The 248,511-nt window shown below is 32.3% G+C and overlaps 32 protein-coding genes, 6 long non-coding RNA genes and 1 other non-coding gene across 57 annotated transcripts; 20 read left to right on the top strand and 19 right to left on the bottom strand.

Moving 5' to 3' along the window:
• Positions 1–6,395: 6,395 nt before the first annotated feature.
• Positions 6,396–8,414, top strand: LOC103842279 (nucleosome assembly protein 1;2; the record flags this gene model as incomplete). The annotated part of the gene is made up of 7 exons (XM_018654422.2): positions 6,396–6,446; positions 6,582–6,674; positions 6,943–7,030; positions 7,134–7,195; positions 7,281–7,465; positions 7,551–7,719; positions 7,810–8,414. Coding segments are annotated over 7 exons (663 nt in total), but the record flags the coding sequence as incomplete, so codon positions are not given.
• Positions 8,415–9,458: 1,044 nt separating this feature from the next.
• On the bottom strand, positions 9,459–12,339 carry LOC103842277. 3 transcript variants are annotated; one of them, XM_033281172.1, is made up of 4 exons: positions 10,946–12,339; positions 10,783–10,832; positions 10,350–10,640; positions 9,459–10,226 (listed from the first exon to the last, which is right to left on the bottom strand). In XM_033281172.1, the coding sequence occupies exons 2-4, from the start codon at positions 10,792–10,794 to the stop codon at positions 9,621–9,623; spliced, it is 909 nt and encodes a 302-aa protein (XP_033137063.1). In that variant the 5' UTR covers positions 10,795–10,832; positions 10,946–12,339; the 3' UTR covers positions 9,459–9,620. The 3 variants fall into 3 exon arrangements, with proteins under 3 accessions (XP_033137063.1, XP_033137064.1, XP_033137062.1); XM_033281173.1 differs by having other exon boundaries at positions 10,783–11,550; positions 11,831–12,339; XM_033281171.1 differs by having other exon boundaries at positions 10,783–12,339.
• Positions 12,340–15,806: 3,467 nt separating this feature from the next.
• Positions 15,807–18,314, top strand: LOC103841221 (growth-regulating factor 4). Its single transcript, XM_009117741.3, has 4 exons — positions 15,807–16,133; positions 16,227–16,421; positions 16,709–17,018; positions 17,650–18,314. Exons 1-4 carry the CDS (start codon positions 15,917–15,919, stop codon positions 18,074–18,076), a joined length of 1,149 nt encoding a protein of 382 aa, XP_009115989.2. The 5' UTR covers positions 15,807–15,916; the 3' UTR covers positions 18,077–18,314.
• Positions 18,315–18,363: 49 nt separating this feature from the next.
• Positions 18,364–19,287, bottom strand: LOC103841220. The gene is made up of 4 exons (XM_009117739.3): positions 19,037–19,287; positions 18,857–18,967; positions 18,694–18,774; positions 18,364–18,607 (listed from the first exon to the last, which is right to left on the bottom strand). Exons 1-4 carry the CDS (start codon positions 19,253–19,255, stop codon positions 18,533–18,535), a joined length of 486 nt encoding a protein of 161 aa, XP_009115987.1. The 5' UTR covers positions 19,256–19,287; the 3' UTR covers positions 18,364–18,532.
• A 122-nt stretch (positions 19,288–19,409) lies between these two features.
• Positions 19,410–24,048, bottom strand: LOC103841219 (serine/threonine-protein kinase KIPK1). Its single transcript, XM_009117738.3, has 3 exons — positions 23,606–24,048; positions 21,031–22,954; positions 19,410–20,445 (listed from the first exon to the last, which is right to left on the bottom strand). Exons 2-3 carry the CDS (start codon positions 22,845–22,847, stop codon positions 19,599–19,601), a joined length of 2,664 nt encoding a protein of 887 aa, XP_009115986.1. The 5' UTR covers positions 22,848–22,954; positions 23,606–24,048; the 3' UTR covers positions 19,410–19,598.
• Positions 24,049–35,240: 11,192 nt separating this feature from the next.
• On the top strand, positions 35,241–38,179 carry LOC103841218 (monodehydroascorbate reductase 1, peroxisomal). Its single transcript, XM_009117737.3, has 10 exons — positions 35,241–35,497; positions 35,835–35,906; positions 35,994–36,045; positions 36,152–36,232; positions 36,398–36,516; positions 36,609–36,828; positions 36,917–37,035; positions 37,234–37,359; positions 37,429–37,569; positions 37,674–38,179. Exons 1-10 carry the CDS (start codon positions 35,447–35,449, stop codon positions 37,995–37,997), a joined length of 1,305 nt encoding a protein of 434 aa, XP_009115985.1. The 5' UTR covers positions 35,241–35,446; the 3' UTR covers positions 37,998–38,179.
• A 275-nt stretch (positions 38,180–38,454) lies between these two features.
• LOC103841216 (mediator of RNA polymerase II transcription subunit 28) lies at positions 38,455–39,733 on the top strand. Its single transcript, XM_009117735.3, has 3 exons — positions 38,455–38,709; positions 39,226–39,341; positions 39,424–39,733. Exons 1-3 carry the CDS (start codon positions 38,490–38,492, stop codon positions 39,556–39,558), a joined length of 471 nt encoding a protein of 156 aa, XP_009115983.1. The 5' UTR covers positions 38,455–38,489; the 3' UTR covers positions 39,559–39,733.
• LOC103841217 (vacuolar-sorting receptor 1) lies at positions 39,601–43,533 on the bottom strand. The gene is made up of 12 exons (XM_009117736.3): positions 43,151–43,533; positions 41,629–42,321; positions 41,457–41,545; positions 41,319–41,388; positions 41,156–41,239; positions 40,985–41,061; positions 40,798–40,879; positions 40,583–40,665; positions 40,418–40,484; positions 40,208–40,336; positions 40,008–40,120; positions 39,601–39,929 (listed from the first exon to the last, which is right to left on the bottom strand). The coding sequence occupies exons 1-12, from the start codon at positions 43,446–43,448 to the stop codon at positions 39,837–39,839; spliced, it is 1,878 nt and encodes a 625-aa protein (XP_009115984.1). The 5' UTR covers positions 43,449–43,533; the 3' UTR covers positions 39,601–39,836.
• A 4,450-nt stretch (positions 43,534–47,983) lies between these two features.
• LOC103841215 (purple acid phosphatase 22) lies at positions 47,984–51,381 on the top strand. The gene is made up of 6 exons (XM_009117734.3): positions 47,984–48,207; positions 48,718–49,009; positions 49,797–50,191; positions 50,550–50,723; positions 50,800–50,888; positions 50,977–51,381. Exons 1-6 carry the CDS (start codon positions 48,022–48,024, stop codon positions 51,182–51,184), a joined length of 1,344 nt encoding a protein of 447 aa, XP_009115982.1. The 5' UTR covers positions 47,984–48,021; the 3' UTR covers positions 51,185–51,381.
• A 2,461-nt stretch (positions 51,382–53,842) lies between these two features.
• On the bottom strand, positions 53,843–55,336 carry LOC103841214. Its single transcript, XR_004451892.1, has 2 exons — positions 54,313–55,336; positions 53,843–54,152 (listed from the first exon to the last, which is right to left on the bottom strand). It is a non-coding gene; the product is annotated as an uncharacterized LOC103841214 (long non-coding RNA).
• A 4,241-nt stretch (positions 55,337–59,577) lies between these two features.
• Positions 59,578–60,865, bottom strand: LOC103869279 (zinc finger A20 and AN1 domain-containing stress-associated protein 6). 2 transcript variants are annotated; one of them, XM_009147340.3, is made up of 2 exons: positions 60,617–60,865; positions 59,578–60,361 (listed from the first exon to the last, which is right to left on the bottom strand). In XM_009147340.3, the coding sequence occupies exon 2, from the start codon at positions 60,320–60,322 to the stop codon at positions 59,792–59,794; it is 531 nt and encodes a 176-aa protein (XP_009145588.2). In that variant the 5' UTR covers positions 60,323–60,361; positions 60,617–60,865; the 3' UTR covers positions 59,578–59,791. The 2 variants fall into 2 exon arrangements, with proteins under 2 accessions (XP_009145588.2, XP_018514735.2); XM_018659219.2 differs by lacking the exon at positions 60,617–60,865 and adding an exon at positions 60,429–60,616.
• Positions 60,866–71,506: 10,641 nt separating this feature from the next.
• Positions 71,507–77,209, top strand: LOC103841212 (probable purple acid phosphatase 20). Its single transcript, XM_009117731.3, has 7 exons — positions 71,507–71,776; positions 72,893–73,190; positions 73,348–73,591; positions 73,850–74,180; positions 74,249–74,337; positions 74,432–74,654; positions 76,947–77,209. The coding sequence occupies exons 1-6, from the start codon at positions 71,642–71,644 to the stop codon at positions 74,613–74,615; spliced, it is 1,281 nt and encodes a 426-aa protein (XP_009115979.1). The 5' UTR covers positions 71,507–71,641; the 3' UTR covers positions 74,616–74,654; positions 76,947–77,209.
• A 2,283-nt stretch (positions 77,210–79,492) lies between these two features.
• Positions 79,493–86,777, top strand: LOC103841209. 3 transcript variants are annotated; one of them, XM_033281117.1, is made up of 11 exons: positions 79,493–84,300; positions 84,385–84,518; positions 84,594–84,867; positions 84,981–85,071; positions 85,152–85,276; positions 85,357–85,438; positions 85,514–85,631; positions 85,722–85,882; positions 85,976–86,090; positions 86,168–86,353; positions 86,423–86,777. In XM_033281117.1, the coding sequence occupies exons 2-11, from the start codon at positions 84,486–84,488 to the stop codon at positions 86,567–86,569; spliced, it is 1,332 nt and encodes a 443-aa protein (XP_033137008.1). In that variant the 5' UTR covers positions 79,493–84,300; positions 84,385–84,485; the 3' UTR covers positions 86,570–86,777. The 3 variants fall into 3 exon arrangements, with proteins under 3 accessions (XP_033137008.1, XP_033137007.1, XP_033137006.1); XM_033281116.1 differs by having other exon boundaries at positions 79,499–84,518; positions 85,725–85,882; XM_033281115.1 differs by having other exon boundaries at positions 84,136–84,518.
• Positions 86,778–89,720: 2,943 nt separating this feature from the next.
• Positions 89,721–91,807, bottom strand: LOC117128537. 6 transcript variants are annotated; one of them, XR_004451875.1, is made up of 5 exons: positions 91,604–91,807; positions 91,344–91,448; positions 90,710–91,040; positions 90,488–90,611; positions 89,721–90,378 (listed from the first exon to the last, which is right to left on the bottom strand). It is a non-coding gene; the product is annotated as an uncharacterized LOC117128537 (long non-coding RNA). The 6 variants fall into 6 exon arrangements; XR_004451872.1 differs by having other exon boundaries at positions 91,344–91,468; positions 91,604–91,784; XR_004451874.1 differs by having other exon boundaries at positions 90,488–90,631; positions 91,344–91,776.
• A 257-nt stretch (positions 91,808–92,064) lies between these two features.
• LOC103841207 (protein LITTLE ZIPPER 3) lies at positions 92,065–94,458 on the top strand. Its single transcript, XM_009117725.3, has 2 exons — positions 92,065–93,326; positions 94,193–94,458. Exon 2 carries the CDS (start codon positions 94,211–94,213, stop codon positions 94,418–94,420), a length of 210 nt encoding a protein of 69 aa, XP_009115973.1. The 5' UTR covers positions 92,065–93,326; positions 94,193–94,210; the 3' UTR covers positions 94,421–94,458.
• Positions 94,459–98,614: 4,156 nt separating this feature from the next.
• On the top strand, positions 98,615–106,435 carry LOC103841205 (cell division protein FtsZ homolog 2-2, chloroplastic). Of its 2 annotated transcripts, XM_033281122.1 has the most exons (9): positions 98,622–98,871; positions 99,096–99,696; positions 99,773–100,072; positions 100,150–100,240; positions 100,779–100,903; positions 101,024–101,116; positions 101,187–101,252; positions 101,328–101,475; positions 102,487–106,435. In XM_033281122.1, exons 2-8 carry the CDS (start codon positions 99,109–99,111, stop codon positions 101,454–101,456), a joined length of 1,392 nt encoding a protein of 463 aa, XP_033137013.1. In that variant the 5' UTR covers positions 98,622–98,871; positions 99,096–99,108; the 3' UTR covers positions 101,457–101,475; positions 102,487–106,435. The 2 variants fall into 2 exon arrangements, with proteins under 2 accessions (XP_009115972.1, XP_033137013.1); XM_009117724.3 differs by lacking the exon at positions 102,487–106,435 and having other exon boundaries at positions 98,615–98,871; positions 101,328–101,700.
• LOC103841206 lies at positions 101,565–102,476 on the bottom strand. The gene is made up of 2 exons (XR_627786.3): positions 101,966–102,476; positions 101,565–101,885 (listed from the first exon to the last, which is right to left on the bottom strand). It is a non-coding gene; the product is annotated as an uncharacterized LOC103841206 (long non-coding RNA).
• A 120-nt stretch (positions 106,436–106,555) lies between the features above and the next one.
• On the top strand, positions 106,556–107,168 carry LOC103841203 (protein BIC1). The gene has a single exon (XM_009117722.3). The coding sequence runs from the start codon at positions 106,616–106,618 to the stop codon at positions 107,030–107,032; it is 417 nt and encodes a 138-aa protein (XP_009115970.1). The 5' UTR covers positions 106,556–106,615; the 3' UTR covers positions 107,033–107,168.
• Positions 107,169–108,368: 1,200 nt separating this feature from the next.
• On the top strand, positions 108,369–109,839 carry LOC103841202 (cytochrome b-c1 complex subunit 9). Its single transcript, XM_009117721.2, has 3 exons — positions 108,369–108,601; positions 108,878–108,925; positions 109,614–109,839. The coding sequence occupies exons 1-3, from the start codon at positions 108,509–108,511 to the stop codon at positions 109,662–109,664; spliced, it is 192 nt and encodes a 63-aa protein (XP_009115969.1). The 5' UTR covers positions 108,369–108,508; the 3' UTR covers positions 109,665–109,839.
• Positions 109,840–112,839: 3,000 nt separating this feature from the next.
• LOC103841201 (alpha carbonic anhydrase 1, chloroplastic) lies at positions 112,840–115,810 on the top strand. Its single transcript, XM_009117720.3, has 6 exons — positions 112,840–112,923; positions 113,027–113,140; positions 113,511–113,832; positions 114,224–114,326; positions 114,434–114,616; positions 115,412–115,810. The coding sequence occupies exons 2-6, from the start codon at positions 113,062–113,064 to the stop codon at positions 115,577–115,579; spliced, it is 855 nt and encodes a 284-aa protein (XP_009115968.1). The 5' UTR covers positions 112,840–112,923; positions 113,027–113,061; the 3' UTR covers positions 115,580–115,810.
• A 362-nt stretch (positions 115,811–116,172) lies between these two features.
• Positions 116,173–121,769, bottom strand: LOC103841199. The gene has a single exon (XM_033281180.1). The coding sequence runs from the start codon at positions 119,720–119,722 to the stop codon at positions 118,892–118,894; it is 831 nt and encodes a 276-aa protein (XP_033137071.1). The 5' UTR covers positions 119,723–121,769; the 3' UTR covers positions 116,173–118,891.
• An 8,806-nt stretch (positions 121,770–130,575) lies between these two features.
• Positions 130,576–131,460, bottom strand: LOC103841198. 2 transcript variants are annotated; one of them, XR_004451884.1, is made up of 2 exons: positions 131,217–131,460; positions 130,576–131,122 (listed from the first exon to the last, which is right to left on the bottom strand). It is a non-coding gene; the product is annotated as an uncharacterized LOC103841198 (long non-coding RNA). The 2 variants fall into 2 exon arrangements; XR_004451883.1 differs by having other exon boundaries at positions 130,576–131,138; positions 131,217–131,358.
• An 8,066-nt stretch (positions 131,461–139,526) lies between these two features.
• On the top strand, positions 139,527–143,006 carry LOC117128540. Of its 2 annotated transcripts, XR_004451889.1 has the most exons (3): positions 139,527–139,663; positions 139,839–139,985; positions 140,109–143,006. It is a non-coding gene; the product is annotated as an uncharacterized LOC117128540 (long non-coding RNA). The 2 variants fall into 2 exon arrangements; XR_004451888.1 differs by having other exon boundaries at positions 139,839–143,006.
• Positions 143,007–149,186: 6,180 nt separating this feature from the next.
• Positions 149,187–151,695, top strand: LOC117128543. Its single transcript, XR_004451900.1, has 2 exons — positions 149,187–150,201; positions 150,280–151,695. It is a non-coding gene; the product is annotated as an uncharacterized LOC117128543 (long non-coding RNA).
• Positions 151,696–152,007: 312 nt separating this feature from the next.
• LOC103841196 (F-box/FBD/LRR-repeat protein At4g00160) lies at positions 152,008–154,455 on the bottom strand. Its single transcript, XM_009117718.3, has 4 exons — positions 153,870–154,455; positions 152,911–153,779; positions 152,672–152,809; positions 152,008–152,578 (listed from the first exon to the last, which is right to left on the bottom strand). Exons 2-4 carry the CDS (start codon positions 153,751–153,753, stop codon positions 152,273–152,275), a joined length of 1,287 nt encoding a protein of 428 aa, XP_009115966.1. The 5' UTR covers positions 153,754–153,779; positions 153,870–154,455; the 3' UTR covers positions 152,008–152,272.
• A 1,971-nt stretch (positions 154,456–156,426) lies between these two features.
• Positions 156,427–159,550, bottom strand: LOC103841195 (heterogeneous nuclear ribonucleoprotein Q). 3 transcript variants are annotated; one of them, XM_009117716.3, is made up of 9 exons: positions 159,291–159,550; positions 158,189–158,553; positions 157,996–158,112; positions 157,765–157,905; positions 157,508–157,687; positions 157,192–157,399; positions 156,925–157,103; positions 156,759–156,844; positions 156,427–156,671 (listed from the first exon to the last, which is right to left on the bottom strand). In XM_009117716.3, exons 2-9 carry the CDS (start codon positions 158,525–158,527, stop codon positions 156,527–156,529), a joined length of 1,395 nt encoding a protein of 464 aa, XP_009115964.1. In that variant the 5' UTR covers positions 158,528–158,553; positions 159,291–159,550; the 3' UTR covers positions 156,427–156,526. The 3 variants fall into 3 exon arrangements, with proteins under 3 accessions (XP_009115964.1, XP_009115963.1, XP_009115965.1); XM_009117715.3 differs by having other exon boundaries at positions 158,189–158,961; positions 159,291–159,445; XM_009117717.3 differs by having other exon boundaries at positions 159,160–159,403.
• Positions 159,551–167,890: 8,340 nt separating this feature from the next.
• Positions 167,891–170,395, bottom strand: LOC103841193. The gene is made up of 2 exons (XM_009117712.3): positions 170,211–170,395; positions 167,891–168,136 (listed from the first exon to the last, which is right to left on the bottom strand). The coding sequence occupies exons 1-2, from the start codon at positions 170,322–170,324 to the stop codon at positions 167,990–167,992; spliced, it is 261 nt and encodes an 86-aa protein (XP_009115960.1). The 5' UTR covers positions 170,325–170,395; the 3' UTR covers positions 167,891–167,989.
• A 586-nt stretch (positions 170,396–170,981) lies between these two features.
• On the bottom strand, positions 170,982–173,244 carry LOC103841192. The gene is made up of 3 exons (XM_009117711.3): positions 172,354–173,244; positions 171,694–171,862; positions 170,982–171,561 (listed from the first exon to the last, which is right to left on the bottom strand). The coding sequence occupies exons 1-3, from the start codon at positions 173,134–173,136 to the stop codon at positions 171,101–171,103; spliced, it is 1,413 nt and encodes a 470-aa protein (XP_009115959.1). The 5' UTR covers positions 173,137–173,244; the 3' UTR covers positions 170,982–171,100.
• A 2,074-nt stretch (positions 173,245–175,318) lies between these two features.
• LOC103841190 (synaptotagmin-3) lies at positions 175,319–177,101 on the bottom strand. 2 transcript variants are annotated; one of them, XM_033281224.1, is made up of 5 exons: positions 176,621–177,101; positions 176,178–176,266; positions 176,042–176,092; positions 175,851–175,965; positions 175,319–175,777 (listed from the first exon to the last, which is right to left on the bottom strand). In XM_033281224.1, exons 2-5 carry the CDS (start codon positions 176,199–176,201, stop codon positions 175,680–175,682), a joined length of 288 nt encoding a protein of 95 aa, XP_033137115.1. In that variant the 5' UTR covers positions 176,202–176,266; positions 176,621–177,101; the 3' UTR covers positions 175,319–175,679. The 2 variants fall into 2 exon arrangements, with proteins under 2 accessions (XP_033137115.1, XP_009115958.1); XM_009117710.3 differs by having other exon boundaries at positions 176,178–176,288; positions 176,653–177,099.
• A 1,162-nt stretch (positions 177,102–178,263) lies between these two features.
• Positions 178,264–179,487, bottom strand: LOC103841189 (ubiquitin-60S ribosomal protein L40). The gene is made up of 4 exons (XM_009117709.3): positions 179,239–179,487; positions 179,057–179,159; positions 178,534–178,600; positions 178,264–178,452 (listed from the first exon to the last, which is right to left on the bottom strand). Exons 1-4 carry the CDS (start codon positions 179,426–179,428, stop codon positions 178,426–178,428), a joined length of 387 nt encoding a protein of 128 aa, XP_009115957.1. The 5' UTR covers positions 179,429–179,487; the 3' UTR covers positions 178,264–178,425.
• An 8,250-nt stretch (positions 179,488–187,737) lies between these two features.
• LOC103841188 (40S ribosomal protein S14-2) lies at positions 187,738–189,326 on the bottom strand. The gene is made up of 6 exons (XM_009117708.3): positions 189,071–189,326; positions 188,742–188,861; positions 188,606–188,651; positions 188,263–188,348; positions 188,049–188,178; positions 187,738–187,970 (listed from the first exon to the last, which is right to left on the bottom strand). Exons 1-6 carry the CDS (start codon positions 189,071–189,073, stop codon positions 187,903–187,905), a joined length of 453 nt encoding a protein of 150 aa, XP_009115956.1. The 5' UTR covers positions 189,074–189,326; the 3' UTR covers positions 187,738–187,902.
• A 910-nt stretch (positions 189,327–190,236) lies between these two features.
• LOC103841187 (protein ABHD11) lies at positions 190,237–192,017 on the bottom strand. Its single transcript, XM_009117707.2, has 5 exons — positions 191,669–192,017; positions 191,362–191,600; positions 191,137–191,249; positions 190,834–190,974; positions 190,237–190,744 (listed from the first exon to the last, which is right to left on the bottom strand). Exons 1-5 carry the CDS (start codon positions 191,913–191,915, stop codon positions 190,489–190,491), a joined length of 996 nt encoding a protein of 331 aa, XP_009115955.1. The 5' UTR covers positions 191,916–192,017; the 3' UTR covers positions 190,237–190,488.
• On the bottom strand, positions 192,006–192,085 carry TRNAL-UAG. Its single transcript has one exon. It is a non-coding gene; the product is annotated as a tRNA-Leu (tRNA).
• A 457-nt stretch (positions 192,086–192,542) lies between these two features.
• On the top strand, positions 192,543–196,331 carry LOC108869688. The gene has a single exon (XM_033281223.1). The coding sequence runs from the start codon at positions 195,577–195,579 to the stop codon at positions 195,868–195,870; it is 294 nt and encodes a 97-aa protein (XP_033137114.1). The 5' UTR covers positions 192,543–195,576; the 3' UTR covers positions 195,871–196,331.
• Positions 196,332–196,515: 184 nt separating this feature from the next.
• LOC103841185 (ubiquitin-conjugating enzyme E2 variant 1D) lies at positions 196,516–198,210 on the top strand. 2 transcript variants are annotated; one of them, XM_009117706.2, is made up of 4 exons: positions 196,516–196,784; positions 197,287–197,426; positions 197,611–197,736; positions 197,819–198,210. In XM_009117706.2, exons 1-4 carry the CDS (start codon positions 196,751–196,753, stop codon positions 197,957–197,959), a joined length of 441 nt encoding a protein of 146 aa, XP_009115954.1. In that variant the 5' UTR covers positions 196,516–196,750; the 3' UTR covers positions 197,960–198,210. The 2 variants fall into 2 exon arrangements, with proteins under 2 accessions (XP_009115954.1, XP_009115953.1); XM_009117705.2 differs by having other exon boundaries at positions 197,287–197,429.
• Positions 198,211–204,846: 6,636 nt separating this feature from the next.
• On the top strand, positions 204,847–206,146 carry LOC103841184 (transcription repressor OFP18). Its single transcript, XM_009117704.3, has one exon. It carries the CDS (start codon positions 205,238–205,240, stop codon positions 205,769–205,771), a length of 534 nt encoding a protein of 177 aa, XP_009115952.2. The 5' UTR covers positions 204,847–205,237; the 3' UTR covers positions 205,772–206,146.
• A 4,528-nt stretch (positions 206,147–210,674) lies between these two features.
• Positions 210,675–215,013, top strand: LOC103842276 (transcription repressor OFP18). 2 transcript variants are annotated; one of them, XM_033281189.1, is made up of 3 exons: positions 210,694–210,813; positions 210,910–211,220; positions 211,337–215,013. In XM_033281189.1, the coding sequence occupies exon 3, from the start codon at positions 214,058–214,060 to the stop codon at positions 214,832–214,834; it is 777 nt and encodes a 258-aa protein (XP_033137080.1). In that variant the 5' UTR covers positions 210,694–210,813; positions 210,910–211,220; positions 211,337–214,057; the 3' UTR covers positions 214,835–215,013. The 2 variants fall into 2 exon arrangements, with proteins under 2 accessions (XP_033137079.1, XP_033137080.1); XM_033281188.1 differs by having other exon boundaries at positions 210,675–211,220.
• A 4,045-nt stretch (positions 215,014–219,058) lies between these two features.
• On the top strand, positions 219,059–221,942 carry LOC103841182 (protein SMAX1-LIKE 3). Its single transcript, XM_009117701.3, has 3 exons — positions 219,059–220,167; positions 220,378–220,576; positions 220,665–221,942. The coding sequence occupies exons 1-3, from the start codon at positions 219,059–219,061 to the stop codon at positions 221,709–221,711; spliced, it is 2,355 nt and encodes a 784-aa protein (XP_009115949.1). The 3' UTR covers positions 221,712–221,942.
• A 5,401-nt stretch (positions 221,943–227,343) lies between these two features.
• Positions 227,344–228,638, top strand: LOC103841181. The gene has a single exon (XM_009117700.3). The coding sequence runs from the start codon at positions 227,727–227,729 to the stop codon at positions 228,354–228,356; it is 630 nt and encodes a 209-aa protein (XP_009115948.1). The 5' UTR covers positions 227,344–227,726; the 3' UTR covers positions 228,357–228,638.
• Positions 228,639–248,511: the final 19,873 nt, after the last annotated feature.

The following is a 248,511-nucleotide window of genomic DNA, read 5'->3' as shown; positions in this document are numbered from 1 at the left end:
TTTGAAAATAATAAATAATATGTAAATATACAACATAAAAAATGAAAATACTACATTAAACATATGTAAGATTGCCATTTTACACTAGAAAAAAACGGCTTATCTCCATAATGTAACATTACCATTTTGTAAAAAAAATAAAGAAAATAAATATAACTATTTGACTATTTGTCCAAGTTCTTCTATTAAATATTACTGTTTTACATTAAAAATGGAAAAATACATTAAGACTTAAAATATAAAATATAGATATTAACTAAATATAAAGTATAAGAAAGAGAAATACTCAATATATAGAAAAATAAATAATAATTAAATATTAAAAATATATTAATATACGAATTATATATACAATAATAAGTAAATGCACAATTTAAAAAAAATGGAAAGAGTACATTAAATAATAAACATCTAACTTAAAATGTAAAATATAGATATTAATTAAATAGAAATCTATAATAATAAAAGGGACCTTTTGAGGCTCCATAGAGCGTCCACATCAGCAAAAAATACTTTTCCGAAAGATGACAAGTGGCATAAAAATATAGTTTTACATTTTAATATTACTAATTTTTGAAAATTATAAATAATATGTAAATATACAGCATAAAAATGGAAAAACTACATTAAAGATATGTAAGACTACCATTTTTCACTTAAAAAAAAAGACAGATTATCTCCATAATGTAACATTACCGTTTTATAAAAAGATACTAATAAAATTGACATTTTGAGACTCCATAGATCGTCCACATCAGCAAAAAAAAAAACTTCTCCCGAAAGATGTCACGTGGCATAAAATATAGTTTTACATTTTAATATTACTAATTTTCAAAAATTATAAATAATATGTAAACATACAGCATAAAAAATGGAAAAACTACATTAAAAATATGTAAGATTACCATTTTTCACTTGAAAAAAGACGGCTTATCTCCATAATGTAACATTATCGTTTTATAAAAAAAATAAAAAACATTATATATAATTTGGAAAATAATAAATATATGTAAACATACAACATAAAAAATGGAAATACTGCATTAAACATATGTACGATTACCATTTTACATTTATATTTTAAATAAATAATATGTAAACATACAACATAAAAAATAAAAAAACTACATTAAACATATGTAACACTACCATTTTTCACTAAAAAAACGTCTTATCTCCATAATGTAACATTACTATTTTGTATAAAAAAAAACATTATATATAATTTTGAAAATAATAAATAATATGTAAATATACAACATAAAAAATGAAAATACTACATTAAACATATGTAAAATTGCCATTTTACACTAGAAAAAAACGGCTTATCTCCATAATGTAACATTACCATTTTGTAAAAAAAATAAAGAACATAAATATAACTATTTGACTATTTGTCCAAGTTCTTCTATTAAATATTACCGTTTTACATTAAAAATGGAAAAATACATTAAGACTAAAAATATAAAATATAGATATTAACTAAATATAAAGTATAAGAAAGAGAAATACTCAATATATAGAAAAATAAATAATAATTAAATATTATAAATATATTAATATACGAATTATATATACAATAATAAGTAAATGCACAATTTAAAAAAAATGGAAAGAGTACATTAAATAATAAACATCTAACTTAAAATGTAAAATATAGATATTAATTAAATAGAAAGTATAAGAAAAAGAAATACACCACTTAAAAACAATGGAAAAAGTATATTAAGATTTAAACATCTATCTTAAAATGTTATAATAATAAAAGGGACCTTTTGAGGCTCCATAGAGCGTCCACATCAGCAAAAAATACTTCTTCCGAAAGATGACACGTATAGTTTTACATTTTAATATTACTAATTTTCGAAAATTATAAATAATATGTAAATATACAGCATAAAAAATGGAAAAACTACATTAAAGATATGTAAGACTACCATTTTTCACTTAAAAAAAAAGACGGATTATCTCCATAATGTAACATTACCGTTTTATAAAAAAGATACTAATAAAATTGACATTTTTAGGCTCCATAGATCGTCCACATCAGCAAAAAAAAAACTTCTCCCGAAACATGTCACGTGCATAAAATATAGTTTTACATTTTAATATTACTAATTTTCAAAAATTATAAATAATATGTAAACATACAGCATAAAAAATGGAAAAACTACATTAAAAATATGTAAGATTACCATTTTTCACTTGAAAAAAGACGGCTTATCTCCATAATGTAACATTATCGTTTTATAAAAAAAATAAAAAACATTATATATAATTTGGAAAATAATAAATATATGTAAACATACAACATAAAAAATGGAAATACTGCATTAAACATATGTACGATTACCATTTTACATTTATATTTTAAATAAATAATATGTAAACATACAACATAAAAAATGAAAAAACTACATTAAACTTATGTAAGACTACCATTTTTCACTAAAAAAACGTCTTATCTCCATAATGTAACATTACTATTTTGTTTAAAAAAAAACATTATATATAATTTTGAAAATATAAATAATATGTAAATATACAACATAAAAAATGAAAATACTACATTAAACATATGTAAGATTGCCATTTTACACTAGAAAAAAACGGCTTATCTCCATAATGTAACATTACCATTTTGTAAAAAAAATAAAGAACATAAATATAACTATTTGACTATTTGTCCAAGTTCTTCTATTAAATATTACCGTTTTACATTATAAATGGAAAAATACATTAAGACTTAAAATATAAAATATAGATATTAACTAAATATAAAGTATAAGAAAGAGAAATACTCAATATATAGAAAAATAAATAATAATTATATATTATAAATATATAAATATACGAATTATATATACAATAATAAGTAAATGCACAATTTTAAAAAATGGAAAGAATACATTAAATATTAAAAATCTATCTTAAAATGTAAAATATAGATATTAAGTAAATAGAAAGTATAAGAAAAAGAAATACACAACTTAAAAACAATGGAAAAAATATATTAAGATTTAAACATCTATCTTAAAATGTAAAATATAGATATTACGCAAATAGAAAGTATAAGAAAAGGAAATACACAATTTAAAAAAATGGAAAAAGTACATTAGTATTTAAACATCTATCTTAAAATGTAAATCTATCTTAAAATATAAAATTATTAGTAAATAGAAAGTATAAGAAATAGAAATACACAATATAAATAAAAATAATTAATAAGTAAATATATAATATAGGTAAATACCCAATTTAAAAAATGGAAAATTACATTAAGATTTAAAAATATATCTTAAAATTTAAAATATAGATATTACGTAAATAGAAAGTATAACAAATAGAAATATACAATTTAAAAAAATGGAAAACGTAAATTAACATTTAAACATCTATCTTAAAATGTAAAATAGAGATATTAAGTAAATAAAAAGTACAGGAAATAGAAATACATATACAGGAAAATAAATAATAAGTAAATAATGTAAATATATAATATATGAATTATATATATAATAATAAGTAAATACACAATTTTTTAAGAAAATGGAAAAAGTTCATTAAACATTAAACATCTATCTTAAAATGTAAAATATATAATATAAGTAAATACACAATTAAAAAAATGGAAAAAGTACATTAAGATTTAAATATATATTTTAAAATATAAAATATAGATATTACGTAAGTAAAAATATAAGAAATGGAGATAAACATTTAAAAATGAAAAAGTACATTAAGATTTAAACATCTATCTTAAAATGTACATCTATCTTAAAATGGTAGTATATTATATAAAAATGGAAATACCACATTAAACAAAAAAAAAGTATAGTTTTACATCAAGAAAGTTCCTATAAAACTGATTATCCCATCAACATCAACCTCACACAATCAAAGAAAACTTCAAAGCACTCGAGCAAAAAAATAGTTCCACCATCAATTCTTGCAGTCCCAAAAACCTTTAATGACCTGAGAGATTGTTATTGGTTTACATATTTTGATCGATTTAGAAATCCATATAGTATTTATAAATCCAAATAAAATATGCAAATCTGGAGGTTTTCCCTCGGATTTGAATCTTTGTATTTTTAATTAAAAAATCCAAACAAATCCATTCAAATCCATTATAAAATCAAATATATTGGTAAATCCGGACAATTGAATAACACTTGATTTGATATAGAATTTATGAATCATTAAACCAATAACACCTGATTTTAATACAGATTTGAAAATCACAGAACCAATAACACTAGATTTAGTTCGGATTTTCAAATCCATTAAAATACAACAACCAATAACCCCTAGTCATTGTTAGGTGGATTCATTGTTGGAAAACCCGCAACTTCCAAAAGCCAAACTTATTAATGGGAATTGAATTGCTTTTCATAGACACAAAAGTATTCTTACAAATTTAAATTAATCTAATCCATAATTTTATTGTTAATATTCATACTAACTCTTTCATGATCAAACCATTACAGTTAATAACCATTCAAGCGTTTATCCCGAAACACTTCCTTCCTCGCCGAATCAGGTATTGGTTTATGTTGGTTTAGTATTATTTTTGGTTTATTAACCGGTTTAGGATGGTCCTATTGTAAATATAATTTAAGTTGGTTTAGCATATATTATGCTTAAAATATAATTTTAGAGAGTTTTCAAATATAGTTTACAGAACATTATAGGTGATGAATTTAATTTATTAAATTCGTTTATTACTTAAAACTAAGTTTTTTTTAAAACATACTGAGTTATAAATATCAATGATGGATTGGTAAGTATAACATGAAGACAAAAATATAAATATTTGATTTTCAAGATAAGAAATTCAGCTTTTATCCAGTTACTCTATATATAATATCTTAATTTTTTTAAAAAAAATATAAATAATTTATATATATAGATTAATCTTCCAAACTTAAACTATTATATTATATATGAATAATGTTTTTAAATAAAAATAATTTCTGATTAAAATAAATAAATAAAAACAACAAAAGGTTATTTTCAAATAATGGATGTAATTTACATTATACTATCATTTAACAAGTATTAGATACGTTTTGATATATCATTATTTTCTATTTCCAGAAAACAATAATGTTAAACATCAATATCATCTAGGTTAAGTATACGAACATCACAATTCAAACATCACAAAAATTTTATATAAACATTATAATACAATATTTTAATCAAAAAATACAATTCAAAAAAAAAATATTCAAAGAATAGTTATATACTTAATATTTGAAAATCAAAGATATTTTTGCTAAAATTATACTTACCTGGCCAAGGAGATCAACCATCTTTTTACGGATCGATCGATTGTTGAGCATGTGGTGGATCCAAAAATACTCTGGAGTTTAATTAAATATCTAAAACATTTATTCCAACACTCAACAGATAGTTTTGCTAAATATGATAACTAGATAGCCAACAAAATTACAAAAAATATTTAAATAGTAAAAAATATGTTAATTTAACGTGTTAAAATTTAAAAATAAATTTAAAGTATGGCATGCATTCTTAACATTTATATAAATATATTTCATAGCCTAAATATAAATAATTTAACAATTTAAATTAGAAAAAAGTAAAAATCCCGGGCGTAGCCCGGATTAATCTCTTATACAATAAAGTTGACTTGCCTCTCTCCATAGGCGATGCTTTTCGCGACACGTGTCGCTTCAACAGACATTCTACGGAACCAATTTTTGTATCTTTTGCGTTTTTATTGATTGATTTTTCGTTCTATAATGTTAATTTCCAAGCCCAATGTCCTCTCTCAAAACATCTGAAGCTCTTTTCTATTTATTTTCCTCGACGATGACGATCTCTTTTCTCAGAAACTGTAGGCGATCAAGCTTCCATGCATTTATGATATGCCATAACTCAAGTTTTAAATAAGGTATTCATGCTGCATCAAAAAAAATTGTCGGCCCCAGTTTAATCTGTAAGGGCATCTCCATCCCCACTCTATTTTTTCCTCTAAAATAGAGTAAAAGTGAATATGGAGTAAGGAATGCTCCAACCCAACTCCATATCTCACTCCATAATAAAATTTACTCCATAAATGGAGTAATCTATTTTTTGTTTGTTCATCACTCCATTATGGAGTGAGAAATGGAGTAGGATTGGAGCAATTTTACTACATTTTCACTTTTACTCCATTTTGGAGGAATTGTTTTAGAATCGTTTGATTGAAAGAGGCAATATTAAAAGTCTCAGTATCAACGATTCGTTCTCAGGTTTTGCTCTCATCCTACTCTGATTATTTTATGGAATCTGATGCAGGCTCTTCAAAAAGAAAAAAAACCTTCAATTATTCGAACGATTCACGTTTGAGATTTTGTTCTTAATCTTCTTCTGTGACAATTTTGTGAAAATCTGATGTTAAAACTTATAATGTTGTGAGGATAGTGGATGGAGTCTTAGTAAGAAATTGACTTACAGACGGTTTTTAACTTGTGATCTTGGATTTTGCATTTAGTTTGAAATTAGTTGGCCCTGATGCGATTTTGGGAGTCCCAAATTTTCTGATTCTTTTTTTTTTTAATCCTAAATTGCAGAAACAACATGATGAAATTGAAGCAAATATTCTTGAAGAGAGGGCAGCTCTTGAAACGAAGTATCAAAAGTTGTATCAACCTTTCTACACCAAGGTATGAAAAAAATGATTCTTTGATTCTGTCATATCTCAATTAAGAAACATTTGATAAGACTTATCTCTACTAACTTAGATCAAGAATGTTGTGTGTTCTTCACTTCTTTTGTATCCCACATGATTATAATTGATATTCATGGTTTTCTGCTCTACCGATTTATTTTTGGAATAAACTAATAATAGTTCAGTAAGACTTCTCTCTTTTGTATGATTTATAATTGATATTGATGGTTATATGCTTTTGCCAACGTGATGATTACATTCAGCGATATGAGATTGTGACCGGTGCGGTTGAAGTCGACGGTGCACCAGAAGAAGTAAAAATAGAACAAGGAGAAAATAAAGCTGTTGAAGGTGTGTTATCAATTACTTTCACTAAATCCTGGTTATGATTTTAGCTTCCAATGAGTTGAAATCATATTTCAACTGATATGAACATCTGTTTTTTCCTCTGCAGAGAAAGGAGTGCCAGATTTCTGGCTTATTGCATTGAAGAACAATGAAATTACAGCTGAGGAGGTGCGTTATCCTGAATTCAGGATTCTTTTTTTATGAAGAGGTGATTCTCTTAATTTTGATTTTTTTTTGTTTCTCGTGATTCTAGATAACTGAGCGAGATGAAGGTGCTCTCAAGTATCTTAAAGATATCAAGTGGAACAGAGTTGAAGAACCAAAAGGGTTCAAGCTTGAGTTTTTCATTGATGAAAACCCTTACTTCAAGAATACTGTCTTGACCAAGACATATCACATGATTGATGAGGATGAGCCTATCCTCAAGAAGGCCATTGGGTATATGATTTTTGCTCTACTGTATTGATTCTTTTTGTTTCGAAAGACAAAGATGTCTTATCGATGGTTAACTATTATTGTACAGGATTGAATGGTATCCTGGAAATTGTTTGACTCAGAAGATCCTAAAAAAGAAGGGATCCAAAAACATAAATCCTATCATGGTATCACCAAGATTGAGGACTGTGAGAGTTTCTTCAAATTTTTCAGTCCACCTCAAGTTCCTGAGGACGAAAATGATTTTGATAAACATGGTATGGCCTTCTCCAAAAGCTTTTTTAGTTTTGCTTTAGTGTTTCAGAATGCGTTAAATGTTAACCTGGTAATTATTTATTTGTGCACAGGCTGATGGACAATGAAAAGTTTAGGAGCAAGCGTCAGGCAAAGAACAAGGAAGTTAAAGAAGGTTGAAAGTCCATCAAGACTGGTTATGGGGAAACGCTTAGAACCAGCAGAAGATACTTATAATTTGATTGCTTATGAGTTCTGCTTAACAGATGCCTAGATCAGTTGTGATAAAAACACATGACTGAAAGTTGAGTATTTGAAAAGAACCAGTGATTTGGAGGGTGAGGTTGCAGATGAAGGTATAGAGGAGGAAAAAGATGATAATAAAAAAATTATGAAAGCAAATATAGTGAGACATGGAAGATACGAAGAAAGGATCAAAGATGGGGTTGAGTTTCAAAGAACGGGATCAGATGTAGATTGAGAAACAAAAAGGTGGTAAACTTACATTGTAGATTTTGCCTCCAAAATTTACACTGCGTGATAGACAAACTAACACTTTAGCCTGTTATTTGTTCTTCTGCTGCTTTCGTAGTCGTTTTGGATATTGATGTTTTGGACATTCGTTGACTGCTCAATCTAAGCTTTACTGTAAAATAAGTACGCTTCCTGTTTCGGTTAATTATGTGGCATTGGATGTGATTAGAAGGTTTAATGGATACATAGGCTGTTACTGCATAAGTAAATTCTTCTTATAGATTTATTTGACATCGATTTAAAGAAAGCTCCAACGATAAAGTAAAATCTAGGGTTTCATATCTACCGTCTCTTCCGCAAGATTCTTATGGATTTTTCCGGTTTATAATAGTGCTGTTCGTTTCACTGACGCGGGTTTTTGCGGCTGCGGCTGCGGCCATTCGTTTGGTTGTTGTTCGTTTTGTAGCCGCAGACTCAGCCGCAGCCGCAGCTTGTTGTTCGTTTCGTAAACGCAGGACAATGCCGCAGCCGCAGCCGCAGACGCAGAAAGTAGATTTAATTCTGTTCGTTTGGTTGCCGCAGACGCAATTTTCATTTATTTCATATTTTAATTTTATGAATTTTTAAAATTATATTTTAAATAAATAAAATATTATAAAATTGTAAAATATTGTAAAATTTCATATTTTAATTGTAAAATTTCAGATGTGAATCACGTATGAAGTTGTGTAGCGCCATCGTCGCTGTCACGAGCTTAATCCATTTGACCATACCATACTTTGGATGCTTGCGATCCAAAATCCTTCATTTTGCTTTCCATACTCCAAATGTCCTCTCAATCACCGATCGCAATCCTGAATGCTTTCGGTTGAACAACTCTCGTGCACTAACTGGTGGTCATCCTCTAGCAAACTGACCAAGATGATATCGCATACTCCGATGCGGACCAAGATACCCAGTCCTGGTCGGATATCCCGAGTCAACTAGATAATATTTTCCAGGAGGAGGATGTGGGAAAGAAGCCTCATTCCTCGCACAATGAGTCAAGACCTTTGTATCATGTGCTCTACCAGGTACACCGAGATATGCGTATATAAACTTCATGTCGAAGTTACATATAGTAAGAACATTCATTGTAGGATCTTGCTTTCTACCTTTATACGCTTCTGCATTTTGACTTGGAGGGCGAACCGGCACATTAGACCAAACGTAATGAGTTTATAAACGTAATTAGAGCAGATGTCTATATGAGTTTATTAGACCAAGCACACATTTTTCATGACAAACGTAATGCAGTAACAAAAGGCATTTCACAGACATAAGAGAACTAAACATTTTGTTACCAGATTCAAAACCAAGTCTACTAAACCAGCATATACAAAAGGCAGTTTCATACAAAGATCAGACCAAAAGCAAAAGTTCCATACTAGTCCTAAGTTCCATAATAGTCCTAAGCTTCATAGTCACGTTTTATCTTGGTCCTAAGCTCTAGAAACTTAGTCTTAGCTTCATCTGTCTTCATTGTTATAAAAGCCCTTCTGCTCCCTTCACTGTCTATAAGATGTTCCATTGCTGCTTCATATAATGGAGACCACTCTCTCACTCCAGGCAATGTGTACAGAATCTCTAACACATTCTCAACACTAGAAGCTTCTTGACGCTCCATTGAAGCTTCTTGACGCTCCAACATCCGTTCTGCTATCTTGTTTTTCACCATAAGCGCTTCAGTACGTTTGTCACAAGCTTCTACAACCATATCCTTCTTCTTACGCCTTCTTTTTCCTCTTGAACTTCCAGAATGAGTCTGAGTTTGGCGCTGGGTTTGTGTCTGCGGCTGCGGCTGAGTTTCTGTCTCTGCTGCTGCTTGAGTTTCTGCTGCTGGCTGAGAATCGACTTCATCACCATCATCTACACCCACTCCAGAGTTCAAGCTTGCTTCTCCATGTTGAGCACTCCATCCTTCTGCTCCAGTTACTACTACAGCACCAAATTCTTCTTCAAACATATCCATATTAAATTCTTCTTTCCATACAGATCTTCTAATCCCAGGACACTCCTATATAACAAAAAAAAATAAAGAGTAAGTTAATGAGGAATCATGAAGCAAATATAAGCAAATGAAGCAATCATGAAGCAAATATAAAAAAAAAAATACACAGAAGAGATAAGAGAAACTGACCTTTTCGCGCTCACTCCACCAATCATCTGACATATCAACCCTTCCCATGCTGTCAAACCCAAGACCTGTCTTATTCTTAATCAACTTCCTAAATTTGACGTACTTCTTTCTACTTGTGTCGTATTTGTTCTTCAACAAAGGCCACTCAAGAAATCCTTTCTTAAACCTCTTTTCGAACGCGTCTATGATGTTCTGTTTCCCTACTTTATTCATTGATGTCGTTATATTTCCTTTTCTTCTCTCTTCGGCGTAGAGTTCGAAAAAATACCTAACTTCTTCAGGAGTCCAAGTCTAAATCACAGAAACACATAAACTCAAGTTCTATACTGACCTAAAGACAGTTCAGTTCCATACACTACTCAAGTTCTATACTGACCTAAAGCAATACAATTTCATACATATAACAAGAAAGACTAGTGTGAGAGAGCCTTACCTCTTTTGCCATCTTAAAAAGTGAGAGGAATGCACTTGAGATGAGAGAGCCTGCAAAAAAGAAGAGAGAAACAGAGTAGAGTCAATAACCAGAACCGCTGTGTCTATTCTTTAACACAAACCCATAAAAGACAAACAAAGACAAGAAGATGTACAATGCTTACAAGAGAGAGAGCTGGAGAGGAACAGGGACAGTCTGAGCAAGCTGGAGAGGAATAGGGACAGTCTGAGAAAAAAAAATCAAATGTCAGTTCAAAAGTTCTATTCTTTACCAAGCAAGTAAGAACATTTCAAGTAAACAGAGAACTAAAGAAACAAACCTTACTAAAGAGGGTCTGAGCTTGAGAGAGTGAGCTTGAGAGGGTCTGAGCTTGGAGAGTTTGAACTTGAGAGACCTGCGACCTGCAAAAAAAAAAACAGATCTTTAGAAGCTGGCAAAGGACATATTGTGTAGTCACAGAACATAACTAATCAATCAAAAACATTATACCTTGAGAGAGTGAGCTTGAGAGGGTCTGAGAGAGAGAGCTCGGAGAAGAGAGAGCTCGTGAGACAGAGCTCGAGAGAGAAGACCTGCAAACATTCAAACAAGATTCAACTCTTTCAGTCATACCGTACAATTTCAGTCATAGAAACAACTTCAGAGGGTCAAGATCAAACAATCATACCTGATCTGAGAGGGTCTGAGAGAGAGTGTGAGCTTGAGAGAGCTTCGAGATGCTATGTAGAAGAGAGAGCTTCGAGATGCTGTGGAGAAGAGAGAACTCCACTGTAATAACCATGAAAACATTCAAGGTTAAATGCCTCAGAATTTGTGACAAAAACCCATATAAATACCAGACAGATAAAATAGTTTAAGAAATATTTTCAGTAAAACTAGCTAAAACAGACACTGAAAATTTCCTCCACTAAACGCAACTCATGGATTACTAATACAAGTATCAACTCATGAAAGTTTCCTCTACAGACACTGAAAGTTTCTTCTACTAAACACAACTCATGTGACTATTACAGAGCAAAAAAATAATCAAGCTTTCAGGTAAATGCACCTCAGCTTGTGCAGGAGCAGCAGAGACACTCAAAAAGCTTTTCCAGGGAAACTGCAACAATTTGAAACTCTCAAGTCAAACACTAACCCAAATCTTAACGAATTGATCCAAAGTTTTCAAAAGGATGAGATAATTACCTCAAAGAGAGAGAGAGAGAGAGAGAGAGCTCGAGGTCGGAGATTGAGAGAGAGAGCTCGAGGTCGGAGATTGAGAGAGAGAGAACTCGGAGATGGGTTAGTGTCAGAGATCAAGAGAGAGCTTGAGATGGGTTTGTGTGATGGATACAGAGCTCGAATCCTCGCATTGCACCATCAAGTCATCTCACACTTGCAGAGAGAGATGGAGAGAGAGCTCGAGATGGAGAGAGAGCTTGAGATGGATAGAGGGCTCGTGATGGAGAGAGGGCTCGAGATCGAGAGAGATGGAGAGAGAGATGGAGAAAGAGATCGAGATCGAGAGAGATGGGAGAGAGTTCTGCGTCGATGGGAGAGAGTTCTGCGGCTGCGTCAATTAGATTTAGGTTTTTTTGTAAATAATTAATTAGGTTAAGGATAGAATTGTAAATAGGTAAATAGACGCACAACTTACTGTCGCGGCCGCGGGATTTTACAGCGTCAAACGCAGCTCTCGGCGTCAGACGCAGCGGTTAGACGCAGGTCTCGGCGTCAATCAAACGAACAAGAATTTTGAAAAATATCGCCGCAGCCGCAGGAACCTACGTCAATGAAACGAACAGCACTAATGAAAAAGTTGTATTTCTATAGCCATCTAACTATCCAGGATGCAAACTTTTTTATATCTCTTGCCACATGTCCAGTTGTGATCAGATCATTTTGTGATCAGTTCTCATAAGTACAAATAGATTGAATGAATAAAATATATGAATCCCACTAGTTCTTAATAAATGCGGATATTCTAGAAAAATTTACTAAAAAATTTACTTTCAGGACAAGGACAGGAGAAGTAAATTTTAAACAGAACAATCACGCGCAGACAAACCACCAGTATAAATATATAATTAGGCATGCATGTGGTAGTATCACGTGAAGCCTCGCGTGCTGGCTTTAATTGCCTTTTAGGCCCACGTTGACTCAGCTTGGCTCTGCTGTAATATATACGTTTCATTCCTGGTAAAAAAAGTATTGAATCAAAGTTTTTGACACAATGTCCTAGAAAACGTATTTGTCTTCTCATGGACATGTGACCTCAAAACTTCTTACTGTCGATAGATAAAACCAAATAGACCCAATAGCCAAAATCTTTGTGTGGATTCAAATAAAAACAATCAATGAACATAATAAGTCTAATCCACAATTGTTCTTTTCTGAAACTTTTGTTAGTAATAGTCTATTAATAACCAAAACTGAACAATTCTGATAGACAATGGTGAAAAGCTGATTGGAAACAACAGCCGATTCTCTTGTGGATTCTTTCGTCGTGACTCGTAAAGACTCAACATTATAGAAAAGAATCTACCAGCAGGATCTCAAAAACAACACATGGCCCGGCCCATCGTAAAAAAACGTAAATAGTAGGCAAATTGCGTAAATAGAGGGTAGCTTTCGTGGGTAAAAAAGTAAATTACAAAAAGCAACACATAATTGGTGGTGATTTGGTCTCGCATTATACAATGGGACCCAATGTCTGCGCCCTCGTCGGAAACTAGGGCTCCTCCTAAAGCTGATTTCGTTTTCAAGCTCGGCTTGATTTTCAAATCAAGTGGGTGGAGTAGTTTTGGGCCGGGCCCTCTTTTCATCTCATCTGGTCTTAATTTTAGCACGTGACCCAACCTTCGTCCACTCAAATTTTCTCAAATCTCTAGGTATTTCTGGAACTGTCATTATTCGTCTATGTTCCTTCCTTCTTTCAGTTTTGGTCCTCTAAAGAAAGAACAACAAATCTGAATCCATTCAGACATATATTTACTTGAAATAAGAATGTAGTCTAGTAGTTTGCATTAATGGGTCATCATAATATAAAACTATTCTATGATTTGTTTGTTTTCATCAAGCTTTCACACTTTTGTTTCAAATTTGATATCCAATGTGCTTTTTGGTTTGTTGTTCCTTATAGTGAAGACAGAACAAGTGCCAAGAGGTGTTAGTAGTGCACGTGACTCCAAATTTTATCAAAGATATATGATGACTCCACATATACACACAAAGAAAGTATACAACATGTAATATCTAACGTAATCCATGGGCCATGATATAACGCAAACATCACATATACACAAAGAAAATATATACATGTAATATATCTAACGTAATCCATGGGCCATGATATAACGCAACTAGTTTAGGTTATTTAGGAATAGTGCAAATAAATGCCGCCAAAACTGGTGGGAGTGAATGAATAGAAGAAACTTTACGAAGGATCTCTCGCATTTTTTGTCAACAAAAAAAAAAGGTTCTCTCGCAAGGCTGGCTCACTCCTAGATGAAATATCGTTATCGTCCTTTCCTCATATTTATTACTTTATTTCCTCAAAACTATAAAATAATACTATCATGGCACCACCAAATAAAGATACTTTGAAATTAATGAATGTTTTTTTGTATTTATTCAGCGGAGTGAATATATAAATGCATGTTTCTTACTTCATTTAAATAATTTTTTCTCAGTTTACTTGGCCTTTTCTGGTAGTATATTATTCCACCACTTATCGATATAAGGTATTCTAGCGAGCAATTTTTTTTCCTTTCTATAATATCTGAAATATCTGCATCTACGGTTATAATTTTTCCAAATCCATAAACAATCACTGATAATTACATTTTTTAACTCGTAAATGGTCTTCTAAAACGAAATTTGTAACCTGTAAAACAAGTCCAACTTCTTTTGGAAAGACCAAACCAGTCGCCACCAATCCCCCCCACACCTTCAAAAAGAAACCACACAATAATATTCAGTTTCATAATAACTCTTACCTCTCATTTTTTTTTTCATAAAAAAAATATATATTCAGTTTCACTTTTACCATATAAACCAAAGTTGATGAAAAAATTTTCAAATGCATAGACGTTACAGATGATTTTTAATGAATAATAATAAAGTAACGACGGTTACAAATTAGAGTAAAGTAAATAGTTTATTAGCCAAAAGGCCCAAAACTACACAGTTACTATTAATGTGTTGTTTACTGGTATGTGTCACTAAACTCAAATTCAAATCTACATACTACATGAAAGAAAAAAGAAAGATAAACATTATTAGACAAGTAAAAATGCTAAAATAGTGATATACTTACTAATCTAATTATATATTTAGTAGTTTGTTGTAAATAGAAAATGGTTAGTCAACTCACTTCTAATATTATAGAATCCAGAGATCAAAATATATTGCAGCTTTCTCCATATGCAGTCTACAGTGTCATACACTGCACATCAGTTGACCGGGGAGTTAGTCAAATCCAGTGATTATGTTCAGAATCTAATACATTTGTAACACAATCTCTGAAACAAATGACATCTGCATAAAAAAAATTGAAGGTTACGTTACATCACATTGAATGGATCTTTAATTACAATATCTTAAATAATAGGCTTCTCTTTTCTCTTTAAGCTACTACTTAATATGGAATATTAAAATGGGATATAAAAGGAAGTGATATTTCCAAGGCAGTGAGAAACATAAACACTGCAGGTACTACTATCTCTCCATCTGCAAGCATCTTGCAGTGCTTTCTTTTTGTGTTTTCTGATTTACTAAATTTTATAGTAAAAAAAGAAACCGTTTTTAATTGAAAACACACATTCAGATATTATAGAAAATCACACTCTTTACTCTAAATTTTATTTCCCCTCTCAACTGTCTTGTCTCATAGTCTTTTTTTCTCTCTATCAAGTTCCTTAATAAAAAAAAACTCTTTTCATCTTTCTCTTAGCTTGCTCTAGCAAACTACCTGCAAAGAACAAAGAGAAAAAAAAACTCTTTACTTTTTGTTGGGGTCACAAGCCAAACACATAAGCCTTTTGTTGTGGTTGTCTTTGCTTATTAAGCCACTCTCTCTAAGACACAAAGAAGTGGGGAAAAAAACTATCCCAAAAGCAACCAACACATTTCTCTGTCTCTCTCTCTCTCTTCCATGGACTTACAACTGAAGCAATGGAGAAGTCAGCAGCAGAATGAGTCAGAAGAACAAGGTTCTGCAACTAAGATGTCTAGCTTTTTCTTTGATCAGATTCAGTCTCAAACTGAAACTTCTGCTGCTGCTCTACCTCTCTTTGTCCCTGAACCCACCTCTTCTTCCTCATTCTCATGTTTCACTCCTGATTCTTCCTCTTCCTCTACAAGGCACCTCAGTAAGTGTTTCCTTTTTTTTTTTTGTAAAGGGCAAAGACTTCTTCACTTAAATCTTGAAGTTGTGACTGATTTGTTGTATGTTAAATTTGTAGAGATGGGAAACTTCTTTAGCTTGGCACAGTGGCAAGAACTTGAGCTACAAGCACTGATCTACAGATACATGCTAGCTGGTGCTTCTGTTCCTCAAGAGCTCCTCTTGCCCATCAAGAAAAGTCTCTTCCATCAGTCTCCTTTGAACTTCCTTCAGCATCCTCTGCAACATAACTTCCCTCATCACCAAGCTTCTTGTGAGCCTCTCTCAATCTATGTCTTGCTTATACTTTTAATTTTAGAAAGAAAAATCTTTCAAGATCTATAAAACTTCCAATTCATAGACTCACTAAATAATAAAGTAAATACATTTTATCTTTAAAAGGCTACTTTGCAATCCTGGACTTTAAACCTTTCTAGAAGATCTATGAGCAACGTAGAAGAACAAAACAAGTTGGGGTTTATGAAACATTCTTAATCCCTGCCTTAAGTGAGATTTTTTGTTGGTTGTTAGTAACAACATGTTTTACTAATGAACACACAGGGTATTGGGGGAGAGGAGCAATGGATCCTGAGCCAGGGAGGTGCAAGAGAACGGACGGGAAGAAATGGAGATGTTCGAGAGATGTTGTAGGCGGTCACAAGTATTGCGACCGCCACATCCACCGTGGTCGAAACCGTTCAAGAAAGCCTGTGGAAACAACCGCCAAAACCGCCACCACAAACGCTGCCACAAACGCAGCATCTTCCTTCGTCTTAGGCGAGGAGCTTGGTCATGGACCAAACAATCTCTTCTTCTCCTCTGGCTCTTCACATCATTCATCTCCACATCTCCACCTTAATAGTCATCAAAGGTACACAAAAAAAACACTCAGTTTAACTGAAGCCATTATTCTTTTTGGTCAAGAGTCTTGAGAGTTAAGACAAGTGTTTTGCATAATAACTGAATACTAATGACAAAGGTTTTAATACAATGATAAATATGTTGAAATTATGAAAAATCTTGTTGTTTAGGATATGGGCATAGTTATTCCACTGTGAACTGATGGTGTGAGGAAAGGGGTAATGTTGGCAATTGGGTGACAGAGAGACTTATCATCATTTTTGTGAAAATAAAAAAAAAAACAAATTCTTCTTTTGTTGAGAGATAATGATAAAAGTTGGATGTGTGATAGAGAATCTAACTTTTCAATCAGAGAAATAGAAAGAGAGAGTATACTTATGTATTTGAAAATAATGTGATGGTAGGGTCTCAGTGAAAGCTGACATAACCTGCATAGAAGAAAAACAAAAGCTCTTAGATTCTGCAACCACTTCCCCTAAAAACTCATTTCAGGAAAACAACAACAACTTCAATTATTGATTTATTTATTAGTAGGACTTGCTTATTGAGTTAAATCAGTCTTTAATCTCTAGCTAAATGGATTAAAAAGTTTAAAACCTTTTTTGTTTGGATCCTCTTTTGACAATGTTCATGTCTAACAGTTGTCCTTCCGACATGAATCAAGAAAGCAACAACAACAAGAGGCCATATGAAACTCGCAGTGGGTTCAGCAATGGAAGATCAGATGATGGTCACATCCTGAGACCTTTCTTTGACGATTGGCCAAGATCATCTGACTCTACCTCAAGTCCATTGACCTCATCGACTTGTCATCTTTCCATCTCCATGCCCGGTAACCCTCCCTCAGACGTTTCCTTAAAGCTTTCCACAGGAAATGAAGAAGAAGAAGAAGCAAACATGAGAAACAACAACAACAATGAGAGGGAGCAGCAACAAAACATGAACTGGTGGAGCAGTGGAGGGAACCACAACAATATGGGTGGGCCATTGGCTGAAGCCTTGAGGTCAGCCTCCTCAACTTCAAGTGTTCTTCAACAAATGGGAATCTCAACTCAAGTCTTTCACTGAGGATAGTGTTGCCTTTGAATCTACACTTTCTGCAGATGGTTTTTCTATGAATTGTTTTTGCTCTGGTGATGTTGTTAGGCCTAAGTTGCCTGCTTTGGAACTGTTTTCTTTCTTCCCTCTGCAGTAATTTATGTCTAAACTTTGAGTATGTTGGTGATAACTGATAACTATGTCATAAGTCAGTACCTGAGCAGTTTCTTGGGTTAGATGTTGGTGATAAGTATGTTTTGATTAGCTATTTCAGATCCTTATAATATGATTGCATCTCCATTGAGGTACACATGATATAAAAGGAAGTGATCATATTCTTATCATTCCTATATTTGATGCAACATGTTACATGGTAGCTCACTTTTTAATAGAGATGACTTGAATATAGTCTTCATACAAAAAAAAAAACTCAAAACAATTTTAAGACTCTTTTAAAAGGTAACATCCAATTCTTTTGTTTCATTCTCATTGCAAGGCTCCAACAGTCTTGTTGATCTCCTCCAGTTTCTTCATCCTAACTCTTTCGCTTTCAGCAAGTAGCTGCCAAAAGAAAAAAGTCATCAACATACAATAGATCTTGCTGTGTATGAAGCTACAGAGCTTTAATTCTTTGAATATAGTTATACCTCCATTAACATGGAAACAAGGTGAGTTTTCTCTTTGTTCTTTTCATTGAAAGCTTCTAATGTCTCTTTGTATTCCTTCTCCTGTCCATATCATTCTCTTCTGTTAAACATAAGTTTTAGACCGTAACTCTATTCTTTTTGTAAGATGACAATGTGAAGGAACCTTCTTCTGACAGCTTTGAGCTAAAGATTTGATATCTCGATTCGCCATGTCGATTTTCTTCCTCACCATTCCAACTTCTTTTCTCATAGGATCTCCCATAATCTCCAGCTCCTGTTTTTAGTTACAAACATTATCAACTTCTTCTTGTCTGAACAGAAAAAAGGCTTTTTATGCACTTACTTCCAATGTTTGAGTCAAGCATCTTGTAGCTTCCTCTGCAAAACCAAGCCTCTGTTGAACTTTCTCCTTAACAGTCATCTTCTTCCTCTCGATCTCTTCTTCTCTGGCTTGAAACCTCGACACCGCCACTTTCCATATCTCTTCTTCTTCGTTCTCCTCCATTGGAAGCTTGCCGTTGGTGTTGACTGCAGGAGCAGCTCCTGAGTTCTTGATACTCATTTCTTTCTTGTTTATTACAACATGTCTCTCCCAACATCTATATATGCACTTTAAGTGTCTTTGTCTTTTGCTTTTGCTTCAATTTAAGCTTCTGAAACGAAGTTGCTTTGCTTTTACACCATTCCAAAATCAAAACAAGCAATCCCGCCAAAAGTAAAAGTTAAAAAGTGGAGCCAAGCTGATGATCAAAGATGTCTTTTTGACCTTCTTCTTTACTCTTTAGTGATTGCAAGATGAGATTATATCTCAGAAGAGGCTACACTTTACATATTAGACATGATATAGATTACAACAACGTTTACTCTGAATACTTTTACCAGTCTTATCTTAAAACCTTTTTAACTTAAAACAACTCGAACTCAAGATGGTCCCCTATGGCTTTACATTCAAGATACCTATCATCATTGCCACCAGGTGAACCCGGTCCGAAGTCGTAGCAATCTGGCAGCTCAGGAGGTGTTGCGCACCGGATAAGAGCCCAGTTCAACCCTTCAAAGAACGGATGTCTTTTGATCTCTGCAGATCCTTTCTCTGTCCCGAACCGGTTCTCTGGTTCTTTCACCAGAAGCCCTCTGATCAAATCCTTCGCCTGGAAGCTCACAAGCGGGCTATCAGGAAACTTGAGGTTCTCCAAGACAACATTAGCCAAAGTCTGGTCGTTGTTGTAGCCTTTGAAAGGCGTTTTCCCGTACAGAAGCTCGTAGAGAAGAACCCCGAAAGTCCACCAGTCAACCGCGGCGCCGTGTCCTTCTCCTTTGATGATCTCAGGAGCTAAGTACTCGTGTGTTCCCACGAAGGAGTTGGATCTTGCTTCTGTTGGTTCGGCCACGAGCTGAGGCAACGATGATCTCTTCGAGTGTTGATCAGCGCTTTTTGGTTTTCGGCCTTCTTGTTGTTGGTTTGAGGAGAGTCTTGGACTGAAACAGGAGACCTGGCAAGACTGTTCGTTGACGCAGAACGGTTGTATGCAGTTTGATGTGTTGTATGGACCTGACATTCTTGCGGGATCTGGAGGAGAAGTTGATGTGAGAAGAGTTGGGTTCACTGCACATCGAAGTGAGAGGTCGAAATCTGTGAGCATGATGTGTCCATCTTCACGGACTAGAATGTTCTCCGGCTTCAGGTCTCGGTATATGATACCAAGCATGTGTAAGTACTCCAATGCAAGAAGGATTTCTGCAACATAGAACCTGAAAACAAATAATATATCATCAATTAACCAAACTATGCCTGACATTTTGAACCGAACAAAATTTTGGTTAGTTCGGTTCGATTCAGTAGTTTTTTTAAAATCAGTTTTCGGTTAGGCAGTCGGTTTTCTTCTTTAAAAAAATTATATCCAAACCACACCCAAAACCAAAGCAAACTAACCGAACTAACCAAAAATTGGTTTTTGGTTAGAAGCTCGGTTCAATTTGGTAGGTTTTCTAAAAAAAGGGTTTTCGGTTGGACAATCGGTTTTCTTATAAGAGAAAATCATATCCCAAATCTAAACCGAACTAACCAAATTTCTAACTAACCGAACAGACCAAATGTCTAACCGAACTAACCGAATTTATCCAACATTTTAACAAAATTAAACAAAAATCTCTGAAATCAAAAACTTCGTTAGAATTTTCAGAAAACTGAAGTAACCGAATACCGAACTGAAAAATCGGTAAAATTTATGTTAAACCGAACTACCCAAACCGAATTAGCCGAACTAACCAAACCAGCAGGCCTAAACCAAACTAATGATGTTAATAACGCAATTTAACAAAGGTAATAATCTTTACCTTGCTGCTGGTTCAGGGAAACATCTTCCGAGCTGCTTCTGTCTAAGCACGTGAACATCTCCTCCAGGACAATACTCCATGACTAGACAAGACAAGTTATCCGAAGTAAACTGCGCATACAATGTAGGAAGAAAAGGATGGTCCAACATTTTAAGTATTTCACGCTCCGCTTGTGCCCTTGGACTCTTCTTCCTTCTCGCCAAGAACTCGTTGTCCATAACCTTTATAGCAAACAAACAGTTCGTACCAATCAGCTCAGCGAGATAGACCGTTCCTATATCTCCGCAACCGAGTTTCTTCAAAAGGTTGAAGTGTCTTAACCCCAAAGAGCCGCCGCATTGCAACTTGACGTGCTTAATCGCTTCCCATCTCACATCCATCGACATGTGAGGCTTGTTCCCACAGCTGAACCTGCTGCTAAGATTGCTCTCCTCGCTCATGCTTGTGCTCCTGCTGTAGTCGCCAAGACTGTCTTTTGAACTCAATGAGAACTCGAATTTGTTACCACTGTCATTATTGCTCGAGGAAACGTTTTGTTTCATGACAATAATCTCAGCTTCAGAGCTTTGACTAGCATTACAAGAACCAGATGAGTTCTCATCGGCTACTTGATGAGCTTCTTTACCAACGTTATTTGAGATAGAGCTCACACTGTCTGAGCAAATCTCAGGAGTCTGACTAGTAGTATACGAAGGTGGTGGTTGGTTATTGATGATGCTGGTGCTCTTCAAGGAACAGTGACATCTTTGGCAGAGGAGTTTATTTGCACTAGAATCTGTTTCTTCATCCTTTTTAGTTGAAACAATCCCAATTTTCAACTTCTTCTTAACCAAAATCTTCTTCTTCGGCTGCTGCTTGGGACGTGGAATCATTCTTGTTACCGTTTTGCTCTTCTTTGTTCCTGCACCATCCAACTTCACTGTCTGCTCTAAATCCAGAGTGGTTGAGAGAATCTTCTTTTCGAGCTCTTCTGCATTGTCTTTGTTGCTAGAATCAGAAGGCAGTGAGGTAACATGTTTGTCAACTTCTTGCACATCATCCTCAAACGATTGAGCAGAAGTAGAGGTGATGTTTTCATCTAACGCTATCTCACAATCTCCACTTCCAGAACTTAGACAAGACCCAGATCTATTGGCTTTATGCAACACCTTAATCTCCAGCATTTGATTTCCCACTCCAAAACTGGTTCCACCTTGAGATGGCTCAGAAACAGGGTTAGAAGGCTCTTCAGACCGTTGAGACACGCTCCTCGAAGTGCTTGGTATATCTTTGTTTACCGATGTCTCATCAACCAAGGCTCCTTTACCCTTATCCACAGGAACAACTCTGGTGGATTGATTATACAAACTCTTAATCCTGTCAGCTTCTGAAACCCTCGGAGAAGCAGCTGCTGATTTAGACAACCGTTTCTGAGCAGCCATCTCCGAGGCCTTGGAAATGCAACGGTCCCTCAGAGCCTGCTTCAAAGAAAGCGAGTCAGCAACTCTAGGAGACTGAGGCGTCATTGGCTTCTTCATGGCGCTTCTCTTTGAAGGGCTAGTGGTCCTGCTCGGACCAGCACTCGCGCTTGTCTCAAAGTGGTTATGGAAAGAAGAACTCAGTAGCCTCCTCGTCGGTGGTTTCACGGGTATAGACTGAAAAAGCTTATCGATGTCGTACTCAAGAGAACCGTGATACTCTCGCTGCTTCCTCTCTGAGTCTTTGCTTGATGATCCTCCCAAAGAAGGTTTACCATATCTCCCTGAGTGTACTTTTGCTAATCTTACTTCTTCATCTTTCTCTTCCACAATTTCACAGGAGCCAGCAAAAGACCCCATTGCAGCTTCTTTTTCTTCCACAGTATACAAACCTCTGAGAATTAAAAAAAAATCAAATATCCATCTTCTATGATCTGTTTCTAAGCTTCAGCAACAAGTAGAGTAACCTGAAACAGAACAATAAGCAAAAAAAAAAAAAACTAGTAGGTCAGGTCATTATAGTTTATGAAATGAAAAGGAACAAAAACCAACAGATCTAAAGTAGGTTTTGGTCATTATAATTTGCACACTATATATATAGAGAGAAAGATTAGTTTTAAACTTAAAACAGAGAAAAAAGAAGACATATTTTTTTAAGGCAAAACTCGAATAGAAAATTTATGAGTTCGTTGAAAGTAAAGTTAGCTGAGTAATGTGAAGACAGACCAGACCAATCACTTACAGCAAAATCAAACCGCGTCAAGAAGAAAGCTTTGAGCCATGAAAGATGAATAACTCTCAGATCTCATTAAACTTGATTACATATTAATTATGATTTACAGGATTCGATTTAATCCAATTAAATTAAATATATTTTTTAAATAAAAAAATACCATAAAGATCATAAGAGTGATTTCAAATGCACAAAAGGCCAGTGAGAACACAGAGAAAATGAAATCTCAGAGAGAAAAAAGGAAACAAATTTAGAGAAACATTACTAAATAAGGTGCACAAATCTCATGTAAACATAAGGCAATGAAAGAGAGTTGCAGAAGAAGAAGAAAAGGTGCAAATGAAGGCGTACGGGTAAAGATAGCTAAAAGAAGAAGAAGGCTTACGCAGATGGAAAGAGCTAAGATTTTGATGGGGAACTCAAGAAATCGAGTGGATTTGGAGCTCAGATAAACCCTAAAATGTACTTATTTAGCCTAGAGAGAATCCGAAGAGAGATTGAGGTGAGGAGAAGAAGGAGAAAGTAAAAGTGTCTTTTCTCTTCTTCTTAATTTCTGGAGGGTTTGGTGTATTTTTCTTTATTTTCTTTGGGTGAATACTGAATAGCGTTAAGAGATGTGATCAAGTTGAAAAACATGGTGGGCTCCATACCATATGTTTGCGAGTCTTTCATATTATTTGCGTCACGATAATATTCTCTTCTTTCTTTTTTTTTACCTTTCATTCCATTATTTCATGAGATATTATTTATCATTATTCCATATCAAAATCTGCATTCAAAATATTTATTTTAATTGAATTTCAGAACAAGAATACATCATATTACATATACGTTGTGTTTTCTTACAAAGGGCTCTATATACGTTGTTTTTTATAAACTTTATAGACTGATTTGGTCGGCTTCGGAAGGAACACGCTTAATGCTATATAGTAAATTAATTCAAAAGCGTATCATACTATTTGACCCGAGTTTGTAATATTTTTTTATTAATGTTAAGAGATGGACCAATCAACTGTTATGGCTCACCATGTAAACCACTTGGGGCGAAACTCAAATCCAAACTGGCTAAATAGTGATAATATAATTTCTAAGAAAAATCGAATCCCGAACTGATGTAAATACATACCAGATCTAAAAATTACCACTAGGTTACCACTTGATTTACATATACGTTGTTTCTCTATAGAAGAATTGTATTCGTTTTAAACACCTAAATAAAAAGTGAATTATGGCATTTACTACTTGTCTAGCCATTTATTTGTATATCAATGTCATCTAGTCATGTCAAAGAAGAATTCACCCGCGATTTTTTGGGTGATCAATAATTTACTTCCACTATTATCATGACAAATTTGACCATAGTCAAAATTGCATAACATTTTGCCCATCATTTCTTGAATCAGTGACTAGCTGAATCTACCCGGTCTATACTACACTCGTTTCTAAAACTTGTGTGTCAGGCTGATTTTCAAATTTTGTTTTGCTCAAAACTGGTCTCCATTTGAATTTTATTAAGATCACTAGAGTTCTTTTTTTGGTAAAATCACTAGAGTTCTTTGTCATCCACCCAGCTCGATTTTCAGTATCTCTTTCACATTCACAATCCTACAAAATTAGTAATAAAATAACAATAACACAAAATTATCCAAGGCTTAGCACCCATCTTGGAATTTTTATGTGATTTGTAGAATACTTAGTAATGTGATTTTTTTTTTGTACTTATATCGACGTGATATTTAAATGTTTTTGAAATTTCATTTAAATAATTAAGAAAACATTGTGTCGATGAAAAGTAACTAATCTCTTCCCTCGTATGTCTCAGTTTACTGCGAACAATTGTTTGGTAAGATTGGTCAGAAATTATAAATAGCACTTAAAAATAATATTTGTGACCTTGGAACAATACTGTCAGAACAAGATAGGTACCACTCAGTGCGCAGTTTATTTCAAAAATTCTTTGCGACAACTTTTAGAGTCCCATTAACCGGGTTCTTAATTTAGATTTGACACTTTTTATATATATTTTTAGCTAAAAACTGACTCTTAGATCATCATTTAACCCCAATCTATTAACTGAAGTTTTTAGTTTCGACTAAAAAATGGTTATAGTTTTTCTTAAATTTTAATTAAGAAAAATTAAAAATCGTCTCTTAAATAAAAGATATAAGAACCGTCTCTTAACTGAAAAGTGTAAAAAAATAAAAACCAAAAAATGAAAAATCATAAGTTAAGAATCTCGGCTAAGAGACCGATGTTAATCATGCCCTTATATCTTTTATTTAAGAAACGATTCTTAGTTTTTCTTAGTTAAAAGTTAAAAAACGATTTTTATCCGAAGCTAATAACTCTAACTTAAGAATATGGGTTAATCATGGTCTCAGTTCAAAGAAAAAAAAAACGTTTTCTCTATTTTCTATTTTGAATATATTTTATTTCTAGAAAACCCCAGTTTTATTTGTTTTTCAAATTCACAATATGACTTCAAAGTTCAAACAGTAGATAAAAGTACCGAACATACAATTAAGAGTTACGTCTGTATACTAACAAAGGAAACATTAATGATTAACGAAAGATATGCTAAGCAGACAAAAATATGTAAAGAAACAAGAATTACGTTTTTTTTTGCTCAAAAAACCAGATAGGGTGACTCGCGTGTAAATAGAAGAATAATATGACTGCATTCTCACTCGAGGGTTAACTAAAATTTTCCTTTTCTTGTTGTGTGTTTTTCCAGTTTATGATTTGACTATTTAAAAAAATCTTTAGAACTACAACAAGTTAAGTACCATATTTCAAAAATACCATCAATTAAAAAATAGACTAATATTTAGGTTTACATTTTAAAGATTATTGTTTACTGTTTAGTATTAAAGGGTTAAAGTAAGGGCTGAGTATATAAATGTGATCTATAAATATTTAAAAAAATAATTTAGTGTTATTTTATCATAAATTTAGAATATTTGTAAAAATAGTCATTTATTAATAGTAAATTAAAAAAATAGTATTAAATTTGTGGTAAAATTAAAATTTCCACGAGTGTTTATCTCTAAAAACTTTATATTTATATATGCTAAATTCAGATTTCGAGTTAAGTACTTATTTCTTATACAATGCGCATATTTATAAATTATCTATATAGTTATATATTAATGAAATACAAAAGGCAGGATATTTAGAACTGTTATGTATATACGTACTTTGCAGAGTGAATTATAATGTAAAGGGTTATAACTTATAAAAATGCAGTATACGTAAATCTATACTATTATTTGCGAAGTAAATTTTTGCAACGGAGCTCTTACGTTAAAAGTTAGAGCGGTTAATATCGTTTATACCCTTAATAAATAAAATGCATAAATCAATTAAAAAATAAAAACGAAATTTTAATTTATTTGATTAGATAATTGATTAAAATTAATAATAGTAAGAATTATCCAAAATCTGAAAATATAATTTAAATAAGAGATAATTTCTATATATATTGTATTGTTATGTGAAAAAAAAATTTAGTGAAAACCTAAAAACATAATTATATAACTAAATATTAATCAAATCAAATTCTTAATTATATAGTTAAAAATAGAATATTGAATTATCTAAAATCTAAAAATATAGTTAAAAAAAAATAATTTCTATATATATATTGTATTGTTATCTGAAAAAGTCTTTTATGAAAAAGTTAGAAAACATAAATTATATAATTAAAAATAGAATATTGAGTTATTTTTAGATTTATTTTAGTATAATGAATATAGTGTACAAAGAACTTTTCAAAAATTTATGAAAATATTTTAACCCGCATCGCAGACAAAACACCTAGTTTGTATATAAATAAAGATGTATCCGGTGTTGCCTTTTCTTCTTTTCTCGTGTTGTTTAGTTTTTCGGTCTTATCTGTTACCAGTTCTTTTTGTAACTTCTGTAAAAATTGAAAATCTTAGAATAAAATTTACATTTATCCAAAAAAAATAATAACAAATAAAGATGTATCAAGAAAGTATCGTACGTCGTAATAATTTGGCTCATTATTTTAGATGTAACATATTTACGGGGGTTGACTGTGTAGAATGTAAGAAATGTATTAAACTTATTATTAACAATGTACAAGAGGAGCAATATATACACCACAGACTCTAGGGAAGATATTAACAACATTCCTAAAACAGAGGAACTATAATATTGAGAAGTTAATGTGAGATCTTCATCGTATATCTTCTTATCTCTTACATTCCCCCTCAAGATGGAGTGGGGGAACACACTCCCAGCTTGTTTCTGAGTTCCAAGTAGCGTGCTCGAGAGAGTGGTTTCGTCAGTGCGTCTGCTAGTTGATCGCGTGTGTTAACATGAGCTACTGCAAGAGCACCACGTTGAACCTGGTTTCTGACAAAATGATAGTCGAGAGCAATGTGTTTCATGCGGGAGTGAAAGACCGGGTTGGCACACAAGAACGTGGCACCTACATTGTCACAGAAAATAACAGGAGCAGTCGGTAAGGAGATGCCAAGTTCGGACAGGACATTGCATATCCAGTTGATTTCTGATGCTGCATTGGCAACGGCCCTGTACTCGGCCTCTGTAGAGGACCTTGCAACTCCATTTTGCTTTTTAGAAGACCAGGAAACCGGATGCTTTCCCAGATAGACGACATATGAGTTGGTGGATACATAGTCGTCGGAGTCACCGCCCCAGTCCGCATCAGAGTAACCTTGAAGCACAAGTTTGTTCGATGCAGAGAAGAAAATACCATGGCTTGGAGTTCCAGCAAGGTACCTGAGTATTCTCTTCGCAGCTTGCCAGTGATCTTCAGTAGGGAGATGCATGAACTGTGACAGTTTGTTCACTGCGAAAGCAATATCAAGCCGTGTGAACTGAAGGTATTGGAGACTTCCTATTAGGCGACGATACTTTGTTGGATCAGATAAAGAAACGCCAGAGTTGAGTTGTAGCTTAGGAGAGGAGGCCATTGGAGTGGTTACCGGTTTGGCATTGGTCATGTCGTATTTGTGAAGAAGATCGAGTATGTATTTCCGCTGGCAGAGATGGAGTCCTGTTTTAGTTCGGTGAGCCTCAATGCCAAGGAAATAATTCAGATCCTCAGCATCTTTCACTGAGAACCTCTCTGCAAGTAGGTTGAGAATGCGTTCAATTCCAGACACCGTGTTGCCAGTGACCACGATGTCATCGACATAAACAAGAAGGTAAATGTGATGAGAACCGTTCTGGAGTGTGAAGAGTGATGTGTCGGAGAGGGAGTTCTGAAAGCCAAGGCTGAGAAGAAACGTTCGAAGTTCAATGTACCACGCCCTTGGAGCCTGTTTAAGGCCATAGACTGCCTTGTGTAAGCGGCACACATGATCAGGTTTGTCTGCGTCGACGAACCCCGGTGGTTGATCCATATAGACTTCTTCAGTTAGTGTGCCTTGTAAGAACGCATTGTTGACATCCAACTGCTTAATAGGCCACGAGTTGCTCACGGCAATGTCAAGCACAAGTCGCAAGGTGGTAGACTTCACTACTGGGCTAAAGGTTTCAATGTAGTCTCGTCCGAACTCCTGATTGTAACCCTTAGCGACCAAGCGAGACTTGCTGTTCCGATGAGAGCCATCAGCATTATATTTATTTTTGTAGAGCCATCGGCAGCCTACAACGTTTTGATGAGGTTGTCGGGGCACCAGGCTATAGGTTCCATTTCGAGCAAATGCATCAATCTCAGTAGACATGGATCCTCTCCATACCTTGTCTTTGAGTGCTTGAGCAACCGTATTTGGTTCAGCAAGGCGTGAAGAGCTTAACACCGCAGAGTAGTTATACTTGGGATTTGGTTTAGCAATCTGATTCTTTCGTCTTGTCACCATAGAGTGACGATTTTCAGCAGCGGGAGGAGGTGGTGGTGGCGGTTGAGATGAGGACGAGGAGGTTGACGTTGAGGAGGACCTCTGTTGATTTGCTTCTTGAGCAGAATGCGAGGGTGAAGAGTGCGTGTGTTGGTCGCGAGATTGCGATTCTGTGGAGGTAGAAGCGCTCTCTTCATGGTGTGAGGCAGAGCATGTAGGTATCACTGCACTCACATGATCACTATTAGTAACACCAATAGAAGGAGTTGTAGAGTTTACCTGATCTGACAAGTGAGGGACGGAGCTCGAGGTTCCCGTTTGCTGTACGAGTGGTGGTTCAGGTAAGGGAACTGTTGTGAAAGGTGGTGATTGATGGCTTTGTGGGTTTTCGGGTGGTTGAGGAGTGAGGGGTGGTGTGGGAAGTTTGGTGAACGGGAAGGTTGTCTCATCAAACTTAACATGTCGCGAGACGTAGATGCGGCCGGTGTTGACTTGAAGACATAAGTAGGCGCTTTGGCTGGAAGAGTAGCCAATGAATACGCATGGGGTTGATCTGTCTTCTAGTTTGTTGTTGGTGTAGGGTCTGAGCCAGGGAAAGCAGAGACAGCCGTAAACCCTTGTCTTGGTATAGTTTGGTTGGGTTCCAAAGAGCTTATGTAGCGGTGTGTCCATGTCCAGTACTGGTGTAGGGAGGCGATTGATGAGATAGGTGGCGGTTGAGAAGGCATATGTCCAGTATTTTTTCGGCATGGAGGCATGAGTAAGTAGAGTTAGGCCTGTCTCTACTACATGTCTGTGTTTCCGTTCGGAAATTCCGTTGTGTTCTGGTGTGTGCGGAGGTGATGTGAGATGGGATATGCCAGCTTCTGCTAGGAGTTGTCGAAGAGCCAGGAACTCACCTCCATTATCAGAGTATAGAGTCCCTATTTTTGTCGAGAATTGGTTCTCTACAAGTGCTTTGAAGACGCGAAATGTCTCTTTGACTTGTGATTTCAATTTGAGAGGATAAAGCCATGTGTAGCGGCTGAAGTGATCAACTAGCACCAAGTAGTACTTGTAGTTGTCAACAGAGACTATGGGTGAGCTCCACAAATCAGTGTATATATATTAGAGAGGGCGAGATGAGATGATAGTGTTTTGGTGAAAAGGTAATTTATGAGATTTACTGATAGAACAATCTGGACACAAAGTGTTTTGGGATACAGATTGGGTGCAAGGTAAAGAAAAATTTGAAACAACATTTTTGAGGATAGAAGCAGCAGGATGTCCTAGGCGGAAATGCCAATCAGACAAAGTAGTTTTTGGTTTGGAGGAAGCAAAGAAGGCTTGAAGGGTAGTAGGTTGGGCTGGCCACTCATACAGCTCATCCTTGGTCTTGCCTTGGATTAACGGGACCCCCGAACTGAGATCCTTCACCTGAAAGCATGCAGGAAAAAATTCCACAGAAACCTTATTAGCATTACACAAGCGATATACGGAGATAAGGTTCTTTTGAATGTTCGGAACACATAGAACATTATTTAAGAGTAAGTTGCGTGTAGGTGAAGGCATAGAGATAGAACCAGTGTGAGTGATGGGAAGGCCAGAGCCATCACCAATCATAACCGAGTCATCGCCAGTATAGGGTTGTTGGATAGACATGTTGTGGAGGTCGCTGGTGAGGTGATGGGTTGCACCAGAGTCCATAAGCCACGCCTGAGATGGATATTGGCCTGCCATAGCAACATTAGCTCTCGGTTGCCAGGGGCGAAACGGTGATGAGCTGACATTGGTGGTCTGCTGGAACATCTGAGGACATCTCCTGGCGCTATGTCCGAAGACACTGCAGATCTGACAGCGCCCTTGATAGCCCTTGGTCGTCTTGTATTCTTGTTTCTGTGTGTTGTGGGGAGACGACTTAGAGTTGTTGTGCCAGTTGGAGTTGTTGCCTCGGTTCTGATAGTTCTGTTGCTTAGGTCGAGAAGTAGCCATGTTCGCCGTCATGGGAATTGCGTTGGAGGCTGGAGTGGAGACTGCAAGGAGTTTTGCTTCTCGGTTGATGAGTTTCTCATGGATCTCGATGATTGAAGGTGAGATATCTCGACCTTCTATTTGTTCTGCAACAGACTTATAGTCTTCGGGAAGACCATCAATGATGTACTCGACTTTGTCTTCTTGATCCAACGGTTTCCCGAGGAGTGCAAGCTGATCGAAGCGAGATGTTAGGCCTCTCATGTAGTCATCAATGTTTTTGTCTCCCTTGGTGTATTGTTTGAGTTGCAGACGAAGTTGTTGTATGTGGCCTCTGCTTGGGGTGGCGTATGTCGCGCTTAAGGACTTCCACATCTCTTGAGACGTTTTTGTGTTGGTGACAAGCGACTGGATGGAGGGAGATAGAGTGCCAAGCAAGCCACTGTAAATGAGACGGTCCTGACGACGCCATTTGGTATAGTCAGGGTTGACTTCTGATTCATCGTTGACGGTGATCGTTTGAGCAGGCGCCGGGTTTGTGCCATCGATGTAGCCTGCAAGATCGTAGCCGTCAAGCAACGCGTGGATCTGAATGCTCCAGGTCATGTAGTTTGTGGAGGTGAGCTTGTTAACATTAACCATGTTGATGTTGAACAGGGTTTTTGTTGTGTCGAGTATCTCAGCTGGTGTTGCCATGGTGAGTGTGGTGGGATAGATCGAGGTTGAAGGGAGGAAGAAGAAGAAGAGATGGCGGCTGAGAAAAAAATTTTAGGGTAATCGATATTGCTCTGATACCATGTAAGAAATGTATTAAACTTATTATTAACAATGTACAAGAGGAGCAATATATACACCACAGACTCTAGGGAAGATATTAACAACATTCCTAAAACAGAGGAACTATAATATTGAGAAGTTAATGTGAGATCTTCATCGTATATCTTCTTATCTCTTACATAGAATGGTGAGTCAACGGGTCATAATATTTCTTCGGATCTCGTTAAATGGAGATGGAAAAGGAGGTTAAATATTTTGAAAGTTATACTATTGAAACTTTAACACCATTTGCCAACAAATAAATTAATTTTCTGTGAAATTCATCTATAGTGGTTTAACTAAGGTTCATTGATTGATGATTCTATACCAAAAAATCTCAATGTCAAATTTTCAAAAACACAAAATTATGCGAATAGATAGAAAAAAAACTTACAAAAAAATCTATAATATTTATCATAGTTTGTAATGCTATAATCTATGATCTGATTAATATAACACTGTATTTTTGTATATAGCAAAAAGCCTAAATCATAGTTGGAACATGGAGTAATCATATACTAATAGACCTCATAGCCCCTTTGACAACCCTTGAACCTAGGATTCCTCTTTCTGCGCCTTTAATCTCTTCCCTCTTGCTTTTTTATTCCCAAAATTATACTTAACTAACACAAATTAGTTACTTAACCAAGTAATCTAACCATTACATCAAAACATTATTATTATAGAAGCAAAACACATGCACGCGCCTATAGAAATAGTTATGAGCCTGCTTCTTTTAAATGGTTTCTTTTAGTGTTTGCATCTTTTCAAGAAAAGGATTTGATGGAACGGAACTAGATTATGTATATGGAAAGGAAACAAGTTTCAAATCTACCATCCTTAATCTTGCATAGCTATACACCTAATGTTTTGGGATCAATCCAATATGAAAGATATATCTAATAGACTAATACTATAAATTATATAATTATATATATGATAAACTAATTAACTTATATTGTCCACAAAAACTAATTAACTTATAAATGGAAGCGTGGTAAAGAGTTAGTAAAAGCTAAACAAAATCATGTTAGAGCAGCATTAACCCTTCACGGGTTCTTAGGCGAAATTTTTTTTTTTTAAAAAAATTTTTAAATATTTTTTTAAACTTTTTTTTCTAAAAAAAAAATTAACCAATTGCGGGTCACCACGTGTCAGTAGGATACGCGAACAGTGCCAAAACTAAGTAAGAGGCACCTCTTGCAGAAGAGCATTAAGAGGTGGTTTTTATCAAAACTGTGGGACCCACCTCTTAAGAACCAAGCTAAGAGCATGATTATTGGGGGTCCTTGGTCTTGGGTCCTTAGTACACATATATTTGTATGTATATATTATATATGCGTATATATTTGCGGGCTAAGGACTTTACGGAAACCCAAACCGATAGTTCCTTAATTAAGGAACTTTTGGTTTGGGTTTCCGTAAAGTCCTTAGCCCGCAAATATATACGCATATATAATATATACATACAAATATATGTGTACTAAGGACCCAAGACCAAGGACCCCCAATAATCATGCTCTAAGAGCTGGGGTTAATGCTGCTCTTAGCTTGCAGGGAAAGTGGAGATAACAATATAGACAAATGTTATGTCAGATTTTACAAATAAGGGTGACCGCATTTAGAAGAAAATAAAGTGTGATATGAAATAACTTCGAACTCTATCTGCTGATAAGATATATCGTATGGATGTTCGAGTATATAAATAGCCAAAAGGATGTATGCATCTAAGGTTAACGTAACCACTTCATGCGGTCTAACTAGGTAAAAGTCTCTAGCTGTGACTTGAAATTTTCAAAGAGCAATAAGTGCGAGATCTAAAAAATGCTTTAGAAGGATTCATCCTGTTCTCACAACTGGATTCACTCACTAGTAAATAATTAAAGATGTATAAGCTCACATACATATATCTTATTCAAAACTCACATAAACATGCCTAAATATGCCTAATATAGCTAATGAAAAACAAGCATCTAGAATTCTAGATCAAATTAACCACGAGAAACCGCACACATTCTTAATTATATCTAGAGAAAAGTTGACCAGGATCTTTAAATATAATAATTTTCGAAGCTTTACTCCATTTTGCCAGCTCTAATCGTTATATGTTATTTGTTTCACTGCAAATTAAACATTTCACTATATAGTTTCCTTATAACTTATGGTAAAATGGTCTAATGATTTCATGATGTGGTTAGTGGACGACTATGATTAAAATCCTCTTCCTGCTATTGTAGACGTTTTATTTTCCTGTTATTGTAGACGTTTAAACGGACTAATTTACATGTTCCGAAGATTAGCATGGAATTTAGCTTAGAATCACGACTACTAAAATAAAAGAATAGTGTAATTTACGTATGGATGTTGATAATTATTGCGTGGACGGCGAGCGAAAACAACGGTGCAGAAGAACAAATGATTCGAGTTTTATTTATATTTTGGATGACTATTAAACTAAACAATATCAATGGGAGCTATAAGATCTCAGAGATGAGGATCCTAGGAAGATGATACGAACAAAATAATAGAGGAAAAATCAAATTAGTTTTGGTAAAATAAAAAGAATTTTTAGAAGGGAACAAGTTAGAGAATAAGGCAGCCAGTATTGGTTTCACGTGTTTGTGTCGACAGGCCACACCCCCCATAAAAGGCTTGCTTGGCGTTTTTGTCTTCGTATGCATCTATAATCCACTCACCAAATTTTGCTTCCGTTTATTTATTAGATTTCTCAATTATGTATTTTGAATTCAGAAAAAAATAAAAGAATAATACTACAAAGAAAAAAATAAAATCGAATATGGGTTATTGTACCTACTGTTTTTGAATGGGAGATATATATTTAGATTCTTCGGAAAATTGCATTATTTATGAACCGTGTAATAAAAAACCTATACACAAATAATTGGTTACAATTTATTTATATATATATAACTAGATAATCCTCTTATAGTTCCAATCATTTATAGTCTTCACAAGTCCTATTGTTTATTTCACCTATAGTATTAGGGGGCCAATTTTAGTTCATCAAAAAGCAAGAACTCGATGGTGATTGATCGCAATACTAACAAACATTCTAAAACATGTAAAAAACTCTGTTTTTACGTTTACATGTTATACACTACTTTTGTAAACTTTATATAAGAAATATGAACCCTGGTATAAATCATGCTATTTTAGGCATGTACTTGTGTGTAAATGTGAGGCTTGTTAGATAATTATCATGAGTCATCATCACAATTGCACTATTATGGGTCTTAATGGTCCAAAAAAGCAGCCCAATAAGCCTCAAACCCATCATACTTAGCTCACGACTTATCCAGCAACGTGGCACATTTGTGACTTTTCCAATCCCACCAACTATTTCTGACTTAAATAAATAAAAAGAAGCTAATCCATAATAATCCCCTAATTATTTTATTTCCTTTCCAGATTCACGACGATGAATAATCCAAGGGCGATTATCTTGCCACGTGTACGGGTTTGGTCCTCATCTTCCAATCAACGGCCGAGGTTTAGTTAAGTTAGTAGCCAATTAGACTCGCCTCAAATATTAGCCCAGCATTTTCACACAAACCAACTTCAGCCACAAGATAACAACAACTTTCTGAAGATCGATCGGATAAAAAATGGCGGAGAAGAGCTTCAAGTACATCATCCTCGGCGGCGGCGTCTCAGCCGTGAGTTTTCTTCTCTCCCTCGTAAAAATATCACGTAGTTTCGTTTTCTTATCCAGTAGTTTAGAATTCCGAAGAGCTTGTTCCGATCTGTTTCGCAAAATACCACAATTCACTCGTAGCTGTTTTGAATCGTGAGTTTGAATCTGGCAATCACTGACTGATTCGATTCGATTCGATCGTTGAGATAACATTACTATCGCAACTTGATTTTGAAATCGAAAAATCGCGTGAAATTTGGTTCGAGCTCAGATTAATCGTAGTAGTACATGATGGTCTACTGTAAATCAAGATAGTTCCAATTGCACTCGGATCTTGAATTTTTGTTGTTTTTTTTAAGGGATACGCAGCTAAGGAGTTTGCTAGTCAAGGAGTTAAACCAGGGGAATTGGCAGTTATCTCCAAAGAGGCGGTAAAGCTTTGGAAACCTTATTATTATGATGATGCGGTGTGTCTTGTAAACTATGATCCTTATGTACTGACTGTGTATTGCTGTTAGGTGGCTCCTTATGAACGTCCTGCTCTTAGCAAGGGCTATTTGTTTCCTGAAGGTAAGACAATCAATGTTCTCGTGTTTACTTTGCTAACTAATGTTATTAGTTTTGAAACTTCAAGTTTGTGTTTCCAGAGCGGCTTATAATCTTCTTTTTGTTGCAGGGGCGGCTAGACTCCCAGGTTTCCATTGCTGTGTTGGTAGTGGTGGAGAAAAACTGCTTCCTGAATCATACAAACAGAAAGGTAATCAACTCTTTCTCTCTGACTGCATCTCACCACTATCAATGTCCTGCCTCATCCACCTAGTCCCACTGGTTATGATCCCATCGATGTTACACTTCTCTGCCAAAGTGATTGTGATAGTGGAGCTAAATCGTGCTACATTTCCATTGTTCTTTGTGTTTGCAGGGATTGAGTTGATACTAAGCACGGAGATAGTGAAAGCAGATCTCGCTGCCAAGAGTCTTGTCAGTGCAGCTGGGGATGTCTTCAAATATGAGACTCTCATAATTGCAACTGGCTCTACTGTAAACACCGTCATCCTTTCATTTCTCGCGTCGGCAAGCTTCTTTTATATATCTGATGAGTAGAAAGTAACTCTCTTTTCATTTACTTGCAGGTTCTGAGATTGACTGATTTTGGTGTGAAAGGTGCTGACTCTAAGAATATCCTCTATCTGAGGGAGATTGATGATGCAGACAAAGTGGTTGAAGCTATTCAAGCAAAGAAAGGTGGAAAGGCTGTGGTTGTTGGTGGAGGCTACATTGGTCTTGAGCTTAGTGCAGCTTTAAGGATCAACAATTTTGATGTCACTATGGTTTTCCCTGAACCCTGGTGCAGTAAGTTGACTCCTATATTTTCGCAATTCAGTTATTCATATACATATGTACTGCTTAGTTGCACATGACTGAAAAATCGTTCCTGCAGTGCCTAGGCTTTTCACCGCCGACATTGCTGCGTTCTATGAGACTTACTATACAAACAAGGGAGTGAAGATCATTAAAGGAACTGTGGCATCTGGGTTCACAGCACATCCAAATGGAGAGGTAAACCACAAAATCAAATTAAACACTTCAGTTTCAATTTTGTTGGTTTCGTATAATCTAAAAGCGACTTTGGTTCTGAAATATTTTGGTTTTAAGATAGTGAAACCAATCATTTTATAAACGCATGTTGGTTCATTAAATTAATTAGTTTCTCCAAATTGTCTCGGTGCAAATGTCTCACTTGTTCTTCTCCTCCAGGTGAATGAAGTACAACTCAAGGATGGAAGGTCGCTAGAAGCCGACATTGTGATAGTTGGAGTTGGTGCAAAACCATTAACAGCCTTATTCAAGGGACAGGTCGAAGAAGACAAAGGTGGAATCAAGGTATTTATCTGCTTTGCGGGCGTCTCTTCTTTTTCTCCCGTACCATTCTGATTTGAATCTTTTTCACAGACCGATGCATTCTTCAAAACAAGTGTTCCTGATGTTTACGCTGTTGGTGACGTTGCCACTTTCCCCTTGAAAATGTATGGAGACATGAGAAGGGTCGAGCATGTTGACCATTCTCGCAAATCCGCAGAGCAAGCTGTTAAGGTAAAATGATGTGAATACAATAAGCCTGATACTGTTTCAAACGCTACATTTATATCTGAAGAGCTCGTTTATAACATCCTCATATATGTGATACATTGTTTCAGGCGATCAAAGCGGCTGAGGGAGGCGGAGCGGTGGAGGAATACGACTACCTCCCATTCTTCTACTCCCGCTCGTTTGATCTCTCATGGCAGTTCTATGGAGACAACGTAGGAGACTCTGTCTTGTTTGGAGACAGCAATCCATCAAACCCGAAACCAAGATTTGGAGCGTATTGGGTTCAAGATGGTAAAGTGGTTGGAGCATTCATGGAAGGAGGTAGTGGTGACGAGAACAAAGCCTTGGCGAAAGTGGCCAAAGCTAGACCTGCTGCAGAGAGCCTCGAGGATCTTACCAAACAAGGCATCTCATTTGCTGCTAAGATCTGAGGAGAAGAAAGATGGGAGAGTTTAAACTTTTTTTCTATTCTATTACAATAAAAGATTATGTTAAGCAATGTGCTTGCACGTACATATGCTGAAATAAGTTGGGTGTTTGAATGAAACCTGATTGGATACTTGTAAACGCTATTCATCAAACTAGATAATGCGATTTTATATTGACTGTGGCACATGGGATTAGCCAAACCGTCTATCAATTACAGCATGTAATGAGAGGTGTGATGCATAAGCTTGTTTGTGCAAAAACTCTATTTAACACAAGAATGAATTCACGAAACGGAAAGTGTGCGCATTGAGGATCTGGGACAAACTCAAGTGATTGAGCTTTTGTCGAAGCGAGATTGTTGAACAACTGAACTTTTGTCCGAACAATTGAGAATGTGAGAACTCGGCCCAATAAAAGCCCACTTGAGAAACACACTTTCCAGGATTCACTTCACTAAAACCAACAAGGGCAATTGACCAGAGAGAGAGAGAGCAATGGATTATCAGCCACAACCGCCGCCGTCTTCTGAACCTTCCCCGTCGCCGTCTGACCGTCCTCCGGGAATCACATCACCGGAGACGCCAACGAACAACCAGAACCACGAGATTGAGGACATAATGGCTTGCGTCACGGCTTTGGAAGCAGCACTGCTCCCATGCTTGCCAGCTAGAGAGCTTCAAGCTATCGACCGCTCTCCTCATCCTTCTCATCAAAGTCAGTCCCTTCTCTTGTCTCTCGATCTTGTTTCTAAACCATCTCCCTTCATGATTCTTAAAGTCACAGCCTTTGAGAAGTAATTCAAGTTGTAGGATAAGAATTGACTTGATTAAGCAAATCAATCCCACTTTACCTTCGAGGGTTTGGTTAGTGATGTTTGGCTGTTAGTTTGATGTCTTCTTGTAAGTTAAAAGGCAAGTGCATCTTGTCTGGTGATTGATAGTTTGGAAGTTGTCTGTTTCTTTCTTCTTGGTTTGGTCTGTACTATTGAATACTATTATTGTAACTATTGTTAGTTCAGAGTTTTCTCGAGTGTAAGAAAGGCAAGGGCTTCTTGTCTGGTGAAAGTTGTCTATTTCTTTCGGCTAGAGAATATCATTTTAGTTCACTTGCTTGACTTATGATCTCTACTTAATAGACCATAACCTGAAGCATTTTCAATATTCTAGCTTGCCTGTTGATTAATCATGATATCTTTTATAAGCTAATGTCTTTTATTTCCTCTCGTTGCAGTTGATGTTGAACGTCACGCCAGAGATTTCATGGAAGCTGCTAAAAAGCTTCAGCTTTATTTCATGGGATTGAAGCGAGAAAATCACGCCCCCACAAGAGCTGAAAGTCTTAGGAAGGTTAGTTTCCAAGGCTTCACCAATGTGTGAGAATCTCCAAACACATTTGTCTCATCAGTTTCTGGTCTGTTCTTCTTAACAGGAGATTTCAGTCATGGAGGAAGAGCTCAAGACCAAAGAGGAGCTTATAAAGAAACACTCGAGGCTTATCCAAGAATCACAGAAGCTAGTGAAAGAACAGATTGAGAAACACAGAGTGGAGCTTGAGAAAGTATAATTAACACATCAAAGCAATGTTAATTTGTTTCAGTAGTATATAGATGCAACTCTCCTACTCATTTATTCATCCATTTATGTCTTATTTTACATTGCAAGAGTAATGCAGACAATGAGTGATTCCATCTGTAATCCACATCCCTTACAAAAAGTGCAGATACACTTAAATTATTATTTTTTGTTCCTTCTCTGAAGTCTATTAGATTCATTTACATGGAAACACAGAAGAAGCTTCCCGTGGAAAGAGAGTCTCTCTTGGTTTGTGTTGACAACTTCACCTCATATATCCATATGAGGACCACTTGGGGTGGGTTGGCTCTCCAAAGGCATGTACTGTGCCATGATGCCTCTTATCTCCGCATCCATGTAACTCTGCACAAGGAGTTTCTTTTGTTAATCTAGATGCCAAGATCTTCATGTGTGTACATTAAGATAACGAGAGACACATACCCTGATCCTGTATTTGTAGACGGCATATCCGGCAAGACCTGCAACACCCACTCCGATTATAAGAACCCACAAGAAGCTCCAGCTGAGCTTTGTAGTTCCAACTTTGCTTGAACCTGCACATTCAAAAGCATCAAAGCTTGATTAATGACTCTTCATTAAGTATGGGTTTAAGACAGAAGGAAGATCTCTCTTTTGTTAACCTATGCAAGTGTCGTGTTCACGCATGTAGAGCAAACCATTCTTGCAGCTGCATTCATAACTTCCCCATGTGTTTTTACATTTACAGTCTGCGCACTGGCAAACCGTTTTCTCTTTGCACTCGTTCACATCTACCACATTCAATCAAAAGAATACGGTTTAGTTCTGTATGCAAGCAGACCGCATGAATATAGATGCTAGTAAACAAGTACCTTCGCAGCTCTTTACTCCATCGCCCTTGAACCCAAGCGGGCACTTGCAATCACTTGAATGATCATCCTGAAAAATCCATTTCAAGAACCAAATAAGTTTTACTATAGGTCAAGAAGATGATTGTTTCAAGAGCTAGTCGTTGATAAAGAAGACGAAATACTTACTACGCAAGCTGAGTATGTGTAGCTGCCTCTGGTTTCTCTCCAGCATCCTCCATTGTTGATACCACAATGCAAAGCTCCAGACGCTGCCAAGAAAGAAAAAAAAAACGTTAAGAACTGAGAGCAGGCAATACACAGGAAATAGAATAGCCATGCCAGAGTTTGTGTCCTGTTCCACAAAAAAATATGTCAAGCTACAGGGAGATAAATTGATATACCTTTGCAGTGAGTGTAACCGTCACCAGCAAATTTAACACCTTGAACAGTAGGGCACTCACACAATCTTCCCCTATACGTATCCTGAAATGCCAAATTCAGATGAAACAAAGAGTAATCAGTCTTAAGTAGCAACAACAAAACCAAATACTGGAAAAGAGATAAAAATAGCAAAGCTAAACGGTATACCCTGCATGCAGTTATGTTGGAAGCTTTGTCTTGCCAGCACCCACCATTGTTTTCCAAACATTCATTAGTATTTAAATCTGCAAAAAAAAAAAAAACAGAAACTGATCTCAAGACGATGTCATCACTCAATGTCAGCAAAACGTTAAAAGAAATGAGATACGGAGATGGAACCTTCAGTTAGACATATAGCTGGTTCTGTTGACTCTTGAAAGCCTGAACACATAGCTTTCAGCACTGCCCCTTTCTCCAATTTACCTAAATGCCCATGAAATATATTTGAGTTAGCAACAAAAAGTGTAGAAAGGGAACTGATAAGTTAGCTGTTCTTCAGTACCTCTGTATTGTCTGTTGTTCACTACAAGAGTTGGAAGTATTGTCACATCTCCCCGGGAACCTTTGCCAACCTGAAACAAACTCATTACAAGAGATCTAGTAGAGAAGAGTAGAGCCAACTGGTTACAAGAAGACAAACCTGGGACTCCTGTTCTGCTTTAAGAATAGGGTTCTCCACATCTGCGTCAGGGTCTCCGATACACTTGTCCACCTTCTTGAGATCAATGTCTGAATGCACGATAACAGAAAGAGAATCCAGAATTAATATCACAGGAGCAAAGACCATAATCTCAAGAAGCAATATAACTCACCAAGGGACTTGATAATCTCGTCTGCACACTCCTTAGTGTACTTCTTATCCTTCATCGGACACCTGATGGCGAAGTCAGTCACATAGTCCCACCAAACCCAAGGCTTACCAGTCTCATTCAACACTCTATAAACACAAGCCTGGCGCAGATTCTGAACCACAACATCCTTCCCATCATACCCTTTAGTAAAATCCTGCTCAGGATCAGGCGCACAGTACCTCCCATGGTTGATACACTGAGACTTGCACTGTTTACTCAGCGTAAAAGCCTCAGGGCAGTACCAGGTGATGTAGTGCGGCGTGAACTGAGTATGCCCTCCTTTCTCAAGAATCTGAGCTGCTCCTTTGAAGTTCTTGAGAAACTCAATCTGAGTATCACACTTTTTTCCACACTGGTCGTTGCTGTTGGTCCAGAGCTCGTATTCGACACGCTCGTCAGGGTGTGGAACAGACTCGGTCCAGTCTAGCTTCATGTTCACCATGTCGCCCTTGGAGAGAGCAGACTTTAAACTGTCTCCCAGAGACTTGGCGATGAGAGCAGAAGGGATGGTGATGTTTTGGAGATAGTCTGCATCGGATTTGTCTTCTTCGGGTGTGTCCATTGTAATCAATGGCTCAGCTTTGTTGTCGGCTACAAGAATCGCTGCTGCTCCAGCTTGTTGAGCTATCCATGCTTTCAAAGTGAAGAAACAGTCTGCGTTCACAGTAAGAAACACACATTCAGTTCCAAAATTGAATCTTTTCCCAAAATACTAAAACAAAAAAAAAACTGAATCCGTTCCAAATACTATAATGAAAAAATGAATCTTTTTCATGTACTATAAGCAATAACTGAATCTTTTCCAAATACTATAACCAAAAATATAATCTTTTTCAAATGCTTATAAGAAAAAGTTGAAATCTTTTTCAAATATTATAAGCAAAAAGGGAATATTTTCATACTACAAGCAAAAACTGAATCTTTTCCAGATACTACAAGCAAAAACTGAATCTTTTAAGCAAAAACTGAATCTTTTTTCAAATACTATAAGCAAAAATCGAATATTTTCCACATACTATAAGCAAAAACTGATTTTTTTCCAAATACTATAAGCAAAAATTGAATATTTTCCAAATACTATAAGTCTATAACCAAAAATAGATTTTTTCCATATGTTATAATAAAAAACTGAATCTTATCCATATACTATAAGCAAAAACTGAATCTTTTCCAATTACTAAAGGCAAAAATGTGAAGCTTTTCCTAGTATATAACCAAAAATATAATATTTTTCACACGCTATAAGCAAAAATTGCATCTTTTCCAATAAATATAAGGAAAAATGTGAAACTTTTCCTAATATATAACCAAAAATAGAATATTTTTCACACACTATAATCAAAAATTGAATATTTTTCACATACTATAAGGGAAAATTGAAACTTTTTCCTATCCCTAATACTATAAACCAAGAATTGAATCTTTGCCATGTACTACAAACCTAATTGATCAACCAACCAATTAAGGTAAGAAGAAACCGAACCTCCACGATCGATGAGAACAAAAGTAGGTAAGCGACCAGCCTTAGACTTGAATGTTATATCGAAATCGCTGTAGCTTTTACACGCTTTCTGATTCGACTTAGGATACACGACGGTTCCCACCAATGTACCACCGTACTGAGGAACTCCGAAGTTCCCAATGGCACATTCGTAAATACCCTTGATCGAATCGGGTGACGTGACTTTGAGGTTGTTCTTCTCCACAACGAATCTTCCCACCGCAACACTCAAGATCAGAAGAAACGAGACACTGAAAACCCCTAGCTTCTCCTGATTCATGATTATAACTAAGATCCTAGATTTTACAGAGAAGATCTCGTAAAAAGCACGATGCTTTTCTGATTGTGATTGAAGGAGGAGAGAGAGAGAGGCTTATGAGTTAAGGAAGAAGAAGAGGGTTTATTTAATAATTTTAAAATTAAGGATTGGATTTACATGAAATGTTTAATTAATAAAAGGAAGTGATGGGGTTAATGGAAGAATGGTTCTTCTTTTGTCGGTTTCCGTAAATGAAGATAACAAAGAAGAGTTTTAAGAATTGGTTATGAATAGTAAAACGGGAAACACGTGTGTTGTTGTTGTTATCTTGTAAATTTGTAATTAAGATCTTTAGTATCCAAGCTGTACTGAAAAAGATTAAGTCTTTGGCACACACTCAGAGGTACATACACCCATATCTACATTTTTATTTAACTACATTTCTTACCCATTACTTAGCTTATTCACTTTCCCAATGAGTAATAATAACTTTCAGATCTGAAGCAAATTATAATATTGTGGTTTATATTTATTTGATCATAATCTTTCACGATCTGAAGAATAACACATACTCCCTTTGTTTTCGAAATTAAAGTTCTCACGTTTATTAAAAATACAATAAATGTTTATAATTTAATTTTAAAAATTTATTTTTCAATACATTTTCCAGTAACTATCCACCAATAAAATTTAATCAATTAAAATATTCACAATTAATGTTTTCCAAAAGTATACAAAAGTACCTTAAAAATATAGAAAATTTATTTTTATGGAACAAAATTAAATTTTAGAAAATCTTACTTTCAGGAACGGAAGGAGTAGTTAACAGTACAGTAAAAGAAATACAAACTTGGTGAAATAAGGACGTTTGAAATGAACCAGAAAAAATAATTAAGATAAAGAGAATGAAACAAATATATTATTGATTTATTGCAGAGGTTGTTATCTCAACTGTAAAAGATTTTGGTCACTGTGTTAAAAGTCCACAGTTCAAATTATCGTTGGAACGAAACTAATATTACATTGTAGTTTCGAGTATGGAGGATTATGGTGTTTGATCCTGAACCTGTGTATTCAAAAGAAAAGAAAATATATTTTTAGGGCATAACTTTAAGTTTATGCCCTTTTTCTATAAGTTACACTAATGTCATTTTTTAGGTAAAATACTAATGTTATATTTGTTTGTTTATCCGATTAGAGTTCAAGAGATTGAGAAGATGATACATGTAATAAATTAAAATGGTGTTCATAGGCAGGGTAGCTAGCATTGTCTTATTTGTGTTTTTCCTGTGAACCAGGATACAACATTGTTCCAAAATACCAATAGTTGCCACTGTAAATAAACTCTACATATGTGTAACCACTGCACATAACCATCTTAACTTCACAGAATAAGCACACCACTCCATCACTTTTAAGAAAAAAGAGAAAAAAAAAATAGTTTCAGAAAAAATAAGCACACCACTGGTAAAACAAATTCCGAAAATACTCGGCCGATTTAAGAAGAGCTTGATTTGTTTATTCTTTTAACAAGAGAGATCCCACTTGGATCACCACTCTATTCCTCAAACACAATTAGGTTTCGAATGTTATGAACCGCTCCGCACCGCAGTTAACAGTAATAAAAATCTCTACATATACCATATATCTATACGTTTTTATAACTGTTAAAACTGCACTGCAGTTAAACCGCTTGTTCCGTACCGCTTAAACCACAATTACCATTCGGAGCTTTAGAAGGTTCCCATATATGTCTTTAGTCATGACCGGGGCACATGGTACCTGGTCATAAAAGAGAACCCACTAATATATGAACAAAACTTAGGTTCACCCCCTAGGGTGAACTTTTAAATTCATCCCACTCTTAAAAATCAATTAAAGTGTCACATAGATTATTCATTAAAAATATTAAATTAAATAACGAATAGCTAAAAAAATAAAAAAGCTACGCCGTAAGCGAAACCCTAAACCCTAAATCTTAAATTCTAAATTCTATACCCTAAATTCTAAATCCAAACCCCTAAATCCAAACCCTAATCCTAGATCCTAAACCCAAAGTATATACCTTAAACTCAAAAAATAGACTATAAACCTAAACCCTATATCCTAAACCCAAGTCTTAGACCCTAAACCCAAACCGTAAACCTTAACGCAAACCATATAATATCTAAGTTTGGGATTTGGGTTTAGGGTTTACCGTTTGGGTTTTGGGTCTAGGATTTGGGTTTAGGGTATAGGTTTTGAATTTAAGATTTACGGTTTGGGTTTAGGATTTACTGTTTGGATTTATGGTTAAGGTTTTGGATTTAGGGTATATAATTTGGGTTTAAGGTTTACGATTTAGGTTTAGGGTCTAGGACTTGGGTTTAGGATATAAAGTTTAGGTTTATAGTCTAGTTTTTGGGTTTAGGGTATATAATTTGGGTTTAGGGTATAGGATTAAGGTTTAGGATATATGGTTTGGGTTTAGAGGTTTGTATTTGAGTTTAGAATTTAGGGTATGGAGTTTAGAATTTAAGATTTAAGATTAGGGTTTAGCTGAAAACGTTAGCGTCGTTAAAATTAGCGTTGATATTTTTTGTAGTAATTTTTTATTTAATTTAATGTTTTTAATTAATAATTTATGTGTCACTTTAATTGGTTTAAAAGGGTGAGGTGAATTTAAAAGTTTACCCTAACAAGTGAACCTAAGTCGATCCTTAACATATCAATTACTTGACTAATATTTAGAGCAAGTAAGAAGAGGAATAAGAACATGATAGACAAGTTTTTGTTTTTCTCACTATCTTTGAGAAGATTGGCCACAGTTACTAAGACATTTCTTCTTTAAGTTCCAGCATAGTTACAGAAGCCGCAGTCTCCATCTAGGCAGGCCAGTGACGTTTATGTTCATTACCAAAACTTTACCTTTCCGCCATTGTGTTCATGTGCAAAGCCAATGGTTCCCTACCCGTTTATCAAAAGAAGACTGCAAATAAAGAGTGCAAAAAATTCTAATATTAACCTATCTTATTCTATGCTCTTAATTAAGCTCAGTAAAACTCAGATATACATAGTCCACACCATTAAAGCTTTATAAAAATGCTTTGACATTCATTAATTTTATAACTAAAACGGGTGTAGGCTTAGAATTTTCTATTTTCACATAAGAAAGTATTGGGGTTGTAACGTCTCATTTCGGGTTGATATCTAATAGTTTGGGTTATAAATAATTTAATGGGCCTGTAGATTCTAAGATTGCCAAGATGAACCATTGCATCATAGGAAATATGGCATTCTACAACGCAATAGTCAGCCAATAGACATTATAGACAAATACTCTAGACATTATAGACTAGTAGTTGTAGGAAGAAGTTTTAAATTTGCCAAAGCTTTTAACATTTTAGTAGTTCCGTAGTAAGAACAAAATGAATATTGTATGTCAGTATGTTTAGAAATATGAAAATAGTGTAATTGAATAGATTAAGTCAAAGAGTTGTAGAAACGGATGTGGAGTGAAACAATGGCATATGCTATTTTTGATTCCAACGTCCGTACACGGCTTATCTAGAATACGTAACACATGGATCAATTTATTCATATTTTTGATTTGGACTTGGGAAAGATCCATAAAGCATATCCGTTTGTACCATATTATCTAAGCAACGTGGCCACATGACATAATTCGCGTTCTACATCTTCTCACGTTCCATCAGATCAGATTACTTGTTTTACTCTTTCTCCTCTTGTTCATTGTTTGACACGTGCTCGTCCCTTCGTATAAATATTCTCGCCGTTAGCTACGAAAAATATTGGATGAAAATTTGATGTGCCGTGTTCATACACGATTATCCAGCAAATTAAGGTTTAATGTCGGCCAGATACAAAAACATTATAGTAAAGTCTAATAGTACAACGATTTATGTTGAATGGAACCATATCATTCGCATATGTGTGTGGTCTTGACTCTTGAGGCTTCTTGCTCTATCACTCACCTGTCGACGTTAGGAACTCAAACATGGTCCCCTTTCTTCATCTTTCTCTCTTTTGTACTATTATTCTATTAGTACTTATATCACTACATAACTAGTGATCTTTAAACTCAATCACTTTAAATTCAATCATACATCTTAATTGATACCTTTTTCTCTTCAATGGTGTATAATTAAACACAAATTAAACATATGTTAATTGTTCACAATAAACACTTCGGCTAATTAATTACGGCCAGCGATATGTTACAGAATAATTTGCTACTGTCGATACGTTTTTCATACAGATATATACGAATATATGGAGTTCTGGACAATGCTGTATTTAAAGGGAATATTTAAATTGTCATGTTAAACGTCTCATTCTTTATTACTTCCTTTAGGTCTAGTTCTTTAAGGTTACGGAAACCTCATAATTAAACAATTCAAGCATTGACTTTTATAACTATTTTTCGTTAATTGATGGAAAGATAAAGGAAGCTGCAAGCAAAACTAACAAAACGTATATATGATTTTTAAAAAGACTTTATAAAAGGAAATGAAGTAACTTGACGCGATGGCTAAAGAGATGTATAAAGTAGTAACACACCTGAATTCATCCACCGATCTCTTCAATAACAATTATGTCTTCTTCACCAAACTTTAACTCTTTAGACAACAAGATGAAAAATTTTAGTCTCTTTCTTAGTTTTACTTTTTGGTTTCTTTGTCCGTTCTTGTCTCAAGCCGATGTCCCGGAACTCAGCCGGGAGCCCCCTCGTCCCATTGTCTATGTCCCTCATGACCGCTCCAAATCCGATCCACAACAGGTTCTTTGATTAAACTCTTTTTCTAAACATGCTTCATATAATGCATGCATGTTTAGTTCAAAGCATTTTCTGTGTTAGCAATTCCTAAGATTTTCATTCTTGGTTTTATGTGGAATGTGAGATATATAGTTAATTAACATCAATGTATTTGAGTTTTGGTAGATTGATTCCCTTACTCATCTATGTTATGTTCTTCAAGCATCACAGATATATATTAGTAATTATGAAGGTACAAAACCCATTATGTTGTTTAATATTTCATTGCATATTTTTATAACTCTACATTATCTCATTTTCTTGGATTAAATCTCAACTTTGTGCAACACAAGATGGTACTTATTTTCGATTTGTTGTCTCTTTTGTCGTCTTGATTAATTAATCTCATGTTCTTACAGAAAAAAAATAAAATGTTTTCTTTATTTCTTGCTTTTATTGATGACATAAATTTCCCTTTTAAATCTTGTTTCTAAAGGCTTGTGTTGGTGTTGTTAAATATTTGTTAAATAAAAGGTGCATGTATCACTTGCGGGTAAGGACCACATGAGAGTAACATACATAACGGAAGACAAGAAGGTGGAATCAGTGGTGGAATATGGTAAGCAACCGGGAAAGTACGATAGAAAAAACACCGGAGAATCCACTTCTTACAAATACTTCTTCTACCGTTCGGGCAAGATCCACCACGTCAAGATCGGACCTCTAGAACCCAATACAACTTACTATTACATGTGCGGCTGCAACGGTCCTGAGTTTTCTTTCAAGACTCCTCCCTCATCTTTTCCGGTAGAATTTGCCATAGTTGGTACGTTCCCTAAACTCATTTTACGAGTTTTATGTTGGTTATTTTGGAACTGGGGACATTAATTGCACAACGATAGCACAACCGGTAAATATGATGTATATAAATAGTATAGCCAAACATTTGAAACTCAATTTTCTTAAGAAGAGTTTTGAGTTTTGACTAAGTTTTAAAAAAATTCAAATTTATGAGCCTCACGTTATAACACAAAACCGTGCAAGAATATATATGTTTGGCATTCCCTCAGCTTTTTCGGTGTGACTGCTTTTAAAAGTCACACGTCTGTATGGCTATGTATGTTTTAGGGGTGTTAAAAGCTTATATGTGTATGGGTTGGCTTTAGTTCCAAAATATGGTTTAATGGTATATCCACTAATTAAACCAGTTTGTTTTCCTAATCAATATATATATATATAAGTTTGTAATCTATAATTAATAGATTAGTTTTTATCAACATATATTAATATTTATAATTTAATATTTGACCGAATGACCTATATATATATATAAGCATATAACTTTTTGTAGATACACATATTCAGGTCCATGTAGAAAAACAAGAAAATTCAGGGATACAAATAGTTATTTGAATTGAATCTAAAGCTTAGAAAACACTCAGTCCACGACGAGTTGTGTTTGGATTATCGTTGATACAAATAGTTATTTTAATATTTATACGTACTTCCACCCGCTATTTGTCTATTATATACGTTGTGTTTCTGTTCATACCGGTTAAGGACCAAATGTTCATATGTACTTATGAATTACCGGTTTTTATGTCAAATTGAAGGCGATCTAGGCCAAACCGAATGGACAGCAGCAACACTAGCTCAGATAAAGAGCCAAGACTACGACGTTTTTCTACTTCCTGGCGATCTCTCCTACGCTGACACTAATCAACCACTTTGGGACTCCTTTGGTCGCCTGGTGGAGCCACTCGCGAGCAAGCGTCCTTGGATGGTTACTCAGGGAAACCACGAGATTGAATTCTTCCCAATCATTGAACACACAACCTTCAAGTCATACAATTCCCGGTGGCTCATGCCTTACACTGAGAGCCTCTCTGAGTCCAACCTTTACTACTCTTTTGATGTCGCTGGTGTCCACACGGTTATGCTTGGTTCTTACACCGACTTTGATTGTGATTCCGATCAGTATCAGTGGCTCCAAGCCGATTTAGCAAAGGTTAGTTGCGGGATTATGCAATGTTTAGTATACAATCATTTCATCACTTTCACAAAAAAAATCTTTTCAAAAGTTATATCTGGATCAAAAAATAGTTTATCGTCTTTCAGGTAAATTTATTATTTAACCAACGTAATGAATTCATTCAAATCATAGTAATTATTTAAGACTATATCCAATTGAAATTGATAAATATATATTATTTTACTTTTAGAATGTTTGTAAAATAACAAAACATCATATTTTATAAACTAGTGAAAAGAATACATTGCCTAAATTCACATTATTTCAAACTTTTCTATCAATTCTTAAGAATTAGATTTTTTGTTAATTATTTTTTTTAATATCATTTCAAAAGGTTGACCGGAAAACGACACCGTGGGTGATAGTGTTGCTGCACGCGCCTTGGTACAACACGAACGAAGCGCATGAAGGTGAAGGAGAGAGCATGAGGGAAGCTATGGAGTCTTTGCTATTTAATGCTCGTGTGGACGTCGTTTTTGCCGGCCATGTTCATGCCTACGAACGTTTCGTAAGTACCCATCTTCATTTTTCAAACAAAGATAATTATTGTTACTTATATTGATGGCGAATTCTGATTGATGCAGAAGCGGGTATATAACAACAAGGCTGATCAATGTGGACCCATACACATAACCATTGGTGACGGAGGCAACCGAGAAGGCCTTGCTACTTCGTATGTCACCTTCTATCATTTAATCTAAACCCAAGACTCTTGTTCTTTTTATGGTTCTTAATTTCCATATTTTTCACTCGAATTACAGGTTTAAGAAACCTCCTTCGCCATTATCGGTATTCCGCGAATCGAGTTTTGGACATGGGAGATTGAAGGTTATAGACGGAAAACGAGCACATTGGTCGTGGCATAGAAACAATGACTCCAACACACTTCTTGCTGATGAAGTCTGGCTCGAGAGTCTTAGCTCATCATCATCATGTTGGTCTTCAAGTCAATCCCATGATGAGCTCTAAATCATCATACGATCAGACATTTTACTCTCTGTTTTTCATTCGATTGTTCGTAAAAGAAAGAAAAAAATATTCATTTTGTTAAAAAAATCACATTCTTATTAGGCATTTTTTTATTTTGTATTTGGGAAATTTATGAGTATATGCTCAAGTATTGCTTGCTTATGTTTTAGGTTATAACATTGTTAGTTTGTAAGATAGATGAATGTATGATATAAACTGGACTTATCTTACTCGTTAATTCTTTGCTGTCTTTGAATTTATTAATTATTTAAGACCGTTCGTAAGTATTTTGCTGGTTTAAACTAGTGAAGTGGTAACCAAAAACCCAAGAATCAAATTATACTCACCATTTTTCCTGCTTTGTTTTATTAAACTTTCTCACCACTTTCTTAATATTTTAACAAAGAGAGTTATAATCTAAGCACCCATGCGGCCTTGACACTGTTACTAGATGTTCTTTCATTTTATATATTGTACGTAGAAAGGTATTTTAGTTGAAAGTGTGTATCCTATTTTTATAGCCTTGACCAAACACTTCTTTTTTTTTATGTGCCAAGCTGAACTAAACACTTCTTCTTTGCTTTATGTTTGTGCCAAGCTCTTTATAAGGTTACAGAAACCTTAACAACTCAAACATTGGCTTTGTACTTTGTTCTTTTCGAATTTTGTTTCGTTACACGATAGGAAGATGAAAAAAATCTGCAAGCAAAACTCAGAAAAAACTGCACAAAATGACTTGTCGAGTTGTACAACAAAAGCTAAGACATATGCCTAAGCTGTACTTTTGTTCTTTTTGAATTTTGTGTCGTTTGCAAGCAAAACTCAGAAGAAAAAAAACGAAACAAATCGAATTGTACAAACAAAATCTAAGACATATCGGTTCAATATTTAATCAATTTCATCACATGTTTTGTTTCCTTCATCTCCATCTTAACAAGTTTTAAAAGAAGATAAAAATATTTTGTCTCTTACTTTGCTTTACTCTCTTCTTCCCCTCTCGCCGTTTGATCCCAAGCTGATCATGATTCGAATTATAAAGCAACAGTACTCGGAATATATGCTAAATCAACCACTAAAAACTAAACAACTGAAAAACTAGTTCTAAAAAGAAAATAACTCCTACTTTTAAGATCAGTTATATAGAAAACTTTCAGTTTTCCATATTTGATATTGTTTTAACATTTTTCGTTATTAAAATTAAAATAAAAGATGATTCTCTTACTTTATGTTTATGTGCAAATGATTTGATTCTTTTACTTTATTGATTGCAAATTATTGCTGATGCAGCAGCCGATATACAACAACAAAGCCGACCCATGTGGACCAATGAACATAACAATCGGTGACGGTGACAGTCGAGAAGGGTTTCTCTTTATCGTATGTCACCACCGCCCATTATTCATCTAATTTGTATATTTCGCCTGGCATATAGTTTTGTGCTTTTTTCAGAAAAAACTATTCAAATGAATACAATAACCGAAGTATATTATCGATCTACCTAAATTGTAGAAATATTTGGAATATAATTAGACCATACAAACTAATATTACTTCCAACTTTAATATTAAATTAACAGGTTAAGTAAGCTTTGCTCAACTTTGTATGTATTGCGTTTCAAAGGAACAACAATAGTTGGTCACAAACTTGTATCTAACAGCATTTCCAATATAAAATTATACTTTTCTTCTTTTAAAATATAGCAACTTCATAATAAAATTTATTTTATCCTGGCCTTATTTTATTTTGGAGTAATGAACAAAAAATATTATTCCATTTATGTAGAAAGAAGTTGAAGCATTTCTTTCTTTCTTTTTTTGAAAAAAGAAGCATTTCTGATTTCAAACTTCTTTTTAATGTAAAACTAGGGCAAGCCCGGGCTACGCCCGGGAATTTTATTTATTTTTCTAATTAAATTTATTATAGTATTTATATTTATGATACATATATGTAAATGGTAAAATGCATATCATATATAAATGTTTTTAGTTTTTCAAAATGTCAAAATTTACTCATCTCCTAATGCTTTAAAAATTATTGTATTTTGTTAGATATTTAGTTATGTTGTTTTATTGGCTATCACTGCATGTAAATATATGATCCTAATTTTCTAAATAGTATATTTATTGTCTAAATAAAATTTCGTGATTGTGTAAAATATAACTGTATAAAAGAAATAGGTAAATTATAACTAAAACAATAGAAGTTTTTTTGGTGTTAAAAACAATAGAAGTTAAACACATGTGTACATTTAAAAGTTGTATGCTTCTTGTACGCATACAATGTCAAAGATCCTATAATTTTATCTTCATCTATTTGGATAAATAGATATGATTGTAAAAAAATAAAAATAAATATTAAAAATTTCAAAATAAAAAAGAGTTATTTGGTCATTTTATTTTTTGAATGCTATCTTTGTGACAAAAACCTAAAAAAGACTATTTGAGAGAATTACCCAATTTTTTGTAATTATGTTTTTCCATAACTTATCTCTATAATATTATTTGAAAAATCAGTTTCCTATGTGTCGTGCTCCCGTTAACTCTAACAATGGTTGATTACATTGACACCTTTAATGAATTAAAAATATTACATTTAAAATTCTATGATTTATTTATTAATTTAATTTCCTTTTTTAAATTTTCGAAAACCATAAACATATAATAAAAAAGGAATTTTTTATAAAGTTAAGAAAAAACGAATTGACAAACGAAAATTCATACACTGTTGGACATGGAAACACAAAAGCTTGGTACGTTGAAGTCATCCACTTATTTTTGGAGTATTTTCTGATGTAGTCACTGCCACTATTTCCGTACACTCTGTAAAGAGATCATTGTCACCATTACTGTCTCTACTTTGCTCTCTTCATCTACCTCATCTACCGCTTCTGCTAATTTGGTGAGCTCGCTTAGGATCAATCAGCTTTATAGATGACTTTCTCGGGGTGAGATCATTTTGAACTCCTTTGCTGAAATATGGGTGAAACAGTATATTTTAACCAGTCAGATCATACCAAATTCTTTGACAATGTCCGTGTATGTAGTATGCAGAAGAACAACAATCCTCTAATAAGGTAATCTAGATCAATCTTTGTTTTTCATACGTCTATGTAATGCTTGTAGTCATACCTTATTTGCAGCCAAGATAGGAAGGAGTGATGGTAGGGGCAGCATCACCGGCAGGCTTGAACTCCTGCAAGTCCTTCAAGTTCAACCTTGGCTTCACCTACACTTTTGCTTCATAAAGCTTCTTCTTCCCAGCCCCAATGATCTCCAGGGTCAGATGTTACATTGTTTCTGCTTCAACTTTTTCTTTACCGTTCCCAACCAACAAAAATCCACCATTGCATTCTACTACCGTGAAAACCCAAACACCCAAAACGTCACTCAATAAATCCACTTTCAAAACATAATCATAGAGAAATATACAAAAGTACTCATCATCCCTACAGAACAATTTCTAAAATCCACACTTAACCCAGTGAAAACACTAAACATGAGAGACTACTCTTATAAAAAAAAAACTATAAATTTTAATAAAAAATAAAAAAAATGCTTGAATCTTCATTTTTCATCGTTGGTTTGTGTACTACTAATTAAATATAGATATGGCAAGACATAACGAAACTACTTACAATGTTGTAATTGCACAAAAAGCTGCTTTCTAGTACTGCCCCGTCTCCTGTATAAGCCCCCTAATTACTGCTTCACATCTCATCCAATGCAGCTCCCAAATTGACTCCATATATTTGTTATTTCTACTGATATCTCCGGGTACTTTCACCTGCATCAATTTCATACACACAAAGTTGTTTCAGACTCGAGTCAAATCTATTATAAGGTTAGGATACTTCTTTAAGACCAGAGAAGTGTTAGGTCAATATCTATCTATATGCCAATTCAAGACAGTGGAAGAAGATGGATTGATGTGCCAATTCCACTGATTGATGAACTAATTATTTATATGCTTCATCTCTCCTTACCGGTTACTGGAAGTGAGATGAAGAATTAGATATAACACTGGATCAAACAAATATCAAAACAGAGTAACATAGTTGAGATGAAAAGAGAGAGAGAGAGAGAGAGAGAGAGAGAGAGAGAGAGAGCACATATACAAATTTTATGAATATACAGAGTATGCTTTCAAGTCGGCGAGCAGATGGGAAGAGGTTGCCACTATGGGTGTGTGGATTATAAAAAATGAGAAGAAGAAAGTGATGGACTTTACAGAATCGAACTCCCTTTTTATAGGTGTAGATTAGCAACCATTGAGAGAGGAGGAGTCATGGGAGGAGAGGTTCAGTGGCGTTAAAGACAACATTAAATGTGTTGAGTGAATCCAATCGACAATCGTTACGCCTCCGTATCTTCGGTGGGAGTCGATAGAACATCTTTCTGACATTACGGCGCAGGTCAGGCTAACGGAGATGAAGCAGAGGTTAGACGGTGTACTGAACTTCTAACAATATTGGGCTTTATGATGTTTAGTTTGGCCCAACTTTAAACAAAAGATCGAGACAAACGAAACTCAACGCAAACGGAGTGACACGCGTCGTCTTCTCCTCACAGAATTTGATGACGTGGCGCTCTCACAGGAGAGAGTAACTCTACTTTATATATATAGATATGAAGTGGGATTAGATGTGCTAAACTCAAAACCATAATCCTTACATATATAAAAAGAACACAAATGACAAATATCTCAAACACATTTTGTGAAAGAACTATTAAGATACATAAACTATTAATCATACATTTTGTTTAAAGATAAATAATCTATTAACATATTCTATACTCTTAAAGATTGTATTGGAAATTTGATTGTTAAACGTATAATTTTTTCTTTTCACTGGTGATAACTTTCTATACTATCCAATATTCAAGGTGGAATCAAAATTCGCGTGTTTAATATATTACACATCCATATAGCACTAACATAAGAACCTATATGCCATGCCTTTTTACGCTTTGTAAGATTATCAGCTTTTAGTTTCAAAATTATTAATTGTAAGTATGTTTGTCTGAATATCAGCTTGGCATCTGAGAATGGTTCTTCCTTTATTTACATACTAGGATAAGACCTGCACCTTGCGCAGGATGAGTTTATATAAAAATTATTTAAAAAATATTGTATGGAAAACTAAAATTTATATATTTAATCGAATTAATATATTTTGACCATATACGATATTTTTTTTTATCTTTTTTTTTATTGTATAATTTATTTTCTAATGGAGTACCTCATTTTTGTAAAACGTTTTAGATCTTTGATGAAAATTTGGCTCAGTTTCATTTCGGTTAGTTGGGTTTTTGGTTTAGTTTAGCATTCGTTCAGGCATTTAGAAAGTTTGGTTTGGGTCTTTAGGGTTTTTGATTCGGTTCGAATAATAAAGCTGAGACCAACTTATATATGAGGTAATTTTGGATCCTTTTCGGTTCGGTTCGAATAACAAAACTGGTTTTTTTAAGATTAAATTCAGATAATTTTTAAATATTTTAGATAAAAAATACTCTAGTAATTCATTTTTTGGGTATTTCGACTTATAAATAATATTTTTATATTATTTAATTATCTTAACACTAAATGTAGTTATCATCTATAAACATATTCAAATTTTCGTTTCTAGAGATATAGGATCCACTGCTATATAATTGACAGGATCTCACGTAAACCGAACCACATTTTTTTTCTGTTTTTGGTTCTAGGTAAATGTGCTCAGGCTTAACAATGCTAATCACGTTAGATATTTATATATCCAAATGAACTTGTACATAGGGATAGTTTCCAATAGCTAGAATACAAATTGATGCAGTATGGAGAGAGATGGCTTTCTCACACGCTCTTTTCATATAGGATTCAGACGGTATCTAATGTCATTTATTTATTAAGATTCATCTATTTATTAAAGAAAGTATACTTACCGTAGAACATACACATATGCAATATTTAGTGAATAAGATATACGACCAAGACAAAATTACATTTATGTCGACATTACGTAAGATAAATGTGCATTCTGAATTAAAAAAAAATTCCATTATATAAATGTACTTTCTCACGTTTACAAAGTCCCACATAGCAAGAATTAATATTAAATGTTGTAACTTTATATGAAAAATCACATAATTTATATCTTTTTCACATCACATGCTTTTAGATTTAGAACTTTAATTATGTCCACTAACCGGTATATATATTTTAATTATGTCAATTAACCGGTGCATAAAAGATCAGATTCGTCGATAGTTTATTCACCGATGAGATTAGCTTTAGGAGAGAGACGACCTACATATTCAAAGCTCACCTAGTTATTCTGTGCAAGTAATGGACTTCACTGGTTAATCTGAGGACATAATTAGTTACCTCTTCGAAAATAGCTTGGAGACTGATTGGTTCATTTTTCCAAAAGCAAAAGATCCAAAACATCGCTGATGAGTGTAGCCACAAGACAAAGATACACCTCCGGGAGTTACTGCTGATTCTAAGTCCTGAAGTATTATGAGCTTGATAGAATTACTTTTCAAAGTTCATAGTTACTGCTGCTACCAAGTCCATCTTTTTTATAGAGAATGTGACTCTTTTACCTACAAACACAAAAAATGCATAACTCTGTCTAATGGATTCAAAGCTTATGCCTTTGACAAAACACATATCAACATTCATACACATACATGAGGACTGTTCAGCACAATCTAATCTTTTTACACAAATGTGGTGCATTCTACAGACAATCAAAATACAGATAAACATTCATAAGCAAGTTAATACTTTCCCAAATCGTTTCAACAGTTTGAACATATATCGAAAAGCATGGAAGATCTTGATTCTTAGCTTGAAAGAAAAAGATTTACCAAGTGATTAGCAATCCCACAAACAAAGATCAAGCTTGCACATCGAGCATCAATACGAACGATCCTTCCCTCTCCCCAACCATCTCTCCCTTTACATGCACCTCTCCCACTCCTCGCACCTCCATTAGACCCACAGGCCACAACATGTCAAAGCCCTCGAATCTCTCAACATCCCCACCGTCCCCTGCGACCACCATCCCTCCTCCAAACCCCTACCACCGTCATAACCTGTGACGCCGGCTCCGAATTCCGCCTCGTCACCTCTATCTCCTTCACAAACCGCGCCTCTGCTCTCTCCATCTCCAAAACATTCAGAACTCTCTCTCCACATCTCTCGTCTCCCTCTCTTTCCTCAACTGCCTTTCTCTCTGCCCACCACATTGCCTCTCTAATTCACTCCATTCATTCTCCGCCGCAACTCCCTCTCAGAAACCTAATGCGTCTCTTTGTTAATATTTTTTAGACTTTGTTTATAATAAGGTGTTAATCATATGACAAAAGTATTCCTAACTTGTATGTATGAATTAATACGACGTTCCCTAGCAACTTGAAATTGGACTAACTACTTTTTCAATTGATTCTAGCCATGCCACATCAGTAAAATTAAGTTCTAATTAAACGCCACCTCAGCAAGTCTAAAATGTAATTAATACAAAATTAAGGTTACATCTTTTTAAATGATTCTCAATTAATATATAAGGGATTTTTGGGGTTGGTATACGATCGGGACTGGTTATATTCCTTGATCTTGTATTATTTGGGTTAAGTCTTCACTGTATAGAAGGACCTGTCTTGTAACCCGAACTCTTAATAGTTAATACAAATCTTAGATGACCAAAAAAAAAAAAAAACTTAACTCTGTTTCACGCAAAAGCCACATAATTTAGTTCACCGGAGAAGAAAAGCCAACGCGTGAGGCTAGCACAGCTCCGCGCTGCCACTTAGGATCCCGCGGTTCTTTGGGATAAGTTTTCTAGTTTAGTTTTGTTTCATGGTCGGCGTAGTTGTCGGTAAGTCTTGGGTGGGGTCACTGCGGTTGAGTTCTTGGTAGAAGACAAGGGTCGCCGGTGAGGTGATGATTCACAAGGAAAGGAAGAGATGGTGTCTTGGGTCGCGTGTCTTGGGTTTGAAGTATGATAAAGGCGGAGGAGATCTCGAAGATCGATTGATCTCTCCGGCGGGATGACACGGCGGTGAAGTAGGGATTTGCGTTTGTTTGGAGGCTTGTCTGGTTTCGAGCTCCGTCTAACAAGGTTCTCGCGGGTGGTTGTTTCCGGTGGCGTAAAGGCGGAGGTGATCAAGTCGAGGCGGTGTCGACGTGTTTCGCGTCAATGGAGCAGATCACTCCACGTGTCGAGCCGCCTCCTTGATGCGCTTGCCAGCGGGCCGGGTGGTTTCTTAGGGTGGGCCGAGGGCCTGTTTTAGTTTTTATTTTGCCCCAGGGGTTTGGGCTTGCGTTTGTTTTCGTTGTAATCGGGCTTCGGCCTTGTTTGGGCTTGGCCCTTTCTTCTTATAATATCAAAACTTTGGCGGAAAAAAAAAGAAAAGCCAACGCGAATAATCTTATTTCTTTATAGGGAAAAGAAAATTAATTGGGAAGATGGAAGCGTCACGTGACACGTGTCCATTGATAATACATATCTTTTACATAATGACCCATGATGAACGGCTGAGATCAATCTCACACCATCCTGATTACTCCGAGACGGACGCGTTTTCAAGAAGACAGAAAAGTCAACGCATCGAACGGCCCAGATCAAATCTTCTGAAGCTTCGCCGCTTTGACCAACGGGTTCGCCTTCGCGATCTCTTCACGACCGGCCGATTTGAAGTCAAAGGTGCATCCGTGGACCTCCGGGTACCTGTGGACACCGCAGAAAGTCGTCCCGCACCGGCACTTAAACCCGGTTAACCCGACCCGTTTCCTGCACGTCGTGCAGCGATTCGGCCGTTTCAGCTGCTTCTCCTCCGTCGTCGTCTGCGACGGCGGCGGAGTCAACGTCGCCGGAACGTTTTTCTTCGTTACCTCCAGTTCAGCTGATGGGTTCTGAACGAGAGGCGAGATCACCGGAGAAGAGACGGAAGCGATCTCCGTCGACGGAGGAGATACGGCGGAGAGAGAGGATTCGACGGTGGTTTTTATGGAGGCTTGTTGCTGTTGCTTAAGACAGAGATCGCCGTAGCAATTGGAGCATAGATTCATGGTGGCGGAGCTGCCGAGGAAGCCGCAGTTGTTAGCACAGAGACGGTGGCCTTCCGGCGTCTGACATCGATGCTCTTCCGCCATAGATCTTGAGAATTTAGATCGATCAAGCTCGTCGAAAATCTGGAAAAAATCGATTAAAAGATTAATTAATTTACAGAATTAATAAAAGGAAGAACAAAACACGAACCAGAATCTTGTAATAAAACCAAAGATGGGTACTAAAAGCGAAGAAAAATTCAGAAAATTTTCCTCCGCTTTCTTTGTAAAATAAAAAGAAATGGAAAAGAAGAGAAGAGAAGGAGAGTTTATTAAAAGGAAAATAATACAGAGAAGATAGGAGAAAAGGAAGGAGCGGATGAGAGAGGTTGTGTTTACCTGTTCTTGAGAGAGATGAAGAAAGATGATTCACTTATTTTGATTTTTTCTAGAAACGATTGAATCGGGAAGGGAGACAATATATGCAGAGCAAAAGGAGAGAGAGAGAGAGAGGAAAGGAAACAACGGCGAAAACAGAGACAACGCTGCTGGGAATTAAATAGAAAGATAACGGTATTTCGTTTCATTCATATATTAATTTTATATTACGCTAACTTTTTCTAAACAATAAAACTAATGCTTTATGTATTACAAATTAATTATATTTTATTTAAATAACTTTAAACTGGAAACACATAAATAAATTATCTTACAAACGTTTGATTTTATAAATAGGAGAGTAATTATTACTCCCTCCGTTTTTTAATATAAGTCGTTTTAAAGCTATGCACGTAGATTAAGAAAATCATTAATTTCTTATATTTTCTAAACAAAAACATCATTAATTATTTACCTAACCACAATTCAACCAATAAAAAAATATAAGATATATTATCATTGGTCATACAACATTAATTATTAATAAATTTTACATAGAAAATCGAAAACGACATATAATTTGGAACAAAATAGTTTCTCTAAAACGACTTATAATAAAAAACGGAGGGAGTACTAGACACGTACTAGTTCTATTAGACGATCAAATCTTATACTAGTAATTAAATGTCGTCATGGTGGTGTCACTTATTTGGTTCATATAGTATTTTCATTTAATTTTATGGTTGAATGTTTTTTTCCTACAAAAATAATGTCCTTTTCCTCACCAGAAATAAAACTCATTAGATGGGTCAAACTTTACACCGTGTGCGTTATTGATAAATTGTACCGTGTTGATACCTTGGAAGAACCACTTGGGATCTTTCTTCTTTATGTCAACTTGGTCTCGAATTTACCACTCGTTTCGACAACTTATCAGAGTTTTTTTTAGAAAACATTTGGACGGTCCAATTAAAATAAAAATACATATAAAACGTCTAATAATTGATCAATTTGATGCTTGAAGGGTGGGCGAAATGATGCACGCAATCCTTTGATTGGGTTGGTTTAGAATTAAGTATCCTAAGATAGTGTTAGGAATGTTTATTAGTGGGGGAACAATTATTTGTCTTCACGCTTTTACCTGGTGAAAGTAGTCATATCTGCATGATGCAAGCCAAACCAGCATGGAATTCAAGAATACTGGATATAACTTCATATAAGAGATGTTACTAGAAGAAAATGTAAATCCTAAATGAGTAAGATGAAAGTAATGAACATCATATAGTTATAAGCTGCATGGTGCTTTAGTAACAATAAAAAAGATGGAAACTGATAGAATCGACAGCACATGTTCTTTGACTGTGAGTACTCAAACGAGGTATGGTCTTTCTTCTCCTCCAAAGCCCATCTCACCCCTCCTCCTTCGTTTGAGGATTGTCTGAGATGGTTGAAAGATCCTACTAGAAACAGAAATGTCAACCTCATCATGAAGCTGGTCTTTCAAGCCTCTTGTTACGCCATCTGGAAAAAGAGCGCAACACCCGTCTCCACACTGCTATATCACGATCTGCTCAATCTCTAATTGCTGACATTAGTTTAACCATCAGAAGTAAACTGGATTCTCTGTCCAGGTCTCAGCGAATCCTTCCAACCACGGTCTCCTTCTTGACTACCTGGTTTGAAGTGTTCCATTACTTTTTCTGTTTGGTCTTTTGTTCTTTTGTTCATTATCCTGATCATGTTCTATGAGTTGTTCTTGTGCTGTAAGCATGTTTGGCTGATGATTATATATTAATGGAAATTTAAAGTAAAAAAAAAAAGATGGAAACTGATAAAAATATAATAAAAGTAATATTTTAAGTAACAACAAAAAATCAATTTTCTCGAAAAGAACAATAGAAATTCAAAACCATTGATTGTGGAATTTCTTTAACTCCTCGTATGTCGAATATATTTTTTTCAAACATGACTCATTCTTTTTAGCTGATACTGATTCTAATTATATGATCATTTTAATGTAATAAGAGAATTACAAAAAATGTGCGTAGAATGAAAAAGATATGAAAAGTAAGACACGCTGGAAGAGGAGCCAAAATGGAAGTCCAGCCTTTACCTTTATCCTTAACTTAAGAGTACTCTCTTCTCTCTCCCTTATCTTTATATAAGATTTTTTATTTTTTGATCAAAAAAAAAATATTTTTTATTTAAATAACTTTAACCACAATTTTTTTCTAAGCATCACATAGCCTATTAGCAAGTAATAACCCGGAGTTATCGGCAACAAAACATATCTTTTAGTAGAACAAAAAGAGATTGTTATCATACTATGAACTTTATGATATGCTTGATGGGAATCATCATCTGAGATGCCGAGAGTTGTAGCCTAAAATCAGAAGTTCACTTTTCACAACTTCAGTAACTAGATTGATCGGTTCAATCCTCCTTTCCCCCAAAAAGAAAAAAAAAAATTATCATATGAAATTATTTTTGAAATAACAAATATAGATAACTTACTAGACCTCGAATAAACCATATTGTCCTAATGTCTCTGCTCTCACATAAATCTGAAGTTTGGGTTCTCCTTCCAGTAAATTGGGGGTTTCTCATCAAATTTAAACGTTGATTTATTTCACTTATGGTTAAGTTATATCCTAATGAGCGGGTTGGGCTTTAAAAATACAAATACTTTTGTTGTAGAGTAGATTGAGGTATTATGGCTATTTCTTTTTTTTTTTGGCTAAACTAGTTATTATGATTATTAATATGCTACTAGGTTAAGACCCGCAACTTGTGTGGGATTAACACGATTTACAAAATATTTGTTTCGACTAATATTTAGTCTCTCGTGGAATCACGTATCAAAAATGATAACGTTATATAGTTCCTATATAGTATATATTTTGTGGTTTCAAACACATTGACTCTTACCTGCCTAACATTTAGATTAAATATATCTATGCATTTGTTGGTTCTGTAAAAACTGAGGTACACAATATATTAGTACATGTGTAGTGTATGTCAATTAGAAGTTAATGGTTAAGTCTGGTTCTGTAAAAGTGCAGCCCGAATGAGATAATTTGTAGAATAAAAAGTTATGTTCAGTACAAATAAAATAAATAAGGTAGATGGTGAAATAAGAGTAAATAATTGTAGAGTTTTAAATAACTGGAACAAATGAGAGAATTTGAAGATTGACTTAATATTCGTATAGTATTTGTTATAAATAAGTTATGATATATTTCTATATATTACGTAAAATTATAGTTTGGCATGCATACAGTTTTGAAATCAAAGCACAACACAATTATAGCTTATTTCTCAGATATAGAGAGGGTGAAATACTATACGAAATAAATAAATATCGCTTACTTTTAGTATAGTGTTCGTTATAAATAAATAATACAGTAAGTACAGATAAGATAATAAGGTAGATGGTGAAATAATAAGTACAGAAATAGCTTATTTCTTAGTATAGTATTTGTTATAAGTAAATAATAAGTACATATAAAATAATAAGGTAGATGGTGAAATAAGAGAAAAAATATAGAATTTTAAATAGCTGGAACAAAAGAGAGAATTTGAAGATCGAAGTATTTTCGTATGTTTTTTTTTCTTGACAAAGTTGTGAGACAATTGTCGTATTTGTATAGTTTTAAAAATCTATGTATGATTTGAGTTCGTCTATATTATCATTTGAGAAGTGAATTTACTTATTTATCATATTCTCCATGATTTTAGTTTATTTGATTACTTGTCATTTTTCCATAATTTTAGTTTATTTGATTACTTGTCATTTTTTCCATGATTTTAGGATAAATCATTAATTTAATTAATATTATTTTTTTTATTTTTATTTGATATATATATATATATATATATATTTGTCATGATATCTAAGATAATTAATAACCATTAAACTATTAAATTGATATATATATACTATTATTTTTAAAAATAGTTTTTTTATATATAATTATCATGATATTTATCACATTTATTTAATAAATTGATAAGAACCATATCTACCGATAATATCTTCATTACTTTTATCTTATATTTAGTTTATAATTTTAGTGACTAAAATCATAGTCAGTTTTTCTGATTTTTATTTGAAATATTGATCAAGTGCATATTATTATAAAATATCTATATGAGTATACTAATTTATCTGAATAAATCGTTTTTTTTTTGTTTATTCGATGTGATCGCTTAATTACAGAACCATATCCATATACTGTGGTTCGATTTTAAATGATTTGGTTTTACTGGATTGAACATCCTAGACTATCATTATTTTGTTAATGTGATATATATTTGTGATTTTTATAATCCTTTCACTGCCACATGATTTCTTTTCCGTCTAAATACAATGTGTGTTTAATTTCAAATACAAATTTCCTAATTTAATTATTACTATTAGAAAAGATTTTGATTCAAAATCTACATCACATAAATAAAAATAAAACCATGAAACAAAAGAACATAATTTAATACATTGATTACTAGTATGAATATTGAAATTTTATAATTTATAATAATTTGAAATTTGTATCTAATTTAATAATTATATTTTATTAAAAAGAAACATTAGAATTAACAAAATGTTAGGTATATATATATATTAATCCGCACAAAGTGCAGGACATCAACTAGTAATATAGATTCTATATCTTGTTACACCTTAGTAATTTGGTAATAAGCTATATTAATTATATTAATAAAATAAGTAAAGTTTGATTTGAATAACAAATCTACCTTGAATTTTGTAATATTGTTATCAATATTAATGCAAATTTGACTTGTCAATCAAATCAAACCTAAGAGATTGTACACAAAGTTTAACATATACAATAATAATTTACTTTATTTGTAATTAGCGAATAAAAAATGCTATCTTAAAGATTGTATCTAACTAACAAAACATCTATACATGATGGCTTTCTTTTAACTGGCTCGAGTGAAGAACATACAAAAACAACAATGCGTTCAAATTCATGTTCAATATACAGCAAAACAACACGGATTCAGAATGTATTAAAACGACAGAATGTACCAAACGGAACCAAAGCAAACCCTTATATAGTCAAATAAGATACAACTAGATGTTGATCCGCACGACCGTGTGGGTTTTTTTTAATACTAAAATATTTTAGGTTTTGTAATAAAATATATCAATAAATTCTATAATTTGAGGTTATATATTATCTAATTTTATAATAATATTTGTTTGGCTTGTAATATTATTACTATAAAATTTATAAATTTTGTAGTTTTGTAACAAAATTTATTTTAAAAAACATTATTATGTAACAATACTGATTTACCTATTTTGTTTTATTTCTAAATTTGAAATATATGTGAAAATTAAATTAAGTTGTACTTGCATAATAAAGAATTTGGTATACAGTAATTAATTAAACTAATTTAGTATAGCTGTTTAAATAATAAACCGAATTGGTTTTTAACTCAGGAGAATACACAGACGTTAATAACAGTAGACTAAAGTCTTATATATACGATATGAATAAAGATCAAATGTTCCATATATGAAAGGAGGTGTAAATTAATTGTAGGGATAATTTGAAAAATACCTTAATTTTTATTTTTAATTTGAGAAATACACAGCTTCTTTTTGTTTTTGAAAATTACTCTTTTCTTTATGTGATAAGACGTTATTGTCCTGATTTTAGTTAGAACTACAAATCTTAATAACTAAAAGTTGTCAAATTTACGTGATTTCCTTACCAATCTTAATTAAATTAAAATTTTCATCTTGGGTATATTATTTCATGCGTACCTGGTCACATATCATTATATCAGACAAACAATCTCCAGGTTAGAACAAAGGAGCTAACCGGGCTTTTGCTCTCTTTTTCCTTCTTCAAGACTCTTAACTTAACGACACATACCCTTTTCTTTATGTACGAAACATGTTACTTCTCGAGCGAGTTTGATTTGCACGTATATAGTACATACCCGAGTTTCTTACTTTACTCATTTGATCTTTCAAAATTTATCGTATAAATCTCAGAATCAACGTCACATAACTGAGAAGAAGTACTGGATTGATAGATAAGGCTAACATTTAAAAGTCTCAATATACTTTCTGTTTTTGTTAACTCTTGGAACTACTATTTGCTTGGTTTCTTTGTTTACAAGTTGAAAGAATGGGAGAGATGTTCTTTGGTATCTCAAGTATCACCAGCTCAGATATTGTTGGTTTCTTAAGATCCTGCTTGAATGTGGATTACATGTGATTTTGTCATTAGCAAGAACGCCATCTTCCTCTTGGCCCCTGTATTTATGATCAAATGAAATTTGGTCTAATAAGTCTCTAATGATAATGAAAGAAAACAAAATTTCAGCTTAAAGCTAGATTGCGAAGACTCACCATCGTCGTCATCTAAAATGTGTAATTTACTCTTCGTAGGACTATGTAATGTTGGAATACTATTTTAATTAAAAGTGATTCAACTTTCTTGATTCACCTTAAACTACATGTCTTGTAATATGCAAAACTGTTGCTATTCAACATTCAGCTAAGATACCAGTTTCATTATGCAAGAAAAATCTCAGAGCTTGCATACCACAATCTAGGGTTGAGTTCTGGTAGTGTATTCGTATTTTTCTTTTGAAAATAAAAGTACACCATATTTTTAAAAAATATCTAAATAGGTTTAGTGATTCATGGTTTTCAAACGTATAAATAATCATTATACTTTTCAATAAGTAATATATAATTATAAACATCTAATATGGATAGTTTAGACATTTTACTTAGTGGAAAGTGTAATTTTCAAATAAGTTAAATGAAAGTGTAGTTTTCAAAATAAATTCTCCTTTTGAAGTATATTTCCAAATTTTCCCTTAATTGTATTACAAGGTAAACATATTTACAGGTATGACTTCTAGTGGTCTAAATTAAAAAAAAAATCACATATGAAACAACTCATAATTTATGTGCTAAATAAATAAGATATTTTTATTTTTTAATTAGAAATAGAAATGAATACTTATTTTTAAAATCATCTTTTAAAATATTTCTTAAATTTAAATTTGAAAATGAAATCAATTTAAAATTGTTATTATCATTAAGATATTATTAAAAGTATTTTATATAATTATTATTTTTGTTTACAATCAAAACTATACTAAAATTTAATTTCTAATTATATTTTGTGATAATTACAATTTCAATTAACTAAATTCGAAAATATATTTTTAAAAAGATTCTAAAAGATATTTGAAAGTTTTTGTTAGACAGTTAATTAATATATTTACTAATATTTCAAATAAAAAGAAGATATTAATCAAACGCTATACTCGAAAATTGGATTACACACAACTTTACTCATGAAATCCAAAAATCCCAGATTAAAAAGTGCATTTGCTTTTGAGAAACAACAACTTGAACTTGTAAACTAAGTAATGAACTATTATTTTCTTCGAATTTCAATTTTATATATAATATAAAATAAAACTAACTATAATAGACAATTAACACAAAATCTGGGGTTTGCCAAAGTTAAACGTTAATAATTTTCAAGTAAGAATTTAGATATTTTATTATTCAAACTAAAAGATTTATTAAATCTTTGTGTAGCATTATCCTAAGTCATAGAATAGATTAAACTGACATTTTTACAAATTTCCCTGATTAAAAAGTGTGATGGATTATTTTATACATACATATATAAATTTTAATTATACATAATTGTGATTGATTATTTAAAGGAAACCTTGACTGTCAAGAGATTTGTTTTGATCCATATTGTATTCCTCTTTATAGTAACATTCAGTAACATTCTATCTCCCCCAAATGTTGTTTCCAAATTATATTTTTTACTTATATAATTGGTGTTATAACTAAGATATTTGGATTTAGTATATTTTAATGTAAATAATTGATAACTAGCTGGTTGTCCATGAATTAGCGGATAATATATTAGAAACATAAATTTATAATAATAATTAACTCAAAATAGTTTGAAAATCTAAATTTTAAGTATTGTATTTTTAGAAATGTGAAATTTAATGATAACTGAATAATATTAATCTAATTCAATAAATATTTTACATGGTTTTGATCAAAAGACACATAAGAAAAAGTCACTTAAAATTGTGTATGTATATTTAATAATTTACAAGTAGATAGCCAAATTTTAAGTTAAAATTGTATGTGTTGTCTGATAAACTATAACATGTAACTTTATAAAACACAAGATATGAGCCCGTTAGCAAATTTTGTTTGATGTTTTAATTTAATAAAAACCAAAAAATAATAAATCATTTTATTATAGTTTTATAATTGTTTTTTTGCATTTGTTGTTTGAGATTCATTTTATAATTAAAATCCGTTTTCACACATAAGTTCAAATTAATATTTGTATTTTATATTCATGGTGTATAGATGCATTATTATAAAATTTGTACTTTGGATTAGAAAAAATACTATACCTAAACGTTTAAACAGAACAGAACCCTAATTAAAAATTGAATAAAAATTAAAAAGAAATTAAAGTCAAATGCACCAATAGAGTCAATGACAACATTATAAATGTTCTTATGTATTAATTTAATATTTTTATTAAATAAATCTTTAAAATTTTATTTTCCTAATATTTTTAAAAGGAAAAATTCTATTTTATAAATATCCTTTTATTAGCAATTAAATTTTTTTTAAAAATATTAAATACTGCTTAAGATTTTAGAAAAGGAAAATTATTGTCATATAACCTATTATAATTATCTTTTTTTTGAATTTTAGGAAAAAATAAATTGCTATCAAATAATTATTTTTTGTTATTAATAAATAATTTTAGAATTACTATTTTTACAATTTGTATCACAACTAATTTTACAATTCTTTTGTTAATTAAAAATGACTTAAAATACGATACAAATTTCTTTTTTTTTTAGGATTTTTTTTAATAAAAAAGGAAAACAACTAAAAAATATTCTTTTACAGTTTTTCAGGGTTTTAGAAAAGAAAATTAATATTACATATTTTACAATTATATTTTGTTTCGGATTTAGAAAAATAAAATTTCTATCAAATATTTTTTTCTAGTTGATATTAACTATTTTTAAAAGTTTCGATTTTCAAAATTCGTTTTTTTTCAATATCACTAATAGTTTTACAATTTTTCTTGTTTTTTAAATAATTGTTATTATCATGTTTATCAATAATTTTTTAAATTAAAATTACTATTAAATAAAATTTTATAATTCTCTCTGGTCAGGATTTAAAAAAAAAATTAAAAAAAAAATCTTAATTGGTTAAATTTGAAAATAATATTTTTTTAGAGATCTCTTTTATTTAGGAGGTTAGGAAAAGAATAAGTTATTTTAACGTAATGACATTTTTTATTGACACATTCACAACCTATTTTTTAAATGACACATGTCACTGTCATACCAGGTGAAATATTTGGAGTTAATTATGGTTTATTTTTTTAACACAAAATTATTAAAAAGTAAAGTTAGTTAATTATAATAAAAAGTAAGATTAATTTTACATTTATATTTTATTTAGGCTTTTAAAAAGGAAACTAATTATTTTTTCAATTAGTTTTTTCTTTTATATTTTTATACAACTATTTTATTTTTCATAGAAAAAATTATGTTTAATTTTTTTTTTATACATACCAACACATATTTATCATATTCACATATATTTATGTACGCAACAACATCATAATTAAAAGTTATGTATGCATCATAAGATGTAAGAAGGACAATAAAAAGTTGAGTTGTATCAAGAGATTAAAAGAAAATATTCAGGTAATACTTTTCATGTAAATACTATTTTGTTTTGTAAAAATAATATGTGGAAGCTTAAACCTAAATATAGATATGAAATATTTGTAGCTAGTTTTGATCATAATTTTTTAACATACAATTATCTATTAAAAAAGAAAGTCAGTTACTTATAAGAAAATAATAAGAGTACTATTACAATTTTCTTTTAATTGGGATTTGAAAAAAGTAATAATAATTATTTTAAAGTTATTTTTTCTTCATGTTTTTTATTAAATAATTTATTGTACTTGTAGGATTTTACAATTCATTTTTTAACATTTTCTTCTTAAAAGTTAATATTTCAATATTTTATAATTCTCCATATTTAGTATCTTTTAAAACAAATATTATAATTTTTTTTAAAACTAATTACTTGCTAATAGTTTTTTACGATTATTTATTGTGTAGACTTTAAAAAGAAAATAATTACTATCAAATATTTTAACAATATAGAATTGTAAAAGACTATGTAATAGTAATTTTCCTTTTCTAAAATTTTTTAAAAAAAACTGTGAAAGAGTATTTTGTAATGAAAATTTTCCTTTTCTAAGTTTCTTTTAAATAAACAAAAGAGAGTTATATCATATTTTTTACATATATCACAACTTTTTTTAAATAACAAATAAAAAATTACTTCCTTTTTAGAAATTTTTTTGTTTAGTTTTTTTTTTAATGAAAATTGTTATCAAATATATTTTACAATATATAATGTAAAAGACTATGTAAAAGTAATATTTCTTTTCTAAAATCCTAAAAAGAAACTTTAAAAACTATTTTTATAATGAGAATTTTCCTTTCTAAAATCTCTTTTAAATCCTAAACAAAAGAGAATTATATCATATTTTTGACACATATCACTATCTTATAGATTTGACACATGTCGCAATCGTGTTAATTAGCAACTTTAAAGAACCAAGCTTTATATAATAAGAACTGTGACATTTATTTTTTATTCAAAAATACATACGCCCAACTTATTTACTTTTTAAAGACATAGATGATTAGAATTCGGGGGCATCTAATTAATTAATGCACATACGTTATTCAAATCCATGCTTAATTTTTCTTTTATCTTTTAGGGTCAAATACATCTCCCCATTTATAAAAAAAAAAAAAAAATCAAAACAGTAAGTAAGAGATTTCTATAAAGTCCCGTGTCCCTTACATCCTTGTTCCTGTCAAACCCATAAGATATCTTTCCATCGCTCTCTCTATTCCTTTCTTTCTCTGTCGCCAGAAGCCAGAATGGTGAAGGTTTGGAATTTAGTGGCTATAATGCTTAGTGTTTTACTCCCACATGTTTCGTCGTATGATCGGCCGGCCACTCGGAAAAATATAGTGATGCATCCATCCAGCAACGATCCTGTGTCCCCGGAACAGGTAATTTACACTAGCTCTATATTTAATTTATGTATTTTGTTTCATTCATATAAATCGTTACATGTAGAATTTTGACCAACAAATCTCAAGACTTCTGTCTTTCACACATTAGATCTGTGTTAGTTTTCAAACACAGATCCGTTTAGTTTCTTACCAGTACAGAGTACTTGCGACCGATGCATTGAGATAATTAGGGTTAATTATCGCAAGATACATATACTGTTCACACATATGTTGTTGGAACCGACACTGTACTTTGTACATTTATTAATTACGAAACTATGAATTGAGACATTTTATTGATATATTCAAACTACAAACCTAATGCTTTTCTTGACAAAATACCTTACATTAGTACCTATATTTATTAACTGTGCCAAGGAAACATGGGAACTCTCCTTTTTTTTTCTTTTTCCATTTTGTCAAAGGAAACATACTCTCTAGTCTCTAGTCGCTAGATTCTTACTGGAATTCTACAACAGAACATATAATAGATAAATAAATTTCTCATAAAAAAATGTATTTCCACGGTAGTCAACAAACAGTCTAAATGCAAATAGTAGTATAGTAACCAAAGGGCACGTGAGTGCCCATCACGGCCATGTGACACATTTTCATGAAACCATGTGTCCGATGAAACGCATAGCAAATTTGCCCACTTTATGTCTTTTGTCCGTTAAACAGTCGTCTCGTCCCTCATAGGTTTTGCTTGTACGCTTTGTAGTTTGTACTTCCCGAATTTTGTTATTTTTATTAATTTATTTCTCTTTTGCTTAATTTTCTTATTCATCTAAGAGCATCTGCATCAATAAACCTTGAAAGGGATCATAATTTTAATTTTTTATTATTTTTTTCGTTTGATTTTTTTTTAAAAATAAAAAATAAAAAAAAATAAGCGGACCAATCGCGGACCGCCACGTGGCGTGGAGTCCGCGTTACAAGGGTGAATTCGTATCAGTGGAGAGAGCTCACACGAGCTGGGTTCACAATTTGTGGATTATTATAATAGTTTTTTTTTGGGAATTGTGTGAACTTTATATATGATCCCTTAATGCTGATGCTCTAAGTACCGAATATGTTATGCTGATTTTTAAACATAAAATCATAAATTGCAAGGTGCATATATCTCTGGTTGGGCCGGACAAAATGAGAATATCATGGATAACGAAAAACTCAGTCATGCCGACTGTTGTATACGGCACAACCTCCGGAGAATACGAAGGCTCGGCTAATGGAACATCCTCCTCGTACCACTACCTGCTGATTTATCGATCTGGCCAAATTAACGATGTGGTTATAGGCCCATTAAAACCCAATACAATTTATTATTACAAATGTGGTGGTCAATCTTCAACCCAAGAGTTCAACTTCAAGACCCCTCCTTCTCAATTTCCCATCAGATTCGCTGTGGCTGGTACTACACTTTTCTATTTTTTCCCCTCATTCACTCATACAGCTCTTTATATTTCATTTCAAAAATTATATGTAATATACAAACAAATATGTGATCATAGTTTTGTAACTTAATTCGTTATTTTGTTAATGATCTTGAAAATTGATGAAAAATGAAGGTGACCTTGGTACAACTGAATGGAGTAAATCAACATTGGACCATGTATCGAAATGGGAACATGATGTTTTTATCTTGCCTGGAGATTTGTCGTATGCTGACCTTTTGCAACCCGTGTGGGACACTTTCGGTCGCATGGTGCAACCACTTGCGAGCAAAAGACCATGGATGGTCACTCAAGGCAACCACGAAGTCGAACTTATTCCTGTCCTCCATCGTCAAAGTTTCACCGCCTATAACAACAGGTACATTAGCTCTTTTCAATCCAACCATCCAATTTATAGTTTTCATGATGCATGGAAAAATAAATAGAGAGTGATAACTTTTGCTAAATTTTTTTAGGAATTGTCATGTGAAGTTTATTTGATTAAAACGCACATTCACGCATATATTAAGAAAATAAAAATTCATGCGGTCTTAAATTTAGCTAGTAAATAAACGAAGATTTGTATATTGTTATGTAAGCAGTAAGTTGTTGGTATTTATATATATACTTGTGGCAGGTGGCGCATGCCATTTGAAGAGAGTGGCTCGACCTCGAACTTGTACTATTCCTTCAACGTTTTCGGAGTCCACTTTATAATGTTGGGGTCATACGCTGACTTCGAGCCTGGCTCGGATCAGTACCAATGGTTAGAAAAAGATCTCAAAAGCATCGATCGTAAGACCACACCGTGGTTGATGGCTGTGATACACGCACCGTGGTACAACACAAACGAAGCACACCAAGGAGAGAAAGAGAGTGTGGATATGAAACAGTCCATGGAAACTCTTCTTTATAATGCTCGTGTTGATTTGGTTTTCGCCGGTCATGTCCATGCTTACGAACGCTTTGTAAGTCAAAAGAACTTTTAATTATTTGTTTTGGATTCGTATAGCTAACTCTTGTAGTTGTTTGACAGAACCGAGTGTACGAAGATAAATTCGACAAATGTGGTCCGGTTTATATTAACATTGGAGATGGAGGAAACAAAGAAGGCCTTGCTAAAAAGTAAGATGATCTTCGTAAAATGCTTATTATTATTTTAAAACTGTTATACATATGATTTTGATGATGTCTATAACTCATATATATATATATACAGTTACCGAGATCCAACCCCAGCAATATCATTGTTTAGAGAAGCAAGTTTCGGGCATGGTCAATTGGTGGTGGTGAATGCGTCTCATGCACAATGGAAATGGCAGAGGAACGACGATGATGTGTCGGTAGAAAAGGATTCGGTTTGGTTAACAAGCCTCTCAGCCGATTCATCTTGTCAGATTTAAACCGTCTCCGTTCGTGTGTTTTAATAAAATGTGTCTCATCCCTTATATATTAATTGAGGAACATTTGAAAAGATGTAACCTCAATTTTGTATTAATTAAAAGAGGCCCCAATGCATAGGTGGCACTCAATTAGGTAGTCAATTACATTCAATTGAAAAATAAGTAGGTCCACATTCGATTTTTATATGTTGTTAGATACATAAGTTGGTCAAACTATATGATATAATGATATGATATGATATTTTCTTTCCTTAAATAAAACCTACGGAATTACCATAAATGACTAATATATATATAACAATTAATGATTTTAATAATAAAGATTTGATAACAATGTATATCTCCTCCATCACTTTTTGTTTAATTTTATATTATTAAAATAAATTAAACAATCAAATTAGCTATAAAAATAAAATTTAGATTTTTTCGTATATGTTATATTTTGAATTTTTTAAAAAGACAATAAATGACTAAAACTATTAAAATTATTATGTTAAAAATTAATGATCAATAGTTTAACATTTTTATTATAAGAAGATACACATGATTTTAAAACCATATGAGCAAAAAATATCATTTAATAATAAAATAAATATATATATATATATTAAACACTATATACCATAAGATTACATAAATATTTTAATATTAAAACTTTCAATGAATTTTCAAGAACATTTATAAATTATAAACTTATTAAAGATTTCAGATTGAAAATTTTGTTATCGATGATTTAAATATTTTGTTATAAAACGATATGAACGATCATAGAACCGTATGATTATAAATTCCTATTTAATAAATAACTATACAAAATATACTATTCCTAGAAAAATAGGTTGGTCCATCTTAACTTATATTACACTTTTTATTAAACTAACTATCGAATTGATAAATAACGTACCAAAAAATGTTTTGCACTTTCCTTAAATAAAAGCTACGAAATTACCTAATATGATTAACGTATATGTGAAAATTAATTATAATGAATAATAAATATTTGATAACAATTTTTGTTTCTTAGTTCTTTTTTTAATTTTATATTATTAAAATATATTTAAAAATCACATTAAATATATAATAAAAACATTTAAAATTTTTCTTATATGTTATATTTTGAATTTTTCAAAACGTCTATAAATTATTAGAAATTTGAAGATCTCCACTCTGAAAATTTTGTGATCAATAGATTATTTTTTTTGTCATAATAAGTTACAAATGATCATAAAATTGTATTAATATGAACTTTTATTTAATATTATAAGAAGATACACATTATTTTAAAACCATATGAGTAAAAAAATATCATTTAATAATAAAACATATATATATATATATTATACTATATACCATAAGATTACATAAATATTTTAATATTAAAACTTTCAATGAATTTTCAAAAACATTTATAATTTATAAACTTATTAAAGATTTCACACTGAAAATTTTGTTATCGATGATTTAAATATTCAGTTATAAAATGATATGAATGATCATAGAACTGTATGATTAAAAATTCTCATATAATAAATGACTATATAAAATATAATATTCTTAGAAAAATAGGTTGGTCCATCTTGACTTACATTATATTTTTTATTAAACTAACTATCGAATTGATAAATAATCTACCAAACTTTTTTTTGCACTTTCCTTAATTAGAAGCTACGAAATTACCTAATATGATTAACGTATATATGAAAATTAATTATTATGAATAATAAATATTTGAGAACAATTTTGGTATCTTAGTTCTTTTTTTTTTAATTTTATATTATTGAAAGATATTAAAAAATCACATTAAATATATAATAAAAACATTTTTATTTTTTCTTATATGTTATATTTGAATTTTTCAAAACGTCTATATATTATTAGAAATTTGAATATTCCCACTCTGAAAATTTTGTGATCAATAGATTATTTTTTTGTTATAATAAGTTACAAATGATCATAAAATATAACGCATATGAATTTTTATTTAATAAATATTCAAACTAAATAATATATATATATATATATATATATATATATATATATATATATATATATACACTAATGATTTAAAGCAACAAGATTGGCTGATCAATTTAGTCGTCCAGTTGAAATCTTTCAAAAGTATGTGAAAGACTAAAGTCAAAGTAAATATGGATTTAGAATAGTAGTTATATTTTACTAACCAAATACCGAAAAAACCGAACCAAACCGAAACCAACCCGATATCCGGATTGAACACCTGTAATCCAAATGAAGCCAAACTATTGTTTCATTCTCCAAAATATAATAAAAATAATAACTTAATTCCGCGCAAGGCGCGGGTCTTATCCTAGTAATTGATTATATCATAGTTGTCAATGTGGAATCGAATAAATCGATGTATTCATAGTTTAAGTATTCACACCAATATAAAATATTAAATTATAGTCCTTTGTTCAAAATCGTCCCCACAAAATATTTATTAAAATGTTTCAGTTTTAATGTTTAAAAGCAACCACCAGCGATGATATTGCTTGCATGCAGCCTAAAGCCTAAGAGCATCTCCAATCCCACTATAAAATTTACTGTAAAATGAAGTGGATTATACAATTGTGAACAAAAAAAATGGATTAATCCATATACAACAAATGAGAACGTAATAATTAAAGAAAATTATACAAAGAAAATAAAAATTCTCTTAGCTATGTCTAATATATTCTCAACGAAACACGTCCACATATTTGGTATACTGGTGTGATTTTTTTGACAACGTATATTGGTGGTAAACATTTCAAATGTCAAGATATTCGAAAGTTTTTTGACAAAATGATATTCAAAAATTAATTGGTAAGAAGTATGTGATAATGTGGCATAGATTTTGGAGGCAAGGATAAACTATCTACCCAAACCATCAATACTATTAAAACAGGAACATGTCCCATTGATATTAGTTGAGTCCAATTTAAAAAAAAAAAATGATTTTTATATAACTGCATCAAATATAACTGCATCAGTTGATATATTCATAATTATGTAGATAATTAAGTAACTGAATCTAAAATTAACTAAAAGGGACGTAGAAAGCAATTACGTTGATCAATTATATTAGAAATAATCAGGACCCACTTTACTCAATTATCTGACCCACTAAATAATATATATCTTCTTTTATCAAATAGTTAATCTGGTCATGGATTCTAAATCGTGTATTCTGGAAGTTTTTCTTTAATTTTATTTTACTTTTTAATTTCCAGTTCATAAAATGTTCCAAAATTTGAATTATCGTAAATGTTTTGTAAAGTCTGTACATAGTGTTTGTTATATATACCGCTAAGGAAAAAATGTACCGATAAGGAATATTTAAATAAGTTAAAAAATATATCATATATTGCTAATAGGTAAGATTAAATATAAAATTCTAATTTAATATGGATTAGATCAATTGTATATCCTAATTAAAAGAGATATCATATTTATTAGATAGAATAGATATGAAGTATATGTTTTAATATTTAGTCACAATATGTCTAATAGGTGCAAAACAAAATATAAACAAAATATGTCTAATGGATTAAAGTATATGTTTTTAGCTATTTATTCTTTAATCCTTCGAATAATGTAGTATTTTGTCAAAATCAATAGCATGCTTCAATCTGAAACTAAATATATATGAGCATATTCTAAATACAAAATTGAAGTATTTAACAAAATCATTTAAGATATAGAAAATTTAGTCCAACCAAAATCTAAAAAGTATATTTTTGGAAGTAAATTAAGATTATTAAAACTATTTAATTAAATTGATATTATTATAGAAGTATTATTTATAAAAATATATTCTACAAGTTTTAGTTAAAGGGTTTTAAATAGGTTATTCGATTAGAAAATATTTATTAAATGTGATTATAATTAAGGTTAGTGAAAATCATATTTACACATTTACATATATATAAATATTATTTATAAAAATATATTCTACGAGATTTATTTAACGGAATTTAAATAGGTTATTCAAGTAAAAATATTTATTAAATGTGATTTTACTTAAAGTTACTGAAGATCATACTAACCCATTTATATATATATATATATATATATATGACAGAATATATTAAAATTATTTTTTAAAACATTTTTCAAAAAACATTGTTCTGTTTTTGGTGCGGATTGAATTTGATATTAGTTTTCAGATATAACACTTTAAGAACCGCAATCATAATCGTGTTTTAATAGAATATATTAAACACAAATATAAATAAAAAAAAATAACAAAAATATAAAAAATAAATTATTCAAAAAAATTAAAACAAAAAATATACCCGCCCTTCGAAAGGGCGGGTCAGAATCTAGTTTTGGTTATTCTAGTAGTCGGAGCATCTCCAACAATTAACACCAATTTTGGTTGAAATTACATAAATTTAATGTTTTAGTGTCATATTATTTTTGTTATTTTCAGAAATAACACCAAATTTACACTAAAATAATATTAAATATTACTTAATTTTTCAGTTTTAATAATTATATATTTTTATTATTTGTAGTTAATAAATAGTTATTTTATCAGACTTAGATATTATGTTTGTTATGTATTTAATGTTTATAAAATTTACTTACATTAATATTTTTTGGCTTATCAATATTATACTTTTATGTATTTATTATATATAAAATATTAGTTATATTCAAAATTACAAACTATTAAATATGAAAAGCACATAACAAAATAATATATTTATTTTAATAAATTTTGTATTAGTTAGTAATACAAGTTTAAGTATATTATAATATAAAAAACAAAAATGTTATTATAATGTTTGATAATTTAATAGTAATTTAAAAATATAAATAGTATAGTATATTTTTAATTACAAATTTAAAATAATTAATAATAAAAATTAAGCTATGTTATTAAATGAAACTAGGCAAAGAACCCGTGCGATATCGCACGGACACTCATTTTATAAAAATAATATTATATAAAATTCATTTTTATAAAATAACTTTTATAAACATTTTTTACAATTACTTTTGAGGAAATACATATGTTACAAAATTTCTCGCATGCAACTATGTTTCTTTATTGAAAATACTAAAAACTATATTTCTTTATTGGTAATACTAAAAACTATGTTTTATTTATAGGTTTGGTTGTAATAAATTTATAAACATGTAAATACCAAATAAGATATATGTCTTTTAGTTCATTTATTTAAAAATCTCTATTTGAATCTAATTAAAAAGCAAACACATTCCAGTCTAATTTTTTACTAAATTAGTAAGGTAACTTACAATGAAAAGTAAAATATTCATGATTTTTTTTTCGAAACCATGTCAGACGTGTGCAGTCGAAAACATTACTATATGACAATTTTAAGATATATTATCCCTTAACATATTCTTCTTAGTATATCATCCATATTTTCTGTTTTATTAGACGTTCTTAAAAAATCAAACTGGCATTAAAAACTAATTAAAATTCAATTTAAAATGAAAATAGATTTTAAACCTTCAATATAATTTCGAGTTCTCAGTCAAACTTATTCATTATATGTATATTCTATAAAGAAAAATTCCCAAAAAAATGCATGCTTACAAATTAAGAAGCAGATTTTGGTATAATTACAATGTGTATACTGATACACAAAAACTATTTATTTTATAAGATTATGTATTATAAGAAATATTAAAAAAATTGTAACGACTTAAAAATAAATAAAAAACGATTCTTAATTATTCACAAATTTTAAAATCTTTATATCTCTTTGTTGACTAATCTGCTGACAAAAAAAAGACTAATATACAGTTCCAAATTCTTAACTAATTAAAATTCATTTTAAAATGAAAATAGATTTTAAACCTTCAACATAATTTTGAGTTCTCAGTTAAACTTATTCATTATATGTATATTCTAAAAAGAAAAATTCCCAAAAAAATGCATGTTTACAAATTAAGAAGCAGATTTTGGTATAATTACAATGTGTATACTGATACATAAAAAGTATTTATTTTATAAGATTATATATTATAAGAAATATTAAAAAAATATTGTAACGACTTAAAAATAAATTAAAATCGATTCTTAATAATTAAAAAATTTTAAAATCTTTATATCTCTTTGTTGACTAATTTGCTGACAAAAAAAAAAGATTAATATACAGTTCCAAATTCATTACTTGAACTGTTGAAAACATTTACTAAATTACCGCACATAATATCTTTTGGTAGTTCTTATTTAAATTTAATAGTCTGGAAATTTTGAAATCAAATAAAATCATTTGTAAGCTCTATCATGTTTTTCCAAAAGGTGTGACAAAAAATTTATAATGGCTCAAACATAACTACAAAATTTTCAGTTTAATGATTTACTGAAATATGTCAATATATTTATTTCCATTAAATATTTGAAGAAAGACTTTAATTATAAATGTATCAAAATTATTCAAACTATTTGTACTAAAATCATTGATTTCAACACTCTCATTTATTAATGACACATAAAAAAGCCTTATCTTCAGATTCATCGTCATATAAGAAGTCACCAAGATTAAAATGAAATGAGTTCATCAATGGTGTTGTGGTGAAGTTTTTGAAGATCTTAGATTGTATTATAAATCAGGCCGCAACTTTCATCCGTTAATAGGCCATAACTTATATCAAATTTTGTAACTCTATGATTCATATTTTGGACTGAGGAGTGAATCTGCAAAATAAAAACGAAAGCTAAGTTTATAAATCAGTGAAACAATAAACTGAAAACCTTTATTTACTGGCGGTAATTTATTGAAATTCTTTGAATGTGGTCTGGGTTATCAAAGTAGACACTTTTCTTAAATTAAACTGTTTTTTTTTAAGAAATAAAATATTATTACCAAACCTGTTGTTTATAAATATGATAGAAAAACAGATGAACATAAATAAGAAGAATTTTCTGAGTTCACTTCACAATTATAAAGATAATGATTAATTGCATACCATGTGTTGCCACACAATCCAAAGTAGAAGATGATTGCAAATCTCTTAAAAGAAAGATCAAAAAATAATTAAGATAAAAAAAAATTAATAATAATTAAGATCGTTTTAAAGAAGTAAAGATGAAGATGTAATAGTAGTTAATAGTAACAGTTAATATATTGATGACAAAAAAAAGTAATAGTTATATATTGAGTAAAAGGGTAATAATTAAGAATATCAAAATTTTAGTTAACGGTTAGGAAAGTTATCTCGTTTGAAAATATGACTTTTGTTGTTTCCCTTGCTGCTTTTGACTTTTAAAGTTATACATTATTTTTGACGAATAAAAAGTTATACATTATTTTTGACGAAAAAAATATCATAGATTATTTTATATGTCATGATTTGGACGTTAACATGTTAAATAGTTTTACAGAATTGCGACATCAGGACAAAATATCGTCCCTAACATTATTTTATACTTAATGTAATTTGACAACTTCTTTTCAATTAATGTAATTTTTAAGATGAAATTATACAATTTTTAACATTAATTACTGAAAAGACACATATATAATTTGACAACTTCTTTTCAATTAATGTAATTTTAGGATAGAGCAACACAACCTTTGACATTAATATATATGTGTAAAAACACAACTCTTGAACTAAAATAAGTGAGATTAGCGACAATTTTACTTTGACAAATGTATGATCATAGACTATTTATGGATTTTATTTGAATAGTTACATCTTTTCAATTTAAATGGACGCACTCTTTTAACATAAAAGTAATTATTTGAAAAGATATTTATATAAATAGTTACCACTTTTCAGTTTTAAATAGATACTTATATGTTTATGACAACTTATCATATACAAATCAGTGACCATTTTTTTATCAAGTATTAATGACCATTTTTTTATTTGTCACCTTTGAACAATTCAAATGGTGTCTTTTCATAAAAGGAAATATAGCTAGTAACTTTTCACAGTATTAATTGTGACCTTTCACGAACAAAATTATAACCGTCACAAAAAATATTAGGTTAATTAAACCGCATGCATGCAAAATATTTTTCATTCCTGAGAATCTTAATATGCATGTAGATGTGGACAAAACAAAGTTCCAGAGTAAATCGCATGCATGCATTCCTTGTAAACTTTTTGTTATGAATTCTATATATAATGTAAAGCAAAGAATTCGTTCACGTATGACTACTATCGACAAAAATCCATAACAAAAGAAGAACAAATTTCAAGCACTTGTTCAACCATTGCACATGTTCGTTTATGTTTCAAAAGAATCAAAACTTACAGAACCTTAAACGTTATAACCAAAAAATATTTCCAGAAACTTAAATGCCACAATGCAACATTTCCAGGTGCCGTGTGTATATAAATTGTTTATGAATGTACACTTAAATACATGTTTTACGTTTAAGCTGGACATGATTCTTTACGTTTCTAATCCAACATCAGAATTCATAAATGCATGCAAAGCATTAATTCATGCATAAAATGTTTAATTATTTTTACCAAAAAAAATGTTTAATTATGCCGACCCTAGCTTCTATCACGAACACTCACTAATAGATGTAATATGTTCGTTAAAAAGATGTGAGAAGGATACACGTGATGGTTCGGGAAAATGAATTAGAAGTTATGTTGAAGGAGAAAACATGATAGGAGAACTTGACTCTAGATCATAATGGCAAGCGATTTATTCAAGCTCGGAATAAAAAGATTGCAGTTTGGACAAGACCTCCTGCTGGTTATGTTAACTGTAATGTTGATGCATCGTTCGATCATTTGAATATGTTTTCTAAAAATTTGTATCCATGTAATTGCTTAGAACTTTTTTCCACCATTTTTTATTAGTTTGATTAGTGAAATTTTTATTTTGAAAATGCATGGTAGAGACTATTTATAGATTTTAAAAATCTGTTTGAATAGTCACAACTCTTAAATTTGAATAGTCGCATTCTTCCAATTTAAAGATAGTTATTTTGAAAAAAATACTTATAAGAATAGTCACGACTTTTCACTTTTTAAAAGATACTTATATGAAAAGTCACAACCATTAAACAATTTTTAGAAAAGATACAACCTTCCAACATTAAACTTTTAGAAAAGACACAACTTTTTAGATATCTTTTACAAAAGATACAACCTTTCAACATAAGTGGATTCATAACCTTTGGAATTAATTGAGATTGCTATTATTAGTAGATATGATAAATATGTATTTTAAATATTTGGTGTGATGAATAGTATTACCCCAAATTTGGTGTAACACTGTTTACACTACACCAAATTTGGTGAGATAGAATTAATTTTGGTGTTTTGTTAGAGGTGATATCTTTATATATAAAAGACAGTTTAGTCTCTTCTTAGGCCATCCACGTAAGCCTCCACATGGATAAGTCGCTTCATCTCGCGATGACACGTGTCTCTAAAGACGGAGCGCTGCGTTTCATTAAACGGAACGCGTTATCTTCTGGGCTTGACTCGATCTTTCTGTGTTGGGCCTTTTGTACTCACGGCCCGAATGATGTCACGACGTCTCCAACCCTAATAACACATTACTCTCGCGTATCTCTTTTCTGCGCCGGCGACGCGTGACGTCTGCGATTCATCCCTCTTCGATGAAACGGCCGTAGTTATGTCGTCGTCTTTATTCCAATTGCATTCAATCCCTCACTCAGACTCTTCAATGGGCCTTTTGATCCCGAGCGGTGTGGATCTGTATAAATATGTAAGTATCTATAGATCTCCAACACATCCTCTCTTTCTTTCTCTTGAGATTTTCTGATTCCTGTTGCTATGGCTATTTTGAGAGTCTTCTTCTCTGACCTGAAGTCCGGCAAATGCTCTTCCGTCGTCGAGGCCCGGCTTTTACGGTTATGGGAGGCAAGGAACGTCAAACGCGGTGGCGAGCTGATGTGGGTTGATATGCTGCTTATGGACGTGAATGTAAGTTTGATTCTTCCTGTTCTCCTTAGATCTGTTTACGTCATTTTTCTGATTTCTAAATCTTATATGTTTCAGTCGACTTTGATCCAAGCTACTATCAACGCAATTCGGCTTCCAAAGTTCCGAGAGAGGCTAGCCGCCGGGACAATGTACTCTGTTTCTTGCTTTGACGTGGCTCGCTGTGCTCAGAACTTCAAGCTTGCGGACTCTTCTTTGATGATCCGGTTTAACGATTCCACCGAGTTTGACGTGTTTTCTGATCCGGTCTCGCCAATACCTGCAGAGGGATTCCGGTTCCGTAACCAAACCGAGTTGGTTGGTTTAGCCAATACAAACACTCAGCTTCCAGGTACAGATGTGATCATATCGTACATATGTATATTTATCTGTATGGGTTTTGTGCTTTACGGATTAATGTCTGAATAGCCACTGAGCTCTCTGATCTCAATATTGAACCTGTAGATATTATTGGTGAGATCGTGGTGGTGAAGAGCACCGTGTCTGATCATCCGGAAGACAAAAACCGTGTCATGGTCACCGTCAAACTAGAAAAGTGATTTATTTTTTTTCTTTAAAATCTTTTATATTTGCTTAATCATTTTAGTTGCACTAACTTTTGTTATATATGTGCAGTGATGTGTCGGTCACTCTTAGTTTGTTCGACGCTCAAGCCGTTTCATTTCACCAGAAGCTTGGAGGCATGCGTGGTGATCCTAAAGTGATTGTTGCCACAAGCATAAACCCGAAGATGGTTGGAGATATTCCGTTGCTTATTTCGTATGTGGCATAAATTAATATGTGTAATTCCTTTTTCAGATATTTTTTCTACTATGTGTAGGTCGTTTATTCCTCAACGCGACGTCAGGAACACATGTTTATTATGATAAGGAGACACATGCAGGAGAGTCTTTATTTTACCGGTAAGCTTGGTCTGTTTTGAGTATGTAATCATACGTTGAGAGTTTGTGATGTTAACTTCGTGAACTTATGTTCAGATTGGTGGCTAGAGACACTGGTCTTCCGTCCGCCGCACCTCTCTTGAAGTCTTATGCGAAGGTTAAGCCTGTGACAATTGCTGAGCTTAACCATTTTATCACTACAGATCCGCTCCAGGTAATGAGTTATGTATATGCAATTAGCTCATTCGTGTTTTTATATATAAAGATTGTTTTTTGACTGCACGTAATGTTGACGTGTAAGCAGCAGGAAATAGATTTCTTATGTACTGGGAGAGTTTCTCGAGTTGAAGCGGACAAGGGGTGGTGCTATGTTGCGTGTTCTAAGTGCAGCAAGAAGTTGCAGCGCATTGTCACTTCTTTCGAATGTGCGCGCTGCAATAATCCTCATGCGGTCGGATCTCTGCGGTATGTATCGATTTGTTATAATATGATAGTTGGTCGCCTTTTTGATCACTTGCATCACACTGATTCCACTTCGGTTTATTTGTTCTCTTTTAGTTATCGCGTTGAGATGGTTGTAACTGATGATACTGCGGAAGGGACATTTGTTTGCTTTGATGGTGTTATGACTAAGTTGCACAATCTCAGGGCAAGTGAGGCGGTTCAGTTACTGGTAAGATATACTTTGATTACTTATGTGGTTATTATGTAATGTTGTTGACACTCTCGATGCTTCCATTTGATGACAAGGCTGAAGAAGGAGTGAACCCTGAGGATTCCGTGATGCCTCCGTTCGTTGCAGGAATGGAAGGCAAGACCTACACTTTCCAGGTCCGTGTCACACCCTACAACTTCACCGTCAATCACCAGACATTCACTGTGTCACGTATCATCAATGAGGTTGAGTGTGCACCAGCTCCAGACTTTGTCGATGATGTAAGTGCAATATTTGTTATGGTATTTCACCATTAGCATATGCAACGTATAACAATTTGAATGTAACAGGGGGGTGATGACAATGATGATGATGATGCGCCAAACGGGACGATCAACCGTGAGAAGTCTGGTTCCAGCAAGGGCAGTTGTGAGTCATCAAAGAGTGTTGGAAAGGAGCCAGTCGGTAATGTGCGCAAGAGGGTGCGTATTGCTTGAGATGGATCTTCGATAATCATCTCTCGATGTTCTGCATCTTAATAATGTTTCTGCATTCTAGTTTTTCTCAGCTTCCTCTATCTATGTTATGGATTTTCTACATTCACGTTTTTTTTTTCAAACTCTCTACTTTATGGTTGTTATGAATGCCTTTTATCTTGAGTTAACATAAGTTAAAAAAAAAGGAACAAGTTGATGCTTTATTTGATTTCGATGAGTTAATGAATGTTAGTGATTATTTTATTAAAAGATTTAGTGTTTTATTTTAAATTGTGCATGTAAGACCATCTCCAACCCACCCTTATTTCTATCTCTATATTTTCCCTTAAAATAAAGAAACTCTATTATAGAGGTGAAAATGCTCCAATGTATGCCTTTATAATAGAGTTTCTCTATTTATAGGGGAAAATATAGAGATATGTTATTTTCACCTCTAAATATAGAGGCAAAAAGTAACTTTCCTCTATATTTCCCTCTAAAATAGAAGAACTATATTATATAGGCATACATTAGAGCATTTTCACCTCTATAATAGAGATCTCTATTTTAGAGGAAATTATAGAGGTGTACATTGGAGATGCTCTGGACGTTCATAATCATATTATGGACTACAAAACCTTTGGGTACGTTAATATGAGTGTGTATACAGTCCACGGTCTAATATAATTATGTATATGAGTGTGAAAATATTTAATGTTCTTTAAATTGTGTGCATAAACTGACGTCCATAATCATAAAAATTCACATGTGTATATATGCATCATGAAAACCAACAAAAGGCCTTGAATAATTTAAGGATGCTTTGGGGGGGGTTTGGGTCATACTCACGTAAATCATTTTATAAGTTAGTCTAATGAAGGATAACGAAAACTAAACTTTTGAAATAATAGCGAAGATTACTCTCATAGTAATATATGATACTAAAATTAATTATACTAGAGATTTTGTTCGGGCTACGCCCGGAGTTAGACAAATATAAATGTATTTAATATAATAATGCACATATATTACATCCCATTTTATAAAATATGAACCATATACTAAATTAGAAAGGACTAAAACTGACTGTTATCAATGTACTATCTAAAACTATATATAGAAAGATCAGCAAATGTGAAATGAATAAAGAATAGTTAAATCTAAGTTATGATCCAAATTTTTTTTATCTTATATATTGGATTGTCATGGAAACAAATTATTAATCATAGATAAAATTGCGATAAAAATGAACCATGTATTACACGTGTAAAATTTGAGAACATATTACATCACTATTCTAACATAGTAGATATTCAAAAATTTATATTGTTTGCTTGAAATCAGTGAGCTTGCACTATTAATTAACAATGAAATTCTAAGTTACGGTATTAGAAATCTTGTATGGTATTTAGAATCAATATGAGTTGATGCCACTTACAATGATATTTTGATAACTGCTACCCATTATAGAACAATCTTCAAAAGGTCGCCAAAAAGCCTCAAAAGTTTACATCAACAATTTATTTAAACCTAAATCTGAAGAGTTTATAAACTTTAAAACTATTATGAATTATTAATAATTTTAAAACATATTCTATATTTTTTTTCATGAAAAGAAAATTTTCTATGATTTATTTTCATATTTATTTTGGTTCATTACCAATAATTGTTAATTCAATTATCTTCTTTAGGAGTAATGTGTCTATTAAATGTTAGGGGTAATAAATAATAGTACTACTAATCATTTAAATTGAAACGTAGACATTGTGGTATTTAGGGGTGGGCGTTCGGGTACCCGTTCGGGTTCGGGTCGGGTATTTCGGATTTTCGGGTATTTCGGTATAGAGGTGTAGAACCCGTTCGGGTATTTCTGTACTTCGGGTCGGGTTCGGGTATTTTAAGTTCGGTTTCGGTTATTTCGGATCGGGTTCGGATATTTAGATTTTGAAGAAAAAAAAAATGAAAATTTTCATTTCTCAAATTTCTTGTATTTAAATATATAACTTTTCACTTAACTATTTTTTATTTTTAATAGATTGCATGGTTAATATATTTGGACATAACATTTTCAAACTAAAAAGATATTAATTTGGTTATTGTTTTTAAATTTTGGATGTAACTTTTTGTTAATTGCTGAAATAAGAAGTTTGACATGCATTTTAAGCGAATAGCAAATCATCTTCTACGTAATTGTATGTATATCATATGAATTTAAAGTATGTGTAGTATCAATATCAATATTTTATATAAAATGAAAGATGTAAACTATAAATATAAGGTTAATTATCATATGTTCGGTTATTTTCGGATATCCATTCGGGTTCGGATATTACCCGTTCGGGTTCGGATATCCAATCTCTCCTAATTCAATACCCGTTCGGATATTTTGCTACTTCGGTTCGGATTTCGGTTCGGGTTTTTCGGATCGGGTTCGGGTGCCACTTCGGATTTCGGGTAAAATGCCCACCCCTAGTGGTATTAAAGGGAGAATCTAATTAGTGGTCTAGGTTCATGCCCTTTAGTGGTACACTTAGTAAACAGTGACGTCATCCTCAACTTCCTTAACAATTCACACATGAAGATATTGATTTTTAATGTGAAGAACCGACTTGTAGTGGCTTTGAATTGTTTATGTAATTTGGTTGACAATATGTTTTTTTAAGTTAGATTAGTTGTACAAACCTGAGATGGAGTCATCAGCAACATTGGTAGCATTAGGTGAGTCAGTGCTTACGAACAGACGACTAAGGTTGCTTGTACTCGGCTCCCCGGTGTCAGTTCGAGCTCTTTCTTTAGATGTTTTTTTCACCATAAAGAGTTTTTTTTGTGATTGTAGGTTGAGATTACAGAGAATTATCGAAAGATATAGGTAATTAGCAGAGACTAAAATGAATTAACTCGACGGTTACAGACTAATTTTTAGGAAACATTAAAAGACATTAACTTATCTCTCACGCTATTGATGCTCTGTTCATTAATTCATACGATTTAAAGTATCTGCAGGAAACAATGTCCGTAACATAACAACAGATGGGATCAATATATTGGGTTTAGATGGAACTTGTACTAACTATCATTAAAAGACGTTTGCTTATTGTTTGGATTCTAGATTAAGGGTAAATCGGTTATACAAAGATGATGGTGAAACACTTGTTTCATACAGACAATAAGCTGGGACCAAGTGTCGTCCGTCTTAAATAAATAGTGAGTTAGATGTACAACAATTGTGGAAACTGAGACATATTTTATAAAGAGAGTCTAAACCAAACATAAATTAACCAAAAGAGGAGTAAAACATAAACGAACTTGTTCAAAAACAAAAGAAAAACAACAATGCCTAAGCATTATTCAAAGAGGAAATACTGATGCCAGATCTATCATTATTTTAATCTATGACTTGCGTACTTTCTTGACCATCTTAGAACACCCTAGTGCTGGAGACTTAGTTGTGTTGACACCACTTAGACCTGCTCATGTATTCGGCTCTGCCTTAGCAGGTACCGAGATGGCACCAGGAATATCATCTTCATAGACTCTCATGTTATGCAGTTTCGTCATTACCCTGTCAAAGCAGAAAAATAGACTCTACAGCAGTATCATCAGCAATGGCCATCTCCACAAGGTAGCTATAAGACAGTGAACGTGTATAAAAAGTTGAGACCTACACGTGATACCAAAATGAATGTAAACAACATGCTACGGAATTATACATGCCGAAGGACACCAACAGCTTTAGTATTGTTGCAGTGAACACATGTAAAGGCTGAGATAGTGCGTTGAAGCTTCCTGGTACAGTTGGAGCAAGAAACGTAGCATCACCCTTTGTCTATCTTGATGCCGGTGATCATGCCGGTACAGATAAGATCAATATTGGAATATCAGAATCACAGACAGAGTGTTGACAAAGAAAATTATAGTATGTTAAAGCTAGTGTACTACCTGAGCCCTTCTTCATTCTTGTCACTGAATTCATTTGAGCTCAGCTATAGTCAGAGGCTCAACCTTGGCATAGCCCCTCAGCAGTGGAGCTGCTGATGCATGCCCAGTGTCGCTAGAGACCAGCCTACATAAATGGACAGTAACCTGACAGGTTTAGTGTTTAATAAGTTATATAACGTAGTCAATGTGAAGCGTACGTTTAATAATCAAAAAAGTTCTTACTTGTAAAAATAGCTTTCCCCAGCATTAGTCTCCTTGTTGAAATAGAGTGTAAATACTTGGGAATTGAGTGTGAGTCGGCAAGACCAAGCATCTCGTGTTATTACATAACCTGAAACATTCTTCAGGTATGGGTGAAGCCGGTTTAGTTATTTCATCCAAAGAGGCAGCATCACTGAATCTAATCAACAGGGAGGAGTAGGAAAGCCAGAAGTTCTGATTTCACGGAACATTGAATATCAAAACCGGTGATGGAATACATTGAACCCTCCTTGAGATAAGTCCTGTAAGTTGCAAGCCGGTTAACATTCACAGTGGCCAGCATGATGGTCGCCTGAAACAAATTAAGAAAGGAAGCATAATCAACAAACAATTTATAAATTAATATGAACATGAGTTAAGAACACTTTGAACATGTGTTAGTTTAAGAACAATATTAACATGATTTAAAAAACAGAATCGTCTTAATTAAAATGAAAGTTTAAGAACACTATTAACAGGAGTTTACAAACAGAAACACCTAACAAAGATCTAAATTCAAAACCTTGATAATGTTGATATTACACGCCGGAGTAGTCTAACCTATCGATGAACATGAATTCAACAACAGTATGAACATGAGTTTTTAAAGAAATACCTTTGAATCCAGTAAGAGCATATCGACGCCATCATCTCTCGACGTTTCTGGCTTCCCAGAATCTTAGAAAACTCACCGCCATGGTTGAAGAACATCGACTGACTTCTGTAGATCGAAGCAGGCGACTTGAACAGTGGAGGAAGAGCGGCCAGTTTATAGATCAGAGAGGAAACCAAAGCGTTCGCCACAATCACACTTTTTTTCTTTGATGTTTAGTTTAGAATAGATGAGAAGATGATTCTAAACGCAAGAGCTCATACCTTTTATCGTCGAACGCAATCGCCTCGCAGTCTCAGGAACCCATATTGAATATAGATCATGGGTGATGAGAAATTAAGCTTATCAGAAACGAAATTACAGGGAAGGAGAGGAAGAGATCAATGGTAATAATTTTGGGAAGAAGGCGAAGAGATGAGATTGACCGTGGTCCGTGGATGATTTTCGTAACTGTTTTCTGTAAAGACACGAAGTGGCTGTATGTGAGTAGGCAAAATGATGTGGCAGAATAATTATATTTGATTGGATGATTTTCCAAACACACGTGGCATGCTTCTTCTTTCAGTATATTGGTCTTTTAGTATAGTATAGATTAACCTCATAACTACAAATTAAACACATAACCAGTATATTATAACTTAAAGTTCTTATCTGTGTTGTTTGTATATGATATCATTTATATCATAATTATAAATTATTCATAAATAAATATAAATCATATGAACTTGTTTTATTCAAATTTCCCGTTCGAAGGGCGGACCCGGCCCTAATTACACTAAATTTGAGGTTTTAGTGTCTTGTTGGAGATGGTTTTTATACAATTGGTTATGTAAAGCGTCATATAACAAAAAACACTCTTCTTTTTTTATTCATTATTTGTTTCTCCCATTATAGTATCATACCATGGAATGCTGAAACAATCAAGAGGGAACAAACAATCAAAATAATGAGATAAGTTCATACTAAATTTTAGATGATAAGTAAGAAGAAGATTTCGTAATGTAATGGAGCTGCCAATTTGCATGTTGGTAGAAGACATTAGAAATTTAGTTACAAACGTTTGTTATATTTTGCAACGTTTTACATTACAGATGTCTAAAAATCTTACTAAAATATATGTATAGATCTCAGAATTACTGCTCTCTATGTTTATTTTCCAAAAGTTACCTTCCAAAATTTTAGAATTTTTTTTTTAAAAAGCCACAAAATTCTATGTTAATGAGAAGTTCCTAATTTTTTGGAAAGATGTACTAAATCATTTGTAATACAATCTTGGCTGAGTCCATATATTGACTATAGACCAATATTGAGCAAGCAAAAAAATAAGAGGAGAAAGCAAGAAAGCAAGAAAACAAGAGGAGAAAACAAAACATTTTAAAATGGTCAAAAACGGTTGAAATTGAATCATGAAGGATGATGGTCCGAACCAGTCTTTACCATCATTAATGTGAATCTCTATAGATGTCGTTGATGGCCTTTTACTAGCTCCCTCATTCCGAATGACGAAATTATCCTTCATGACCACCTCATCCATACTACACAACCTTTGGGAGTTGGGACTAGTTCCCTTGTAACGAGTAGTCTTCTTCCGTTTAGAGGATGGGTACGATGAAAAGCCGAAAATGCTCGAAGAGGGATCTTTGGAAATTACTAAAATACCTATAGAGATCAATTTCGAAAAGAGAGCAAGCAAAGCAAGAAACCTCTTTTTAACTTCTTTCTCTTTAATAAATCATCATCATTCACATGACGCAATATGCACACACATCTCTCTCTCTCTTCTTGCGGCCGCCATCTATGGATAAACACAACACAATGCATGATTGTTGTGTCAGGAGGGAGATAAATAACCTTCTCTCTAGCTTTTGGAGATCTATATAACAGACAGTGCCTCACTTTGTTCTCTTTGTCCCTCTACCTTCCACACACACACGTACTACCATCTCTCTCTCTCTCTTCTGCCTCGCAAACACTCCTTCCCAAAAGGTTTAACCTTTCTCCTATCTCTCTTTTAGTATCTTCTAGAAGCTTTACCAGCAAATGATAGTACTCTCTTTCTGTATGCTCTGTTTCCTTTTGCGCTACTCTCTTTCTGCTTTGTTGTTCTGTTTTTATTTTCTTGCTCTGTTTCGATTCTTTTTTTGCGGGCATATACGTTACTTAGGTCAAACTATGTAGTAACGTCACACGTAGAAGCAAGCAACATGAAAACAAATCCGTTTTTTTTTCTTTATTTAATATTTTACTATTTTCCCCTAAGTGATGGAAATTTTAATCTTTATTCTTATAAGATGTTAGATTTCTTTCTTCTATATCAACAATTATCTTTTTCTTATCTTTTTGATGATTCAAAATACGTTTGATTTCCTGTAAAATTTGTATTAATACTATGAAGATTTTGGTTAAGTTTTTAGCAAAAAAAAAAGATTTTGGTTAAGTTGCTTATTTTGTTTTTTCTCGCTTGGTTGCGTTTCGAAAATAATCATTACTTTATGTCAATACAAAAAATGCATAGACGTTAAAGACATTTGTAATTACTGCATATCATCATGATTACTTGTTTTTATCTCTTTTTCATTTTTCTTTTCTTAGCTTTATCTTTTATCTTCCATACGAAATATAATCATGTTCTTCTCTCTTTGATCATTGATTTCTTATGGACGAAAACGACATAAATGCGACGAAAAATCTTCCCTAGTGTAACTCACATCCGACGTGTGAAGCTGCACAACCCATGTGTTATGTAATGATTTAATATGAACAATAATCATAACACAGGCTAGCTTTGATGTTTGTTACTATTACTCTCTTGTCTTTTATTCTTGACAATAGTTTTGGTTTTGTTCTTGAAGAAAAAAAGAAATAAAGCAATGGAGAGGCTGAACTCGAAGCTGTATGTGGAGAACTGTTACATAATGAAAGAAAACGAGAGGCTAAGGAAGAAAGCTGAGCTTCTGAATCAAGAGAATCAACAACTTTTGTTTCAGCTCAAACAGAGACTCTCCGAAACTAAGAACCCTAATGGTTCAAACAATGACAACGATATCTGTTCATCAAGCTCTGCTTCTGGAAAATCCTGAATTAAAAGATCTGACATTGGTAGAAGAAAAAACTCAACCCGAAGGATCTTTTGTTGTTGTTGTTTTGTTATCTGGTGTAATGTAGGGAAGGTAGTAGTGTATCCAATAGTTTGTTCTGAAAAGAAGATTATGTTTTATTACAAGACTACAGTGTCTCTCTGTTAGTCTTCTCACTCGCATTCACTTTTATTTCTATTTTCTACGTTAACTAAAGATATTTGCTTTCTTGTGTGAGATTTGCCGATTTGGGTTTTTAGGACTTGGTTTTTTCTTACAATAATATGGTACCTCTGCTCTACTTATCAAATATCTGGTTAACTCTATAACTATCCATTGATTTATACGGAGGGACCAAAGTTTCATTTATACAGCATTTAAATATAAATCTTATGTGTCAAAAAGAGATGTAGAACCCTAACGTATCATGAAATACGCCCAAACAAAATATTTAACCATTTTGTCCATGATAATTTACCACAATTAAAAAAAAAAATTGGATTGAGGCAGCAATTTAGCAAACTCATAAAATATTTCATTAGAAAAAACATATTATCTTCTTATTTGAGAATATAGTAATGATAAAAATATAATGAGGACATGTCAACAACTTATAAGTACTAGTGTAGACGTAATTTTTTTTGTCAACAGGGAAATTTATTTAAACGGATCAAAACCAGACAAGAGATTCAACCCAACACAAAGATAAAACAGAAGATCTAAACAAACGGGCTACATATATAAAAGACTCTATGGACCATCAGCCCAACAGAGAAAAACCGTTGAGGAAGGTCAGCGACACTTGTCACCACGTGTACGAGCGACAAACAACTCTAAGACACGCGTCAAGACGAAGCACCATCACCTCCACCAGAAAGAGTCACGTCGAAGCTCCGTCATGTGTAGAGAAGGATCAGTGAAAGACCAACATAGTAGTCTTCACGGAAAGTCAAGACTCAACCGGACCACCGCTTCGGGAGAAAAAACCACCGTTTTCAATCGATCCAAGAGAACTTCGATCTTCCTACATGAACGAGCAGTCATCTTTGTTGATAGAAATAAGCTTGAAGATGAGACGATCTAGATACAGGGAAAGAAAAGCTTCAGAGAATTATATCGAGAGTCGATGGAACAAAGAAAGGACAAAAGCGACAGTCAAACGGAACTGAGAAAAACCCGGTGAGGAGCTGGCGAAGAGATATAACGGGAACACCTCTTTCCGGAGACGATAGGCGGTGAAGATAGCGTTGAGAGAACCGCCACTTTCTGGAGTCAAAGCACGAACTATCAGAAACCATAACCGGAAAGATATGGAGATGGAAAGCAAAAAATAGCTGTGAAATCTTTTCTTCTGAAAGATTTAAAAAAGATAAGAAGAAGAGAATCCGAGAGAACAACTTTCTCTATCTCTAAAAAGAGAGAAGCCGACCTTTTTATGTTCAATGTAGACGCAATTCAAGTTAAGTGACAAAAAAATATAATCTTGGATATAATTTTTAATATATTTGTTATGATTTCTTAAAATAGAGAAACTCTTTTCACACAGACAAAATTTACTCCAACATATTTCTATAAAAAAAAAAAAAATTGACAGCAACATATTTCTATAAAATATTAATTTAAATATAGAATTAAAAATTAAAGATTGCTACTTCTTCTTAATAGAATAATTTTAACTCTAGATATTACTATATAGACAAATATAAAAATGGGTTTGAGATGTTTTAACGTCCTAAATTGAAAGGAGTTCGTAATAGGCCATGTGATCTGGAGATTTCAATTATTTTATGGGTTCAAATTCAAACAAGTTATTTTTTTATAATATACATCACATTTCTATACGTAAATAATTTATCATCAGCAACAATACTAAATAAAAAATATTCAATTAGGACGATACTGATGATTTATAGGACGATACATAATTACATTAAAGTAAACATTTTTACAATGGTAAGAGTATTGTAACATGACCAACAATTCATTCACCATATAGATTCAGAAAAAAAAAATTCCCCGTAGATGTTTTTCCCCAAAAAACTATAATGGTTTTATTATTTTAAATAATAGAGAATGCAAGGGGCTCTGTGCAAAGACGTGACAAGGAGCTTTTCATTCGGATTCTGAACGTCATCAAGCCACAAATTATTAGTCAAGCGACTATTCATTTTTGTTTGAAAACGTTACTCAAGTTCTGGTCTTATTGACTTTTATATTCCTACTCCTACCCTAAACAACTCATCAGATTTAAAAGAAGAAGAGAAATAAGGAAGATGTCGCATCGAACTCAAGTGTGGGTATGAAAATTACATAGAGACCAAGAACCATCATGTTATTATATCATACAAGGTCACAAGGCAAACTCGAAGTCAACTTTGAAATCTCAATTTTAGAGATGTCCGATTTATGATTACCCAAAATCTCTTTGGAAGAGCATACAAGACATCATCACTATCTGACGTCAGAATTAATTATGAAGTTCCAGTTTTCAATTTCTATAATCATGATTCTTCTCACTTCTTATCTACGAGACCTATATATTTTATGGACAATATATGACATAGGGTTTGAGTTACGGTGTATATTATCTTTGAACCTCATCAACCTATGCAATTATATTTTGCATTGTTCCTATCTAACGTTACTCTTCCGAGGCGAATTTGCAAAACATCATTGAGAAGTTTATCAAGCATAATATATTTAACTAATCCAGAACATTATAGTCTAATGTACTACAAGGGAAGTGAGTAAAGATAGCGCATGAAGATAGCATTTTTTTACGTAAATGCTATAATTGATATAACACGCAGTTTAAGATAGCGTTTCAAAACGTAAATACTATCTTTGCTTTTTACAGATTCTAAAACTTTGTTTTAGATAGCATATGTATCGTTAAAACGATGTGTTTAATCTAGGCGGAAAAAATATTTTATTTCTCGACAAAGACTTAGCAAAAATTATTTCACTCTCCCTCCCGAACTCTCGAAATTCACAATCAAAATTTTCTTAATTCTTTCGTATTCTTAATCTTTTTGTTCTCAGCTATTTTCATATTCTTTTTCTTTCATTTTCTCAACCCTAATTTAAAAACAGCGGAGGAGAAATCAACGCCAAGAATCTTGGCCGTAGCTGGCTCCAATGATGTTCCCTTCCTGCATCTAGATTGCGAGTTCGAACCCTGCTAGAAGAAACTACTTTATGATGTCTCTGGACACCCCCACACATATATGGACCTATGCTATAGGATTTTTTTGCACATATGCGGAGAAAATGTTTATTCGTTAGCTGCACATCTCTTTGAAGATTAGTTTAAACCTTTCCATATGCATGAGATGTTTTCAGATTAAAAAAAAATAAAAATGATAATATATTTAATAGGATAAAATATATGATAGATTACATATCAGAAAATTAACTCGAAGATTATTCTGCGAATGTGATAAAAAAAAGTTAGTCTCGACGCATGGAGGTAAAGTTTACAACCATCAAAGTAAATAAGCTAAACAAAAGTCCTTGAAATGTTCAAACAAGGGATAAGAGATATAGTCGAAAACAAAACAAAAAAGCTTAAGAAGACTAATTATACATCAGCGTCTCTGCAACACATGCGGCTAAATGTGGTCTGAACTTGGAGCAGAGGCTGCATGCATAGATGATTTGGAGTCTTCACACTGATGTCTAGGCGAAGTATGAGTGAGGTTTTGCCATCGAACTCATAATCCTCAGTAGCTGGAGAAAGATAAGAGATTAAGAGTGTCGGTTTCAAAATGTATTGATGTTGTTTAAGTTTCATGGGAAGTATCATAGACGTAAACGTTAGAGTCCTAAGTTGCTTAAGTTGATCAGATGATATAATGATGAGTTTTGGCCAAGCATTATGCTTACATTTCGATTTATGCGTCTGTATATGAGAAGAAAAGAATCCTACAAGGGTTTACATTTGACTTTGTTGAATTGTGTGTTCTTACCCGTTTAAAATACATGAAACAACAACATAAATTGTGAAATGCTCTCAAAACTGACTTGTAACTTCCACTAGAAACCTTAAATATACTTAAAAAAAGATCGAACTTACACCAAACAAAAAGATCATATGGGCTTTAAGCACCACTTGTTTAGTCTCCCAAAAGATCATATGGGCTTTAAGGCCCATATCTCTTAAACCTTCAAGTTTTTTTTACTTCATCACTTTGCCGTCGTCGGCCAACGTTTTTCTCATAAGCCAACTTAAACAGATGAGTTTAGTGAGTGTAAGTAGAGCCAAATCAAGATCACAATCCACTTTTCGTATGTGATAGAGAAACAGATTCCAAGCCCAGAAAACTCCAAAACCCCTCCCTTCCTTTTTGTTTCTTCCTCCTCACATTCCCTTTCTCCCTAGCTCAAAATCCTCTGTTGTTGCTGCTTGTTGCTACTGCTTCTCCAAGGTTCTCTTCCTCTTTCACCATCCAAAGGTATTACCTTTTGTTTTCCTCGCAGAGTTCCGCAAAAACCCATCTCCTCAATTTCGTTAATTCGTAATCACACAACGCGCAAAATTTCTCAAATTGAACTCTCTTCATGACTCTAATTGAACCATTGCTTACTCTTTGTGCTTTTGCTTAAGTTAAAAAATGGGTGTTTTGATTATCAATCTGTGGACTTGAAAGTTGACTTCTTTGTTCCTTCTCCTGAACAGGTTTGTTTCAAAGATGACAACTTGTGTTTCTCCCTGTTTGACTTCTCCCGACTCACGAGTTCTCACTCTCCTTAGAAAGAGTGTAACGCCAGAAGGCAGCAGGGTAAGCTGCTTTAGAATGGTCCAAGGCAAAAGAAACCGTCTTGTTTCAGCTCAGAGATCCGAGCCTTGGTCCACTTCCAGCTCTCACACTCCCAACCACTTACAAAGCCAAGACCCTTTCCTAAACCTCCACCCTGAGATCTCCATGCTCAATCCAAGAAAAGATTCTTCCAGTACCGAGGATCTTGGCGACTCGTCTCCTCCTAGTAACTACAACGAGGCGAGGATCAAAGTTATCGGCGTTGGAGGTGGTGGCTCAAACGCTGTGAACCGCATGATTCAGAGCGAGATGATTGGCGTGGAGTTTTGGATTGTGAACACCGATATTCAAGCGATGAGGATGTCTCCTGTTTTTCCAGACAAGAGGTTGCAGATTGGTAAGGAGTTGACTAGAGGGTTAGGCGCTGGAGGTAATCCGGAGATTGGAATGAACGCTGCTAGAGAAAGCAAAGAAGCTATCGAAGAAGCACTTTATGGTTCAGACATGGTTTTTGTCACAGTATGTCCTCTTACCACTTCTCCTTAGTTATATAACTGTAGTATGCTTCTAGGCTGAGTATTGCTACTGTTTCTAGGCTGGAATGGGAGGTGGAACTGGAACGGGCGGGGCTCCGATAATAGCGGGTGTGGCGAAGGCAATGGGTATATTAACGGTTGGTATTGTGACAACGCCTTTCTCATTCGAGGGAAGGAGAAGAACGGTTCAGGCTCAGGAAGGGATTGCGGCACTGAGGGATAATGTTGATACTCTCATTGTTATTCCGAACGATAAGTTGCTCACGGCGGTCTCTATGTCTACTCCAGTTACAGAAGCGTTTAATCTGGCTGATGATATACTTCGTCAAGGAGTTCGTGGAATCTCTGATATCATTACGGTAATATGGCTTTGTTTTGTCTCAATGGAGTCAATTTTTCTACAGAAAATGTTTAACAGCTGTATTGTTGAATGCAGATTCCTGGATTGGTTAACGTGGATTTTGCGGATGTGAGGGCTATAATGGCAAATGCAGGTTCTTCATTGATGGGCATAGGAACTGCAACAGGTAAGAGTAGAGTGTGCTTTAGATTTGAAGCTTCTTTTTGTAGATTGGCTCTATTTGAGTAACAGTAGGCATAATTGGTTAAGAGAAGTGTTCTAAAACTCGGTCTAGGCGGTGCCTAATCGGCAAATTGGATATAAGCCAACCAATTTTTTCAAACCGATTTATTAAAAAAATGATCTAATCGTTCAAAAAATCAGCCTAGCGCCCGCCTAAACAATAATCCTCTGGCGCCTAACAACCGCCTAGGGATTTTTAGAACATTGGTTAAGACTTTGTGTAGATAAGCTCTATCTAAGACGCTATATGGATATGTTTGTTAACTAGAATACTAAAATGTTGCTGAGAATTGGTATTACATATTGAGTAGATTAATAGGATTATAGATTCGGTACTCTGTAACCATGACTAAGGAACCAGTCTGAAAATTACTAAATGACACTCCATGTAACTCTACTACTATATGTGCATTGTGATATAGTAAAGAAAATTATGTTCTGGTTGCATCATTGTCATCATGCTATACTGTTGTTTTGAGCAGGAAAGACACGAGCAAGAGATGCTGCATTAAACGCAATCCAGTCACCGTTGTTAGATATTGGGATTGAGAGAGCCACTGGTATTGTTTGGAACATAACTGGTGGAACTGACTTAACATTGTTCGAGGTTCTCTAGTCCATCTTCTTCCCTAAGACAACTCAGAGCAAAGCCTAGTTTTGCTTCAGTTCATGAAATTTATAATGGTTTGTTGCTCTATTTTGATTCCTGGAGAAACGGTTTTTGTAGGTAAATGCAGCTGCAGAAGTGATATATGACCTTGTTGATCCAACTGCAAATCTGATATTTGGCGCTGTGGTCGATCCATCCTTTAGTGGTCAAGTAAGTCATCTTCGTTTTTTGATCTTATATGAGCCTCTGAGATATTGTTCAACCTTTTCTTCTTTGTCAGGTAAGTATTACCTTAATAGCAACCGGCTTCAAACGCCAAGAAGAAGGAGAAGGAAGGCCTCTTCAGGTATATTCACTTCGTCTCCCTTGACATTACTAGATTCTTACACTCATTTCCTAAATCTTTATATGAAAAATGCAGGCGACACAAGCGGATGCATCAATGGGAGTAACAGCAAGACGTCCTTCTTCATCTTTCAGTGAAGGCAGTTCCATAGAGATCCCAGAGTTCTTGAAGAAGAAAGGCCGCTCTCGCTATCCTCGCCTCTAAAAAACTCATCTCCTCAAGAGCTGAGTGCGGATATATAACTAGTAATTGCCTTACTTGGTGATTCATTAATAGGTGTTAGAAATGGTTTTATTGTTGACTATATTACACAATAACAATAAATGTTTATTGACAAATGGTATTATAAATCTCAGTCACACTTGTTTCAAGGGGTCGCCCTACTCTGCGTCGTACATATCCTTTTATGTATGAATGTTTGATCAAATATAAAACTACATAACCTCTAGTAGCTTGGTTATTTGTTTGTTTAGTTTACAATGTAAACAATGATGAACAAGAGAGGCTACGAGCACTTAGGAGGAGGAGGTCTTGGAATGGTTTTACAAGGCTTATCTTTATGTCCCGAAACTTGATCGCCTCCCATAGATTCATCTCCACAAGGTGGGGGAGGTCTTGCGCATATCCGAACACCTTTTAATTTAACACACGTGCAGATATGTTACTTAAATCTTTTATGCGGCAGAGATAGTTGGAATAAAGAGGAGACTGACCTGTGTTATGGATTCTAGCCTCTATGACACGAACCTGAGAGGATAGACATAGAAGTATGTGAATCAAACTTAGAAGAAGAGGAAAAGCTTTTGTTGTTTTCTTCATTATCAGATATTCTTTTCTTGTTTTGGTTCCGAACCTGTAACCTGCCAAGTGCCGACCAGTAGAATATATATAGTAGGAAGTCAAGCAGATTGATAAATATGAAAACTGAAGCTAAGAAAAAATCAAACATGTAGTGAATAAATAAATTTGAATTCAAACTTCAACGGTTTCTTGCTTTCTACGTAACGCGTTTTTGTAGAAAATCATATTAAAAAATTAAATCAAATCCCATATTTTTTAACCTAAAAGGCAAGAAGAGGTGTGCGTAGACTGATGTCACTAGGCCAGCGATTTGATTGCTGAAACATGTACAAAACCTATCGTTGAACCAAAGATTAAACAAATAAAGATATCTAATTTTGTTTATCAGATTACTTAGATGCATAACATGCCTCTAAAACTCATATCCTTAAGAACTGGTGCGGTCTAAGTAAGTAATTGCCTCTCTTGGTGATTCATTGTTAGGTGATATAAATGTTTTTTTGTTGTTGATTAAATTAAAACCTAACAATAAATGTCTATTGATTGACAGGTGGTATTATAAATCTCAGTCTCTGTCGCACTCGCACTTGTTTCAATAGGTCGCCTTCTATGGGTGAAAACTTAAAAAAAAAATAAAAAAAATTACTCTGCTTGATACATGTCCATTATATTTCATGAGTCCTTTTTTTTGTCAAACATTTCATGAGTCCTTTAATTTACGTTTTGGCCACATCACACATGTTCATGAATTTAGATTTCCCTATGTATGTATGAATGTTTGATCGAATATAAAACAAACTATATATAACCTCTAGTAGCTTGGTTTTTTATTTATTTATTTTACATTGTAAACATGATTCTTTGAAAGAAAAGATGAGAAGCGTCTGTTGAAAATCTTGGTCGAACCTAACGATATAACGTTGCTAGCAGTCTCTAGGAGGAGGTGGTCTTGGAATGCGTTTACAAGGCTTATCTTGTTGTCCATTAACTTGATGGCTTCCCTGATAATCTCCACACGATGGGGAAGGTTTTGCACATATACCTTTTAACACACAAGTCATATTATATTAGTAAATCTTTTTATGTGAAAGAGATATTTGGAATAAGAAGAGACTGACCTAAGTGACGGAATCTAGCCTCTGTGACACGAACCTGACAGGATAGACATAGGAGTATGTGAAGCCAACTTAGAAGAAGAAAAGCTTTTGTTGTTTTTTCCATTATCGTATATACAGTACTTAGTTTAGTTCCAAACCTGTAACATGCCGAATGCCGACCAGTAGGATAAATATATAGGAAGTCTAGCAGATTAATAATATGGAACAGAAGCCGTGAAAATAATAATCATATATTGATATAGTGAAATAAATAAATTTGAATTCAAACTTCAAATGTAACGCGGTTTGTACATCAGCTATGGAAAGAATCATATTTAAAAAACTTATAAAAAACTTAAATCAATTCCAATATTTTTCAACCTAAGAGGCAAGAAGAGGCGTGCCTCGACTGATGTCACTAGACCAGCGATTTGATTGTTTAAACATGTCGATGATCGACAAAACCTGTCACTGAAACAAAGATTATAAACAAATAAAGATATCTAATTTTGTTAATCATCATACTTAGATGCATTATGTTATTATGTATAACATAGTGATCTTTGTTTATATTTATTTTTTTCACATCAGGCGTACGTCTATTTTTGATTTGTTTTTAAACGTGTACGTACTTTGCCATAGAAAATATCGAAGCGAGAGGACCATATACAATCAAACTTCAAAGTATGGTTAAATGTTAACGTCTGCACTAAATATATCCTTTCTTCGATCTCCCTATCGAGTCACGACACATAATATTCCATCCCAATAAATTATGCATCTACATCAGACAGTCACATATTCATATATATATATATGACAGTCACATATTCATATATATATATATATATATATATATATATATATATATATATATGGCATATGGGCACACATATTATATGCTGGTACGTATTTGCTTTCCGTAGAGGATACAAAACATTGCATATATTACTCTATAGTCTAGCTTGTGGTTAATTAACCAAAATGTAAAGAGTATGGACAATATCAAATTAATCAACTATAATGTCTCCTTACTATTACTGAGCTCTCTCGGTTACAAACATATACTTGGAGAGGGCAGTAAAGCTGTCAAAGAGAAAAATGAATTCCATATACCGACACATGAAAATGTACTTTCAAATCGTGACCTCTTTGTTGACAAAAAAAAAAAAATCGTGACCTCTTTATTATGTCAATCATAATGTAAATTTTATTTTGTTTGCGTGGATATAAATAGCGTTTTTATCAATACGATTAAAACATAAAGAGTATTTGTACTCCCTACACACAACTTCTCACCTATTTGCATTCTATACCCTATTTCCCTTCAATTTTTTTCCCCCCAATACTACCATTTTCCCCCAATTCAATGGTATCCCACTCTTTTTAGGGTATTGAGCTAATTTAATATTTTTTATCTATTTACAAATAATCCAGATTAGACCATTATATTTATTTAATTTATTTATTATTTTTCATGCAACTAACTTAGTTATTATTAAAACCTAGACTATTATTCTAATATTTTTAAAATAAGATATCTAAAAAGATATTCTTAAGTATCTTTTTCTAAAACTGCATTTTAATAATATATTTTATTTAAAATATAAATAAACATTTCTTTCAATATTTAATTTTAAATAATACAATTCATAATTGATATTAACTATAATTATATACAAATATTAATTCATTTTTTATTTATAGAATTTTATAATGCTTATATAACAAAACTTATATTCATAATTAAATTAATATCACCAATTAATAAATATTAAGTAACTTAGTCCATTTATTAACTATTTTATAAATTATAAAATTAAAGAATAACATATATTCATGAGTTTTACAACATATTTCAACTTATTGAAACAAAATATTAAAGTAAGATATATAAACTAAGAAATAATTTCATATTTTAATATACATACTTAAATTATAATATTAAAAATAATTTAATATATTTATCAAGTATGACACGGATTGAATACATATATTTAATTTATATAAAAATAAAATAAATTTTGATCAGTACAAAAAAATAAATAAATATAAGTGAAATTTGTACTATAATTTAAAGTTTTAAAATATAAGTAAAATTAATACGGGGTAGGTTATGTAAATAAAATATTTTATCTCATGAAATTATATTCATGTAAATTTTAATTTAATTATAATAATTTAAAAAACAAATGTGTTTTTTTGTAGATATATATGTATAAAATTTTAATTTTTAGTTATTAAAATTTTGAATAAAATTAGTTACGCGCTTTTAAAACCCGGATCAAAATCTAACGTAGAAACTAAGGCTTCGAATGGTGACTATCGTCCCGTCTCGCCCCGCAGTTAACAGTAACAAAAATCTCTACATATATTATATATCTATATATTTTTATAATTGTTAGAACCACATCACAGTTGAACCGCTTGTCCCGTACCGCTCAAACCGAAGTCACCCCTAAAAGATTTTTGTTTGTTTCATTATCATGATCATTTAATTCCAACGTATCCCCACTTCGATATATTTCATTGGAATAAATCCTAAATCAACATCAGCCTCATGTTCCTCCCAAAAAAATCGAACCCCTTTGAATGCTTTTTTTTTAATATTCTGCACATTTCTTTTTGTCAACCTGCTTAATATTATTGATTAAGCCCATAGGCACAGTACAAAGAGGATTTAAGATATATTTTGCACATAATATTCACGATTCCCTTTACCAAAAAAATAAAATAATATTCGCGACCCCAGAAATATTAACAGTTGAGAACTTGAATCAATTTGTTTCAAAAAAATAATATATATATTCAATTTTGAAGGTAAATATATACGTCGTGACCAAAAAAGATAAATAAAATGTTTAAAATGTAAAGCAAAATGACGATATCCTATGTTCTGGTGACAAAAATACTATGTTCTTATATATGAAGAATATCGATAAAACATGCACAAAATTTATAGAAAATATGTCTTCTCCTCTTGCATCTCTTCTTAGGGATACTCTAATTGAGAGTCTCGTCTAAGAAACTACTTACCCCAATATTTTAGCAAAAAAAGAATTACTTAACCCAAATTGCCAAGACTTGATCACATGCAAAATATCAAGATTTAAAAATATTTAATAGGAGTATCTAATCAATAATTTTTCAAAAATCATACTGATTATTTATTTTATATTTAAATCCCAAAATATTAAGAGCCAAAGCAAACCAATCTAAAAAGACACGTAAAGTTGTCAATTACCATACAAAAATACAAAAGCGAACAAAAGAGAAATTCACCAAGCAATAAACTTACGTCGACGTGTAACCCATACTCCCACCCGATTGTTTCTTTCTTTACACAACCCTACATAATATACATATTATCAACACCGAATCTCAAACACAAACACACACATCTTTCTTCAGAAAAAAACTTTTGCTTCTCCCAAGAATCTGAATCTGCTTCACTTTTGTTCAACCATGATGAACATAGACGATACGACATCTCCAATGGCCCACCCGATCGTTCCATCTCAACCTCCTTCCGACCAAACCCAACAAGATCCAAGTTCGCCCAATGAAGCTTCTTCTGTTACCGACAAGAAAGATGATCAAGCTTTTCCCGAAGAGACACCGAAGCAGAATCAAGAAGAAGAGAGAGTGGACACAGGGAGAGAGAAGCTAAAGAAGCACCGGAGAGACGTCGCCGGAAGAGTTTGGATACCTGACATATGGGGACAAGAAGAGCTTCTGAAGGACTGGATCGACTGTTCAACGTTTGATACGTGTCTAGTCCCTGCCGGAATCTCGTCGGCACGTGCAGCTCTCGTAGACGAAGCTAGGCGAGCTGCTTCGGCTTCTGGTGGGTTACATAGTCGTTGCTTGATCTCACGCTGAATTTTTATATAATATCATATATAAATGTGGTTCTTGTTCCTCAATAATATATGTAAGACACTATTGATATATTGTTGATATAGAGTCTTTTTCATTTTACCAATAATTATATACAACATAGCCAATATTGCTTTTAGTGTGTTTGTTTGCTTACATGTAGAGGTGGTAAAGAACATATTTTATATGGTTTTTTATGATAGTTGTGATACATTCCGTTACGGATCTGCATATCTATATAATCCATATTCATTTCGGACTAGTATTAATATCAAGTGAAAAGACATCCCATTTGTTAAAAATTATGATACATTTGAAGAACTTAAAAATATACTAGGGAGAAAAAATCAAAATCAAGTTATTTATTTTAGCAAAATTTCATCTACAAACGCATGAGATATTTCAGTTTGTCTTGCTTAAAGCTCCATTGCTAAATTCAGAACCCAGTTTGATTTCTTGTTCTTTTTTTCTTATTAAAAAATTTTGCTTGGTGATTCATTTCGAGTATGTGTTTCAAACCTTCAATACTTATTTTGAATCAGCAATTTTGTCAAAAGATCTAATTCTGAATGTGACATTTGCCCATTTTTCCTATAGTTTCACTTGCATGTGCTTAAACATACCCAATCATGTTCCTAACTTCTTATAAGTCTAATACTCAACCTTTAGTGACAAAATGACTAAAGAGACAACAGCGTACTTAGTGAGAAGAAATCATGTTCAGTTACTTAAGGATCAAGGAACGTTCTATAGAATGTAATAAGAATGTGTACTTTCTTATGCGAAAATCAGAGTATGTGCATTGCTGAAAGATCTTTTTATGATCCCCAATACCAAACTATTACTTGAAACAAAGTACTCAAAAACTTCCCTAAAGTCAAAATATTGAAGCCATAATAAAATTAACATTAATTATCATGTTTCTGGATAACTCAATATCTCAAACTTTAACTCATCGATTGTGGTAAACTCTTCAATTTTTCCTGAATTCGATCCACAACTAGAAACTTACACATTTGTTTTGGCTTATGGATTTAGGTCTATATGATTCACATGAGGAAGAGTATTTAACCAACCACCTCATCCCATGATTATATATGTATGTGTTTAAGACCCGAAATAACTAAATTATCAAACAATTAAAAAATATCCAAAACTTTGAATGTGTACATACATTTCTTATTGTGTCCACAGAATGTACATGCATGATTTCTAAAACCTGTTATAAGATCTTAAAGAGAATCAGGCCGTGGCAACCCTTTGGATTTTGAGTAAACGAGCTAATGGGCCGAACTACTGGGCTAAGCTACTGAGGCCCACTTAGCCTTTCCAGATACGAAAGAGTCAAAGGTCGAGATTGTTTTTCCCGATTAGTCGCGCAAATCTCGTCGTCTTTCTTCAGTCTCTCGCTCTCCATTTGTTTGTAGATCCGCTCGCGTTTTCAATCCAGAACCAATACGTACCTGAATAGAGACAGAGATGGCACTTCTCGAGGGATTTTACAGAGTCATCATGCGCCGTAACTCCGTCTACGTCTCCTTCATCATCGCCGGCGCTTTCTTCGGCGAAAGGGTCAGAGATCCTTAACCCCCTTTTTTCTTACAATTATACCTTCTTTGCTTTCGGATCTGTTTTGGGATCGGAACAAAAATCTCGATTTTTTTTATGTAAAGTTACAATCTTTGGTGAATTCATTTCATTCGATATAGAATTTGAGCTATTTGCAATGTATAGCTGCTAGAGATTTGTTAATTTTAAGACGAAACTGTGAGAAAGTTCTTGTTTTTTTTTGGTGTTTGATATACAAAAAGGATCGTTTTTTAATATGGAAATGTTATATATGTGCAGGCTGTGGATTATGGTGTTCATAAGCTCTGGGAAAGCAAAAACGTTGGGGTATGTTCTGTTTCTTTTTTTTATTTTACTCTGTCTTCCTCTTGTGTGTTTCTGTGGATTTGATTGATCGGTTGAGAGAATGAGTACTACTTGTTTTCGGTTCTCTGCATTTTGGTCTGAATGTGTTGACAACTTTGCCAAAAAATTTGATTAGTATTGTTTGCTCTTGTCTTTTGAACTAGAGTCTAGGTGGTAGCTGTTTCTTCATTCTTTGTATTAGCTAACTTTGTTTGGAATGATTACATCTCTGTTTACATACCTCTTTTGTTTCATTTTTATCATCATAATACTCTCCCCGTTTCATAATTATATGATGTTTTTGAAGGTTTTTGGTGTTTTAGAATGTAAGATTTTTTGAGATTTCTTTTAATAGAAACTGTTCAACCCATCACATCTTTTTAGAATCATTTTTAATGATGTTTTTATTGAATAAGTTTTTTAATCTTTGTGCTTTTAGGCATAACATCTTACATTATGAAACAAAGTGATTATATTGTGCTTATTTCTTTTAGAGTATTAAACTAGCTGATTGATCCGTGGTTCGCTTTTTTAAAGCTTAATTAAGATTTCGGATGTATATGGAGTAGTTTTTAACTCTTGCTTGATAGTTCAATAATTAATGTCATATCTGTTGATTAGTAATGAATATACATTTATAACATTGATTGATATTGTTGTCATGGTGCAGAAACGGTATGAAGACATCTCTGTGTTGGGTCAAAGGCCTATTGAAGAATGAGATTTCTCCTTTGTTGTTGTTTTGCACTTACAAGTCTCTCTTTCTTTGTTGAATAAAATCATTGGGATGATGGTTTTCATATACTTTCACCTAAACCTGCTATTTGATTCTGATTAATTAAAAGTTTTTTTTTGCATTGTGCAATAATTAAACCTTTAAAGACGTCTTTTCACTAGTGCTCTCGCTCCATTTCTTTTGTTTGATCCCAAATAAGAAAGGTTATTATGATTATATGCCTTCTTTAAAGAATAGCCAGAGGAGTCACTGTCGTCGATAGAGAATCATCGTTCCTGCATTTTGTAGAACTAAGTGGGAACTTAACCGACAAAACCACATTGGTTCAATTTCGTGCAGAGATCTTTAAAGCATTCACTCCACTATGCTGTGGGGCAAATATTAAAGATTAGATTTTGACCACCTCTTTATCAGAAATCATATAACTTGCGCACTACTTTCTAACGGCATGCATCTACCCCGAAGAAAACACACACGTGCGGCGTGTCTTATTGGTTTGTAATAGTGCCACAAACATGTCATTAACCGGATACAAATCAGAAAGTGAGCGTAAGTGAGTTGTTATACAACCATAAAAACACTCTGAACCAAGCATATCGTTCCAATGTATAAGACAAGTTTCAAATTTGCCAGACTAGCCTGAATTATAGAGAAACAAATTAAAAAAAACATTGATATGGACAAACAAAGTGGAATTTATCAACTTGCGGATTCGCATAATGCGTTTTGTATTGTTGCGACAAGAGACTAGAGATCGAGCTCGTGAAAATGTTTATGTTCTCGGGGTTGGAGTATATGGACAAATGAATATTCCCGAAGACGTTTTGTCTTGATTCCGTTGAGTGATGCCCCTACCTGATTATCACATCACATGTTTCACTTTTTCTTTTTAAATAATTATCTTCTGTTTTGGCTCAAATAATCATTTAGGTAGTGGGAATAGTTTATAACAAGGAGATGGGAATAGTGAAAATTCTCTTGATAAGAAGTGGGGGAAAAGAAAAATGGGAGGTGGGTTTTTATGAGGCAGGCACCATCTGTGGATTATACGTAAAGGTATCATGCATACACCAAAAAGATAAGACAATCGTTTATTTTTAAAAATTAAGATTGACAATTCCACTAATTAACTTCGCATCCGATCCATGAAAGGAATAATAACTTTGATGGACAACTTTTAGTACGCGGGGTAACATAATTAATAATTGTATTTTGTAGCGTAAAATATCATTTCACGAAAAAGGATTTAAGAAAAAATAGAGGATATGTGGTTTGTGTCATGAAGCACTTTTAATTTTGTTCTTTTCTTGCATTTTGTTATGTCCATTCACCAATTGTAAAGACAACACAAATTCCATACTCAAGTTTGCTAAAAGGTGATGAAAGCTAAAAACACATTAACTTCTGATATGAGTAAAATAACAGTATTTATGAGCTACATGTTTGGTTTCTAAATGAAGAGTCAAATTTTTGTGTGTACCGTTGCCGCATAAACATAGTTGATAAGATGAGAGATCGATTTAAGAAAAAAATGTGCTTAAAACCCAGTGTCGGGTTTAGCCCGTGACGTGTGAATACTGAAATAGTGAAATAAAGCATATCAGTAAAAACTTTATAGATTAATAATATTAGAATTATGATCATTTATCAATTTATTTAGTTATTAATTATTTTAAAATCCTTCTTAAATTTCTATTTTAAAATATTCTTATTTAAAAAGATGAACATAATATCTTTTCATGAAGTTATATATTAGTTAAACTTCATAGATTTAAATTTCATCTATTTTTAAGATTATTTGATTTATTTATATATATATATAGATATTAAATATGTATGATAGAAAAATGTGTTTTATATGTAATTCAATAAAGTAACATCAGAATATTAAAATAAATAGTTAGAGATAAATATATTTTGAAATAAATAAACATCAAAATTCTTTTTCTACTTATATAAAAATTATATAATTATTAATTTATGATTTTAGTAAAACCATATAATTAGCTAAATATTTTTAAATATTATTGTATTATTATCTTATTGATTTTAGGCTGCCTCAATCTAAGATCAGAAAGTTATTACTTTATCATATTTATTAATTTTTATTTATTAATTTATTGAGTCCCAATTCATAGAGTTTCTATAATATATGAAATTTAATATATTTTTTGTCAACACTTGTACTAAGAATTAGGCATGTTCAATTTGGATATTGATCCGTTTGGTTCAGTTTTTTTTTTGGTTTTTGGTATTTTAAGTTATAACAATTAGCTACCAAATGTAAACTACTTTCTCTATTTTGGTTTTGTTCGGTTTTATCGAATTGAACATCCTTACTACGAATTGACCTATGTAGGTACGAAAATTATTTATAATGGTTCTAAGTTTCAACACTATACTTTTTAACATCCACATCATATTTTCTTCTTTCTAAATTAAGACACATTTACTTTTAACATTGTAAAATAGTTTCGTTTTATTAAATTTAACACTTTATTTTACTAGTCAGTAATTAATTTTCTATGTCGAACTTAAAACAAATTTACTTTCTATTTGTAGAGAATAAAATAATAAAATTGTGTATAAAATAAAAAAAATAGTTTAATTATAGTGAAAATAATTTATTTTAAATAACTAAGATGATATGTAAATATCATAAATTTTTATAATGTGGCATTGTGATGTTGGTGGGCTCTACTTTATCATTATTTATCATGTTAAATTTTTGTTAGCATCAAATAATCCACATTATCATTTTTTATTTTTACTATATTCATTAATGATTCAATTGTATTCAACCTTTCCATTGTAACTAGTCTAACACTGAATTCAAAAGTTGACCACATATTTCTTTTTTTGGCAAAAAGTTGACTACGTATTTTCATATATGATACGATATAATTACTATTCTACTGTTGACCAAATACAAAAGTTTCCTTATCCTATATATAATATGACGTAAAACATATTACTAAACGAATACTATATGCTTATACTCCTCAACTCGAATGCTTTCTTCAACGAATATATTAACCACATAAATTCGCTTGGACAACATTTGTTTTGTTTTTAGGTAATTCTTTATCTTTTTTATTTTATTTCTTTATTGCTTTTTTGAAAGGAAGAAAAAAACTAATGTTTGAAGTAGGACTGATTTGAAGAGAGGGCTATAAATAGCAGAGCCAGTCCGGTCGTGTCAGCCATGAAGTAAAGCTAATACAACACTTTGTTATCTCCACAGGTTTAACTTAGAAAAATCATTAGCCAGTTTACAGATTTGGAACATTTGTCCTCTTCTGAATCTATTTTTCTAATGCAAACCCTTTTCTCCCGGTTTTTAGCAGATTCCAACAAAACAGGAATTAAACATACACAATTCATGAAGAAGATGGTGATGCTGATTATTAAGATCTGCCTCTTGGCCATGGCCCCCCTCTGCACTGCCGCTGCAAATGCTCGTAATGCTAACACTCTTTTCTCTATCTCCCTCTATCTATATACACACATATAATTCATAACTATTAATATATAATTATATTATGTATTTATATACACATATATGGTTATGCATACACATGTGTATAAGCTTATTTACAACGGGTAAAATAATTTCGAAAAAATTCAACAAAGTTATATGGGTTTTAAGATTTGTCAGGATTAGGTAGAGATATGTGTTGTGCTTAAATTATACAAGACATTAGTTGATCATAAAACGGTAAAAAAAAACCTTAAAGAGGTTTCATCCTCAAAAGCATTAGCTATTGCCTTAGTTACTTGTAGTAGTGAATATAACTTCTTAACAGTACAAACATTGGTGATTATGAGCAGAGACACAAGGAATAGGGTTTGGATATGGAGGTAGAAATGGACCAAAACAATGGGGACACTTAAACCCTCACTACACTGAATGCTCGATTGGTAAATTGCAATCTCCAATTGATATCCAAAGGACACAAACCTTTTACAACAGCACATTAGAACCCCTCCACCGCGATTACTACACGACAAATGCAACACTCGTGAACCACGTCTGCAATGTCGCTATGTTCTTCGCGGAAGGAGCAGGAGATGTGGTGATAAACAATAAGAACTATACCTTATTGCAAATGCATTGGCACACTCCTTCCGAACATCATCTCCATGGTGTCCAGTAAGCCCCAATTCCTTTTTCATTATTCTTATTTATTATTTTTAATATAAGCATTACAACTTTATTATGATCTGTGACACATAAAACAACCCACACCTTTTTATTTGTTTATTTTCCGAATTAGCTTTAGCTTGGATTTCAAATAGTTTACTATTATATGCCAATTGTCACTTAACCTTTAAGAAATGTCCGAAATTATTTGTATTAAAAATCCCAGATTTAGTCTAGCCCATAGGTAAATGTTTCTTGTGAACTAGTATGGCCCGTGAGGCCCGTGTGGACGCTGTCTTATTTTGTTTTTGTCACACAGTTTTTGGAGTTGTACCATCTTTTTGTGTTAATTTAGAAAATGTGTTCAAGAAAACATTTAAATAAAAGGTAAATAACGTAGATATGCAGCTGAGCTACACATGGTACACCAAGCAAAAGATGGAAGTTTTGCTGTGGTTGCAAGCCTCTTCAAAATCGGCAGTGAAGAGCCGTTCCTCTCTCAGGTATATTTTGAGGTCTACATATCATATATACAACTGTTGACGTGACTATATATATATTTGTTTATTTGCATGTATGACGTTAATAATAATATAAGTGAAATGATTAGATGAAGGATAAATTGGTGAAGCTAAAGGAGGAGAGGCTCAAAGGGAACCAAACAGCACAAGTGGAAGTTGGAAAAATAAACACAAGACATATCGAACGTAAGACTCGAAAGTACTTCAGATACTTTGGTTCACTCACCACTCCTCCTTGTTCCGAAAACGTATCTTGGACCATTCTTGGCAAGGTAACCTTTTGGACACGTACAGTTATTTGTAATTAGGAGGTTTTTCGGGTTAAAAAGGTTTTAAAATGATATTCGTTTGGTTGGTAATACTTTAGCTTGTGACGACCACGTAGTTACCAATAAAAACTTCTGATTATGCATAAAATTGGTTTTATTTAAACTAGCAATTCAGTATGAAATATTACTAATTTTGTTCAAATACTTTATTTGAAGGGGTTTTGGTGAGCATATAATAATTTACATTCTAAAGTAATTTTTATGAACTAGATCTACTTTTCATAAGCTCCCAAAATTACAACATTTTATGTTTTATTTGTTTTTATTATGTATATTAATATACATAAATAGTTTTTATGTTCTATTTGTTAGGCCTCTAAAATACCGACTATAAATAGAAGTAATTTAATATACTTTTTTTTATCAATTTTTTTTTATCAAAGTAATTTAATATACATATAAAATGAATCTACTGGTCACAAGAATTTTAGACCGTATAGTACACGTACGTTATGACGATATCTAACCGGTTGGAGTGTCTTGTGGGTTCCATTGTCCATGCTTTTATGTGTGACAAGTCCCTGCTTTTATGTGTTTATGTCAAACTTATTATATACGTTAGAACGAAAAAGAGAACTTCAATGTAGGATGGATAAGACCTAGCTACTACGTTTTTTTTTTCTTTGACCTAGCTACTACTTTCATGTTCATTTGACATTTTTGTATGGAAACGGTCCAAATTAATGTGACATCTTGATTCTTGATTTCTAATTACCGTGTATAATAAATTAAATGCAGGTGAGGTCCATGTCAAAAGAACAAGTAGAACTACTAAGATCTCCATTGGATATTTCTTACAAGAAAAATGCACGACCTTGTCAACCCCTAAACGGCCGGCGAGTTGAGATGTTCCACGAGCGCGTCACCAAAACGGAAACCGGAAACAAAAAGAAAAAACCCAATTAAATTATTTCTGCCAGTCGATTTGTTCAGAGCCTAATTACCCCCTAAAAACTAGTTTTGTAAAATCGTAATGAAAAAATAATCGTATGTGGTACTATGCTGTTGTTTTTTTGCCAAAAGTATGCTGTTGTTTAGTGTACTTCTCTTCGATTTCCAAATTTGAGAATGTGGTGTTGAGAGCTATATGCTGCTACGTTGAAAATAACGTGCATCAACTAATATCTCATTTAGTAATGAGTTATATAGTATGTCGCACCTAATTCATTTTGATCCACATTTTATATTTTTATTGATAACTACAGTTACGTACATAAATACCCTCAAAGTGTTAAACACGTTTTGACCTGAAAACGTCAAGGCATCATCAATCCTAGTTTATCAGTTGACCAGTTTAATGATCCAAAGCCAAGTTGATCTCTATTGATCACAATGTATCCATCTGTTTAACCATTGATGGGTTGGCACACACAAAAATGAACAACTCTCTACCCTCAAGTTCATGCCGTCCTTTCTAATACCTTTTCAAAACGTTGCATCAGATTGTTAGAAAATATATTTTTGTTGTTGAATATAATTTACATTGAAAAAATTAGACATGTCTAGAATCACATGATGTGGCTATATATTTTCGAACAATACATTAAATATATCTCTTAACATTTTTACAGAAAATATGTGTAGACATAAATATATATCTTGTGAGCTGATACATTTGGAAACTTTTCAGTAATATTATTTTATATAGGAAAAGAAACAAGTATATTAGTTATTGCAACTGGATCATAAATCTTATGGAGAGATAACAAATGTAAAAGGGGGTTGTTTCAATACTGGTTAGGAATAATTGTTGCTAGGAAAAAATTGAAAGGGAGATCGAAAGTGAGACAAATTTATTGTCATTGTCCTTCCTGCCAACTCCAAACAACAATTCTTGTAACTAGAATTAAAACCATATGTATATATTACAAAGGTGTGTTATAAGAGGAAAAAAAACGATATGTTATCAAAATTGGTGGACCTCTCATATTTGCAGCCAAACATTTTTTCCTCCATACACTCCTTTTTCATAAGTCTCACTGGACTTAATCTTCGCGGTCTTAGTTGTTAAAATAAATTCCTATGTTAAAGAAGTTAGACATGTCATTGTTCAATTGTTGGTTTTTAGTTTGTGAAATGTCGTCGACAATACAGAAAGCATTTAATTGTGTAATTGTCAAAACTTCTCTGTTTCAACATATTTGCCTGTCAAAAGTCTTTTGAGTATGGAACCATTCTAAAGTCGGTCTCAAATTGAAATGCTATTTGTCACCGAGTATATTACATCATATTAATATAGACATCGAACCTGGAACTCCCTTAGTCTCATTGATCTTAATAATCTCATTGACGAGTGGAGAAGTGGCAATTATATTGTAAATGGTAAAAGTTTTACCGTAAAACCAACACGATGACGAGAGAAACAATGGCGACGCGTTGATAAAACCTAAAAATCCTCACCGACGAACATAACAACAAATACGCATAAGGCCAAAAGTTAGTACCGACAAGAAATTGTGATCGCTGCTAAACTTTCTGGACACCTTTATTTAGAAGTACAGTTGGAAAATAAGTATTAGGAATACTACGGCTGTAACTAGATTGCATTTTTTATGAATGGAATTATGTGGAATTAGTCATTCATGAGCATTCCAAAAAAAAGTTACCAGTTAAGTGGAAAAAATTAAAAAATTGATTCCATTAATTCCTGTGAGATAACTGAAAAAAATTGTGAATCACGTTAAAAACCATTCATAATAAAAAAGATAGAGGAATGAAAGGAATGTATGGAATGAATTAACTTAAATATAATTAAAAAATAAATACATATATCATTCCATTAATTCCTCAAATTATCTCTATTCCATTCCATTTTATTCCATTTATTCCATTCATTCCTAAAATGAGTTACAAGTAGTTTGCTGAATGCTAAATATGTAAAAGCTATTCTATATAATTTCAGTGAAATTTATAAATAGAACTAACAATACATCTGAAGAAAAACACAACAGGCAGCTAAAATTAAACAATTGCTAACACATGGTGATGAATATTAACACATCATAAGCCTCCCAGAAAATGAACAATAACTTATTGGCGAAGCCTTAGCGATTCGTCTGGCCCTTTCACTGGGCTTCACCAGAGTCTGTGTTTTTTCAGACTGTCAGGTGCTCGTGAGAGCAATCTGTTCGAAGTCATCACCGGTCGAACTCTACGGATTAGTCTGCGACATCGAACTTCTATCCTCCTTGTTTGATTATTGCACTTTGTCTTTTATTTCTCATTCCCTAAACTCGGAGGCTGATCTACTTGCTAAATCAGCCCTTTGTAATGATGTACTCACCACATAATTTCTTTCATGGTTTGATTTAATATAAGTTGTTTGTGTTAAAAAAAAAAACTTACAGATATCAGTCTATCAGACCTCAAATTAATTGTCAAAATACCCCATTATTTAGGCAAGACTAAATAATAAAATGCCAATTCGAAGGACTGACTTTTCCAAATTAATTGTTATTGTTTATATTATAGAATCAAAGATGGCTAAGAATATCCTGTCTTTTCTTGAAAACGAAACAACTAATAAGATACAAATTAAATACAAAAAGAGAAAAGAAAAAAGACACTCGCGATTAATTTTACTTAATTCGTCTCTTTGCGAGGACTTGAACACGTCAAAGTTTTTGTAAATGTTTATGGCTCCCACTATTCACTTTCATAGTTTTTAGTGGGTAAAATTCACTTTCATTGTTTTGAATCTTTTTTATGTTTTCCTGAGATTATAGCACTATTTAATTGACTCAATTTAAAACAAGCTCATTCGTAGAAAACAGACTATTGACCGTTTACTCATGAAGTATTTTCTACATTATTGATAAATTCTACAAGCAAACACATACACAAATAAGTTATAGAAACAGCTATGTACAACCAAAAGGTCAAAAAAAAAAAAAAGCAAAACTAATCAAAATCAAAAGTCTTGAGAAGAAAAAAAGGGGCACAATATAATATTAGTAAGATATACAAAACGGTGGAAGTTTGGTTTGAACGCGAGAAACCAAATCAAAAGTGTGCGCCTGTTCTCTTTCTATGCCGTGTTTCCGTTAAACTGGTTGCCACGTCAACACTAACGACTTTCCGAATAACACACGCTCATGGGCCCCATAAAAGCCCATGAACAGCCAACAACCCAATCACCATCCTTGTTTACTCCGTAAGCTTGAAACACGGGACTGGGCCCCACCGACTCTCACCTGTCCACACTGTAAACGCCGCACGTCACGCCACGTCAAACTTTACCAACAAATCCGGTCTTCTCCCCGATTTAAACCGAGTCACCCCGCCTAAACCGGGTAATACCGGTTCCACACCGTCGAGAGATTTCCTCGGACCGGTACTCATCCTCGGCGGAGAATATTTCCCGACTTCTACCGGCGGAAGCCGATCTCTTATATCAGTCGACCTTCTCGCCGGAGTGGTGGCCTCCCTCTGCGGAGCGTGGGCTCCAGTCGCGGAGAGGTTTTTGCAACCGCCACCGGTTCTGAAAATGGCTCTGAAGGTCGCGAAAAACCCGGGTTTCTTAACCGGAACCGGTTTATCTTTAAACGAATCGGTTCGACCGGATTTCTGTCTCTGAATTCGACGGCTCCGGTCACGTTTGGATCTCACTGTACCAATGCAAGAGACCTTCGGAGAAGAAGGCTCCGACTTCAACCGCGACCCGATCCGCTTCGGGATCATCAGAGTCCTCGCGATTCTGCAGTTTCTCCGCTTCGTCACTTCGTTGAAACACGTCTTCTGCGGTTTCGGTAATCTGATGATCGACGTCTTGGATTTGAGAGAAACCCTCTGAGAGCTCGAATTGGAGTTGGGATTGTGAGTGGAGGATGAGATTCCTTTCTGTGATCCTTTCCGCTCGAAGAAGGCGTTCTCGTTGAACCACTCGAGCTCTGCTTCTTTTGATACGGAGTAAGACTCCGGTGGAACATCGATAGCACTCGCGACGGAGTTTGAAACGGGTCGGATCATCGGGGCGTTAGCTGAGTTGTCGTCGGAGAGGGCACCGGAGTAGACTGAAGAAACCAAGGTTTCAAGATCGACTTGGGGCATTTAAGCGAAACAGAGACGGTGATGAGAGTTTCAGACTTTGAAGGAAGAGGGGAGATATACAAAATTGGGTTTGTTCAATTGAACCAGTAGCCTCTTTATATTTGCCGATTTATTTGATTTTATTTTTTAAATGTTTATTTTAATTTTCCTTCTCAGATTATACCAGTATACTATTACTATCGGTGGTTGACTTTTACTCACTATGTCCGGGGTGTTGATTAGGATAATGCGAAAGAAATTCAAATTCCAAAAGAAAGTACTGATATTTATGCTAATTCGAATTTGAAATAGCTGATTATATTTGTAGAGATACTTGGTATTATTTTCTTCCATCCAGTATCTTTTATAGTTCAATTTGTTTCTATTTCTCTATTTATGTGATGTAATATGGTTAGATATTTAAAGTAGTTAGAAGCATTATCATTGATTTTATGTTAACTCTTCAACAAAGCACTCAAAATTCATGAGAAACTCAAATTCATAAGAATTTTTGTAACTTACAGAAAAGTCATGATAATGATCTGATTTATTTTCTACAAACCAAGGGGGATTGGAATGTCGATTTAATTTTTTTGCTATAAAATTTTGTCTTCATAATTTTTGTTGTAGATGTAGCTACTGTCTGTGTAAATAAAATAAAATTTTAATTATTTTTAAAATAAAAAGTAAGATTGGATTGGGTATTCTTATTATGGGTAAATTGGGTTAAAAATATATATAAAAAATCTAAAATTTACATAATCATAAGGTATAATACTTTTTTCACTGAAAGTATCTTGACTTATACTATTTATTTTTATTTTGTTGTTATTTGATCTAAATAAGATTATAGTAAGAAAATATATATATTTTAGTTTCCCTTACAATATTTGTTATGTTCCTAAAAATCATTTATAATCTAAAAATTTCATAATCATAAGATATAATACTTTTTTCACTGAAAGTATCTTGACTTATACTATTTGTTTTTGTACTTGATCTAATTAAATAAGATTATAGTAAAAAAAATATTTTAGTTCCCTTAATAATATTTGTTATGTTCCTAATCATTTGAAAAGGAATATTATTTTAATATGTTATACAACTAAATAAAAATTTTATTTGCGATTTTTTTTTTTTAAATCATGTTATATAATGTAATATATTAATTTTATTTTAGTATTTTGAAAATTGTAAAGGTATTGTATGAAAATTGAAAAAAACTTAACAAAAATTATTATGCAGAAAATAAATAAAACATATCAATAATATTAATTCTAAAATATTTTAGTTTATGAAAGATATAACAGTTTATGAGATTTAGTGTTTTGATGAAAAAAAATTCAATTTAGAGTTTTGGTGAAAAACTTGATTTTATGTTTTTGGCGAAACTTATGATTAAACTTGCCTTATTAAAAAATCAACATATAATATATATATATATATATGAGAAATTGGGTGTTAACCAATTTATATAAATATATGTATATATGAAAATTGGGTTAGCCTTAGTATATTAAATGTAGCTATATATATGAGGAAACAAATAAAATCTGGTGTAGTAAAATTGGTTTAGAAATTTGGTTTGGTTATTTTTTTGTTTATTTATTTGATTTGAGTTTATGTTTGATATAAATTTTTATTGGTTTAGTTATAGATAACTCATAATCCATTACAATTCAAACCATTTTAATCCAGTCCACTATGTTCATCAACATATTTTACCATTAACTAGATTCTGACATGTTTTTTTAGAGGACGAGTATATTTTTTTTTGTTTTAAAATTTAGTTTGAAATTTTTTGATTTTTATATTTATATTTTTCTTGTAATTATATTTGTGTATAAACATGTCAATGTTTAAATAAAACCAAAGAGACTAATAAAGTCCCTAAAATAAAGAAAATACATAGTTGGACATAACATTTATCAATAAGTCATGATTCTGTTTTAATAGATTACAAAATAAATACAGATATAAAAATTAAATTTCTCAAAAAAGAATTTAAAACTAAAAATTGTCTAGTTCTTTTGGTTAAAATATATTAAATCAAATTCTATAAAATTAAGAGAAAATTTTATTTGGTATATAATTATCAAAACTTAAAACTGAATTATATTTCTAAAATTTTAGATATTAAAAAGAAACTAATGGTAACAGTAATAAAAATTATAAAATTATAAATATAAAATTAAATAATATTTAAAAAATTGTAAAATATTTTATATTTTTATTTATACTATTATATTATTTATTTTTATATTAATGATAACATATGAGTTATTATCATATACTAAAAACTGAATAATAATATAGATTAACATTAAATGTAACGGTTTATGTTAAAATTAGTCTCAAGCCATGCAATTATTGTTAGTATACCATGGCAAATAAATATGGTGATGGCACATGGCAAATCACTTCTCAAATAATGTATAAGATATTTTTATTTTTATTTCTGCTATTACATTATTTATTATTATTTTAACGATAATTTATGAGTTATTACCATATATTAAAAAACTTACAAAAAATATTAATTAACATTAAATGTAACTGTTAATGTCACAATTAGCTTCAAATTATGTAATCATTGATAGTATGTCATGTCATCATTTTTCTTTCAAAATCAATATGATGATGACAAATAACAAATCACTTCTCAAATAATGTATAGGGGATATCAATATTAGGTTTTTTCTTGAGGTTTGTTTTGAAAGTCATGACATAATTTTTCTAAACATGATTCTATACTCTCGCTAAACACAAGTCTGTATTAATAATTTAGTTTAGTTCTTATAGCACTTTAAAAACTAACAATAAAATTTATTTATATAAAATTTATGTTTATTTATAAATATATCAATTACAATAATTAATTAATTCTTAGCAATTTATATTGCTTGATGCGTGTAAACTGTCAATATATTCTTATAAATATTTTATGATATGTTAATAAAAATGATTAAGCTATCTGTATAATATTTATTTTTTATTCAGATTTGTTTTACAATAAATGTGTGATATATTTTTTTTGACAGCAAATGTGATATATATATATATATATATGTGTGTGTGTGTGTGTGTGTTTGAATTGTGGTAGTATAGTATTTAAATTCTAAATTTAATTAATATTTTAGGAACTTTAATTAACATAAAATAGTTTGGTTTGATAATATACAGTTTAAGATAAATTTGCACATGATAGACTTTTGATTCAAAAGAATTTTAATTTTAAATAAATTTAATAAATTTTAACTAATGTTAAGTAATATTTTATTTATTGAGAAAATAATATAAAAATTTAGAGTATCATATTTATCTTTTACTTGATATAGTTAAATATTTTTATTGTATTGAAGTTTGTATGATTGTATAATGAATTGCATCGTTTATAAATTATTTTTTATATACAAATATTATTATATATGGTATGGTAAGAAATGTTTGTTGGTTTGCAGTTTGACATGAGAATTTCTATAATTCTCTGAGAATTATTACATAATTTGATAGTTTTCCCAGTTGCTAATTTCTAATTTCTAAAAATATGATCGTAGATCACTTAGATAACATATTCTTGTATGTCGAGATTTCTTTTCTAAATATTAGAAGTTGTAATTTTTTTTTAGTTTGTTAATTAACTTCTGTAGATAGTATAATATCATACAGATAAATCCATATTGATTTTTTCTTACCATTATGTTATGTTATCTTACAAACTAATTTATTTTAGTATTATGATAATTTTTATTAGAAATTTTAAACTAAGTTATAGACATACCTATTTATACAGTTTATTTTATCTATATTATAAATATTGTTCTATAAATATTTCTAGTTTCAATAACTTATTTGAGATCATTTTAAATTATACATGTTATGTAAAATTTATAACTTTATTTGTGAACCATTTTAAAGAGTTATGATAATTTATCGTGTAAATTACAATCATATTAGATTTTTTTATTATAAAATATTTAATTAGTTTTAATGCAAGTTGTGAATGTGAATGACTAAATTAATTTGTGTCAAAACATAAGATAATAACGTTGATTGAAATTTTAATTTTTAATGACTAATAAATTCGTTAATTTCTTTTGGTTGATTAAAAATAATTTGAAAATCACATATAAACTGTTTTTAAATAATATGTGTTTTATACAAGTGGCTTACTCTTACCAGGCACTCCTATAAAAAATATATTTTTCTTCTAAATTTGTAGAAAATAAAAAATGAGGTGATTTAGTATAAAAAATGTAACCCATAAGTAGGAAAAAATGTAAGCCATAATATTTTAGATATTTTTATAAAAATAAAAGTCATGTAATTGCATTATATACTAGTAATGTTTTAATTTTATTATTAACATTTAACTAAATTAATAACCTAAACTTGTGCATAGCCTGAGTTAAAAATTTATTATTATGTTTTTAAAAATAGATTCTCAAAACAAGATGTCTCTACAAATTGTAAAAAAAAAATGGAAATCAATAACGGGTGTAAGCTAAGATTGACTATATGAAAAATTAGTTAACTTAATTAATAGAAGATAGTTGTTTTGATGACTAAAACATATAGTACACCTAAGTTTACAAAAATCAATTGATATATTTACTTAATTAAGAAATTGACAATGTGAATTTCTAAAAAAAAATCCAAAACAGGTAAGACTACTTCTAATATAAAAATCATCTTAATCAATCCAACATTCTCACCACAAATCTCTAGTTTCACACTATAAACAAACCAAAAAGCTACAGTTCAAATTTTGCATTGTTATAATACTTACATTATGGCAGTTCACGTGTCAAAGAAAATTTACAGTGCTTTCTTTATTTTAAATTTACTTACAATTTTGTTTTCAGCACAAGTATCTGATTCCATCAAGACAAAGGCATGTATGAAAAATTGTATCATAAATCAATGCATGCAAGGATCACACAAAGCGACTCCAGCGAAATGTTACAGACCTTGCAAGATAATGTGCGATCCAAAGAAGGATGGGCAAGACATTGCCAATCCTCACGCTTATCATAATCCCATAGAGAGATTCTGCATAAACTTTAACTGGATATTCAATACTTGCAAAGAGTGAAGGCTATTTTTTTTTCACTGCATAAGTTTATATCTATAATTTGTATTTTTGATCATTTAATATTTATTGTATCTCTTTTTCTGTACAAAAATATTACAGTATAACTCAACAAAGATATCCCAAGGCCATGTGTGTTATAGTTTTTGACATAGTTCTTACATTTTGCAAAGTGTATATCCCTTATGTTTGGGATATATATAGGGTATAAGTCGACAAGTATAATAATCTCTCTCAATTGGTAACCGTAGACATATTCACATTACATTTTCCGACTTTCATTTTGACAAAAGTCACACTCCTACCTTAGCGGGAAGAGTTCGACAAGCGCCGTTTGCACCATCTTTGGCATAGCTTGTCTTCCCCACCCCCACCCCTCTCCACAAACAACGAGAGTGATATAATCTAATATCTTTTGAGTTTTGACCCTTGTTTGATATGTTTCTACAAGTGTTTTCTTGATATTTTAAATAAACTAGGTAAATACCCGTGCTACACAGTAGGGCTTTTTATAAAAAAATATTTTACTGAATTAATTTAAATTAATTTGTATAAATTTAATTTATAGAATTTTTGATCGTGTATCAGTATTTTCTCAAAACTTTTCAGAAAAAAACATATATACCAAGAGATATCATAACAATTTGTCCCTTAATGATAAATCCTGCCAAGGTTCCATTTAAGTTGTTTTCCAAACTCTGGTTGATGTTTGGTCATATGGCAAAGTTGTATATGGCTATTTGGACGCAGCTATCGTCTTTGTAATATTTAGCTAAAAACATAAAAATGTCAAATTCTTCATACACTATTTTCACCTTTCTGTCTTAGCAAAATAAAAAGCAAAATCAAATACAAATTTTCCTAAGTTTACCAAAAATTCCTCTAATTTTAAATTTGTACATGCTAAACAAACATAGAAAATATATAATGCCTATAATGACATAAGCTTATATCAAATAACCAACATAAACTTGTGTGATAATATCTTTACATGTCTTCATTCCATATTTTTCCTCGGAACTTGATATTGACGTTTTCAGCATGACATTTCTGATTTTTCATTTTGTATAGGTATATCACATATAATTTATTCTTTCATCTAAACTTGCTCTATCACGTCTTCCACTTTGCACATGATTGTCAAAGGAAAAATTAAAAAAGACAGTTTTGAAGATTTATTAAGTTACTAGAGAAATGGACAGATTAATGCCAAATTAACATTTTAAGATCTACGATTGTTTTCATTTTCATGTGCTTGGAATTTTTTTATTATCTAAAGTCATTTAAGGGTTATGTACTTGGCTTAATTTATAAGAAAGCCACAAGTTTGTTTAACCAAGATAAACAATCAATGTTAAAGAAATTCAAAGCAACCAAAATGTTTTCAGCTGAAGTCGAGGACAAATGTCTACCTCTTCCGAAAGCAGAAAATATGAAATATGGATTTGATTCGTCCCACAGCTCCGACAGTTGCTTGATACTCAATATTCTGGAGTCAGCTCGCTTCTTGCCAATAACCTATTATGTACGTGCATAACTCTTCCTTCTAATTTGGGATATAGTCCCCAATCGAGCATGTTTGCTATGTTCATTTGCGACAGAAAACAAAACCACTTGGTATTCAGATGCCCTTACTGCCTCTAAATTTGGTATGAAACAATGGCATGGCTTCATCACTCATCTTATCCTCACTTACGAACTTTAGAATGAACGTAACCGTAGCCTCCATCTTCAAGCGACTTTTCCTGCTCTCTTTTGATCGGTTGACAGAATAATGCTTAACAGATAACTTTGCTTATATCCAACAAACGCATCTCTTTATGACCACCTCTTTCTGTTTTAATTCGACAAGTCAGTCCATCATAGGTCAACATATTAACCATAGCGAAAGGTTAACCATGGTTCGCTATTGCTTTTTTTTTTTGAACACAATCATGGTTCACCATTGCTTTTGTACTCTTCTAATATCTTGATCATTCTTTTGTGCTTTATGTTCAACTCAAACGATGTTTAACTTTCTTACAACTTAACTAAAAATACCTATAAAGTATAAACACACACCCAATGAAATGTTATATGAGTGAGAAAGTGTTGTGAACAGCCACGAATTAAGCAAGAAGACAATAGAGAACAAAAACGTATTGAGGCAAATATCCGTTTAGGGTTTTTTATTATTGTGTGAATGAATAATCTTACAAACCATTAGACCCATATTTATAGCAGCCTCAACATCCGATTTTCTTTATCCTTTAGGAATACATACTTCATCCGACCCACAAATATTGGGCTTTTACTGGTGCACAGAGATTTAAGACACATAGATGCAACAGAAAGAATGAAGGAGGGAACGTGTAGGTGCCATAGGAATTTGTGAGAACTGTTCGAAAAAATCCATATCCTTAAACTTTGCACATATACATGAAAGAAACTGGTTAAAACTAGCTTATCTATTGATATAATGAGAAGCATAAAACAAATTAAGGACACCTCTTGATCAAAGATCGATCATGATAGTCTAGAGGGGTCACTTTATCATCAGATTCTTTTTTTTTAATTTACTAGGATAGGCCCGCCCTGCGGGCGGGGTATACTTTACTTGTGATTTCGGTTTTTATTTTTTGTTTGATTTGGTGGTTGGTGTTTTAGGTTTGTATTTGCAAAAGACTGTATAATAGTCTTTATTGTTTGTTTTGGTGGTTTGTGTTTTAGTGTTTTAGGCGAATAGGAAATTTTAAGTGATGAATGATATTATATATTTTAGTTAATGTTTAATGTTTGCTTATTTTTTCACTTGTTTTTGCACTTTTATCTGTAGTCAAATATATTTTAATTACATAATACTATTTTAGTTATTTATCTTTTTTTTGTTATATTTTTTATAATGAGAACACATTTTACATCATCTTGCGAAGATATCTAACTTTTTCTTTATTTTTTATTATTCTTGTTAGAGATTATAAAGTTGTATTAGCATGATATGATTTTAATGATTGAAATGGTATACATTTACTAAATGTTTGTTCAATTTTTTTTGTACATAGTAAGTATTATTCTAGTTTTTATTGTTGTGGTTAGATTTAATACTCAAAACATTGATTAGTTTCTATTTTGTTTATATTTTTAATAAAATTTTATTATTCAGTTTCAGTGTATTATTAGTGATTGTATGGACAATAGCCTTTAGAAGTTTCAGTCGACAAAGACAAATAGTGAACCAAATCGCAGCTAAACCAAAAAAGTAACTTATACGTAAATGTAGCCAAACTACTAATAATTTATCCTCTGTGGCTTTGCAAATACCTAAATGTACAGGCAAAACCCCATCTTCAAACTATCTTCTTTTTTTTTTGCTAAGAATGTTAATATCATATTAATGATGTTCAGATTTTACAATGTAGAATCTAAAGCTACTCTACCGAAGAAAAAACAAATAAAAACAAGGTAGAAAAAAACAGGGTAAACCCAAAAAATTACAGAATCCAAAGAGACAAGAGGCGGCAAAATTTCTTTCTGTCCCTTCTTGCCAATATAGTGTTCTTCACATCTCTATAGATCAGCTTGGATATCACAGAAGGAATAACAACACAACTATTATGGTAGGCATTGTTTCTCTGCTTCCAGAGGTGGAAGATAATTGCTTCACATCTCAAACTATCTTCTTCCTTCTCTTCTTTACCTCTGATTTCTTCTCTTCTCTCCTCTGCTTTGATATGTGTTTTTTAAGTCATACAGCCATCCTGCCAAGCCATGACCACACCACCTCCTCGCCACTCAGACTCTGCCATCACCATGACCCTACCCCCATTTCCCAACCGTGCTATAACAACTTTCATTAGTCTCACCATGAAAACTTTGGCATTGACTCACTATTGTTGCTTTCTATAACTTTTAAAGTACCATTTGATATGGGATTCGTCATCTCATACATTAATCTCACAGATCCTTCTTTAAAACATATTATCTCCCACATATTTGTTTCTTCTTCTTACATGGGATAGCTGAACAGCATCATGAAGTTGAGGATGGAGAAGTAGCTGCAACAACAAAGAAGAGCATCTCTTAAGCATATCCATATTTTTTGCTTTGGTGTAAAAGAAAGAGAAGTCTCATGTCGAACAATTTCTTAATGAATGAAGATATCCAAATATCCTCCAGCATATGACCAAGGTAAGAGCTGAGCAGAAATCTTGGCAGCAACTACACCTTGCAGAAAGAGCCCGAGAACTTCTTGAAAGTCAGATTAGAGATAACTCATGAGATATCTAATACTATAAAATATAACTTTACTCTCTTCTTAGAGTTGAATGTAATGTTTTTTTCAACGTAATTTTTTTATACTATAAAGTAGAACTTGTTAGTTAGGATGGTCCACGCTACTCCCATATTATATAATTTAGTTTGTTATATATATTATCTATATCATGTTTTTGTTTATTACTTTTAATATGCTATTTAATCTTTATAATATATTTTCTTACGCCTATAATATATTTTATTACGATTATAATAGGTAAAACTTATATAAATACTTATTATTTTAAGTAAAACTAAATTTAATTTCTTATCCAAAAAAATCATAAAAATTTAATAAAACAACTTTTAAAATTGTTGTATAAGTTAGATACACTAAAACTTCTATGAAATTTTTTAATGTTTACTATATTATTTGTAAACTATAAACAGAAAAAAAAATTACAATCTAATGATTGTTAAAATATAATTCTGGATTAAATCTAAGTGTAAAAAGAGAATCTAAATATTCTCAATATTTATGCTCAATTTATTTAATTTTATTATTAAATATTATTTTTTGGCAGACAAAGAAAAATATTATTTTGTTTTACAGTATTAAGTATTAATGCATCTGTTTAATTGTTTTGAATATATTCAATCCAACAATGTGATCCAAAAACATTATGTTCATATTTTTTATTTCTATTAAAAACATTGTACAATCTAACAAATACATATATATTCTTATTCTATTTTATGTAAAAAAACAATTTCCTAATTCTGATAAATATAGTTTTAAAAATTTGAATAGGACAGTCTTTTTTTTTGTCGGGGATTTATTTAGATATTACAATTATGAGAAAGATTACAAAAACGATTCGATAACCGACAATACTACCTGCCTTATGAGGATCTACGTCTAACTGCATCATTTGAGCCGTCCTATGAAGATCACGCCTGAATAGGACAGTCTAGTAAACAATAAAAAATTGTAGGTTCAGTTCTAGTTTCCAAATAGATACACTTTTGAATGATATTGTGATTGAAAAATTGGCGAAATCACATTTTTAAATTATGACAGCGTGATAAAAAATTCTAAAGTAGTCACCACCTGTGTTTTCAAGTAACATTTGCTTTTTAACACTTTCAATAATTCCAAAGACCAAAACAGAGTTTGCTATAGAGTAACTGAATCAGCCAAAAAGACAAAACATGAGAACTAACGGGATGGACCCGTCAGTATAAAAAGACACTGATTAAAACTACTGTGCTCTTGTATCAAGCATTTCCGCTTTCTTGAGCAAGCACCGACTGCAACCAGGCTGGACCAGCCATAGCAATGTAGGAGTGATGCCTATTCTCGCATGTAACACTCTGTATATTCCTCCTTGGAATAACATGTTCAATACTCCAAGACTCCAACCATAGTAATCTTGAAAATATATCATTAGTTATGTCCTGAAACCAAGGGAAAATGCGAGGATTTAACATGACCTCTCCCGACCGGATCATAGGAGATTCAAAATAACATTTGCTATAATACTTAAAGTGACACTAAAACTGTTACAATGTGTTGTAAAACTATAATGGAGTTTAATAGTCATCTAAATGTATGTCATCTAATACGTGTCATCTTTAAAAAAATTCATATTGTGTGCTTGTAGCTTTCACTCTAAATATGGAAAAGCATTCATAAACCTAAATAATCTTAAGAGACATTCTTGGGAAGAAGATTGATAGTAACATACTCCAATACAAATATATTAGCAGGAGCTGATAAATGTTACCAGTCGCCAAGGTTAAGATGTGGAGAAGGAGAGCCTCCATAGATGCATTAGTGAGACATTTCTCTCTGTATCAGTTCTCACATGAGCTGTTTTTACTCTTATCATCTGATGTAATAGTCTGTACTAAACAACAGAAGAGAATGCATCAGATGTCAGTATTTATAATAAGTTGCTTCAAACCATTATTGGTTTGCAAGTGCTTTCGTTTGAGAAAGCAAAATTTTCCTCTGTCCGTAGATATTGTGAAAGCACCTTCCAAGCTTTTGAATCTCTTTGTTTTGGTAGATCCAAGCATCTCGTGTAGCAACCCTGAAACATCATTAGACTAACCACAACCAACAAAAGATCAAAAGAGAGAGATTACGATTGCAGCTGATCCGACCAAAAGAACTTATAATCTCACCTGTCATGGGTGTCCCATGCCCACTCTGAATCAGAGAAGGATATGTTAATGGAAAACAGAAACGATAGAGATGAACCTACAGCTGAACCTACAACTTCTTTGCTATCATTAAATAACAGATTGTGCTATCAACTTCTTTACGGGGTGATGAAGTAAAGAGGATGAATTATTTAGGGGAGACGTTTCGTTTACACAAAGAGAATACATAACAATATCAAAATGTGGATTGACAACATCGAAACTCTATCGATGAATCAGAGAAGAAACTCTTTGCTAAGAACGCGAAACCCTAATCCTCTTGCGGCTAAACTCATTGTTTTGGACTAAATCATAGAATAAGGCCCACTAAATTATTAATTGAAACGGTTAGTTTGGCTCCTTGTTCGGAAACTCGCTAGGCGCTACGCGTGCGGCGCATTTGGGCCTAGCGATTTATTAGAAAAGCGGAAATAAATCAGAAAGTATACGAGAAATTTTTTTCTGTATTTTATATGTATAATACTTTATTTATACATATAATACTCTATTTGTACTTATAATACAAGATAATACATGTTTATGTTACAGACGTCTACCTTGATTTTATACCATAAACTATTATATTATGTATATCGTTCAACTAGTCCAAAGTTATCGTGTTGGTTCAGTGGCACTGCTTGGTTTCTGGGAGATCAAAGGGTCATGAGTTCAAATGGTTTTTAAAGTCATTCTTTTTTTCATTAAAGTGAAAGATAATACGGTCTTTGCAAATTCATCTTTTTCATATACCTTCATGTAACCCTATAACGCAGCCACTCAGTTTTTTTCATCTTTTTGTTTGAGTTTTTTGATCTTTAATCAACAAAATCAAAGATGTATCATAAATAGATTGGATTTGAATAAATATCGGTTTCAGCTTTCGTTTTTCATGGTTTAAGAAAAAAAACGATTTTATATATAATCGTAAAAACACACCGATTTAATATAGTTCCGGGGTCAATTCGACATGAACTCGTCTTGCCGTGTTTTGCTTCCGATCAGAGACATATCACCGCGCTCTGTCACCGATGTGCGTGTACTCAGCCGATTACACGGACAAATCGCCGCAGAGGTTTGGCTAAGGAGGACAGGTGTCACATTCTCAGAGACCTATTTGATGATGTGTCTCTCTAAAAAGAAAAGAGTAAAGTTTTACTTTATAGTATTAGATTTGAGAACCGGATTACAGAACCGAAACTGGACAAAATAAAAGGATACAAACCAACGACGTTGAAACATAATAGTGACAAAGAGACGCCATCTATGTCAGCCGCCGGGTTCACCAAATCTTCACCTCGTCGTCAAGATCTCACGGCTGTAATTGGACCAATCCTCACCGCCATCAAACGCCGAGACTTGCATATATCTCAAATAACCACCGCTTATATCGGTCAAGGTTTCGTTTCTCTTGTCGGACCACCACTTTGGTTGATTTTCTCTTAGGTCACTTACCAAATTCCCAATATGATCACTCGCTACGTTCTCGCCGGAACCACCGCTTAATCTCTCATGCATGCCTTAGATCTAAACGGGATCACCACATGAACCTCTCATTGGTTAGATCCTCATCCTGACCAGCGCAACCTTCCTCATGCGAACCGCTCTCTCTCCAGTGTTTGACGACTTTGCACTATATCCAAACCATAAGCAACAACAGTTCAATTTATAGAGAGGAACTGTTTTCATATTGTTTGATTTCATCAATTTAACGATGTATATAGATGGGTGAAGACGCAGCGATTCTTGAATATAATGAAATAAATATAAGAGATCCGAAAAGGTTTGTATCAAAGAAATGAAGTTGTGAGAGAAACTTGAGAACTGACGTGTACAATTAATTGATATGGCAGTTCCACAATGAAATTAATTAAAAGCTGATGTGTCAAAGATAGAGAGACTAGTTGTGTTACTATTGTGCTGATTTCAATTGTTTAAGAATTTTGTGGAGTTTTGAGTTGTTTGAGGTTAGTTGGGATAGCTTGTCAACTTTATAAATATTCTCAAACAATTCCCAAAAAAAAATAGTTTAACTGCAAAAAGTCATTAATTAGTAGTTATATAATGTTTGATAAAAATTTAAATAAACTCATAAAAGTTTAGTCAAAATTTTCAAAGAATTTGTTACTTGTATTTATGGTAGAGGTTGAATAAGAATAATGCATCACTAAAGTAAGAAAAATAAACAAAATATAATAATTATGATAGTGAATTCAAAACAGATATACTATATATATCTGAGTAATTGAGTCAAGATTTACAATGTATCTTTTTAATTAACTAAATATAATTGTATCTCGTGATTCATTTTCTAAATATCAATACTATTAAAAGGGAAAGAGTCCTAAAAAATCTACTTATGCAAGGTTGTTGGACCTATTCATTAGAAATTTAAATTTCTTATATAATATTTACCTTATTTATTTTTTCCACAATTATATCATTTAAACCTCAAATGCGGGATCAACCCACACACGTTTATCATCTCCATATCCGTTTATATGTAGTAGACTTATTACGTTGGTAAATACACAATCATTATTAATGTTAAATATGTTGTTGCTTTGTTGAGTTTACATGTCGTAAAACATTGGCCCTTCAAGAAGTTATATGTATATATTAGTGAATTTTAAAAGTCAATCTTACACTATATTTTTAACCTATATAAACAATAATTTCTTTATATTTTTTGAAAATCGCTCACCATATGAAAATATATGCATGGATTCTTTTGATAGATTATATAATAGTTAATTTTTGTCATTCAAAGCTTTCATTTAATATTTTAAATACGAGAATATGCTGATTCTAAATTACAGTATATATATTTTTAAAAAATATATATATAAAAGTTGATAGGTATTGTTTAAAAGTTTTGAAAACAAAAAACATCAATAGGAAAACAATAACCTTATATATATTTCATAAATATTCCAAAATATAAATATCTTAACAAACAATCTACTAATCTCTATAAAATCGACAACTTAACAAATTAATACCAAAATTAAATCATATAAATACATTTAACATAAATTATAGAAAAATGTTTAAAACATAAAAAACTATCAATACAAAACGGGTTTAAATGTATAATAGTTTGTTTTAAATTATACTATTAAAAATAAAAACAAGGTAAAATAAGTTAAACAAATGGGTTAAATACATAAACGTGCCGGTCAAAATTATATGAAATCTTCAAAATTTTTAGTCTAATTTAAAATAACAAAAATAAATCATATAAAATCATATAAATAAATTTAACGTATATTATATAAAAAGTATAAAAATATATAAAGTATAAAAAAAATTATTTTTATTACATAAATAAAATTTTCAACCGAATATTAATTCCGTGCTTTTAAGCGCGGGTCAAAATCTAGTTAGAAGTTTTAAAATTTTATTGTTCTTAGTTTGTTAATAATCATATTTAGATAGCTCTTACCCAAAAAAAAAATCATATTTAGATAGTATAGTATCATACTGATAAATGCATATTCATTATTTGTTTACCATTCTTTTATGTTATCTTTTAAACTTTTTTGTGTTATTTATATATATTATTAGAAATGTTAACTAACGTATAGACATACCTCTTTATATCTTTATTTTATCTATATTATAAATATTCTTCTCTAAATATCTTTATTTTATATAACTCGTTAGCTCATTTGAGATCATTTTAATTTTTTTAAATTGCATCAAATCTATAACTCTATTTGTGAACCATATTAAAGATTTAAGAGAATTCATCATGTAATTTGCTTAAATGACCTTTTTTGTAGACTACACTCATATTATATTTGTTTATCATACCATATTTGATTAGTTTTTATGAAAGTTGTAACGTAACTGACTAAAAGAATTTGTGTCAAAACGTAAGATAATAATATTGATTAAAATTTTGATTTTTAATATCAAAATAAATTTGTTATTTTTGTTGATTGATAAAGAAAAATTTAAAACTCACATATAAACTTTTTCTTAATAATGTGTTTTACACAAGAGGCTTACTCCTCCCACTCACTTTTTAATTTTTTTTTTTTTTTGTAAATTCGTGGAAAATCAAAGAATGAGGTGACTCAATATAAAGAATAAGCCATAAGTAGGAAACAATGACACAAAATATTTTATATATATTTTATAAAAATATAAGTCATGCAATTACACTATTTTTAGTAAATTTTAATTTTATTACTAATATTAAACTAAATTATTAATATAAACTTGTGCGTAGTGCGAGTTAAAAATTTAGTATTATGTGTTTAAAATAGATTCTCAAAACAAGACGTATCTACAAATTGTAAAAACAAAAGGGGAATTCAATATCTGGTGTAAGCTAAGATTGACATTGACAATATGAAAAATTAGTTATTTTAATGAAAGAAGATAGTTGTTTTGATGACTAAACATATAATACACCCCAGTTAACAAAAATCAATTGATATATTTACTTAATTAAGAAATTAACAATGTGACTTTCTAACAAATTCCCCAAAACAGGTAAAACTACTTCTACTATAAGAATCATCTTGACCAATCCAACATTCTCACAAAATCTCTCGTTTCACACTACAATAAACAGACAAAAAAAAAGATACAGTTCAAATTTTGTGTTGTTATAGTACTTACATTATGGCAGTTCAAGTGTCAAAGAAAATTTACCATGCTTTCATTATTGTAAATTTACTTATAATTTTGTTTTCAGCACAAGTATCTGATTCTATCAAGCTGAAGGCATGTATTAAAAATTGTATCATAAATCAATGCATGCGAGGATCAGGGAAAGCGACTCCAGCCAAATGTTACACACCTTGCAAGATAATGTGTGATCCAAAGAAGGATGGGCATGAGATTGCTGATCCAAACATTTATCGTAATCCCGTAGTGAGATTCTGCATAAACTTTGGCTGGATATTCAGTAGTTGCAACAAATCTTGAAAACGAATTTTTTTTTCACTGCATAAGTTTTAAATCTATATTTTATATTTTTATTCAGTAAATATTTACTGTATCTTTTTTTCTGTAACAAAAATATAACAGTATAATTCAACAAAGATATCCCAAGTCAATGTGTGTTATAGTTTTTGACATAGTTCTTACATTTTGCAAAGTGTATCCTTTGTCCATGTGTGTGGGATATACATATTGGGTAAGAGTCGACAAGTATAATAAGCTCTCTCAATTGGTAACTTTAGACATATTCATATCAGTTTTCCGACTTTCATTTTGACGAAAGTCACATTCCTGAATTAGCGGGAAGAGTTAGACAAACTCCGTGTGCACCATCTTCGGCATAGCTTGGCTTCCCCACTCTCTAACCTCTCCCCACAAACAACGAAAGTGATATAACCTAATATCTTTTGACCCTTGTTTGATATGTTTCTACAGGTGTTTTAATACTGTTTTTAATAGATTTTAATATTTTTTAAGAATTTTGTGGTCTTGAGTCTTTTGAGGTAAGTTGGGAAAAAGTACAAAGAACAAGCAAAAATATATTCTTGGCAGATTTAAAACCATATGTCCAGGCCACTGTTGAACTACTTTAATTATAACCTTCAAATGATTAAAAAGTTATGACAATTTTACTAAGGTCATGTGATAGATACTTAGAAGATAAGCAAGTACATCATGAAATTGTGTGAAGACAAAATAACCCAAGACCAATTAAGATGATTTGCTATATAACTCCAAAGCCTCATTCCTTGCATAAAGAGAAAACTATACTACGACCCGCGCTTTAAGAGCAAATATATTTTTTAATAAAATATAATTTACAATATCAATAGATTTTAATATTTATTGATAAGTAATGTTTTAACATTTTTATTTTAGTAAATTTTAAACTATATAATTATATTATTTTGTATTTATATTAAATGGAAAAATTATCTAAAATATTACTTAATCTTTTTTAATTATTTCAACTCGTTTCATTACGAAGTTTTAATATAATATATGTAATTTGTTTGATTAAATTTGTGCTATATATCTATTTGATAAATTTTTAATTATAAAACTTATTTGATATTAATTTATCAACTTTAACATTTTATTTGTATAAAATTATTTAATGTCTACTTAAAACAAGCATAACTTCTCATATATAATTGTATGTTCTTAAAAATTAAAAAATTAAGAATAATAATTTACAATTTATTAAGTTTAAAGCAATGCCATTTTTATTTATTAAAACACAAATAAAATAACCTTTAAATATTTAATTAATTGTTGACAAAAAATATTTAATGAATTTTATATTTAATTATTTTGTATTAGCTAAATCTGCAAAAATAAGTATACTTATTTTCAACTTTTTATAAAATATTTGAGTGGTTTTAAATCAAATAATTTTTAAAAAGATAAATAAATTGTTATTAATAAGGTAGGACTTAATGGTTTATATTGTTTGGATACAAGATTAGTTATTATGTTGTTTGGAAACACATTTAGTAGTATAATGTTATTATTTTTCACAATTATAAGAATGAATTTCAGTATATAGTAAAATGATGTATCTTATATATTAAAACAGAAGTCACAGCCTTGATTCATGTGTGATTTTTTTTTAAAATGGATTTATTTTTAGAAAGCCATATTATATTTAATATATAATCTTATCATTTAAATTTTGGGCCTACCACAAAAAATTTTTGGGCTATCAATAATTGGATTTAAACAATAGATGATCCATTAGATTTGTAAATAGTATAAATTAAATAGATATAATTTAATGTTGTAATACTATACCTCTATATGCTAAATATTTAAATATTTATCGATGTTAACTTTTAAAATTATAAAGCATTTTTTTAAATAACAAAAATCATATTATCTAACAATGATATTTTTTTTCTTAAAGACACATGTTATCCACACAATTGCCAATTGACTTGTGTTTTACTCCCTCTATTTCTAAAAGATTCATGTTTTGGAAAAATATTTTGTTTCAAAAAGATGTATATTTTATGTTTTCTATGAGAAAATTGCAAACTTTTTTTTAAAAAAAATTGGTTTTATTAGATTACTATTGGTTAAAAGTTGTTGAAAATTAAAAAATACAGAAAACGATAAATTTACTATAGTGATTTAATGCATTTTCTTAATATGTGTGAAAACACTAAAAAATTTATCTTTCAGGAACGGAGGGAGTATAGTATAAAAATTTACTAAGTGTGAGAAATTGTAGTTACTTATTATATAGTGGAAACCTGAAACAACTACAAAAATGGTGGGTAATAGATTTAGCAGTGGAGATATTGGAATTAGAAAAGAAGTTATATTCAATTTATTTCAAAATTACGTTTGAAAAAGTATTATATATAAAACAATATGTTTAAAAAAAAAGACACATGTCATCCGCACAATTGTCAATTAACTTGTGTTTTATAGTATAAAAGATCAATATTATTAATACAAAATCATTGCTAATAATTGTCCATATTACTTGCATGGATCAGTCGCCGATTTAAGTGTGAACGGTTATTCATTTATTTTTATTTTTGGAAAAAAATATTTATTTAAATGTAAGGGGTGTTGTTTAACCAGTGATTTAAAATCATTTATCCATGTTTTAATCTATCAAAATTTTAAATTTTTAAAAAAGGCTATGTTAATAAATTCTAAAATATATATAATGTGTCTTAGATTTTGAATTTAATCATTTATTCGTGACACTAAGAGATGATCTGAAATCAATTTAAAATATAATTTAAAAAATATATATATATTGAAAGTTGAGTAAAGTTAGATTTTAAATCATTCATTTAAGAACATAAGATTTTATAATAGAACCTCAAATCATCATTCGAATCACAGTAAATTGCGTTTAGATTTAAATTCGATTAAAATAGATAATTGAATTGCTAAAAAAGAAAATAACAACACCTTAGATAACACATCTATCTATCTCTATATATAAAGGAGAGAGACAACTCTCCTTAGGCTATCCAGCTCAGCAAAGAGGTAGGGGGTTTAGACACCACGTGGCATCTAAAAAACAAAGAAATTGCTCTCTCCGGTTTGTGTTGTTTTTACGTGATGGGCTCTACGATTGTATTTTAATTTTGGTTTGTGTTTTGCTACATTTTGCTTGGGCTTTATGCATAATCTTAACCCCATATAAATTAGGTTTTCTATTCTTCTGGCCTTTAATCACCTTTCAGCTCACGGTTACGTTTTACCTTTAAATCAGCTCGTCATGATTGCATCAGAACATCAGTTACTCTTTCTTCTTCGTCTATCTTCTACAATCTCACGTTGATTAAATATACCTCGGGTCTTTGCTTCGTTTATGATCTCAGAAGCCTAAGCAGCAAACAGCAAATTGAGGATTGAGAAGGCTGATGTGTAGTTGCGTGAGTCAGTATGTCAAAGAGAACGTAGCTTTGGAAATCTGAGCTTAGGTATGGAAGGCAAGCCTGAAGTCATCGGTAAGATCTTTTTTTTTCTCTCATAACCAGTTCTTTGGTTGTCTCTGATTTTGAATTCATCAATCGATCCACAGCCCAGAATCAGTGAAACTTTAGCTGAGTTATGTAGGAGAATCATCGCATGATTGAAGCAGCCAATAAACTTACTTGATTTGCATGTGATGTGTTCTCTCAGGTGATACTAGGAGAAGGTAGTAACCAGATATGTGACGCAGGACAAGCTCTTATTAACGAAAACTTATATGAAAGGTTATGTAGTCATGTATACTTTTTATTGGCAGCAGACAAGAAACAATATGGAGAATTATACGCTATCTTAAAGGTAATGATTTGATATTGTAAACATATGTATTTACAACTGTTAGCTATCTTTCGTCTTTCTCGAATAATAAGATGTTCGTTTTAGTATTATATCTCATGTCTATGCTATCTTTTTGTTATGCAGGAAATTCAAGGGCTACTTAGGCACGGTGTAGCTGCTGTTAAGATTTCTACTCAGTTCTCACTTTGGTATCTGCTTTATTGAATTTCTTCCTCCATTCACAAACATGTTTGAATTCTTGACATGAGACTTCTCTTAGTTTTACACCAAAGCAAATAAGTATGGAATCTTACAAGATATTTATTTTTGTGGTTCCAGCTGCTTCTCCATCCTGACTCTGATGATTCCGCTTAGCTATCCCAGGTAAGAAAAAGAATAAGAAGAAGAAACAAATAAATGTTGGAGATAATATGTTGCAAAAAGAAATTTGGAGTCTTAGATGTTTTTTTCCTTCCTTCTCTAGATTCAGACGGGAAAGCTTTTGACCTATATTACTTACTGAAATGAACAAGCGCTTGGTAAGTCTCCATGTTTTCTAAATGATTTATGTTCATTTCCAATACTGATATCCGAATACTCAAGATTGTTTGCATAATCTACACACACTCTTGCCTAATAAATGAAATCTTTGAAACTTGAGAGACAGAAGGCACGTGCAAGGGCAATAATTTCAATGCTATATGTCACTTCCTTGGTTACCAAGCTTGCGGATCTCTCACACTGAAATTCAATTGTTATTATGCATATGTAAGTCACTGCCACTCTGACCACAACACTAATTCCACATCCTCGCTGCAGGTTTAAATGGTGACATGGAAACAATGACCAACTCTAAAAGTCATGTAAACAAGTGGAAATCTGGTGCTGTACCTACTAAAATTGGCAGACGTACAATTCATCCGAGTAAGCAGTTTCTGTTTTGTTTACAAAAACATCAAAAAGATGCATGCTTAATAATGTTGCTTTTTATCTTTCTCAGTTGTTAGTAATGTTTAAATAGTTTGTAACAGGCTTTCAGACAGAACACAGAGAAACCCACGACCTCTTCAGGTGCACATTAGCCACTTTGTTATTCATGTGCAGAACCCACGACCTCTTCAGTATGATGGTCCCTGATGCTGCAGATTACATGGGACGTATCAATATAAGCGACATAAATGAAGGACACACTTGCTACTAAAGGAGGTGAACAACTATCAATAGCCTTCTCCTTCTAGAGCTCGTAATCTCTTTGAAGTTGATCTTTTAATTGATCTTTGTGTTGTTTATAGTTTTCTAATAGAGAAAAAAATTATCATGGTAAGATACTACAAGGCTGTGGGAGATTAGCAAGTAAGCCCGAGGAAGAATCAAATTAAGAGAAAAAAACGAATGCTCTGATTTTTGTATACACCATACAAGACGCTACTACTCTTAGACTTGGTGGTGAAGAGTGAATGGAATGGACAAGAAAAAAAAGAACAATGATAACGACAATCGGAATAATTTTTCGAAAAACTACAAGCAATCGCCTAAATGATACTACTATACTCTGCAATGTTTAAAGATCCAACCCATCCATCCATCAGTAACCACAATCACATCACTTGAAAATAATACAAAAAATGACTCGAAAAATATCCCCTCTTTTAAGTCTTAAAAGCTACAAGATATTCATACTGAAATCATTTCACGAGCATGTTAAACATCAGGGGCCACCATCCAAAATATCATTCGATTTGTGTTAGCTAAGGCCGCGTAAGACAATCTGGTCTACAAAAATATGAAAATTCTCAGTTTTTCGGATCATCCTCTCAACTCACTAACCAGATACATGGATCTAATAGTGATTAGATTCCTTAACGCCGGTAACACATAAACTTACAATGTCAAGAACATACAAGAATATTTTCATCAAACAACACTGATTTCGTCTATTCACTTGGTTTCTAAAGAATCATATATAAATGCCTTTTACCTCTATGGCATTTTGATGTTATGAACGTAGACAAACTAGAATAGCGGCAATTGCAAAGCAACAATAATTAAAACATACCAAGGTCCGATACAATAGCTAGAATAACACATCAAAACATCCCTCTATGATATATGTGTCGAACAACGTCCGTGTTTACTTTGGAACACTGAAAACAATGAAATCGACAATTCAAAACCGAACCTGTGTAAACGATGTCGCATTCCAATTTTTTTTTAAAAAGTTTATTATAATATTCTAAGCTATATGAAAATTATACAAAAATAATTATCTAAATGAATAATAAAAAAAATCTTTATTTCATTTTATGAAAAATTTATTTACCTTATAAAAAACCTTTTTATGTATTTTATATATGGATTAATATATAGAAATATTTTTTTAAAAACAATTGGGAGCCCTTTATATGTTGGGTTCCATTCAAATGTTTAAAACAATGAGCTCCAACCCGACCCTATTTATATTACTATTACAGATGAATGAGAAATTGTGTTCTATTAAAATTTACAGATTATATGTTTTTTATTGGGCAAATATTAGCTTCACTCTCTCCATTTTAAAATAATATTTTTTTTAAGGGATTCAATACCTTTTAACATATTACCGACATCCACTTACTGATTTGCATGACAATAATAGTCAACATGCAAGTATAATCCATAATATTAAACAATTTAGCACCATCGGAAAAATTCACATGCACATAACAATAAATCAAAAACCATAGGACAATACTGTTAAAATAAAATAGATTAAGTCATCATAGCAAAATAACAACAAGAAAAAAAAACATCACAAACTAATCTACAGTAAAAACCTCATTTTTAATTTATTAAAATTAAATTTAAAATAATTTTCAAATATTTTATAAAATTAAAATATATTTTAATATAAAATAATTTTATTATAACTCACCCGTCCGTAGAGCGGACTAATCCCTAGTCCTTACTAATAAAAGGGACCTTTTGAGGCTCCATAGAGCGTCCACATCAGCAAAAAAAATTCTCCCGAAAGATGACACGTGGCATAAAATATAGTTTTACATTGTAAACATACAGCATTAAAAAATGAAAAAACTACATTAAACATATGTAAGATTACTATTTTTCACTTAAAAAAAAAGATGGCTTATCTCCATAATGTAAAACTACCGTTTTATAAAAAAAAAACAAAAAACATTATATATAATTTCGAAAATAATAATTATATGTAAAACATACAATATAAAAATGGAAATACTACAATAAACATAAATATGTTTGACTATTTGTCCAAGTTCTTCTATTAAACATTGCCGTTTTACATTAAAAATAGAAAAATACGTAAAAATTTAAACATCTATCTTAAAATATAAAATATAGACATTAACTAAATATAAAGTATAAAAAAGAGAAATACTCAATATATAAAAAAAATCCTTACTAATAAAAGGGACCTTTTGAGGCTCCATAGAGCGTCCACATCAGCAAAAAAAATTCTCCCGAAAGATGACACGTGGCATAAAATATAGTTTTACATTGTAAACATACAGCATTAAAAAATGAAAAAACTACATTAAACATATGTAAGATTACTATTTTTCACTTAAAAAAAAAGATGGCTTATCTCCATAATGTAAAACTACCGTTTTATAAAAAAAAACAAAAAACATTATATATAATTTCGAAAATAATAATTATATGTAAAACATACAATATAAAAATGGAAATACTACAATAAACATAAATATGTTTGACTATTTGTCCAAGTTCTTCTATTAAACATTGCCGTTTTACATTAAAAATAGAAAAATACGTAAAAATTTAAACATCTATCTTAAAATATAAAATATAGACATTAACTAAATATAAAGTATAAAAAAGAGAAATACTCAATATATAAAAAAAATAAGTAAATATTATAAATATATAAATATACGAATTATATATACAATAATAAGTAAATGCACAATTTTTTAAAAATGAAAAGAGTATATTAAATATTAAACATCTATCTTAAAATGTAAAATATAGATATTAAGTAAATAGAAAATATAAGAAAAAGAAATAAACAACTTAAAAACAATGAAAAAAGTATATTAAGATTTAAACATCTATCTTAAAATGTAAAATATAGATATTACGCAAATAGAAAGTATAAGAAAAGGAAATACACAATTTAAAAAAATGGAAAAAGTACATTAGTATTTAAACATCTATCTTAAAATGTAAATCAATCTTAAAATATAAAATTATTAGTAAATAGAAAGTATAAGAAATAAAAATACACAATATAAAGAAAAATAAATAATAAGTAAATATATATTTTTATACTTTTTATGTTTAAGGTTTAGAGTTAAGGGGTGAGGATTTGAGATTGAGATTTAAAAATTTATAAAATAAAACATAAATATTAAAAATTTAGGGCCTTTTGAGGCTCCATAGAGCGTCCACATCAGCAAAAAAATTCACCCGAAAGATGACACGTGGCATAAAATATAGTTTTACATTGTAAACATACAGCATTAAAAAATGAAAAAACTACATTAAACATATGTAAGATTACTATTTTTCACTTAAAAAAAAAGATGGCTTATCTCCATAATGTAAAACTACCGTTTTATAAAAAAAAACAAAAAACATTATATATAATTTCGAAAATAATAATTATATGTAAAACATACAATATAAAAATGGAAATACTACAATAAACATAAATATGTTTGACTATTTGTCCAAGTTCTTCTATTAAACATTGCCGTTTTACATTAAAAATAGAAAAATACGTAAAAATTTAAACATCTATCTTAAAATATAAAATATAGACATTAACTAAATATAAAGTATAAAAAAGAGAAATACTCAATATATAAAAAAATAATAAGTAAATATTATAAATATATAAATATACGAATTATATATACAATAATAAGTAAATGCACAATTTTTTAAAAATGAAAAGAGTATATTAAATATTAAACATCTATCTTAAAATGTAAAATATAGATATTAAGTAAATAGAAAATATAAGAAAAAGAAATAAACAACTTAAAAACAATGAAAAAAGTATATTAAGATTTAAACATCTATCTTAAAATATAAAATATAGATATTACGCAAATAGAAAGTATAAGAAAAGGAAATACACAATTTAAAAAAATGGAAAAAGTACATTAGTATTTAAACATCTATCTTAAAATGTAAATCAATCTTAAAATATAAAATTATTAGTAAATAGAAAGTATAAGAAATAAAAATACACAATATAAAGAAAAATAAATAATAAGTAAATATATAATATAAACTCGAAAGATGACACGTGACATTAAACATATGTAAGATTACTATTTTTCACTTAAAAAAAAGACGGCTTATCTCCATAATGTAACATTACCGTTTTATAAAAAAAACAAAAAACATTATATATAATTTCGAAAATAATAAATATATGTAAAACATACAACATAAAAATGGAAATACTACAATAAACATAAATATGTTTGACTATTTGTCCAAGTTCTTCTATTAAACATTGTCGTTTTACATTAAAAATAGAAAAATACGTAAAGATTTAAACATCTATCTTAAAATATAAAATGTAGACATTAACTAAATATAAAGTATAAAAAAGAGAAATACTCAATATATAAAAAAAATAAGTAAATATTATAAATATACGAATTATATATACAATAATAAGTAAATGCACAATTTTTTAAAAATGGAAAGAGTATATTAAATATTAAACATCTATCTTAAAATGTAAAATATAGATATTAAGTAAATAGAAAATATAAGAAAAAGAAATACACAACTTAAAAACAATGAAAAAAGTATATTAAGATTTAAACATCTATCTTAAAATGTAAAATATAGATATTACGCAAATAGAAAGTATAAGAAAAAGAAATACACAATTTAAAAAAATGGAAAAAGTACATTAGTATTTAAACATCTATCTTAAAATGTAAATCAATCTTAAAATATAAAATTATTAGTAAATAGAAAGTATAAGAAATAAAAATACACAATATAAAGAAAAATAAATAATAAGTAAATATATAATATAATCTCGAAAGATGACACGTGGCATAAAATATAGTTTTACATTTTAATATTACTTATTTTTGAAAATTATAAAAAATATGTAAACATACAGCATAAAAAAATGGAAAAACTACATTAAACATATGTAAGATTACTATTTTTCACTTAAAAAAAGACGGCTTATCTCCATCATGTAACATTACCGTTTTATAAAAACAACAAAAAACATTATATATAATTTTAAAAATAATAAATATATATAAAACATACAACATAAAAATGGAAATACTACATTAAACATATGTAAGATTACCATTTTACATTTTTATTTTAAGAAAAAATATGTAAACATACAACATAAAAAATGAAAAAAGTACATTAAACATATGTAAGATTACCATTTTTCACTAAAAAAAAAGACGGCTTATCTCCATAATGTAACATTACTATTTTGTAAAAAAGAAAATTATATATAATTTCGAAAATAATAAATAATATGTAAACATACACCATAAAAAATGGAAATACTACATTAAACATATGTAAAATTACCATTTTACATTTAAAAATAAAAATAATATGTAAACATATAACATAAAAAATGGAAAAACTACATTAAACATATGTAAGATTACCATTGTTCACTAAAAAAACGGGTTATCTTCATAATGTAACATTACCATTTTATTAAAAAAAGAAAAAAAAACATAAATATAACTATTTGACTATTTATCCAAGTTCTTCTATTAAACATTGCCGTTTTACATTAAAAATGGAAAAATACATAAAGATTTAAACATCTATCTTAAAATATAAAATATAGACATTAACTAAATATAAAGTATAAGAAAGAGAAATACTCAATATATAGAAAAATAAATAATAAGTAAATATTATAAATATATAAATATACGAATTATATATACAATAATAAGTAAATGCACAATTTTTAAAAAATGGAAAGAGTACATTAAATATTAAACATCTATCTTAAAATGTAAAATATAAATATTAAGTAAATAGAAAGTATAAGAAAAGGAAATACACAATTTAAAAAAATGGAAAAAATACATTAGTATTTAAACATCTATCTTAAAATGTAAATCAATCTTAAAATATAAAATTATTAGTAAATAGAAATTATAGGAAATAGAAATACACAATATAAAGAAAAATAAATAATAAGTAAATATATAATATAAGTGAATACCAAATTTAAAAAATGGGAAATTACATTAAGATTTAAAAATATATATTAAAATTTAAAATATAGATATTACGTAAATAGAAAGTATAACAAATGGAAATATACAATTTAAAAAAATAGAAAACGTACATTAAGATTTAAACATCTATCTTAAAATGTAAAATAGAGATATTAAGTAAATTAAAAGTACAAGAAATGGAAATACATATACATGAAAATAAATAATAAGTAAATAATGTAAATATATAATATATGAATTATATATGTAATAATAAGTAAATACACAATTTTTTTAAAAATGGAAAAAGTTCATCAAGCATTAAACATCTATCTTAAAATGTAAAATATATAATATAAGTAAATACACAATTTAAAAATGGAAAAAGTACATTAATATTTAAATATCTATTTAAAAATATAAAATATAGATATTACGTAAATAAAAATATAAGAAATGGAAATAAACGTTTAAAAAAATGGAAAAAGTACATTAAGATTTAAGCATCTATCTTAAAATGTACTTCTATCTTAAAATGGTAGTAAATTATATAAAAATGGAAATACCACATTAAACAAAAAAAAATGTATAGTTTTACATCAAAAAAGTCCCTATAAAACTCATTATTCCATCCACATCAATCTCACACTATTAAGGAAAATTTCAAAGCACTCGAGCAAAAAAATGGTTTCACTATCAACTCTTGCCGTCCCAAAAACCTTTAATGACCTTGAATGAGATTTTTTTATAACAACAAACTTTTTGTTATGTGGATTCATTGTTGGGAAACACGCAACTTCCAAAAGCCAAACTTATTCATGGGAATTGAATTGTTTTTCATAGACTCAAAGGTATTCTTACAAATTTAAATTAATCTAATCCATAATTTTATTGTTAATATTCATACTAACTCTTTCATGATCAAACCATTTCAGTTAATAACCATTCAAACGTTTATCCCGAAACACTTCCTTCCTCGCCGAATCAAGTATTGGTTCATATTGGTTTAGTATTGTTTTTGGTTTACTAACCGGTTTAGGATGGTCCTATTGTAAATATAATTTAAGTTGGTTTAGCATATATTATGTTTAAAATAACTTAAATTAAATAATAATAATATTATGCTTAAAATATAATTTTAGAGACTTTTCAAATATAGTTTACAGAACATTATATTTATAGGTGATGAATTTAATTTATTAAATTTGTTTATTACTTAAAACTAAGTTTTTAAAAAAACGTACTGAGTTATAAATTTCAATGATGGATTGGTGAGTATAACATGAAGACAAAAATATAAATATCTGATTTTCAAGATAAGAAATTCAGCTTTTATTGAGATACTCAATATATAATATCTTAAATTATTTTTTAAAAAATATACATAATTTATATATTTAGATTAATCTTCCAAACTTAAACTATTATATTATATATGAATAATGTTTTTAAATAAAAATAATTTCTGATTTAAAATAAAAATAAAAACAACAAATGTTTATTTTCAAATAATGGATGTAATTTACATTATAATATCATTTAACAAGTATTAGATACGTTTTGATATATCATTATTTTCTATTTCCAGAAAACAATAAATTGTTAAACATCAATATCATCTAGGTTAAGTATACGAACAACAAAAATTCAAACATCACAAAAAATATTTACATAACCATTATAATACAATAATTTAATCAAAAATACAATTAAAAAATATTAAAAAGAATAGTTATATACTTAATATTTGAAAATAAAAGATATTTTTGCTAAAATTATACTTACCTGGCCAAGGAGATCGACCATCATTTTACGGATCGATCGAATGTTGAGCATGTGGTCGATCCAAAAATACTCTGCAGTTTAATAAAATCTCTAAAACATTTATTCCAACACTCAAAAGATAGTTTTGTTAAATATGATAACTAGATAGCCAATAAAATTACAAAAAAATATTTAAATAGTAAAAAATATGTTAATTTAACGTGTTAAAATTTAAAAATAAATTTTAATTATGACATGCATTTTAACATTTATATAAATATAAATAATTTAACAACTTCAATTAGAAAAAAAATAAAAATCCCGGGCGTAGCCCGGGTTAATCCCTAGTTTTTATAAATAAAGTAGGCTTTGGTCTCTTCTCCTTTCTTGTGCCACGTCACTATGGAAGGAGAGGCAAATTGCACCACGTCAACGCTCACCTTAAACTCCTCGGAATGGGCCTACGACGACAATGAAAGAGTTAGTAGTCTAATGTTTTCAAAACCCAAACAAACACAATATTTACGAAGCGCAAGCAGTCTTCTCTCCACCTGCGTTTCCGCTATGTGTTTCCACTATTCCTGTTGAGATTCCCTGCAACCCTCAGACAACAGCTTCAGGTTTCTGTAACGCTTAGACTAGACGATGAGATGGTGTCTATACTTCTAACTATTAAATCAATCCTTCAATCTCTCCCGCAGCGATGAATTCAATAGCTTCCTTCCCTAAAGTTTCGATGAAATTCCTGAAAAAACATTATATAATAACCGTCTAAGAAATCTCCAAATCCAGCTTCTTCAACAGAATCTAATCTCTTTCTTACTACAAAACCTGCAACAATGGTATCGTACCGAAAAGGGGTCGACATGCTCCTTCTTGATGATAGGTGTCGACATGCTCCTTCTTGATGAAAAGGTTTGTCTCTGAACCTGACAGCTTCTCATAGACTTGAAGACATCTAATTTTGTTTGCCTCTTCCCAGGAAACCCTTATCCAAGGGTCTATCAGTGAACATTGGCTTAACTCTTTCCGACATCTGCTGAGAGAAGGTGCAACTTATGAGATTAGCGGATTGATGTTGTCAGTAGCAACACGGAATTGAAGTTCTCAGATTCAAAAGAATCGATACACTTCACAAACTATACTAAGTGTGTTGAGAGGACCGAATCACGTGCTTCAATTCCGTTGGAGCTCTTTACGTTATGCAGCCTTAATGTCTTTGGCAAATACTAATAGTCAGTTACCTGGTGAGTCCTATTACTTTATATATATAGATTTTGAATTTTGTGTCCATTTCTGTGCTAATTTGTTATATGGTCTAATAGGTGATGGAAGCTTGGAACATGCAATGAAACGTGATGCTCCATTAGTAGCAGAGTATCTTGGAGGTGCTGTTAACTGTGATGCTCCTCATATTACTGATCCAATAGGTGTCTCTTCATGCATTGAGAGCTGCCTAGAAGATGCTGGTGTGTCACCCAAGGACATAACAAAAACTAACTTTCAGGCTTCCGAAATTTTGTAAAAAAGGTTTCCATTTATTTGTCTGAATGTTTTTTCAGGTAAACTACATTTATGCGCATGCAACTTCCACTCTTGCTGGTGATCTTGCTGAGATCAATGCCTTAAAAAGGTGTTCAAAAGCATTGGGATCAAAATCTATGCCACTAAGGTTTTTCCCCAACGCTCAATTTTATTTTAATGATCTTTTCCTCTTCTATTTCCTGTATTGGTTTGTGAATGTTGAGATTCATCTCTTGCCTCTTTCAATTTTACGATTGCATAACAAACCTGAAATATGTTTTTCTATCTGTTCAGAATGTTGATTGTTATAGAATTACTTATATGTTTAATTTTTGACTCTCTCATCACCAGGAGCATTGAGATCACACAAGTTCAAAGGTTGCAAATGAAAGTTCATAAATATCTCCATGAGCAGTTTGAGGTAATGAATTCACCTGCATAGCAGCTAAAGAAACTAACCTTCTTTATTGCTGATTTCAAACCAGGAAGAGTATGAATTTTTGTTAATGGTTTAAGCCTGGTTCATGAATTGTAGTTAACTTTTATACCAAAACATGTTGCATATATGTTTCGCATATGCAGCTACCTGCTGAAATTAGAGAAGAAAATGTTCAACAATTGGTAACCATGACCCGTCTTTCTCTCTTTGTTTCAATATAAGGCAGAAAACTAGAATTTCCTTTGTTTTGCTTTTGAGAATGAAGGGACTAAGGATAACCTTTAGTGGACAAATCCATAAATACTAGAACACAGTGGCACAAGTGGAACTCCTTGGAGATATTGAAGCTGATTTACGATGTTGGTTTAGGAAGCAATAGCTATCTAAGTAATTATTTCATTCATCAGTTTTACTCCACTAGCAAAAAGTACATTCCCGAACAGTACGTTGGTGATCTCATCCCGTTTTAAACTATTTCATAAATAGATTTGTATGACCAGTATATGAACATTGTTTATTCCAAATCAACATTCTCTCCTTCCCCGTGTAACATACATTCGATTATTAATCCAGTCTGACACATGAATAAAAATCTTCACAATTTTCTACGTGTGATAGCATCAAGAACAACCAAATACACATTCTCACAGCCATTTTTAAAATACCTTAAAGGCCACGTTCTTCTGCTATCAAAACAAAGGCCCAAACAAATGCTAAACCATTACGTATAGCGTTAACGACAAAATGATGGGCCCCTCAATATCCGGCATCACATGAACAACAAATCAAGTAGCTATGTCGGTAAATCCATTGTGGAAAACTCATACAAAATATCGAAGCTCTACAACGTTCAATAGTGTAATATGGGATACGTTAGTCGGAATATAAGGACCCCCGGCCTTAACCTCCTTTATACTATTCAACTCCAAACACATCTCATATATAATATACATATACAAATTCAAAAACTCCGCGCGAAGCGCGGATCTCCCCTAGTATATATATAAATTTAATAAATTTAATTTGTTTCGAAAAATAACCTGTGCTTTGAAAGCATTAAACCCATGTACGGTCATTCGAACCTAGAATCTTGATACATAGAAAAAGAAACCATCTTCATTAATTTCATCTTCTGAAATAGCCTTGCGCACGACAGCAATGGCGATTATTCACTCATACCGACTACTAAAGTAAGCCTTTGTCATACACAAATCATTGGAGAAAAAAGATAGAAACATAATGCTTAAAACTGAATTTTTGTTTTGGAGAGTTGATGAAATCACTAATAATTAGTAAAGGATTGTAGCGGCTTCGTCCTCTACCTAAATAGAGTCTACTACATAATAAAATCATCCCTATTTGAACACAAGGTGGCACGAAGTTGAAGCCTTGACCACACCATCCAATTTTCTGAACATCTCACGTCTCTCAGCCAACTTCCTCAGCTCTTTCGGTTTAATGGGATTTGCGGAGAAATTTGCACTCTTCAACTGTTTTGCGTTCTTTAGGATATACGTAGCCACTTCTTCTTCATTTTCTCTTCTCGCATCATATCTTGTCCACACAAATGTCTCGAGATGTGACAACAAACATTTAGGTAGATACTTTGGCTTTTTCCATTCCCTGCCGCACACACGATAGTCAGGATTAATCCTATATTCCTGCGACCAATGAAACAAAGAGGAGATTCAATGTACTTCAATACTATACCATCAAAAATAGCTAGATGACTAATAAACAATAAAATGTCTTACATCAACGAGCTTCAAGACTTGTAGTTTAGGAGAATGTTCGAGCATCCTACGAAGTAGATCCCACCACAATGCTTCACGTGTATACATCTCTAGATACACCAGTTGATTGAAGATATCTCCAATAGGAGGGTATATAGTCTATCCATAAGACAAATTAATAATATAAACAAACAATGAGATAATAACAAAAAAAAATTGTCAAAAAAAAAATCAAGTGTAAATATAAACCACAAATTTACCTTCAAGGGTGATACATCCAAGACAAGACGTTTGACTGAAGTGAGAGATACATGAAATTCGCTACTGATTATTGCAGGAACTCCATAGATGTTTGCCTCCACCAGCTCCGGCGCTTCTAGAAGAAACAACTTGCATCTTAACTCATCAATCTCTAAGTATTTCAGAGAAGGAGCCTCTATCAAATATCCGAGAAACTCTTTTTCACTATTGTCATCATAAATGGTTAATCTCAGCAAAGAAGGGACGTTAATAGTGAAAAACTCAACAGTATGTTCGTCACTTCGATCCACAATCAATTCTTCAAGACTAGGGCAACCAGATAAAAGGTTATTGATAGTTTCATCGTCTTTGTAAAACACATAACTAAGATGCAGCTTTTTAAGAGACTTCATAGAAGCTGGTGAAGAGATATCAAGAAGAATCTGATTCCTGAGCTTCAAAGTCTCAAGTGTTTTACAAGTACACAAGCTACTTGGAAATATGAAGCTCTCTTGTAGCTCGAGAAAATCGAGTACCAGTTTACGCAACTGTCTAGCAAAAGCAATTCCAATCCAGAATCCAACATCTATAGGATCAACTTTATCTAATCCAAACCTGAGGTGAAAACTCTCTAGAACCGGAGCCTTATGTGATAGGAAGGACTCGGACACAATCTTTGAAAAATTTTCGTCGTGTTCATTTTCATAATCCTCAGAATCGAACCTCAGTTTTGGTGCCGACATCCAATGAGACCGCCATTGTTTAGACAAAAGACTTGTGGCTATAGCGGTTTTTGTGGGAAGAAAGGATAATATTTTACGAATCAGATCTTCAGGCAGGTGACTGATCATGTCCTTATTCATGGCCCCTCAATTTCGAAAACTTTTTACTGCCAAAACGTCAAAAAAAAAAGGTAAAAATATATTAAGATTTTTTTTATAACGCTCTTAAACATACGAGAAAATTGAATAAAACTTACCTTTATCAATTATTGTTGCTAGTAAAATCCTTCAGTTAAATGCAATACTATTCGAGGATCTTCTTAACCCAAGAAGTGGTTTGCATAGATCAAATCTTACCAACAAAAAAAAACATTAACTATTGAGATTGAATACTTTAAAGCGCAGATTTTGTTTTTAGCTGATGGTCTGTCAAAAATCTAAATTAGTTAAGAGAAACAAATGCAAGAGAATAACAATCCTTCAAAAAAAAAAATCTAAGTTTTTACTAAGAAATGCTTATTGTTTAAGCAAAAACAGGATCAAAAGAACAATCCATGACTTTGATACCATAAAAAAAAACTCTACGGAAGCGAGAAACGATTGGAAAAAAACTAGATTTTGATTTGCGCTTTTATTTTTCAGCAAGATTTGATTTGATATATATAAAGAAAGGTAAGAACATTCTAGAGAAAATGTGTCAATGCCAACTCAAGGTTCATGAACCTAGAGTAAAACATATATGTTTGGAATCTAGATTTGATTACGTGTTTTCATCGTACTCGTTGTACTAATTTGTACTTGTTGTACTAATTTTGTGTGGATAAAAAGTTGTACTTTTGGCTAATGTAAGCGATCTCAAGTTTAACTTAGTCATGAGTTTATCGGGCTTTTGTTGTTTTAGTTGGCCCAATTCACATATTTGATGTTGAGCTGGAGCTTCATGATAAACTATACACTTTGGTAATAGTGTTATACTGCTTTACATATTTAAGTTTGGTGGACAATCCACTCCAAGTTTTTAAGTGAAAAAAGATAAGAAATGGCTTAAAACAATGACTTAGTGAATATATCGTCTAATTATTGTGTAATAAGGATATGTTTGATCACTAGAAAATCAAAAAACAATTTTATGTTAAGCATAGTGAAAATGAGTCTCAAAAGTGTTTTGTTTTGTTGTGAAGAACTGAATTTGCAGTGAGTTGTAACGATGATAAGTTATCAAACTACAATTATGCATGTACTTGATGAACCCCAACATCAAGAAGTAAAGAAGAGATCCATGACTATTTTTCGGCCATGTCAAAGAGAGAAATGTACTCTACTTTGATTAATGATCATGAGAATGTGGATTGTTATCCCAATTATGAATGATATTGTAGTGGAGATACATACATAAGCTACTAGAGGATCTCATAGTTCCTCTATATCCTGTCTAGTTAATGTCAATGTATACTCTATAAGGGTCAAGTCTGAATCTCAAGAGAAGTAGAGCCAACTGTCAGTGCCCCATTTAGATAGAGAAGTTCCATTTTAAGAGAGAAAGTATTATATAAAAACATGCATACTTTGACAAACAAAATTGATGGCAAACTATATATCAGATCTCGTGAGCGTGAAATATTGAAGCCTTGTTGCAATATTATAAAATAGGTAGGGTCTGAAAAGAGGTCATATGGACGAGGTACTTGAACGCGCTGAATGGGTAATGTTGAATGCATTGGTGCATTATCCAGTATTCATGCTCCTTAGGGCATGTGCATATCATGTTTTTCTTGATTCAAAAATAGATCAGTGAGAGTAAATTGAGCTCGGATGACAAAAAGTAGCTCATATGATTACCAGAGACGAGATAGGTCTTCCAAAGAACAAGGTTTTTTTAGAATAAGCCAATTCATTTGGGACCCTGCAGATCCACTATTTTTCCTATTCAAAGATCACAAACTTGTCAGTAAGAGATGCAAGAAGTTTTTAGTTAGAACTTTATCATTTTCCATAAGAATCTTGCCATCTACACAGAGAAACAACAACGAACATTATTACTTATTGATTAACAAAAAGAGAGGATCACGAGTGCTACATTGATAGGTATAAGATGGCTTACTATGATTTAACATTTACACCAAAAAAAGATGGCTTACTATCAAAGAAGAAGGGCAAGGAAGTAGCAGAGGAAGATGACATGGCGAGTACCCTTGAAGTTTCAAACGAAGAAGGATAAAACCAGAGACTACGTTTGAAAGGGAGGGTTTGCAGTTACTTTGTTAGACTTGCGAGTGAGCTTAGTACATGAGCTTAGTCAAGTGAGAATGAGAGGTTTATGCTTTGATGTTGTTTGTTAAGACGATATGAGTCTGTACTTCTCAGTCGCCCATGAGACTGATGATCTGAGCTAGTTTGCCATGAGAGATTATCTTAGTTCATACTCAAAGTTGTAATCGTTTCTCTCACTGATAATAAAGAAGTTTACATTGTTTACAAGAGTTCTAGATAGCTAAAACCTATCATACATACAATCCAAACAAACTAGACAAGAACTAAACAAACAAACAAACCAAACTGTTAGCGTCTGTTTTAACCCATATACAGCTTTGCAGAGCTTACATAGGTAATCCAAATATTTAGGCATGTAAAGTGAAACCATATTCATTACGTTTCATCTTCGGTTCTGAAAATAATTCTGAACAGTGATGGCGATTTTTCATTCATATCGACTACCAAAGTAAGCTCGGATAGTACACAAATAATTGGAAAAGGATAAAAAAGTTAAAAACATAAATAAACAAATAATATTACAAAACCACATGTACCAGAAAGAAGAGGAAAAAAAACATAATGTTTAAAAGTTAAAACTGATTTTTGTTTTGGGGAGTTGACTGGGATGTTTTTCCAGAATGAAAAGCAAATGATGAAATCACTAATAAGGATTGTAACGGCTTCTTCCTCTACCATTGTCGCTGCTACTTCTTTTGCTGCTGCTACTGCTGCTGGAACCGCTTCCCCTATACGGTGGTGAATGCCTTGGTGGAGGTTGTGGCACTGCTGCTAGTCCAGGCTGTTGTCTATCATGGTCAAACACATCATATCAGTACACATGTGTCTTATACCAAACGCATGAGATCACTACACATGTACAAACAGAGACTTACAAGACGTAGCCGATTCTTCCATCGGGTAACATGATTGGCATCATCGCCATCCCACCAGCTGCGTGACCTCCCGCATGCATTAACGGCTGCATAATAATCCCCACACAAAAGTTAGACTCGGGAAGAAAGCACTTTAGTGAGGTAAATGTGAGCTAATGAATCTCACTTGTGGGTAAGGAGAAGCGCCAAATCCACCAAGAGCACCAAAGGGACTAGGAGCCATGCCATAACCAAGAAGAGGAGGATAGTTTGGTTGCAACAGTGAGTTCTGCATGTTCTGACCTGTTGGTGTATTCGCCTTTTGATCCGCTTGAGGCTTTGCAAGTGTACAATCCAAAGTGTGACCTGTAGAATTAATAACGATCATACATTGCATTCAAGTACTGAAAGTGTTCACGGACGGGAAGGAAGACGATTATGAATGAAACCGTACCATCAATCTCATATCTTTCAGTGTTTTTCAAAGCTTTCATGACGCTTGTCCTCTCAGCGTAGTGCACAAAACCGTATCTACTGTCTTCCTTCCCTGGCTTTGCTGGTGGTATGACCACTTTCAAGATTTTTCCATGGTGTTCGAATAAGGCCTTTAGACGCTCTTGTGTTATATCTCTAGGCAAGTTCTTGATGTACAATGCCTTGACCTGCATCCATTCCAGACAAGATAGTAGTAAGAAGATGATTACTTGGTAAGATAACTGTTCCTGCTGCTTCTATTATTTGTTTATAAGATAGGTACTAAAGAAGCCAACCTGCGCAGCAGAAGAGTCTCCGCCTCCTCCATTCCTCGACTCAGCCCAGTTAACAGTTGGGGCATTATCATCAAGCTTGAAACTCGGATCTGACATCTTTTGTTTGGAGTACTCAGCACATGCATGGTTGTAGTACTCTACGAAAGCATATCCACGATTCCGGCCCACGTTTTGTGGATCCTGTGGTTTTAACAAAATGAGATTGAAAGTGATTCTAATCAACCAAAGAGGCTGAAACTTTTGGGAAAGAGACAAACCTTTGGGAGTTCGACATTTTGAACGCCAGGACCGACTCCACTTGCCTTTTTCTTAATGTCTGACTCTGTCCAGCTTCTAGGAACATTACCAAGAAAGAGACGGTGCTTTGCTTGCGTAGTCGAACACTTTATCCTTTTACCCTATTGAATGACAAAAGAATAAACAGAAGTTTACAGCTTTCTTCATGTGATCTCACTGAACTAATGAGACTTGGAGGTCAAGGAGTTTACCTTGAACTCAGTGTTATTAAGACTATCGATTGCTTCAGAAGCCAAGTCCTTGTTTCTAAACGTTACAAACGCGTACCCCTTTCCATCACCAGACTCCTTCTCCCTCATTATCCTAACCTGTTAACATCAACACCAAACTCAGCAACGAGATTAAAATTAAAACACAACCATACTTTGAGCAAGAAACAAATACCTCAGTAACTTCACCTATGGACTCACAGAAGCCCTTCAAGTCCCCTTCAGAGGCGTCAGTAGGAATCCCACCAAGATAAACCTCAGAACCGTGAGGAGGAAGTGCCAAGAGCTCATCATGCTTTTTCTTTTCTCCTTCTTCTTCTTCTTCTTCTTCCTCGTCATCCTCTTCAACTTCAACTTCCACCTCTTCTTCAATCTCCTCTTCAACCTCCTCCTCTTCTTCGACTTCCTCGTACTCATATTCCTCCTCAAGAGTCTCCTCGGGATCAAGGTCTACCCTTTCCTCAGATTCCATGGAATCGTGAGCCTCGGAAGCAGCAGTCCTCGTCCTCGACATGGTAAGAAGCTAGAAAAGCGGTGCAACTGTGGAAGAGACACAGAAGCATGTGGGGGAGAGAGAATAGAATAGGTGGAAAAAAAGGTTTGAAAAGAAACAGTAGTAAGAAGACGAAAGAAAAGAGACTCTGCCATCAATAACGGCTAAAAAGAAAAAAGGAATATACCAAAGTAGTTAAGCAGATAACAGAGATCAAGAGAGTCCCAAAAAAAAAAAATCAAAACTTGAGAGAGAAAGAACGGTATGAATGAATGAAGGTTAAGAGTGAAAGTGAAACATGATAATAATCATTTGGTGTTGGGTTTGGGTTAGATGCAAAAGAGGTTGTTAAAATAATGGTTTAAGAAGAAGATGGTGACACTAAGTTATACCACCAATCTTAAACTGCAGCTCCATGTTTAAGATCTCCTGTTTTTTTTTTATTATTATGCGGCCTGTTAAGAGAATCCTCAGAGGTTGTAACTACAGTTCTATTTACATGAAAGACCACACAATGTTTAGTTTCTCCGGAATCAAATCAGACAAAAAAAAACATGGAGAAAGTTAACAACAAAAGCTAAACCCCAACAGTGATGCGTTTAAGCTACATAACAATCATTAGTAGAGACATGAAAGAAAGAACTGAGAATTACTTTTTTAAGTTTCAGATAAGATGAGCTCCAGATCCCAGTTTCAATAGAGAGAGAGAGAGAGAATCGGATTCCCAACCAAAAGATTCACGAAAGGATACGACTTTGAGGAAGAAAGAAAGAGAGACAAGTACCTGGAACTATGCGAGAGGGGGGAAAAATAGGGAAGGGAGAGAGAAGGCTGCCGGAAAGAAAACCCTAATTTAAAGAAATGTTGGTGAGAGAGAGAGAGGATCAAGTGTTTAGCAGCGCAGCAGCTCGGCCCGTTGAAAATAAGTTAACCCTTTTGTTTTTCTCTTCTTTTATCTTTTCTTATAAAAATATATAAGCTCACAAAACACAGCTATTTTTATACAATATAAGCTCACAAATGAACATAAAAACAAAAAAAAATTTCTTCTAAATGTATAAAATGGTTAAACATGGTTTATACATTTTTATAATCATGTGTTCTAGCCTTTTTAATAAGAAAATTAACACATGCTATTTTTGAATTTGAAGAATTTTGAAATCATGCTATTTTTAATGTCCGTTAACTTTACAATCGTAGATCTTATCTTTATAGAAAAAAATTACTCATAGAGACACAATTTCACTTTGAAATTACATAATCAGTTACGTTCTGTCTGGAGCTCCGAGCGCCGGTGTGGAGATGATGACTCGACGGCGAACAGATCCAAACTCGTGGTGTGGAAGAGGAAGACGGCACCGATTGTTTAGTTAGGGTTAGATAGATCTGGGACATGAGATTACACAGCGTTGGAGCGTTTCATAGTGGGTAAGAGTTTTGTGGCCATTTTTGGCCAAAAATTGGATTCTTAGATTTGTTTTGGATTTTAGTGCTTAAAATTGAATGTAATCGGATAGATCTATCAATTTAACTCAAAAACAACATGAAAACATGATATTTTGATGTATCGTTACAATATTCTATGGTCGGCCATGAAAGTGTTGCAGGAGAATTAAAACAACCGGACAAAGAAGATAATTATAATTACGATTTTGCCATTATTGAAAAAAATAAAAAAAACAACAAAAAGATAAAATCAAACGTTAAACACTGAATCTATTGTGTTAAAACTTTCCTTACTATACCACTATATATCTTATTCATAAAATGTTTTGTAATCAATTTAATATATACAAATGTATCAGATTTTTTTAATTAAAAAGACTTAATACTAATCCGATCATCCACATTTTTTTATGTACAAAAATATCAAGAACAAGTTATACAAAATATGTAAAAATATATTCCAAAAAGCTTTGTGTATGTTGCTGTGGAGATGGAGCATTGTGTTTTGTGTGTGTACAAAATATCATAAACAAGTTAATTGGTGAAATTATTGAAGGTGAACCTGTCCATGAAAACATGAACGCCACGAGAACTTGATCATATTTTCTAAAAATTTTTTTTTTTAGAAAATATCAAAGTATATATATATATGGGTATCAAAATTTTATCTGCAATTTTTTTTGTACATTTGCAATTCGTTTTTATCCATATAATGATAAATTTATTATATATGAATGATTATTAGACAGTTCAAGAAAATAAAAGCTTTACAATTTTATCATGAAAAAAGATGATTGAATTTAAGGAGATGTTATGATAAATGAAGAATCAGATACACAAGTCATCCGTCCACAAATTGTCTATTCTTAACTCACATGTCCACAAAATTAGAACTCATGTCCAAACATTGTTTATCCACAAAATTTTATTTATTAGTTATTAAAATTATCAAAATGGATGTTAAGTATAAAAGAAAAAAAATTTAGAACAAATTATACCAAATATATTTATTTATGTATTTTAAAATTTTAAATACAGTCAAAATAAGATATAATGGTGAATGTATAATGAAAATACAAAAGAATAATGTAATACAATCTTATTATTTACCGTTGGATCTTCATGCTTCTAATGAAATCTAAGAGCCTGAAATTCTCAAATATAAAATCGTTACACATTTCTTGTCCAAGAAAAATGTGCCAACTGCTCAATGTGTCTCCACACGTTAAAATAAACTCAAATGTGTCTTATATGGTAAACGACTCATCCGTATATCATCTAGTCCAGACATATTTTGATTAAATTTAAATTATTTTTTCTGGCAAAAAATATTATTGAAGATCTAGAATTGGATATAAATTGTTATCAGTAGGTAATTTGATATTTAAAAAAATGAAATGACAAAGTATTCAAAGAAATTGACAGAGACTCACTAAAACGGATTGATTAGACATGTAGAAAGAAAATGCAAAGGTTGGTTTGAGACAAATACAACATCCACTATAGAGATGTAACACCATACATAATGGTTCCACAAGCTTACGAGATATTTATATGTTGGATATATTTGTATGTTGGATCGTTCATAAATTTTCACATTTCAATATAATGAGTTTCAGTTGGGTTTGAAAAGATACGTTTATAGACAACCCAAGTAATTGACACCGGGAATATGAAGAGGAAAAGTATATTACATTGCTTAATTTTATTTGTGGTTCAACATTATCTCATAATATCAACTTTACAGAAATATTATAGGGAAATTAGGACGTCTACCAATGACTTATACAATATTTAACATTCTACCAGAAGATACCTTTCCGGGTCACTGTTTATAATTTTTTTAGATGCAGCTACCCCTATATCGTCTCATTTGGTGTGAGAATACAAAATCTAGATAAAAGATATGAAGTACTTAGCTCTGGATTTTGTCAGTCCTTAATGATAAAGCGATACTAATATATTTAGTAAATCTACCTCTTCTCCAATAGTATCTCCAATTTCCAAAAGATATCTCATTCTCCAACTACTATCTTCTATCTCTCTTCTCAATATTATCGAAATCCAGAACCAAACCCTAGTTTCTGCAAATCCAGGCACCAAATAGAAGGAGACGAACACTCAGCTACACCTCTCCGCATTCCGGGCCGGATTTTTGCGGTCGAACATGAACCAGTGGGATTTAGGATAACGCCGTACCACAAACCCTATGCCATTAGGCAAATACTCAACGCTCTTGATCCTGAAGAAGTAGATACCATCAGAGGCTCACCGTTCGGGGAGCTTGTTGAGATTGGTGAAAAGCGCTCTTTCTCCTCACGTTTTGGTCGATTCATCATCTCCAGGCAGCTAAAAGTCACAATGTTGTTGGTCGAACGTTTTGTTGTTTTGTGTTTGCTTAGCCGTCTAATGTTCTTTTTATAGCTAAAATTATTTTTAGCTGAGTTGTGAAGGTTTTATTCGGATAATAACATTTTCAAGTATTTGTGTTTCATTTTGTTGAAGCTAATAATATGTTTAAAAGAACACATAATATTTTAGTCGGTTACACACCAACATGTACAATATTAATCGCAATTATTTACATGTTAGTCAATTTTGTCTAACACAATTTACCAATGACATTTCTAATTTTTAAGGTTAAACTTCATATAACTAACATGTTACCATCATGGATGCTTCAGCTGATATTTGGGTGGGACAAAGTAGGAACCATCATAGTCAAAACGGTGCATGTAATAGAGAACAAGACATACTCAGAAGAGAGTGAGACCATAGATGTGTTTTAGGCAATGGGTTTCAATCTTATCGAACTAGAAACAATTTGATGTCTAGTATAATGCTTTTCTAGTAGTATGTTTAAGTGTTTAGTTAGAGAGTTGTGAAACTCTACAGTTTGTACTCCAAAATTGTAGGTGATTATGTAATATACTAGAAACAATACAAAACATTGTTGGCCGGTTAATAAAATTTCATAAATGGATTATGGATAAAAATATGGTTAATAGCTAAATTATTCCTTTCACTCTCTCATTCTCTTTAGAACAAAACGAATACATTACTTGATTGCTTCTTTAGATTTGTATAAAGAGGTATACTAGCTTGACAAAATATTAGACAGGAAAATAATTGATTTAGCCAGCAGACATAATTTTGTATTTTGTATTTTATAATGTATATATCAAGAAAAATATAGTAGATCGTTAAGAAAATTACTAAACAAAAACATATATTTGTTAGCTGGCCAAACTTATTTGATACTTATAGTATCTCATATTTTGTGCTCACACATATGTTCAAAAATATCAAAATACATTTTCCTCACTTTGATTTCTAAAGATATTTGCCCCGCTAAACAAAATATTTCTTGTATAATTTGTTATGTAACCATGAATAAATTTTGTTAGCTAGCTAATTATCATATTATTATATCCTTCTTTGTAAGAGTAACGAGAGCCAATTTATGCCCTCAATCAAAATCCTAGGGTTATGGAGGTGGGATGAGATGCATAGTCTCGATAGTATGAGTGATCCGGGAATTTTGCGGATGCAGAAGAACAAAAATATGATGAACTTCAAGAGAGAGAACACATGATCTTGTTTGAAAATCTGAAATTTTCGTGGGGATTGGTCTGATATATAGCAGTTTCTTAATATTTGTACCAAACGAAGGTGATATATGGCAGTTTATGTCTAATCTCACTTGCAAAAGCTTGAAGATGCTTATCTTACAAAAGTTAAATGTTATAAGCAACAATTTAACAATAAGACAATTTCATATGATATTTTGTTATATCATTGGTTACAAAAAAATTTAACACGCCAACAAAAAAAGCAAACAATGCTAAAATTTCTTATAACCGGTTTTGTAAACATAATCCCTCATCGGTTACAAGACAGATTATCAAACCAAAAATAAACTTAACCATGCTAAGCCTTTCTGTAACTGAGGATTATACCCAAAAGACATTCTTGTTTAAACTTAAGTATATACACATGTATCACAATAGAAAGGCCAATCTAATTTTTTTGGTTTAGGCTGCCATTCTTCAATCGTGTTTTTCGTCCACTTCTTTCGCCAAAACGGTCGCATTGACGCTTCTTGTTCAAAACATTGAACAAAACTGAAAATACTGAAAAAACTAAGATTATAGTGGAATGAAAAAATCAAACAGATTCAACAAAGCTTCTTTTTTTTGTCACGAATTCAACAAAGCTTAAACAAGCTTTTATAAGCAATTTCAAGAAGATAAAGAGACATCTTAGCGGTAAATAAAAAAAACTTAAAGAAGGTAGATAGCAATTGATAGAGGATATCCAACCCACCATAACTTCCTAGTTCCATCACGTGAGGAAGAAGAAGATTCCATTTAAAGAAATGTATATAAATTTACCTAAAGCTTTTGCTTTTTGCTAGAACCAGTAGATCCTCCTCTCATCTTCTTGACAGTAGGAGTTGTTTCCCTTCCACCGCAGCCACCACCTCATGAACTCATGGAGAAAGAACCAGATGAACTCATTAATTATTTGGAACTCATGTTCTTCTTCTATTTTGTTTAGATTTATTAAGAAAAAGAGAATAGAGAAAAAAAATATGAAGAAAAAGACATCGGCAATGAAAGAAGATGTGGATTTGGTGTAATTATGATTATATTTTTTACCGAGACAAATTTATCAAATCTAGACAAAATATTTTGATAATCTTTCCAAATTTACATAAATCTCACTGTATAGGCATACGTCATTTAGGTTCTGGAAATCGCTTCGTCGAGTATTAAAGACAATTGCGTCTTTCACCCTAGCATTTGACTTCACCCGCAACAAACTTTTACTGGCAAATTTATAATTTTGGCATCTTCCTTGGTTTTAAAGCAAACAAGATTTTAACCCGCACGTCCGTGCGGATAATTTTTTATTTTATAAATGTATTTGATATTATTACAAATATTTTAGATATATTATTTTCATTTTAGTGTTATATATTGTGTAACTATATAATATTATTGTTTATAATTTTTAATCAGCATTATTTTACCTAACTTGAAAATTTATTAGTAAATAATAAAAATTAATAACAAAGTAAAATATATAATGAATTGTTTAATATATTTTACTTTGTTATTAATTTTTATTACTTACTAATAAATTTTTAAGTTAGGTAAAATAAAATAACAATCTGAAATAATCAAATAGAGAACCTCCTTCAAAATATATTTTTCCTGTAATCTATATATTTTCCATATAATACATTTTAAATTTATTTATATTATAGGAAAGACATATGTTTAAGATTATTTATATTTACATGTTTTGTTTTTAAAAATATACTTTTAACACTTATGATTTTAGTATTTTACAAAATTTATATATAAAACACTGTTTTGTTTCAATAATATAACTCTATTATTTTAGAAAAATTTATACATAGTAGCATTTATCATATTATATTAGCAAAGTTTATTGATATATGATATTTTGGATGTTATGATATTAAGTTTTCTTTTTTTTAAATTATATTTCAAAATATTAAATTGCTTTAATTTTTAGAACATATATAATTTGTTTTTTCGTGGTGCATTTCAAAAAGCTATTCTTTATTATCTATGATTTTATCTTTTAAATTTTTTAAAATATTATCATTTTGAGTTTTAATATTTATTTTCAATATTTTATATTTTTTCAAAAACAAATTGGAAAATTATACAACTTTTTGAGTTTGAAAGATTACATGAATTTTGAATTTTTTTGTTACTACATTAATATATTATTTTATAAACATATTTGAATTTTAGGTAATATTTTCTAAATTTATCTCAACATAGTTTGTTATAATTAAAAAAAAAATTATAATTAAAATTTGATTTTTCATTAATACTTTAAATGAATTACTAAAATTTCAAATTTTTCTAATAACATGTTTTTTAAATAGTATATATTCTTTTTTAACGTTGATTTATTATGATCTTACAATTATGATATAAAAAAGATTACATAAACGATTCGACAACTGACTATACTACATGTCTTATGAACTAAAGGTTATTATACTATTATATTTTTGTATATAAACATTTTTAAACAATATATTGCTCAGAGTTTCAAAAAAGAAGAAGATAATATATAGTTGTAAATATAAAAGTTTAACATTTGTTAATAAATTTATTTTTATAAATGATTATATAGTTTACGAATTTTAACATATTTTAATGATGAGTGATAATTTATTTAAATGAACAATTTAAAGAATAAAATTTGTTAATTGACCTATTTGATATAATTTTTCCATATTTAATTCATATGGTACTTCTATTTTATATAATGCAGAATGTAATTATAAGATTTATTAAAAAAATGTATATAATTTTTATTTTCTTATTTCTTTAATAAAATTTGGGAAATTGCCACAAATACCACATTCATAGTACCACTTTTCATGTTTACACTAACCACTTTTACCCTCACTTTTAATGAAGGGTAAAATACAATTATACTCTTAGGGTTAACTAATCTAGACTTAGGGTTTAGAGTTGAGGGGTGTGGTAGGGTTTTTGGAATGTGAAATTTATGATTCTAATAAATATATAAATACTTAAAAAATATATAAAAAAATTTATTAAATAGTTTCAAACATAATTTTCGTTTTCAAAAAGAATTTTGAAAAAAAAAATAAAAAAATTCGGAAAAAAAAAAATTCAAAATTTTTTTTTTATAAAAAGTTAGAATTTGAAAAAGTATAATTCGAAAATATAAAAATATTTTTTTTATTTTTTTGATTTTTTATTTTTTTTAGTTTTTTTATTTTTTTATTTTTTTTATTTATTTATTTTTATTTTTATTTTATTAAAATAATGATTTATTATATATATATAAATAACAAGGGCATAAGAGTCTTTTGTCACTTAATGAAGAAGGTATTTTTGAAAATGTTTCATTAGTGGTGGTAAAAATGAAAAGTGGTACCATGATAGTGGTAAATATGTAATTTCCCCAAAATTTTAGTTAACATTAATTTATGATAATATTTATATTACTAATCTCGAAATTAATTGATGTGGTACTTTATAAAAAAAATAAGATTTTTAAGTAAGATTTTGTTAGACTCTTTCTCGACATATTTTGTTATAATTTAAAAAACATTATAATTGGTTTATTATTAATGTAAATAATCAAATGGCATATTAATTAATTCTTTAAATGATCCTACTATGACTTGTTAATAGTAGATAAAAATATGACCCTAAATTAATAGATTAGACGGTCAAACGAATATAATCTATATATGGTTCACAATATTATGTTCATAATGCTTGTGAAAGTAAGTGTTCAAAACTTGCATATGTAATGTATGTTTAGATTTCGGGTTGTCTGGTTAGTACTTGGTATTATGAAGAAGGACAATATGTGAATGAATTTGAATTTGTTCTTATGCAGTTATTGATATGAACTAAAGCGAACACAGAAGAAATTGTTGTAATTCAAGTAATGAAATGAAGTAAAGTAAACATGTTTGTCTAAGCAAAATCTGTACGTAAGATATAATAAGAGTTGTGTATTGTAGTATTCTTATAATAATAGATAACCGATCCAGTGTTAATTTCATCGACAGTCGGAATATTAGTTTGGTTCTATTACCCGATAGTGGTATGATTTAAATATTACATTGGTTAATTTATTAAACAGCGTATAACTAATATTACATGTAACTTTCTAGTAAGGGTCCGAAAATTAAAAAACAACTTCATACAGTAAATTTATAATAGGACTCTATTTTAATAGAGTAGATTATTCCAATATTATATCAACTTTATTAACATTCACTAAATCCATTATCCAAAAAAAAAAAGTTTTATATGAGATCATTTCAAAAAAGTAAAATCATATTAATTAATATTACATTGTATTATTAAATTTGAAAATTATGATAATAACATATATATATATTATAATTATAGATGTATTCTCTTAGTTTCGTTATAAAATAATTAAAATTACATATATGAAAGACGAAAATTGAGGATTAACTTTTGTAAATCAAAATCATTTCTCTTTAAGCTTTTTGGTGATAGCGAAGGCGGCTCCCGCTACGGCCACGATCACGGCTGATATGATAATTGTCTTCTTCAGCGTTTGGGTTGCGTCTCTTTTTGCCTTTGCGTTTTCCTTCCTTTCCAAATTCTGTTGTATCTTTTCCCCATTTTTTAAACACACAAAACATAAAAAGAATGTTAATACTTAACACCAACACATGTATGCATGGATTTGTTTTGTGTAATGAGTGGATTAACCCATGTCATATATATAATATTTTGGATTTCTAATAACCTTTTCAGATTAAGATTCGTCAGAAACTAAAGACAATCAAACGAGATACCAAACCGAAATAAGCAAATGTTGTGTCAACTAATTAGCTAGTTATAAGTTTCTCCTTTCCATCTATCTTATTAAAACTCAAGTACAAAATTGGAGTGTTTGGAGACTTGGATAGGACTTTTAAAAATTTAGAGTGTTTGGAAACGATTGCAGTCTTTTAAAAAAAAATATTTTTGTTTGAAAACAAGGATAGTAGTATTAAGAAAAAAAGTAATGGGCTTATGTTTTTTTAAAAAATTGAAAGTTATCTAGGCCACTTTTAAAATATACCAAAATGGGTCAATCTAATTCCCTAAAAAAATTTTTTCTAAACTAACCATAAAACAAAATTTAAACTTTATATACATATTTCAAATCAAAATAATAATTCAAATTTGATTTATATCAAAAATTGATTCAAAAATATACATATATTCAAAAATGGATTTTTACTAAACTATTTTTCAATAACCATTATAAAAAAATATTGTCAATATATATAAGAAAAATATAATACAAAGCCCAATTTGAAATACCAACTCAAATTATGGTTTTCATATTTCATATTAAGTTTTAAAAATATAATATATGTAATTATTTATATGATGGTATGTATAAAATATTATTAATTATATGATTACTTATATGATGGTACATATAAAATACGATTAATTATATGATGATAAAATACGATATATAATAATGAATAGGGATGGGCTTTTGGATACCCATACGGGTTTAGTTCTGATCGGTTTGTATTTTGGGTTTTCGGGGTCAAAGATTTCAGCCTTATTAGAATGTTTCTAAATTTTGGTTTGAGTTCGATTTGGATCTTTGCGGGTTTGGTTTGGGTTTGGATAACTAATTTAAATTATTTTTAAAGTCTTAAATCATTATATATTTTAAATTTCTCAAAATGTATAAATAAAATAATATATTACGTATAAATTTGAATAACATATGTCATAATACTTAAACTTAACATATCAATTGGCTTGATTTAAAATTTTGGATACGAAATCAATAATTATTTTAAGTATTTTTGGTGATTTGAGTATACTTTAACTATTTCAGATATTTACTTTTGACTATCTATATATATTTTCAAGTATTTAAACCAATTTAAAAGTATCATTTTGATGTTTTATATACGTTAAATCTAAAAATAATTAATATATATAAGTATATAAATCTATTTTTAGATAAATTCAGATACCTAAATACTTCGGTTCGGATCAGATTCGGTTCTCTAAATAACAAAATTTTGAATAATTAGAATATTTAATCAATTTATGTTTGGGTTTGGTACTATATCTTTGGATCGGTATCGGTTATGTTCCTCGGATTCATTTTTCCAAATCCTAATAATTACATGAAAAACAAATATCAACATATTTTTCAAAATATACATCCGCGCAGGCGCGCGGGTCAAAATCTAGTTTGTATTAAAGTGCATGCGTATATAGTAATTTAGATGAAACTATCTAATGGTTTTGTTAAGTTACAGACTCACAGGTCGGTGGCAGTTGCCATGGGTCCATGGATCCAAACAAAATTTTAGTGTTATTTTACTAATTAGAAAGGTTTATTTTAATTTGTTAAATTATCAATTAGTTGGTGAATTTATAACAAAAAAAGTCCATGATTAACAAAACCAATTTTAAATACAAAAAGACAATATTTATTTATTTTAAACTTCACCGTTCTTAATTTTTTTACAACAAAACCTAATTTACACTTAAAGGTCCACTTTTTTCTTTTAATACCACAATTTTTTTTGCTTCAATTTAAAGAAATGCAATAATAAAAAAAAATTAAAAGGGTCTCTATTTTATGTTTGGCCTAAGACCATTAAAATTGTTAAGACGGCATTGGTAGGTGGTACGTATAAAAAAGTTAGGTAATATACCTTATCGGAAGCAATCTCTGAAGAAACAGGATCTACTTCGAAACTCTTGTTCTGTCCAGGATTGAGTTCAGCTTCTGCATCTCCTTCAGGAAAAGTGGTCCCATCCGTTGCCATTTTCACACTTTTATGTTTTGATTGTTTTTTTTTCTTTCTGTAAAAGACTAAATGCTTCGAGCACAATGCAAAATGAAGAAGCTAGGCAAGTAAATTAAGTTTGGATTTGTGGCAAAGTCTTGTTCTCTAAAAATAGTTCGAGGTCTGTTGTGTTGCGCTATGGATCTCTTTCTCAGCCAGCCATTCCTTTAGCCTCTTTTACCGCTCTTCGCTAATTCTTATCCGACATGCTCGTTGATTCCACTAAAATAAAATAGTGCAACTGTTTCTATCTTCCCATGTTTCTCAAAAAAAAAATGTGAAACTCTAGTTAAAAAAAATCTATTTTTGACATCTGAATTAAAAATGAGACAAACAAGTTGATTCAAGAAACCTTTTGGTTCCCTTCGAAGACAACTTAAGGTTAGTGTTTGACATTTCAACAGATAAAACGAATTACAACTCGCAGCAAGTCCTTTCAGAGAAGGATACTCTTTCAAGAGCTATTGAGGAAGTGAATGAATGGATCAATACAATACAACAAATGAGTTATCTATTTCACTTAGACAACAGTCTTTACAAATTAGTGGAGGCGACTACCAAGAAGATGGGTCAAATGTACTTATGAGGCAGTATATCATCAATAGATTGTAATGTTATGTTTTCTAAAATGTGTTATGGGTAAATTTGAGGGTCGTTTCACATCAAAGAAAATGGAACAATCGGCACAATATTTTTTTTATTAGAGAAACCATCTCTGTCTTTGGACGTGACCTAACAGAGAGTTTTAGAACAAATCAAAAGGAAGAAACAGATCCTTCCAAAAGAATAGCTTTCATATGTTCAATTAGCCCATCCATCTGCTCTCTGGAATGCACCGGTGAAGGATACACAAACGAACAGTCTAGTTTTCCATCTCTAAGCGAGTCGAAAACCGCAATCGACGGTCCAACCCCGTGGATAGACGCGCAGCCTATGTAATCCTTTACCCCGGCCGAAGCCAACGCCTGTTCTGGATACTCGTCTGTCACTGGATCTTCGAATATGGAGATGAGAGCGGTTCTTAGAGAGGACGAAGGCGTGAGGGTAGGGTTCTCTATGGCCTTGCACATTAGGAAATTGAGGTCTGACATGTCCGTGAAATGCTTGTTGGAGTTCTTTGCGGATGTGAAGGAGTCGTAGCATCTCTTAGCCAAGTCCCAGAGCTTTTCCTCTCCTGTTATGTCGTGTGTGTGAAGGATCCCCGAGTGGTAGAAACCTAAAGAACAAGAAAACAAGGGATCTTGAACACTAAAAAAAAAAACTAGTAAGCCTGAACCGTGCATTGGCTCATGGCAAACCTGTTGCAGCCATGAAAAGAACTATGAAATGGCAAAGAAATGGGGTTTACCAAAGTCATTGGGAGTAAGAGGAGGCTCAAGAATGGAACGACAGTCCGAGAGAGTCACCACTGCGTATTTCTCTCCTTGGTACTGCGGTAAGTTCTTAGAAGTATACGCAGAGATCATCCCCGCTGCTGCTATTGCCGCCCATAGCTTGATCCCTCTTGCCTTGCATCCCTGCAACAACAACGTACATGATTCAATGTTCCAGAACAAAACAAGATCCCCTTCAGTTTTATTGTGTATTACAAAATTAAACGTATGATGTCATGCGAGTGATTTGTGACATTTGTCGGAACATTGTCTAGTTGCTTGTCAGTTGTCACGATGTGAATTTATGTTTTTCTTTTTCCCCAGGTTTAACTTTCTTTACGTAAATGAACATGAACCTGATAATAAATGGGAAAAACTCTAAAAATTATACAATTTTGAATTTCCCACTAAAAATGAAAAACTTTCTTGTGTGTTTCTGTTTTATATTTTGTCATGTTGAGCATGTTATAAAGGTGTCGTAACTCATTGCAGAGATAAGTGTTCATATACAGTATCAGAAAAGATTATCATTTAGATATAATATTCAATATTTAAATAAATTAATACGCAATAATAGTAAGCAAATCTGCGCACGCAACTATAGAAGTTGGTTGAATAAGGAGAGACACACTTACAGCCACAAGTTTAAGAGTCTGATCTCTTTCCAGTTTCATCCTTACCACCTGAGATCTCCGGTTCGGTTCCTCAGCGTCCACGAAACTCAAATTCGAGAACCGGAACGCATTCAGCGAGTAACCCAGCACGTCGATCCCACGCGCCCAAAACGGTTTATCCCCTTTCCCACTCGGAATCATATCCTCTATCGCCTTACCTAACCCCGCCTCCTTCGCCACGTGTCCGTCGCAGCATCCATCAGCAACCGTCGTCTCTCTCATAAACTCCCTCAGAAGCGTAACCGCCGAAGTCCGATCGCACGCCCCGGTGTTCAGCCGAAACGTCAGCACTCTCTCCTCGCCGCCGCCGCGCAGATCGTAGAGGCTGACGAAGAAGACGCCGCACTCGCCGTTACTCCAACGGTGCGGATCGATCCACGCGTTCTTGTTCAGCTCGTGCTCTAGAATGATCCTGTGCGGTTCGGCGCAGGGATCGTCGCTGTCTCGGATGATCTGAGCCGTTGATGATGAATCGAAGGGGTGGATTACGACGCGGGAGGAGGCGGGGGTTGCGAGGGAGAAGGAGCTGGTGGACGCGTCGAAGCGGAAGGTGGAGCGGAGGGTGGGATGGTGAATCTGGAGTTTGTCGAGGGTGTTTTGGAGATTCTCGAGCTTTGGGGTTCGGGAGAGTAAGAGAGCTATGACGGCGATGCCTGTGCCGCCGGCGATGGCTCTGCACCAGCTGTACTCCGTGCCTCCGACGGGTCGGGTTGTGGATTCGGGTACACGGTTCGGATCACTCATTGTAGAAGTGAGAGAGAGAGAGAGAGATTGTGTTTTCGGTTTTTTTTGGGGGGATTCTAAAGTGATTTTGTTTTGTTTCTTTGGTGAGTTTGTTGGCTAATATGGGGAGGACTTTAACTCAATATGCCCTTCTCAGAAAAAAATCATTCTCAATATCCCTTCTCTATTCTCATTACCCTTTTGTCTTTGTACTTCCAAAAATAGCCTTCCATTTATTTATTATATTTTTTTCACCTCACTAAATTAATGAATTAATTAAATAACTAATAAATCAATTACCTTGTGGGCTCCATCTCTCTTTCTTCTTCTCCACATGCTTCGTATCATTCTTCTTCTTCTATTGATAAATCTGAAGCTTCAAAAAATAGGTAATATATGTCTGTTTTTGATGAAATTTGTTCTGGAATATTATTAAAATAAAGTGTACATCATAGACGTTGTATTTAATGCAAAAATTGATGGGTATTTCAAGGGATTAAAAACGATTTATAAGACTGTGTTTACAGACTGGTGGATTTATTATGTCCACTTTTATAGAATTATTTCTGGAATATCACTACAACAAAGTGTACATCATGAGTAAAATAAAAGATCTAAGATTTGATGAGTGTTTCAGAGATTTAAAATGATTTTTAAAACTGTGTTTATGAGTTGGTGGGTTTATTATACCGTTTCTGAAGAAATTTTTTATGTAATTTTATTAAAAAAAAGTATACATCATGGATAAAGTAAAAAGTGTAAGATTTGATAAGTATTTTGAGAGATTGAAAATGACTTTAAAACTGATTTTAAGTTAATGGGTTTTTTTTATAAAAAAGTTAATAGGTTCATTATGGCCGTTTTTGAAGAATTTTTTTCTGGAATATTATTAGAACAGAGTATACATCATGTGTAAAGTAAAAAAATGTAAGATTTGATGAATATTTGGAGAGACTAAAAATGATTTTTTAACTGTTTTTTGGGTTGGTGGGTTTATTATGTCTGATTTTGATGATATATGTGTATATCATAGATAATATTAATAATATAAGATTTAGTGAAAATTTAGAGAGATAATAATTTTTTAAAATGTATTCTATGGCCTTTGGGTTTATTTCACTCTTGTGAAAAAAAAAATAAGTTACCTACCACATATATTTGAAATAGTCATAGAAGATAATAATAGTCGTTTAATCAAACAATATCCCAGATTTTTTTTTGGGTATTACTCAAATTACTAGTTTAACTGAGACAAAAAGGAATCCATTAAAGGTATTGGTTTAAACAATTCTAAATCTATAGACTTTTACCAATTTTATAGTAGTATTGTAATGAATTAGTATTAGTAAAAGAATGATTGATGTCATCATTGCAAAAATGGCGGAGGGAGAGGTATGGGACCGTTGTTTGAAAGTGGAGTAGTTCAGGTTTTTGAATGAGTACGTAATTTTTTTATGTTTTCATGGTATGTAATTTGGACTATTAGAATTACTGGTTTTATTGTATGTAACTCAAAATACTAGAATTACTGGATTTACTGTGTGTAACGTGGCATACTAGGAATAATGAGTTTTATTATGTGTAATCCAAAACCCTATATGTCAAATAGAACGTGTATTTAGCATATAGAACTCATATATTATCAATTAGTATATTATCTTTATAGTAAATAAGACTACTAAAACTATTTAGATTATTATTTTCTGTAGTTGTAGGAATATTTATCATTTTCCCAAAATGATTCATTAACTTTCATTGTTGTTGTGTGAATGTAAGACAATAGTAAGAAGAATCTATAAAAAATACTTATTTCTGGTAAATTTTTTATGTTATACTCTTCGTTAATGATATTCATTGTATAAAATTATTGGTTTTACTAAAAAATATTTCATTTGAACATGGTTTTACTAATAAAACTTAAAATTTGCCAAAATATTACTATGTGTAATATAGTATTACTACCACCTTGAAGATTACCAAGAATTACTAAGTGTAATTAAATTATTAAATTTAGATATATAACAGCTACTCTTTTTACATGAATATTTTTTAAAGTGCTACATACACATTTTACATAATTATTTTTATATTATTATTTTAACATGAGCAAAACAAAACGAATTTTATGAAACATAAAATGTTTTGAAATTCTAAAATAAGAAGATAAATGTTTTAAAACTTTTTAAATATTTATAATTGATGGAAGATGTAATGTGATATATTACCACAACTTAATATTTGCTGACAAGCAAAATGTGTTTGTAGAAGAAATACTTAATAAATTTTTCAGACATAATAAACTTAATAAAATTAGTTATTCTAACATGTCTTTTGCAACAGATACAAGTTTTATACATTCAAGTTTTAACTACCACGAAGAAAAGTTCAAAACAATAGAGATACTCAATTTCTTATTTATTGTCAACTTGACGCAGTCAAGTGAAGTGTTAACACTAAGATGACATGGACACTTGGACAGTAGTCTTCCTTCAATTTTAACACTATGCTTACTCAGACTCATACAACGTATTCTAAACTATAAACTCTATACAACCATGCGCAGCTTATGTTTCTGACACCAAAACAATATATGAATTGCCTGCCCACTTGATTGAAGGTTCAAACAGAAGCTCCTTCTCGTTGGTCTCATAAAACTTAATACCTGCACATTACTCTTTGACCATTAGCACATCTTACCGATGTGAAAATTACGTAAAAATGGGAGTAAGACTTGCCATGAACTGTGAGTGAAAGGCTCAGTTTCTCGAACTCAATGGATTCTATACAGAAAGTGCCAATGTAATCTGCAAATATGGGTTGTGCGGAGCTCCGGATAATCTCGCAAACAACCTATAAACAGGAGAATGAAAAACTAAAGCTTATATACAGAAGCAGAAATTGATAAGAAGCAGGAAACAAAGAGAACCTTATCGAGGTAGGGCCACATGTATGAGATAAATCTGTGGAGCCAGTCCACCTTCAATATGTTGTAGAAAGAAGAATATCAGTGTCATCAAGTAAATTAAGAAGCTAGAATGATTCAATATGTTGAGTTAACTTACTCTTTCATAGTCAGGATTCTTCATCCATAAAGGGATATCAGGTAGAAGATCAAGAAAGAGAGTGATGCTAGTCTCAACTAGTGGCCTCGCAGGTAGATAGTGCAAAAGTCGCTGGTTAATAAACAAAAACAACCACTCAATCAGTCCTAATGCAAACCGCATAACAACAACACAACATCAATTAAGTTCCATCACCAACAAGATTCATCTCCCTAAATATTTATTTTATTGTCTTAACTAGGCATCTCAACAATTTAATACAGCTTATCCACTCAAAACACACAAAAATTGTATCAGTTTTCGGTCCCAGCTTGTTTCTCTGTAACATATACCTGAGAATAAGATTTCACAAGTTTTTACCCAATTTCAAAGCCAATATTCTTCTTTCTACAGACACATTTCTCCAATTTTTTTTTTCAAACCTAGTTACAAAACGACCAAATAACTATCAAATAAAGAGAAACTAATCACTTACCACAAATAACTAAGGATGGAGCCTTGAATTCGACGGAGAATGAAGAAAAAAACGATGTGATTCTCGACTTAGGGGTTTTGGAGGGGTTTCAATCACAATGAGAGACAGAGAGATTTGAGACACGAGAAATAAGAGAGAGAGAGAGAGATTGATGAATTCTCCATTTAGATGGAGAAGGGACAAAGAACGATGCGACTCTGCTAAGGGTTTTGGTTTTCCGTCGCAAGAGGGAGAGAATTGAGAGGGGGAGAGTTTGGGGTGGAGAAGGAACGCCGTCGTTTCGCTTTAGGTTTTTCGGATTCTACTGTTAGAGTTGGGTGGGTCGGATCTTTAGGTTGGACCCTTGTAAATAAGCTATTTCATTAAGGGGTAATTCGTCTTTAGAGCATTATCCACCCATTTTCCATTTAAAAGAAAATAAGAAAGAAAATATCTTTTAATAAGGGGAGAAATGAGCATTTTTCAAGAGAGAGAGGGGCATTTGGAGTTTAAGTCCATATGGGGAAGATACAGTGACGTACCTTTTTCCTTTATTCCGGTTTACTGTTTTACCGGTTTAGCAATTGATTTTGCATTTCCCGAATTATTTTTTTATTGAACAAAAAGAAAAAGAGGTATTTTAGAATACCTCGAGTATGACATAAGCTGTTGTTGTTTGTGTGTGTGTTAAATTGTTGATCTCTCCATTCTCTGTCTCATGTGCCTTGCTCGAGCATCGAACACGTACCGTGTTGGATTACTAGTACCATCACAGACCGGACGAGCTACAAAAGCAAGGCACAAGTATTTGTTATGTCCTATGATATTAGGCATGGTGATGAGAACATAACAATTACCTTGAACCAAGACGATCACAAAGGATTAAAGAATAAGGATTAAGATTTTGAAATTTGAAACAAAATGGACACCACTTATTTTTCTTTGCGTTTTTCAGAATCCACTAATTCATTTCAAACTCCTTCTTTTTAATTTGAGAAAACGTTTACAATCAGCTTGTATGTTTTATTTTATTAATGAGTGTTTTCTAAGGTTTTTATGTTATATATATCAACAGTTCAACTCTCAAAGAGACACCGGCTCTGATTCCACCGAGAAGATGTACAAATCATGTGGGATGGTTTTGCCTATGTTGATTTTGCCGACAGAAAGATATCGCTAAGGAGTTTGGTACGTTACAAATGTATTCATTTTGATTCTGATACATAAGCAAATGTAAGATGACATAGTTCATAGGAACTGGCACTAATTAATAATTAATGCAGATCGATCACTCGGCTGTGGAGAGTTTTTGGGGCGAAAAAGACAGTGGGATAACGCTCATTTGTTTGTCTTCTACAATGGTTATAGCCACACCTAAATGATCACATCCCGAGATAATGAACCAAGGAGCTAAATGATAATCATTTGAAACGCAAACTGTTAAAGCTACATATGTAACGGAAATGTTCTTCTGTTAGAAACAAAGTATTTATCATTGCTTTTCAAATTCCATGCATAACATATTCAAAATCAACATTGTTTTCTCAAGTAATCATCTCCCGTTAAAAAGTCATTTTCATCAACATCTAGGATGCAGTGATAAATAGGAACAGGCATATGCGCATAACAGAATAAAGAAAGCAAATAACTGATTCAGCATAAACAGATCACCAAATCCTTTCCCTGATATAATCTTTGAACATAACATAAAAATTCAGTGAAACAAAACAAGTCCAGAACGCAAAGAAAAAAAAAGAGGCAAGCAAGCGAGCAAGATAGTTTCTTGAACAGAGTCTACTTGATCTTCTTCTTGGGCCTCAACTGCAAAATAAAATAACAATAAAATGTTATTCAGAAATCAACAGTAGATACAAAGGAAAGAACAAAGAAACAAAGCAAAACCTGGTTGCTATGGCCACACTTCTTCTTCCTGCAGTTCACAGCCCTCGGGTGAAGTCGAGCGTAGCACCTAATTGTACATATGACATAACGTTAGAAACAATCTCAACTAAAAACTTTGCAATCATTAAGACATCAAAAAATCATGACATAACCAACACACGTATTTTCAAAACAAAGCTCGTCTGTTATAATAACAGATGCATTACCAATTAGAGTACTCAAAGAAAGGACCTTGACATAACATAAGGTAGATTATTCAAAGCAGGCCTAAACTATTCAACATAGTAGCAATCGTATAATTAAGATAAAATGTACCATTCAAGAAAATCATCTGGAAAGATGAGAAAATTGACCAGCTGACAAAGTTTGGAGAATGGAAATATTAATATTGGGAACATTTATAACCTCGCAGGCATTGTAACTTGCTTGAGAAGCTAAGTTTATTCCCTAAACACACATCTAAGCCCTATCACAGAACATCTTAATCGACTAAACAGGTAAACGACAAGACTTTGAAGCTTACTTGCGGCAGATCATCTTGTCTTGGTTGTACTTGCGAGCCAACGCCATCAAAGAGGGCTCGATGATACCTCCTCTAAGCCTCAACACAAGATGAAGCGTGGACTCTGCTTACAGACAACAAACATTTCGAATTGAGTTTGTGTTTTTATTCAGACAATAAAGATTAGAGGACAAAGATTAGACCTTTCTGGATGTTGTAGTCAGCCAGAGTACGGCCATCTTCGAGCTGTTTTCCAGCGAAGATCAATCGCTGCTGATCCGGAGGGATACCTTCTTTGTCTTGGATCTTGGCCTTGACATTGTCGATGGTGTCGGAGGACTCGACCTCGAGGGTGATGGTCTTCCCGGTCAGGGTTTTCACGAAGATCTGCATCTTTGTTGGCTTCTTCTTGTTCTGGCCGCGTAACCATACAGATACAGGAAGGGGTTCTTATACCCTTTCATTTCTAGGGTTTTGTAAATTATTGGACTGGGCCCTTCTGTGTGTTAAAGGCCCATATAAGACTAAAAGGCTGACAAACTAAACTTTTTTTTATGTATTATCCGTATCATGAATCAAAGAACTCAACTTTTAGCTTCTTGCTGATAGACCAAGTAAACGACCATGGATATGAGATGCTAAAGCCATATATAAGTATAATTTGAAGACTACTATATATATATATATATATATAATTAAATTTTAATTTTAATAATTTTAAAAATAATTATCAAATAATTATTTAAAAAATTTTGAAAGCTCAAAATATATTTTGTGGACAAGAGCTTGAACAGTTTCCCAACTTTTATTACACTATAGGGCCAAAGTAATTAATTATAATTCTTTTTTGGTCAAAAAAAAAAAAAGTAATTAATTATAATATTTTCAGACTCGGAGATTCTCAATCGTTTCATGATGTTTAAAACTGTAAGCCACAAACCAAGTATTGTACTATACATGTGCAAAAGGAAAGAAAGAGTTACATATACTTTTGAGAACATTGCTACAGATATTTTTGGTAGTGAATTTGTGTTCATATTTCGAATAATTGATAGTTTTCAATTATTAAATGAATACTTTTTGTTTGCATTAAGTGAATGCTGATGTAAATGGTTAGCAATTGACGACTTTTTTGTCATGCTTAACTTCGGTTGGTATGTAATGGAAACTAGATATTGACCCGCGTTGAAACGCGGTTATATTTTTTTTCATTTTAGTTATAAAATCGATAATCAAAATTATTGTTAATTCAAAATATTAGATTAGATATTTGCTTGTTTGGATTTGTGTCACTATTGCGGAAACATTTATGGCTGAGAAATTTAGTCTAAACCGATGGATCATGTCCTGTTTGACTTGCGGATCGATTTATTTTAAAAATATGAATTGCGAGTGCGGTTAAAATTATTTTAGGCGGGACATGTACCACCAACCCGCAAATTTCTAAAAATATTTTCGTTGAAATATATTAAATATTACAAATATTTATATTATTTTGATTTTAAATATATTAGTTAAATAATTTTAAGCTAAATAATTAAAATATATATTTTATATTTAATAATACTGGCAGATCCTGCTGGTTACCAACATTTTTTTGCGGGTTATGCGGTTATAAATTTGTTACTTTGCAAATTACGCGGATCAGGTTTTATCCTCAACCCATTCCTAAGATCAATCTTACCCGATTTTGTAACAATCATTATATATGTTGATAATTAAGATTTATTGTAATGAATATATAATCTATTCTTTTAATTTAGGTTTCATAGCCTTTACAAATATCCATAAATGAATAAGCTTCAGATGATTTTTTTAATTTGAACGCTTGAGGTGTTGTTGTGAACTTGTGATTAGAAAAATGCAATCGAGCGTTGTCTATATATAATGTTTATGGTTAGGTTTGCTGTAGCTTAAGGATTCCTTATTATGTGGGATAATATTTTGTAATCTTCGAGGCTATCATCGAATTCTAATTGTTTTTTAAATAGTTTGCTATTAATTATTAGTAAATAGATTGTTATCTTCGAGGCTATTTTTAAGTCTAACAAAGAATCAATCAACTTAGATTCAGTTAACATATAGCACAAAAATAAGGTGTAAAAAGAGTTAGCGTATCTAGTCTGTTATAGAAGCAAAGAGGAACCAAACATATACATGTTCTTTGTGTGCTGATATGATGTCGATAAGAAAAAAATATAAATCAACTTAGAGCAAAGTTTCATCTATAGTAAAAGAGGTCCAAGTGAGAGTTATTGTATGTGCTAATAAATTAAAAAAAATACAATCGGTCTACTTTAATTTTAATAGAACATAATTCGTTTGGTTTACTTATAATAGAGTAGATTGTTGGTTTAATTTAAGTTGTCCGGTTTTAATGTAATAATAGTGTCTAATATAATTATATTGTAACTAACTCAGATATGGTCCAAAAATTAAGTAATATAGTAACAAACTTGAAACAGTCCAAAACTTAAATGACAACTTTAATGGTAGATAAATTTAGGACTCTATTTTAATAGAGTAGATATAATATATAAATAATATAATTTTGAGGATTAATCTTTAAGAAAGACAATATAGCAAATAATAATGGTAACTGGTAAGTAGTTGAATATTGGTTAAATCCTATGTGCATGTAATAACAATAGATCACTTGAACTTAACATAAGGGAAAACATACGGTATAACATAAATAATTTGTTAAACTATTAAACCCCAGATTAATAATCCGACGCTATGTTTTTACGTAAGAGATCGATAAAATATAATATATATAACGACGTAAGAGGCCCGTCCACACATTACTTAACAACTAAAAGGATCAAAGCAAGATTATTACGATAAATATGGTTTGCTTATAGTGATCTTACGCATAAATTAACTTTATTATGATGAGAGATCGGTGATCAATCATGCATTGCTCCCTCCTGGGTTGTTACTTGCTTCTCCCTCCTTCGTTGTCTTCCTTGCTTTTTTCTTTCCTGGTTCCTCGCAGTCTTCATTTTCTTTTGTCTTTCCTTCTTCTTCCCTCGCTTTCTTCCTTTCAGTTGCAGCAGTAACAGCCGCTTGCATTAATTTCAACGCCATTTCTGATTCCTTCAAAGCTTCATCCGCTTGTTGCTCGACCACCATTGTAATAAACTGAGGGAAATCGGGGCCATAAAATTTGTTAAGCCAATGTCTCGCTGTCATGGTGCTTGTCTCGATAAGTCCAAGGATCCGGGTGGTTCTGGCTTCGAACACATTGTCTTCCAAACCCGACGTAATGGCATGCTCGTAAACAGCAGCGACTGTGTTCCCATTACTTAGCGCAGTACACAACTTGGATTTTATCTCGTCAATCCTGACGTCCATCTTGAGAGAGAATAGGGAGAGAAAAAAACTAAGATACTTGTGTTTCTTTATAAAACTTTTTAGTAATCTGAAAAAGGTTAAGTAGAGAGAACTATTATGATGCATGAGAGTCCAGGACACATCTATATATATGCACACATTCAACAAAATATCTTTAAACACATTGGTTGTCACTTGTCAACATCAACAAAATATCTTTAAACTGCTTTATTCAGCATTAACCAGCCTGTTCATTTTTTCAACAATGTAGAGTAGTCATCACCGTGTTGTAAAGCAACGAAATAACCGCGTGGATCATCTGTTTAGGGCAAAAAAAAGTTACGTACGTGAATAGATAATTCCAGTTTAGGCAAGGTGAAAGTTCAAAGCAAATATCATTGATCCGAAATGGCTCGTCGTAATATTCTCGGAAAGAACAATGCTTTGGAATTAACTACTTGGTCGACTAATATATTTCCCAATTTTACATGTTGCTACGGGCATGTTAACTTTGGCTGGTATCAGTATCATGGTATCCTAAGAGACCATAATACGTATATATATTATCACATCGTTTCAAACATATTGCATCCTGTAACGATCCGGCTTTATAAATGTTGATTAGGTTGTAATTTAATTATTGCACATAATCAAAGCATTCGTAAACCAAGCATGTATATTTATTTTTGGTAAAAACCAAGCATGTATGTATACCTAATTATATATACACATTTTATCTCCCTCTTCGTCAAAGAAAAAGGAAAGCCGCTACTCTATGATCTTATCTTTCTATTGTCACTTTTTCCTTTTCTTTTATGCTCATATTTGAAAAAACCTAGACCATGGAGAATATGAAATATCAAAGGATTTATGCATTTTCTCAAAAACAAAAAGGAAAAAAAAAAGACTTTATGCACTTTTCGAATAAAAATCTTTTATTAGAGATCTATTGAACAATCTAACTCGACCGCTTCAATTAATTTTACATGATTACACAAACTTTGTACTGACTAATTCCTAATTATCCAAAGATATTCTTTCACAACAACAACACTTGTGTCTCTCACAAGATTCCTCGCTCACCAAAACCCTAAGCTAGTGTCTTGGCCGGTGGAGATACAACTTCCTTTTCTTACGTGCAATATCGTCTACCCATTTCAGGGCAAGTTTTGCTTCTTAATTGTCACACAACTAATCCCTCAAAGCACTTGATAATTCCTCATGTCAACCTACGGATCTTAAACTTACAATCATAAAATCAGACCAGACTAATAAATAATTTTAAGCTTTTTCTTAACTAAACTTAGATGGCCTATCCAAAAGAAAAAGAAAAAGCTACTTAGTTTTGTTTTTCTGTTTCCAGTGATAAATGTAGTTATGTTTTGGTTCAATTATCATCCAATTCAACTATTTCCTCTCCAACTAGCTTAATTGTTCCACACATGACACACCAAAAGTTCCTCTAAAAATTTAAACCAAACAACTTCTGTAGAAATGCATTATTCACAAGTTGTTTATAAATTGTGAATGTAAATTTTGAGTGCATGTACACACAAGTTGTTTATAAGGATAAATAAACCAAATTCTATGAATATTTGGTTACCAGAATTGGACAACGTCTTTGTCCTTCTAAACTTTAGTTGGTATGTAATGTGAATGTAATATATAAAAAATAAATTTTGATTGCATGTATACACAAGATATTTATGTGAATAAATCAGCCAAATTCTATTAACACTTGGTTACCAGAATTGGACGACGTCTTTGTCATTCTAAACTTCGGTTGGTACGTAACGCAAGAGTAATATATAAAGAAATGAATTTTGATTGCATGTACACAGAAGATGTATATAAGAATAAATCAACCAAATTCAATGAATATTTGGTTACCACCAGAATTGGACAATGTCTTTGTCCTTCTAAACTTCAGTTGGTATGTAATGGGAATGTAATCATGTAAAATTAATAAATTTTGATTGCATATACACAAAAGATGTTTATAAGGATAAATAAACCAAACTAGATTTTGACCCGTGCAACCGCACGGGTGTTTGTTTTCACTTTTTTTATACATAAATTATTGTTTTAGAACATAAGTGGTTTATATTTTTAATATTAATCATATACTTTAATATTTATATAACTGTTTCAAATACAATAATTTTATAATTTACATGTTATAATTAATTAATTGTTTAAACTTTATGTATTTGCCACTTATTATTATATATTTATCTTATTGTATTTGCATTTAGTTATTAAGCAAATTAATATATTCATGAGAAAATATATTTAAAAAATATTTTGTATTTAATTTAGGCTAAATTCTGACCCGTATTTCAAAACTGGATTTCTTTTTACCAATATTTTTATGCTTATTCATTTTAGATAATTTATTATTGTATATATAAGAGTGTAAGATATGCTAAATTTTAGACATATATTATATAGTTTGTTAATTTTAAACTGTTCTATCATCATATTATATTTAAAATAAATAGTTTATATTTAAACAATAAAATTTATAAATTTATCAATTGAATATAATTTATCATATTTATTTTAGTATAATAATTATATTTTAACATGATCATGACTATAAAAGTAGATAAAATATGATATAATTTATTTATTTTCATTTCTAAACGATAACTTAAAATACATTAAGTTATTGTTTAAATATTTTTACACAGATTTATTAGAATATTTAAAATATAATATGTAAATATATATTATATTTAAAATGAAAATATATTATAATTAAAGTAGTTACAAAGATTTTATATTATTAACTTTAAAGAAATACATGTTAATTTTTATACATGTATTATATTGTTTGATAATGTTAACCCATCTTACCAACATATTGGATTTTATTTTTGAACATAAATATTTTATAATTACGAAAATAAATATTTAAATATATAAATTTAATACAATTTTATTATATTTAGCTCAATATAATAATTTTATTTAGCTCAATATAATAATTTTATTTTAATATGATTGATTATGATTATATAATAAGTAAAATATTATAGATTTTTTTATTTTTCATTTTATATAACTGAATATATTAATGTATAATAATATTTTAAACTAATTTCGAATTAGTGAAAATATTTAAATATAATTTCGAAAATGAAGATCTTGTAAAAATATTTTCAAACAGATTTGTTAGACTTTTAAAATAAATATATTTATATTTAAAACGAAAAGATATCAAAAGATATTATGATTACAATATTTTAAAAATTATATTTATTATTATTCTGAATTAAAAAGTAGTATGAATTTTTATGAATAGGTTCATTAGGTCCATTTTAAAAAAAATCACACATGAATCAAGGTTGTGACTTGTGTTTTAATATATAAGACTAGATTTCCACCCGTACGGTTGTGCGGGTATATATTTTCACATATATATATATATAGATATTTGTTTTACATAATTATTATATATTTTTAATGTTACTTACATATTTAAATATTTGTATAATTATGCCAAATATAATAATTTTATAGTTTTTATGCTGTAAATTAAAATCATCACATATATATGTTGCTTATTATATATTTGTTCTATTGAATTTGTATTTGATTGCTAAACTAAATTTTTTAATGCATGAAACAACATATATGAAAACAATTTTGTATAATCATGATCCGTAATTCAAATCGCTAGATTTTTTTAGTAATTTTTTAATGTTTATTAATTTTATATAATAAATTACTGTATATTAAAAAGTTTAAGATAAGCTAAATTTTTATACATGTGTTATATAGTTTACTAATATTAACACGTTCTACCAACATATTATATTTTTAGCATAAATATTTTATATTTATAAAAATAAAATATGTTAACTTATCAATTTAAAATAATTTTATCATGTTCAATATAACATTTTTATTTTAAAATGATAGATATTATTATAAAATAGGATATAATTTTATTCTTTTACTAACATTTCATTACTAATTACAAAATTAATTGAAAATATTTATATTCAATTTATGACAATTAAGATCTTATTATAATCTTTTTCAAGAGATTTGTTAGATTTTAATTTTTTTTTTAAAAAAATTAAAAGATATTATGATTAAAGTAGTTAAAAATATTATATATATTAGCATTAGTGATGTACATTTAATATAAAATTTAAATGATGGTCCAAATAAAATACACTTATCAAAAAATCATTATTTTTATTTTATGAGAAAACAAATTTGAAAAAATTAAAATAGAAATAAATATTTATTTCTTACAAAATCTTTAAAAATTATTAGTAAATGTATTTTTGAAATTAATTAATTTCATTTTATTTAAATTTTCGTATATAAACCAAAACTATATTCTATTTTAATTTCTAATTATATTTTATGATAATTTAAATTAAAACTAACTAATTTTTGAAAGTAAATTTAAAAAGATTCTAAGAAGATTTTAAAAAGATTTTGTTAGAACATTTTAAATATATTCATTTGTATTTCAAATAAAAAGATAAATATATTAAAAGATATAATAATGAACTTATGTAAAATATGATATTTTCTAGGAATTGTCCAAACTAAAAAAATCACACATGAAAAGAAGTCATGACTTCTGTTTTAATATATTAGATTCTATGAATATTTGGTTACTAGAATTGCATTCTAAATTTCGGTTGGTATGTAACGCCAATGTAATATATAAAAAAATGAATTTTGATTGCTTCACAGAATAAATCAACCAAATTCAATGAATACTAGATCTTGACCCGCGCCCCCGCGCGGGTGTTAGATTTAACTTGCGTTCAATGTAAATTTGTAAACCATTTATTTTATAAAATGTCCATTTATATTTTTATGTTTTGTAAAATATATTTAGAGTAGAATATATTATATTATAATATAGATGTTTGATAATAATTTCTTATATGTACGTAATATTATATTTATAATTTTATAATTGATGCAATTTGATGTAATTGTAATATTCATATATTAACCTATTGATTTTTTTTGTTTATTTATTTAAAAATAATTTAATTTTTTACAGTAGGTTTTTATGAATTATTATTAATTTTATGATATTATATTTTAAGTGAAGCGGCAGATTAGTAATTAAGAAAGAAATGTAATGGCTAAATTTGTTAATAAAAAGAAATATTTAATCTGCTATCCGTGTTTCCAAACAATTCTCATTTAAACTGCTATCCAAGTTTCCAAACGACAGAATCTGTAAAGAAGAAATAAATACAGTGACTAAATATGTAAATAAAAAAATATTTAATCTGCTATCCTTGTTTCCAAACAATTTTCATTTAATCTACTATCTAAGTTTCCAAACAGTACCAAAAGGTACTTCAGTTTTAATAATATAGATTTGATGTTCATGTAGGAGGAACATAAATATGTAAAGAGTTTACAACAACAGCGCCGCATATAGTAATCAAAAACTCTTTTTCAATGTACCAAACAAAACAAAATGAAACACATAGGGATGAGCCCAGCCCATATAGGATCTTCCACCTGAGGCCAGAAAGTACTCAAAGCCTCCTTCCCCTTCTTCCACCCTTTCTGCGGGTACTGTCTGTTGGGACTGGGGTCACATCCTCTGCATTTACAAACAAGAACAATGTTAGAGATTTAATTAAAAACATTTCTAGATGAAGATTTTGCATTTTGTTTTTACCAATGCGACCAATTTTCATGCCAGAACGGGCAAGGGCTCTGAGTGCAGACTGAGCACCAGGGCCAGGGGTCTTGGTCTTGTTACCACCAGTGGCACGGAGCTTCACATGCATGGCTGTGATACCAAGTTCCTGTAAGTACACAAAGTCGATTACTATTTACACTGTTAAAGAATGCCAGCTTAGTACTGCATATTCTCTTGGGCTCTTTTATACCTTGCAACGCTGAGCGACATCTTGAGCAGCAAGCATAGCAGCATAAGGTGAGGACTCATCTCTATCGGCTTTCACCTTCATACCACCTACACAAGTTAATCCAGCAATTTAGAAGCCAATTTTGTATTCAAGAATCCATAAAGACACCCCAATGGATATGGAACTTTATATATCACACACTAGTGCATCTAGGCCTGATCGATTTAGCTTAGACATCATATATGACTGCTGCAAAGACCATGGCATAATCATCTCACACTCACTAGAGAATTCAAGGACCATGGCATAATAAAACAATCAATTATAGGTATTAGATTAGATAAATCTACCAAAGATAGCTTACCAGTGATACGAACAAGTGTTTCCCGTCCAGACAAATCAGTCACATGCTGCAAATTATAGATATACAGAACTCAGCAATGTCTTCTGTCAAGAATTAAAAAAAAAATGACAGAAGAAGAAGAAGAAGAGTTACTGACAATGAAAGTGTCGTTGAAAGAAGCAAAGATGTGGACAACACCAAAGACTTGCTCTCCGTCACGAACAGCTGGCCCAAGTGTCACTGTCTCCTCCTTTGGCTCTCTTGTCTTTCTCCTCGACTACAACAGAATTTCACCCAAAACATACATTACATTTTCTTCTTACAAAGATTTTTTTAAATCAAAACTGAATTCTAAATTACATATTCCAATCTCCAGAAGAACAAAGATTGCTTCAGAAACAAACTTATAGCACTAAAACTCCAAATAACCTTTTACGATCACTAAGTCCAAGCAAAACAAACAACATGCTCTTAGAGAAAGCTTACCATGGTTTCGAATCTTGGGTTTCTCTTGTGTGTTGTTTCCGCCTTCAGCTTGCGGAGGAGACGACAAGATCAGAATTGGCTTTAATAGTCAGAATCTCCCCGGTTAGGGTTAAAGAGTAGTGATTTTATGTCTGAACGGAATAACTGTGACCCAATACTTTACGGCCCATTAGGTTGAACAAAGCCTAGCGTTTTTCAGGCCTGATTCCAATTCATCTCTTGTCTTTACTTTACTGTGTTTAAAGCTACAAAATGATTGACATATCCTAACACACTTTGCCAATATTTATTTACAAAAATATATACTTAACATTTTAGGCCTGGATATTTTATCTGATACCCATTTTATCCAAACATATATTAAATTAGGAGAGATTGGATATCCGAATCTGAACGGATAATATCTGAACCCGAATAGATATCTGAAATAACCGAACATATGTATATTTAAATTTATATTTCTCTCATTTTATTTAAAATATTTATATTGATGCTACATATATTTTAAGATTATATAATATTACATATAATCACAAACAAAATCATCTGGTGCTCACTTAAAATGCATATCAAGCTTCTTGTTTTATGCATTAACAAAAACTTCATCTAAAATTTCAAAACAATAACCAAATTAGTGTCTTAATATGCATATAATTTTATCTCCAAAACTATTAGTCATTTAATCTATTTAAAAATAAAAATCAGTTAAGTTAAAAGTATATTTTTAAATATAAGAAATGTTTTTTAAAAAAAAAATCTAAATATTCGAATCCGACCCGAACTAAAAATACATGAATCGGATTTGAAGTATAGAAATACATGAACGAGTTCTATGCCCTTATACTGAAATACCCTAAAATTTGAAATACCAGTATATGAACCCGAACGACCACTATAGTCTATAGTCTAACCTTTTACAATGGTAGATGTGAGCATTTTCTTCAGTTCTACAAAGGAAAAAAAAATCGACACTAGAGCTTCTTCCATCGTGGTTTAGAGGGATTGGACTTGGGTAATAGTTCATTTCACGTAGGAGGCCATATCGGAAAAAAAAAATCTATAGGTGCAATAGACTCAGACCTATCAATTAAGTCATGAGCACTGGGCATAATCTTTTTGAAACTGTTATATACGTAATACGTCTGACAAGAATCGGCCTCCTCCAATGATACCAAAAAAGGCCGGTATACCATTCATAATATGTAACCAAAGCACGTCTCTAAATCAGAGACATCGGATACAATGCATAAATAACAAACAAGTGCATATAATAACAAATAGCATATCTAAAATCAGAAACGATTTTTCGTAGTGCATCATGTAAATAGTTTGGTTGAATTCGCTATTTCTGCATATGAATACAGAAGAAGGGAAGAGAGGTAACTCAATCAAAGACTGCTGCAGTTTTGGAACATCGTCTACTTCTGTGTAGACAAGAAGTTGGAACTCACAATCTCTAGGAGTCCCTTTGGATTGTCTGTGTGGACCCAATGGCCAGAGTTACGGAGAACACGAGTCGCTACCTTCCCGTCTGATACATTCTGTCTCTGTTTAGCAATTCTTTCAAGGCGCGTGGTTGTATCCTGGTCCCATCGGTCACTCTTCTCAGCAATCACAAAAGAAATCTCCGTCTCTTTTGGCGGATTCTCTAGCAATGACCAGTACGAAGTCTCCCTGCAATGGGCAAGCGACAAGTCGTTAATAGAAAGGTCATTACAGAAGTAGAATCATTGGTTTGGCTCTTATGATGAGAGAAAGAAAACCTGTAAGACTTAAACATTTGAACAGCTCCGTCGAGATTAAAAGCCCATGTCTCTGAGTCTCCTGATCTCTTGAGATTGGTGCCAATCCACTCAGATAACGATCTTGAAAACCCAAGCTCCACCATATGATCCACGAGCCACCTAGAAATCACAAAATTAATGTATTTGAGTGGCATAACGTTAGAGTTATATACACTGCAAGCTGAAAGGAGTAACATCATAAGCTACAAGCTATCACGCTTATCTATAAGCATATGCAGTAAAGCTAAATCAAAGGGTTGAGAGGAAAGGACGAGACTTTACTTGCGTGAAGGGATTGGAGAAGGTAAACTCTGCAACGTCATCAGAACTTTCTCAACTTCACCATCACTTTGTTCAGCCTTGACTTCACCAGGAACAGAGTCTAACACCCAAAGCTGTTCTGCATCAAAGAGACTAACACCATTATAAAACTACCAAACGAATAAAGGCAGCATCTTTATATCAACAGTGAACCTCATTAGAAACTCAAAAAGTGATCATCTTTACCTGCTTAGGAGGAGAAGCAGATTGACCATAATCACCACGAGCACAGCTCTCCATGAACTGCAACGCGACTTTGCCTCCTAGGGAATGACCAATCACCACATCAGGCCAGCTCCACCCACTCGCCTTCACCAAATCAGCTAAATCCTTGGCCGCGTTCACAAGATCATGAGGCGGGTTGATCCCTTCCACCTCCGTAGATCTCCCGTGGTTCCTCAGATCCACGAGCATCATCTTCCAATCTTCACACACAAACAAGTCAAAGGAGAAAGGTAAAGAGAGAGAGAGGGAGGGAGAGGGAGGCGTATACCAGAGGGAGAGGAGACGGAGAGAGACGACGCGAGGGAGCGAGAGAACGATCGCCAGTTACGGCCCGAGCCGAGGAGGCCGTGAAGGATGAGAGCTGTGGACTCGTGTTTCCGGTCGCCGGAGGAGGTTCTGACTTCTTCGTAGGCTAGGGTTTGAAGGGACCTCGAGCTCGTGAACAGAGACGGAGATTCGAGGAGGCGAATCAAAAAGCGAGATTCGAATCGGTTCGTTAGAGTTCTCGTCGCCATTGAAGCAGCACTTCCTTCCTCCGGCGAGGTGTGGGCTAATATCGTGGTGTTAAATTGAGAGAAGGAGCAAAAGTAAAATTTAAAAAAGGATGACAGCTGTGGGATTTGAACCCACGCCCTTGCGGACCAGAGCCTAAATCTGGCGCCTTAGACCACTCGGCCAAACTGTCAGATGTTTATAACTTACGCATTTAACTTATTAGCTTATTAGATTGGGTGTTCCGTGTTCGTTGATATATTTAGTGGGCCTTAGATTTCTATAGAGTTTGATGATCTTAAAAGTTGAGAGATTTGTTAAATTTGGAAAGAGATGTAAAGAATTTTGTATATTGTGAAAAACTATGAAAATAAAATAATGTAATGATTCTAAGAATTCAAGGTAAACATGTAGTATTCTCAAAATCTTAATTTGTGAGTTAAAATGATAAGAATTCAACTCCCAATAACACTTACTTTAATAGATTTGTAGAATCATTAATATCTAAACTTTTTGAATAACAAATGATTTTGTATAGAATTATAGAATCATCAAACCAATAACAATAGATTTTAATGAGAATCTATAAACCAATAACACTAGACTTAGAAATTCTAAGACTCATTATAAATCTCATCTCCACTAACACCCCTTTACATTTTTGCTACTCAACTTTGAAAATTATTGTATGTAATTTGAGAAGCAAGTAATAACGATATCGATTGTGTATTTTTCATGATGCTAATATTTTAATGGCTTTCAATTAAAATGTAGGTGGAGAATTACAGCATGAAGAAATTTTATTAAAATTGGGTGTTCGTTGGTATATTTACTTTTTTTTGTTGCTAATCAACTTTGAAAATTACTGTATGTAATTAGGATGTCGCTTTTTGTTTGCGATTGTTTTTGTATCATGATGGTCATGTTTTTATTAATTAGTGTACATCTGTTAATTGTATAATATGCCCAAAATACAAACGAAAAAGGAGTTTGTATTACATTTTACAAAAAATGTTATAGAACAATCGTACTACTTTTCTGAAGTATGATTTTTAATTTGTTTACATATTGGAAGCAAATGCAGATATATTTCACTTGAAATATTAATGGTGAGACTTCCATCAACCATCGTGGACATGTTTTGAACAAAGAAAATATTATACTAGTGTTAGGTAATCAAGATCATAACTTCAAAAATCAAACTATACACCTTCTCTTTAAAATAATTCAGCTACAAATAATATGAATTCTGACAAATTTGTGTTTTCAGATATACTAAGTTCATGTTTATTGATGAACATTGACCAATCAAGTATATATTGACAGGAAAAATAGAATAACTGAAACCATTTAAATACCTAAGTTTATGGCATACTCTTCCTAATTCCAACCCAACCAAGCTGCAAATCGTAAGCTGCTTAGTTCATAACTTCATATAACATATAGAAGCTAGCTTGGTTTATTATAGTGGACGTTGCATATCAATCCTTTAATGTAGATGTCATAGTAAAAAAAGGACATTATATTTTCAAAAGTCTTCAACAAACTATTGAATGAAAGGAATCAAGGATTACGTTGACAAAGAAGAGATGATATAGAACAAGCAATGGCTTGGCTTTAATTGAAAACAGATAATGCGGTATATATGTATTTAAACTTCCGTATAAAGTGGAATAAAAAGTCCAAAGGGAACGTTTAGACAGTAGTACAGGGAATCACCAAACTACAACAAGACAATTATAGACATCGATCCTCTTGCAGAGTCAATGAAAGCAATCTATATGTTTTGATGGTTCATTCTAGTGCAAATGGCATTAAAACCCATATACAACTTCAAACTTATTTGATTAAACAAATGTAGTTTTCATTTCAACCTTCACATCATTGCTTCAAAGTTTTCATGTAGAAGCGGTTCTGGCTACAATCGACCAATCTTGAAATGAGCCAAATTTAGAGTCATTGCTTGTATTTTGACTTAGATGACACAACCTTTTGTTTCTGTAACAACGTATGATATCAAAGATGATACCTAATAAAACACTAGAAGCTTCATAATTTATATATACATTGCACGAAGTATACAACTTTATGATTTCACTCCTGGAATCAAACTCATATTCTTAGTAACTTAATTAGTTAGTTTGATCATTATATATAATTATATGACTTGGAAAATAACTAAATAAGAAAATAAGTTGTTTGCCGAAGAAAAAAACGAAAGAAAGAAGTTGTTCATTCACTCTTCAGATTCGTAATGAATTGGACATGGGATAAATTAAGAAAACAAGTAAACTAGTATTATCATTTTAAGGCTATCATTAAATTTCATTAAATACCTTCACATGGGAAATAACTGATGTGCTGAGGTATTATATTTCATGGAAGGTCAATGATAGTATTTGACATTTTGTTCTCTAATTATTTTTGAAGAAAACTTGTTGTTGTTGTTAATAAAGCCCTATTTAACATATAAACGTTACATTATGACTAGATCATTATATTTTGTGCTTGTTTCATATACTTTAGGTACTTACATCACATAGAATACGAGAAACGACTACATGTAAGATCATATCTAACAGTCCTATAAAGAAAGCTTTTATAATGCTTCAGTTCTTAAAACCGTTTTTTTCTAAAACAACATGTCCGTTGGAAAAAAAAAACATTTTCCAGCTTTTATCCTTTTGTAATTATGTGAAGCAAATTAAAAATGAAAATAGGGATGTTTCTTTTACAAACCAACTCATTTTGGCTTCTAAATGAAACCCTTTGCCATTATTGCCATAACATTTTTTGCCTACAAATCATTTTAAATTATTTCATTGTCATCTTAACTATGAAGCATTAAATACACGAGATTCTTAAGTTATTAACAGCTATATATCCGCGTTTTCTCTTTGAGGTATGTTGTATTTTAGTTATTGGCTTCTTGTATTAAACACGAGTATTAGTTACATATTAGGTCAAATTTTGTTAATGGACATACAACTAAAACAAAATGATTTTAGGCAAATATTCAAAAATAAATAAAAAAACTATAAAAGTGAAATAATATCCATCTAAAAATATGGTTTGTCTAAATGATATTTACCTAAATTATCAAATCTACTAAAGAATATTATTTAAACAATTTTAATATACTTTAATCACTTTACTTTTCATAAACATCTTTAAATGCGTTTCCTATTTTTATAACCTTTCGTTTGTATTTTTTTGTATTTTCTTAAATTATGAAGTTTATCATTATACAAACAATTTTTATATTACATAGTTATATCTTTACCAATCAAATTATTTTTTTTGTTTTGAAACATTTCATACTCATCCCCTCACATTTAAACAATAAATGGTTTGCTGCGCTAGTTTAAATGCAGAGATACATTGACATTGTTTAATGAATTACCTTCTGTTTCATATAGTTGTCTGGTCTCTACTCTACTTTACTATTTTCCCCAATTCCAGTTAATAATAAATTAATTACTAAATAAACAATGTCAATATTTTCTCTGTCCCCAACATCAAATTACTTTATTCAACAAAAAATAATTATTTGTCATAATTAGCTCTTTTCATCCTTATATTATATATACACATTATCTTAAGAAGCCTTCAGTAGTCTTAATCCCCCTCACCTAAAACAACACAAAGAAAAAGAATCCTCTCGACAAGTTTGAAGTTTCAAAAATGAGAAACAAGAACGGCAAAAGAGCCAGAGTCGAGCCATTGAGGAGGACGGCAGAGTCGGTGGTTGCTAATAAAAGGTTTGGAGGAGGATCGCCTCCGAGCAGCACATTATCATCGGCTAGCTCGTGCCTATCAACCACGGAGGAAACGAAGGAGGAGGTTGCCTCGTCGTGGATTGAGGAACCGCCGGTAATGGTGGTGGTGGGATGTCGAAGATGTTTTATGTATGTTTTGGTCTCACTAGCAAGGATTTGTTGCCCTAATTGCAAATGCAATGATTTGATCATGTTTTAGAGCATTTGTTATAAGTTATGATTTTGATTTGGATTTGAAATATTGGGAATTTCTCTATGCATGGTGAATATGTAAAGTCTATAGATATATAAATCAAATCAAGTATCACCGTTTTCCCTATATATTATTTGAGAAACATTACAACTTATTTTTGTAGTTATGTGTTATCACTATGATAATTCTTATAATCATTAGAGAAATATGTTAGTTCATTTAATTATGTTTATTTTATATTACCATCAAATCTAAATATATATATATATATATATATGTTAAGTTTGTTTGAGTATTCTACATGTTTTAAAAACCCTCCATCAGTTTTACAAATTCTTTCTAATTTGTGAAAATTTTGAAATTCCTTTGTACCATCAGAAAATGCTAAAATTTAAGGTATAGTAAACGTAAACAATCAAAATCTTAACATATGAAAAAATTTAAAAAGTAAGAAAATATTTCAGGAAAAAAAGATATATATTTAATTTAATTATATAAAACACTTATTACATATTTATACATAACATAAAGCCCATATAAACATATTTTAGCCCACTAAGGCCGAAGAAATTGCTCGGATTGACTGAGTCACAAATCATATGATTCTGAAAATTACAAAAGGGATGCGTATGTAATTGGTGTAATGTTAAAGGAATTATACGACAGAATATAGATTCCGAAGGTAGTAGAATTGCAAATTTAAACTTTTACCGTCTACCACCAATCTAAAATACCCAACTTGCCCCTCGCATTTTAGCTTTCTGTCTTTTCACCAAAGATTCTCTCCCAATCACCCTTTAGCCCAACCCTCTCTCGTCTCTCTCGGCACGATCAGAGCTCAGATCTCAAAACTCAAATCGAATCAAACCCACAAACTTGATCGAACATGACTCTCGGCTCTGGAGGATCGAGTGTCGTCGGTAATCAATCTCGACTCCTTCATCTCTATCATCGTCTCGATTTCGATTTTTTAGGGTTTTGGAATCCTAATTGGGATTTAGGGTTTTCGAAATCCGAATTGGCTTAGATCGGTAGGTGTCGAGATGTTTTCCATATGCTTCATCGATCTACTAGTTCTATGATCTATGTTGTTCCTATGTAGATTGATCGTTGATGGTTTCTAACAAATCGCTGAGAATGATTCCTTGATTGTGTAACGTGTTATCGTTTTCTGGAGTTTGATTGCTTCCATGACCTTAGAAGATAGCAAAGTCTTTATCTTTCTATCTCCAGAGTTCTTCTTGAACTTGTATTATTGAGTTTTGTGGGAGATTGTTGAAGTTATCTTTATTCGTCTCTTTGGGAACTTTGTTTATGGAGTTTTTGTGGATAATTGATTAATCTGATGTGTTTATGTTCGCTGCTTTGATTAAAAGTTTGATTGGTTTGGTTTCTTATGCTTGTTGTTATTGCAAAATATAGTTCCGAGAAACTTCCGGTTGCTGGAGGAACTGGAACGTGGGGAGAAAGGTATTGGAGATGGAACTGTGAGCTATGGAATGGACGATGGTGATGACATCTACATGCGCTCTTGGACTGGCACCATCATCGGTCCCCACAACGTAGTTATATCTTTTTCTTTTTCTCCTTCATTATATGCAGATTCGTTACCTGCTTGATTGTTTTTAAGAAGCATTTGACTAGGTGTCCCAAAGATCAATCCTTTGTTCTTGTTTCTGTTTGGGACATTGTTTCTTTTGTTTGTTGTACTAACAGATATCGATTTGTATGTCCTCCTATGCGCAGACTGTTCATGAAGGTAGGATCTATCAGTTGAAGCTCTTCTGTGACAAAGATTACCCTGAGAAACCCCCAACTGTCCGGTTCCATTCACGTGTCAACATGACTTGTGTCAACCATGAAACTGGAGTGGTAAGCTTAAAAAATTTACCATACTGCCGTCCTCTGACTTGTTCCTTGTAACGTGTGACTTAGTTTATGCATACATGTATAGGTGGATCCAAAGAAGTTCGGACTTCTTGCGAACTGGCAAAGGGAGTACACGATGGAGAATATACTGGTACAACTGAAGAAAGAAATGGCTGCGTCGCATAACCGTAAGCTTGTTCAACCTCCAGAAGGCACTTGCTTCTAGTAGCTTCCGGAATCTTCTTCTGGCCTGCTCAAAAATCTTTGCCCCTTCTATTACTAAAATATGTATCTTGGGGGAATCCATTGTCGTTCTCAAACTTTTTTCAAATTTATGATAAAAATGGTCTATGTGGATTGTGATGATGATGATGTTCGATTAATCATCTGAAGTTTATCCTTTGTGTGCAAAATTATTAAAAACAGCGTCTTCTCCAGTCCATATGTGTTCAATCTTTTGAATTTTCTTGTTGATGATGATTATGCGCATCGATATTTGATTGCAACTACGAATCATGAGTTGTTCCTTATGTACGTCTTGACGTTCTGGGTTAACTCATTCTTCATTTGCAATCTCCGTTGAAAACTAAATACTTGACATGAAAACACTACGTACCTCTGTGATTTGAATTAGTATATACATTGTTTAGCATTGATCTCGTTGGTCGACGATACTCGACATGTGTCTTTACTTTTTTTCACAATGATTCGATATTCCATTTGTCGTGGACGGAGAAGAGTTTATTTCAGTTGTTGCCCTGATGATTTTCTAATTTCTTATCATGAAACTCTAATGCTATTCAGAATTACATAGGTTTAAAAAAGTTACACTCAAAACGACCAATCCGAAAATTCCTCTATTTACCAATTAAAATCAACCTTGAGTCATTTATTTTCTTACCGCAGCTCTGACCATAAACACTATTTATCATAACCTCATCGTTTAAAAGTTGATTACTTGTGGGCTTCGAAAGTAAAAATACATAATGGTTGATCCTATACAAGCTTACCACATGGTTTAAAAGTTGATTACTTGTGGGCTTCCAAAGCAAAAATACATAATGATTGAACCTATAAAAGACTTTGAGCAATGAGAAAAAGAACCTACAGAAGACCTAAAATTTGTTTAGAAGCTCAAGATCAGCCCAAGCATTAACACTCGGGGTGGATCATATATTCATATACTAGATATAACTTTCATACCTTTTTTTTTGGGTTATATAGTTAGATAATATCATAAAATGCATTCAAGGTATGCGAGAAGTTAGTTTTTTTTTTTTTGCTAACTTATGCGAGAATTTACTTCTTCAAACATTTTTCCTTTTGATTAAATTTGCTGCTACGTCTTCAGACTTTACATGATTAATGTTTCAGACATATACCCAATAAATGATACTCTATTTTCATTCTATAATACAAAAAAATTACTTTATAAATAATTTTTTTTTGTTCATCACTATATTTTTCCATATAAAATAAAGTATCGTTGAATATAATTCAACTTTATTATAAAATTATTCTATTTGAAAATAAATAGAATAAACCATCGAAGATGGTGACTCGTGCCATTATTCTAAATTTTGTCAAGTTGCTACTAATAAATATGGAGATATTGTGAAATTAAATTCTGAGATCTATTGTTGCATCCATATCTATATTATTAAAGTTGAAGTACACATTAGGATTGTTTGGCAATATGAATAGTAATTAAAAAAATAGTATTGTTTGGAAACATGGATAGCAGTAAGTTAGAAAAAATAATAATGGGCTTATGCTACTAAAAAAATAATGAGTCTATGCTACTAAAAAAATTGAAAGTCCATTACATCATATTAAATGTTACTTGATATATATATTCAAATCAAAATAATAATTTAAAATTAATTTATATCAAAATTCATTCAAAAATTTACATATATTTAAAATTTGATTTTTACTAACATATTTTCCAATAACTATTATAAAAATATTTTCAATATATATAATAAAAATACAATACAAAGCTCAATTTCAAACACCAACTTAAATTATAGTTTTTATATTTCACAATATATTTTAAAATATAATATATTTGATTATTTATATGATTGTACGTATAAAATATTATTAATTATAAGAAAACTTATTTGATGGTACGTATAAAATACGATTAATTATATGATAACACATATTTTGTAATCTATGATAACACATATAGTATATAATAGTGATTAGGGATGGGCGTTCGAATTCGTTTTCGGATCTTTTTGGGATTTCGTGTTCAGTTCAGATCTTTGAGGATTTGGTTCTGATTTGGATAACCAATTTAAATAGGTTTGGTTTAAATATTTGGATAGAGAATTAATAATTATTTAAGTATTTTTGGAGTTTTGAGTATTTTTTAACTATTTAAGATATTTACGTTTAATTATTTGTATATATTTTTTAAGCATTTATGCGAACTTAAAAGTATCATATATATTTTGGATGTTTTTATATATATTAAATCTAAAAATAATTAATATATCTATATTATTAAAGTTGAAGTACACATTAGGATTGTTTGGCAATATGAATAGTAATTAAAAAAATAGTATTGTTTGGAAACATGGATAGCAGTAAGTTAGAAAAAATAATAATGGGCTTATGCTACTAAAAAAATAATGAGTCTATGCTACTAAAAAAATTGAAAGTCCATTACATCATATTAAATGTTACTTGATATATATATTCAAATCAAAATAATAATTTAAAATTAATTTATATCAAAATTCATTCAAAAATTTACATATATTTAAAATTTGATTTTTACTAACATATTTTCCAATAACTATTATAAAAATATTTTCAATATATATAATAAAAATACAATACAAAGCTCAATTTCAAACACCAACTTAAATTATAGTTTTTATATTTCACAATATATTTTAAAATATAATATATTTGATTATTTATATGATTGTACGTATAAAATATTATTAATTATAAGAAAACTTATTTGATGGTACGTATAAAATACGATTAATTATATGATAACACATATTTTGTAATCTATGATAACACATATAGTATATAATAGTGATTAGGGATGGGCGTTCGAATTCGTTTTCGGATCTTTTTGGGATTTCGTGTTCAGTTCAGATCTTTGAGGATTTGGTTCTGATTTGGATAACCAATTTAAATAGGTTTGGTTTAAATATTTGGATAGAGAATTAATAATTATTTAAGTATTTTTGGAGTTTTGAGTATTTTTTAACTATTTAAGATATTTACGTTTAATTATTTGTATATATTTTTTAAGCATTTATGCGAACTTAAAAGTATCATATATATTTTGGATGTTTTTATATATATTAAATCTAAAAATAATTAATATATATATATATAAGTATATAAATCTATTTTGGATACCCAAATTAATTCGGTTCGGATCGGATTAGGTTTCAATTCTTCAAATACCAACTTTTTGAATAATTCAGATATTTAATCCATTCGGGTTCGGATTTAGTACTACTTATTCGGATTGGGATTGGTTCGATTCTTCGAATTCGAGTTTTTTGCCTAACCCTAAATAGTGACATAAAAAGCAAATAGCATCATATTATTTTAAAAAATACACCCGCACGGACGTGCGGGTCAAAATCTAGTTATAATTATAGTATTGGTCTGTCGACAGGCTTTTGAAGAATACACAGTTGACAACACAAATTGTGGTAGACACGGTTATGATTGTGTTTACCAGAACTACTATAATGATTAATGAATGTATACAGCCACGCCTACCTAAACTATTTAAGACCGAACTTAAGTACTTCACATTTTCAATGTGATTTATGGATAGGTAAGCAATCCAATACCTAAACGAAATTTATGAACTTAATTTTTATGATAAAAACACATTATAAGTTCATTTTTAAATCTTACTTTATGGCCATATCTTTTATTTTGTGAAAAGAAGATATATCTCGAACCATTGTCATTTTATTACTTGGAATCTAAGAACACGATTAATGAGAGTCTCTTCCATAAGTTTTCAACATATAAAAATGAAACAAATAAGCACTGATGAAAGAGATAGAGAAAATGGAAAAGACGAATTTCAAATAATAGACCTTTCTTTAAAATTGAAAAACAGTCATTACATTTGCCATGTTTTAAGTTGCTAAAGTTTTTTATATTTAATATTTAGTTATGATATTTAGTGATATTAATAAAATAAATTCATATACTTTTGTAAAAGTATCTTTTCGTTGATGATGCTCTAAGTTTCTTATAGAAACGTAAAACTAGAGAAGTGACATGGATATGGTGTATCTGACCTGTAATAAAAACTAGGTAATATCTTTTGGAATAGTCACAAATATACATTGAATATATTTATAATATTTGGGATGATTTCAAGTGATTTTAATTTAAATGAATTTTACATGATTTTGGTGAATTAAGGCTGCCAGAATTTTAATTAAAATACTCTACAACTTTATTCAAAATTATCAGATTTATGAAAAAAATTAAAAAATTTCATCAAACAACAACTTTATTAAAATTCAATAATTAATATATTTCTAGTAACAATGTATCTTAAAGTAAATTTTAAAAGCACAAGTTAAATAATATTGAATTAAAAAAACTTCTTAAAATTTTATGTTTAACAAATAGAAAATTTGTCATTTCAATAGAAATCATTCCATGTCTCAGATTGAATGCATCCTATAATGTATTGGATTCAAGCTATCACATTAGTTTGAATTTCTATTTTCTAGAATAAATAATCTATTTTAAAAGAAACATGTACGTATTATGTATGTAGATATCCAAGGACGATAACCAAATATTCAACCACTCAAATACTCTAAGGTTGTGACTGAGAATTTAGAGCAAATAGGTGGAAAATAAAAAGGTTAAAATGAAAGGAAAAATAAAAGTGGAAAAAAAAGTAAAGTGGAGCAAATGTATTTACTCTTGTTTTGGTTAGAGTAAAATTATATGTGTATTTTACTCTCTTTTAACAGTGTTTAGAGGACTTTTGTTGTAAAAAAAAAACAGTGTTTAGAGGAAGTGGCAGAAAAATGATTTTCACTTAATTGACTAAAAAGTAGAATAACTCAGCTGAAACAGTGTTTACTCCACTACATTATCGCTAATAATACTTTTCGGTCAAAGCCTAAGACCATGATTATCGGCAATCCTTAATGGGTTTCTTAGTATTTTAATGACATTTAATTAAATCAAAATAAAGGAAAAGATACATTATCGATCCTTAATGGGTGACTTTTGTGACCGACTATTAGAGAGTTTTTCAATCCACGTGTCACCATTTTAGGCAAAGTATATTTTTTTTGTTCTATTTTCTTTTCACCAAAATCATTTTTTTTTCTTCTTCATCTCTGTTTTCCCTTCGTGTTCTCCGTCACGACTGAGAAAGGATCGAAACCGATCCTTTACCACCAACGATCCTCCACCACCGATCCTCCGTCTTCGCTCTCGTCTTCTCCTCTTCTCCGTGACAGAGGAAGCATGGAAACCCACGGATAAGTGATGTTTCAGTTTCTCTTCTTCGCAAGCAAAACCAAAGCAGTTCGGTTCTGTTTTTGCTCTTGACGTAATCTACTGATTTTGCATTAATACTGAATCAATCTCTCTCGTTTCATCATCTAGTTTCCAAGGAAAGAAGAAAAGAAATTTTTTTTGTTAGTTTTGCATTCTGACTTGGAACAACGATCCTTTAGCTTTTACTCTTTATGTGTTTACTGGTTAGATATGTGTATACTTTGTTTTAATGATCGTTTTCAATTCAACAGGACGCCAAAAAACATCTTTCTGTATTGGCTTCGTCTCTACCAGACATAATGGTAACAAACTAACTCTTTTGTAGTCATGTTCTTTAAGTTCATCTCGAGAGGGAAGTGTGAGTCTTTTAAGTGATGTTTTAGTCTTCTTGTGTTGATAATTTTAACAGGGTTGAGGTTGACAGTCAATCCTCTCTATGTTTAATTTCATGTTCATGTATGTTTCAAGTTTATGTTATATTATGTGATCTGTTTTGTTAGCTGTTCTGTTTTATTAAAAAGTTATGTGATCTTTCTGTTTTATTAAAAAGTTGTTAGCTGTTTGTGTTTGCTGTTTCTGTTAGCTGCTCTGTTTAATGTATGTTTCAAGTTTACTATGTGAGCTTTCTGTTTTATTAAAAAGTTATATGTGAAATGTTAAGTGAAATGTTATATTTGTTTCTGTGCAGTTACGAGACAAAGAAGTCACAAGACTTGGTCTCGGTTATGCGAGCAAGAGAGGTCACGAGATGGTGTCGTTACTCAAGAGAAGTCACGAGAGTTGATGTCGGATTAGCTAGAGAGGTCACAGGAGTTGTTGTTGGATTTGCAAGAGAGGTCATGAGATGGTGGTGTATATGCGGGCCTGAGATGGTTTTGTCACGATATGGTTTTGTATGTGTTGTACGTTTTGTCATGAGATGGTTTTGTATAAAGAAGACAAAGAGTGTTTGTGTTTTTTGTGTCATGAGATGGTGTTTGTCAAACTCATTGTATCAAGTCATCAAAACTCATATCTCTCTTGCTCTATATAAATCATCTCATTGCTCATATCAAGTCATCAAAACTCATATCAAGTCATCAAAATTCATATCTCTCTTTCTCTCTTTTTCTAATCTCCTTGATCACCACAAACCCTTTCTACAAAACGCAAAACACAAACCGTACCCCTTCTACAAACCCTTTTTACAAAACACAAACCCTTTTTAAAACAGTCTCGATTAAGAATATAAATTCTATGGCTTCTTCTTCTCATAACACTTTTGAGGGAGTAGATGATGAAAGTTTTGATAATTATTTTGATCAATATTTTGATCAAACAATGGAGAATTTGGCCATTAATTATGGTGATCAAGAAGTCGAAAGAAATAGAAGAAAAAAACAAGTTCATATCGAAAGAAAGCGTGAAAAAGGCGAGGGAGACAACTACTGAGCTCTGATGTTTTTCCAAATTATTCTCGATTATTGTACTAGTCTTTATTTTTATGTTTTTTTCAAAAAAAAAATCTATGCTTTAAATGTTATCTTTTAATATGTTTGAATTAATAAATAAATTTTATTTTAAAAAAAAAAAAAAAAAAATAATTAAGAAACTCCCATTGGACCGCTCCAAATGGGAGTTTCTTAACTATGGTTCTTAACTCCACTTAAGTACAATTAAAATATTAAATAATCACTAAGAAACACACTTAAGGATCCAGGGATAAACATGCTCTAAGTGTATACAAAAATCCACACGCTTTCTTTACATAACCGGAACTTTCAGAATATCTAATGCTTGGTCAATTTCAATCAACATCATTCTTTTTAGGTAAAACAATAAGTCAATATATATATAAAAAAAAGTCGATATAATAGGAAGTTTGGGAATATATCCCACAGCCAACCCTAGACCCTTATACTTCCCCTAATTAATTTCTCAATCTGACTCCAATCCAAAACAAAACTAAAAAAAAAGATAAGCAAAGAACAAAATGGAAGTCCCGTTTCTAAACAAGAATTTTTCATCGTCATCTTCTTCAAATTCAAATTCATCATCATGGGCTTGGCCTTCTTGTCACCAAAACCCTAGAACCATATCTTTCAGAGCCACCAGTATCGCAAACAACTATTACGACGTTGAAGAGGAAGAGGAAGAGGAAGAGGAAGAGGAAGAGGAAGAGGAAGAGGAAGAGGAAGAGGAAGAGAAGCCACTTTCTGCCATCATCTTATCCTCCTCATTCTCCTCCACATCATTCACGGCTGACGGCATAGAAGAGCTGCCAGAGACCGAGTCCATAGAGAATGTGATCAAAGGTATTAAACCATCAGAAAGACTCATTTTCGAACGAACAGGAAAATCCAAATCTATACTCGAAGAGATGAGGAACAAGGATTCATGCTCTTATCCGTGGAATCAATCCACCTTTTCTACAATTTCAAATGATTCATGGTGGAGATGGTTGAGGTACACACCCTTCATCACAGCTAGAGAAGCCTCAAAATGTATCATGAAGACGACCAAATAGATAAATGACATGTACAAAAGCTTGATACGTCGTAAACATGCATGCACAATTGACGTTTGTGTGAGAATCTACAAGAGGCGTCTAGAGATATTGCATATACGGACCCAATAGATCTTTTCGGAGGTTTCATCTCATGCCATATGAACAGTTAGTATACTCGTGAGCTCTTCTTCTTTATTTGCTTCCAGTGCGTGTGACTCATGCTGGTAATATATTTTTAAATTGATCTATTTTGTATTTGTCCATTTGTCAATACAAAAATTAAAATTTCTTTCCGAAAACAAGACAAACCCATTAGTTTTTGTAATGAATTAGTACCAAGGATGTCATTAACGATAGTAATGAAAGTGTAATAGTAATATACTTATATGATAATTAGCATAGAAGGTGGTAGGATCCATGTACGGTATATCTCTATATATATATATATAATATTGATAAGCCTCGTAGGGGAGTACCATGCATGTATGTGTTGATATGGTGCACAATATTATTCAAAAGGAAGGTCGGAAAAATTATTTTTTGAGTCCATCCGTAATTACTTCCATTTTATTTTGTATCCTAATAGAGAGAGGGACAGGGTATTTTTGTTTGTGGATCATACCCAAGCATGGCATCAACATATGACCCATCAAAGTTTTGGTCTAAGGAACTTTAATAATCAACGTAATAGATATGTGTTCTTCGGCTGAAAATTTTGTAACCTCTCTTTCATATAATAAAGTTGTGGTGTAAGTATAATTTCATTGTTTTTGAGCAACAATTTTTTTTTGTTTTTTTTTTCATAAAGAATGTCATTTCGTATTTTTTTAGTGTAAATGTTCAACAAAATCCAGTTATATATTAGTATTAATTTATTAGTTAGATAAATTTATTAAAAATTATAAGAAAACTAGTGAAGGGTATAACAGAAACACGAACACTACTAACATGTATAAAAATATCAACGACACTGATAAAATTTGTAATTATTATTATATGCATGTAAATCTTCTAAATAAAAATCAAATACGGTCATATCAAGTTACTACATTTCAAACTGCTTTAAAAGATTCGGGATATATATAGCATTATGTTTGTGGGTGCCAAAGCCTGCCACATTAGAAAATACGTGAAGGTAAAGCACTAAGCATATAGACTGTTGTCTTTTCTTATTTTTTTTTGTCAAGTATGTGAATTCATTTAGGTGAAATGGCAAAAATATACAAAAACTTTTGTCCCTTCACGTTTTTTTTTTTTGCTAAAAACATGTGTCTTCTCACGTTACAACTTTAAACTTGATCAGTACCAAAACTAAACTATATTATGTTTGGACTCAGACGGCCAAGACTAAAATTTCTAAGCTAAAACTTTCGTGAACTAGATCAATCCAACTTTATTGTAGATATGTTCGAATTTAAGCCGGGCCATCCAAGCCGATGGCTTTAACTATTAAGGTCCTAGCATTAAAACTGTATCAGATTCTGGAAAGAGATGTGAATTAATTGTAATTAATGTTTGGGAAATGTTTCAGCTGAAGCTACTGCTAGTCTGCTACGGAACTTAAATTTTTTTTTAGCATCGACGTCATATCTTTTGAATCTTTGATAGTTAGTTGGTTAGTTGGTTAGTTCGACTGTTAGTTGAGTTTTACTTTCGGTTTCTTCTATTTTAATTCATTTGTGCCATATGTAAAGTCTGAGATACGTACACATGCATGCCTAATGTAAATTTTTATAGGGCTTATTGCAGCAATAGCCATATTTGAGATGGAAATCAAGAGAGTAGCCATGATGTTGACATAATGTACTCACTGTCTTTTTACCATCTTACTAGCCGGTTATACCTTTGTAGAGGACAGATTCCCAGTTCCTTTAACTAAAGTAAACGACGTGGTGATTTACTGACCCATAGTAATAATGAGAGTATTTTGACAACGCCTGAAATAAAAATGAAAGGAAGGAAAACATTCTAGAGAGACGAAAATATAAAAAAACAGAAGTGTAAAAGAAAGAATGTTACAAACGGAGATTGCATGGATCGTAATGCTGATGCCAAAATATAGAAATAGTTCCACTTCAAATAGAATACACATAGTATAACAACAGTTTAAAGTTTGTCACTGCCATGTCATATGAGAATATTTTTCATTCTATCGGATATATATCAGTTTATATTTACTAAAATAATCACAACCGAAGACGGTGAAGTGTGCGGTTGGGGAAAGGTGATGATGTCGTTAGTACAATAAATTTGCAATTGTGGGTTACAGCTCGTCTGTGATGATGTCGTTAGTGCAATAAATTTGCAATTGAAGGTAGTTATATTCCACATAGTATAGTGTATGTTATGTACATTTCTATCACTTAATCATTTATATTCGATCTGAACTACAATTCAACCTTATATAAGCCATGTTAATCATATAGTAACTGTATAGTATATCATATATACATATATCTAAATAATATAATGGAGATGGGAGACTTGTATTTACATTCCTAATGAGCTAGATTATATACAAAGGTAAAGGAGATTTGCATTCACCTTCACCCTACGACAAAGGAAACATGATGTCTTCAATTAAAAACTAGTCGAAATTATAGGAACTACAAAGAAGTCCCGACCAAGACATGTTGTAAGCACTACAATAATATCGCTTAAACATTACAATAAGATCATTACATCTTAAGAAAGCGGTTAATTATGTCTTATTCTATCTCTTCTTTCTTGACCAAATCACTACTAAGCTCAGCAATTGTCTTCTTCAATTGTGCAATAATTTTGTTTTTCTCCCAAAATTTCGTTTCTAACTTCAATCAAAGCTTTCTTCTACCATCCAAAATAGTTATATAGTTTTATATTCATTACATTCCACATACAGTATACTATGTGAGGTGGAAACAAGTTTAATGAGGGCTTGTTAAAACTAGGCTTGAGAGTAATCACTAAACCCAAGTTAGGGGAATATAAACCCCAAGACATAGTAAATGGAACCCAAACATTTTTCTAATTAAACCCACATGGCATAATAGGGGACAAAGTAATCACTAAACCCAAGTTAGGGGAAATATAAACTCCAAATCCTATTCTGATAGTTATATAGTTTTATATTCATTCCATTCCATTTACAGTATACTATGTTAGGTGGAAACAAATTTAATGAGGGCCTGTTAAAACTACGCTTGAGAGTAATCACTAAACCTAAGTTGGGGGAATACAAAACCCAAAACATAGTAAACGGAACCAAAACCTTTTTGTAATTAAACCCACATGGCATAATAGGGGACATATGTATTTAGATGCTTCATTACGAGGGAGTGTTAAAACTATACTTGAGAGTAAACACTAAAGCCAAGTTAGGGGAATGTAAACCCCAAAACCTAGTTAATGGAACCCAAACCTTTTTGAATAAAACTCGCCTGGCATAATAGGGGACATATGTATGTAGACGCTTCATGAGCAAAATCAAATAGAAAGATAGGGGGTATGATAATAGAACACTTGACATCAAATACTAAATCCAAGATAGGAAAATATAAATCCCAATCCAGCACAGGGAAGCGAAATCTATGGTAAACTTATATACAAAGCTTGTAGTGACATGTATATTCTGGTGGACGTTTTCCATTCCATATACTGTATTCGTCACTTGGATACAAATCTAATGGGAGAGTGGTAAACCTACACATGACTTTAAACACTTAACAAAAATTAATGAAAACAAGTACATATGAAAGACTAGGAGGATGGTGAACCGATAGAAGAATGGAAAATAATATTAGGGGCTTTACTATTAGAGATGAAATGGAATAGTTTGACATGTATACTATTTGTCTTGTTAGTGTAGCTGAATTCTATTCCACTTGTTAATTAAATGAACAACAAAACGGACATGACGAACTTACTAATCAAACCACACCAAAACTACACATAATGGTTGAGGCCAGTTCTTTTGAACATGCGCATACTACTCAAACAACACAGAATCACCGGTAGCAAATCAAGCAATTGCAAACTTATAGTTTACTAAATATCCTGGGTGAGTGATTCCTGATTACTATGTCATTCGAAGTGGAAACCTAAAATGAAAATACATACCATGATATGACAAGATATAGTATACTACAAAAAATGGTTGAGTGATTCCCGAATACTATGTCATTTGAAATGGATAATTCCAAGCAATAGTAGTATAAACAACTTCATACGATCTGTTATTGGTTCCTTCACGATGATACAGAGAACTAGTAAAAACCCTAATTTTGACGAGATAGAATAATCAAAACAGAGAAACAGAGAAGAAGCATAAAGAGGCAAGAACTTACGGTCATGGCAGAGAATTGAGAACCCCGCGGCGATATGAAGTTGAAGACACCGGCGGTTTTACTTGGCTCCGTCGATACCGTAACGCGTTAGCGAAGATGGAGAGAACCGAGAAGCAAAATAGAAGACGGAGACGATCTGAAGCGAGAACGACGGAGACGGAGGCGAGCGGGTGGAGGAGATTTGCGAGAGAAGCGTATGGAAGGGGAAGAACCGTAGATGAAGAAAGTGGAAATGGAGGTTGTGTGGAAAGGGAAGAGACACGATTTACTTAGGGGTTAAAAGAAAATGATTTTTCATTTTTTTCATAGCAGGTGAGCCGGTAAAGTAAAAAGGGTCTTACAGTAATATTATGTATATATCACGGCGTGTATCGATCCGTTAGGGTAAAGCGCTAGTCCTCTAATTAACGTTTCATGGCTATAGGCCCCAATTCCCCATTTTTATATTCGTTTCGCATTTTAATTTAAAATATTAGACCATCCGCAACGCGGGATTATAAGAAATCCTTAACACATATTCCTAAGCAATTACAATTAAAATAATAATATAATACTTAAATAACCTAAGGAGGAATCCTTAATTAAGGATTAAAATCAGTTGGTCCTTGTTGACGTGGAATCGGTTTCGAGATCTCTTCTCAGTTCGGCAAACATGGAGCTTCCGTCGCCATCATGGGACGCAGGAAACAAGTCCTCGACGCCGCCGTCTCTGATCTCCGATCCCTCGGGATTCAGGTAATCTTTCAGAGAGGATTTTTGTTTTTGATTTGGGATTGAATAGTATTCGATTGCTTGTTGAATTGCTTGTTCTCTTTGGAATGTATCTCCAAGGCTATTGGATTGGAAGGTGACGTTCAATTGGGCTTTGCGTGTCTATTCAGTACATAGGATCAGTGGAGTAAACAAAGTTCAACTACGATTATAAGCACCTCTTCACCCTTTTCCTATCTTCACTTTCTCTCTTCTCTCTCTCTCCATCAAAAGAAAACAGAGTTTCACAATCACAATGTGCGACTCAGATTATCTCTCCCGCTGTTCCTCATACGAGGCAGACGTTGATTCAGACTCCGACGTCTCGAGCACCACCTGTTCCAACTGAGCGATGAGATGATGCAAAGCCTTTTGCTCCTATGGTGGTCACTGTAAGTTCTCATTCTCTGAAGCTATCTTACTTGTATTAGCATATAAATAACGAAACTAGTTGTATAAAGCCTCCTAATTTCTCCTACTGAAGCTATTCCACTTGTGAAATGGGCAGGGGACTTTAGATGATGATGGTTTGGGCCCTGTTTCTTGGTGGGAAGGTTCTACTTCTAATGAGAATCATGAAGATGATGACCCATCAGGTTCTTAAACGTACGCTTGAGGACTCATCAGGTTCTTAAACATATTGCTAGGAGTCCGGTTGCTGATATGCGTTTTCATGACTCTACGAGTCTTGTAACTAACGGGTACTGGGCACCAGAGTATGTTAACAACGGGGATGAGCTGACACTGAAATATGATATTTATAGCTTTGGAGTTGTGATGTTGGAGCTTATCACTGGATGCAAACCTATTGAGGACTCATCATTGGGTCCACAACGTACGCTTGAGCACTCATCAGGTTCTTAAACTAGTATGTTTTTCTTAATATAGGAAGTTGAAATTAGACTCCTTTCCCATGATTCTAGAATTAGATTCCTTAATTTTGATGTTATCTGTGTATGAAGAGAAAGACAAAAAAAATATTGAATATGGAAAAATATTTTTCTTATATATATGTGCAACTCTTTTGTCCTGCTCTCATGGACTTGAGGAACACTACCCTCAGAACTATGCGAGTGTCCTTAGCCAACCAAGTATACCAAGAAGACCAGCATCAAGTACCTTCGATTTTCTCTCAAGCCCTACGAATCAAAAGGTGAAAAAGTGTTAGCTTCTTACGCTCATAGCAATCAACAAGTCTTTATTACACTTGTCTCACCAATGTCAGCAGCTACACAATGAGCACACATCACTCATGAGACAAGTTTCAGAAAATTCAAGAGTTGTGTTTTATTCATAAGAACTCTAAATTGAAGAACACCATTGGAGATAGAATTTTGATTAGGGTCCTTAACTATTCAAAAAAAAAAAAAATTAGTTAAATAATGCTAAGGACTCCAATGGTGGTAACACCATTGGAGATGCTCTTATATCTTTTTACTATGATATCTTAAGCACTAGTTCCTGTTTTAACACTAAACATTTATCAAAAGGTTCGCCGTTCATTTAACCTTTAATAAAACGACTACCTACCAAGTATAGAAAATAGCTCGAATCATTTTACCTACCTAATACGGTCTGTAAGAGATGATTACTGTATATATAATATAATAGAAGCTTAGCAAATAATTGGTATATCGTTTAGAATTTAGTTATCAGCGGATAATTTGATTTCTCTGGGGGGTCTGGAGATAATTGTAGTGATCATGTGTTCAAATTATTTGGTTTTGTTACCGAATAAGTGCATCTTTTTTAATATTGCAAATTCTTAGTCTATTTTAAGAAATAATTATAATATTACGATCATGTTGGATATTGTCTGCAAGTACAGTTATCAAGTTTCAACTAATTATTTTGGTGATGTTGTAGAGGGAAGAGGATTTCAAACGTATTACTTCATTTTTTTTTTCAAAATGAAGTAAAAATGAATATGAAGTAAAAATAGTCTAATCTAACTCAATTTTTTATTTTACAATGAAGCGATGAATAAACAAAAAGTAGATTATTTTATTTATGGAGTAAATTCTATTATAGAATGAAATATGAAGTTGAGTTGAAACATTGTTTACTCTATTTTAGAAAAAAAAATGAAGTGGGTTGGAGACGTGCGTAACACACACTACGTAGCTTTTGGCTTTTGCAGACACTAATTCATTGCCTAGTTACGTTGCATATACTAGTAATAATTATTTCGATTTTCTTCTTGTAACATAGTTTTTTGCTCACTTTAGAAATTAAGAGATTGATTGGTAGTGTTTGTGGGTCATAGTAGTTATTGGTGTTTGATAACAATTATAAAAAATTACAGTTTTGTGCTGCTTCAAACTTTTCAAAATCAAAATTGTTTTCTGAATATTTACAATTACATGTTTATACAAATTCTCGCATTCACAACCACATCTGCCTTTAAATTAGTCAAATCTTAAAAGTATATTCATCCATCTATTTTGATCTAACTTCAACCTGTTTAAATAAGAAAGCTAGAGTGCTGATCAACAAATATAGTTTCTGAAAAGACAATCAATTACAGAAAAAGACTCAAAGTGGTCAACGGAACTAGGGCGAATTAGTTTTATGTATTTTTCTATTATTAATAATCAAAATTAAAAATTTTATTAAAAGCGATATTAGATAAAACAAAGATAAAAGCTTAAATGTACTATATGCATGTACTTATATCGTGCATGTGACTTGCATTTTCATCGACAAGTTAACCTAATATTTTTTTTTTTCAGAAAGTAAATTCATGTACTATTAGTCTTTTTTTGTCAACATGTACTATTAGTCTATTAACGGAAATGTAGTTCATGTAGCGAATAAATTATATTAATGTAATATTCTTATATTTGAATTTTTGATATTCAAATAAGGACATTTTTACACCAAAAAATAAGGACATTTTAGCTAATACAAAAAAAAATCTTAACCGGGGGATAGGCACTCAGATAAAATGAATGATCCCCAACCAAACAATAAATATGGAGCCAATAATTAAATACCATTAAAAAAGACAACAAATCTTGAAACAAAGCAAATAAAGCCTCTCTTCAGAAAAAGACCCACCCATCCTTTCGTGCAGCCTCTCCTTTTTTTAAGCTTTCCAAAAGCCTTAAATATTCCTTCCCTGTCTCACACATTAAGCCACATTCTAAATCCAACTCCAAAAAGAAAAGAGAAAACCTATACTCTTCTGTAGTCTTATTTTCTCAACAATCAAACAAAATACAAGAAAATGGGGAAGAAAATGAAGCTCCCATTTCTGAACAAGATCATTTCATATTCATCACCTTCTTCCTCTTCATGGCCATCACCGTCTTGTCATCAACAAAACCCTAAGAAAATATTTTTCAGAGCTTTCTTCACCGTTAACAAACCTAAAAATGTCAACAAACCCGAGCCACCTTCACGCAGCTTCTCCTCCTCCTCTACCACCACCAACATCATGGAAAAGCCACGGGAGATAGAGTGTATAGAGAATGTGATTAGGGGACTAAAATCATCAAAAAGACTTATCTTCGAACGTAGAGGAAGATCAAACTCCATACTCGAAGAAGTTACTAAGGAAGAAGATTCTATAGAAGGCTTCATGCTCTTGTCCTTAGAATCAAACGACCCTTACTTGGATTTTAAGAAATCCATGGAAAAGATGGTTGAACTACACGCTCTTCATCATGATTGGAGAAGGCTCGAGAAGCTTCTTTTCTTGTTATTGAAAGTCAACGTTAAGACAAGCCACGAATACATCTGCGCCGCGTTTGTCGACTTGCTCTTAAACTTAGCAGTAGAAACTTCTAAAGACATCGCCCAAGAACCTCGTCCTGTCCTCGTCGAGGAATCTCCATCGTCGCCATTATCATTCTACACGTCGTACTCGTCCTCAGATGATACCTCGTCGACGTTTGTCCGGGCCTTACCGGAGAATTTGATAGATGAGAAGAGAAGGGACGTTGTTTGTTGTTTATCGTCGTTGTTTGAGATGGAGGAGAAGATTATAGACAATATTTATTAGAGTGGTTATGTTTCTTCTTAAATGTTGTTTACATAATTACATACATAAATCATATGTCATGTTTTAAATTTATAATACTAGACACAACTCTAGTGAAGCAGTGGTATAAAACGGAAATTGAAGTCGAACCAGTTCATTTTCGCGAGATCAGTATAACCAATGTGATTTCTTTTTGTTTGTCAACCATAGTAATCGTTGTGACAAAAAATTTGCTCAGAATAGTACACAGAGTAAGCTCATTTGCTCGACTGACACTTTTTCAGGCATTTTAATAGCATTTTACAAGCTTAGTAATGCTTTTACAACTTTTGTTCTTCCACGTAAATTTATCTCAATACCGAATAATGGTTTAGTGGCAAAAACTCTTAAATACAAACCTTATCAAAGTTGTTACGGCTGCACTAGGAATCTAGGATGTGGCTGACCGAAAGTGGGGTAGTGTATTAGCCAAGATGCAGCTGGATCTCCTGCACAGAAACTGGTCCGAAGAAATAGAGAATAAGTGTCCAAGGTTTCGGACCATGACCATTGACCAATTCAATAGTTTCAGCGAATTTGAACAGATTTTCTAGTAGGAACTTTCTTTTTCAAATTGCACAACATGTTTTGTGCATGGAAGCATTAAAGATTAATGAAAATATTTTAAATTTTGTATAAATTTTTTAATTCAAATGCAAAACAAAATCCATAATGTTTTCGTTGCGGACAAAGGAGGTCATCGCCAGAAATTTAGAATGTTCATTTGGTAGAAGCTTTATATAGTCCAACGGCTCAAATACATAGTTAATCGCTCCTTGTGGGCTCTATGAAAACGCATAAATATTGGGCTTATATTAATTTGTTAGCTCGTCTCGCTCAGGATGCGAAACGACTTATTGCGACTGAGGTTGAATGTTTTTTTGTTGGGGCAAACAAAATTAGTTGAGTTTGAGTAGAGGAAAAAAGTTTCATTGGGTGTGCCAGAAGAAACCATCTATATTCCTTTGCTTTCTTTCAAAGCACTTTTGATCTCAGATGATTTTTGTCTCAGCTTTGTATTTCTTTTTGTTCTAAGCTCATAAACAAAGCAAAATACTCGGTGACTAAGTTTTGAAAATCTGATGCAAGATATTCTGTTTTTTTTTTTTGTAAAAGGCCAAATTCTTTAAAAGTTGATAGCTACATTAATTAAATTTTAGCAAGTGTGCTTCACAGACGGGTTAATTTCACATTCTGTTCTTCTAGAATCATCTGGGGTCTGACCGTCTGATCATTGTTAAAAGCATTCAAATTCGACTGTTGTGGTCATACTTTCTAGAAAGGACTGGTTATGCAAATATTTTTTTCCTATCTTTGGTGGTATAGAGTTTGAATCTTTAGTTAGGGGAAAGAAAGTTTGCTAATTTTTTTAAAGGAGAAACGGGTTGATTGAGTGTGCCTGAAGCAACCATCTATATTCCTCTGCTCTCATAATTCAAAACACTTTTGCATTCAAATGATTTTGATCTCCCTTTGGAACTCTTTTGGGTCTAAGCTAATAAACAAAGCCACTTCCTTCCTTTTTCCTGTCTTAAACGCAGACAGAAAGGACAAAATAGTTGATGAATTTGTGTTTATTCCCTTGCTATTGGTCTGTGTGTGTATTATACATAAGCGGGTTTAAGATAGTTTGTTATATATATTAGCATTTTCATGATAATAGAAGAAATCAAAGCTCTCTAGCGAATAGTGACCTATCCTTCAAAATATTTATGTATCGTCCTCTTATTTTCAAGAAACACATGATTGTAGGATCATTTCTCTCTTTATTTTATGGCACAACATATCCTCATTTCTTAAGTTAATAATACATAAATGCATGGGTAAATGATGCTTTAGCTTCTTTTGTAGAAGCATTGAGAGGGGAAGTGAGTGTGATAGTACTTGTTGCAGGGAATAGTGGCTTTCAGGTGAAGGTTACATAAAAACAAGTAAAAAGCTGTAGAAAAGATGATTGTGGAATGAAAGGAAAATTTCTTCTTTCTTATGAGGATTTTGTAATGCAATATTCTTCTTCAGAAGAAGAAAATATAGTTGATTTATTACTATTTTATTAGTCTTAGGACATACATATCTATGGTGGGAATTTAGCTTAGATAATTCTCTTACCAAAGTGTATAAATCTTATTGAAGATTCCTAGGCAAGTTGAATGGTGGTGTATTTTTCTATTCTTTCTATGCAGTGGCATGCTACATGTGAGAGAGAGATATGTTTTCATCAAAGTAGAAGTATAATAGGTAAAGCTCCTTGTACCAATTACTGCAATGAAATCATGTTTGAATAATCATACTCGGGATCATTTCTTTTTGTTCTTTGATTTAAACATTTCTTTATCCTTGTCTAAATTATGGGGCCTTCATTAAATTAGTTTGTATTTTTAGTGGATTCTTTAAAGAACTGATAAGATCTGCATATGTTTAGCGTTGTATGCGTATGTATTTATTGTTGTCAAGATAACATATAAATACATGACTGAACATATGATTAGTGGTACGAGAATCAAACTATTTTTTCTCTTAAGTTGCAATTATAATAAATGCACAGTTCTGCTTCTATGAGTATACATCTTGATTTCATCTTCTTGTGTTTATTTATTTATTCTGTGAGCTCCTGTTACTGACCTGAAACTTTGATTTCGTAAGGCACATGAAAATGATTGGTCGTGTTGATAGCAGAAACAGAGACTGTCCCCACCAAGATGCTGGCTTGTGTGCTTTCGTTTAATCTTTTTCTTGTTCAAAACACCTTCGTTTCTTCTTCTCTCTCGTTTTAAAAATGAAAATTATGGTCCAAAAGCTACACACTTTTATGAAAGTAACGAAATCGAATGATGCACTATATATATAAAGTCTGTGATGGGTCAGATGGTTTGAGTTGCTTTTTAGTGTTTTGATCTTTTAGGGGGGTTGAGTTTCTAAATACCATGCATAAATAAAAGAAAAGAAAAGATACAAAGACCAAACTGGTGATCATACTTAGTTGAATGAAAGAAACATAGTGCTCTTGAACACTTCTCATGCGTCCATATCGGTCAGGCGGATGATCAGTGGACTATATGTATCTCTTGGAACATAATTTGGCATTGCATATTTTTATTGTATATTGATAACTTCTGATACTTTAGAATAAGGTAGGAAAACTATTCATACATTTTCTCTTAACTGGTTACATTTACATGCAGCACTTAGAACATCTCCAATGTAAAATTCCATTTTTTCTTCCAAAATAGAGTACAAATGAATATAGAGTTAAAATGCTTTAACCCTACTCCATTGTCGAGTGATGAACAAACAAAAAATAGATTACTACATTTATGGAGTAAATTCTATTATGAAATGAGATATGAAGTTGCGTTGGAGCATTCCTTACTTTATATTCACTTTTACTCCATTTTAGAGGAAAAAATGGAATGAGGTTAGAGATGCTCTTATTAAACTATGTTAACTTGAGTAAAACCAAAAATATTCTTAGAAAAATTATGTTTGTGGCTCCTACCTTGTTGCTTAACATGTGATCCTGAGTTGAGATTACTTGACTAGATCTCACTGTTGTTTGAAAAGTGCTGGGACTTGGCTAGTAGTAGCTAGCTTCAAGGTGCCAAAAGGAGAGAGTGATTATATTCCAAATATTTTCTACTAGTGTTATTGGGGATATTATTAATTATTTATGTATCATATAAGTGAATGATGATTTGCGTCTTTAATTTGGTTCTTTTCAGAATAAGTGATACACTTTGCAGAAAAGAGAGAGACCCACTAAACTCCAGTACCCATTACATCTTTTTTTTTTTGTGAAATTTGATGAGAAAGAAAAGAATATAAGGGCAAAGCTGAGTGTTTTGACACTGCTTTGTCATCACATGCATTCCACTTTACACTACAAAATCCACTTTAGACCCTAAAAATCCCTCAAATTTTGCTCTCACAAGAAAGGCATGCACACATCATCCTCTTCCTCATATATTGAAGACCTTTCTCTCCACCTGCTCCCTTGATCTCTCTCTCTTTCCTTACCTGCTCTTAGGTTTAAGACAGTCCCACCTTCAAAATCTAAAAACAGTGAATAGATCTTTTTCTTTGGGTGCTTTCATTTTCCAAGGTAAATGGAAAGAAGAGAAGAACCTTGAAACCTTTACCGTGGACCTCTCACTTCTCAGTACTAGTACTATTCCCCACCTTGTGTTCCGTTAAGGTGTTTTTGTCACCATGAGAGCTGGAGGCTGCACGGTGGAGCAAGCCCTCACGCCTGAGGCTGCAAACGTGGTGAAGCAAGCCATGGTCTTAGCTAAAAGGAGAGGACATGCTCAAGTCACACCTCTCCATGTGGCTAGCACCATGCTCTCTGCTCCCACTGGCTTACTCAGAACAGCTTGCCTCCAATCTCACACGCACCCTCTTCAATGCAGAGCCCTAGAGCTCTGCCTCAACGTGTCTCTAAACCGTCTCCCGACCTCCACAGGGAGTCCTATGTTAGGGGTTCCAACGTCCCCTTTCCCTTCTATCTCTAACGCTCTCGGTGCCGCTTTCAAACGCGCGCAGGCTCACCAGAGACGTGGATCAAGCGAGGGCCAGCAGCAACCGATTATAGCAGTCAAGATTGAAGTGGAGCAGCTCATAATATCCATTCTCGATGATCCTAGCGTTAGTAGAGTGATGAGAGAGGCTGGTTTCTCGAGTCCTCAAGTCAAAAGCAAGGTCGAACAAGCTGTTTCTTTAGAGGTTTGCTCCAAAACAATTTCTTCGAACAAACTCATGTTAACTCCAGCCAGTAACGAGGATGTCATGACCGTTATAGACAGTCTAGTCGATAAAAAGAGAAGAAACTTTGTGATCGTGGGAGAGTGTTTAGCCACTGCTGACAAAGTTGTGAGAGCAGTGATGGAGAAAGTTGACAAAAAGGATGTGCCCGAAGCTTTAAAAGACGTGAAGTTTATAACTTTGTCGTTCTCATCGTTAGGACAACCAAGTAGATTAGACGTGGACCGTAAGCTAGAGGAGTTGAAGACACTCGTGAAGAGCTGTGTCGGAAAAGGAGTGATTCTAAATCTTGGAGATCTAAACTGGTTCGTAGAGTCTAGAACAAATAATAGCAACAACTACGGTGTTGTGGAGCATATGGTAATGGAGATTGGGAAGCTGGCTCGTGGTTTCCTCACGGGAGAGCATGGAAGGTTTTGGTTATTAGGTCTTTCAAATTCAGAGACTTACGTGAGATGCAAGTTTGGTCAACCCTCGCTTGAGTCCCTTTGGTGTCTCACTACTCTCACGATTCCGACAACTAGTAGTAGCCTCCGCTTGAGTCTCGTCTCCGACAGGTAAAGTCTTCTCAACTGTTTTGTCTCTTTTCGAAATTTACCTATAGTATTTTTGCTTTATTTTGTACCTTTTTATATTATTTATTGTATAATTTTATCTGCTTTCTTGTGAAAATTATTAAAGAAAGTTTGGAGAAAACATGTTATTTCATTTCAGTTTAGATTAGATATTAAATCAAATTTAACAATCTCTGACTAATCATCATGCAGTGAGCTTGAAGTCAAGGAATCAGAGAACTTACCCCTACAGCTGCATGGATTAGAGGAGCAGCTAAACTTATGTGAGGAATGTTCTGTCAAGTTTGAAGCTGAAGCTCGGTTCTTGCAATGCAACAATAAAATTGTAACCTCTCCAGGTTTACCGGCGTGGCTTCAACAACACAAGAAGGATAATCAAAATAGTCACACTGTGAGTTGTATAACAACACCAAATCAAAATTCACATTTCTCATTTTCTTCTTTTACGAGCGTCTATGTTTGATTTTTGGACTTGGCAGGATTCAGATTCTTTAAACGGACTTGTAGTTAAGTGGAGCACAATCTGTGATTCAAATCACAAGAAACCATCTCTAGAAACACTCACACTCTCTTCCCCTACTTCTTCATTTTCTAGTTTCATTCAACCTTTGAGCACTCTCCACCATCTTGATTGGCCCGTGATCGAGACAAACAAGTATCGTCCTCAAGATTCTGTGACCCCTGATGCATCCCACTTAAGACTGTTTATTCCAGAACATGATGAGCAAAAAACGATGATCTCAGCAGCTTCTTTGAGCGATGGAATGGAGGTGGAACATGCCTCTTCCAGGTTTAAAGAGATGAAGGCTGAAAACCTAGCAACAATATGTGATGTCTTGCATAGCAAGGTACCATGGCAGGAGGATATAATCTCAGAGATTGCAAAAACAGTCTTGAAATGCAGGTCAGGATCTACTACAAGAAAGATCAACGGAAACAATGATATAAAAGAAGATACATGGATGTTATTTCAAGGTCTTGATGTAGAAGCTAAAGAGAAGATCGCTAGAGAGTTAGCTAAACTCGTGTTCGGATCCAATGACAGCTTTGTCTCAATCTGTTTAAGCAGTTTCTCATCTAAAAGATCAGACTCCACAGAAGATGTGAGGAACAAGAGGTCGAGAGATGAACATAACTGGAGTTATATTGAGAGATTCTCTGAAGCTGTTTCGTCTGATCCAAAGAGAGTGTTCTTGGTGGAAGATGTAGAGCAAGCTGATTATTTGTCTCAAATGGGGTTCAAGAGAGCTATTGAGAGAGGAAGAGTTTGTAACTCGAGTGGTGAAGAAGCATCTCTTAGAGATGCGATTGTGATCTTGAGTTGTGAAAGATTCAGCTCAAGATCAAGAGCTTGTTCCCCTGCGGTTAATCAGAAATCGGACGGTTCAGATCAATCTGAGGACAAGAACGTCGTTACTTGCGTCGCATTCGATCTTAACCTATCTCTTGACGATGACGATTGTGATGAGATTGGCTTGCTTGAAGCTGTGGATGCACGGTTTCATTTTGAGTGTTCATCAACATGACGGTCATGCATATGTGCATGCAACGTAGTCCATTTTATGAACATGATCATCGATTTACATCATTCGTTATTTGTTTTTGAGACAATACTTTGTGGGTTAACCGTGTACTTTCTACAACTTTTTTTTACTTGGCTAGGAACTTTTTAGAAGCTGCAGAAATTATGATTCTAAAGGTAACAATGACCAATTTTTACTTGGCTACAACATTTTATGAACTTCGTTTTTACCTGACCCCTATGATTAATTATCCTGCCTCCGCCACTGGTGTTAGCCATGCTGGTAAATTAAAAAAAAAAAAACAACGTTTAGTCTAAGAGATGAACGTGCTATCTACTACCACTATTTCATGCACATCAATCTTTACTTGCATACAAGATTTCATCTTTTTAGTTCAATTCACTGTCATGCAAGTTCCAAATTATAAGGTTCTTTTGTTTTAATTCTGATAATAACATTTCCTTTTTTTTTTGTCAACATCTTTAGAGACTCATATTGATTCTGTAAACCACACCGGAAGATATTGATCCATGTGAACGACGAAAGATTTTTGTCTCCTGACACTGCGTGCTAGGTTATCCGCCTTTTTATTTTGCTACTAACAAAAAGAAAAGTAGATTAACAAAACTTAAGCCATAAGAAAGAACGCTTAATCTAGAAGAAAGAACATGCAAAATATGCAAAGCAACAATATGCTAATTACTTAATACATAATTAATTTTCCTTAATTTTATCACAAAGCAGTTTACTCTCATTTTCACTTCATGAGACCCCCACTTAAGAAAAAGTTATATATCGTTATGTATTAGTTATTAATATAGAAAAATTTTATACGAAAATAATACATTATTATGGAATTGCATATTTATAATTTAGGAATTATATATAGTTTATATATTATAATATATAAAATTAATTAATTATTTTCAGGATTATTTACTTTATAATTATCAGATGTAATTTTACTATACAATTATGATTTTTGTATAATAATTTTAAGTGAAGTCCCTAATATCCAAAGTCCCACTCTCATAACATACATATATAAGGGGTGTTGCAAAGTTCTTCGTAAAGGGAATAATTCTACATTCAACGAAAATATCACATACGGAATATGAACTAGACAACCCATAATTAACCCGTAATATGTCTTAGTGTAAAGCAGCCAAAATTGGTCATTGTTACCTTTAGAATCCAAGACAACTTGATTGATATTACAGATCTCCACAAACTTTATGGCCCATCTGTTTCATTACGGTGTAACTAGTAACAACTAAAAGGAATGTATGGAATGATACAAATTATAATTTTTGGAATTTAATGGAATGGAATCAGCATTCCACTTATTCCAAAACGTTTCTGATTTGGAATGATTTTTCAAATGATAGTTATTTTTTTTTCTGGAATGATATGGAATGTTATGGAATGAAATAGAATATACATTTCATTTTTTAGTTGTAAATGGTAAATTTTTGTTGGAAATGGAATGCACGTGAATTAAGCATTCAGAAAATTTTTATTCCAAAAAATACATTCTTTTATTTTTTCCAAGGAAAAAGGAAGAAACCACCACCTTTATAATCTTAACCTGCTTTTCTCTATTTCTCTTTTTCCTTTTTACGAGTTTAGTTTTCTTTCAAACTTACAGGTTTTGGGTAGCTCTATGTACCTCTTTTAAATCGAGGATTATAATTTTAATGGAACACTTTTGTGAATGATCTCTTTTCACAAAGAAGGATATACTGCGTATGATGGAGAAAGAACGGATATTCTAAATTCATTTATAACTTGTATCCGAACGAGTTGTTTATAACATTGGATATCAGCATGAAATTGGAATGCACGTGAATACTTATCAATATCCGATGTATATTCGTTTCAAATTTTGATTAACATGTTATTCTTTGCATTGATAACCAAGTAGCTGGTAGTGTAGTGGTAAAGGTTAATTTAGTGCACGTATAAATCCGTATGTCCTAAATTTAATTTTTATTAATGACAAAGTTTTTGTCACTTGGTCAGTCTAAATTTAGGTTTCAACCCAGACGGTTTACATGATAATCTAATAATAAAATATTTATATTAGTCGCTATATATTTTAAACATGGTTTAGACAGTATGATAGCTAAGTTATTCTATAGCATTAAGTGCATTTTTTCTTTGAAGCCGATTGGATCAACCGATAGAATAATCAAATAAAATGTATTGAATTGTTCGAATGTTTGTATTATTATTTTTTGAATGTTTACTTCCATAGCAACATAAAGAAAAAGAACAGGACATCGCATTTACATACAAGAACAAATCTATGGGGAAATCAACAAAATATCATTATAAGTAATATATGATCACTGTTATAAACTTATAATGATATTTTGATAGTTTATAATGTGTGTGACTGGCTATCAGATTAATCTCATATAACATTACTCATCTTAATTCTGGTTGAGATACCAAGAAGTTTATAATGTGTGTGACTGGCTATCAGATTGTAGACCGGATGTTTTTGATAGTTTGTCCACCTTTATATTAATATTTCGTGTTAACCAAATTTCAAGGTTTTTAGTTGGTTATGTGTATTTACAGTGCTTTAATATTTGGAATATAATTTAGGATTTTACTAAACCCATGATCCTTCTTTTTAACCGGCTTACCTGCTAATATGCATACATGATTACCAAACAATTAAAAGTAACAATAGAAATATAATAGTCCACATATGACTAGCAAAACCTTTTTAGTTACTTACCCACTGCATCTATAGTCCATTCCTAAGAAAAGAAACCTGATATACTAATATATAAATGACTAAATGATAACATTTCCTGATTATTTGAATCATACGACTTGAAGGAAACATCCATGTGCATATACAACAAAGATATACACATTTATATATCTGCAAATTAGATAAATGAATATGATATATATGCGCATTTGTGTAAACCTATCCATCAATTCATGCATGGAATCTAAAGTTTATCCTCAAAAGCAGCAAGGGAGATAAAGTTAAGCATGATACTGGAAAAGTATATGGTAAATTTATTTACTAAATTTCCATAAAGTGGGTGACCCTTTTAAAGCACAAGAGAAAAAGAGACTAAAAAGCTAAATTCTACCTCTCTGCTTTTGGAGTTTTAAGCTTTTAAGAGCCTTGTGATGGGGCATTAAGTCATTAGACACCTAAACTTTTATTTCAACAGAATTCGCTTTTTATCTTTAACAAAGCAATAAAACACACTAGCTTTTGTCCTCTTGATAGCTTTTGTTTTGTGTTGATAAGAAAAGGGAGAAAACACAACTGTACAAGTAGTTTGTTAGAGTATGATTAACTCTAGTCTCTTATTTGAGATTCTTAACTCATGATTTGATATTTTTTTTTACACTTTTCAGATAAGAGACATCTCTTGTATCTTTTATTTAAAAGCAAAAATCCGTCTTTTAACCGAAACTAAGAATCTCAGTTAAGAGACCGGGATTAATCATGGCTTTAGAGCATGTTTAATGGATGATTCTTAGAATATGGTTCTTAACAGAATATAAGAAACTGTCTTTTAACTTTTGACTAAAAAAAGTTAAGAACCGGCTCTTAAATATCTTTTAAGAACTGATTTTTAACTTTTTTAGTCAAAAGTTAAAAGACGGTTTCTTATATTCTGCTAAGAACCTCACCCCCCTCTCCCCGATTAAACATGCTCTGTTAGCAATACATGAATCCAACTGACTGCGCTTTAGTTTTATTCAACCAGTGATCTCCAACTAACTGTAGCTTTAGTTTTATTCAACCGGAGCTGATATGGCCTAAAAGAACTTCATAGTCCAGATAGCCCAAGTCCATATCTCTTAATGAGACAAGGGCCTAAAGCCATCAGCATCAGGCAGTTCTCAGCGAGTTTATTATGATTAAAAACAAAAGAAATTTGTTGTAAAGATTTAATAGAATCTCTTATCAACGCTAATGGCCTAATAACTCTTGTACACACATTTCTTAGAGTTCATTTGCCTATATCATAAATGAAGAATTTGAATAATGCAATGTTTTTCATTCTAATTAAAAATATACATAGAAAACAAGAACTAACTGAATGTCTTTGTTATATAACATCGGTATGAAATTCATATATGTATATATTGGTGTACCCTGTATGCATACAAATAAGTTTTATAATTTTCTTATATTTAAAATTCAAACTTAAAATTATATGGTAGCTATAATCAAGCAAGCGACACAACAATAATCAACAACAATCAATGACAGATACATCAAAATAAACAATCTATATATTTATTATATTCTATTCTATTATTTACTATTATTTGAGAAGTGAATTGGCTTATTTGTCATGTTATCCATGATTTTAGATAATTCAGTTATTTACCATGTTCTTATGATTTTGATTAATGAGTCATCAATTTAAATTTATACTATTATTTAAATTTTATTAAATAAGTAGAAATAATGATTGGGATAGAATTATAAATATTTTACTTGATCCATTAGTATAAACCTTTTCAAATTTACTATTTTCTAAATTTGACATAAATAGTAGATACAATTATATATATCATAAATCATACATATATTGTAGTTTTTTTAGACGCATATGTTAAGATGATTAATATAATGTAATAAGATTTAATGTTATTCTTCCATTATCAACTAATCACAACTTCTCTTTCAACTTTTTATCAATAAATTTATTTTATTAAAATTATTATAAATTTAAAATATATACAAAAATTACTTATTGTAAATAATATTTATATAATATCGCAGAAAATCATCTAGTACAATAATAAACTATATCGACCAATCTAATATCAAACTGAATCAACATCAAAACCAACAGTAATAGTGATATCTGATAGCTGTTTGCTAGTTGTTACCGACGACAACATCTGAATATAGCCTGCCTATGTACATGAAACAAAAATTGATGTAATCGCAAACCACAACAATGTCAATGATGTTAATAGGCCTGGGCATTTCGGGTATCGGTTCGGTTTGGTTCGGATATTTTGGGTTTCGGGTAGTTCGGATAGGGGCTAAAGTATCCATTTAGTACTTGACCTATTTTCGGTTTGGTTCGGTTCGGATAGTTTTGGGTTCGGTTCGGTTCGGATAGTAAATGTAGGAACCGGAAAATATCCGGAAAAAATCCGGTTCTCATTTGGATCCGGTTCAGATTCGGATAGTTCGGATAATTTGGATAAAATACCGATTATTTAGGGTAAAATATCAAATAATTAGGATGATTTAGATAAATAAATTAGGATATTTCGGATTACTTTGGATATTTCGGATAAAACTATCCGGATAGTTTCGGATACTTCGGGTAATTCGGATATTTTATAATAATTTAGTAATCTTCAACTATTTTCAGATATTTTTAATAGAATTTTAAATTAAAAATATATATTGTTATGTTATATGTATATATAATTAATATTTTTATATATTCGGGTACCTGTTCGGTTCTCGGTTCGGTTCCGGTTCGGTTCGGTTATTTCGGATATAAAAATATAGAAACCGTTCGGGTATTTGAAGGTATTGGTCCGGTTCCGGTTTCGGATACTTCGGTTCGGTTTCGGTTCGGTTTCGGTTATTTTGCCCAGGCCTAGATGTTAACATGATAATAGTTAACAATTATTTGGGCTTTTTAATAACCAAATACCCCAAAGCTCTAGATGTTAGCGAATCACATGGTCTTTGAAATTGATTGCTCCCTCTTCTAATTCACGAGCAATTACATAGCATCTGCTTTGTAAGTCACTATCTGTGTATTATCAACAAAAACAAAACTATAGAAAGTTAGAACTCCAATTGCTTTTGACTATTAAAGATCTCTCTAACCGGAAACTACCCGGCAACTCTTTCCCGATGTGACACTTCAACTGTACAAATAATTATTAATAATTTACAAAACTACCCTCTCGAGTTTTTGTTCCAATCTCTAATACACAAACCCATAATCTCGAGTTCTTGTTCTTCTCTTGCTCTGTGTCGCGATCACGAAAATGGGTCTAAGCCAAACCGCAACCGCACTCGTAGCTGTATTCGCGTTGTGTCTAACGGCAGTCACGGCCCAGCTCGCCTACGTTTTATGGTGGAAACGGCGGTTTCGCCGTCGGAGTATCTCCGGAGGATCAGAGCTCGACGTGTTTTCCTCCCGCGGTGGAGACCCGACGGCGACACCACCGCCGTCGAAGGAGCTTCTATACTTCTTCCTCTTTTGTGTAGAAAACAAACAGTTCCGGATAGGATCCGCCACCGCTCCACCTCTTCCCACCGCTGCACCGCCGGCTGATGACATGGCGTCAAAGTGGTCAACCACGGGAGAAGATTTACTTTCCGGTCCTTCGGAGACTCTGTTTACCATAGCTGAAGACTCTACCAGCGAGAGTGATCATAGGACGGCAGATATGGAGCCACGTGGAAGCGTATCAGTCGACGATCATGTGAGAGACGACGAACTGGAAGAGGGTTCTGTCGTGACGGATCAACACGACGACGAGGTTGACTCTAGTGAATATAATCACGACGAAACTACGCCGTTTTCTACTCCGTGTGCTTCGCCGCCGTTTTACACGCCGTCGCCTTCTCCGGTTCGTGATGATCTCACGACTGAGCTAGGCGAGGAGAGTTGAGATTATGGGGAAATCCAAATCTCTGATTAGTCGGGAATTGACCCGGTCAAAGTGTCAGGGACGAGTTTCGTTTTTATCCGGTTAGGTTTCGTATGGGTCTTAAACCGTAATTTAACTTAACCGAACCGAGACCCTATTGTGAATTTGTAACATTATTGATGATGAATTAGGCTTTGGTTATGTTTCTGGTTTTCTTTTTGTTATAATATCCAGAGAAAATGCTGGTTGACATTAGACAATGGGTTGCACCAAAAGTCAATACAAGGCATTGCCATGCTAATCTTGATTACCGTGTAAGCAATGTTTTTAAACCCGACCCGGACACTGAACCGGACTACTTACCGGGTTTCTAGGTTACAGGGTCGACCGCAGGTTAATGAATGAATTAATTTTATAATATAATAATATATCAGCTATGTAAATAAAAATATAGAAACTAAAGTTTAATATTTTGTAAATGTTTTTCAAAACATAAAATAATAGTTTGGATATGTATATATTTTATGTTTAAAAACATTTAAAAAGTACTTTACTTTAGTTTTTATATTTTTATTTTCATTTGATATACAAAATATCAAAAAAATAGTTTAGACTATTTAAAATTTTCTCTAACAAGGTAAGAGGTATGACATCTAAAAAAATACACAAAATTTTTTAAATATTTAAATGTCTAATGTGAATAATAAATTAAACTTCAAATACAAAATAAACCAAAAGTAAAAGATCATTGTAATAAATTTTCAATAACGAAAATAAATTAATACAAAATCACATTTTCAATAAACTAATTTTGGTTCTCCTATCATCGTTCATTTCATTTTCTTCAGGTGGCATTGTAAAATCTTCATCAAAATCTAAAAATCCCAAATATAAAACTGAAAAGGAAAAACCTAACTTTTTTTAATCATCACCTAATTTCTTAATTGAAAATTTATAATATAAAAACATAATTAAAAACTAAAAAAACAAGTAAAAGTTATTTATTCGTTCAACCGGTATCGGGTTTCGGGTTTTACTGGATTTTTGCGGGTTTTGAGGGTTTTAAAATATTGGGTTTTTCATAAAACCCAAACCGGATTTTTTCTGGGTCACCTGGTCTCCCGGTTCAACCGCGGATCCGGGTCGGGTTTCAAAACATTGATGTAAGGTTATGAATGGGAGGGACAAGACAAGGACATATCATATGTGTTGCATGAGAACTGCTTTTAAACCCTCATTCACTGTTTTTCTGTTTCTAAAAGTAAAAACTAGGACATCTGCATATTTGATTTTTTTTTTTTGTCTTTTTGTGCAAACCATACTCGGCTTTTTCACTGAGTCACGGTTGGACCGGTTCGATCAGCCGGTCCGGTTTTTAAAACACTAGTTTAATATTGCAGATATGTTCTGGGAAAATCTAAATATTTTTCAATAAATTCATTTATCTTTGTTATGTATTATTTGTATTATATGTTGATATTTTGGTGTAATTTTTATTGTTTAAATATATGATCTGCATCTTTAACTTTTTTTGCCATTCATAACTAGGGGTGGGCACTTCGGTTATTTTATCAGTTCGGTTCGAGTTCGGTTCGGTTTGGTTAGTTCGGTTCTAGAATTTTTCAGCTGAAGTAAACCATAGTTAGTTTGGTTTGGATTGATTTCGGTTCGGTTATGTTCGGTTCGGTTTATATTCGGTTTGGTTTGTATTCGATTCAGTTTGAATTTGAGTTCGGTTCGGTTTAATCGGATTTTTCTTAGTTTATTTATTGTACAAGAAATCATGTTTTAATACATAAATGTATGGTTGTCATGAAATAATCGCGTTGGTCATAATAAAAAATTAAGTATGTAAATTAAATTCAATATAAAACCAAAATAAAAACCCTTAAAAAAGTTACAAATATAGTTTATAACTTTATAAGAATTCAATCAAACAAAGAGGCGTTGCGGAAAACTTTTTTTTTTAATTAGATTTGGTTTAGGTTTTAATTTTAGGGTTTAAAAGTATACACTATTGAAAAAATTTAACGTGGAAATTATGTGGCTTACGAATATTACAAAAGTTAGACGAAGTGTCATGGAAATCCAATTATATTAATATTTCCTTCGTGCAAAAGGAAATTACGTGGGCTTAATACTAGGATTTTAATATCTTGATATTACTAATATTTTTAATTTAAATAACTATAAAAACACTTCGGTTTATCGGTTCGGTTTGGTTTTAAACCGAACTGAACCGTTGGGTTGGGAAAATCTTCAACCGAATGATTTGAAATGGACTTTGGTTTGGTTCGAATCGGTTTCGGTTCGGTCGATTCGGTTCGATCGGTTCGGTTCGGTTTTTTTGCCCACCCCTATTCATAACTTTAAAAGTAATTTGTCCTGCTTGATCTGCATCTCTTCTGCATGATCCACTTGATATGCACTTGTCCTGCTTGATCTGCATGATCCGCTTGATCTGTCCTGCTTGAACTGCTTTTGCCATTCGGAACCTAAGTACATCAGAATATACCAGTTTGAATAATCGAATCTAGGCGTCACAACAGTCCGAATCAATAAAGTCATCAAAGAGAACACAACTGAAATCCATTTAAAACATCCCACTATATAAAAGCAGCTAAATTGGAGTTTTTCTAGAAATGCCACATGGGCAAAAAAATTGAGAACCAACCAATCTGCTATGTCATCTCGGACAGGACTTGAAAGACCGACCTTCATGGCCCATTATTACTAAATTTCGGAGCCCATTTACATCATTCTCAGCATTTCATTTTAAAAGCCCATTATTACTCAGATACTAAAGGCCCTAACCCATTATTACTCATATACTAAACACTCTAAAACATAATCTTCAACCCATTAATACTAAAAGCCTACGTTGCACGGAAGCTTCATCGGACGTCCGCTTCCCGCTTCGGAACCGGAATCGGAACCTTGTGGAAGCTTGCGGAATCTCGCTTCCAAAACGTTTCTAAAATATTCTCTTTAAAAACTTGTTGGAAGCTTACGATTCTGTTTTGGAATCACGCTTCCGTTTTTTAAAAAAATGCAATGTATATCAATAAAATATAAAACCATAGTTTTAATCTATATAAAATAAAAAAAATTAATAGTAATGAATATTGAGTTATAAATATACAAATATTAAAAATAAAACTATAATTATCTTTATGCATTGAGATTTTTTATTAAAGATATAGCACATATTGAAATATATTGTGTCAATTATTTATGAAGTATTAAAAATAATTAGTATAATATTTTTTTGTAAACTTCATTTATGTGTATTTTTACAGTTTTAATATAAAATCATTTCAAAATTATTATAAATGAATAAATGCATTATTTCAAATTTAAATTATATAATTTTTAGTCCTAATTTTTTTTAAATTAATATACATATATATTAATTTATTTATATATGGATATACGCTTCCAACACGTACCCGCTTCCTAATATTTTAAAAAATCTCGCTTCTGCGCTTCCTTACGCTTCCGCTTCCACGTATCCGCTTCCATTTCCATGTAACATAGCTAAAAGCCCTAAAACATATAATTCTCTAAAAACTAAAGATCACTCATCTTCACCTAACCCTAATCACCGACTCTATCTCATCGTGATTCTCTTCCTCTTCATCTCATCTTCAACTTAAATATTATCATTTTTGAATGAAGACATTATTATTATTGAAATATTAATTATTTATCCAAAACTCTAATAAACAAAATATACAAGTTGTTAATGCACTCTATTGTTTGCAAAGAAGCTTTTCATATTATTTCCCTTTTTCATTTAATGCACAAATACAAATGTAGATTTTCCTTTTATCTAGAAGATGTTTTTTTAATTTAACATACAAATTATGAACTGTTTGACCATGTTTATCATAAATTTGGTTATATATATATATTTAGTTTTAGTATATTCTTCATTATTTACATCTTATCAGTTTTAAACCATACAAAAAAACATATATTAATTGCATATTTTAAAACTTACTTTATATTTTAAAATGATTAAAGTCACAATGACCAATTATTTTCCAGCACCACCAAAAACTCGAAAAACCCTATACAACCAAAATTTTATTTCCAGATATTATTAAATTTTATTTGTATATAATATGTCTTAAAAACAAACCAAAAAAAAAATTGTGATAAAGAAGAAAAGTTTTGATAGAATGACCAAAATGTTTCATTTAATAGGTAAAATGACACTTATATCCTATATATATAAATTTAATTAAAAAATTTTAAAAAGCATTAAAAATAAAAAAAATAATTAAGTAATAGTCTTAGATTATATATTTTCAAAATACAATTTTTTTAATAATTTTTTTAGTTGATTTTTTAATTGCAATTTTTCTCTATTTTTGTTTTCAATTTATCTTTTTGTAATTTTAGTCGAAGTTCACAACAAGTGGAGCGACAACCTCGGACCGCAACCAATTATCGCTAGGATCATTAGGATGTGGCCCATCAAAAATCACACAAATAAAAATGCTTTCCTAGGAACAACTTTCATTTGTTTTGACATCTATGTTTGTCTAAAAAATAATTACTTTTAATTATTCCAACAACATTTCAAATAATTGCTTTTAGCCACTCAACATGAACAAAAAATGGAAGGGCGGGTGCCTATTTCTACGTCTGACACAATGTACCTAACGGTTCGAGGAAGGGAAAATTTATCACATTAGATATTTTAATCTTCTTCCCAATAACCGACGGTACAGACTTACCGTTCAACCATACATAATCAATATCAATGAGACAACAATTATAACACTGATTCAAAAAAACATTCCACCGATTCCTTCATACATTTTCCGGCCCCAACGCTATCCCCAGTTGATCAGCTTAGCAAGTGCAACCAACTTCCTCCCAGGTAAAAAAAAAACCCATACCTATCACACATACAGATAAATTCTCTATTTTTGTCGCTAAAAACAAATTATTATCACAGATGTTGTTGGCCGCATATGCCTCATCCAAGGAAGTGATTTATATAACCACAACAAAGATACAAAAATCATCATTGGATTGCGTTAAGCAATAAAAATATAATACAATAATTTTTTGTAGATCCAAATTGGTCCGTCTAACTATATGGGACAACGAGACGGCTAATTTCAAGGAGTTAAATCGCATATCTACTAGGAAAAAACAAATTGTAATCATCACAAGTATCATTCCAAGGTTACATGAAGGTAATCAACTAAACATAAAGTTTATGTCTAACTAAATGCTTACAAATATTTCACTTTTCAGGGAAACTATCACTCACAACCATATCAGGATCGCGCTTTTACTTTGACAACGACATAGATATCATACAACGCTTTCAAAAGAGGAATAAACTACTATCCTAAGCCTGATGACATACCTCCACATGGGATCAAACCACAAGACGGAAACCGACACCAGCCAATTGTTTTAAAATTTACACTTCAATGCAAACAACCATATATTTTTCAAATTTTCTACTGTTTAGAAAACAGAAACTGATCACCGCATCGCATTCAAACAAAAACTCTATGGTTAATTCTACAACGAATAAAACTTAACTTCCAATATCTGATACTTAAAACTACAAAAATATAAAAATTTATTTTAATAAAACATATTATCCGCGCGAAGCGCGGACCCCGACTCTAGTTATCTTAACTTGCAACGTGTTGATAGTTGATGGTGGTTTAAGAACCATTATGGCTAGAAACACAGACAATCATCGCCATGATTACCCTTGTATTTTTGAGATAAAGTTTATGATTCCAGTGGTTGTTCTTGGTGCCATTAGCAACACTTTCTATTAGAGTATTAATTTGAACATATGGATTACATGCACCAATATCAACTATAGCTTTTTATATCAATATAAACATTTTAACTTCTTTCTGAAGAACCCTAAGGAACGAACACTCAACCGGATTGGAAAGATATGAACTCGATCCGTAAGGAAAGAGAACTGATGGTATGAACGGTGACACAAAGGGTTGCGGATGACCCAATGATACTACCAGACTTCGATCGTTGCCGGATGTGACGCACCGGTCCAACAAAAGAAGGATCGAAACTTGGAGATAACCTCACCAAGAAACTAAGAAATGTTCTAACAAAGAACAAAGAGAGTAAAAACTCAAAAGAATGAAAGCAAAACTAAATTATCTTATTCAGATCTGATGGTTACATTATATAGTAGTTCTAGTCAAAAGACTTAAAGAAAAATGTGGGAAATCTAAACATAGAAAATGATAAAATTGACCAGATCTGGTCAAGCACGAAAATTAACATTAACTGCAAGTGAACCCTTCAAATTCCATTGTCCAGATTCAATGAACCTTCAGCATGTCCCGCGGACAGGGCCAGTACGCGATCAGGACAGTCTAAACTAGCCGGAAATGAAGTTGCACGGCCTAACTTGAAATCCATTCGATCAAATTGAAATCTGCCACGACCATTCTTCTTAGAATGCAAAACAGGTCGGGAAAGCCGATATTCAGTACGAGGGATTCGATCGTCTGGTCGTGAGTTTTGAAGAAGTTCCAATCCGGTCGTGCGGGCAGTACGTACGGTACAGTCCAGAATTGAGTAGCGATAACCTATCTCAGGATTGGTGCGTCCGAATGCGATTCCGTCTCGACTGTTCTTCATCAAATGGAAAACAGGACGGTGAAGACAAAGTCTAGTACAGTGAAATCGATCATCTGGCCATGGTTCCAGCCAAAGCTCCCATCCCGATGCATTTGGGACAGTCCGGTCAGTCTGGCCAGTATGGTGAAAATCATGAACCTCGGTTGAAAACTTCAGAACGTCCTGATCTTCATGCTGGTTCGGCTCCATGTACTGATCCGTGGACCGCGGTCTATCATTCCCTCCTTCTTCAAAAGGATTTGTCCTCAAATCCAAAGTACCTATATCAAAAAGAGATGAACCAGATACAAAGGAATTAAAATTCATGGAAAATTCAGGGAATAAAAAATATGGACAGAAACTTCCTTGGAGTTTTGAAGTCATTTTTATCAAGGAATTCCAAGTACTTTGGCGTCCATTGGTGCTTGCTCTCCTTAGAAACTGATCATGCTTATCCTGTTTATTCAAAGCAACTAGAGAAACCACATCAAATCTGGTAAAGGAATAATCAAAGGATTTCTCTATCCTTAAGACACCAAAAACATGATCAAAGCACTTAGGATAATCATCAAGAACGTGGGCAAGCATTAAGCAAGTAAGCTGGTTGCCAAAAATTGATTTATCAATCTCAAAATCAAGCCAAGGTGAGAAACTGTTATGGAAAGAAAGAGACAATGCCAAGTTTGAAAAATTATCATCATGAACGAAATCAAAAGAATGCTTTGGCCTAAGAAATTTTAGTTCATGCTTTTTCCTACACCAAATCTCTTTCAAAGCACAGCTCAATGAAATCAATTCATGAAAAGGTTTGAGCAAACGTTTTTCAACCAAGTAAGAATACATTTTCTTTTTGAAATTCTCGGTTTCAAAACATTTTCATGAAGAGTAGAGGCAATCAACTCATGATCCTTACAGTGCTTTTGGTTTAGACATGAGAATGACTGAGGAAACACCTTTGGTTCATGGAGGATCGGTTTTGGCTCAGGCCGATTCTTTCTGGAGCATGAATCTTCTTTAGAAATCTGGTACTCGCAGATAGATGGACTGAAGAACCTCCGGTTTGGAAAATTCATAACTTCTTCATCCGTGAAGCTTTTCATGCGATTCTAAGCCTCAGTGAATCCTTGATGAGTTGGCTTTCTTGTAAAATTGGATTCAAGACAAAAGACCTTCGGGCTGTTGAGATATCCTTCTTGGACTGAACCTCTGTCGCTGGCACCAAGGTAGCCGGTTTGAACAACAAAGCTTCTCCAAATCTGAGGTTGTTGGGCACGGCCAATGCTTTCATTCAGAGGCTGAACCTGTCTTTCCTGGATACTCAACTCAAACACTAAAAGACCAGGATCAAATGTGCAAGATAAATATTTGTTCATATCACAAATCAAGATATCTTTTCCAAGAACAAATTGCACATTTTTCAGCCTTTCAAGGTGCTCATCAAAGTAAATATTACAGACAAGAATTTTATCAAGATATGCAACAACAGTATTCATTTTCAAAATGGGTATATCCTTCCCAACATCTGAACACACAAGCTTAAGTTCAGTTTGAGAATCATTTATCAAAAGTTCAAGGCATTTCTCAAAGAATGTGTTGTAAACCAAAATATCATCAGAACTCAAGACAACACCATTATCACGAAATGATCTCAGAAAATGCCAAGTATTATCAGTTTCAAAACTCAAGAGATCAGGCTGCAAAACAGAACCACAAAATTCAAGATCACGAAAATCATTTTCAGTTTCAAGTGATTTCTGTTCCAGCAACTTCTGAATCAAAATTTCGTCCAAGGCATAAGAGGATGCAAACAATTCATCAGTGATCAGTACATGTCTAGAAGAACTCAGATCAAAGCTATTTCCTTTGCAAACTAACGAATCAAGAGATTTTTCAGCACAAAAATCAGTTTGTTGCAAATCAAGATCAAATGGTCTTCCAAGAAGATGAAAACCTTTGTTATGTTCCAAGAACTGATCAGAGCTCAAAATAATTCCAGAAGTAATGCCATTGACATTTTGAAAACGTGATTTATCAAGACATTTATCAGGTTCAAAGATTTTTAAGGAATTAATCATGTTATCAAAAACAGATTTTGAAACACAAAAATCTTTCATCTTGTCAAGACCAAAACGAATTACATCATCAGTACTGACTTTCACAACCATGTCAGACAGAGAATTAAGAGAAGAAGGTTCCTCACAGTGCTCTTGAAGATCATGAAGCAAAGGGGCAGGAGATGAAGGAGCAGTAGTTGTGCCGGAATCAAAGCAAAGATGGCTCTCCATAAAGGTGGATATGATGCTTGTTGCTTCTTCATCAAAGACTGGATCAGGTTCGTCCTCCTCATCAAAGATAGGTTCTGGGACTTCATCCAAAGATGTCCAAATGTCAAGACATGGGCACTGATGTGGAATATCCAGTGGCTCTTCCTCAAAAACCTGTTGAGACAAAACAAGGCTACTCGGATGCTCCAGTTGTAAAACAGTTAGTTCTACATTAGCCTGTTCATTATCATTTATAAACTCAGATTCAAGATAAGGAAGGTCACAACTTTCTTCACAAGACATCAAACTTTCAATTGGTTCTTCATCAGTTTCATCAAATATAGGTGAAGAATCTGAAAAATCTTTAAATTCTTCAAAACAGTTTTCAGATTCACCTTGGGTTTTCTTACTGATGGAAAAGGATGGCTCAGCTACTTGGGCACGTGTGGATGTGCTCTTCTTTTGGCTCTTGCTGACGTCCTTGAGGGCTTTGTCCACACCCTTCACAAAGTTATCACAAAATTGTTGGACATCAAACTGAAAATGTTGCCTTTTTGGATCAGCCACATCTTTGGAGGTATTGACATGCTCTTTGCTCCACCAAATTAGTTTTTCCTGCACATCAACAAACTCATCAAAAGTATTCAAAGCATATTTAAAGGAGGTTTGAGAGACAGAAAGTCGTGGGTGCTTCTCCTTGTTACTTTTCCTTTGGAGACCAAACATCATAAACCTGAAAAATCTCAACACAAAAGTTAGTAGATAAAAACCTCACACTCTCAAGTGTTTGATCCTCACCCACACAAGTGTTTCTCTCAGATTTAGGTGATCACACACAAGTTTCTACTCAATGTTCTGAAAGAACAAATCAAAGAATCCCAATGGGCAAATCCAAGCTAACAAGGGAATTTTCTCAAGATAGATAGATAAGAGATTTTTGATTTTTTTGAAATCCGTTTTAACCACCTCAAAGGCTGGATTTCTCCTAAGATACCACTTGAAGAACCCTAAGGAACGAACACTCAACCGGATTGGAAAGATATGAACTCAATCCGTAAGGAAAGAGAACTGATGGTATGAACGGTGACACAAAGGGTTGCGGATGACCCAATGATACTACCAGACTTCGATCGTTGCCGGATGTGACGCACCGGTCCAACAAAAGAAGGATCGAAACTTGGAGATAACCTCACCAAGAAACTAAGAAATGTTCTAACAAAGAACAAAGAGAGTAAAAACTCAAAAGAATGAAAGCAAAACAAAATTATCTTATTCAGATCTGATGGTTACATTATATAGTAGTTCTAGTCAAAAGACTTAAAGAAAAATGTGGGAAATCTAAACATAGAAAATGATAAAATTGACCAGATCTGGTCAAGCACGAAAATTAACATTGACTGCAAGTGAACCCTTCAAATTCCATTGTCCAGATTCAATGAACCTTCAGCATGTCCCGCGGACAGGGCCAGTACGCGATCAGGACAGTCCAAACTAGCCGGAAATGAAGTTGCACGGCCTAACTTGAAATCCATTCGATCAAATTGAAATCTGCCACGACCATTCTTCTTAGAATGCAAAACAGGTCGGGAAAGCCGAGATTCAGTACGAGGGATTCGATCGTCTGGTCGTGAGTTTTGAAGAAGTTCCAATCCGGTCGTGCGGGCAGTACGTACGGTACAGTCCAGAATTGAGTAGCGATGACCTATCTCAGGATTGGTGCGTCCGAATGCGATTCCGTCTCGACTGTTCTTCATCAAATGGAAAACAGGACGGTGAAGACAAAGTCTAGTACAGTGAAATCGATCATCTGACCATGGTTCCAGCCAAAGCTCCCATCCGGATGCATTTGGGACAGTCCGGTCAGTCTGGTCAGTATGGTGAAAATCATGAACCTCGGTTGAAAACTTCAGAACGTCCTGATCTTCATGCTGGTTCGGCTCCATGTACTGATCCGTGGACTGCGGTCTATCACTTTCTATTGGTATAATATATCAGTTAGCAAAATAAGAGAATAACAAATATATTAGACTGTGAAAAGTATCTCAAATAACTTGAAGGTTTTGCAGGTTCGATTCGAACACAACAACAACTAACAATCTTTCAAATGATTTTATCAGTAGAATAATTACATGTTAATATGTGATTATTTGAAGGTTTCCATACCCCAAACTTATGTCTTTTATTAAAATGTTAATATGTGATTATTTGAGTTAATAATTGTAAGCAAAAAGAGATAATTTACCAATTTTATCGATGGTTTACTACGTAATTCACAAATTATTTTAATTAGAGGATTATGATGCTCATGTTATAACAAGCACACATCTGATTAGAGAACTCAAAAAAAAAAACCCAAAAGTATACATATAATTCTATTTTAGCTTTCAAGAGATTGTACAATCATAAAAGAGAATTATGATTCTCATGTCATTGAAAAATTAGTATTGCGGTGTAAATTATATAGAGAACTCAAAAATTAAAAAAAAAAACCAAAATTCTAGTTTAGCTTTCAAGAGAATGTACAATCATAAGAACATAATAACAAAACATAAATCAAGATTGCACTATGGCTGTACAATACATATGCTGGCTATATACTATGAAACAAAAAACAAAAGAATATCAAAATTCTGGTTTTGGTATTTAAGAGGCTTACAATCACAGAAAAAGAAGAATAATGAAATTGAGAAGTTTCATCATCATTGAATCCAAGAATGAGAAACTTTTAAAATTGTTATGTTAGAAAGAAATGAGATCAACTGAATCAACATTTCGGTTACTCTCTCCTTGTTCCATGTGATGCAATTATCAGTCAAAATTCACTTTTTCAATGTTACAATGCAATCTTTGCAACAATATGAGTTTGATTTGACATGTATCATTATATTTTGACGAGTCTTTTTAATGTCAATGTTCTGAAGATATATAAGAGAGGTGTTTATATTCTATTTTTGATGACATATCAATATTTATAAGAGTTAACATATGTTATATTAATCAAGAACATATCAAGAAAATCTATTGATTTTTTTTATTTCTTAGTTTTGTTTTAGTTAATTAATGTTTAATGATTGTTAACGCTATAAGTGCATCATTATCAATAGTGGAAGAAAATGAACCTGTAGTTATTGATGAAACTAATAGCTTTTTGTCTATTATAAGACCAAAGGATCAACTCCTAGCCGTTGACTTGGTAGAGAGCATTTGGCTCTACGTCGTCTTTAGAATAAACATTCTGAGCTATAAGGCTTATAAGGATACTAGAAATGCTTTCATTTCCATGGTTGAAGGTCATATGTGCAATTTGCATGTGTTGATAACCGAGGATATGTGGCATAACAAGTGGAACTACTTTTGGATAAGTACAACCAATATTATCCACATATACTTAAGTACTAAAGACATATATGTTATCCAAAACATGGAAAACTTGTTGCAAGGATTGACAATTTTGCATATGTTGCTCTTGTTGGTGAACCGGCAATGACTTGTCTTGGTAAACATGAAGAAAATATAAAATGGCAGGCCATAAAGCCTATAAAGCACCTTAAAATACCAATCCATACTGTTGGGCCCAATAATTGGCTAGGCCAGAGCAGGCTTATGACCGAGATAGAATGACAAGTTCGACTTGGTCAAAAACAATGGAGCCGAGATTCGTGGAGGGAGTTGAGACAATCTCGAAGGAGAGGACTATAAAGGAGGAGGAGGAGGTCAAGAGAGGAGACTTGCATTCTAACCACAGACATACTACATGCTCGACCTCAACCTCGATCTCACATTCTCTATACTTTTGTCTTAGATCTTAGTCATTGTCATTTCATTCATTTTCAACTTTCACTGTGTTCCCATCAATCATCATTAATAAAGTCCATTTTTATTAACTATAATCTGTTTACGTCGTTTGTATTATGAGGATATCGTTGTCCACATTATTTTATATTTTAATCTTTACTAACACTCACTATCAAATATTTACTGTGAGTTTTAGGATCCACACATATGATTACGCGTTTAAGCACACACCAATTAACCTAATGTGCCAACAATACCACAATCGAATGGTATGTCATTGTAGCATTTTAGGATCGAATCCACAAGGAACTAGTGACCTATAACACCAAGAATACACAAGCTTTCTTAATCTAAGCAAACAAGAAGATGGATGATTTGTAACAAGCTAAGATCCTAGAAATATAAACAAGGTGATCTCAAATCCAATCAAGAAATAAGTGCAAGAACTTTCAAATGCTAAGGATGGATTCATGGGTAAGGATAATTGATATAAGGTGATCAAGTTTCAATCTAAAGGTGTCAACTTTCAACCAATCTATCTACCTTAGGCCTAGACACAATCCTAAACAAACTCTATCCCTAGATGAATGCTCATTTACCTAGATAACTCAAGCATCAAATCCCTTTGGTTGAATGTTATCTAAGTAATCATTAATCTCAAGTCTACTAGCCATCTTAACACCTTTAACAACAAATCCCTTTGGTAAAGGATGTTAAAAGCTTAGGAGAGTTGGTTCAGGCATTTCATCAAACACCTTCCGGGTATGAAATGCCTAGAGCTCAACTTTAGAGAGGCCAACTCTAGAGTTGCATTAAAAGCACTCTACTAGCAAGGAACAAGATGGATCTATACTAAAACACTTTAGATCTAGCTTAATCACCCTAATCTACCTTAACCCATGAATCCAAAATGTGTCTACTCAATAATCTCCATGAGAAACCTTAAACCCATGTAAGGATCAAGGCTAATCATGTTAATGAGCAAGAGAAACACAATTATAAGATGAAGTACTTCCTTAAATTATAGAAAGATTCAAGCTTTTACAAGTTTAGACAAAGTCTTGAGAGAAAATGAGATAAATTAGGGTTTTTAGAGGCTAAAACTATTTATAAGAAGTCTAAACTCGTCCTGGTTCAGTTGAATTAAACCGGGTCAAACCGGATTAAACCGGTCAACACATCTTGAAATCGCTTCTTTGTCTTCTCCGAGCGGGTAACGCAACCCGTTTCACTAAGCCGCTCTGATACTGACATCGAGTTTGTCCAAGTGCGCGCGGCTTCTTCTTCCCGCGTTGCAGGTCCGCTCCAAGGTGCGTCTGAGATACAGTGATTTCATCGACCCGTACTGTCAAGCCGTTGTGGTTCATGCTCGATTCTTGCCTTCCTCGTCTCAAGCTTCAGCCGTCGTCTCCTTCGTCGTCACTGGCTCACGGCCTCTCTATCTCCCGTGGCCGTGCTCAGAATCTCCGCCGTGGAAGCTCCGGAATCGCCATCGGGAGTCGTCGCTTCAGTCTCCTCCGTGAAAGCTTGACCACGAGCTCCAATGGTGATCCACTGGCTGTCGTCCTTGAAACCTCCGCTTGCCACCACGAACTCCGCCACGGATCATCATGTTCAGGCTAGCTCAGATCCTCCGTAGTGACCTCAGCTCGAGCCGTGAAAGCATGTCCTGAAGCTCCGGAGTCGTCGCTTCTCGCCGTCGCAGCCATCGTCACGGAGAAGAGAAACAACAATGGAGATGTTCTATCAATTTGCGACCTTGGTCCCTGGAGTTTTTCTTGTTTACAATTCAGCCCCAATACTTCATAATTTGCAGAGATGCCTCTCAAATCAACCCCTGGACTTTTTATTGTGCGATTTAACCCAAGCGAGTATTCTGAATTTGCAGCATTGGTCCCTCGACTTTTGATGGTTTCCAAATCAGCCACAAAGTCTTGAATACATTAGAACAACCTCACATTTTGGCTCCAAACTTCCATTTGTGCAATCCAACCCCTATGATATGCAAATGAGTATGCAAATGCAACATAAAGACCTAAATGCAATCTAAAATGATCATATTAAACTTAAATATGAATCTAAATTTCATTAAAATCATGAGATATCAACTCCCCCACACTAGTCTTTTACTTGTCCTCAAGTAAACATTCAAGATCAATCAAAGAGGAGAGAATTGAAAATAAAATACATAACCAAAAGAGTCACTTTCTAGCCTTCAACCTAACATCCTAAGAGAAAAATAGCAAATAGCATGAGCAACTCTCTTATTACACTCTAGCTTCTCAAGGCCTATCAAGACTCTTATGCCTCAACACAAGTCATTTGCTCATCAATCAACAAGTTCCTTAGCCAACCCTCACATTTATTAAAGCAAGCATATAAGGTGAGTTCTTGCAAATGGGCACATGATCTCAATCATTTGGCTTGGTGAGTAAAAATGATCTAATGTGAAGCAAGGGTTTTCAAATGCATCTTTTATGGTGACTCACACTCAAGAATAGGAGCAAGAACATTATGCAAAATTTATCTAAGAAAAGGAGCAATTCATGCATACAATGACTTGTTCTCATCATTCTACCCCTTTCCTAAATGATTTCAAGCTCTACCCTTCTTCTTTTCATCATCCCAAAACCCAAAGATACACTCACTTTCACCTCTCACCCAATGAACACATTCTCATTTCTTATTTTAGCCAACTAAGATTTTTTTTTTTTTTTTTTTTTTTGAAAATCTTCATGTAGTTTCACTTGATCCATTTGCATCTTTAGGATTGAGTCTAGAAGCATTTAGATTGCATTCATGCATTGAGAGAAACCTTGTAAAGAACACATGTCTAGAACTCAATTTGACATCCTAGCTAAACATATCAAGTAGCTTAAGCATCTCTTGAAAAAGCTTGTAAGCTTCGAGCCTTGAAAACTCTTCTTGAAACATGTTGTTTGCTTGATGATTGGCATTGTTCTTGAAACCAACTCCAAATGAACTAGGGCTTAATGAACTTAATCTCTCTTGATTACGCGTTTAAGCACACACCAATTAACCTAATGTGCCAACAATACCACAATCGAATGGTATGTCATTGTAGCATTTTAGGATCGAATCCACAAGGAACTAGTGATCTATAACACCAAGAATACACAAGCTTTCTTAATCTAAGCAAACAAGAAGATGGATGATTTGTAACAAGCTAAGATCCTAGAAATATAAACAAGGTGATCTCAAATCCAATCAAGAAATAAGTGCAAGAACTTTCAAATGCTAAGGATGGATTCATGGGTAAGGATAATTGATATAAGGTGATCAAGTTTCAATCTAAAGGTGTCAACTTTCAACCAATCTATCTACCTTAGGCCTAGACACAATCCTAAACAAACTCTATCCCTAGATGAATGCTCATTTACCTAGATAACTCAAGCATCAAATCCCTTTGGTTGAATGTTATCTAAGTAATCATTAATCTCAAGTCTACTAGCCATCTTAACACCTTTAACAACAAATCCCTTTGGTAAAGGATGTTAAAAGCTTAGGAGAGTTGGTTCAGGCATTTCATCAAACACCTTCCGGGTATGAAATGCCTAGAGCTCAACTTTAGAGAGGCCAACTCTAGAGTTGCATTAAAAGCACTCTACTAGCAAGGAACAAGATGGATCTATACTAAAACACTTTAGATCTAGCTTAATCACCCTAATCTACCTTAACCCATGAATCCAAAATGTGTCTACTCAATAATCTCCATGAGAAACCTTAAACCCATGTAAGGATCAAGGCTAATCATGTTAATGAGCAAGAGAAACACAATTATAAGATGAAGTACTTCCTTAAATTATAGAAAGATTCAAGCTTTTACAAGTTTAGACAAAGTCTTGAGAGAAAATGAGATAAATTAGGGTTTTTAGAGGCTAAAACTATTTATAAGAAGTCTAAACTCGTCCTGGTTCAGTTGAATTAAACCGGGTCAAACCGGATTAAACCGGTCAACACATCTTGAAATCGCTTCTTTGTCTTCTCCGAGCGGGTAACGCAACCCGTTTCACTAAGCCGCTCTGATACTGACATCGAGTTTGTCCAAGTGCGCGCGGCTTCTTCTTCCCGCGTTGCAGGTCCGCTCCAAGGTGCGTCTGAGATACAGTGATTTCATCGACCCGTACTGTCAAGCCGTTGTGGTTCATGCTCGATTCTTGCCTTCCTCGTCTCAAGCTTCAGCCGTCGTCTCCTTCGTCGTCACTGGCTCACGGCCTCTCTATCTCCCGTGGCCGTGCTCAGAATCTCCGCCGTGGAAGCTCCGGAATCGCCATCGGGAGTCGTCGCTTCAGTCTCCTCCGTGAAAGCTTGACCACGAGCTCCAATGGTGATCCACTGGCTGTCGTCCTTGAAACCTCCGCTTGCCACCACGAACTCCGCCACGGATCATCATGTTCAGGCTAGCTCAGATCCTCCGTAGTGACCTCAGCTCGAGCCGTGAAAGCATGTCCTGAAGCTCCGGAGTCGTCGCTTCTCGCCGTCGCAGCCATCGTCACGGAGAAGAGAAACAACAATGGAGATGTTCTATCAATTTGCGACCTTGGTCCCTGGAGTTTTTCTTGTTTACAATTCAGCCCCAATACTTCATAATTTGCAGAGATGCCTCTCAAATCAACCCCTGGACTTTTTATTGTGCGATTTAACCCAAGCGAGTATTCTGAATTTGCAGCATTGGTCCCTCGACTTTTGATGGTTTCCAAATCAGCCACAAAGTCTTGAATACATTAGAACAACCTCACATTTTGGCTCCAAACTTCCATTTGTGCAATCCAACCCCTATGATATGCAAATGAGTATGCAAATGCAACATAAAGACCTAAATGCAATCTAAAATGATCATATTAAACTTAAATATGAATCTAAATTTCATTAAAATCATGAGATATCAACTCCCCCACACTAGTCTTTTACTTGTCCTCAAGTAAACATTCAAGATCAATCAAAGAGGAGAGAATTGAAAATAAAATACATAACCAAAAGAGTCACTTTCTAGCCTTCAACCTAACATCCTAAGAGAAAAATAGCAAATAGCATGAGCAACTCTCTTATTACACTCTAGCTTCTCAAGGCCTATCAAGACTCTTATGCCTCAACACAAGTCATTTGCTCATCAATCAACAAGTTCCTTAGCCAACCCTCACATTTATTAAAGCAAGCATATAAGGTGAGTTCTTGCAAATGGGCACATGATCTCAATCATTTGGCTTGGTGAGTAAAAATGATCTAATGTGAAGCAAGGGTTTTCAAATGCATCTTTTATGGTGACTCACACTCAAGAATAGGAGCAAGAACATTATGCAAAATTTATCTAAGAAAAGGAGCAATTCATGCATACAATGACTTGTTCTCATCATTCTACCCCTTTCCTAAATGATTTCAAGCTCTACCCTTCTTCTTTTCATCATCCCAAAACCCAAAGATACACTCACTTTCACCTCTCACCCAATGAACACATTCTCATTTCTTATTTTAGCCAACTAAGATTTTTTTTTTTTTTTTTTTTTTTGAAAATCTTCATGTAGTTTCACTTGATCCATTTGCATCTTTAGGATTGAGTCTAGAAGCATTTAGATTGCATTCATGCATTGAGAGAAACCTTGTAAAGAACACATGTCTAGAACTCAATTTGACATCCTAGCTAAACATATCAAGTAGCTTAAGCATCTCTTGAAAAAGCTTGTAAGCTTCGAGCCTTGAAAACTCTTCTTGAAACATGTTGTTTGCTTGATGATTGGCATTGTTCTTGAAACCAACTCCAAATGAACTAGGGCTTAATGAACTTAATCTCTCTTGATTACGCGTTTAAGCACACACCAATTAACCTAATGTGCCAACAATACCACAATCGAATGGTATGTCATTGTAGCATTTTAGGATCGAATCCACAAGGAACTAGTGATCTATAACACCAAGAATACACAAGCTTTCTTAATCTAAGCAAACAAGAAGATGGATGATTTGTAACAAGCTAAGATCCTAGAAATATAAACAAGGTGATCTCAAATCCAATCAAGAAATAAGTGCAAGAACTTTCAAATGCTAAGGATGGATTCATGGGTAAGGATAATTGATATAAGGTGATCAAGTTTCAATCTAAAGGTGTCAACTTTCAACCAATCTATCTACCTTAGGCCTAGACACAATCCTAAACAAACTCTATCCCTAGATGAATGCTCATTTACCTAGATAACTCAAGCATCAAATCCCTTTAGTTGAATGTTATCTAAGTAATCATTAATCTCAAGTCTACTAGCCATCTTAACACCTTTAACAACAAATCCCTTTGGTAAAGGATGTTAAAAGCTTAGGAGAGTTGGTTCAGGCATTTCATCAAACACCTTCCGGGTATGAAATGCCTAGAGCTCAACTTTAGAGAGGCCAACTCTAGAGTTGCATTAAAAGCACTCTACTAGCAAGGAACAAGATGGATCTATACTAAAACACTTTAGATCTAGCTTAATCACCCTAATCTACCTTAACCCATGAATCCAAAATGTGTCTACTCAATAATCTCCATGAGAAACCTTAAACCCATGTAAGGATCAAGGCTAATCATGTTAATGAGCAAGAGAAACACAATTATAAGATGAAGTACTTCCTTAAATTATAGAAAGATTCAAGCTTTTACAAGTTTAGACAAAGTCTTGAGAGAAAATGAGATAAATTAGGGTTTTTAGAGGCTAAAACTATTTATAAGAAGTCTAAACTCGTCCTGGTTCAGTTGAATTAAACCGGGTCAAACCGGATTAAACCGGTCAACACATCTTGAAATCGCTTCTTTGTCTTCTCCGAGCGGGTAACGCAACCCGTTTCACTAAGCCGCTCTGATACTGACATCGAGTTTGTCCAAGTGCGCGCGGCTTCTTCTTCCCGCGTTGCAGGTCCGCTCCAAGGTGCGTCTGAGATACAGTGATTTCATCGACCCGTACTGTCAAGCCGTTGTGGTTCATGCTCGATTCTTGCCTTCCTCGTCTCAAGCTTCAGCCGTCGTCTCCTTCGTCGTCACTGGCTCACGGCCTCTCTATCTCCCGTGGCCGTGCTCAGAATCTCCGCCGTGGAAGCTCCGGAATCGCCATCGGGAGTCGTCGCTTCAGTCTCCTCCGTGAAAGCTTGACCACGAGCTCCAATGGTGATCCACTGGCTGTCGTCCTTGAAACCTCCGCTTGCCACCACGAACTCCGCCACGGATCATCATGTTCAGGCTAGCTCAGATCCTCCGTAGTGACCTCAGCTCGAGCCGTGAAAGCATGTCCTGAAGCTCCGGAGTCGTCGCTTCTCGCCGTCGCAGCCATCGTCACGGAGAAGAGAAACAACAATGGAGATGTTCTATCAATTTGCGACCTTGGTCCCTGGAGTTTTTCTTGTTTACAATTCAGCCCCAATACTTCATAATTTGCAGAGATGCCTCTCAAATCAACCCCTGGACTTTTTATTGTGCGATTTAACCCAAGCGAGTATTC

This window comes from Brassica rapa, chromosome A09, assembly GCF_000309985.2.
Source record: "Brassica rapa cultivar Chiifu-401-42 chromosome A09, CAAS_Brap_v3.01, whole genome shotgun sequence".
NCBI classification, from domain to species: Eukaryota; Viridiplantae; Streptophyta; class Magnoliopsida; order Brassicales; family Brassicaceae; genus Brassica; species Brassica rapa.
This window is presented reverse-complemented; position numbering and strand designations above follow the sequence as displayed.

Coding starts and splice junctions, on each gene's coding strand:
- LOC108869688 (XM_033281223.1), top strand. CDS start 195,577: ATGAGAAACAAGAACGGCAAAAGAGCCAGAGTCGAGCCATTGAGGAGG.
- LOC103841203 (XM_009117722.3), top strand. CDS start 106,616: ATGATGAACATAGACGATACGACATCTCCAATGGCCCACCCGATCGTT.
- LOC103841209 (XM_033281115.1), top strand. CDS start 84,369: ATGGCTATTTTGAGAGTCTTCTTCTCTGACCTGAAGTCCGGCAAATGC. Junction 85,439..85,513: donor GGAGAGTCTTTATTTTACCG/GTAAGCTTGGTC, acceptor ACTTATGTTCAG/ATTGGTGGCTAGAGACACTG. Junction 86,354..86,422: donor CTCCAGACTTTGTCGATGAT/GTAAGTGCAATA, acceptor TGAATGTAACAG/GGGGGTGATGACAATGATGA.
- LOC103869279 (XM_009147340.3), bottom strand. CDS start 60,322: ATGGCGGAAGAGCATCGATGTCAGACGCCGGAAGGCCACCGTCTCTGT.
- LOC103841216 (XM_009117735.3), top strand. CDS start 38,490: ATGGATTATCAGCCACAACCGCCGCCGTCTTCTGAACCTTCCCCGTCG. Junction 38,710..39,225: donor TCCTCATCCTTCTCATCAAA/GTCAGTCCCTTC, acceptor CTCTCGTTGCAG/TTGATGTTGAACGTCACGCC. Junction 39,342..39,423: donor GAGCTGAAAGTCTTAGGAAG/GTTAGTTTCCAA, acceptor TCTTCTTAACAG/GAGATTTCAGTCATGGAGGA.
- LOC103841220 (XM_009117739.3), bottom strand. CDS start 19,255: ATGAGTATCAAGAACTCAGGAGCTGCTCCTGCAGTCAACACCAACGGC. Junction 18,968..19,036: donor GCTTGACTCAAACATTGGAA/GTAAGTGCATAA, acceptor AACTAAAAACAG/GAGCTGGAGATTATGGGAGA. Junction 18,608..18,693: donor TTGTTTCCATGTTAATGGAG/GTATAACTATAT, acceptor TTCTTTTGGCAG/CTACTTGCTGAAAGCGAAAG.
- LOC103841185 (XM_009117705.2), top strand. CDS start 196,751: ATGACTCTCGGCTCTGGAGGATCGAGTGTCGTCG. Junction 197,430..197,610: donor TCATCGGTCCCCACAACGTA/GTTATATCTTTT, acceptor TCCTATGCGCAG/ACTGTTCATGAAGGTAGGAT. Junction 197,737..197,818: donor TCAACCATGAAACTGGAGTG/GTAAGCTTAAAA, acceptor ATACATGTATAG/GTGGATCCAAAGAAGTTCGG.
- LOC103841181 (XM_009117700.3), top strand. CDS start 227,727: ATGGGTCTAAGCCAAACCGCAACCGCACTCGTAGCTGTATTCGCGTTG.
- LOC103841221 (XM_009117741.3), top strand. CDS start 15,917: ATGGACTTACAACTGAAGCAATGGAGAAGTCAGCAGCAGAATGAGTCA. Junction 16,134..16,226: donor TTCCTCTACAAGGCACCTCA/GTAAGTGTTTCC, acceptor TTAAATTTGTAG/AGATGGGAAACTTCTTTAGC. Junction 16,422..16,708: donor CCCTCATCACCAAGCTTCTT/GTGAGCCTCTCT, acceptor ATGAACACACAG/GGTATTGGGGGAGAGGAGCA.
- LOC103841192 (XM_009117711.3), bottom strand. CDS start 173,136: ATGAGTGATCCGAACCGTGTACCCGAATCCACAACCCGACCCGTCGGA. Junction 171,863..172,353: donor AGACTCTTAAACTTGTGGCT/GTAAGTGTGTCT, acceptor TTGTTGTTGCAG/GGATGCAAGGCAAGAGGGAT. Junction 171,562..171,693: donor TCTTACTCCCAATGACTTTG/GTAAACCCCATT, acceptor CTTGTTCTTTAG/GTTTCTACCACTCGGGGATC.
- LOC103841207 (XM_009117725.3), top strand. CDS start 94,211: ATGGAGAGGCTGAACTCGAAGCTGTATGTGGAGAACTGTTACATAATG.
- LOC103841189 (XM_009117709.3), bottom strand. CDS start 179,428: ATGCAGATCTTCGTGAAAACCCTGACCGGGAAGACCATCACCCTCGAG. Junction 179,160..179,238: donor TGACTACAACATCCAGAAAG/GTCTAATCTTTG, acceptor GTCTGTAAGCAG/AGTCCACGCTTCATCTTGTG. Junction 178,601..179,056: donor GACAAGATGATCTGCCGCAA/GTAAGCTTCAAA, acceptor ATGTACAATTAG/GTGCTACGCTCGACTTCACC.
- LOC103841217 (XM_009117736.3), bottom strand. CDS start 43,448: ATGAATCAGGAGAAGCTAGGGGTTTTCAGTGTCTCGTTTCTTCTGATC. Junction 42,322..43,150: donor TGTTCTCATCGATCGTGGAG/GTTCGGTTTCTT, acceptor CTGTGAACGCAG/ACTGTTTCTTCACTTTGAAA. Junction 39,930..40,007: donor TCTACAAATACAGGATCAGG/GTATGTGTCTCT, acceptor CTCCTTGTGCAG/AGTTACATGGATGCGGAGAT.
- LOC103841190 (XM_033281224.1), bottom strand. CDS start 176,201: ATGAAGAATCCTGACTATGAAAGA. Junction 176,093..176,177: donor AGAATCCTGACTATGAAAGA/GTAAGTTAACTC, acceptor AACATATTGAAG/GTGGACTGGCTCCACAGATT. Junction 175,966..176,041: donor TGTGGCCCTACCTCGATAAG/GTTCTCTTTGTT, acceptor TCCTGTTTATAG/GTTGTTTGCGAGATTATCCG.
- LOC103841188 (XM_009117708.3), bottom strand. Junction 188,179..188,262: donor ATGTCGCTCAGCGTTGCAAG/GTATAAAAGAGC, acceptor GTGTACTTACAG/GAACTTGGTATCACAGCCAT. Junction 187,971..188,048: donor CATGAAAATTGGTCGCATTG/GTAAAAACAAAA, acceptor TTGTAAATGCAG/AGGATGTGACCCCAGTCCCA.
- LOC103841205 (XM_033281122.1), top strand. CDS start 99,109: ATGACAACTTGTGTTTCTCCCTGTTTGACTTCTCCCGACTCACGAGTT. Junction 100,073..100,149: donor GAATCTCTGATATCATTACG/GTAATATGGCTT, acceptor TGTTGAATGCAG/ATTCCTGGATTGGTTAACGT. Junction 101,253..101,327: donor GAGAAGGAAGGCCTCTTCAG/GTATATTCACTT, acceptor TGAAAAATGCAG/GCGACACAAGCGGATGCATC.
- LOC103841218 (XM_009117737.3), top strand. CDS start 35,447: ATGGCGGAGAAGAGCTTCAAGTACATCATCCTCGGCGGCGGCGTCTCA. Junction 35,498..35,834: donor TCGGCGGCGGCGTCTCAGCC/GTGAGTTTTCTT, acceptor GTTTTTTTTAAG/GGATACGCAGCTAAGGAGTT. Junction 36,829..36,916: donor TTTCCCTGAACCCTGGTGCA/GTAAGTTGACTC, acceptor TCGTTCCTGCAG/TGCCTAGGCTTTTCACCGCC.
- LOC103841184 (XM_009117704.3), top strand. CDS start 205,238: ATGGAAGTCCCGTTTCTAAACAAGAATTTTTCATCGTCATCTTCTTCA.
- LOC103842276 (XM_033281188.1), top strand. CDS start 214,058: ATGGGGAAGAAAATGAAGCTCCCATTTCTGAACAAGATCATTTCATAT.
- LOC103841187 (XM_009117707.2), bottom strand. CDS start 191,915: ATGGCGACGAGAACTCTAACGAACCGATTCGAATCTCGCTTTTTGATT. Junction 191,601..191,668: donor CTCCGTCTCCTCTCCCTCTG/GTATACGCCTCC, acceptor TTGTGTGTGAAG/ATTGGAAGATGATGCTCGTG. Junction 190,975..191,136: donor TCTCCAATCCCTTCACGCAA/GTAAAGTCTCGT, acceptor TGTGATTTCTAG/GTGGCTCGTGGATCATATGG.
- LOC103841182 (XM_009117701.3), top strand. CDS start 219,059: ATGAGAGCTGGAGGCTGCACGGTGGAGCAAGCCCTCACGCCTGAGGCT. Junction 220,168..220,377: donor TTGAGTCTCGTCTCCGACAG/GTAAAGTCTTCT, acceptor ATCATCATGCAG/TGAGCTTGAAGTCAAGGAAT. Junction 220,577..220,664: donor ATAATCAAAATAGTCACACT/GTGAGTTGTATA, acceptor TGGACTTGGCAG/GATTCAGATTCTTTAAACGG.
- LOC103841219 (XM_009117738.3), bottom strand. CDS start 22,847: ATGGGGTCTTTTGCTGGCTCCTGTGAAATTGTGGAAGAGAAAGATGAA. Junction 20,446..21,030: donor TTCCCTGAACCAGCAGCAAG/GTAAAGATTATT, acceptor ATTTGTTTTCAG/GTTCTATGTTGCAGAAATCC.
- LOC103841195 (XM_009117716.3), bottom strand. CDS start 158,527: ATGTCGAGGACGAGGACTGCTGCTTCCGAGGCTCACGATTCCATGGAA. Junction 156,845..156,924: donor GCGCTTCTCCTTACCCACAA/GTGAGATTCATT, acceptor ATTATTATGCAG/CCGTTAATGCATGCGGGAGG. Junction 156,672..156,758: donor GGAAGAATCGGCTACGTCTT/GTAAGTCTCTGT, acceptor TGACCATGATAG/ACAACAGCCTGGACTAGCAG.
- LOC103841193 (XM_009117712.3), bottom strand. CDS start 170,324: ATGGCAACGGATGGGACCACTTTTCCTGAAGGAGATGCAGAAGCTGAA. Junction 168,137..170,210: donor CAGAGATTGCTTCCGATAAG/GTATATTACCTA, acceptor AATGGGGAAAAG/ATACAACAGAATTTGGAAAG.
- LOC103841196 (XM_009117718.3), bottom strand. CDS start 153,753: ATGAATAAGGACATGATCAGTCACCTGCCTGAAGATCTGATTCGTAAA. Junction 152,810..152,910: donor TGGATGTATCACCCTTGAAG/GTAAATTTGTGG, acceptor TCTTATGGATAG/ACTATATACCCTCCTATTGG. Junction 152,579..152,671: donor AAGTCTTGAAGCTCGTTGAT/GTAAGACATTTT, acceptor CATTGGTCGCAG/GAATATAGGATTAATCCTGA.
- LOC103841215 (XM_009117734.3), top strand. CDS start 48,022: ATGTCTTCTTCACCAAACTTTAACTCTTTAGACAACAAGATGAAAAAT. Junction 48,208..48,717: donor CCAAATCCGATCCACAACAG/GTTCTTTGATTA, acceptor GTTAAATAAAAG/GTGCATGTATCACTTGCGGG. Junction 49,010..49,796: donor GGTAGAATTTGCCATAGTTG/GTACGTTCCCTA, acceptor GTCAAATTGAAG/GCGATCTAGGCCAAACCGAA.
- LOC103841212 (XM_009117731.3), top strand. CDS start 71,642: ATGGTGAAGGTTTGGAATTTAGTGGCTATAATGCTTAGTGTTTTACTC. Junction 73,191..73,347: donor CATCAGATTCGCTGTGGCTG/GTACTACACTTT, acceptor TGAAAAATGAAG/GTGACCTTGGTACAACTGAA. Junction 74,181..74,248: donor TCCATGCTTACGAACGCTTT/GTAAGTCAAAAG, acceptor GTTGTTTGACAG/AACCGAGTGTACGAAGATAA.
- LOC103842277 (XM_033281171.1), bottom strand. Junction 10,227..10,349: donor GGTGGAGTGAGCGCGAAAAG/GTCAGTTTCTCT, acceptor TTTGTTATATAG/GAGTGTCCTGGGATTAGAAG.
- LOC103841201 (XM_009117720.3), top strand. CDS start 113,062: ATGAAGAAGATGGTGATGCTGATTATTAAGATCTGCCTCTTGGCCATG. Junction 113,833..114,223: donor CATCATCTCCATGGTGTCCA/GTAAGCCCCAAT, acceptor TAAATAACGTAG/ATATGCAGCTGAGCTACACA. Junction 114,327..114,433: donor AAGAGCCGTTCCTCTCTCAG/GTATATTTTGAG, acceptor TGAAATGATTAG/ATGAAGGATAAATTGGTGAA.
- LOC103841202 (XM_009117721.2), top strand. CDS start 108,509: ATGGCACTTCTCGAGGGATTTTACAGAGTCATCATGCGCCGTAACTCC. Junction 108,602..108,877: donor GCGCTTTCTTCGGCGAAAGG/GTCAGAGATCCT, acceptor ATATATGTGCAG/GCTGTGGATTATGGTGTTCA. Junction 108,926..109,613: donor GGGAAAGCAAAAACGTTGGG/GTATGTTCTGTT, acceptor GTCATGGTGCAG/AAACGGTATGAAGACATCTC.
- LOC103841199 (XM_033281180.1), bottom strand. CDS start 119,722: ATGCCCCAAGTCGATCTTGAAACCTTGGTTTCTTCAGTCTACTCCGGT.